Source organism: Tasmannia lanceolata, unplaced genomic scaffold (assembly GCF_043159265.1).
Source record: "Tasmannia lanceolata isolate RefF3 unplaced genomic scaffold, GAP_Taslan_0.1 ptg000015l, whole genome shotgun sequence".
In the NCBI taxonomy this organism is placed as follows: Eukaryota; Viridiplantae; Streptophyta; class Magnoliopsida; order Canellales; family Winteraceae; genus Tasmannia; species Tasmannia lanceolata.
The window spans coordinates 55,037,249-55,273,108 of NW_027518692.1; the positions used below are offsets into that span (position 1 = coordinate 55,037,249).

Sequence of the window (235,860 nt, forward strand, 5' to 3'; positions counted from 1 at the left end):
ACTTGAGAGTTGAGAAAGCCTTGAAGGGTCCACTTAAGCGTCGATCTATTGAAACAAATCTCATCCCAAAATCTCTGAATAGTTAATACAGATCAAGTAGCATCAGCTCCACAGTAACATGATATGGAGTGAGCTGAAACAAGTTCCCCAAACCACTTGCCACTTCCAACACTGACTGGGTTGCGTAATTCTTTCAACAATTTAGGACTGGGAGGTGTTTGTCAATGCAAGAGCAGATTCTCAGCTGAAACTTCGCAGTTCTGTTTGAATCTGGGGCAGCTCATATAGTCACTTAAGCTATAAGCAGGTTTGAACCAAAGGATTGAAGTAGATTTTGACTTCTTCAAATTGACAATTTAAGCTCACCAAAGATGCATTAAAATTGGGGAATTCGAGCGATAAATACAACGAATGAAATTGATCTCCAGATATGAATGAACTTCCAGTTTTTTTTTTCATGTCTGGACTTCAACTGACAAGAATTTTCAATTGAATACAACACGGTTTCATTAGATCCAACAACTGAACTTAAAATTTTGCTGAATAGAGGACCAGTAAATTCGGAGAAGAACACAATCATTTTTTTTCATCTATTGGTATAAAAGGGCCATCACATTTGATATGGAAGAAATATAGAGTAGGAAGAACTTACCTGAAAGAAATCCCACACATCCTTGAGAAGGAAATTCTACCTTTCCCCAGGGGAGAACTACACAACCAGAAATTTTACATCACAAGCAACCTCCACACTATTTATAAAGGAGTCTCTAGAGCTTTGACAGCTCATTTCAGTTACCTGCAACTGTAAATGATGATGTGTCATAGTTTGTTATAGCAAACTCCAATGGGACAGTTAGTTACCCAATTGTCCAATCTTGCAAAACTCCCTTTGCTTCATCTCTTCACACTCCTTCAATCTTCTACACTCGCACACTCTTCTTCGTTACACAATACCTCTAAAGGTATTACAATCCCACTCACATACAACATATCCCCCCCACACATTAATAGGAAAAAAATTACAACTACTCTAAGCTAAAAAAATAGCCCATACTCCAAGGCCGTACCTGTGTCTACATCAGGCAGTATGGAAGTATCCGAAATCGCTTTCTCATCTACGATCAAACAAACAGTATTTGATATCGGATAATAAGAATCTCGGTGAGTCAAGAAGGAATGGAAGTTTGCCTCTACTAACAACCTCTATAACATGTTAGTTTTAATTAACTTGGTAGGGAAAATGCAACCTCAAACAAGAACTTGCCCAATGTCAAAGGGAGCCAAATCTAGTAAATCGATTCACACTGACAGTTAGTTAAAACAAAAACAGGACACATGGCAACAAAATGATAGATCATCTGGTGGATGCGTATTGTTGGAGCCGCCTTCAATAAGTTTTCATGCAGTGTGGTTGGCAAGAACGAATTTTCAAGAGTTTGGCCTTTTCCTTCTCATTTTTCAGAGTTACAGAAAGCATGGACATCTAAAGCTTTATATTTAATCAAGTTATTTCCACTAAAATGCAAAAGATATTCTATTTTTGAGTCCAAAACTGAGTATTTGACTCAAAATTAAATGCAATTTTGAGTCCAATAATCAGTTTAGGACTCAAAATCTGAAAATCCAAAACGAACAGTGCCTTACATATACCCTGTTGAGATCCTCACGCTTCCAAAAAAATAACCAGAGGAAAACACGCCAAGGCAGAACAGTAGCCATTTTTCATGTTTTCTTCTTGTATAGAAAAATAATCATACAAAAATATTTGATTTCTCATACACTACAGGTAGATAAAAAATGTTGCAACTGCTCTCTTACACTTTTCAAACAATTGAATCTGTTTTCTATACTGGGAAATCATGAACAAAAAGACACACAATCAAACACTATTTTATATCATCTTGACTTTGTAGCTGGCTTTAGAGAGTTGAAATCAAGTGCATTTGCCCACGAGCGTTGCACCCACATGTAATTCATGGCAGAGTATATCTTTCTTGATAACAAACCAAACTATTTCATGCCTTAGAACTGTGGCTCAATCGAGTATGTATGTATGATGATGGTGGTGGCAATATCAGTTAAAGCCCCTATTATTTGTGTGCCTTAACAAGAGTAGTCACTAGTCAGGCAACTGGTTCTGCATTCAAATAACAGCAATTCAAGAACCTAATGATCAAACAATGTTCAATATAGCTCAATCGAATATGTATGTATGATGATGGTGGTGACAATATCAGTTAAAGCCCCTATTATTTGTGTGCCTTAACAAGAGTAGTCACTAGTCAGGCAACTGGTTCTGCATTCAAATAACAGCAATTCAAGAACCTAATGATCAAACAATGTTCAATATATAGCTACAAGAAGACAGGATGCCAATTCAAGTATAAATAATACAACTATTTCTAACTATGAATAACCATAAGTAGGGTAACAATATTTATACTTCTTAAAATATCGCATTGTATTCATGCCCCATCCATTCAAGGCAACAAGCCTATAATAAAAAAGTAAGATTCAAATGTTCAAAAATAGGTAGAGTTCGTTACAAACACTCATAAATTTCAACCGAAAAACTTTTCAGTTGATAGTATGTGCATACAATACATTGTTGGCTGATGGATTGCTCTCAAAAACATTCTGAAATCAAAGATAAAGAAAAGTTTCATTGTGTCTCCAAATAAGTCATCTAAGAGAGGAGATGCAATCAAATTTGTCATCCTAACAAAAACAACGGACATCAGATAACATTTCTATTATCATTTGATAGGTCATCCCATCTTTTGAGAGAGATATTTCACACGTTATACATACAGTTAAACTCTAGATAATGAAGTGATGGAATGTCTGGTTCTTAAAACATATGCAGAATGGGGAACTCTTTCCAATGGTTCATCAGATTAAATAGCAATTTGAATTCTTAAAAGTGACTGTGGGGAGGAACATGAAGAGCTCAAAAAGTCTAAGGATATGTTTGGTTGCGCAAGGGTGGCTCAGAGTAGTGGAATAAGAAGTCAAAAGGGAGGAGACAGGCATTTTGATTTGTCTGGAATTACCTACCTCGCAGAATAGTGTAAGTAGTGTTTGGTTGCGTGGCATATACTCGGAGAGTAGGAGAATAAGTGGGGGGTATCATTACCAATATAGGGAGAGGAGAGAGAGGGAAGAGAGAGAAAGAGAGAACATCATTCCCTAGAAAGGGAAAATTCAACCAAAATTCCTTGCTTTTGGAAGAATTTGATTTAAAAGTCATAAGAAGGGAACAAGGAATCAATGTCAGTAGAAAAGAAATTATTACATGGGCGACATCCAAGGGAGTCAAAGGGGAATCCAATGCTATTCTGTGCAAGCAAACACACCGCCACGGGTTAGAGCAAGAGTCACTAGGTAGGAAGATTAAGATGACATAGAAAAACCCTACTTGTTTGCCTCTTCTGCATCGACTATTATGGTGGGTTGGCTCTCGGAAAGCATTTCTTGGATTTGGTTAAATCATGAACTCAAACTACCAACTTTTCTGATGGATATAATCAGAAAAAGATGTTCATATGTTTTGATTCAATCAGGAATGAGATTTGGCTATTTATCAGTTGAATTCATACGGTATATTCGTTTATCACATGGCTATATTCATAAACCACTTTTTTGGGATAGTTTCAGTCAAAAACCAAAGATGAAGGTAAAAAGAAATGCAGCTTTGAAATCTGAGTAAAAATCAATGACAGTTAACTATTTATCTGCTTATTTGTGCTTACTCGATAAATCAAACAGTAGCCCGCTCTAGGATTACCAGTCTTGAGAGCTTCATTGCGGAAATTCCAGACTTCAAATAGAATTCCAGCCCACCCCTTCTCATGCCTGGCTCACCCATTGCCGAAATGTATTGTCATTCTGAAACAAGAAAGGAGGTGAAAAGGAGCATTCCAGGCATATAATCAACAAAATTGAATTATTAAAAAGGGAATTATAGAAATATAATTTAGTGGATTAGTACGCTAAGAATTTGAGGTTAAACCGTTACAATATTAAATTAATTATCGAGGCGAAAACTGGAAAAGAAAAGTAGGAAGTATCTTGGAAGCCATTGTTTATTTAAAGAATTACCTTAGAAGAATAGATTAGTTCTCTATGTTCTTTTATCGGATCTTCTTTAACAAAACAAAGCCATTTTCGTATGCAACCTTAGTTGTACCCATGAATCATTTACATAAATACTGGTTTCCAAACATATAAAACATACAAAACTGCAACCAGCACAGGGGAAAGGAGTTGAAGATAATTTACTTGACTTTAATCAAACATAAATGCAGTATGCATGCAGTCACCTACATAGGAATTGATATCATTACCTACCTCCACCTCCGTAGATTAAGTTGAACTTAAATGGCAGTTCTAAAGAGTATCCAGGTCATGTTGGCAGCGGTGATATAATCAGGAATGATCTTTGCTTTACCATAAAAGTGTACTCAAGTCCAATTAGCATGGCAGATTCTTTCTTTTTTTCCTGAGAAATTAGCATGGCAGACTGTAATGAAGTGGAAATCCGAGCCCTCCCGAAGGTCTAAAGGTGTTTGCAGCTTTTGCATGGGCTTCCAACAAGAGCACAGGCCATAGTGAAAACAACAAGGTCATCCTCTATAACCCAATCTATCATAACATTAAGGTTGTAAAGATCCAACATTTACTTAAAGGAAAATCACTCTCAGCCATAGTTATGAATTTCTTTTCATTTCGTCCGGAAAACCTAAACAGAACTGGCTCTGTTTTGTTTTGTCCGGTGTCGTCCTGTTTCAACCAAAACACAGCATTTCATCCTGTTTCGTCCCGAAATGCCTTTATATTTTTGTTTAACTTACCAACTTCTCCAAAAGCTTAAGCTGTTAGAGAAGGCGTTATTTAATCTTTTATACTTTAACACTCCCCCACACGAGTGGCCCCTCTTTCTTTGGGTGGCCTACACGTGGCACGTGGCCCCACTTTTGGGTTTGGCCATTGCATGTGGATTTTTGCTATCCTGGAGGTTTGAACCCAGGCATTTGCTCTGATTGTTAGCCAACACTGATACCATATGAAACAACCAGTTACTCCAAAAGCTTAAGCTGTTGGAGAAGTTGGTAAGTTAACATGGTATCAGAGCCAAAGGTCTCGAGTTCAAACCTCCCGGATAGCAAAAATCCACATGCGATGGTCTGTGCCACATGTTTGCCAAGTGGGCCACACGTGCGGGGGAGTGTTAAAGTATAAAAGATAAATAACGCCTTTCTCCAACAGCTTAAGCTTCTGGAGAAGTTGGTAAGTTAACAATTTTAATGTCCACTTGGATTTTTAGGGGATAACCCACATTTGGATTTATTAAAAATAGTTTCAAACCCAATTCTAAAAGGACAAAAAGTCAACTTTCCAGTTCTAATACAAAATTGGACATTTTTGGGTAATTTTGGGCCAGATGGAAATTTTAACTTCCAAACGATGGGGTATTTTGTCAATTTTAAAAATTCATAAATTCTATCATGTCCAAACATTATTAACTCCCAAAAGTCTGGTAAAAAAATCTCATAATTTGGTCTCTAAATTTATTTATTTTTTCATCTAGTCAGTGCCAAGCACTGGTCAACAAAAGCATCTCAGTTGATAGCCTGACAATGATTTTTGCGTTGGTCAACACAAACATCTTAGCTTATAGTGATTTCTTTTAAGTAAACAATGTATCTTTTCAACTTTGATGTTATGATGGATTGAGCAATTTTTTAACTATGGAAAAAAATTCTCCTATCGTAGCATCTTTTCCGAAACAAAATGCCTAAACGGCCGAAACGTTCTGTTCCACTAACCAAAACGAAATGGTGAATGAAAAGGAATCTTATATTGCTTCTCGATTTACAAATGTTGCCATTATCAGATATAAATAAACAAATGTCCATGAAGAACTCAAAAGTGTTTTCTTAAGAGCTTCACATAATTCTCTAAAGATTGAGAGCACATGAATTTTCTGAACAATTGAATCGTATATCCAGTTGCCTCCCTCTCTCCTAAAAGGTATCTTCTCCATGGTTTTAAATTTCCCCGAAATAACTGAAATGTTTTCATTTCCATCCCCACTGAAACGAAATCTGCATGATTTCCTTTCAAGTCATTATTTACTCGAAATTTTGACCGAAATTCCTAATATTTGACCAAAATTCAATGGTAATTTGCAAAATTCGACCAAAATGGTTTTGAACGACAAAAAAAATGGAAAGATATTATTTGCTTTCATTTCATTTCATTAATGTAGAGAATGATATTTGGTAGGCAACATCATTAAACTGCACAACAAAGTAACGGTATCTTATGCATGAGATGTCATATCGGCATCACATCATGGGACCAATAATGCCTCGTAACTCTATGTGGTATTGGCATAGAGTTGGGTCATTAGAGGGGAGACTAATCATTGTACTTTCTTATACTTCAATACATTGTACTTCTTGATTGCCTTTACTGTTCTAGACATGCACGACAACGCATGTTACCAAGTGTCGATGTGATAAAACCATTATGGATGGTTTTGTTGCTTATGTTTTTCTAAGTAACTATTTATGCTTCTTATAGCATTTCTCAAAGTTTCATCTTAAAATTTCATCATTTGCATATGTTTTTTTGAAATATTAAAAAATTTCATCATTTGCATATGTTTCCATACATGTCCTTGATTTTACAAGATTTCCACCGAAACTGAAATGTTTCTATTTCCGTGCTGACCGAAATCAAAATTTAAAACCTTGATCTTCTCAGTTCAATAAACAAGACACAAGAACCAACAAACAAGCATAAGAAATAATGCCATGAGTAGTACTGCATCATTAGTGAAATAAATATCTCAGAGTAGCCTGTTCGAGTTCATTTTTCTGCACAGGGTTCGTGTTTCTGTAAATATAGATCATGAGATAACACATAATCCCATAATGTAACTTTCAGAGTCACAGTGTACTAAATCTTCAACCTGTTCCATGCTCTAGTTTACATTTCCAAAAATGCAAAGCAATTTCAAATCAAATGTGTGGTAATGGCACATAATACGGCCATGTTTTGTTAGTAGCAAGCATAACATAATTCCGTCCTCCATTAGTATATATCTTTTTAAGATGACCATCTCAAAAGCAGTACAAGTGACAAACACAGGATCTGATCTCTAAAACAATTCAAAAAATCCATGTAAAAGAACAAAGCATCCACTTAAACAGAAAAGAAAAGCAAATGTTGCAAAACTGACCTTAGCAACAACAAGGGGTTATTAGGGTCCCAAACCACATATATGATGAATCTGGAAATGCCAAATATTACAACAGGAAATCCTGGATTACTGGTGCTTGTGGAACCACGTCTAGAGGACCGTCTGCTCTATTGCGATTCTTGTGTTTACCATGATGATGGGTACTCTTCTTTGAGTTCTTTTGACTGTTTTCTTCTTTATCCTCACTCTTTCGGGGACTTCTACGTTTTTCTTTACCACGATTATGATGTCTGTTCTTTCTAGAACTCGGGCTTCCATCTCTCATTTTTACTGCATCATCCACATTTTCCTTTGACTGGGAAACAGCCTTACCATTTAACACTAACTCCTTTACCCTACGCTGGGATGACTTTCTAGAAGGGTCCCCTTGTGATGATGTGGGTTTGCTTTCATCACCAAGGAGGATATCTCGAACTGCACCTGAAAGTAAATCATCTTTTGAATCATTCACAGATTTCACAGTTGAAATTGGTGTTTCATCTCCCTCATCCAGTTTCACAACCATGGGCCTTGGCTTTACACGGTTTGGCTTCTTTGAAACTAAAGATTGCTCCGTGAGCTTTACAAGGTCATCCGCAGCATTAAATGACAACTGAGTGTCGTTGTTAGCAGGAGGGTAATCATTGAATTCCTTTTCGTCTTTCTTAGTAGTAAGATAATATAATTCATGCCGCTTACGGTGTTGGGCCAGCAGAGTAGTGGACTCCGTCGCCGGTTCTGAGTCTTCATTGCTTTGCAAGTTAAAGCAAGTAAAATCAGCCACCTCGTTGTACTGATGACTTCCAATGGGAAATGTACTCGACGAAGAGAGCTCATCACCAAAGATGGTTTCCAATTCAGAAAGATTTTCATTAAGAATAAGACCATCAGGTATATGAATTCTTTCCTGAGCATTGACTGAAACAGGACCAAGCTCCTCCGAGAAGGCTTCATGCGTCAGTTTGATAACTTCCAACGCTCGGGGATCTTGTTTCTCAAAAGACCCTTGATTTTCAATTAGACAACCAGGTATTTCTTGAAGAAAATGGATCATGCCAAGTACATTGCGTGCTCTCTCCTGCACCTCGACCGCATCACTTGCTGACAGTGGGTCCATAGCCACTTTGATCAGATGTAATAAGTATGTAATGGATTCATATGTGAAAGGCTTCTTTGACAAAGAAGAAGAGGACAGAGGGGCCATCTGGTGAACAATACCATCCTCTGTTTCTCTAAAATCATCATCCACAGATTTGGTCAAAAGCCCTGAATTGGACAGTTCATCGGGTTCGCAATTGGCCGAAACATCACACTCTGATCTATCAAAATCTGCCAGTTCCTGCCTTTCAGGAACTGAATTTGAGACTCCCATAGACAAATCAACAGATGATGAGGATGGGATATCTTCCCTCTCCAAAAAGTATGAATGTAAACAGAAGACTAGAATTTTAAATGCAGATTGTATATAAACAGCTCTTACTAATGGCGGCAAAAGATTAGTACACGGTTGTAACAGTGCTTCCATAAGTTCAATCAAATTCTTCGAAAACTCAACATACTCTCCAGAGACCCAAGCAGCAGCAGACAATATCCTATACAAAAATGGATTACCAAGAAGTGCGGGATCGATCAAAAGGTCACGAGCAACCTGAACAAGCACCGGTCTCACATCCTTAACCCTCAAACCAATGTCAACAAGCTGGCGTTCGATCTCTTCCCCCTTTCTACAATGCGGGTTCCTCACCATCTCCCCAAGAAGTGAAACATACCAATCAAAATCAACAATCAATTCATAAACATTATTACCACAAGTCGACAGAATAGACCCAAGAATCTCATTACAAAACTCGGGGTCAGATTTCAAAGCGTAATTAATCAGAACCCGCGAAATCTCCACCACATTAGTCTCTGATACCATCCCCATCACAAGATGCAACGCCTCGAGTTTAATGTTCGGATCCAAATCACTCAAAGCCTTAATTATAACCTCCTTGTTCTCCACTACCGCCCATAAGTGATTCGTCTTAAGAATCGAAAGTGCTTGCAATCCTAAATACTTAAGGTTTGGATCATCCTCCATCAACAACTCCCTAATCTTCTCTACCGCGAGCTTCACCGCAGACTCATAATCACTCAAACTCGAAACCACAGTACGAACGCATTCAAACATGAGAGATTTCGCCCCGGTCCTCCTCATATGTTCGCAAATCGGATCAACCACCCTCTTCGCAAGCCTCGGCTCCAACGGCGCCAATTTCGCAAAAATCTTAATCACCTTAATCAAAACCCAATTATTCCTAGAATCAACCAATATCTTATAAAACTCAGGCGCTAATGGCAAATAGGATTTAGGATCACACAACGCAAGCTCACAAAAAACACTAACAACCGCACAAAGCACCTGCGGATCCGAACTATCCAAATTTTCAACCAAACGCTTAAAACAAACGCGAACGGAATCTGGGTATTGGTTAAAAAACCTCAAAATTACAGAAATCGCCTTCTTTTTTACGAAATTTTTAGTACTAGATAACAAAGTGAAGATTTCTGAGGTTAATTCGCGACATAGATCTGGGGATGAAATTTCTGACAGGAATTCAAGAGCAAGACTTACCTCGAATTGATTGGGGCTATTGAGATCTTTGCGGAGTTGATTTGGGAGTAAAAGGAGGATATCTGTGGATGAATTGAAGGAGAGAGAGGCAGCGAGATATGCGATTTTTTTGTGAGAAAAACGTGGGGAGCTTATGAGCTCGACTGTGTGGAATGAGGCAAAGGAGATATCGAGATTGTGGAGGGAGTGAAGATAGGTTAGTTTTTGGAGGGCAATGGATTTGGTATTGAGATCTGTGGATTTGATTTCTCGTTTGATTTCTTCTAAGGATTTGGATATGAATTTGGGTTCGGAGAGGATTTGGGATCGGAGGGATTTTATTAGGTCTTCTAAGGAACGTTGGAAGAGGGATTCCATGATTGAAGAGGCTGCCATGGGAGAATCAGGGGAAGAGAGGATTTGATCTCTTTTTGGCTAGGGTTTAGACGGCATCTGGATTTTGATTTTGTTGCGTTCTTCTTTTTTTCAGCTGGGTTTTAGGGTCTCTGTCGATTGGTTTGTCAGAGAAGGTAAATTGATGAAAGCTTCCGTGGGGGTGCGGGTGGGCCCCGACTACATTTTAATATAATGCGGCGCCCTCTACGGCAAAGAGCAGGTGCCACGTTGGTGAAGGTTTATACAAGTCCATTTTACTTCCATAAATCGTAGGGTTGGGATGATGATCCGATGGAGCTTTTTTTCTTCTTTTTTTTTGGCACACCCTATCTATGTGAGGGCCCATCAAATGAATGCTTTAGATTACCCAAGCTATGTGTGTAAAAAACTTTCCTTCCTCAGTTAAAAAATTAATATTTTATAAAAAATTCCGCCGAACCGGCAATTTCGGTTGGAAAACAGAGCTATGTGTTTAGGGTTTAGACGGCATGTGGATTTTGCTTTTGTTGCTTTTTGAGGGAAAAGGATGGAGAAGAAAGTGAAATTATGAATGTTTCGGTAGGGAGCGACCTCACTACACATGGTAGGTCCCATCCTCAATCGATCTAAACCGTATATTTTATAGGTCTTGCCTTGGATCTCCTATGATTGGAAAATCACGTCAATAACCCCATCCTAACGTTGCGTCAAGTGTGGGAATGTTATCTGCACTACTATATTTTGATGAGGGCACTCCTCATTTTATTAGAGAGAAAAGTACGGAATGGGTAATAATTTCCAAAAATTATGGATTTCTTTATTTTTTAAAACAATCATCAAACACAGGTTATTATTCAAAATAGGGTTGTAAAAAGACCCCGATACCCTTCTGACATTATCAGACCCAACATGGAGTCCTCATATGTTGGTCCTTCATGATTCACCTTTTCATTAATTTAGTATTTTCTTTCTAGAGAAAACCCCCTATATCTAATGCATCTCACCTCATTTATGTTGGCGCATTGCACGAGGCTTCTTTTGGTTTGTCTGAATGTGTATTTGAACCGACAGAACCTTGGATTCGTTTGGATTTAGGCCGTCGGAAATAACTAAAGACGGAAGGATGCTCGACACGTGTAAAAATAAATAAAAATTGAAACATTGGCGCCTTTATTCACAACTGGTTTGGTTTGAATTTGAAATTTCCCTTTGAACTCAGAGTCCCTTGGGTTCGTTTAAATCTTGGCAGTCGATAGTATGCATAGAGGGTCGAATCCACGACACGTGGACATCAATATGGAACGGTGGCGTCTTTTAATAATACTGCCATCTCTCTTTATGGATTCCGCTGGTGTTCCCATTATTTATGCCGGTGTACCCCTGAATTCCATCGTCGTACATCCTATTTCCTCCAGCGTACCCCTAAATATTTGAGCGCGTTCTCGATATTCCGGCGGCGTACTCTAGAATCCAGTGGCGTACTCGATGCATTTGGAACACATGTTTGAACCTAGAAAATCTAACAGCGCACTCAATATTCCAGCGGCGTACTCTATATTCCAACGACATACTCTAGAATCCGACGGCGTACTTGATATCTTTGAACGATGGGTGTTTATTTAATTCGGCGGGTGTTCTCAACCAAAAAAGACATGAGAAATAATAAAATATTCAATAATGTCGCCGTTCAAAGCCAAATAAGAAGTGATAAATAATAAAATATTCAATAACGTCGCCGTTATCAACCAAAAGAGATGTGTAAACAATAAAATATTCAATAACTTAGCCGTTGTCAGCCAAAAGAGAAGTGATAAATAATAAAATATTCCTTTAAAGATAATGATTGACATTGGGCTGTGAATTTGTCATGAATGGCAACATACAAGGACTCTGATTATGTCAGAAGGGTATTGGGGTCTTTCTCCCATCCGATTTTGAAGAATCACTTGTGTTTGATGATTGTTTTAAACGGTACTTGAAATTCGTAATTTCTGAAAACTTACCCACAATCCGTACTTTTCTCTTTATTTAAAGTATGGCCCGCACTATAGGATGATCCAAACCGCCCATCTAATGGACGGTTTGGATTATCTTATGGTGCAGGCGATACATAAAGTGAGGAGTGCCCTCATCAAAATGCAGTAGTGCTGATAACATTTCCCTTTTTATACTGCTTAACATTGTCACAGCGCAGTGAGAGATTAAAATGGACTGTACAGTCCACACCATAGGATAATCCAAGCCGTCCATTTGATGGGCCCCAAAAATCATTTCCTAGACCTCCAGAATTTTTTTTTCTTTTCCTGAAAAATAATAGGGCATCCATTTCGAAATTCTGTTGAGAAAAATTTTAGGGCATCCTTTGGAAATTCTGTCGAGAATTTTTTTGTTTATGTAACACTGAAAGAGCAAGACAGTGTCTTCTGATCGGCAGATGGGGGAAGATGAAATGAGGGAGGCTGCAATGGCAGCGAGTCCTGCTCTCCAGCCCGATTTTCAGTCCCCAAAAATCACACAGGATCAGCTTGACAAGCTCAAGGTACTCTCTCTCTTTCTGTTTTAACTTCTCAATTACCTTTAAATCCCGTCTAGATTCTTCAGAATCATTTGAAAATGTTTTAAGAGACATTTCAGTTTTATCTTACAATCTTATTTTCTCTATGGGGTTTTCTTTTTAGTGTCTTATTTAGGAAAACTCCCATATTCAATGATTTTACCGCTTGGGGTTTTGATTATATTATTATGCGATATGCTTTTGATAGTTTTTTCTATTGTACACGAACCCTAATTCGTGTTACCAGTTTGTTCGGTTTCGGGGGTTGAGAGTCATGAGTCTTGAGCCTGGTTTGATCAGAAAAAAATTCAACCCATCTGCCAGATTTTGATGGTTCCTTCTCAAGATGTACATTTGTATAGCTAATACCCGAGATGGGATCACATGATCAATCATCTAGCTTTATCTGCCTATCACTTCTTAGGATCCTACTTATCTTTTTTCACAACAGCGAGTTAGGGTGAACCATGAAGGAATGTAGAACCATGGGAAGTTAGGACAGGGAAGCCAAAAGGTAGAACCATGGGAAGTTAGGACAGGGAAGCCAAAAGGTAGAACCATGGGAAGTTAGGACAGGGAAGCCAAAAGGTCTACTTAGGAAATATGCACATTAGCTCGGACCCTGGAAGGTCTTAGGTCTCCTTTTCTTTGGTGAAGTTTGAGACATTGGGCTTGCTTTGTGTTGTTCCAATACGTCATGGTTTCTCACTTCATGGAATGCTCCCTGTGTCTGGTTGATGCTTCTTTTTGCTTGTAGTTTCATCACCATGAATCACTAGTCTTGTTAGTCTCTGTGCACAACAGTTCTTGAACTGTTAATGTCATGGCCTCGGCGGGTGTTGGAATCACGTTTTCAGTTTAGAAAAATATACATTTGTTTATTAGAAGAAATAATGATTTTCCTTTTTTTTTCTGAATATAATTAAGAAATAATCACCACGCATAGTCTGGTTAACTTTTCATGCATCCTCTCTTCCTCTTATTCGGCACATTGATTAGCCCCCTCTAACCGGGGCTTGAACATGAAGCAGCAATGATAAAAATTATGTTGTAAATACCTAAAGGGTTGAGTGCGAGTCAAAGTATCAACTTTCCAACCAAATAATGATGTGTAGTGCAAGTAAAAAAATTCATGTCAAGTGTGAGTCGTAGCTTTCGTGAAGAGACTTGTTAATTGGTATTGAGATGATAGGTGTAATCTGACATCCGGAATAAATTTTGCTGATGAAATGATAATCTGCCTCAAGTTGTTTTACATGCTCATGGAGGGATGGATTGGTAGTGATACGAATTGAAATCTTATTGTCTGCATAAAGATGAGTGGGTGAAATATGATATATACCAAAATCAGCGAGGAGAGCACGCTCCCACACGATCTCATTGGAAGTAGTGGACATAGATTGATACTATTTAGCCACTGCAAATGATTTGGGCACTACCTCTTGCTTCTTACGCTTCCACAAGATTAGGGAGTCCCCAAGAAACATGCACCACTCTGTAATGGAACAATGAGTATCGGGGTAGCATTCCTAATCAAAATCAGCATAAGATAAAAACATCTAGAAACGATGAGGCAAGAAAAAGGAGGAAATATTATGAGGGCTTTCTCACCTACCAACCAACAAGGGAGGTAGGACCATCTTCCATTCTTCTCTTTTGACATGAATCACATAAATCTTTCTAATTGGTTGGTGCTTCATTCGCAACCTACCTTCCTCGACCTCTCCAACAATTCATTCTATAGGGCGAGAGTGAAAGCCCCTATTAGTGAGGCTCATTGCCTGGGGTGTATTTGGCTCGTGATTGGGTGTGTTGCGCAAATTGATGAGCCTTTACTTGAGAAAAGGTCTCCAAGCAGGTCTTTATCTCGGGGGAGCCCTCTTGGTCATTCATCAAATGAAACTCTGTTCTTGTTGATATCTTGTTCTCAAGTTTGCTATACTGTGCCACCTTACAGCCTTGTAATGATGCTTGACTACTAAGCATGTATAGCACAAGAAGTTATTCCTTTGTAAGTGGACTAATGACTTGTCAACTCATCCATGATCCTGCCAAAGATTTAATGTCTCATCACATAACCAACAATATGTTTTTCACCCATATATACTAGGCCACTGACACGATACTTGTGTAACCTCACTCCCTTCTGCTGTCTTTCAACATTGATCTACATCTTGGGCGTAATTACTTCTAAGCCATCATTACCTGGGCGTCTTTGACACATAGGGTTGTCATTTATTCTGGATATTACAGGACAAAAGTTGAGAAAGCAAATCTGCAAATCTACACACAGCATACTAGTAGAAGAAAAATCAGAGGCTGATTTGACACTGAATGGCTTTGGTCTGCAACATAATTGAAACCCTAGAAAGTGCACTGTCTATGTCGAGGAGGTGCAACTGTAGAAGGTGGAAGTAGACTTGGTTGAAATTCCAGTTTAATATTCACAAGCCATGCACTGTTAGACATGCTTTAAGTAATATAAATTTCTCTCAGCGGACCTGTCGTTCTGGCCTTTGACTATCAAGCATGTGTTCTTAGGCTTTTTTTAAATTCAAATTTATTTTCTCTCTTTCTGGAGAGACCCACTATTCTGATTACTGTTACCCTTGCATTTATTAGGAGCTACGGAGGAGACGCTTACAGATAAAAGCAAAACCTAATATTCAAAAAACTACAAAAGGTACCTTACTCTTCGTTGCCTTGTCATTTTTATCAGTTATGATTTATTTTACAGAAGGTCACTGCAGGGAATAAAAGACGAGCTGGAAAAGCCCCTGAAAAGGAACTCAGCATTAGAGAGAGTCAAGATGACTATTCAGCCGTTGTAGTAGAAGATTCTGCTGCTTCCCCTGCGACGAAGAAGGATAGTTTGATGGGGCTGGTAAGCTAATGTTTTTTCCCCGTAATCAAATTTTATGATGCAATTAAAAAGGGCGGCTCAGTGCACGAGGCTCCCGCCATTGCGGGGTCTGGACTCTGGAGAGGGCTAGATGTACGCTGCCTTACCCCTGCTTTGTAGAGAGGCTGTTTCCGTGACTCGAATCCGTGATCACCAGGTCACAATGGAGCAACCTTACCGTTGCGCCAAGGCTCGCCCTCTAAATTTTATGATTCAATTAGTATCCAAAATACTTAAAAAATCAATAAATCTATCAATATAGAATTCTTGCGGATGTCTATAATGATTAATAGAATCTTCCTGGTTAATACTATTCTCCAGCAATGTCCGCTGACAATCCGACAAAAGAAATTCACCTTTCCAGGGTTGTCTCTGTTTTCTTGGTTTGTATCTGTGTCTTTGTACTTGAGGGGGGACTTCTCAGTCTTCTTTTTAATGAATTCTGTTACCATTCAAAAAAAAAAAAAAGTTACGTAGAAAGTTAGTTGAACTTTGTTTGTAGATCAAATCTTTGTGCTGGAAATTAAACATCCCAAGATTAGACCCAGGTTAATTACAACCGTGGGTTAGATCTTCTAATCCGGTAGAAATGTTAAGCAAGAGCTCCTCCCAACTGGAACATATTCTTCCCGAGTCTTCACATTCAGAAAATCTGCACACGAGGAACGCAGAAGTCTGCAGCAAAAAAAGAAATGCCAAAAATTCTCAAACTTCTTTCTCTTTCATATTTTCAAAACTGCTCCAAAACATTGTTTTACTGAGAAAAGGATAGTAAAATGATGTCATTTTCCAATTCCCAATAATGTTTGGTTACGTGCACTGTTCAGTCTACTTTCCTTGTCTGTCATTATTTTTTCTAAATAGTTATTAGCCTTTTGAATTTATTCCCAAATCAAGATGAAAGGGAAAGTAAACTTGATTTTTACTTCTACTTTGTTTTTTCTTGTAAAAATGATATCATTTTAATTTTCTTCTGTGTCTACTTAAGATGCATCCAAACGAACCCTAAAGAAATAAAATGTGGCGGGGCTTAGATTCCCCTTCTTTTGCACTTGCTTTGATATGTCCAACCCTCTTTCTCTGACATCCCCCCTCTTTCTCTAAAACTTGCAACCAAAGAAAGAATAAATAAAAAATGGGGCCCCATCCTAAATAACAAAGAAATAGACTTAGGCTCTAGTCACCTAACAGAACTTAAAAAAACCCTTAAATAAAACCCTAAGAAAATAAGATGTGAGCTAAAATTTTCACCTTCCCCTTCTTCTGCACTTTCTTTGATATGTCCAACCCTCTTTATCTCACGTTTGGATTCTTCCCTAGGGCCTTTAATATTTTACAGGGGGAATGTAGTACATCAAAATAAATTTTGATCCTTGAAATTTACGTTCAACTTTGTTCACAACTTGCAAGAAGTAACTCCTCGACCATCATGATAGTGGTTTATATATCAATTTTGTTCTCTGCTAAGAAGTTAAGATTCTGACTTACCATTCAAAAAAATATATATCTAAGATTCTGACTTCTGCAATTGGTGCAAGACGGAAAAGGGAGACTCTAGGTATTGTACTGCTGTTACCAATTTGGTGCAAACATAGGTTTCACGAGTCATATTTTGGGGGCTTAGGAGCAACGGAAAAAATATGATGGATCCGATCCATACTGTTTTTTTTTAATGGTAAGCATATGATGGATCCATACTTGTGATGTCGTATTTGGCCTCGAGCGTTGTCCTATTGCAGGTGGTCTCCACGAGGAGGAAGGGGGATAGCTAGAGTAGAGATGAAAATGGGTCGATCTCAGCCAAGATAGTAAGAAGCAAAAGAAGGAAGAATCCATATAAAGATCAAGAAAAGATCAAAATCAAGGAAATGGGAAATTGAGATCAAGGAAGATGAAAGATGGAGGGTGGAGAGGTGCAGTTTATGAACTCAACCAGAAAAGGTGAAGGAAAAAAGAAATAGAATACAAATAAGGAGACAAATAAGCAAGAGGAAGAGTGGAAGGGAAGAATGGTGAGATGGATGATAGAAGGTGAGGGGCAAAGACTTAAAGTGTAGTAGAGGAGGGGAGGAGACAAGAGAAAGAAGGGGGAAAGAGGATAGAGAGAGAAGGGGGGGGGGGGGGGGGGGGGGGGGTGGGTGCCTTCACATTTTCGAAGAATTAGCATAGTTGGGTCTTGGTTCTCGAGGCTGCCCGAGGGGCCTCTCGATCTCCACAGTGGGATTTAAAAGGAATATTTATATGGTGGAGGGGGTTATGTTTAAGTGAGGGTAAGGTAAGTGGGCTACTATGGTTTTAAAAGGTGGTAAAGGTTATAAAAAGGGGTCCAAAGTGGGCCAGAACTAAAAAGAGGTTATAAAAGAGGGTGATAGGTACCCCATTCAAAAAAAGAAGAAGTGGGCTATGGGAACCTGGTATGGTGGGCCATATGATGATGTAAACACCCCCACATCTAGGTTAAATAAAATGCTAATGATGCAAATAAAATGTTAATAAAAGAAAATAAATCATGTCCTATAGTCTACGAGGAAAAAAAACTAAATCCAATGGCTACAATGACTGCATCACATCAACAAGGGCGTGTAATTATGACCAAATATAAAAAAGAAGACCATTTCTCACTCGTTTGGTTAAGCATCACTTAGTATGTTTTATTGTTACTACTGAATTATGTAATGTCTTTCAAGATGGCTCTAGCCATATATTATTCTCATTTTTCCTGAATAAAATAAGGGATAAATAGTGATTATGCATTATTCTAGAGCCTTATCTGAGCTGCACAAGTTTACTTCTTTGGCAACTCGCATAACTGTTGTAGAGCAGTTGGGCTCGGTATCTAATTCATAGAAAACCCTTATTGTAAGTAACAAGACATGAATTATGGACTTGCATTTGGATTGAAAGTAATCACTCTTTTTCACTGCAGCAGGATGAAGTAGAACCACCTTCGACATTAAAGAGGCGCCAAAAGTTGCATTGGGGGTATAATTTCTTTTACTTAATTCATCTCTGTAGAGGGATAATTCATATTAAATGATCTGCATAGCTAATCTGTGCCAACATGCATGCATGTACATATCCAAGCACATAGCTACTGGGACCATGCACACGGTATATGCATGTGATCATGTGCACCTATAGATGTTTACAGTTACCACACAAACACAAGATCACATGCGCATTCTTTAGTTCTTTGTTTCTTGTACATGTTACGTTTAAATTTAATATTTTAATTACCATAATATCTTAATTTCTTGATTCTTGGAGCAGAAACAACTAATAGGCCTAACCTGTTCTAGTTCTAAGTTGCCTTACTGGTCTTCGAGGAAAGAAGATCTTTATTACTTTTGGGGAATACTCATGATTGTTAATGCTGATGCAATGTATTTTTATCTTGGTAGGCTGGACACCAAGGAAAGATGGGAAAGGAAAGCCAACATGTAGATTGTTACCTTTTCATCTCAACCATTGGGCTTGGGATGGGCAGTCCTCTCAACTTGACACTAGGACGTCAGCAATGAGAAACGTCTACTCCGGCAATTCATAATCCCCATGGTCTCAAAGATGACTCAGAAATTCTCAATTTCTGTAAGCTTCTAGATGGTTCTATTTCAGATGATGACATTTCAGCCATACCATAAATTGATAGCCACACAAAGAATAATTCCTAATCACTGGAATTTGGGTTTTTAGCTTTCCTGGTTGGTAACCTTGGTTGAGACAGAAAAGGCTGTTTATGGCTTTATGCATATTCCTGACATCATTGGCAGGAAGAAATGCTCTTTCTACACTCATCCCAGTCATGCATAATTGGAAACCACAGCCGAATATCTCTTCAGTGTGGAATGGTGCTTGTTCTACTTGAGATTTTAAGCAGTATTGAGGCTTGTCATGTTCAGATTTGAAGTATCTTAATATATGTTATACAGTTGATAGTTCTTTAGCTTGGAGAGCCATCTTAAGTCTCTTCTCTTTCTTAGCTTCTTGTCTGATTATTCATTTTCACGTTTAATTGTTATGGAGTTCTTTTGAATGATCTACAAGTTCTTGCATCTGAAGGGCTTGGCTATTGTTTTTAGTTTTTTTATAATCTACCGGGCTTGAATATCCTCCCACTCGAGCTTGCGTACATTCCGATCACCATATTATTCTTTTATTAGTCTCTGAAGGGCATGGCTGCGTGTGTATTTGCATTTTAATGATTTTTTATTAGCAAAAAGATGTAAATCAAGATTAAAGATATTCTCTCTCAGGTGCAATAAATACAGTTGGGATAGAACGATGAATTTTTTTTTTAAAAAGGGTGAGGGCATTTTTGAAAAAATGGAATCTTAAGGGTATTATTTGGAACTCTCAGACCCAATTCTCCATCCTCGGCTATTGGGACTCTCAGCAATTGCAACAATTGTTTTGGATTTCGAGAACCTATTGTGAATCCAAAACTGATTATTGGATTCAATTTATGTTGAATTTTGAGTACAATAATGAGTTATGGACTCACAATCAATTCTCAAAGTTTATTTTGGATTTTGAGAACCTAATGTATCCCAAATATTGGACTCAATTGAGCATAGTTTTGATAAAAATAATCATTGTGGCACTACCAATCTGTTCTCAAAATCCAAAACAGACAGGGCCCAAGCTATGGATTATCTTGATTCTCACACATGTAAATCTCTCTTTATTAAGCTCCCCCAATCTATTTAAATTCGTACAATTGTCTGGCTCTTATTATATGAAAGACATTTAAAGAAGTTATTTAATTATTATTATACATGCAAATTTCTCTATTGATATTAAATACCTTACCCCATCAAACATTTAAATTAAGAAAAATCTTTATACTATTATGTGATTTGAATACATGATAAAAAAGAAAAAGAAAAAGAAGGTGCGTTTCAATGAGGCAGGGGGGCTAAGACCATGAGGGCCACAAACCTGTCCTGTGTGGACCCTAAGGTCTGTGGCCCTCATGTGATTGGAGCTCACCATTTCACAGCTCATGTTTTGATGGGGGTGGAGCCCGCCATTTTATGCCCAAGTATAGCATGAGTAGGGATGACCGGACGACCAATTTAGGCTCGATTTGGTGGGCCCACCCGTCTCCACCCAAACCCATGCTGTGCATATGGTGGGCCCACTATTTTACACCTCATGGTGAGTTGGGACCCTACATGTAACAACCAATAAACCATCCCTAGCATGGACTGGAACCATCATCTCTAGCCAAACCAATGCATAGGGTTGGGCTCACCTCTACTAATTAAACATCTTATAAAAGTAAGTTTCTATAAATCTCATCTACTAAATGAATCAGAGATTTTAAGTACGCCAATTAATCCATCAAAACCCTAATCTCGCTTCAATCTCATCTACTCGTATTAGATCTTGGATAACGATTTCCTTTGTCAGATTTCCGAGAAAAGAATATGAGGACATGGAATTCTCTGCCTTTTCTTGTATAATTTGATCTCTTTATATGCTTTCTGAAACCCTAGGTCATTGATTTCCGAATAATCGGATTTTAGATTTTGAGCTCAAGATTGTTGTGTTATGAAGGGTAACTAGGGTTGATAGATAGATAGATATGGCTTCGGAGAAGATGGTAGGTCCATCAGCGCCTGCCATCCGTCGAGATCCATACGAGGTTTTGAGCGTATCGCGGGATTCGTCCGATCAGGAGATCAAGACTGCTTACAGAAAGCTAGCTCTCAAGTATGTTCTTCTTTTCAGATTTGTGAATTGGGTCTTTTTTATTTTAGGAATCTTATATGGACTTTTTTTTTTCCTTATGTAGAAAGAAAATTGAATGTGTTCTAGATGAAATGATATGTTGTGTTTGTATCGTTTTCATGTAAAAAAATTGAAGAATTGGTGTTCTAACATGTTTTTTTAAAAATATCCAAGAATCTGAATGGGTTCTTCCTGCAGTGAATCTGATAGATGGGTTACAGATTCACTGAGTTACAGAGTGCATGGTTAGGGTTTTGTGTTTTTGGGCTTACATAATTGAGTTACAGAGTGATATAAAGAATACTCACAATGAATAATGCTGAGATAGTATGAAATGGGTCTGTTCTTGGTAGTGTTACAAATTTGTGGGCGTTGGTTTTCCACGATAATATGAGGAAATCTATCTCCTCTTTATACTTATGACCATCATTCTCCTTCATTTCCCTTTTGAGTGCTTGTTCTTAGTTCCCATACTTTGTTATGCTTCCAAATAGCATGAATATTGCAAGAAACTTGTATGTTTTTTTTAAAGTGAGCGTGGACAACCTTTGATATGTATATGCTGCCGGTTCGTTCGGTCTCAGGCAGCCAATTTTCTACTGGCTTTATATCTATATGCACTTGAAAAAGAATCTGAATTTCTTGCATAGACTTCATTGATGATCAAGGGTCTCCTCACACTTCACTATACATCTCTATTGATGCTGACATCCTTTGCACATCACATTTTCTATATTTTACTTCAACAGGACAAAATTTCATACATTCTATCCTTGCATTCCATGGGTTATAGATCTAGAGTCTCACTGTAATTGGTTCTTGCTAAGATATGCGGTATCTTTTAATCTTCATTTTTTTGTGAATGGTTTCTTAATCTTCTTTCTTTCCAGAAGGATATATATATAATTTAGGTCTACGGTCTGAACAAAGCAATCCCCTGATGATATAAGATGCAGCAGAGGGACACAATGTTTCTTCTCCTCATTCTTCATTCTTCTTCTTCTCTTTGGTTTGACAGATGATACTAATTATATAATTAGATTTTTGTTATTTCCTGAAATTTCCAATGAAGTACATGCAAATCCCTTTCCTACAATTTATGGTTTTACTATTTTTATGATGGATTATTGATTTGAATCAGCCATGCTTTTCATACTAATCTGCTTTGATATTTAAAGTGATTCAATAGATATAGCATTTCATTTCACACGCCTCATTCATAATGTTTATCACACAGTTTTGGTCTGCATATTGTTGTTTTCTTCTTTTGATATTGATCTTAAATGTAATGTACTCAATAGTTTAATGGACGATATGTGTTCTCTAATTGTTTATAGGTATCACCCGGACAAAAATGCCAGCAACCCTGAAGCCTCAGAACTTTTCAAAGAGGTTGCATATTCATATAGCATTTTATCTGACCCAGAGAAAAGAAGGCAGTACGATAATGCAGGCTTTGAGGTAAATGCATGGTTTGTTCTTATATAATTCACATTGTGAATCAATGAATAGAATTGCTCAAGCAGAGCATTCTGTCTTAAAGAGGAAACCATTATAACTTTTTTGTTATTGCTCAAAGAGAGTGTACTATCTTAAAGAGGAAACTATTATTACTTTTTTGAATTATCTGTTACAGATACTTAGGAGTTGAATGCAGGAAGAATTTCAGGGTATCAGTGCTGTTTGTACAAGTGAATTTTGCTTAATATTTGGTCACAAGTCATTATTATCATTACTAGAAAACTAACGGTGAAAGAAATAGCATGCTTGCTTATGCTAGGCATCAAAACGGAGAGAAGGGAGTTTACTAAATCCATTCTTGTATTTATTACATATTTATATAGTCACATGATTTTAGTTGCATGGCTAGGGGATTTATATGTTGTGTGTTTGTCTTTAATCAAATGAAACTAAAACATACGAAACCTAGTACAATCAGATAAGGTGCAATGGGTACTACACAATAGGAATACATGACCCGGTAACTTTTATTGTTGATAATCTCAAACTATGTGCATTGATTTTTTGGTAGAAAAATGGATTCTTCCCTATTTGACGTCGAAAAGCATCTGGTTTTGCTTCACGAATATGCATGAGTGCCGAAAATTGTATTAAAAAAAATGAGTGCCGAAAATTGATACAGGTATTGAGTGTCAGCTGAAAAAATAGGATTCAAAACCTATATTATTTCTATATAGAAATTTTAGTACTAGTATGGATAAAACTCAAAACCTATATAGTAAAGAATTCAAAAGAAATAGAAAAAATAAATCCAGAAGTGTTGGATTCCAAACCGTGGAGTGTTGGAGCCCTACAAGAGTACGTTGCCCATTTTGAAGAATATGTGCACCACATGCTTCTAGTAATCAGCAGAGTATGGTGGATCAAAATTATTGACCGAGAGGAATTTTTTTGGCATCAAAGGTCGAGAGTGCCACGGTTGGAGGCTACTGCTAGGATCATACATCTGCATTTTCCACTTCGGAAGTAGGAAGAAGTTTATTTTAGAAAATCATAGTTGAAGTCACTCTTTGAATAAAAAAAGACGAGGAAGGCATTCCTAATTATTTTTCATCCTTGTTTACCCGTCAGTGGTGGGTTTGCTCTTGTGTTTATGAGGATGTCTTTTCTCCTGAATGGGGTTAAAGCCCTTCTTGAGATCCGCTTTTCCAAAAAGGTTAGAGAGGGAGTATTTAGTCTAAGTGTATGGCGCTAGCTCTTGATGGTTCTTATTTGGTATTTTCTTAAAAGTCTATTGTGGTTGACATAATGGATCTGTTTTTTCATCATAATGCCGAGGCTTACAATCTATCCCTTGTTGACTTGATTCCTGAAGTTATAAATGCATCATATACTAAGGAATTCAGATCAATTAGCCTGGTCTGAGCAGTTCACAAGTTATTATATAAGGTTTTATCCCTTCAAATTAAAGGAACTATGGGTTCTTGGTGGCCCCAAATCGTTGTAATTTTGTTCTAGGAGTCAAAATTTTGGATGGTATTATAACCATAAATGAATTGTTGAATGACCTTCTGAATGTCGATCCTTCAAAAGATGGATTTTGGCTTGAAGTGGAGAAATGTGTATATTTAGTATTTACTCTATGCTTCTAGTTGATAAATTCAATTTATTGTTGTAATTATCTAAAAGGATATCAATGCAATAATGTCCGTCTTAAATTGATTTTTTCACAAGAAATGCTTATATATATATATATATATATATATATATATATTTATTATAGCAATGCTATCATGACAGTTGCAATTGTGATATTGTCAATTATTAAGCATGATAAAATTTTATATTAGTTATATTTTTGAATTTGGTTTTTAATCGTTTTAGTGATAATTTCTCTATATTTGTATGATAAGGTCAAATTCACAAGTATCCCAATAAATGCCCAAGAGGATAAATTTTTTGGGACAAAATTCATCACCGTGGTTCCTATAAATGGATGTTATAGTGCTTTCTTTTCTTTTAATAGAGGTCTAAGGCAAGAGGATTTGCTCTCCCCGCACACACACAGATGTGGATAAGCTTATCTGAGCAGACCTCACAAACACATGTGGCCCCACATTTTTTGGGGGATCCAAAGCATTCATTTGGAAGGCCCTTCCATGGACAGGGTGTGTAAAAATCAGCCCTATAGGATCATTCTAACCCTGCCATTTGTGGAGGGGAAAAATTGTGGGGGGGGGGGGGGGGGGGGGGCACTTTTTTTGGGGGGGATCCAAAGCATTAATTTGGAAGGCCCTTCCATGGATAGTGTGTGTACCAAAAATCAGCCCTATAGGATCATCCTAATCCAATAAAAGGTGGAGGGAAAAATGGACAGACATTGTGTGTCCAGGTTTCTGCCCATTTTTCCCCTCCACAAATGGCAGGGTTAGGATGATCCTATAGGGCTGATTTTTGGTACACACCCTATCCATGGAAGGGCCTTCCAAATGAATGCTTTGGATCCCCCCAAAAATGTGCACCCCCCCCCCCCCCCCCCCGAAAAAGGGCTCAGATAAAGCTTATCCGAGCAGCTGCTCACAATATATATATATATATATATATATATATATATATATACGGAAAAGTGTTGCTACTCGGTCTTGTAGCTAAGCTTATCTACTCAGTCGGGTTAAATACAGTGGGGGCCCACATTGTTTGGGTGATCCAAACCATTCATTTGAAAGCCCCTTACCTAGATAGGGTGTCCACAAAAAATCAAACCCATAGGATGATCCTAACCCATCCAACAGTGGAGGGGAAAATGGGAAAAAATGGACAGACACAGTTTATCCACAAATCTGCCCATTTCTCCCTCCACTGTTGGATGGGTTAGGATCATCTTATGCCCATTTTTCCCTCCACTGTTGGATGGGTTAGGATCATCTTATGGGTCTGAGATTTTTTGTGGACACCCTATCTAGGTAAGGGGCTTTCAAATGAATGGTTTGGATCACCCAAACAATGTGGACCCTAACTGTATTTAACCCGACCGAGTAGATAAGCTTAGCTACAAGACCGAGTAGCAACACTTTTCCGATATATATATATATATATAGAGGAAAGTGTTTCTAGTCCGGCCGACTAGAGATCATTCTCTGGTCCGCCACCCAAAAACACATGGGTCCCACATATTTGGGTGATGCAAAGCATTCATTTGATGGGCCCTGACATAGAGACGGTGTCCACAAGAAATTAGCTTCATAGGATCATCCCAACCCTATGATTTGTGGAGCTTAAAATGGACGGCTATAAACCGCCACAAATCTGTCCATTTTTTAACTCCACAAATCGAAGGGTTAAGAAGATCCTATGAAGCTGAATTTTTGTGGACATCCTATCTATGATGAGGCCTATCAAATGAATGCTTTAGATCACCACAAAATATGTGGGACCCATGTGGTTTTGGGTGGTGGACTAGAGAATGATCTCTAGTCGGCCGGACTAGAAACACTTTCCTCATATATATATATATATATATATATATATATATATATATATATAAAAGAAAAGTGTTCCTGCGTTGCAGCGCAGTGACCATTGTTTAAAAAACACGGAACGCGGCTAAGAAAAATCCTTGTCGACTCGGTGCGGATGTGGCCAAGAACGCGGTTGACGCGGCTGAGTACTCTGGTTGATGCGGTCGTAACTCGGGAGAGTCAACGGAGTTTCTATTGACTCTGTAGGGCAAAATGCGGAATGCTGATGTGGTGCAACGTGGACGCGGCCAAGGTAAAAGGGAGTCGACTCGGGGGAGTCAACGCGGACGCGGGGGAGTTTTAAAACACTGGTTTATACCACCTCCCATTGGTTCGTTTAGCGGGTCCACCTTTGTGGGCCCAGAAAAAGCGACCAATGGGAGGCGTTATAAACCACTACAGCGCAGGGAACACTTTCCTCCCTCCCTCTCTCTCTCTCTCTCTCTCTCTCTATATATATATATATATATATATATATATATATATATATATATATATGGGACTTGTTAGCGTCCATCTCATAAGGCATTTCGCGGATGGTCTGTTGCATCTGATAGCAGCCATAGAGGCTCACTTTTCAGCAGATTTTGTCTTCATTCACAGGGTGGCTGCTCTCAGATGCAACAGACCACCTGCGAAATGCCTTCTGCGATGCACGCTAGCAAATCCCTATATATATATATATACTTTACCTACTAAATTGGTTAGATATTTTTTGGGAAGCTATCAGAGTTTGGTTTCCTTTGTGGTATTGAAGTGGCTCCTCGAGGTTGTTTAGCTTCCCAAATGAGAGGGTGCCGTGGCATATATATATGCATTAGGAAGCAAAATTCTGGCCCACTTGGCCTATGGTGTTGGAGGTTATTATCCAATTTCAAAGATCTATGAAAGGGTGCAGACTAGAGGAGACAAATTTGGGATCTTCAAGCATTGGGGATTCTTCTGAAGAGGAGGAAGACTTGGAGGATGTTTCAGAAGATGGAATGATACACTATTCAGCTTCCTGTACAGAAACCTGTACATGTGAAGGAAATAGCAGCAGCCCGAATGGTAGTGACGCCGGTGAGTGGGAAATCAAGTGTTCATGCCAGGAGAAGTGTTGGGAAATGGGAAGGAGAACAATGACGAGGATTCTAAACTATTGGCATGTGGTGAATTCGTTGGAATTTCTGTTGGTGATTTATAGAAGAATGTTGTCATCTCATTGTTTAAGGAATAAAATGCCAAACAAGTAGGGACATCAAAAAAGAAAGAGCAGATAAAAGGGGAAAAACTAAAGAGGGAGATAAAAAATTTTGATCTCATCTGTCAACTATGAAGGAGAATAGCGAAGTTCCAGAGGCTGAGGGGTCAAGGGTGGATAAATTTGTGATCAGGGATTTGATTGCGAGGAGGCCAGAGATGTTCATTATTCAAGAGATTAAAATGACATCTTTCAATGATAACTTGGTTAGAAGCTTATTAGGGAACAATGATTGTTCATGGGTTGCTTCCCCATCTATGCTAAGAGTAGGGGGATTGTCATTATTTGGGACAGCTCGAAAGTGAATGCAGAAGCAGTCAGGGTTGGATAATTTATCCTCTATATTAAAATCGGTAGGAGATCAAATGGGTTTAGAGGAACAATTTCTGCTGTTTACTTCCCGTAAATCGTAGGAGAGATTAATTATGGGATGAAATTGACGAGACTCGTTTTTGGGGTGGTCCATCTGGGGAGTGATCTGGCTTGGATGATAGGAGGGATTTCAATACCATTTGGTTTATGGATGATATTTTTTACAAGTTTTTTTTCAACCGGCTTGGGTTTTGAGAACAATCTCCCCCTTATCTGTAGTTGCAAAGTCATGTTTTCGACCCTAACATGTAATATACATCATTCTCTTTTACAGGAGTCATTTTTCTTGATGTTTCCTATTTCTGAAAAATAATAGTTTTAAATGTCAGATTGCTCATTTCCTGTTTGTGAATTAGGGAGAATTCATTTGGAATTTTCTTTACATGACGGAAACGGACTTCTAAATAAATTTAATTGAGTTATGAACAAGTCTGGAAACATCACATACAATATTATTTTACCAATACTCATTAATTAGTTATGTCATTAACAATTTTAGATGTCTACTGCCTCTAAATTCAAGGTGTTTTTTTCCTAATAAGGTTGTGATGGTTTTGATGATGCAATATGTATTGGATCAGGCCTTAGAAACTGAGGGCATGGATATGGAGATTGACTTATCCAATCTTGGAACTGTCAATACGATGTTTGCTGCATTATTCAGGTGATAACTGAGTTCAATTGGAAAATCTTGTAGTTTTTGTTTTTGTTTTTTTTTTGCTATTAAAACTATTTCGTTCTAAATGATTTTAGCAAGCTTGGTGTTCCTATCAAGACGACAATTTCTGCGACTGTTCTTGAAGAGGCTCTCAATGGAACTGTCACTGTTAGACCTCTTCCTCTTGGAGCTTTAGTTAGCGGAAAGGTGCTTATATGATTCATTTTTTTAGTTTTTATGGAATAGGGCAGTTTGGGACAAAGGCTTAGTTGAGTTGAGTTGACTTGTTATGGAATAGGGCAACTCAGTCTTGATTGTTTTCGTATCTTTTCCCTTTCCATTGCAGGTAGAAAAGCAGTGTGCTCACTTCTTTGGTGTGACAATCAATGAACAACAAGCCCAAGCAGGGATTGTAGTTAGAGTTACTTCAGTTTCTCAAAGCAAGTTTAAGGTACAAGTACTAAATTTTTTCTATCTTATAGAAATTTCTTTTTTTTTCAATGCATCATTGTATACTTTCATTGTTTCCTTATTTTAATAATCAATTTTCTATAACTTGCACTCACATCTTGAATCTGATTTTAATTCTCCTCAGCTCCTTTATTTTGAGCAAGAGGTCGCTGGAGGTTATGGTTTAGCTTTACAGGTAATCTTACTTTTAAATGCCATTTGTCTTGTTCTGTTTCTGTTTCTATGTTCCATTACTATTGGTTACATGCATTTAAAGCATATAGACCCTTTTTCTTTAATATGATCCGCATTCAATTTTATTTAGTTAAACAAAGTTGTCGAATGAAAGTGAATGTAGAAATTTCTCCATGCGTAATTGGTTGGACTTGCATCGGATATAGTACTGTATTTATTGATGCCATATAGTCCATTTAAGAGATCTATTAAGAGAAGGAATGGAGCCTCTCTACATTTTCTTAGATGGCCGCCTGGTTATGCATCACTTCATTTCATAACTAATTTTATGCTCTTTACTTCTTTGCTTTCTTATTGAGACACTATCATGTTTCATCTATTGTTTTTTATAGCTAAGATCATGATTGAAGCCCTGGTTCAATATTATACACTTGGGCAATCTCCAATAGGGCCCAAATTCAAAATTATGTTACATTGATGGAAACCGAAACTCAACTGTATCCCTGGGGTCTTGCTGTTTCTTGAACTGACTTCTTCACTTTAGCTTGTCCCTTCTTTGTCCTCTTGGACATATTACGAAGATATGCTTCAGATGTATTAACAGAAGAGATATTTAAGAGAAACTTGTGCGGTCTTATGTTTTCTCTTCATTGAGCACACCACATCCTTGTTTATGAATTACGAAATGCTGCATTTCGTCTTAATATATATATAGAGAGAGAACATAAATTTGTTTGATTTCTTTTGTCTACAGATAACTGTCTGTCTGCCTTGAATATTATCGTCCCTGAACATGATTCTTCCAACATGGTACATCTTGGATGCCTTCACATCTGGAACATTTAAGACATGTTATAAATAAAAAACTGTTCCTTTGCCTCAGTTGTTTTATGACACAAAACTTGTTTTTTACAAGCCAAATTCCATATTTTGATTGTCTGGCATTGACCTCTATTATTGGGAGTTAATGGGACATGCACTAGAAAGGGAAGCAAAAACATCTAACAAGTACATGTTAGATGCTTTTTCCATCATCATCAGATGCATTTCTTGGGATATTGAAGCCATGTTATTCAAAAAACAGTTTCTATGTTTCATTTGTTTCTTGGCTTAAAAACCGTGGTTTAAAAGATCGCAGTGGGGCTCATGGTGGGCCTTGCAAGAATGACCATTGGATCCCTGTGACGATCCCACTCACAACTCGCTAGACCCCTAAGGATTGTTGGACAATCCGGGTTACGGACTTTATTGCGTATGAGGAATGGATTGGATCCACTGTGAGATACGGGGATTCTATCTATAGCATGCATTTCCTGCTTTCCTTTGTATTAGGAAATCAATGTTTCTTTTGTTCCACATTATTTGACTAACTTCTAAGTTCATTTAATAACCCTGACTTGATAAGTTTGAAATTTCTAGAAAAATCAACTATGTTAGCCATCGTATCTGATTATTCTTTACAGACGGCCTTTTAGAAACTTAGAACACTATATATATATATATATATATATATATATAGAGGAAAGTGAAGCTACACAGCCGGTGTAGCCAACTTAGCTACACCGCCGGCTTAAAATACAATGGGCCCACATTGTTTTGGTGATCCAAACCATTCATTTGATTGGCCCTCACATAGATAGGGTGTCCACCAAAAATCAGCTCCATAGGATCATCCCAACCCTTCAAACTGTGGAGGCAAAAATGGACAAATTTTTGAAGGTTTTTACACGTTCATTTTTGCCTCCACAAATCGTAGGGTTGGGATGATCATATGGAGCTGATTTTTGGTGGACACCCTATCTATGTGAGAGCCAATCAAATGAATGGTTTGGATCACCAAAACAATGTGGGCCCATTGTATTTTAAGCCGGCGGTGTAGCTAAGTTAGCTACACCGGCGGTGTAGCTTCACTTTCCTCATATATATATATATATATATATATATATATATATATATGAGAGAGAGAGAGAGAGAGAGAGAGAGAGAGAAAATGGTTCCTACACATATGTGTAGATAAGTTCTCTACGCACTAGCTTAAAATACAGTGGGGGCCACATTATTTGGGTGATCCAAACCATTCATTTTTAAGGCCCTCACATAGATAGGGTGTCCATAAAAAATCAGATCCATAGGATCATCCTAACCATTCGAACTGTGGAGGCAAAAAATGGACTAATTTGTGAAGGTTTAAAGACATCCATTTTACCTCCACAAATCGTAGGGTTGGGATGATCCTATGGATCTGATTTTTTGTAGACACCCTATCTATGTGAGGGCCTTTAAAATGGATGGCTTGGATCACCCAAACAATGTGGGCCCCCACTGTATTTTAAGCTAGTGTGTAGAGAACTCTCTACACATATGTGTAGGAACCGTTTTCTCATATGTATATATATATATATATATATATATATATATATATATATATATATATATATATGAGGAATATGTTCGTGCGCTCAAGCTCTAATAAGGAATGGTGCGCTTGAGTGCACCATTCACATGGGTCCCACAATTTCTGTGAGGATCCAAACCATTCATTTGCAAGGGCCTATCATAGATAGGGTGTGTACCAAAAATCAGCTCCATTGAATCATCCTAACCCCTCCAAAAGTGGAGGGCAAAAATGGGCAGATTTGTGGTCTGTCCATTTTGACCTCCACAAATGGATGGGTTAGGATGATCCTATGGAGCTGATTTTTTGTACACACCCTATCTATGTAAGGCCCTTTCTAGTGAATGCTTTGGATCATCCTAACAATGTGGGCCTCAATGGTTTTTGAGCTCAAGCTCACGAATATGTTCCAACGCTCAAGCTCTCTCTCTCTCTCTCTCTCTCTCTCTCTCTCTCTCTATATATATATATATATATATATATATATATATATATATATATATAATATGTATGAATGAGGCGCTATTAATGTGGATATAGCCATGTTTTTCTTTTTTATTGAGTGATGGCTTACTACCTTGTTACCAATGTCAATGACCAACAGATATGAGCTTCGTAAACATATCTTCCATTTGTCTTTGTGTTCCAGGAAGATAGTGAAAAGACTGGCAAGGTAACATCTGCAGGGATGTATTTCTTACATTTTCAAGTATACCGTCTGGATTCATCAATGAATGCGGTACGTGACTTCATTTCCATCTGTTAACCAGAGAATTGACATAATTACATGTAAACAAGTGGGTTTATTTTGTTCTTGTACAGTTAGCAATGGCCAAAGACCCTGAGGCTGCTTTCTTCAAAAGGTTGGAAGGTCTCCAACCTTGTGAAGTCTCGGAACTAAAAGCTGGCACTCACATATTTGCTGTTTATGGTCTGCACCGGTTACTGTTTCTCTTTGGCTCTAGCTCGCATGCGAGTGTTTTTTTTTTTCTTTTTGAATGATAGCTCGCATGCGGGTGGTTCTGCAGAATTTGCTTACTTCTTTCCTAATAGCTCGCATGTTTATGGTCTGCACCGGTTACTGTTTCTCTTTGGCTCTAGCTCGCACGCGAGTGTTTTTTTTTTTTTCTTTTCTTTTTTTTAATGATAGCTCGCATGCGGGTGGTTCTGCAGAATTTGCTTACTTCTTTCCTAAATTTCTCCAGGTGATAATTTTTTCAAGACTGCTAGCTATACAATTGAGGCACTTTGTGCAAAGACATTCGAGGATACCACAGAGAAGCTCAAGGAAATTGAGGCTCGAATTTTAACAAAGAGAAATGAGTTACGGCAGTTTGAGACAGAATATAGAAAGGTGGAACTTTTAGTTTTTCTAGCAGGACCAATAGCATGAGAGTTCTTCTAATTTTCTCTTGCTGATGGTTGTGTAGGTTTTGGCGCGCTTTCAAGAAGTGACAAACAAATATGGCCAAGAAAAGCAATCTGTACGTCTGGATTTGCACAAAACATTTATTCATTTACTTTCGTTTTATTGAATGGGACTAATTCCCACCCCTGCCACTAGTCTGTCATGATTTCTTTTGGATGTGACATAAAACATTGCTCATTGAAGACTTCCTTGACGACAATAGTAACTGTGATTTTCCTATTTCCTGAAATGACCGATGGTTTTAAAGATGACACCCGCCAATATGATATTCTTCCTATTTATGACAAAAAATTAAAATTCTGCTTGACTATGTGTGTTTCTTCTAAGATATGTCTTCGGTATCACACATGTATAAGATTCAAAATCAGTGTTTTAAAACTTGTTTACTCGACTCGGAACTCACCCGAGTCGTCTCCCATTTACCTTGGTCGTGTTCCGCGTTGCACCGCATCAACATTCCGCGTTTTGCCCTACAGAGTCAATAAAAATGCTGACTCTCCCAAGTTATGACCGCGTCAATCGCGTTCTTGGCTGCGTCTGCGCCGAGTCGACAAGGATTTTTCTTGGCCGCATCACATCTACATTTTTAAACACTGTTCAAAATGCTCATGTGGCAAGCCCCACTGTGGATGCACTACAGCCCAAAAATATCACTCATCAGATGATTCCCACCATCCTATGGAGGGCTTGGACTTTGCCTGTTCAATGTGGACCTTCACTTTTGTTATGTTTTTCTTCTTTTATCCATCCATTTGATTCCACTGATCGAACCTCTCATTTTGTGTTATATTTGGGCTATTGTGAATCCCTGTAGAGCGTTCTAAATCTCGAACATGTGCAATTTGTATGGTTCTAGATTGATGGGGGGCAAATTTTGGTGCTTGTCAAGAGACATCCCCTTATTTTAAATAGCCCAAGTATCAGAGCCCATTTTTCTATTACATTCCTACAATAATCATGGTTCATTTGCAGGCTGACAATGACTGCTAGTGATTTCATTGAATGCTAGGATGAAAATAAAGTGCCATTTTTTTTCCTGGTTCTTATTCCTATCTCTATTTTCTGTATGAAAGTTCTATGGTGTGTACCACATGCTTACTCTATAGAAATAAAGTTTCTTTTTGAACATGGACATATACTTTTTGATGAAAGTGTCTACTTGCCGCATTTTGGAAGGTTTAAACTTGAACGCTCACATCTTTCGGTATATTTGAACACTTCTTGTATCACATTTGATAAATGTGTCTATTTTAGAGTGATCTAGGCTCCGTTTGGATTGCAGGAATTTTCTGGAAAAGTTTGGAAAGGAAAAATATTTCTAAAATTTCCTACATTTTACACATGAAAAAAGATGACTTGAATGAAACCTATTCACTTTTTACTGAGGGCCTTCAATTTATGTTAATATCCCTCTAAACTAGCCATAATCATATCATTCCCCTCTAAATCATAAAAGGAAATTATTTTCCCAAGAATAAATTTTCTGTCAGAAATGTTTTTCTTGCAATCCAAACGGGGCCTAAATAGCAACTGCCATTTTTTTGTACCTTGTAGGAAAATTGTCTTCTTCATTTACGACAATGCGGCTTTGTTAGTTTTTTTCTGTTAATTATGTGCAGGTTGATGAGCTGTTGAAACAGAGAGACAGCATCCATTCCTCATTCACCATGGTAAGAACAGTTGCTAATTCTATTGGTAGCAGCAGCGGTAGTAAAGCTCCGGATGAGGAATTCAAGGCTGAGAGCCCGGTCGAGGAAATAAGTTCAGATGGAAAAGATAAATCTGCCAAGAAGAAATGGTTTAACCTTAATCTGAAAGGCTCTGATAAAAAGGCTGGCTAAAGGAGTTCTTCCAAATATAAGCATGTAATCGAGGATCCGCTTGTGCTGTTTGAAAGGTTTTACTTTTCCATCCTCACATTCTTATACAGCAATCACCCATTTGAGTTTGGTGAAAGTTAGCTCTGTCGCTCTTTCCAGTAATCCTTTCCCCTTCTATGGCTCTTTGAAGATGTTACAAATGAGTCCTGCGCTAGATCTCAATTGAATGATATGTGTATCTTTATGTTCATTAAACCAAGTTGATATCTCAGCTCCCAATTGATTCTGTAGCAGTATAAACTTGTAAGGATGTGCATTATAATAAAATTACATTGTTTTGATTCTTTTGGAAGTTGTTGAAGCACTCACCAATTATGAAGGATATCCAGATATTGTCTTTACAGATTACTTAGGACTGACATTGGCCATACTATTTCAGCCCAAGAAACCATTGATTGATATTCATCTTATGTATTGAACTTGTGGTCTTTGCTTCATGTTGCTCCATGATATCATATTCTTTTTGAAAGGAAATATCATGTAATGACAAGGAAACAATATGCACTAGCCAATTACTCCCCCAAATGCTTGTAGACTAAGAAGCAACTATTTGCTCTTTATTCCAATTTATAATGATTATTATCTTAGTATTTTATCTTTGAAATATCACAATAACATACATCTTAACTTATTCTGTCAATTTTTTGCTAAAATATTTTGACTCTCTATCTACAATTTTATTCAAGGATTATGCTGTCTTGTGAGGTCTTATCACAAGATTCAATGAGCTAACAATGACTATTTCCTTTTAGGAAAGAGCGGTGATAAATCGACCCCTTATGTCTCTTCCTCTCTCCTCTGGGTTAGAGAGAGAAAGACACAAAGGGGGTTGATTTAAGATATATGGGGGTCGATTTATCACTCCCCTTAGGAAAATGCTAAAAAGATTGGCTGTTAGGCTTATTGGGCCTAACAGACACTTATTGGGCCCTGGTTGTAATGTGATCGGATCTGTCGATCCTTTTTGGGAAAATGTTGATCGGATGACCCTAGGCCCTTAGGAGAGAAAGACACAAAGGGGGTCGATTTAAGATATATGGGGATTGATTGATCACTCCCCTTAGAAAAATGCGAAAAAGATGGGCTGTTAGGCTCCTTCCTAACAGACACTTATTGGGCCCTGCTTGTAATGTGATCGAAAATGTTGATCGCATGACCCTAAGCCCTTAATCCATCAAGCCTGTTTTAGCGTTATGCGAAGAAAAGTTAGACTGTTGATTTTTTACTCCTTTACCTTACACATGGGTGTAGAACAGTTAGGTTGCCTCATGATGTTCAACAAGATCAACGGTCTTCCTCCCCAGAGACAAGAGTTCGAATCCCCCTGGGCTTGCCCGATGCGTGTAGTTTACAGGTGATTCCGCGCATCCGGAGGGAATTAGTCCCACTCTACAAAGTGCAGTGGGGACACCCTACCTCATAAAAAAAAAGAAAAAAAAAAGACCAACGGTCTTTAGTGCACATATATATGTTCCCTGCATAACCCAAAAATTGCCTGTTACCAAGCATCCCTGCCCGGCTAGGCTACTTTTTCAGAGTAAGATGAATCCGCTTTCTATTGGAAGCAAACATGCTTGCCCAGTATACTTGAGTGCTACTTTATACCTACTACTACTACTATTCCGACCTTAACAGCTACTGCTTACTTAGCTGAAGCAAACGTCTCATTTCGTTCATTGCGAGGTTAGGAACAATGGATTCTCACTGGGGATCATCAATATCTCTCGCTCTCATGTAGCAATTAGCCGACAACTGAGCTCTGTTGGTGTGAAGTGAGCTCTCCCAAAGCAATTTATGAGTGTGATCTCAACCATTTCCCAGTCCATTGCTCTCTCTTCGGACATTGTTTAGTGGGACCACCGTAAATGAAGGAGGAGGTCCCGAGATGGTATCAAAATTTCGACAGAAATCCAAAATTTTGGGTTTCGGTATATAACGAAACCAAAATCGATTCAACCTGAAATTGTAGTTTATTTTGGCCGAAATTTTAGGTATTTCACCCAAACATCTGGATTTTTTTATAATTATTTAATATTATTCCGAAATTACCGAAATATTGGAATTTTGATCGAAATATAGCCGTGGAATAGATTTCGTTGGATTTCGGCCGAAATTTCGAAATTACTATTTCGGTGAGGACCAAAATGCATTCCGAAACCGAAATTTGAAACCTTGTTACCAACAAGGTTTTAAATTTCGGTTTTGGGTTAGTTTCAGTCCTCACTGAAACCGAATTTTTAGCCGAAATCCCAAAATTTCGGCCGAGATTCGGTAAAGGCGATCGAAATGTCGTTTTTTATGCCGAATTCAGCTGAAATTCTATAAAGGAATAAAAAATTAATATTTATAAAAATTTCGCCGAGATTTCAGATATTTCGGCCGGTAAATTTCGGCTTCGGAACGTTTCGGTTTCTGTCCTCACCGAAATCCAAAATTTAAAACCTTGGTTACCAATTGATCCTGATAGTGACTGTATACCTAGTCTTTCTCCTCCTAGGAATGGTGCCTCTCTCTCTCTCTCTCTCTCTCTCTCTCTCTCTCTCTCTCTCATGGTAATGCCACCCCTACTTATTACCCTACTCTCCGAGTCTTATGCCGCGCAACCAAACACTATTGTAAGTCTATTCCACTATCATTCGAGAGGTAATTTTAGACAAATCCAATGCTTATCTCCTCCCATTTGACTTCTTATTCCACTATTCTCTGAGCCTATCCCGTGCAAACAAATTCAAAATGGGGTTTTCATTTTTCTCATTTTTCTTTTAAGTATTTTAAAATATTAAAATAAAACAAAATTCATCATTCAAAAAAAATTGAACAAAAATAAATGAAGTAAAACGACAGAAAAAGATACGAAATTGTAAACTATTTCAGTATTTCACATTCATTTCATACATGAACAGAACTCCCAATAAAACAACAAAAAAAAAAAGAATAATGGAGACAATTACCTCCCAATTGAATACAATCTTTCAAAATCCTAACCAACTGAAAAAATCCCCCAAAAAATAGATGAAATTATAAGCAATTTCAGTAAGAAAATGAATCCAATCCTCTGCAAACAAAACCAAACCAAGGCAAAAACAACACAAAAACAAAAACAAATCACCTCTATCTTTAGTTTAAAATTCATCCATTCTGTCTATGACCCAATATTGTACTTCTCATCCCTTTACCAATTCTCCCTCTTCCTTCCTCATCAATGGCAGATGCAGCCAAACCAGAAAACCCCTTCAATTCCTTCAAACTTGCACAACTTTTTCTCACCATAGCTCCACCCCCACCTCTCTTCTCCGCCCCGCTCGCAGATTTGCTCCCTCCACCTTTCCACACAACCTTAGACGCCACCGGCGGGGGTGTCATTACCAAATTCGAGTTGGGTTTTTTGTTCTCTTTCCTTATTGCCTTGGAAAAATCCGGCACAGACTGAGCAACCGACATTTTATTCCGATCAATACCCCCGAGGAATGACACTTTCTTCTTGGGAGTTGTTTTCTCGGCCTCTGTTTCGGATTTTTTCCGCTGAATTTTCGATTCTCTTAGCCTGGAATAGGCTTCGTACATGTACCCACGTTGCATCAAATGGGTTTTTTGATGGAATTTGGGTCGATTTTGAGTATTGGAAAAAGGGTGGAGAGAGGCGAAGAGGGATTCGAGGTTGTGGAGATTCTGATTCAGCTCTTCGTTTGATTTTAGAACTCTAATTTCTGCCATTGAAGAACAAACTCTTTTCTGAATTTTCTACACAACTTTTTGCTTGCTTCTTTTTCGCTGTCTTCTTTTTCTTCTCGCTCGTCTGTTTTTGGTTTGTGTCTTTTGATAGGAAGAGAAACTTGTTCCCAACGGTCGAATTTAAAAAGGAGGAAACATGTCCAACGGTCCACTATCAGGTGGATTTTTTTAAAAACAAAATCGGTGGGAAAGTGGGAAAAATACTAAAAGGACCATCAAAGTTTGGATCTTTCCTAACAATCATCTTTTGGACCTATCTATGCCAGGCAGGTGATCTAATCCGTTGATCCGGCCTTCTAACATGAATCGAGAGCACTAATATTGGATTCACCTTGATCGGATGATTCTTATCCATTGATCTGAAGGCTTCGATTAATTTTTGCCTAGAGATGCTGAACCGTTGATATTTGTTGATTTTTTATAATACGGAAGAGCATGAGACAAGAACCACTTTCGCCTTATGGTTGTGCAGCAGATCAATGGTCCTGACCACGTATATAAAGCTTTTAATGTGCAAAAGAGGCAACCCTAAATACATATCTGGAGGAGTTGCAATTGTTAAAGTATAAAAAAAGATTAACTAACGCCTTTTAAAACAGCTTAAGCTTTTGGAGTAATTTAAATGGATATTTCACATGGTATCAGAGCAAATGCCTGGGTTCAAACCTCCCTGATACCAAAAATAAACATGCAATGGGCAAACCCAAAAGAGGGGCACATGTGCCACATGTAGGCCAACCCTAGAAAGAGGGGCCACATGTGAGGGGGAGTGTTAAAGTATAAAAAAGATTAAATAACGCCTTCTCCAACAGCTTAAGCTTTCGGAGTAAAGTGGTTATTTCACAGCTTGTTTAATAGATAAATTATTACGCTTTTATATGAAAACCGATTTTGATATACAGAGGTCCCGGCTCCGAGGTGGCAAAACATTATATATAAAAAAAGAGGAAAATGATTGTGAGCTTGAAGCTCATATAGCTTATATGAGCTTGAAGGCCCAAACACATGGGTCCCACAATTTTTGTGGTGATCCAAACCATTCATTTGTAAGGCCCCATCATAGATAGGGTGTGTACCAAAAATCAAATCTATTGGATCATCCTAACCCTTCCAAAAGCGGAGGGAAAAAATAGGCAAATTTGTGGCAAACGGTGTCTGTCCATTTTGCCCTCCACATTTGGATGGGTTAGGATGATCCTATGAAGCTAATTTTTTGTACACATCCTATCTATGCAAGGGCCTTTCAAATGAATGGTTTGGATCATCCTACCAATGTGGGCCCACATGTGTTTGGGCTCTCAAGCTCATATAAGCTATATGAGCTTCAAGCTCACAATCATTTTCCTCTTAAAAAATTCATGTTTTAAAGGGATTTTTGCTTATATATCCCAAATCTGCATTCTATTTTTCTAATTAGACTTCAAATTTATGAAATGTCCTAAAGGTACTTTTTGAAAATATATCCAAGAAGCCCCTAGAGACCATTTACAAGGGTTTTTTTTTCCTGTAAAACTCTAATTTGCATATTTTTTCCTAATTAGACATCAACTTGGCAACCGCACAAAAAATTAAAAAAACAAAAACAGGGGTCAGGACTGTTGCTCAATGGTTGAGGCTGTGTTTCTCAATCTTAAGGTCGCAGACTCCATCCCAGCTTACCTATAAAAAAAACAGTTGAGAAAAGCAGAGGAAAATCAATCATATCACGTGGGCAAGCACCACAGTATAAAGCCCAACTAGAACAACTTTATTATCTCCCCTCTTGAAGATCTTTACTAACTTGGCTTCCTCAAAACCAACTGTTACTGCACCATTCATCCAAAAGAACAGAAAACCAACATCTTCATTTCATAACCCATTCACTGAAGCCCATCAATTTGTACAAAATCCCATGCTGTTAATAGGTATATACTTTCGTAATTACAGGGTTAGCAGCAAAAATCTGCACTGATTCTGTGTTGTGTAGTTAAATTTCCAAGAGGTTATTGGAACTCAAAATGGGGGCGCGACTGATTCAAGAAGAACCCTACCTGTATAGCCAAAGATCCATCACCATTTCATCGACCAAAATCTGAAGTATTTCCCCCTGAATTTCAATACCCGTCTCGAACATTTCAATCTCAAAACATGTCCATTTACCCAAGGATTTCCTCATGTCCCTCTCTATTATCTCATCCATATTCTTCCCAGCCAAATCCCTCCACCTTGTGATCTCCTCATAGACTTCTCTTGTCAGCTTCTCTCTACTCAAAAGCAAGGGCAGTTTACCCCATGCCCTAAAGCCAGATTTACAGTAATGACTATATTTTGAATCCAAGCTCTCTATGATACAATCAAATAGAAACCTCCTAATTTGGTGTCTTTCCTTGTCCTCTATGAAGCCCAAACTGCATATGGGACTTGTCCAGAGAGAGTCAGCGAGAGTTTCCAATATCTCAAGGACAATAGGGTCTAAAAAGGAGTCTCCCATGCTATCAGAACCACATAAAGTGAGGTTCTCAAACAAAAGTTCAGAATTTGAAATAACTTCCTCTACATAGTTGAAACTGGTTCCCATTAATCCAATGTCAGCAGGATTCATGCCATGCTTCCTGGAAGCGTTATTAATTGGATGTGTGTTCTTTTCAATGCTGATAATTCCTGCATTTGACGAGGTTGCAAAATCTGAAAGATCAGGATCAAGATTTGAGGGTCGTGCTACTGTTTTCTCATGGGACTGATCCGGGGACTGGTGGTTCAGCATGAATCCTGGAAAAAGAAGATTGTGAGATAACTGAAAAGAGACTAGCTAGGTAAAGGCTAAAGACCAGTAACATGCATAATGGTGAATGTGCAATCGCGTGCATCCAAGTGTTTTTCTTTAAAAAAAAAGTGTACAGAGCTCAGCCGGAGTAAAATGGCATTTTTTGCTTGCACCAGCAACCCTACAGGTGGCGCCCATCATAGAGAGGGTTAAGACTGTCCGACGAAGGAGATCTTTTGTTACTGACTATTCATTGTAGGCCACGGGAAATGAATAGTTTGGAACAATAAACCCCTGCTATGGTATGGAGCAACCAGATGAACAATTTGGACCACAAAAATGATGGGCCTCACATTTTATGGTTGCTAATCTGAGCGAATTTGAATAAATGCCTTTAGGCTCAGACCAAACATTGTGTAACTTGGATTTGTTATTTCTAAGGTGTCAAGTTTCAGTTTCCCATAAAACTGAATAATGGCCCCCCACCTTTGCGGTTGCTGGCCAGAGAAGGTGCAATTTTATTTTTTTTGAAAGATTTTTTTTTGTTCAATATATATCACTATCAGAAAACAATATATATCTTTCTCTTTTTGCTATTTCTATATGATAAAGTTTCAGAAGTTTCAACACAGGGGTACTGTGGCCCTTTACATAAAATATAACTTTGTAAAATGATGAAGATAGAAAATCAATCAAATCAGTGGTTTCTAGATGTAGACCATATTACATGGCCAAGGAAAATTTCCTCGTCAAACAACGCAAAATAATATGTTTGTTTATTCAATTTTCATATTTGTCAACCACGATCGAAACTTACCCAATCAATGAAATTACCAGCAGGATATGCCCGGTGCTATCAAAATGGTTGAGTTGCATAATTTTGTAACCACAAGTGTCTCAGTGCAAGAACAAGTGTATTTAGTGATACTGGTTGAGGACACCTGAACTTTCTGGAAATTATACTTGAGATATATATATTCGGTGAAAGAATCCAGGAGTGATTCTTCTTTCACATTTGTGTATGAATTTAGTGGCATTTTCATACCTGGGCTGCTGTCGAGACTCCCAGAAAAGACACTATCATTTGAAAAAGGAGCATCGAGAATGGATGTTGGACTGGAATGATCACAATCAGTAGTGAGCATAAACTGGTAAGGAACCCCTTCTTTTGTGTCCACCTGAAGACAATAAACATCAAATTTATTATTATTTGTGTTTTTGATGACGTAGGGTATCCCCTCCCCATTTTTAGGGCAGGAGGACATCAAAATTAAATTTGAAAATGGAAATGTTTGCCACTAACTGATGGGTTGAGGCTGTACCCAATTCTTATCTAATAAAAAATATAAAGGAAATGAACATAACTGGATAGACCATAGTCCCATGCATGCCTGTAATATGTAAGAGTCAAAACCCACAGAATAAAATAAGCATGTAAGACACTGGTCTTCTTATTCACCCTTCTTAGACAAGAAGGAGAAGCAAATTACAAATAGCATCTTTTTTTCCGGAAAATACTATTCTCGTCTAAAATGGAGAAGCAAATTACAAATAGCATCTTTTTCTCTGGACAATACTATTCTCAGCAAACTTTTGAGTTTGAAGGGAGAAGGTTTAGATGAAAAAGTGATAAGCTACATGAAGAGCTCGGACAGTATGCCTGAACCAAGAGGTTTCGGCCGAAATTATGTAAAAAAAGACAATAAATAAATTTCGGTTTTTGGAAATTTTATCCGAAATTAAATTCGTAAAAGAGCTTAAAAAGTGAAATTTAACCGACGAAATTTCGCTGAAATCCTGACCGACACCAAATTTATGTTCTTTCGGTGTCGGTCCGGACCGAAATCCGAAATTTCGGCCTAAACATTTCAGTTTCGGTCCAAATTTAAAACTATGGTTAAAGCAGCCAAGCCACTCTTACGCTCTTACACCCCGATTCCACCACTAACACGACCTCCTTTTGCTGAGCCACCAATGTGTTGCCCCTCACTTTCGTTGCTTCACATAGGTTTCATCATAAAAGTCAACCTCCAGGTCATGATTTTTTTTTGGAACGGTAAGGTTGATCCATTGTGACCTGGTGGTCACAGGTTCGAGTCACGGAAACAGCCTCTCTGCAGGGGATTACGGCTGCGTACATCTAGCCCTCCCCAGACCCTGCAATGGTGGGAGCCTCGTGCACTGGGACACCTTTTATCCTCCAAGTCATGTCAGAAGCACATCATACAGTTTCTCACCCTTACGATACACCCACATGAGTGACGGTAATATCCTGTTTAAGATAATTCATTTTTTGAATGGTTAATTATAAGTAGAAAAACTAAACAAGGAGCAAAGTTGACCAAGATGATCTGGGACATAAAAAAGATAAACAAAGCAACATGAAGAAAAACACACAAGGCTACCGAAAGAAGGAGAAATCGCTCTCACTAATCTTGATCAAAGATGGGCTGATGGTTGTCTTAGTGACTCTTGAGTCTGGATCACCACCGCCCACTGTATCACTATGGAAAAAATCTGCAACTAAACCCAGCAGACATTCATGATTGCGCCCTTGAAAATCCTATGATTCCTTTCCTTCCACACCACCAACAAATTCGGAGAGAGAGAGAGAGAGAGAGAGAGTCCACAAGCACACCCACTAGAGGGCCAAGGGGCAAGAGACCTGACTTTGAAAAGATCGGAGGTATGGATAGGCATGACCCAACTCATCCTGAATAGATCTATAATTAAGGTTTTAAATTTCAGTTTCGGTTTCAGTTGGCACAGGAACAGAAACCATTCGGTTTCGGTGGAAATCTTGTAAAATTAAGGAAACGTACAAAAACATATGCAAATGATGAAATTTTAAGATGATACTTTCGGAAATGCTAGAATAAGCACAAATACAAACTTAGAAATCATAACGTAAGCAAGAAATCCATCCATAATGGCCTAATCACATCGAACATGCAAGTCGCATACAAGTTCACACAGAAGAAAACAATTTGTAGTATTCTCACTTATATTCAGAAAATCATGTTCTGACAAGTTTTGAAAACAAAATGAAGTTGCTTCCTTCAAAAAAGAAAAAATGAAAACACACCAAAGGCTCAAAATAGGTACAACTTTCAGTGGCTATGATAGGTCAGAATAAGCTCACCATGAAAAATGCATGTAAGGCATATCACCTGAAAAAGTAAGCCTACAAAATTACAAACAAAAGTTTTTTTTTTTTTTTGAAAATCATTACAGACAAAAGATATTCTGTGAATCATGGACATTCTTCGACAGTTGAAAGACTGATTAATCTGCTTATATAAATTATAACACCAGGAAGGAACAACTAACCTGAGACTTTGTGTTTGTATTGAAAATCTGACCATTTGTGAGGTTGCAGTGAGATCGATCTGGGTTGCCATGACACAAGTTATCCTTCAAGCTGACACCAACTGCAGTTACTGCACAATTGTCTCCATTTTCCTGTTTTAAAGGCCTTTCCGTAGTTAGGGCAGATATCAGCTCTTGGAGAATGGACGCTGTGGATTTCCCTGACAGAGCATCCCCTGCTTCCAACGCATCCCCTCCTGCACGAGTCAACTCTCTTAATTTCCGTTCCAGAAGAGCACCTAGAGTATCTCCTCTCACTTCAGCTCCGCTTTGATATGATGAATTTCCATTTTTCTCACCTGATATCACCCTTTCCGGGTGAGGATCAGTACACAAGATCTCAACTCGACCCTTGGTTTTCTCTAACGTTTCTAACTTTGTCTGGACCTCATTTTTTACACTCCTCTGATTCATAGAGTGAGCATTAAGCCCAGTCCCATTTCTAGTAATCACATCACTTCTAACACTTCTTTCTTTTCCAATAGTAGAACTGACAAAACCTACATTCTCAATCTGAGGGCTGGTGCTCATAGGTCTTCTTTTTCGCACCAAGGTCTTCACCCTTGATGAGGAATCATCTTTCTTATCACAAGCACTCCTATCCCTGCCTATTTTATTATCCAGTACTTTGGTGGGTATCCTGGTTCTGGTGTGATTGTTAAGATTTCTATTCAAAGAAATATAATCTTTCGCCCCATTAAAAGTATCAGCAGATGAATTACTTCTGATCTGGCGACTACACAACTTAGGCTTGGGCGGCACCTTATCCTTAACTATCAAAATCTGATTTTGCTTCTGACAGTTAGACTTAAGCAAATTTGAAGCTACATCCAGTTGGGGCTTGCATTGACGCCTTCTCACGCATTGACCATGGTCTTTTTTAGAATAAGGCTTCCTATCTGGAAAATTTTGGGTTCTTCTCTGCACATTGGCCTTGCCTTGAACAGCAAGAGACACCACTCTTTCTTGCTCTTGGGATGCCAAAGGGGGCTTCATTTTACTCTTTCCCAACCCTTGCGAAGAAGTGTTACTGAGCTCTAAAGAAGAAAATGTGAACTTCGGAACTCGTTCCTCGATGTTTGACACAACATCCAGTAAACTACCACACGAAGATTGCTCCTTCAAAGATTTAGCAGCAAATGGATAAGTGGGTTCTCTAGATTGCTCTGACAAAAAAGCTGGCATTCCCTCAAATGTTCCCTTATCTCTTAGAGGAAGATGAGGAGAAGGTGAATATGTAAGATAGCATTTTGCCCTGTTATTAGGATGTGATTCGGGTTCCAAAATCTTCGTAGCAGCGACCATCAACCGAGCTGCATTTCTCCTAGAAAGTGTCCTTGGGCTCTTGATAGGAGAAACAAGCTTTTGGTGATGTTTTTTCGATCGGTTCAAAACACCCTTCAACTGCAATGCCTCAGCCCCGAATCTAGAGACAGGCTGCCTCTCAAAAAGCCCCGTCTTCTGTATCTTTTGAGGCCTGGAGTCAAGTTTTGCCGGCCCCTTTTCGAAACTCGAATCATGTTCAGAGCAGGAGAATTCTGAAGTTTTATTATGATTGGCGAGGCGTTTTCCCAATTCCTTTTCCTGGTCATAGTAAAATTCAGAAACCAACACTTTCTTTGGTTTATCATGGTGTAATGCGGGCATGGATTCCAGACCCATGAGCCTGGCCACCAAACCAGGAGTTCGCATTCCATAGTTTTTATCAGCACAAGGATAAGAACAGGTGCTATCAATTTCAGGTTTCTTCGTGTTTGGAAAACCCCCACGGTTTTCATCTTCAATCTGCAGTTTATAGAAATACATTTGAGAAAAATAACAATACAAAAAAATAGAAATCAAGAAATCAAGGACAAGACCACATACCAGACAAAGTTTGGCTACGGGCAATTTTTTTTCGCCGCTGAATTTCTTCGAAATCCATTTGGCACGACCTAAACCATGTTCCCATTGATGGGGAAAACATGCATTTTAGATTACAATGTATCCATGTAAAGCAAACATAGTAGAGAAACTGAGAACAGCAAACGCAAAACCAAAATAGTAGTGAAACTGAGAACAGCAAACACAAAAGCACAATAGTAGAGAAATTGAGAACAGCAAACACAAAAGCACAATAGTAGATAAGCCTACATTGCATCAGTACGAATACAAGTGTCGGAATCCGACACGGGTATCGAGTGTCGGATTCGGCAAACCTCAAAAGGAATGATTCGTTGATTCGCGAAAATATTTTAATCAACTCAACTAAGCCTCTGTCCCAAACTAGTTGGGGTCGGTTAATGAATCCTTTAGAAAATTTCATGAAGAAGGTGAAAGGATCTACCCGGCTCAAAATGACTAAGTCTGCTCCTGACACTAGTTGGCTAATCAATTCTCAATTTTTTTTACATAATAATATGGCTATAACAAGTAATATATTGATTGTTTTAATAGGTTAAGTAGATATAATATTTTATTTCTATTTAAGAAACTTAATATTAGGATGGGTAAAACTCAAAACATATGGTAATCGTAAAGTTGTCGTAGTATTATTCAGAAACAACATATAAAAGTGATCTAGAAGTGTCTCAAAGAATCTTTGAAATATTGGAATCCGAGACACGTCCAACACGGATTCTTCACCCATTTAGAAGAATCCATGTAACAGTAAGAGAAACTGACAACAGCAAACACAAACCATGATGACATTGATGAGAAAAACATCCATTTGGAATCCATTGCTTCCTCCCTGTCTATTAGTTATTGTTTTTAGGGATAGAAGAATTTGGATCATATGGCATCTTTTGTACTCCCCCTATCTTTTAGATATTGTATATAGGGATAGGGTTGGTGCATTGTTCCCTCGATTGTAAAATCATTTTATCTTCGGTAGGGATCCTGCCTAACCCCAACTTACCTACCAGAAGAAAAGCAAACACAAACCATGATGACATTGATGGGGAAAAAACATCCATTTGGAATCCATTGCTTCCTTCCTATATCTATTAATTATTGTCTTTAGGGATAGAAGAATTTGGATCATATGGCATCTTTTGTACTCCCCCTATCTTTTAGATATTGTATATAGGGATAGGGTCGGTGCTTTGTTCCCTCTATTGTAATATCTTTTTATCTTAATACACCGGCAGGAGTCCTGCCTGACTCCTGCCTAACATAGTTTTAAATTTTGACCAAAATCCGAAAATTCGGCCGAAAATTTTCGTTTCAGTTTGGACAGAAACCGAAAGTATATTGAATCGAAAAAGTAAATTTCGCCAAAAAAGAGTATTGGGTCATATAGGCAAGCGAGGAGAATCTCTCGCTACCTTGATTCCTCTCTCCTTCTGCTACTTTGGCAGCTTCAAAGAGAAGAGATGGAGATGAGAAACTCAAGCAATCAAAAGAGTCGCTGAGGAAAGTGATGTATTTGAGCTGTTGAGGACCCAACTGAAGAAAACCCAGATGGAATTTTGTAAAATGAAAGAGAATTTGGGGAGGAAAATCCCTCTCACCAAATATTTGGACAATTGTAGTTCGATAAATAAGCACGAGCAGGAACATCCAAATCTCAGACCGAATACATGTACATGACGGAACGACATATCATAGAATATGTGATCTGATTTGATAGGCTGCCTGCAGAAATAGTTGACTTTTTTTCATACATATTGGTTTCTCCCAGGCATCGTGTCTTTGTTGCTAGCATAAGTTCTAACAAAGAACCCAAGGGCTGATTTTGTTTTCACAGATGAGTTTTTTCTAGTCTCTCCTACAACATCTTAGCCTAGCTTGCAAATTGCGATTCCATAGAAAAATGGAGTTGGTTTTGGGAAACCCAACCACTTCTTTTGGTGCTTGTGATTTGTTTCTGATGCATAAATTTTGTCATTCGTCCAAGAGTGTATTTTGGATATGTGAAGTATGTGAATCTTGAGATTTCAATTGATGGTTTGATCTAGTTTAATAAGATCCATGGATTTCAAGCACTTCTTTCATGATAAACAACAGAAGTTTTTCAAAACTTTTGGCCCTAGTGGTTTAGCACAGCTGACACCTGTAATCCAAATGTCCCAAACAACATTTTGTGCAATTTTGAGTAAATGCAACATAGACAAGCCACCCTAATTGAGGCATAATAACCCTACATTTTGTGCAACTTTCTTGGTTATTAGGAGTGGGACTCTCTTCTAATTCAACACTCTGCCTCACGGGTGCGGCCACTCTTTTTTTGGATTGGCTGTACACATGGCACATGTGGCCCCTCTTTTGGATTAGCCATGGATTTTTCATATCAAGGAGTTGTTGGGGTTTGAACCCACAGCCTGCCATGACGCAATAACTTAACTCATATACCATGTGAAACATCCAATTACTCCAAAAGCTTAAGCCCTTCGAGTTGATAAGAAAAATCACATAAAAATTAATATTTTATTATGAATCCAATTCGGCCTGTAAACTAAGAAAAAAAGTCTATCATGTCGCCAAATTGTGCTGATGTGAAAATATTACGTCATGTTTGGCAACCATGAAAAATATTCCATGGACTATTACTGGGGCAGCTGTGAGAGATGTGCTTAGAGGAAGAGACTTGAGAAGGTGAGAGTTACTGCCTAACCCCAGCTCCATTGTTATATCTTTTTATCTTAATACCACGATAGGAGTGCTGCCTAACACCCCACCCCACCCCCCCTAACAACCAAAAAAATAAAAGCAAATATGAAAAGGGATTTGCTAGGGAGCATCACAGAAGGCATTTCGCGGACCGGCTGTTGCATGAGAGAGCAGCCACATGGGATGAATTAATTAAATGAATTAGGCAAAAAGTGAGCCTAAATGGCTGCAACAGATGTCTTCTGTGATAGTCCCTAGCAAATGCCACATAAAAATATAGTGTTGGGAGAAGTCTTAGGTTACCTGGTGGAAGCATTTTGTTGGAGAAAAGCTTCTTTTTGGCCAATCTCCTGTTCCACTCCAACAGCTGTATGAAGATGCCCACACAACCACCGGGCCTCTGAGGCCGCTTCTCTACAATCGCCGAGTTTGATACTCTTTTCCCTGAAGTCTCCTCCATTTTTAGTGAACGATAAGACCCTACAATCCCTCCACAACACCCTTACTCAAAACCCTAAAAAATTTACCATAGAAACATCACGATTTTCTCCAAAAACAACTCCGCATTGATGAAATCACTCCCTGAAAATCTCCCCACACGATTTTTCAGATCGGTCAAAGATCAAGAAATTACTTAAAAGGAAAATGCTTAGACGACGATAAATTTATCAACAAAAGCTTCTAAAAACGACGAAAGGAGAAGGAAAATATCCACCATTGTCTCTACGAAAGATCAGGGACGTGAGAAGAAACAAACCCTAGAAAGAAACCGCCATGTGATTCTTGGTTGCACTCTTCTGGTTTGTACTGATAGAGAGAGAGAGAAGTGTGAATATCAATTAAATAGGACCGTACGTGCGGGTTTGGGTATACAAAGACAAACTTATTCAACGTCAAAACAAAGGAATTTAAAATGGAAAGCGAACACGCCGAAATTAAGACAAAATACTGAAATACTCTCTGTAACGTCTCGTCTATCTCCCTACCTTCCAAAATAGTTGTTTGGTGTTCACAGTTCACGAGACGAGACGGTAAGGAGGTGTGGGAATAACAATTTAATATGCAGTTATAAATAGGATTTCACGTGTGTGGAGGCGTGGGAGAGAGACAGAGTTAATGAAAATTCGCGATAGATGTTGGGAGAGTGGAGGGCAGTTTTGGTAAGTTTTAGATAGCGGCTCAGATTACGGGTGGAGAGCACGGAGATTGGTGATTGTTGGGAAATGGGAACCATTAATTATGGTGGGCCATAGTCACAAGTGTGATTTGATGGTCCCACTGAATGGTTATGTTCCTGTAAAGATTTGGGAGTCCAAAGATGAGATTTTGTGTGGCGTATTTTTCAAGAAATACTGTAAAGCTCGGGATGATCCAAACTCATTTGTTGGGCTACAACTGAAATAGGTTGTGCCTCAAAACCCATTTCCTTAGGATCATCCTAATCCTCCAATTTACAGTGGCTTCCATAATGTGCAATCCCGCTAGAGATAGGAGGGCTTGGATCATCTTATAAATGAATGGTTTAGATCATCCTATGAAGTGGATACCATGTTAAATTTTGGAAAGAAGATTTCACTAGTCTTTAATACTTTACAAAGAGCCCAATGAGTTATTATATAGAACGCTCAGAGGGTTAAATATAGTAAGAGATAAGCATAACCAAGGCAAGAGATAAATATAAAATTCCTACCTACTAAGATTGGCCTAATTGCTAATTTAATTAAGCTACCTAATCTAGCTAGCTTTCCTATTCAACCCACTTGCGTAATCCCATTCAACCCACTTGCCTAATCTACACCAAGATAATCCATCGGTCTGATCTGACAAATCTTGACAATCACCCCCTCAAACGTATATTGATTGAAAATTAATAAACATTTGCTTACAATAAAATTTTTCCAAATTGATTACAATAAAATGTCCCCAACACACTTAGTGGTGCAATGCACACCAAGCTGATGAAGAAGGTTTTGATTGATGCTTCTTGCCAAATGTACGTCAAAGCCGGTTGCTGAAAGGAAGTCACAATGGACTAGATGAGACTTAAGGCCCCTATAGACGAGTCTACATGAAATGGGTCACTATGGACCGTACCAATGCTAAAATTGGCGAAATTCCTCTATGGGCAAGAAACCCTCTCAAGCACGCACTTCAAGGTTCCGAGAATACACCTCAACGGACTGAAGCACCTCAACTGAGTAGAGTAGCTACTATTTCAGGCACGTACCCTAAGGGTCTGAGGCATATACCTCAATGGACTAAAGCACCTCAACTGAAATAGTTTGGAGAATGAATAATTAGAAGAAAAATAAGATAAAAAGGAATGGCAACTAAGCGGCTTAAGGAAACAATTATTGGCAAACATCAAAGTCATATGAAACCTTTTAAAAAGAAATGAGATAGTGTGTCCACAAAAAGGGGTGCAAATATCAAATTGGGGGGAAAGATATATAAGGACTTGAAGAAGGGATTTATGCATCAAAAGAAGATGATGCAAATCCAAGGGGTGCTGATATTAATGTTGGCATGTATTTGTTTTTAAAGAACAGAAGCAAGAGGTGTGGTCATATAAAAGTTGGATATAGGCACTATCTTTTGCAAACCCAAGAGAAGGAAAAGAGAGTACATCCACACAAGACAAAGGCAACATGGTGGCTGTTGAATAATATTACTTTGCTTGCTTCCCTTGTATCTTCAAAGTCTCCAACCCATCAATTTTTCATTGATTAGAGAGCTTCATCCGTGTCTTGTCCCATCCAAAATAAAATATCATAACCTTCCTCATCAAAGAAGAAACCAATATCAGCTCCTTTGCAAAAAATGGGATGACAGGAAACAGCACAGTTTTTTGTTTTTTTTTTTTGGCTGGGCAACTTCCTTGCATCAGTGGAAGGCTAACATGCTCGGCATAGGTGCACAGTAAAAAGTAACAGCCACAAGCCCACAACACCGATGGAGTGGGAGTAAGATGGGGACAACCAAGAAAGAGGTAATAAGCAAAAGCCACATGAAGAAGGCAGAGAGATAGGTTTTGAGTTGCAGCGGTAACAGTCCGGCGGACGGCCGGTCTAGCCGTCCGCCGGAGAGAGCGGTGCTTCTAAGGTTGCAGTCAGCACAGGAACGGTTGCTCTGATACCATGTTAAATTCTGATATTTCACTAAATCTTGGATTTATTACAAAGAGTGGGTTAGTGCTTATATAGAGCACCTACATGATAAACATAGAATCAAATCAAGATATTTATGGAGGGAAAGAATCCTAATCAAATCCACCTAATCAAATCTACTTTCTAATCTATCTTGCTTCCCTCTTCCATCCATTGTCTAGATAAATCTAGTTGCTTCATTTTAGTCAACTTACCCAATCCACCTCCAAGATGATCCAACGGTGAGATCTTAACCCAATCCAACCGTTGGATCCTTCATATTCTAACAGCCCTACTGCACTTTTTTATAAAAAAATTGTTATAAACCATATTAAAACTTGTCTATAGATATAGCAAGAAGTCACTTTCAAACTGCTCGACCTGCTAAAGTACCATAGGTCCACAGTGGGGCCAATGAGTGAAGACATGGAGCTCACAAGTATGTTTTGTGATTAATTAATTGGTTTGGGGCTTATTTTATCATTTCCCTATTTTTATTATTTTTCATGAGATGAAGGTATTTTTGTCATTATCCATGAGATAAGGGGTATTTTTGTCGTTTTAATTGTTACCTTGCTCATGAGAACAGTCTCATGTTAGAGTACCGAGGATGAAATTCTCTTGCACGATAAAACTAGTGAGATGCCTTACATTCTAAAATAGATTTTCACAAAATTGGCCAATCCAAACTACCTAAAACTATTTTTTTGTGGAAATCGATTTCATTTATAAGACTTTTACACATCCAAATGCTACCTTAGATTACCACATCAATTGTTTGGGAACAAGTACAACATTGCTCTCGTGAAACAGTGTAAGAAACCAGGCTGATGCTTGTGTTAAGCCATAAATTGCCTTGCACTTGGATCAGTGAATCCTAGGGGTTGTTGAAACCTCGCATTTAGAATACCATGTCGGAAGGTGTTTCGAATATCCAACAGACAGAGAGACCACCAAAACAAGCTAAGCAATTTAAAAAAATAAGGCATACTACTGGTCTAAAGGTTTATATCGAATTGAACGCCTTGATGTTGATGGCATCCTTTAGCAACGAGGCAGGCTTTGTGACATTTGATGAAGACATCTAACTCAAGTGTCATCTTAAAAACCCACATGCAACTGACAAGATTTACATGAGAATGATGATGAACAATATACCGAGTCTGATTCTTTAGTAAAGCATTGAATTCTCCAAGCACATGGCTCCATGCCATTTCGAAGATCTCACAGCCTGGGTGTTGCAAGCTAGTTCAGGTGATAGCCAATGGGATAGAGTCTCTTGAAAACACCTTGGAAGTGGATGACGTGCGTCTAAGAAGGTTTTCGGTTTGGGATGCCACCTTTAAGACTTGTCAACGTCGGATTGATGAATATCGTCAGAGGGATTAACAATGTATGAATCTATATATGTCAGGAAAGCTAGACTAGCACAAAATGGTGTTGTAGGATCCCGTCTATCACATTGAGGAGGCTCCTTCTACATGTTAGGAAAGGTAGAGTTGCTCAAAATGGTGTGGTAAGATTTCATCTATCACACTGAGGAGGCTCCTTAATGAAGCTAGTGAAACAGCCAAGAAGGATCAACAATGTATGAATCTATATATGTTAGGATAGCTAGACTAGCACAAAATGGTGTGGAAGGATCTCGTCTATCACATTGAGGAGGCTCCTTATACATGTTAGGAAAGCTAGACTAGCACAAAATGGTGTGGTATGATCTCATCTATCACATTGAGGCGGCTCCTTAATGGAGGTAGCGAAATAGCCAAGAAGGCTCCTGCAAAGTGAACCATTGTATTGTAAAAGGAAACACGCTTGGAAAGAAAAATACACCCAATCTAAGGATCCCGATAAAAATGCCATTTTGGCATGCTCTTCCAACTTGGACTTGTTGTGCGGGGGGTTAGTCGCGCGGGATTGTTGGTCACTCTGGGAATGCCTGGGACTACGGGTTATTTTGGGAAAGTCCAAGGGATTGTTGGTCAGTCTAGGAATGCCTGTGACTCCTCAAATAGGGATTTCAAAGTGATCGAAGATTCCAAATTTTGGGTCCTACTAAAATGGGTCGAAATATTTCTACTCACATATACTGATTATATGAGAAATTATATGATAGGTGGCCGTGAAAACATGTGAAGTCTGGAAAGTATGGTACGGCCCATTCCATATGATGATCCAAACCGTCCATCTGTTAGGCCAGAACTTAAATAGGTTGTGCCCCAAAAATCATTTCTATAGGATGATCCTAACCCTCCGATCTGTATATGTACTTCCCTAAAAATCATTTATGGAATCTTCTACAGATCGGAGGGTTAGGATCATCCTATGGAAATGATTTTTGGGGCACAACCTATTTAAGCTAGCCTAACAGATGGACGGTTTGGATCATCATATGGAGTGGGCCGTACCTTACTTTCCAGACTTCACGTGTTTTCACGGCCGCCCATCATATAAATTCTCCGATTATTATGAAACTAGTTGCAAACACGTGCATGGAGTAAATCTTACATCAAGTAGATCGGTTGAGTAGATAAGATCAACCAATTAAATCAATCCTACTTATCATGCCAACCACAAACTCTTTATCAATTATCTGGGAGGAGTCTTAATTAATTAAAACTCTAAACAATTGCTATCCAATAGTTTTTTAGTAATCCAGTAAAAGCAAATATAAACGTTGAATGGGGGAGAATATAGTGGGGGTGCCACATGTCACACTCACATGTCACAGCGCATGCACTAGCTTTCTCAAGTTCCACCATTTTCGACGGAATTTGCATCTCGCCTTTTTTTTTGTAAAGCGCCTGGAATTTAGGAGACTCTTTACGTGAAAATCCCTCATTCCCGACTACTGCTACACTTGAAAGTGGAGGGAAAAGTCTTCTCCGACTAAGGGGGTATTCTCCAAGTCCTACGTAGTGCACCGAAGTTGCTCACAACTAAACCCCTCCCCCCCCCCCCCGTAAGGTGCTAGCAAAAGCATTTGAGAGAATTGTAGATATACACAAGTTGATAATACCTCAGCCCAATAGGAACTGGGTAGGTAAGATAGTTCTAATAGCGAGAGACCGGTTTTGACAATGTGATTGTATTACATTCAACAACGAAGTCATTTTATTTTTAATGTACAAAACCGAAAAGTATCTTCTCAAATAGAATCAAACATGATGTGTAGCAGACGTCAAGAAAAGATGTGAGAAGCATAATCACACAAAACAAGAACACATGATCTACGTAGTGCAATGTGCCTATGTCCATGGGAGAAGAATTTCACTATTTCTATCTGACCATTGGATTGTGTGTGGTAGATCAAATATTTTGTATAGATTAGATAACTCAAATGGATTAAGATATTTTGGTTAGATTAGATACTCAGATAAATTAGGATTAGGTTCAGCAAGGGTCCCCACTAAACCCAGCTTACCCATCAAAAAATTAGGATCAGGTTGATCTTCTTATCTTTATCTTATCTCTGCATGCTTATCTCACGTGTTTTACAAGATGGTTACCCTTCATTGTAATACAATAAATCAAGTGCTTCACTAGAGGTCTACCCTATCTATCTATCTATATATATATATATATATAAGTAAAGCTGAATGTGGGAAGTTGAGGCTGCGCCACGTGTCACTCCCACTGCATTCTGAAATTTAATAACGCATTAAGGGGATGTGGCACACCGTTTCACACATATTCCTCTATCACACGTGACCTTAATAACGAAATTTAAAAACCTGTTAAGGGGATGTGGCACTCGGAATTTAAAACGCCTAAAATCAAGGAATGGAAATATCACCAAAAATCAAGGATTGATTAAAATAATATCATCTAAAATTAAGGGTCTATACACAGAACTGGTATGTATATTTTTCTCTCTTAAGAGAGACGATACATAGAAGTTGTGTGTATAGATTAGATACACGCTATATTTATGGAGAGTAATGCCTATTGGACTTCTATGAATAGATACAAAAAAAATAAAAAAAAATTGCAATTCCGTATATAGAGAGGGTTTTTTAGAATACTAATTTTTCTTCGCCCCGTACATCGCACGGGACTGCAACTAGTTGTAATAGAATAGAGCATAACCACTTGTACACAGATAGGTCCAAAGTCAGATTTCCGTTTGCTCAAAAATCATGCATAATATGCGTACTTGGTAGTTGAATGTGGACCATTGCTTACGAAAGGCTACATTCCGCTAGGGCTGGCAACGAGGCGGGGCTGGATGTTGCATTCCCCATCCTCGTCCCTGCCGGAAGGTAGATTCCCTGTCCCCGTCCCCACTTCGGGGGATGTCGGGGAATCCCCGTCCCCACCCCCACGGGAATTCCTAATCTCCATTCCCGCCCCGCACAAAAATCTCCGCCTCAAAAAATGCTTTTTAATGCCCATGAAGAAGAAAAGACAAGCAATCCTTGTGCACTTATCAAAATACAGTAGTCCCAATATCACTAACCTAAAAGAAATGTTTATTGTTAAAAAAAAAAAAAAACACTAAAACAGTACTAAAATAAGAGGGTATTCATAATATCATGCATATTGAAACAGGGCGGGGTTGGCCCACCCCATCCCCGCCCTCATCCCTACTCCGGAGAATTTTTTAAATCCCCGTCCTCATCCTCAGGAATCCCGCCCCGAGTGTTGGACTCAATATTGGACTTGTTTGTTTTGGGTTTTGAGAATCGATTGCAAAACCATTTCTTGGGACTCATTGAATCTGTTTTAGACTCACAAGTCACAATCATTTCTCAACATAAAAAACCAAACAACGAGGCCTAAACGTAAATTTTGTCATTTTCAGTTTTTCACAATGAGTTCGCGCTCCGACAGATACTCTATTAGGTTATTCTCTTATAGGGTTAGGGTTTTATCTGGTCTTCCCGTTTTCCTTTGATCTGTTTTTCTCCTTCCATCCTCCGTGTATTTTCTATACTGAAAGAAAAACCGATCGGTAGAGTAATCGAACAGAGTCAGGCTAGGGTTTCCATCTTCCCTCATAAACCTAGAACTGAGAGAGATGGTAGAAAACACAGAGATAAAGGAACGAGGGAGCAGTAAGAGTGAATTCCGATCTAGCAATCACAAACACGGGAGAGAATCGCCATGTTTGGAGGACGAGAATCGGATCGAGAAAATTCGAGACGGTATTAGGGTTTCGGCTGAAACTAGAGACGATAAGAGAGAAGAGAGGAAAAGAAGAGAAAGGAGATCTGATGAATCTCGTCGGAGGCACAGTGATGATGAAAAAGAGGGTTTTAGGGTTTCGCCAGAAAGTAGAGACGATAAGAGAGAAGAAAGCAAAAGAAGAGAAAGGAGATTGGATGAAACTCGTGATGATTATGAAGGTAAGAATTCTAATGGTAGATACAGAGAAAAGGGGGGTTTTAGGGTTTCACCTGAAAGTAGAGGCGATAAGAGAGAAGAAGGGAAAAGAAGAGAGAGGAGATCGGATGAAACTCGTCGGAGGCGTAGTGATGATGATGATTATGAAGGTAAGAATTCTGATGGGGACGGAAGAAGAAGCAGTCGGAACGAAATAGAAAACCCTAGAAATCGAGAAACCGATGAGGGAAATCACCGAAACCCTAATTATGAAGACAATGGTGATGGAGAAGATCGAAAATTATCGGAGAGGAGGAGATCAGATGACAGGCGCGGGGAGAATGACAGGGACAGACGCAGAGGGCGAGAACATGAGCATCGTAGAGATGATGATCATCGCCGCCGATATGACAAGGGTGTAAAGGAATTGGAACAGGAAGGTGGGAATAAAACCAATGCTGTAGAATCTCGAAGGCCAATTCCAGTATTGCAAGATGGGAAATTGGATACAGATGCGTCTGCGAACTTGGGTCGTAGTGGAGGGGTCTACATTCCTCCATTCAAGCTTGCCCGAATGATGAAGGATGTTGAAGACAAGAGCAGTGTCGAGTATCAACGCTTGACGTGGGATGCTCTCCGGAAGAGCATAAATGGGTTGGTAAACAAAGTGAATGCTACCAACGTAAAGAACATCATCCCTGAATTATTTGCTGAAAATCTCATCCGGGGAAGGGGTTTATTTTGTCGGTCTTGTATGAAATCACAGATGGCTTCTCCCGGGTTCACCGATGTGTTCGCTGCGTTGGTTTCTGTCGTCAATACTAGGTTTCCAGAAGTGGGTAATCTTCTTTTGAGAAGAATTGTTTTGCAGCTCAAGAGAGCTTATAAGCGCAACGACAAGGTATATATCTTATAAATAAGCTTCATTTCCATTATCAATTATGAAATTTTATTACAACCTGCTAATTCACTAGATTATGTTCCTGAATCATCTTTCAAAATTTGTCATTGGTAGCCCCAATTACTTGCTACAACTAAGTTTATAGCTCATCTTGTTAATCAACAAGTTGCCCATGAGATCATTGCTTTGGAGCTACTTACGGTACTGTTGGAAAATCCTACAGATGATAGTGTCGAGGTATGTTAATAACTTGATTATACTGCCTTTTATTCCTTATTCATGCACTGTTCCTTGAACTAGTTGATTGTACAGAAGCAGGCTGTTTGAGATCTTTTTCATTTTCTTGCAGGTAGCAGCTGGGTTCATCACAGAATGTGGCTCACTACTTCAAGACCTTTCACCTCAAGGCCTCCATGGTGAATCTTTGTGTATTTTAGATCAGTGTCTTATTATGCAAGCTGTCCAACGATGACTATATTTTCATATTAATCTGCCTTGTTTCCTTGTTTGTTTCCGCATATTGACTCTTGTTGGGCTCGTTGGAAGTCTCCTTAACTGGGTTTTTTTAGGGTCATCGTGAATTGCTGTAATTTTTTTATGATCATTTCCCCCTTTTATTCTTATGACTTGTAAGAAAATTCTCATTAATCAGAGAAACATAAAAGGTACATTGTCACAAACATACAAGAAAATTCCCCGCCCCAAACTTCTTTCATGCTTTGGTTGTACCTGAAGGAACAGGAGCATAGAAGGATTTAGAAAACCAAGTAGGATATTGATATTTGGAGAATTCTAGAGGAATCTCATATATTCTTAGATGTGTAAAGAAACCTCTGGTAATTTTAGAAACTTTTAAGATAGACTTAGATCATTGGGTAGATTTAAAAATAACTTCATTATTAAATAAGGCGGCACTTTATCAAGATTATGTAAAGTTTTGCATGACATCCATCCATCTGATGGCGGAGCCCAAACCTCATGAGCTTTGACAATGGGGGAGGACTCCGCACCGCAGTTACAAATAATATCTCGGGTCAAAATTCCATCTAACCATTTAGTTTGATATGCATACTAAAAAATCTCAACAATAATTTAGTTTATAATTTTGCCAATTAGGTTAGATTTATCATTAAAGATCGTCTCGTTCCTATCATTCTACATAATTCAAATTGGTAAAGGAAACCACAAGCGTTCCCATCTCTTATTGCCAGTCGGTTTACTCCATGGGAACCTGATTGCTGATAATGCCAATACATCTGACATTAAAGAGTCTGGAACTCCAAATCAGAATCGCTCTTGGGCACTAGATAAATAAATGAGAGCAGAACACCACGTGTAACCCATAAAGCACGCAATCTCTGGACTCACAGATTGTCTCTTTATGAGCTGATAGTAAGAGTATTTCCACAGAAAACACACCATAGGAAAGCTATAGCTCTTGGGGACACAAATGACTTCCAAACGTTTGGAAATCTCGGGCCCGGGAGGGCACCTTTGGCCAAAGCGTAGTACGATTTAATTGAGAAAATGCCACTTTGCTTTGGGTTCCACACTATCATCCTCGTAATTCATGAGAGAAATATTGCTTGCATACCACTTCTGATAACCCCTTTGACAGATGCTGCTGCTTATGCTTTAGCAATATTGGGAGTTGGTAGATAGGAAATTCTATTTCTAGGTCACTTAACACCTTGAGTGTGTAGAGTTGGTGGCGGTTGCCCTAGTGTTGGGTTTTCTCTGTACCCTTTTATTTTCATCTCTTTTTTAAATGACATAGGGTATCCTCACCCTAATTTTTAGGGCAGAACTATTCCCTACGGATGCACACGATCACTCGTAAACACGCGCATCAGGTAAGCCCCTGGGGATTCGAACTCGTGTCAATGGGGATCATATCCATGACTTTAAGCCAAAGAGCCACACCTGTATGGGTTTTTTATTTTCATCTTTTCTCTTCTTTTCTGTCATTTCCTCTTGTCCTGTGCATTCAGACTGCCTTGGTCTTTGGGATTTCTTTGGTTTAATAAATTGTCCACCATTCCAAAAAAAAACCCATTAATAAATTATTCACCATCCCAAAAAAAAGTGGTCAAATTTTTTAAAGCTAAATTGAAGGACCAAACTTCAATTTAGTGGCAACAATTGCATGAAGAATGAGAGAACCTGTTTAACTAATAGAACTTTCCTTCAATCTATAAAGTAGTGAAAATAATATAAAATGGGGACTCTAACCCCCAATATCTGTAGTTGGGACTTATGGGACTTCGTAAGTCCAATTTTGGGTGATTCTACTAAACCATTTTCATGTAAATTCCTGAAAAATGTGCAAACTCTTTTCTGATATCTGAAATGTATAGCTTTCTAGGCCCCACTGCTGATGCCAGCATGGTGACAGTGATCCACTCTCTTTTGGGGTCTGTTTTATAACTTTTCCTGTTCACCTTCTTTGATGATGGATTTTAGGGGCTATAGTTTGGGGCTGGGTGCATCAAATTCACTTCCACGATCAGGCTTCATGTAGGGCTGTAGTTTGGGGCTGTTTGCATCAAATTCACTTGCATGCATGGGCTTCGTGAGTTGACATATCGGCCGGGGGCGAGGAGGGGGGGGGGGGGGGGCAGCGTTCTAGCGGTTGTGCCTGCAAACTGAATTTCCAGGACATTATAGGTGGCTTAAGGGGGGCCTCTTTGGTTATCATGGAAATTGGTTCTTCTTTTGCAAATGAGACAACCGTTAACTTAGATTGATATCAAACTATCGTAACCATTATTTGCATATATGCTCATATGCAAATAAGACTTCATATGAGATTATGTGCAAATAATTTATTTGGAGGCATCCAAAGAGGCCTATATTTTGTTCTAAAGCTTAGTAGATTCAAACTGAATCCGAACACCTTATTCACATTCGAGTAGATGAGCAAGAGAAACGTTTATCCTGTTTGACAAACCTTCGATCCCTTTATCATGTGTGCAGCTACTCTATCCTATGTTTACCTAGTATATTGTCAGGTCAAATGCAATTATATTTCCTTCTGACATGCTGGTGACTGGTACATTTTTTTTAATGGAGTGACTGGTACATTAATCGTAAAGCATTTCTTATTTTTTGTGAAACAGCTATGGTCTTCTTTTTAATCTTGAATGCATGTTTTCGTAGGAATATTTAGCTGAGATTAGTCTCCCTACTCATTGTAGTTACTTTTTCTCTTATCATTATATGACTTTTGAATTGGACGCATTTTCAAGTGCTTTCTTGGAATGCTTTATGAAGGAGAAGTACCATTAAAATTTTTTATGAAGGAGAAGTAGCTAAATCGGTTCAGTTTTACTTTATCATTATGATTCTTGAATTGTAGGTATTTTTGAGCGCTTTCGTGGAATCCTTCATGAAGGGGAAATAGATAAGCGGGTCCAGTTCTTGATTGAAGGTCTCTTTGCTATACGAAAAGCCAAGTTTCAGGTATGATCTCACTCATTGAGTGTTGGCATGAATTATTTCCTTTATTTATATTTTTGGTCATGTTATTAAATCTACTGAGCTTCATGTTGTTGCCAAAAAAATATGCAGGGGTACCCTGCTGTCCGTCCAGAACTAGACCTTGTGGAGCAAGATGATCAGATCACCCACGAGTTATCCCTTGAAGATGAGATAGATCAAGAGATTTCTTTAGGTATTTTTGAAGCATTAACATTTATTCCTTTTCGGCTCTTCTTTTAGCTGTGTTCCTTACATTTTTATTTTTACTTGTAAACTTTCAAGATATTTTTAAGCCGGATCCACATTTTCTCGAGAATGAAAAGAAGTATGAAGACTTGAAGAGAAATATCCTTGGCGAGGAATCTTCTGAGGATGAAGCAGGTTCTGGTGACGACACAGATGATGAGGATGATGAAGAAGAGGAAGACGAGGAAGAAGAAAGTATGCAGATTAAAGATGAGACGGAGACAAATCTTGTGAATCTACGGAGGACAATATATCTCACAATCATGTCTAGTGTTGATTTTGAGGAGGCTGGCCATAAACTATTGAAAATCAAACTCGAGCCAGGTCAAGAGGTAAGCAAACAACCTTTGTTTATAGTAGCTGCAAGAAACGATGTAGGAACACACTATTTAAGGAATGAAAAACCTTCATTAATTATATCTAGTCTAGTGTGCTTGGAAAATTTGTTTCTAATATGTATCTTGATGAACTGTTTACAATCTATGGCGAAAAAGATCTATGTCTAACACTACAACAGATTTTTTCAATCATATCTTCTTCGATTTCTGTTATTTTTTCTTTTACAAGTTCATGAACTTCTTGTCTTCCCATTCAAATTTGTGTTTTTATGTCTTCATTTCTCAATTTCGTTCTTCTCACCTTTCATCTCTTATTCTCTTGATATTTCCTTCTCTTATCACACATCTTTAGTTTCTACTTGGTCAACAGCACCACCCTCTTGTTAGAATCTTTATTTTTCTCTTCCTTTCATTTTTTTTTCACTTGTTAAAAGGTGAATCATAGCATCTTAATCTCTTAATAATCTCATGTTAGCATATTAAATTTTCTTCGTGCTCATATTAGCACCTTTAACTTAAGATGTGCTCATTTTAGTATCTTTAACTTGAGTCGGGCTCATCTCAGCAATCTAATGATAAAACCCGTGTTTAAAAACATGGATGCGGGTCAAAATGCGGCCAAGAAAAGTCCTTGTCGACCTGGCGTTGACGCGGTCACTTGGGAGAGTCAAAGGACTTTTTATTGTCTCCTTAGGGATTAATGCTGAACGCAGTGGCAAAACGTGGTACACGGCCAAGGGAAAAGGGAGTTGACTTAGGGGAGTCCATGATGACGCGGGGGAGTTTTAAAACTAAGGACAAAACTAATTGGGCGTTATCGAGGCCTCACTTTAAGTTGTGGGTTCATTGTAGCACATCCCTGTTTGAATACCCCAAATTTCAATAATACTGTTATTCTTGTGAATACAATGCTAAACCTTATTTCGTTTTGTCCTTATGACATAAAGCTCCTCTCTCTCTCTCTTTTTTTTCCCTACAACCAGCACCTATCATTTTACCTTTACTTGTTTTCCTCTCATTTCAGTCTTATGGCCTCTCCATTTTCCTTTTTTACCCTCAACTTGTCCTAATATGACTATGGCATGATAATGCTATCCTTTGGAAAGGTCACATCCTTTTGCACATGGGCATTAAAATGGAGACCTCCCCTTTTCCTCTCAAATACCTGCAAACTTCAACAATTAATAATGTCAAGAAACTCCCCTGCAAAGAAATTCAGAATTTGAAGCATGGACAACCAAGGATGAGATTATCATCACTTGTTCTAAACAATTTGAGTAAAGGATATTACATTTTCTCAGCAAATTACAAGTAACCAGAAGAGAAAGTCCTTTGCCAAGAGCATCTCAATTGAATAAAGAGAATCTTTGATCACGGTTCTGTAATCTTTTGATGACAAGGACAAGATATGTCATTAGTGGTCTTGAAAATTATTAGACAGTCTTTGTTACATCCATGATGATCCATACAACCTTTCCTACATTTTCTTCGACTTATTTGGCACCATCAAGCAAAACTTTCTTGGAGTCATAACAAAGTAGCTATTGAAACATCAAATCATCATCAGGTTCTCTATACAGATTTTTCTTCTTGTGGCCATGGAGGAGTTTGAGTTCGCGGATGAGAAGGAGGTCTCTCTGGACATGGTTCAATACTACTTCCTACAAGGTAACCTCCTATGAATTTTGCTCCTTTCCTAACTGCTCCATGATTAGCAAATTATCGAGCCCCTACCACCTTTGCTCCAGTCGCTAGTTGTTAAATATGTAAGAGATTTGGTCGATGTTATCATATCTTCAATGTGGACCATCAATTAATAGATCTTCCCAATCAAGTCGGTGACCAATTCGATGGCCTCTCCTTTTCTTATCTTTCAAATGCTTCTTGAATTGTTTCCTGCCACCAACCATATCTCCAATGAATCAGGTGATCTTTGTTATAATCTCTTGTATTTAGTCCTCACGTATCATCATGGGTGATGGGACACCACTTCCGAATCTGTCGTTTAGCTTCTGCATCAGCTTAACATTGTCTTGTTATTGCTCTATTTCTCATGTCGGAGTTCAGAACCAGAACACTTGATTTTTCCTCGGACCACTTGACAATTTTCCTTGGACCACTTGACAATGTTAAAATCACTTGCAACACCGCTTGAGAAATTAAAATCAGTTGCAACACACTGGGACCCAGAAAAAGACTATAATAGTAGAAAGCTTGTTCTAGATGTTTCGTCTCATCATAAGGAGCCTAAACCCAATTCATTAGCCCCAAGAAGATGTTGCAACTAAGATGCATGAGATAGCAAATTGGATATTCCACCCTTAACCGTTTTCAAGTCCCAAACAAGGTTTTGGGTTTTGGTTTTAGTATGCATTTTGGTCGTGACAGAAATGGGAACATGTTAGTTTCGAATGGAAATTTCGGTGCAAATCCTGTAAAATCATAGAAACTGTTGAATTATAAAAGAATAACGCCTTCTCCAACAGCTTTAGCTTTTGGAGTAACTGGTTGTTTAACAGAAACATATGCAAATGAAGGACATTTAAGATGAAACTTCAGGAAGTTCTAGAATAAGCATAAACATATACTAAAAAACCATCACATAAGCAAAAGAACACACAAGGTTTAACAACATCAAACACCTAGTGAAATGTGTTGTTGCACATGTCTAATAAGTCAATAATACTAGCGAAAGGTAGATTGAAGCTATGGTAGAAGTGACTAATGCCATTTACGAAATGATATTTGGGTGGTAATGCCTAGACGGCTAGACCTGAAACTTAAAGGCATTGGTTACAGATGCGTCTATAGGGTCAAATACAACTGTGATGGAACATTTCAAAGTTATAGAACTGAACTCTTAGCACAGGACCTTAATAGGAAAATATAGTCTGGGTTATGATGAAACTTTTAGTCATGTGTTTGCCTCTCCTTAAAATGTATGTGAAAATTGCTTTCCTGCATGGGCAGTTAAATAAGTATTTACTTTTCAACCTTCTAGATTCCAACCAAACTACAGCTGTAAACAACTAGATATGCAAACTGAAGAAAGCGATAATTGACTGAAGTAGTCCATGGGCTTGGTTTGGAAGGTTTGTAAAGCTTTGAAAGACATGAGCACAAAAGTTGTGTTTTAGGCAACTCTCTTTTAGGAAGTAAAATTCTGATCTTATATTTATCCTAACAAATTTCCATAACATTATTGTGAATTGAAGAGACAACGATGAAACTGAAACAATAGAGATGAATCTGAAACATGACATTGCCATGAAGGATCTCTGGAAGCCCAATTATTTTCTTTGAATTAGGAGGACGGCACAAGGCATGTTGAAAATTTTCTACATTTTGTCGAAACATGTCAGTATGCAGAAAGGGTATTTCAGTCTGTTCATATGGATTATCACTATAAAAGGTCATTAACTGTCATTTGGTTTGAATAGCAATAGTCAATTCTATTCTTATTGTAACTTCTATTACACAATATATCTGCTGTGTGTCTCATTTTAAATCATTTTATGTCAATCTACTCCAGCTAGTTTTCCCATGATTCTCCAACGCACTTCCCCTTATATCAAATCCATTTCATGTTGTTTTTACTGCATTTTCTACTGTTTATTTTTTTCTCTCATTTTATTTATGCATGTTCCTCTCGGTGCCTAGCTCATGCTTGCCTTGTTTCCTCTGGTGTCCCTGGTTGTTTGCCCTTAAATTTCTTGTTTGAATGGCGTTACCTGCCTTCTGTACTCATTTCTCAAAATTTTCAAGTGTAGTTAATGTGTTTGGTCCTCATAATATTTACAACTTTGTTATATGGCGTTGCTTCTCATAATATATACAACTTTGTTTATTACATGGGGAATGTTTTATTGATGATTTAGAAAAGTTTCCATTAATTGAGTGTACTACTTTGGTTATGCAGATGGAGTTATGCATAATGCTGTTGGAGTGCTGCAGCCAAGAGCGAACATATCTTCGATATTATGGTCTCTTGGGGCAAAGGTTTTGCATGATCAACAAAATCCACCAGGAAAATTTTGAAAAATGTTTCGTGCAGCAATATTCGATGATTCATCGACTAGAAACAAATAAGCTACGTAATGTCGCCAAGTTCTTTGCTCATTTGCTTGGCACCGATGCCCTACCTTGGCATGTTCTATCATATATACGTTTAACAGAAGAAGACACGACCTCATCTTCCCGTATTTTTATAAAAATTCTTTTCCAGGTATCTACTTAGTTCCACTTTCTTTACAATGTATTTCATATTTCTCTGTAGGCTGCTAATCTTGACTTCATATGTGTATGATGGCAGGAATTATCGGAGCATCTTGGTATACGTTTGCTCAATGAGAGACTTAATGATTCCACAATACAGGACTCATTTGAATCTATCTTCCCTAAGGATAATCCAAAAAATACTAGATTTTCCATCAACTTCTTCACATCCATTGGGCTTGGTGGCATCACAGAGAGCTTACGCGAGTACTTGAAAAATATGCCACGTCTTATAATGCAACAGCAAAAAGCAGTGTCTGAATCTGGAAGTTCAAGTGCGTCAAGTTCAGATGGCTCGAGTTCTGAGTCGGAGTCTGATTCAAGTTCTCATGAAAGTGAAAGGGATGAAAGACGCCGCAAGCGGAAGAGGAGAGATTAATGAAGTTTATGAAGAACCAAGTCCCTTCTTTCTGTCAAACATGGAATTGAGTGCAATCAGGTTTTTCACATTACTGTATCTGATGAAACAAGTATTGCTTGTTTTGTTCCAACATGTGTGACTGCATAGAGGATTTTGCACTTTCTATATTATGTCTGAATTTTAATCTGTAATGAAATGTGTATATTATTTGTATCTTATCCTTGTTCAATTATCACTGCCCCATACTAGCAGTTTTGACAGCTTGTGGCACTGGTTCGTCCTTCCACCTGACTCTTTTTCAGCTTTGACATTACTATCATATTCTTCATGGTTCATACATCGCAATTAATTAATAGATGCTTGTACAATATGCTCTTATTTCATGCGTTATGTTAAAACTCAAACCCACTCTTGCCTTAAGTAAACCTAAAGATACAATGAATCCTATACAGCTGACATTGACCCCTGTTGAGCAGTTAAGAGGTTCTATTAGTAAAAACCATGTGGAGCCAGTAAGCTTTGATCCTGGCATCATTGGACAAACTAATAATTAGTCTCTCCTTTGTCTTTTCCCCCCGATGAACCTTAAAGAGATGATGAATCCTACACAGCTAATGTAGAAGCCTGAATTTGTGCAGTTCATATTTAAGAGGTTTTTGTTCGCGCAATATGGTATTGATTATGTTGCCAATATGATCTGATCCCAGCATGATCAAACTAACTAGCACCACTGTTTCCATTTGTGAAAACTTGGAGTTGACTAACAGTAAAAACACACATGTTTGTATGAGCCCATGGGATTGGCAGGGTAGTGACACATGGCAACATACCCTGTTTGGGGTCCTCTAATACTTTTTTGCATTGCTTGGATCATTTGCCGATCTCATATGGCAGTGTAGTTCTAGAGGTAAATGGGATTGTGAAAGTTTTATTTATTTAGGCCCTGTTTGTTTGGGATTGTTGAAGCACTGATTACAATTATGCCAGCTGATTATGACAATCACCGATTATAAAAAGGGAAGTGATATTTACGCCCCTTTTCATCACCAGGGGACACCCTGCGCCAGTGTACGTGCCAGTGTACGTGGCAATCAAGGCCACTAGATTATTCTGACATCAAGTACATTAGGCCCCCTTTAGTCATTGGTATACTGGCACCAGGTGTCCCTGGTGATGAATAGGGGCGTAAATATCACTTCCCTTGTAAAAACAATCTTATTGCATAATTGTGTTGTGCTGCATCATTTTACAAGTGATTAATTGCATATCTAATAATGATGAAAAAACCCTTTAATAAAAATTACAGCTTTACAACCATTGTGGGCATAACCCTTTGATTAATGATATTGGCACTACCATGGTTTGACAAGTGCACAAACTCAGCTTGTCTTTTATGTTTTACAAGTTGGCATACACTCTGGCTAATGATATTGGCACTACCATGTTTTGATAAGTACAAAAATCCAACTTGTCTTTTCCATTTTACAACCACTGTTGGCATACACTTGGTTAATGATATTGGCACTACCATCTTTTGATAAATGCACAAACTCAGCTTGTCTTTTTTTCTTTACAACCACTTGGCATAGCTAGTGATATTGGCACTGCCATGTTTTAATAAATGTAGGGGTGCAACTTGCCCGAAAATAGCATGGGTCGGGCTTAGAAATCATGGGTCTTGGGTAGGGTCGGGTTTTAGTTAAAAAACCTGAAACCCGACCCGACTTATGTAGGTGTACTATAACATTTTTAATTATCGCTTGAATAACAGTCAATTATTTTTCAATATAGATATAAATGTTTTCATTGAGTTGATCATGTTTGTGATGTGGAAATATAGTTTCCTTCTTAAATTTATACACATGATTACATAAATTTAGAGATTTTTGGTGTGAAGATTTGTTTTTTTTTTATCTACAATGCGTCAACGTGAAAAAACCTGACCCGACCCGAGAATTATCATGCGTAGGGCCGGGTTTGGGAATTGTGGGTTTTCCGGAAAAAAACCCAACCCAACACGACCCGAGATATTTCTCGGGTAGGGTAGGGTTCTTCAAAACCCGACCCGCCCGACCCGAGTTGCACCCCTAAATAAATGCACCAACTCAGCTTGCCTTGTCTGTTTTACAACCACTGTTGGCATACATTTTGGCTAATGATATTGGCACTACCATGTTTTGATAAATGCACAAACTCAGCTTGTCTTTTCTGTTTTACGATCACCGTTGGCATACACCCTTTGAATAATGATACTAGAATAGTCGTTTACAGTCACATGCACAGTTATAGATTTTAGAGTGGAGGATGCCAATTTCTCAGAGGACAAAAAGAAAAACATGGATAGAAAACAGAAAACTGCCACAAGAGCTGGTAGAATACTTTTATAAAGCTCATCTCTTAGTCCTTTCTCTGCTTTCTTGAAAAACATCCTAACCCTCTTAATTTGCTTCTTCATACACTCCTCCACCTGTCTCACCCTCCCCGCAAATATATCATCTGAAAGCCCTGCCGGCAGATAAATTATCCCTCGTCTAGCACTGAATAAACAAAAAGCCATTAGAATAATAAAAAAATCCATATGTTATATGCTAAAAATCAAATAACAAATCATCATTTAATCGATGGCTTTGAAGTTTGAACCATGAAGCTAAGATGAGTTTGTTAACAGATAGTTTTATGGCTTTTCACTTACTCTTCTCCAACATCCCTAAGAATGTTGGTGAGTTGATTTGCAATTCCTAATGCCATGGCTGCATTGTAGACACTTTTTGTTGTCGCCTGTAAATCTGGAGCTATACCCATCAGCGGCACACTCATTAAACCGACAGTTCCAACTACATAGTAACAATAGGGATAGAGTTCATCAAAGTTCATGTATCTCAACTTAACAAGGTCATGTCTTTGAATGGCTGAAAAAGAGGAAATTTAGAGTTGATGAGTTATTACATCATGGGAATGAGAGTTAAAATGTCGGAAAATAACAAAAGTAGGAAGTTACAAAAATGAGAATAGTGTTTCTCAGCTAGAGCTCATAAGCTTATCTGAGCTCGAGCTCAGAAACAGGTGTGGGCCCACATTGTTGGGGGATCCAAAGCATTCATTTGGAAGCCCCCCATCATGGATAGGTGTCCACAAAAAATCAGCTCCATTGGATCATCCTAATCCTTCCATTTGTGGAGAAACAGTATCTGTCCATTTCCCCCTCCACAAATGGAAGGGTTAAGATGATCCTATGGACCTAATTTTTGGTACACACCCTACCCATGATAGGGCTTTTTAAATGATTGCTTTGGATCCCCCGAAAAACATGGGCCCACATTAGTTTTTGACGCTCGAGCTCAGATAAGCTATCTGAGCTCGAGCTCAAAAACACTATTGTCTACAAAAATAGCTTGAAACATTTGACCCTGAGGAATGTAAGAAACATACAGTGGGTTTATGAAATAAAGAAATAAACCATATGTTTCCATCCTATGATATGAGTTTATGAAATAACAAACAATGGGTTTCCATCAAATCCTCATTCTAACAAAAAACAAAGGGTACAAATGCTCATTTGATTACATACCCGTTGTCCCAGAAGCATCACCCCCTCCATAGAAAGTGGCATGAGCATTAGTCCAACCCCCACCATGCCCATAAACAGATTGTTTCTAATTTGATGTTTTTTGAAGCTTCAGATGAATCCCTTATGCATTACCCTGGGAATCTATTGTCAAAATAGCAATGTGAATGACTTGTTATCCATATATTACTTTTTATAGCCGTAGCTTCAGAGATCCGTTCTTTCGCTTAAGTCTCTTGTCTGAAAGCATATTTTGCATTGGACAAGAGAGAATTTTTCTCAAAACCAGGTCTATTTTTGTTTCCTTTCTCACATTGAAAAAAGAAAAGATAGATAGCATTCCATTATCTATTCATAGAATGCATTACCATCATCTACTCATCCAACTATACTCGTGGGTCTATGAGATATGACAGACATCAATTATGATAGTGATCAGAAAATGCCTAATCATATGGTCTACTACTAAAAGGAGATGACTACTACGCTTGGAATGGGGATGCATGCCACATTGTATTGCACGCCCATAGAGCATGAAGTTAATGAGACATGAACCAATGACAAGCCCATTTAGCAACCACATTCCAGGTTTGTTACCAGATGATAAAGTCACAACAGCTTTTGTCTCCATTCACGAGGTAGCTAGTCTCACATGTGACAGAACAGCCGCGAAATGCCTTTTGCGATGGACCCTATCAAATCCCTACTAAAAAAGCTTCAGCTGTTAGAGTTGGTGATACCATGTAAAAGAACCAATTACTCCAAATGCTTAAGCTGTTTGGAGAAGGCCTTATTTAATCTTACTCCCCCCTCACGTGTGGCCCCTCTCTTTAGGGTTGGCCTACACTTTGCATATGTGGCACCTCTTTTGGTTGGCCATTAGATGTGGATTTTTAATATCAAGGAGACGAGGAATTTTGAACCCAAGCAATTGCTCTGATACCATGCGAAACAACCAGTTATTCCAAAAGGGCTAGCTTCTGGAGTAATTGGTTGGTGTTCAAAATTGCTTGATATTAAAAATCCACAAAATTGTGAAACAACCAATTACTCCAGAAGCTAGTCCTTTTGGAGTCACTGGTTGTTTCACATGGTATCAGAGCAATTGTGAAAACTCAGATGATTACTTCATCAGCCTAAGCAACGAGGATGTCGTGTTCCCTTTCTTTACATGGCAATCCTATGTTGAATCCTTCCCACGTGAAGTAAATCAGCCCCTCTGCTGTCATAGATACACTGGAGCTGGCTGTCCCAAAGTTTAAAAAAAAGGGGCGGATATATTACGTCCTGCTTGGAAAATACTCTGCAAATTATCTTTAATCAAGGAGCAAGAGCTGAACGTTCATTTCTGATTCTCGAGAGAGTGGAGGAGATAGATGAGGGAGAGAGGAACGACAACCCACAAATCTCACTCTAACCCTTGAAATCAACATTTGCTCTTAGCCCAGGCACCAACCCATTGATGACTAAACAAGAACCACACATATCACATATGTTTCCTCTTTCAAAAAAATCGTTTTAACAATAGATGCTAATACTGGAACAACCTAAGAGTAGAAAACAATCAAAATTCTCTACATGGTTAAAACTATAAAACTTCAAAAACCCATCACAACCTCACCTCCCCTTCTTCCCCTCCATGTTCTCCAAATCCATACATCTCAAACATCCATACATTTCAAACCCATTTTAGAATCCTCATTTCCAATTGATCATCTCTATCACAGTAAGAATCCCTTGAAGACTAAGCTTCCCATCCCCATTTTGAGCGGCCTTTCCCTTGTTTTTTTGCAAGGGCTCCTGTAAGTCTAGCATTCCTCTTTTTTAACATAACAAACATAATCATTTCAATGAAAACAACTATATATTTAAGAAAGTCATTGCACGCCTACATGAGTCGGGTCAGGTTTCAGTGTTTTTTTTCTTTAAACCCAATCCTAAGCAAGTTTGTTTGGGTCAGGTTTTTCCAATCTAAAACCTGATCCAATCCGTGACTTCAAAACCCGACCCAGGTTGATTACGGGTCGATGCGGTTCGGGTAAAACCCGACCCAAGTTCCAACCTTATTTGAGACTAACGTGTGGTTTCGGGTTCTTAAAACGAGCTTCGTGTAGGAGATGATATTTTCACCCCATTTTAGTACGTTATAAGGGGGGCGAATGCGTACTGCAGGGGTGGTGAAAATATCATCGCCCTAAATAAAAAAGAAACTAAATTTCTCCCTTAATTTTCCCTCCTCTTTCTCTCCAACCTTTGTATTATTGTAAAAATGTGCGCGGAACGAATGAGTTCGAGACTCGGCAAAAGATCCGTGAAAGATCGCCTTGGTACCAATTTCAACACTTGGAAATTGAACGAAGATCTTCAAACATCGATCAAAGGGTAAAATTCGATCCCATTCTGTTCTCTATTTTGATCATATTATCCTTTACGGCTTTCAATTGTTTGATTAACATCTCAAGCGGTCCAAATAGAAGTTTTTTTTTTTTTTTTTTAATATTTAGGTTAAACAAAAGAATCAATTTTCTTTTTTTCTTGATGTTGTAGAAAAGATCCGTGAAAGATCGCCTTGGAAGCATCTTCAATAATCAATCTGCTATCAAGCGGTAAAATTTGATTAAACTCTGTTAATATTGTAATCACCCTCCTTTCTTTTTTAATTATTGGATTAAGATCAGAATCCTCGTAGTGTGAGAGAATTTTTATTCAGGTTAAACAAAAGAATCAATTTGCCTCTTTAAAAGAATCAATTTGCATTGTTTTTTGTTTTCTTCTTGGTCGGAGTATGAATTAGGGTTTTCTTTTCTTTTTAATCATCTTCGTAGTGTGAGAGAAATTTTTATTTAGGTTAAACAAAAGAATCAATTTGCCTTCTTTTTTCTTTTCTTCTTGTTCTGTGTACAATTAGGGTTTTTTTTTTCTTTTTAATTGTCGTTGTGGTGTGAGAGAATTTTTTTTAGGTTAGACAAAGAATCAATTTGCATTGTTTTTTCTTTTTCTTTTTTTCTTGCTTGTTGGTGTACGAATTTGGGCTTTATTTTTCTTTTTAATTGTTTCTTTATGTTTGAATGACGTGTTTGACTACACTCGAAATTAGGAATTGTTTTGTATTGAATCTTTGGAATAATAAGCGCTCTAATGGATTAAGCTGATGCAACAAAAATCAAGTGGCTTATTGAAAGATCCAATTGATGACAAGGGGATCTGTTTATTTATTTTCTTTTGAAACTAGGGGTGTTGAAAGGTAAATCGCCAGGAGAAGGGATCCTCCAAAAGGATCATGCTGGCAATTAGCAAGCAATGTTGGTTTCCTTGGTGACATTTTGATGTTTCCTTTTTTCTGCTCCATGAAAGAATGTGATGGCTGGCTCGAAAGCTCCTTTCAAATGGTTATAAAAGCATGATGTGTCATAAAGAGCTCGGGGCTGAGTCACTGAAACTCTCTGGGTTTTACACGCTATTGTAGCTATTAACTGTTCCACACACTCCATGGCATGTTGTTACTATGGATTTGGTCCTTGGGCTGCCTAGGAAGGCTAGAGGGCGTGATTCTATTCTTGTTGTGGTGGATAGATTTTTGCGGATGGATCATTTTATTCCTTGTAGCACAACAACTGATGCCTAGCATGTGTGTAAGTTATTCTTTCGGGAGATTGTTAGACTTCTCTGGTTACCGACTTCCATTGTATTAGACAGGGATATTCAATTTGTTAGTTATTTTGGAAGATATTGTGGAAACTCTTTGGAACCTAGCTGAAGCTTTCCTCGGCGTTTCATCCCCAATCTGATGGTCAAACTGAGGTTGTTTATAGTAGTCTAGGTGACTTGTTGAGGTTTTTTGGTAGGTGACTATCCAGGTATATGGGATTTGTTATTACCTACTAGTGAGTTTACCTACAATAGCTCGGTTAATCGGTCTACTGGCAAGAGTCCCTTTGAAAGTGTTCACAGGGTCACCCCTCGCCAGTCTATTGACCTAATTCCTCTACACCGTGATGTCTGTTCCTATAATTCACCCGATTCTTTTGCCCAACACATTCGTGATTTTTTGGTAGGTAAGTTGGGATCAAACTTACAACCCCAAGGTTGAGATACAAAGCCTCAACCATTGAGCTATAAGCCAATCCCAACACATTTGTGATTTATATGCTGATATACGTTATAAAATTGCTTCGAGTAATATAGACTACAAATTTGATTCTGATGTGCATCACATGAATCTTGAATTTAATCAAGGGGACTGTGGCATGATTCTTGTGTGCCCTGAGCGCTATCCCCGCCATTCATTCAAAAAGTTACATGCTCGAGCCATTGGACATTTTTCGTATCATTCGTAAGTATTGAAATTACCTGCTGATATGTATCTTCAAGGTGAAAGACCTTATTCCTTATCGAGGTACCTTTTAGCCCCTACTTTGTCGAGAAATGTTTCTATAGGTTGGACTGCTAGCTCTTCCGTTACAGCCCCGATGCATGTTATTCCACCTATCCCATCGCATTATGTCGACCAGATCAAGACTATACTTGCTGATGAGACTGTCTCTTCATGCCATGGCAGATTCCAGTGTTATCTTGTCAAGTGGTGTCGATGGCCTGATTCATATGCTAATTGGCTTATTGAGGAGGAGCTTCGCTGCCTTGACTCCGACCTCTTGGAGAAGTACCACCCTCTTCACTTTCCGAAGGAGAGTTCTTTTCAACCGTGAAGAAATGATGGGGATTGTACGCACCCGTTTCAGACTTATTGTAGGCGCGTACTTAAACCGGGGTCTGATCAGTGGGGGGCCCCAATAAGTGGCATAATTGACCTTTAAAGATTTTATTTAAGGGCCTTTCATGAATGCTTTGGATCACTTTAAAAATGTGGGCCCACACCATTTTTGGCGCTCGAGAGCATATAAGCTTATATGCGCTCGAGCGCACAAGCATTTATCTCTCTCTCTCTCTTTCTCTCTCTCTCTATATATATATATATATATATGATTTGTGATTTAGAGCTCACAAACACAGGATATATGCATACACAGGATATGCATACACTGAATCTGAATCCTTATTGCTGTAGTTAGTGCACCATTTTTCACTTATATTTTGTGATGAATCATGGCTGAACCAACGATGTTCTTCATGAATTTTTAATTGTTTAGTTGTTGTCCTGCAGGCAACACCAAATTGATACCAAGCGGGATCATGATTTTTCACGGGAGATAATTCAAAGTAAACATCAAAGTATGGATCTTCTGCAGCATTCATGTATAGTGGATCTCTGAAATCCAGTTTGTTTTCTGATGTTGCTCTTTTTGTAACCTTGCTGCTTCAATCTTCAGTTAGAAGAGGCGTTCCAGACAATTTGTCATCAATGGTTTTGCAAGAGGACCTCCCCAGAAGCTCCAACAATCAGACTCCAAGCAATTTAAGGGAGATGCATGGAAAAATATTACGGATTTCCAGACTCGAGCACACAAAGCCCATCTCATCTGGTATGTCAAATATTGGCAACCTGGGGAAGAACTGCCAGTTCCCCCCCCCCCCCCCCCCCTGATGTTACTCTTGTTGTAACCTGCTGCGTCAATCTGCAGTTAGAAGAGCTGTTCCAGACGATTTGACAGCAACAATTATGCAAGAGGATCCCCCTAGAAGCTCTAAAAACCAGGCTATACTTTTAGGCATTTCCAAACTTAACCAAACAAAGGCGAACCCATCTCTATTATGTCAAATATTCACAAATCTGGGGCAAAATTACTTTCAGCACAGAAACCTGTGACTCAGTCTGCATCTATACCGAGTACCACGGACCAGACAAAAAAGGTATGGTAATTTCTAGAAATTGCCACTTCTTGACTTGTTTACACTGCTTAAACTAATCACATCTAAGGGCTTCATTTTGGCAATTACTTAACATCATCTATGCTATGCATTTTCAATTGATATCTCACCCTTTGTCCCAACTGATTCAAGGAGGCCATCAATTTTATGTGCGAAGAGTGTTGTTCAAATAGAGAATCATTTGTGTTCTTCAAAACTAATAAAAGCCAATTTCTCAACTTGATACTTGGGAAAGTTTATTAGCTTCCGTGCAATAACTGTCCCATTTATCTTATTTGATTTGAAGCCTTTATATGAGGATGGCCAATGCTTTCCATCTTCAATCTGCATAATAAACCTTATCTGGAGAAGCATTTTCTGTCACTTTAGCTTGCTAGTCATTGCTCATGATGACCAAGTTTGTTACTTGTAAGCAAGGTTTTAAATTTCGGTCCGAAATTTCAGATTTCAGTGAGGACTGAAACTGAAACCGAAACCGCCAAAATCTACCAAATTTTGGAAATTTTGGAAATTTAGCTGAAATTTATGATAAAATATTAAATTTTTAATCCTTTACAAAATTTCAGCCGAAATTTCGGACAAAAAAAATGACATTTCGATTGCTTGTACTGAATTTCGGGATTTCGGCTAAAATTTCGGTTTCGGTGAGGACCGAAATTACCCCAAAACCGAAATTTAAAACCTTGCTTGTAAGAGATTGTTTATAGTTAAACTTATATCTTCTCATTTATGTATATAGGATGAGCCCCATCCTATATCAAAAGTGACATATTTGTTATATTTGCATGTTTCTAGTTTCCACACACACAAAGCTTCTTATGGGAGTGATTTAGGACTGGTTAAGGGAAAATAGACTTAAGATTGCTGATTTTAATCAGTGGTAGGGTTAATGACTAAGATTGAGGCCTAGATGAGAAGTTATGGTGTAAATGAATACCAGCGGGTTTCTAGAGGGTTCGGGAATCGTTTAAGTGGACTGTTGGGGTTGATTGGGAGGAATGGAAGGCAGATTTATGGTGGCCAGTTCAATGGACGGCAGGTTTATGGTGGCCAAGTGGATGGGAGGTAGGTTCAGGATTATTGCTAGTGGATTTAGGGCTGTGGTAATGGGATTTAGGACTGAGGGTAGGATTTAGAACTGTGGGAAAGGATTTAGAACTGTCTTTTGGGATTCTAGACAGATCAAGAAACAATCAGGAAAAAGGATCAATGGTTGGGGTTGTCGGCTATGCAAAGGCTAGGAAAATAGGCTGGAAAGGTGGGTAACAAAGGTGATGATTGGCTATGTTGGTGGCAATGGGAGGCTAATTTGTTGAACAACAACAAAGATAAAGGTGAAAGATCAAGAGCTGTAATAAATATGATAAATTAAAGAAGAGAGTTGAAGGGGAGAACCTATAATCACTCTAGGATTCCTAGCAATCACACCTTGGCTTGGAGCATCTTACTCCAAAGCATGCAAGGCCTACATATGTATACAAACGAAACCCCATGATCAGGTGGGTGTGGGATAGTGGAAGTCCACTTCTACTACAACTCTATAACATAAAACCCATCTTATGTTGCCACTTGGACGAGGACTGTAGGCTTGGAGCATCTCACTACAAAGCATGCAAGGCCTACATATGTATACAAACCAAACCCCATGATCAGGTGTGTGTGGGTTAGTGGAAGTCCACTTCTACTAAAACTCCATCTTATGTTGCCACTTGGACAAGGACTAACATGGACCCTAAACTGACTAAAACATGGGACTCTTTAAACAGAACTTCCATTTAAAATATGGACTCTAAATAAACCTCACGAATTGTTGCTCTTTCCCTCTTGTTGCAAGGTGTATGTGGGCCCACATGAATCACTTAAGTGGGTTAAGTGAATTAAAGGGTAAAGGGGCCATATGGTCCCCGGTACTAGGGTTGCAACTCGGGTCGGGCAGGTCGGGTCGAGTTTATTTTTTTAAAACCCAAGATTCCTAAACCCGGCCCTACCCGAGATAAGTTTTCGGGCGGGTCGGGCCGGGCTGGTTTTTTTACACTCAATATGTATCTTAGACATTTAGAAATGAAAAAAAAGAAGAAGAAGTATTCGCCCCAGCCAAGAATCAATGTCTTGGAAATTTTGATGATATTCAGAACAGAGTCTTCAGCAGGTCAATTTTCAGACTGTCCTCTTTAATCTTCATTCTGTGTTTGGTTGCACTAAGGAAGCAGATTTTCAAGCATCAGAAGTTTTGAAAAGCAAACCAACATAGCTCACGTAGCTCTGAGAGTCTATGTACCCCCTTCAAGCCCGAGTGAATGGCCGTAATTTGTGGCGCCGTATTGAATTGAACTAATCCATGCTAGGCTGTTGAAAACTTGCTAGTGAATGAACAGATATTATCAAGGTGATGATTGAATGCAAATTAACTGGTCTGGTAAGATTTTTTTTTTTTTTGATAGGTTTGAGAAGCAAAGTCTCAACCATTGAGCTACAGGCACAATCCCATGGTCTGGCAACAAATTACCATTGTGAGGCTTGGAAGGAAACTGAAGATTAGTCTGCCAAATACCTTCTTTACAGGGGGTGCGAATTATCCTATGGGGTGCGAATTTATCATCTCAGAAAATATAGAATAGATGAGAAATTATAAGATGAAAGGGTGTACAAACACGTAAAGGGAGAGAGAGAGTAGATTTGACTTGTGAATATCATATCGTTTCGTACTAAGCCAGGTAAAAAGTAATGCGGGTTTCATGGGCATTTCAAAATAAAACGCGTACTAACTCGGTATGAGAAGTAATCAAGTAGCACGCTTTCTCGGGTTTCCAGGTTTCCGGGTTTTTATCTATTAAACCCGAACCGAACCAAGAATATCTCGGGTTTTCAAAACTCAAACCCGACCCAGCCCGAGACCCACCCTTTTTAAACCCAGCCCTTGCATTTTTCGGGTCGGGTTGACGCGGGTCGGGTAAAACCCGGCCCAAGTTGCAACCCTACCCGGTACTAGAGAAAAGGACCTAGTGAAGGTCCCCACAACTAGAGAATCTCCCACGTGGGCTCCACACAATCATCTTCATGCCAAATCAAGATTTGGGCCTTGGAATTTAGTCCTTGGTGTATCCTTTGGTACACTTTCAAAGGCTGCTTCAGAGTTCTATCAGGTAGTCATGAGGTATGCTCTCCAAATACTACGAACTCCCTTCTTTCTTTTTCTTCTCTTCTTTCCCCTTTCTCGCTTCTCTTGGATTGGGTTCTTTCTCAGACCTTTTTTCATCCCTTCTTTTACATTAGGATGGTATCAGGGCACTAGTTTGATCAACATATTCCTTTCTCGTTTCAATTTTCTTTTCCTGCTAGTTTTGTCTATTGGAAACTCTATATCCTTCCTACTTCATTTGGACCACAAGATCTAGGTTTTTCCCATTGATTATGCACAGATTCCCTATGATGTTCTCCATGCTGATCTAATGGTGATGTTTCACAAACCGCAGTAGAAAAAGATGATACATCAAGGTGTCCATCAAGAGCATAGAGAAGACCTCGAATTGGAGACTTCTTGATGGACCCTAGTAGTCAGTGATCAACCTGAAGATTTGCGTGTACATATGAATTGGCCAATGAAACTTAAATCATAAAAGAGTTCGGTTTGTTGATGGATAGTTCAACTTCCCACCAACCTTTCATATAGCCCTGGTTCCTGTAATTACGCACCATCACCATCACTAAGATTATGTTTTGTTCAATGGACATATGATGTGTATTGTAGGCCCAATAAGTGGCATATTCGCCCATTAGAACTTTTAGGATTTTTATTTCCATGTCATTTAGTTTCTAGGACTTTTATTTCCATGCTTCAGTTTTTTAGGGATTTTATTTTCCATGTTATTTTGATTTCCAGGTTATTTTAATTGCCTATATATAGGCCTCTTGTATTAGGGTTTTTAGAGTTTTGGTGAATTAATGAATTGAGATCAGACATTCTCCCCTTATCCCTCTTCTTCTTCCCTTTCTCTTCTCTTATTCTTTTTCTCCTATTTCTCCCCTCTAATTTCTTGTCTTCCTTCTTCTTTCTTCTAATCTCTTCCCCTTCCCTTCTTCTACTCTTATTCTTTTCCCCTTCTCCTTCTCTTTTCCCCTCTATCTTCTATTTCACCTACGCTGGGCCACATCAATAATCCAACAGAAGCTTTGGACTCTGGCGGCTATGTGCGCCTTACAAATCCGTCCCCATAATTTCTTTTCCACGCCATCCATCATCAATATCTGAAGGGTGAAAAGTCATTAGAATATTTTACTTCCCAGAACCTACAACCTCATCTATTGAAGGACAAACATCCTCCAACAGACCAAAAAACCTGTGTAATCTGTTGAAGTTTGAATGCTTGAAACCACCCTTTCCCTTACCATCTCTGAATGATTTTACAATTTTTATCTATCTATCTCTCTCCCTTACAAGCCTAAATAAACCCAAGAACTCATGACCTAATGGACGGTCTCTTATCCAAAGATCTACCCAAAACATGATCCCTTCCCTTTCTTCCCAACTTACTCTCCCATCCTCCCTTTACTTTCCTGTGCTTCTCCTTTCAGAGGCTCCTCATCTTTCCTAAATCTTCCAGAACTGTTTACCCAACAATGCCTTGTTTCCTATTCCCAATCCTCTTCTCCCTACACGTTTTCCGATTGTCTCCCAATTCACATGGTGTTTACACATTTTCCCTTCCTCTTTTCCTTGCAACAAAAAGTCCCTTTTCAAAGGATAAATAACCTTTCTTTTGCCCTGTTAATTTCCTCTCTACCTTCTACACTATAGGAGTTCAAAGAGAGATTCCTTTGGAATTTGAAACGCCACAGGAAGCCCCATGTACCATTATGGAAGACATCTCATGTTTCATCAAAGCAAATCAGCCTAATCTGCGACCTTGTTCTTTGGCACATTAAATTCCCTCATACTATTCTTCCCCACGTATATGAAAACCAGCGTGCCGGATACTTTTTGGTAGTATCTTCCGTATCTTGGTGCCTATAGTTATACTACATTCTCTTAATGTCCCATAGTTCTTTTAAACATTCAATGTGGGATATCATACTGGTGGTCTGGTAAGGATTCAGGCTTATGGACATGCCAACTCTTGCCCAGTGTCCATGCTTGTATCCATTGTTTTGAAAATCTTACGATTTACGGTTCGATTTACGATTCTTAGACAAAACGATTTGAATCGCATGATTGAATCTTAGTTTGTATGAATCTTACGATTTTTTATTGAATCTTACGATTCGATAGTAAATCGTATGATTCATACGATTTATGCGATTTATCCAAGTTAAGTTTTGTATAAAATAAAATATGTCTTTCTTTCAAAAGACCTCATTTCCTTTCTACATTACAAGAAGTTTGAAATCCCTCTCATTAGAAGGAAGAAGACAGAGGAGAAGTAGGACTTCGAATGAATCGAACCAGTCGAGCACAAAGCATTTGTTGAGGGCATTTGTCGAACGAATCGAACCAGTCGAACACAAAGCATTTGTTGAGGGCATTAGTCGAACGAATCGAACCAGTCGAACACAAAGCATTTGTTGAGGGCATTACTCACATCAAGGTGGGAGTCGAAGTGGGAGACTACCATAATAAGGACAACATTGATTCCCGTCTTTTATGATTGATATTTGTCATGTGATGTTTGAGACTTTGAGAATTGATATGATCTTGTGTGTTTTTTTAAAGATTATTAACCAAGATGCATGGGTTTGGATGAGAATGAGATGATTAGCAAGTGTCAAGTTTGTCACCAAACAATTCATATTACGATATTGAATGCTAATCATGGAAGTTTCTATTTGAGTTAATGAATTTGGCTGAAAAATGAATAATTGGCCAATTTTATTCTTTAATTTATTTTTATTTTTATTATAAGTAGTTTTTATATTTTTGAATGAATCTTACAATTTACGATTTACGATAAAATTTGTACATGAAATGATGAAACTCTATGAAGCAGGACCGCAAATATAGATACCATGGTAAAATTTCCAAGGGATGAAGAGGTGGAGGGATTAGATCTTGGAACTTGTTATTCCAACATTCTCAGGAACCCATTGTCCTTACAGGACAACTGACCCTCCATCTATTATGGGCATAAATGAAAGAATTGTATAGCCCAGTTGGCAGGTTGTGTTCCTCATTTGCCATTTCTTTTCATTTTTAACTTATTCAATCAAGTTAAGTAATACCCTCTGGTTGCCACAGGGTAGCACATAATATCTTGGCATCCTGATGGAAGGAATTGCAGTACTTTTTACTTTGTTTTTCTCTTTGGATAAGAAATATTACATTACAGTGTTAGACTGTAACATATCTGTCTCTTCTTTTGTTCATCTGAACCCGTTTGTGTTTGCCAACCAGAAAAGCAAGAAACCTGGGCAGTTTTTTTTTTTTTTTTTTTTAAAGTTCCTGGTCAAGCATTTTATTCAGTCCTTTGCTGTAGGCTGAGTTGACGGTGGCAGCATTTCTTCAAAGACTAGGCTTAAGCAAATACAACTTTACATTTCAGGCTGAAGAGGTCATATCGTTATTCCGATTTTGTCTCATAAATACTCATTCAGTTTTTTCTACTTGTGGATGTCCTTTGTGTGACTGGGCTCGAATATTGGCACTACTTGCTTTGCATATTTAAGAAGCTTAATCTTTAGCATTCGCAGGTTGACATGTTCGCATTAAAGCACATGGATGATCAAGATCTCAAGCAAATAGGATTGCCTATGGTAACCAAAACTCTTATACTTTACAATAATTTTTTTTTGTTTGCACCATGATATTTTTTATTTTCTTCCCCTTTCCGTCTGATGTGATGCATGTGCACGGCTATGTTAAATGGGTACATGTAAGAGTATTGGAATCCGACACAAGTATCATGTGTTGAATTCAGCAGATTTCAAAAAAAGGATTCATGGATTCCGCAATATATTTTCATCTATTTTTAAAAAGTTAATACTTTTAAATGGCAATAAGTTACAACATAATATATTGAGAATTTAAATAGATTAAGCAAATATAATATTTCATTTCCATATAAAATGCTTACTATTAAGGATGGATAAAACTCAAAATAAGTGGTAACTGTAAATTCGTATTAATAGTACTCAAATAAGTAGATAATAAAAGTGTTCTATAAGTGTCACATTTGAATCCATGCACCTCTTTTTTTCCTTCTCATCTGATGTTTTATCCTCAGGGACCGAGGAAGAAAATTCTTCTTGCTCTTTCTTCTGCAAAAATGCGGAAAAGTGACCACATAAGGCACAGCCAGTACTCAGAACAACGGAAAAGCATTCTTGAGCTCGTATAGATCCTATTCTGCTAGTCTGATTAAGGCATCTTCATTCTGCTGGCAAAAGGTAGAAACCTTATCACATCTGGTTGCTGTGTACAATGTGATACAACACCCAGACTAACCATCTCATCTTGTAGAAAAATTATGTTGTTTCTTCAAATCTGTAACCTTTAAAAGCTAATTAGAAAAGTGTAAAGGGGATAGTACCATTATTGAATCAACGCTGTTGTCTCCGTTCACGAGGTGGCTGGTTTGAATTGCGGCGGACCAGCCGTGAAAATCCTTTTGCAATGGAGCTTAGCAAATCCCATGTAATTTTTTGAATAAATGTTTTATGGGATTTGCTAGGGACCATTGCAGAAGGCATTTCGCATGCCGGCTGTTGCATGAATTAAAGAAATAAGACAAAATCTATTGAAAAGTGAGCCTCTGTGTCTTCTCTCTCATGCAACAGCCGGCCCGCCTTCTCCAAAGGTCTAAACAATTCAGTTGTTAGGCCCCCAAAGTAATTGCATAATACCATGAAAATCATCTCAATTGAATGATTCTAACTCTTCATTGCTATATGATGTAGTTTATAAGGTTAGGATCATCCAATGAAGATGATTTTTGGGGCACAGTCTAGTAATAGTAAATTGGGGCCCAACAACCGAATGGGCTTCATTTTATTTTTCAAAATATATACTCATCTACAAACGAACAAAATATACATACACCGGGGTCCACCTATTATATGGCATCTACATGCATGACATAGTTGAGCCTCAACATAAATAGACTTTGCCCCAAAATATGATCTCCACAGGATGATCCTAACCATCCAATCAAATACGACGACACTATTTAAATCTCTACTGGTCGAAGAGTTAGTATCTCCATAAGGTAATACACTTTTATGGTGCCCACCTGCTTCAAAGATCTAAATCATTCATTTTTGGGCCCTACCAATGGTTTTTGCTCAAAGAGGGAAAAGTGAGGGTTGTGAGAATAAATTCGGCTGGGCCCCACCCTTGGAAGATCTAACATATTCAGTAGTTAGGCACTGTGAGAGAGAGAGAGAGAGAGAGAGAGAGAGGGGGGGGGGGGGGGGGTGTTCCAACTAGGGTATTCCATAACCCTATCTTGGGTTGGGTTGGGTTAGGTCGAGTCAAGTCTTTATAGGAAAACCTGAGATTCATAAACCCGGCCCTAGCCGAGATAGTTTCTCGGGGTCATGTTGGGTTATTAATAGTCAGCTTACTGTAGTGATTAATTTCAAAGATTATATAGCAAACAACAAATCTTCACACCAAAAATCTCTAGATTTAAGTTGTCAGGTGCATGAATTTACGAAGGAAACTACGTTTTCAAGTCACAAACCTAATCACTTCAGTGAGAACAGTTATATCAATATACTTGAATATAATTTGGCATGTAATTTAAGAAAATCATAGCACACCGAAACTAGTCAAGATGGTTTTGGGTTTTTCTTGTTTTTTTATTTAAACCTGACCCAACCCTAGATTGGGACTAAACCCAAAGCCCGACCCAACCCAAGACCCATGATTTCTAAAGCTGTTCATCCGAATTGAGCAGCTAATAGCATCCTTTGGCCTGTGATTAGAACACGTCGTACAGTTTCATTGCATCCATCAAGATCAACGGCTGTGATTATCATAGATCCCCACTATCTTTTATTTACACTAATTCCAAATAATTTCTGTAAGAGGGAGGGCAGTTTGGTAATATCGAATAGAAAAAATACATATGGGCATTCGAATTTGGTTAGAATTACAACTCTACAAGCGCTCCCTTCGTGATTTTGTCGAATACTTGGGGCATTTAAGTAATACATTCCTCTTTGGCAGTTTCGGAGGAAAAAATATGGCTCTTTTCGAAGTTGATTCTGTAAGAAAACGACGATCTTTATAAATAAAATCTTATAAAGATAGGTTTCCCATTTTATTAGGGGCCAGATAAATTCACACCCCCTCTAGGATAATTCGCACCACTTTTAAGGTGAATTATCCTACAGTGGGGTCGAATATATCATCACCCTTTATTTGTTACCCCCATTTTTCACTTAAGGGAAATGATATCTACGCCAAGTGTTTTGATAAACATGCGCTCAACTTGTTTTTCGTCTAGCATTTGAGCCATACTGTAACCTTCTTCAACGTCCCAGACAAAAAAGCTTGCCAGCCAAGCAATATGATCACTAGAAGTCGTGCCCACGAAGGTACTTGCTCCGCTAGAGTTCCTCCGGCGGGAGGAAACTAGCTCCCCCACATCGAAAAATCTCCACCTTCAACTAGACCTCCTCCGGCCGGACTTACACTCGAACAAGTCATGGGTGCCTCAACTGGACTTTTACGACAGTACCACGGATCTTTTTAAATATTTCTGACTTTTCCACCAAATCATGACCTTTTATGGCACGTTGGATGCGGTCATGTGTACCGCCTTCTCCTCCATCTTGAAAAAGTTTGCTAGCTGGTACTCCGGGCTACATCTAGGCTCCTTTGCCTTCTTTCAAGGGCTTGGCCGAGAGTTCGTCGCCTCTTCGCCAATAATCGACTCAGCACAAAACTACGGATTCCCTCATGGCCCTTAAGCTAGTAAAAGGGGAATCTTTGAGAGATTACGTGGGTCGATTTAATGTTGAGCTATCTCATATCATAGATGTAAACCAAGATGTAGCCATTAATCTAGCCCCGCCTTCGGCATCCCCCTCCTTGCGATTAAGGTTACGACTTCGGGCATGGGCAGCTCCCATAGTGTGACGGGCTTCGTATAATGAATCGAATTGTTGATTGTGTCATAAAGACCCTTATGCCCACGGCCCAATCGACCCCCAGTAGGAGTATGTGCCTCTAGAAGATCTTTCATACTGTGCCCAATCCCTAAGTTAGTTCTATACATATGTAATGAATAAATAGGAGTTAATATCATTCCAATTGCCATTACAAAAGGTGGTCCTCCGGCCATCGGGAAATCAATCCATTATAAAAATTATATTTGGGATCTATTTTTGAAATGAAGAGCTATAAGGCCCTGTTTGGATACCCACAAGATTTAGATTTGGATTTCTCACATTTGCAGTTGAAATTTGTAAATGGATCTACTGCACCAGTGTAAAAAATCTAATTTCCAAATCTGTTCTACAAGACATTATTTAGAAATCAAAATTTATGGCAATTGCTGTCACCCTCGCTGCTCTTTGACCTTGATGGAGCAGCAGCCATCCCTACAACACGAGCATGAGGATGATTATGCATTTTGTACCCAAAAGTCAAGTCCAAATACAAAACATGAGGTATCCAAACGTGGCCTAATTGTAAAAATTTAGTCCAGGGAGGGGGCATTTTTGTCATTTCAGTGAATGCAACAAACGGCTCCGACTTCTGGTCGTTTTGCACACACGGCATTATTCAAGGCCCCTTTTTTTCTCAGGTTCCCCTCTTCTTAAAGTTGATTGGCAACAAGTATGAATATTAGAGAAGTTTGTTACGGTGCTTAATTTTTAAAGAGCACTGCTAGGAAAACGGGATTCCGTTTTGGGCATCAACGTCCTCTAAAAGACAAAGGAAGGAGCACAAATCCCCATTGTAGAACTCACCCCCTAAAAGCTAGCGTTTAGGGAGGGTGCCCATTCCCTTATAACCCATCCGATGTATGACTATTTGCTTTTGCATAGAACCTCAACAATCTCTCCCTCCACGCGGAAGCAAGTGGAATCCCAACAATCCCCACCCCCCATGTGGAAGCAACATGGGGAACCCCAACAATTAGGTGTGCAACTTGGGCGGGCTTAACCCGAACCCGTCGGGTTCAACTTGGGAAAAAGGGGTTGGGTTGAGTTCGGGTCGGGTTGTTGGAACTTGGGTTGAGTAAATGGTTGGTCGGGTCGAGTTGGCCTCAACCTGACCCAACTCGACCTGAGTTGCACCCCTACCAACCCCCCTATGTGGAAGCAACGTAAACAACGTGGACAATATCACGAGAAATTAGGATACCATTTGTTGGAAATTAACTTCTTAGAACTCACCCCTAAAACCCTAAAACCTTGCCTTTAGAGGGAGGTGCCCATTCCCTTAATTCCTATCCCCTTTCACTTATCCGATATGGGACTATTTGCTTTTGCGTGGAACCCAAGACCCGTAAGAGCGAAAAAAAAGAAAAAAAGAAGAAGGTCAAATCAACTGTCATGTCACGGCCGTTTTTATTTTCAAAACGGATTCCTTTTTTCTAAGTGCAAGCGATTCTACCTTCAAAAATATCTCCTATAACTAACATAGCAGTGCTGGTGCTGATGTGGCGCTGATGTGGCGCCCAATATCGCATTTTAAACATGCATAGAGTGCACCACAAGCGTTTCCAACTCACAGGTAACAGAATTGCTTCTCTTTTCCACCTCAAAATGTGACCGAAACCACTCTCAACATTCAAATTTACAGATTGTCCTAAAATGGCAAAAAGCCTTGAAACTTGCCACTCAATCTACAATAATTCCTAAGTTTCTTTTATCTAAAAGGAGATTTAGGGGGCGTTCTTCCTTCTTCTTCATTGCTTCTCATTCTTTTATCTCAAGTGTTAAAGAATACAAGGGTTTCTTTGAATATTTACAGTAGTTATTTGTATAGAATCTTATATGCAAATTGTTTTGAAGTTGAAAATAAAGGCTATACTAATTTTAGAAACTAATGTGATTAAGGTTGCAAAGAGACCTTAACATCCAATTTGCAAATTAAAAATAAATTAAGATAATATTATTTTCCGTTATGTAAGATTTCCATTTACCTTGATTGCTTATAATTACACATGGGTATTTCTTTTTTCAGATCATGAGTCAAGCTCAAAGCATCTTCTACTAGATCAACTGACAATAACTTGATTTCTGGCCAAGAAAACTTGAAGAGAAAGCTAAGTAACCTTTCCTTCTTCCTGATTGAAAGACTCATCAACCCTGATATTGTGCCAAACACACATGACAATTTCCCAATCAAACTACACTAAGGATAATATTTGGAAAGAGATCATTAATTGAATGGATGACGGCAGAATATCTCCATGTATCTGCATATAAGTTGCTATTGGTGTTCAATTTCCCTTGCAACCTTTTTTTTTTCATTTGAGAATGGAAGTGGTAAGTGCTCTAGAGTCTAGAGGCATCAGCTGTAGTTGGTGAAGTATACAGGTAATACTTTTTTTAGTAAATATAGTTTGTGATTTCTTCTTGGATAATTATGAATTATAGAAAAAATGAACAGAATGGTAGTAAAGAAACAGCAAAAAAGATGAAATATATGTGCATTTTCTTTTTATTAGCGAGAGAAATGTATCAAGAGAAGGAAAAATAATGAAGTTTTGAGTATCATTAACTTATTTTTTGTTATATGTTTGCCCTGAAGAACATTGAACAGTGTATGAAAACTCGGATGTGGCCCAAAATGGGACAAAAGCAAACCCTAATTAAATCGGCACAGCACAATATAGTACACGGTTGAAGTGATCATGACTCGGAGCCAAAAGAGTTTTTATTGACTCTATGAAAAAATGTAGACTCGGACAATAACTCAGCCAAAGCAAAAGGGAGGTGACTCAAGCGAGTCGAAGATGATGCGCGGGAGTTTTGAAACTATGCTATAAAATCATTTGCTCAGACACATATGATGAACAAAATTAGATGTCATTGACAATCTTTACTAATTATTTCCCCTGCATAGAAATAAAATCCAAGCTGGACTACTAACCAAAAAGTGTTCTGATCAAATACACTGGACCCATCTCAAGCACTAAAAGGAACAGAAGGGAAACACACAATTTTATTGTAATATTTTTCTAACTGGACATTTTCTTTTTCGTTTTTAATCCTTCAATGAATTTCCCATTAGAAGAAAAGGTAACATTATCAAGTATTTCATCCATAGTCATGAGATTAATTGTGACTAATAAGATATCCAATCTCCTGTTTTTCAACTACGCGAATCAATCAAACAGCTATAAAAACCAGAAATTCCTGAATAAAAAGTCATCTCTTTCTTTCAAAAAAACAAAAAGAAAAGAAAAGAATAAGAGGCCTCTCTAGACAATCATGAACATTAATAAGAGGCCTCTCTGCCTCTCCAAAATTCACCCAACCAACCTTTTCCAATATAAGAATCCTCTCTTAAGACACCATTCTACCTCTCCAAAATTTGAAACAGGGCAAGTAAAAGGGCACACCCAACCAACAATTCTAAAAAATAAAGTGATAGAGAAAGAAAATGAATAGATCAGATTGACATTGTAGGCAACTACACTTGCAGAACAAGTTAGCATGGAATTTAACATTTTATTGAAATTTCCATTTTTACAGATGGGTGTTGTGTTGTACCTCAAATTGAGGTCATAATACCGTAATGCCTGCAAAAATTTTCTGAACTTCAAGCATCCTTGTGACCATCATTCTACTTCTGCAAAATTCGAAATCAAGATTGTTAGTTCCACAAGTACAGAAAGGAATTCAAATTTATGGGGAAATTTAGGGGAGATAGGAAGACTACAAATTAGAAAAAACAAAGGGACGGCAATTTACCTTGCCAGGTTCTTGAATGTCTTCAACCTTGTATGAATCCAGAGTGACTTCAGACAACCATAAACCAGGAAAACATGCCTATAAAAATTATAAAATCTAGGTCAGATTTACAAAAAGACAAAAAAGAATAGAAATTGAATGAAATCTTAGGCATGTAACTGCAAAAAAGATTAAAAAGAAGAGGAAAGCAGATTAATGCAGTCAAAATTATAAATTTCCATCTTCAAAAAGACAAAATAAAATAAAATACAATTTGAATGAAATATTACACATGTAACTGCAAAAGTAGAGAAAAGAGAACAGGAAAGGAGATCAATCGATGTAGTCAAAATTATAAACTTCGATCTTCAGACGACAAGAAAAATAGAAATTGAATGAAATCTTACACATGTAACTGCAAAATTAGAGGAAAGAGACAATGAAAGCAGACCAATCTAGTCAAAATTATAAATTTCTATCTTCAAAAAGACCAAAAAAAAGAAGAAATTGAATGAAATCTTACAGATGTAACTGCAAAAAGAGAGAGAGAGAGAGAGAAAAGAACAGAAAAGCAGATCAATGCAGTCAAAATCAATGAAAATTATAAAATCTGCGTCAGATTTTCAGAAGGACAAAAATAGAAGTAATTGAATGAAATCTTACACATGTAACTTCAAAATTAGAGAGAAAGGAACAGAAAAGAAGATCAAAGTAGTCAAAATTATAAATAGAAATTGAATGAAATCTTATACATGTAACTTCAAAATTAGAGAGAAAAGAACAGAAAAAAAGAAGATCAAAGTAGTCAAAATAATAAATTTCAATGAAAATTATAAAAATCTAGGTCAGATTTTCAAAAAGACAAAAAAAAAAAAAAAAAAAAAAAATTTGTATGAAATCTTACACATGAGACTGCAAAAAAGAAGAGAAAATCAGATCAATGTATCCAAAATCATAAATTTCTTACATCCAACTGCCTCTGTATTATCTTAGCCCTCTTCTTTGGCCTCCTAGAAGGTCTAGATCCCGTCATCACAAAAAAATCCTCTTCAATCTCATCTCGTGTAAGCAAAACCGAGAACTTCCTTCTTTCCTTATTCTCCACGGTCTGTAGATCAGCAAAACTTCTCAACCTCTGAGATTTCATCAGATTCTCCGAAGGTTCCTTTTGAGGAATAATCACTTGCCTCCTTGAATCTCCTCTGATCTCATTCGGAGCCTTACAAGCAGCTCTCCTCGTCCTTAAATTCCACGGCCTCGCCGCCGATTCTTCTTCTCCATCGCCGTTTTCCGGCACCGGAAACTTCATCTTCTTCACCACCGATTCCTCTCCCTCGCCGGATTCCGGCACCTGAAATTTCATCTTTTTAGCCGCCGATCTGAGATGTACTAAAAGCTTTGCCCTAATTTCCTCGATTCCATCGTCCGCTTCCCTCTCCGACTTACCGGAAGATCCGATACGGAATCTCTCAAGAGGCTGAAATTTTTTGGAAGGAATCGATGAAGAGAAATGATTCCGTGAGCTCTGATTTTCTGAATAAGCTCTTTTTCCACCGTCTGATTCGGCTTCAGAGGCGGACGATCTGAGATCGGGAGAGATAATATCTCCGTTCTGATTCACCTTCATGCAGCGGAGATGCTTCTGGTTCCCCCATTTCAAAAACGGCATGGAAAAGTTGTGGAGTGGCTGAGATTTTGGCACCGGGGCCATGAATCTATGTGGTGTTTCTGTCTCGGACGTGCCGGATATCATCACCATAGATCGGATCGGAAAGATCCGTTTGGAAACTCGGAGAAAAAAATTTCGGATTCGAGGAAGAGAAAATCGTTTGGAAGGGAGAGTTACAGGGGTTTTCAAGAGATAGAGAGTTTCAGAGAGAGAGAGGAGGCGTTTTTAACGTTCTGGTATGATTTTTTGGGTTTTTATATTTGAGTTGCAAAAAACAGGTAAGCGGGGAAATTCTATGATACGCGCTGGTGCGTTATGCGCATAGAGGGTTTCGGTTAAGTAGATTTATTTGGCGGGGAGTGTATGCGTAATGCGCGTTAACAAATGAACGGTTTAGATCATCCCGTATTGTTGTTTTTTTAACAATATTGGAGTTTATGGTTAGGTACGCACCATATAAAATCTATCATAGGAGATTCCACGTGAGGAGATTTTAATGCTGAGTGCGCGTGAAGTCTTTTTAGAAAGTAGTGGGGCCCACTTTGCAGGATGATCTAAACCGTTCATTTATTGGGCTACAGCGTAGATGGGCTGTACATCATTGATCATTCCCATAGGATGATCCTAACCCTCCCATCTGTAGAGGGACTGGACATGGGTTGTACCCCGTAGATCAACTCCATAAAATGATCGGATCCTACCCCTCCGATCTATAGAGATTTTTATAATGTACAGTCCCTCTACAGATCTGAGGGTTAGGATCATAAACATTTATGTTGTGGCTCAACAAATGAACGGTTTAGAACATCCTGTGAGTGGGGCCCACTGCGCTTTTTGGAAACTTACTGCAATTCACGCGCACTCACCCTATAGATTCTCCCACGTGCCTGGTTGGCGGAAGACTAAAATAGAGTTTCAAAATGAAAGAACCAGAAAATCTTACGGGACTCAGCAGAATTTGTCTTATTGATTTAATTCATCTGAGGTGGCTATTCTCTCATGCAAAAGTCAGCCGAGGAAATGGCTTTCAGTAAAATTGCCTAGCAAATCACAAATCTTACATATAGAAAGAGAGAAAATGGGTGCTGCTCTGAATTCTGTCCATTGGATACATATCCTAAGGTCTGACTTTATTTTGCACCGTGACCTAGACTTACCAACAAAATCCGATTAGGCATCCTAATCCGAATGGAGGGTCGTGCCAATGTACAAAAATGCCCTTCATAGTTTTGTTTTTTACATCTAGCCCTCCTAGACCCGGAATGGCTGGAGCCTCGTGCACTGGGCACTCTTTTTTTTTTTAAATATCTTTGTTAGGGATTTTGGCTTAATATTAACAAACCCTATTCAAATTAACCAACAAGTTATTTCATTTTGGATTAAAGATCCTCTAGCGGCGTGAAAATTTTGGAATTGCCGATGGAACACATAAAAAAAAGGTATTTGGAAAATGGCACCCGTTGACGGGAGGAGCTAGGAATTTACATTTGTGGGGGCCGGACTAATTTACACTTGGCTGCATTGGTCATTGGGGTGGCCATGGCCACTAAACTACCTAAAGACTAAAGCATGCATGTACATCCTTGCAATATAAAACGAATTTTGCAAGTCAGGGGGGCCATGGCCCCTCATGCAATATGTGCCTCCGCCCCCTGCCGCCTATAATGTTTTCCAAATCAAAAGACAGTTTTGCTATTGAGTCAAGTAGAGCAAGTCATCTTCTTCTCCCTTTTTCTTTTGTTTTTTCATCTCTCTGCAATTCTAGAGAAGAGGAGGAAGAAAAAGAGAGAGGAAGAAGAAGAGTAGAAAGAAGAACAATAGAAAGAAGAAGAAAATGAAGACATGAAGTCGTCGGAAAAATGGAAGTCGCCGGAAAAAATAAAAAGAAGAGAAAGAAGAAGGAAAAAAGGGGAATTGACATTGGAAAAAATGGAAGTCGCTGGAGAAAATGAAAAACAAGAGAAAGAAGAAGGAAAAGAAGAATAGTAGACGTCAAATCGCCAAGTTAAAATCTAGATTTTACAATCCTGAAAATGTAAAATCCATGTTTTAGCCATGGTTTAAAATTTCGGTTTCGGTAACCGTTTCGGACCCCACCGAAAACCAAAATTTTGGATTTCCGAAATTTGGTAATTTGGTTCAGAATTCAGACCGAAATTTGGTAAATTGCGAAATAATGAATTTCGGCATATTTCGGTTTCGGTCTGAAATTTTGGATTTCGGTCGAAATTTAAAACCATGGTTTTAGCTTATAAACTCAATGTTTAGCTTGTAAAAGCCATATTTTACAATCCTAGATTATAAACTATGGCTTGCATCATTGAAAAAAAAAACATAAATTTTAGTTGAGTATCCAAGCTCACCACACCAAAAGCTGAAAAGCCTTACCTTGAGCAACTGTTCCAAGAGGCATGTTTTTTAAGTTTTTTTACTGTGGCATGTTTAATGTCCTCTTTAGTTAAAGAATTAACTGTTTCCTTTGGAAGTTAGCTTAGTTCTTTTAGTTCATGTTTTTTTCTAAAAATGTCCTTAATCCCATTGTTCTTTGCAATGTAGGTTAAGAAATTGATAACGGATAATTAATACAAGATAGATTTCCAAAAATCTAATGTTTTCATGAAGAAATATGAACCATCTCGAGGGTAGGATTTTCAAAATAGATATTTTCTCTAGAAATATTGTTTCTATAAAGGCTAATCTAATTCTTCATGCACATGTGCCCTTTTAAAAATCATTTACACCCCCTCTCCCCCAACAGGAAAAAAACCACCCCAGCTCCTTTGTTCAAAATTTATTAATTAGTTTCTATGATTATCATTAGCCAACCCCAACTAGTTTGGGACAGAGGCTTAGTTGAGTTGAGTTGTATGATTTTCATTAATTTGAGATAGGTTTCAAAAAGTTTGGATATTAGCCGATTGAATGGCTGGAGAGGTGATCGCCGGGGATTCGACTGAACAGCCTAAAACCAAAGAGATGGAACAAAATGGCCAGAACATATTTTTCATTCCCCCATTGTTTGAAGTACAAATGATTAAATACACCAACTCTAACGGTTTAAGCTTTTTGGAGTAATTTTTTTTCGAGAGATACCAAAATTTCATAAAGAGAAGCAGCACTACATGATGATTCTTTGTATTTTCAAGCTCTCATCTTTATAGATACAAAAAGAAATAAATAAGTCTGCCCAAGTTTTTCTTTTCACTTCAAAGCATGAAATCACTCTCAAAATCTACAATTTAATCCTTCTGCTATTGCATCTCTCGGTCAAACCATGAGAAGAAGAGAACCCAATTGGGAAGCAATTTCTCACCACCTCTAGTCTATGACGTGCCTCATGTTGATGAAGAGGAGAGAAACACTGTACTTGTTGCAACAGTCCATGACATCCCCATCTCTGATACTTCCTCTTGGTTCTGCAATTTACCCCAACACCGCTCTTACATACTTCTTCCACAATGTCTTTCGAAGAACGAATACCAGAAATGCCCAAAGAGTCATGTCTTAAAGTGCCCCTAGCCCTTCTAGGAAGGTCCTTCCACTGCCAGTATATATGATTCTCTTTTCTTTTACGGGCAAAATTAGCTAAAGAGTTAGCAACTTGGTTTGCTTCTCTAAGTTGATGAGTCACTTTTGGTCTCAACTAAAACCCGAGATTGAAGCTCCTGAGTAATTGGTTGTTTCACATGCTATTAGAGTTATGGCCTCACTATATCCGTGTATACCCATGTATATGGTCAACCCAAAAGAGAGGCCACATGTGCCACATTGTATTGCCCACCCAAAAGAGGGGTCACAGGTGAGGGGGAGTGTTGAAGTATTAAGTATAAATGATTAAATAACTCCAACTCTAACAGCTTAAGCTTTTGTAGTAATTGGTCTTTTCACCAAGATTGACCATTGATGGTGGGTGTTGCTGCCTAAGACCTTCCAACCCAATAGTATTTGATCTCCAGACCATTTTCACCTGTAGGACTAGGAAAGGGGCTTAAGTATTCAACGGGCCAGATTGCCACGTACACTTGAGCTGGTTGTCCCATTTAAAGAAAAGGAGTGAATTTATCATTTCCCTTTCTAAAATATGGAAAAAGAAAATGTACAGTTCGCCTTTTGAATAGCCTTGAGTGAGAGAGAAGAGAAAAGTGCACTAGTTTTTTTTTCTTCTCTTGAGCAAGAGAGAACGAAGAGGTATTCTCTTGAGGCTTGTAAGAGGGAGAAATTGAACAATTTTCAGAGAAATTAAGAAAAGAACATGGTTGCGGGTTGTAAGAATATAATCTCTTTGAAAGAACATCGGTTCTTACCTTATGGACGTTGGCACTGTGGTTGAACTATGTAAAACACTCTGTGCGTGCTATCTCGATCCATTGCTTTACATGTTATTAGATCATGTTCTCTTCCAACATAATTTTATTATCTGTGACCTTTAAAATATCTCAATGCCCTTAATTATGGTGATATATTAGTGGATATATCGTGATATTTTAATAATTGCACAAACTCAGCTTGTCTTTTCTTTTTTTAATCGGCTCCTAGAGCTTTTTGGAACTTATCATAGTCATTGACAGCTCTTTACAAAATAAAATACAAGATGAGTTAGTGCAATTATCATGGCAGTGCAAATATCAGTAGCCTTTATATATAGCATCATTTTATGATATTTAAAACCTTGATGTGATTAGTTAGACTAAGCAATTTGCAGTCATAAAAAATCATGTAGTCAAATAGTTAGGATTTTCTGCCTTGTGTGTTGGCCCATTTATAGCCCATATATTATTGAGCTCATTTGAATGGTCAAGATCATCACATGTATTAGATTAATCACACTAAGACCTCAAGAAACATAGAAATGACATAGATAATACTATCCTAATCAAAATTTCAATGCATTTGTTTACCAGTCAAATGTATGAAAAATGGGTCATTTTGTTAGCTAATCATTTGTTACATGTCCAATTGTTAGATGGCCAAGATCTTCTTATAAGTATCCATTTTGGGTATGGCCCACCATATTGGTTTGTTCAAATTTTCAAATTCCTCAGTTCCTCACCATAAACAAACTCTTATTATTTATTAATAATATTGTAATAAAACTAGGCTACCGATATTGAAACTACCATATTTTAACAATTAATTGCAAAAGCTCAGCTTGTCTTTTCTTTTATAAATCGGCTTCTGAGAGGTTTTTGGGAACTCTAATAACCTTTGACAGCAGTTTAAATAATAAAAGAGAAGATGAGTTAGTACAATTATCAAAAGATTTGGTGGGCAATTTTTTTGGGAAGTCATTTAGGAGCTCACTTTTGCACCAGAGATCAGCCACCTCAGATGAATTAAGTAAATAAGACAAAATATGCTAAAAAGTGAACTGCAAAAGTGAGCTGCAAAATGGCTTTCTACGAAATTGCCTAGCAAATTCCTAATAAAAAAAAGGTACAGTAGTTTGGTAATCAAGTCAAAATACTTTATATTTTTTGATGGGTAAGTCAAAATACTTGGTATGGAAGACAGAAGGTTCTTTTCTATGATAACATAATTAACATTATTTATTACTTCTAAATAAATTAATAAATAAAATACTATAAAAAGACAAAGAAAAATTCAAATAAAACCCTCAGCCACTCTATTATTTGGTCGCCCTTGTCTCGTAACTCCCGTGAAGACTTTTCCCATGAATCTTTCTCTCACTCTTTCTCCTCTTTTCCTCCTCCCTCCCTTCTTTCCTCTCCTCCTCTTTTCTCTCCTCTTTCCAAGGGATTCTGTTCCTGATGTTGATAGGTCTCTAGTTCCCCTCTTTTCTTTGTCTTCTTTCATAGATTTCAATTGAACTCTCTCTCTCTCTCTCTCTCTCTCGTTGTCTTCTAGGAAGAAAATTGAGACCTGCTCTCTTCTTCCTAAGAAAATTGAAAAGCTTTTTTATTTATTTTTTTGGGTTTGGACAATGGCGGTAGAAATGTGCTCGGAGACTTCTTTTTCTTCTCAGAGTTGTTCAATGAGTCCAAGAATCTCATTTTCTTGTGATCTCTCTCAAACCGAAAACATTTCTGAGCCCAGATTAGATACTTCTCTTTTAGACTCCTCTTCTCCTGATTTCGATTTTGGCATTACAGACCCATGTGAACAAGGTTCTTCTTCTGCAGATGAGCTCTTTTTCAATGGAAAAATCCTTCCCATTCCCATTCAAATTCAATCCAAAACAAGCCATGTTTTCACCCTCCCCAATACAGAAATTCCTCTACAAAAATTAAACCCACCACAATCTCTTCTTCCTCCTCTACCACCACTACATGATGACAAGAAAGAAAGCTTAAGAGAGATTTTGGAGATCAACAAACAAGATGAAAAACCCAATTCGAAATCATTTTGGCGGTTCTCTCGAAGTAGTAGTTTTAATTGTGGTGGCAGTTCTAAGAAGAGCTTGATTTGTTCTTTGCCACCACTTCTATCAAGAAGTTATTCTACTGGTTCGACGAATCCGAAATCGAAGGATGCTTGCAAGTCATCACAGAAACCACCATTGAATTCGAATACCAAGATTTCATGGCCATCATCTAAGCCACCTACACCATTGAAGAAGAACAATTTTGGTGGAAGAAACCTTTATGGGTCTTATAACAATGGGGGTGTCCGTATCAATCCTGTATTGAATGTCCCACCTCCATACATTTCCAAAGGAACAACCAGCCTCTTCAGTTTCTTCCTCAAAGATACAAAGAACAAGAAATCCTCCTCAGTTACTCATCCTTATGGGTAATTACTATTCTCTCTCAATGGTTTACATAAAATTTTCAATTTTCATACATGATTACAAGTGAATTTGGTTGATGTTTTAGTATATTTCACAAAGAAGAGGAGGATAATAGTAATTTGTTAGTTTGGAACCAATATTTACATTTTGTGAGATTGTTAATATGTTTATGGTTATCAAAATGTTTAAGAATTGGGAGACAAAAGAGCAAGTACCTTCTCTTATGGCTGTATGATTCGTTGGATGTTTTTGGAATTTCTTTGGTTTCTTTAGTTTTGTCTGAGGCTTTTCGACTTGCCTTTTTCTTTTTTGTAAATGGTTTTCTCGTGTAAGAATAAAAGTTTAGAACAAAGGGTGTTTTGTTTTGTTCCAAACCAGTGGCTTATATGGAAGAAAGGAATCCATGATCGCCCATCAAAGTACTTAGTGGGGTGATTATTTTATTATCTGTTCTATTTAGTTGATAATTGATCATAATGGTTTTCTTTGCTTTCTTTTTTGGATCACTTGTTGCTCTGTTCCAATTCCAACTACTATGTTTTTTAATGGTGGGGTGCACTTTTCATGCGTGATTTGAAAGCTCACAAATCCAATCATGGTGGTTGGTTTCTCTGCCTTTTCTTTACTCTTTTAGAAGATGATGGAATCCTGTTTTGAATATATTTTTCTACAAATAATCTCAAGACAGAAGTCTTGTAAGATGATCTGATCTTTATTTAGCTACTTAAGGGTATTTTGGTCATTTTAGGAGGACAGGTAGTTTTAGGCTTTAGCTAAGAGCCCACTGGATGATACTTGTGCTGCAAACCCTGAGTTATGATGCCTGCCCACTGAACTGGACCCTAATAGATAAAAGTCCATTATGTGGATGATGTTACAAACCAGAATCCTGAATCTGCTTTGTAACGGAATTGATCTTCTTAGAGGGAAGATCAGCATCTTGACCCAATCCGAGGGAAGGGTCATCCTCCTTTGTGCACAAATACACTTTCCCTGAATAAATTTCTTTCATTTATGAAGGTCTCAGTTACAATGTTTTTTTAAAGAAGATGAAATCATGTTCCACCAATATTCTCTAACTAGGACTCTAAAAAAGATAATATCATTCTCCTAAAATTTAGTTAATAGATAACTAATTAATACTTATCCATAGACTCTTACATAGTTGCTAACCCAACTAATACTCATTTCCTAGACTCCTAACTCAACCCAAAACAACCAACATCCCAAACTAATCTAGTTGGCAAAAGATCCGATCCATAAAAAAAAATAAGATACTTATCAGATAATCACTGTTAAAATTACGTTTAATGACAACATTGGGTCTCGATGGGATCATGTGTATGTAATCAGGACCGGTTATCTGGTGGATTATCATGAGGCCACCACATGATTCTGGTCCCATAACGAACACACATCCCATCCCAAGATTAACACCCGTACAAGTCATATAGTGGGATGACACGCACAAATCGAAAAGTGTTCCAAAAAAGTCAATAGTATAGCTTCTATTGTTGGAACCCTAAACAAAGGCTAGGGATATCTAAGGCTAAACGTTGATGGCTCTAATTTGGGGAATCCATCTTCTTCGTCACCATAGTGGCCACACATGTTGGGCGTTCTCAAGCTCCATTCGGATTACAGATTACAATGAGGTAGAGATAAGAGCCGTACATCAAGGAATAAGGTTGATTGGCAATAACATCTTGATCAGTTAATAATGGAGGGGGATTCACTGAATGTGATAAAATGGTTGAAGAGCACTATCTTACCATTTATTTTTTGATGGGTAAAAAAAATATATGGGAAGATAGTCCTCTTCCCATATTTGCTCGATGGATTGATGAGATTTTGGATTGAGTAGAGGGATCCTCCATATGTAAGAAGATCTGTGAATAGTGAGGCGGATAGGCTAGCAAGAGAAAGAGCCTCCAGGGCGGCATTGGAAATGTTCGATTTCCTTCCCCGTTGATATGGGATGTGTAGTACTTTCTTTTTCATTCAAGAAAATGGCAAGAGGCTTGTCTTCTAACTGTAGGTTACTTCAATGGACCAAATTATATCAACATTGGCCCAAAAATGATCATTAGGAAAGGGCCTAGTGATGATTGGTCTTTTACATTTTTCTAGTGTAATGAATGCTAGGGAAATCAGTTCTAAGACCGATCAGGAGGCTGAGCAAATCAGTTTTGCCACAACATAAACAGCTGCCTTCCTCAATTTAAGTTGAGCAGAAAAACAGTCAAAAAGTAAGTTTTTAGTACACGCGACAAATGTGCATTGCGGGTGTTAAACGACCAGTTACTCCAAAAGCTTAAGCGGTTGGAGACGACGTTATTTAATCTTTTATACTTTAACACTCCCCTCACCTGTGGCCCCTCCTTTTTTAGGGTTGGCCTACATGTGGCCCTCTTTTGGGTTGGCCATTACAAGAGAACGACCCATTAGTCCAAAAGCTTAAGCAGTTGGTGATGGCATTATTTAATCTTTTATACTTTAACAGTTGGGTACTGAGCTTGGCATTGCCCTTGCTTACAACCATCCATTTGATCAAAATAAAATCAAGTTGAAGTAAATACAATAGAAAAAAAACTTTCAACTGTGAGTGGATTTCAACTCTGTTGCAACTAAGTGCATTGCCCCAAATCAGCCCATTATTCCATGAATGGTGGATATTAATATAACTGAAAAACAGGTTTTTAAATCTCAGCCATTCACCAAAAGTGAAAGGGCTGATTTCGGGGGTGCACTGAGGTGAACCAGCCTCTTCAACATTTCTAATTATTTCTTGAGCTCTTACCAAACTTAAATTTGATTTTTTTATAACAATTGCCTCACCAAATTATTCTTAGAGGAATGCTAAGCTCAGGGGCGCCCTTGCAAGAATCAGCTGAAAGGGCACCCCCATTGGCTGCACGTCATAATGCACTTTGGTGACGTACAGCCAATGTGGACGTCCTTTCAACTACGGTTTTAAATTTCGGCGACCGAAACCGAAATTTGCCGAAATTTCGAATTTCGGCCTTTACCAAATTTCGGAATTTCAGAAATTCAGTCTGAAATTTCAAACGCAAGTACCAAATTTCGGATTTTGGTGGGAAACCGAAATTTAAAACCTTGCTTTCAACTGATTTTGAAGGGCGCCCTTGAGTTTAGCACTCCTCTTATTCTTAAATTCAAACTTTGTAACTATGATTGCATCTTAATAGTGCATTCACTATGGGGGTGCATTTTGGAAAGTGGGGCTTTGATACAATTTCAAAATTTAAGTGGATGCTCTTATACAGAAGTGGGGCTTTTTTTTTTAGTCAGCTGGGATCGAACCCTCGACCTCTTGGCCAGAGGCGATGCTAGAAACTTTGCACAAGGGGGGCAAAAATTATAGTAATTTTTTTTCTCCAAACAAAAGAAAGCACTATTATAGTTTCCAAAAAAAAAACCCTCATATATGTTCATTGTTATATATTTTTTAGAAGGAAGGGATATAAAAATGGTAAAATTAAAATTTTAAACTTATTTTGTACTCGGGATTCTATATTCGCCAGAATACGCTTTGCTGGTTTGCCCTTCTCTAACTACGATTAATACATCGGCAAAAAAATTGGTCTAAATAGTCGGCCATGCTCCATTCTTTAATGTGCCTTTCTCGTTATATCGTTATTCTTGACGGGCATTGACGGAGTAAATATAGTTACTTGAGACTTCTATATTATCACGTGTCAACTTGTTGGGGTTTAATTGAGTCAACAAAAAAAAAACCCTCTCTAACGAGATTATATATGGTGGCCGCCAAGCATCGCTTGGCTGATCCAAACCATTACTTTTTGGGCCTTACGTAGACGTACATAGGGTGAATCCCAAAAAAAATTCTCCATACTGTTCATCCGAACCCTCACCCTCTCTTATGTACAGATATCTATATTGTACCGTCAATTTTAAACCTCCATAAATTGGAGGGTTAGGATCATCCAATGGAGAAGATATTTTGGGGCACATCTTATATACATTAGGGCCCAACAAATGAACGGTTTGGATCACCCAAATAATGTGGACCTTGGCTGCACCCTCATACATGACCGGCCATCATATAATCTCCTTCTCTGAAAGATGTCTCTCAAGGGATCTGAGACCTTTCAATTAAATTGAGTGCAAATATTAGATTATGTGCGTGTGTCCTATTAGTACACTTTGATTTAGGAATCACAGGTGAAAAAATCATCTCCATAGGATGATCCTAACCCTCTAATATGTAGATAAATTACATTTAGAAATATCTATAGATTGAAGAGTTAGGATCATCCAATGGAGATGATTTGATGGGCAAGGGTGCAACAAATCAATGGTTTTGATTGTGAGGAAAATGCCGACTATTTAGGATTCTATTGAAGGTATTTAAGAGACGGATTTATTTCAAAATTAATGCCAGCCTGTCAGTTTTAGCGTCAAGAGTAGATGGGCTATTTTTTGCCAATGTATTAATTGTAGTTTTAGAAGGGAAAGCCAGCAAGGCACATTATGGCCATAGAGTCCCGAATAGCTTCATATTGTCCCCCTTCCCTATTGGCCAATAGAGTCCCGTAACACTGGACTTCCTCATTTTTTTTTTCCCAAAAAATTAAGAGGGGCAATTGTCCCCCTTCCCTTTCATGTGCCATCGCCATTGCTCTTGGCTGAGGAACAAATTCTTTTACTAATGAGCTAGAGGCTCAACCCCAAGAAATGGGGCTTTGATACAATTTTAAGTGTAGTTCACATAAATGACCCTAAATCAAGAAGCTTTTTTAGGGTTTATTTTTTTTTGGGAAGTGATATATTTGCCTCCTTTTCTTCCCTGGGCCACCCCTCTACCATATTTATAACCATGTTTCAAATTTTGGTTTTGGAATGTGTTTCGGCCCTCACCGAAACCAAAATTTCGGCCGAAATCCTATGAAATCAAATAAAATAATATTTCATTTCCTATGAAATTTAGGGCGAAATTACTGAAATTTTGGAAAACGAGATTTTTGGGTGAAATTCCTTAAATTTTGGATTTTGGTCGAAATTTAAAACCATTTTTATGACTACTCTTTTAAAACTACAAGCGAGTGGGCCCAGGGAAGAAAATGGGGCAAATATATCATTTCCCTTTATTTTATTTTTTTTGAATTGTTTGGTTGGTTACTTGGTTGCATCTATGGCCATGATTGAATGTTTAGATCAAATTGGGATCTGAAGTCGCACGTTTTCGTGGCGGCTCAGCATAGCAACGGTCTTTGATCAGACCAACTATAGTGCGCCTGCAAGCGCCACGTGGACCGTGGAGATGATCTAAGACAGCTAGCTCCTTATGATCAAGCGTCTGTCAGAACTTAGAAACGGTCATGTGCATGGAACGGCGGAGAATATAAAATAAAAAGACTAACTGATGTTGGCACTACCGTGTTTTGATAATTACACTAAATCATCTCGTTTTTTATTTTTTAAACAGATGTTAAATGTATTACAGTTCCCAAAAAGCTCTCAGAATCCAGTTAAAAAAGAGGGGAAAAGGCCGAGTTTGTACAATTCGAACATAGTACTGCCAATATCAGTATCCAATAGAAAAATTTCAAAAAAAAAATGCTAATGATAGTTGCACTACATAGACAAAATGAGTTTGTTCCATTATCAAAATGTGTAGTGCGAATATCAATAACAATAACTAAAGGAACAATTACCAATGGGGAAGAGACATTAGGCGAAATTATCAACAGCCCCACGCTTTTCAAAAATTATTAACGAGGGACAAAAGAGGTCTTGTCGGTAAAAGCTGGACGAAAATGCCCTTTGCATTTACAACACGTTTTGACCTTATTTGTTCCTTCTTCCTTCTTTTTTTACTTTTCCATTATTAGCTTTTTGTTATTTTTTACGCTACTAGTCATCTTCATTCTTGTTCAGCCACCATTGTTATTGGCAAATCTTGAAAACTTGAATGTTGAGTTCTTACCATCTATGTTTTTTTTTTTTTTAGGGTTTTGCACTATTTTTCATTCCACTGTTTCTGATTTATCCTGTCTAGAGTTTAAGCAGTTGTATTTTAGGGTGTGTTTTAGAGATAATGCATGGATGGCTTCACTCACTTTTTAGAAGACAAGTGGTTGTATGAGTAAAAGTTGATGTAATACATGAATGGATGGGTACACAATTTTTGATTTACTTAATTTTTTTTTTTTGTAATACACAAATTGGGATGTAATACATAAAGCACATTTAATGAAAACAACATCCATTTCTTTTGTTATTTCTATCATGAGCAAAATTGTAATGCCATTAGAAAAGTTGCTATAGGCATGGGGTTTTGTAGCAGAAGGGGTTTATCAACTCTCTGGAAGGGGTTAGTAACTCTCAAAAGTAGGGTTACAAATTTTCGAATGGGCTTATCAAGTGCTTGAAAATTGGCCAAGGTTACTGGAGTTTTGGAAAGGGGTTTTCAAGTCTCTAAGGTTGAGGTTATCTGGTATAAAAAATGGGGTTACCAATTTCTGAATTGGGTGATCAAGTCCATGAAAATTGGCCAAGGGTACTGAAGTTTTGGAATGGGGTTTTCAAGTCTCTGGAAAATGGGTTATCTAGTATAAAAAATGGGGTTACCAATTTCCGAATGGGCTTATCAAGTCCCTGAAAATTGGCCTAGGGTATTGGAGTTTTGGAAGGGGGTTTTCAAGTCTCTAGAATTGGGGTTATCAAGTATTAAAATGGGGTTACTAATTTTCGAATGGGCTTATCAAGTTCCTGAAAATTGGCTGAGGGTACTAGAGTTTTGGAAGGGTGTTTTCAAGTATTTGGGATTGGGGTTATCTAGTATCAAAATGAGGTTACGAGTTTTCGAATGGGTTTATCAAGTCCCTTAAAATTGCCCAACGGTACTAGAGTTTTTGAAGGGGATTTGCAAGTCTCTAGGGTTGGGGTTATCCAGTATCAAAATGGGCTACCAAATTCCGAATGAGCTTATCAATTCCCTTATGAACACATTTTTACTTCATGTTTGTTTTTTCACTCGTTCATTTTTACTGTTTTTTTTCTTTCTATCCTACGATTCATCTTCCTCATGTTCCATTGAAAGAGAGAAGGAGAAATGCAAAACCCTAAAAGAAATGAAAAACAAAACCTAGATACAGAGAGATAGATGGGAATGAACTCACGTTTCAAGTTTTCGAGCTTTCCCGCCTCTAATTGTGGCTAAATGATGAAGAAGATGACTGATGAGGTAAAAAAAAAAAAAATTTGAAAATGAAAAAGTAAAAAAAAGAGGGAAAGAAGAGATGAGGGAAAAGTGGAAAAGCAAAACGTGTGTTGCTTAATAAAAGCGCATTTTCGTTCAACTTTTAATGACAAAACCTCTCTTGTCCCTTGTTGATAATTTCTGAAAAGCATAGGTCCTATTGATAATTCGCCTAATTTTGTTCCCCATTGGTAATTGTTCAATAACTAAAAGAGCGGAGGAAAAGGTCCTTTTATAGTTCCTGGTTGGTAAGAACGACTCAAAGACCACTACCAAACCCCAATTTTCTCGACTGGGGGTTTTCAGACTTTTTGAAAATTCGAAGTATTCAACACGCAAATTAGCGAACAACGTTCGTGGGATTGTGCCACTCGCCTGCAAAGCGAGTTGGCCTGCAGACAAAAATCTCTCTCTCTCTGCCTCAGATACCAACTTCCAAAGGAACCCATTTGAAAACCCTCTTGGGATCCCAACTTCCAAAGGTACCCATTTCAAAATCTTGTGTTTTGTTTTATTTCTTCTTTGGTTTCAAGGGCTTATCTGTTTTAGAAAATTGGTAGGAAAGAGATGGTCAATTGGCAGCTGAAGAACTGTTGTGACCGTGACCAGAAACTGTTTCTGGCAACTATTGGTGTCTTCACCGTTGTAATCCTCGCGGTATGATTTGAATAATATTGGGTTCTTTCTTTTCTCATTTTTATGGGTTTTTTTTCTGTTCTGTTGTATTTGTGTTTGGTAGATTGAAGAATAGTGCTTTTTTTTCCCCTTCTTTGTTGAAATAGGAAACCTCTTCAGACCCTTCTTCATTGATCCTTGGACTACCAAAGTTGGTAGTCCACCCTTTACATGACAATCAAGAAGTCTCACTGATCGGTTGATCCTATCCATCCGTTTAGTGGCATTTAAACTAATGGATAGAACATGAATGCCCAAAAGGTTTACTAGTTTACGGTTTTGCAAAACCCTAATACAGGTAGAGAAGAAGAAAAAAGTGAGTCAAAACTCAAACTTGAGAATTCCAATTCAATCTTTAAAAAAAGTCCCCTCGCAAAACGTCCCATACATCTTTTATAATAAGAATTCTCATCCTAGCCACATTGTAAAACTAATCGACTAACATATAGGAAGATACCTGCTTTAGACTCCTATTAATCGTAGGTTTTCCTATAGACGTTATAGACTTTCTAAACACAAGAGGCACCATACTCCATCTCTATTTCTCTATCTCTCACTCACCATGGTTTCAGATCTAGGGAGACATTTTCTCCTGTTGCTAAAATTCAATCTGTCTGAGTTCATTTCTCATTAGCTGTGAACTGGGTTTGGCCACTGTAGCAATTGGATCTGAAGAATGCCTTTTTACATGGTGATCTAGATGAGGAGGTCTATATGGAGCAACCTCCTCAGTATGTTGCTTAGGGGGGAGATGGGATCATTATGTCATCTTCATAAGGTTCTTTATGGACTGAAAGAGTCTTCCCGAACTTGGTTTTGGAGATTTAGTGATGCTGTTATACACTTTGGTACGAAGCAGTGTACTGTTGATCACTCAGTTTTAAGTTCTCACTCAGATGTACTAATTCTAAAACGTAGTGACTCCTTATAGCTACTTTCTTTCTAGTCTTCTGTGTTTTTCTTTGATACATTCTACACGCGTCTTAAATAGAAGCAACACCACTAACAACATATGTAAGAGAAATTTTATTATACAAATGGTCCAAGCCTAGCTTATACAAGCCATTAAATAAAGCACTGAGATCAATCGTATAAAAGAAAATTCATAACAATAATCATAAGAATCCAACCCTGAAACTGAAAACAGGTTTCTTCGAAGAGAAGATACATAAATAGTATCAGCCAAATCTCCAACATAACTAGAAACTAAAGGTAATCTGACAACTCCTATAAACTCGACTTCTACCGTCTCTCCATTTCTCATATAGATAGTATTCTCGGCCTCATTTGGCCTCCGCTTATTTTGAAATCCTTGGAAGGAATTTGTGACGTAAATTGAGGCTCTAGTATGAATCCACCATTATTGAGTGGAACTTTAAGTAAATTTGATTCTAAACATTTGAGAACTAGAGGGGTACCTTACTTTTGAGTCCACTTCTTGAAGCGGTTATAGTCCTTCTTATAATGACCATTCCTTTTGCAGAAGAAGCACGTATCCTTAGGTCCCAAATTCTAATTTTACTTGCTATTGAACTTACGATTTTACTTGCTTGAACCCTATTAGAGCAACAAGGAAGCGTTATATAATGTACATTTAGTTCTTTTTGCAAGAGTTTTTTTATTAAAATAAAGAAGTTCATGGTTCTGTTGTTTCTGGGAGAAGCATCTTTAGGTTTTTTCATAGATTTACTACTGTAACCCGTCCATGGGATTTTTCTTGCCAAAAAATTCCTTTTTCGAGGCCTTTGCTGCAGATTTCAGCAAAGTATTCTTTAAAATTTTATCTAGGATTGTAATCAACCTAGATCTGAATTCTTTAGGCTGCAGTTCTTCGTATTTTTGGTTTATGAACCAAGGAAAGGTGAGTTGTGATTTTGTTTGCAGTAATTTATTTTTAAATCAGTTCAAGATTTGACTTATCTAATTGATACCTATTACCTAGAGTTGGCCATTGACTCGGGTTTATTTCTGTGATATATTTTATCATATTTAGTATCAGAGCCAAGATGGCTATTAGAAGGCCCTCCAACCCAGATTCCAGTGACAAGATTCTAGTGCATGAGCCTTTATGACCGGGCCTATTGGAAAAAAGGGTTATAGTTGTAATATTTAATATCTCTCTTTAATATAAGGTTACACACACAAACACACACACACACACACACACACACACACACACACACATATATATAATATGTGGGATTTGCTGGGGACCATCGCAAAAGGCATTTCACGGTCCCTAGAAAATCCCATAATATGTATAAATTATATATATATATATATATATATATATATATATATATATATATATATAGAGAGAGAGAGAGAGAGAGAGAGAGAGAGAGAGAGAGAGAGAGAGAGAGAGAGAGATTAAAATCGTGGGTTTCGCCAAGAAACTCCATGACTTACTTTGTGCTTCTCCTATTCTCACCCTCCTCTTCTCTTTCTTTCTGGCTTCCTTTTCTCCTTAATCGATATTCATCGAACACATACCATCAATTCCATTTTGTTGAGTATGAGGACAGGCATTGTGGAATGGCACCATGGGGAGACAAGATCTTAAAAGGCAATGGATATGTGTGTGTGTGTTTGCATGTGCATGTGTCCGCATGTGCGTGCCTGCGTGTGTGTGTGGGGGGGCGTCCATGCATGTACTGGGTGTGTGCATGTGTGTGGGTGTGCCCATGTGTATGCAACTCCAAAACAGATTGAACACTTTGACTTTCATGATGAATTGAGTACTAATCATGATTTCTAAGTTATTATATGTCATGTTACCTTTTTTTTATTATTGCTCATTTTATTACTATAGGGGTTTCTTTGTCATGGGATTTGCTAGGGACAATCGCAGAAGGCATTTCGCAGATGGTCTGTCGCATGTCAGGCCAACCACAGGGGCACACTTTTCATCATATTTTGTCATCATTCACGAGGCGGCTGGTTTGACATGTGACAGACCATCTACGAAATACCTTCTGCGATGGTCCCTAACAAATACCATTTGTCATTTGCTTTTATTAACTTATTAGGCATTATTGTAATAAGAGGGGTTTTCCCTTTTGATGTATAATTCAATAATAGAGGTTGTGATTGCCTGTCAAATCGTTCTCCATGACTTTTCTCTCCCTTTATTTTTCTTTGTTTCTTCTTCTCTCCTATTCCTTCCTTGATTACTTGTGGCTATTGCACCTTTGTTAGAGGTAATCTAGTCATTAGGATTCTGGAAGAGTAAGAAACAAATTTGTGGTGGCGAGATCCGGTGCTCGGAATACAGGGCCATTGCTCATATGACTTGTGAGCTATTGTGGCTTACGATACTCCACAAAGATGGAGTAAGAATGCATAGTCCTATAAAGCTCCATTGTGATAATCAGACAACCATTCACATTAACTCTAACTTGATATTTAATGAAGGAATAAAACCACATCGAGGTTGACTATCATTTTGTGAGAGAAAAAATGGAGGATAATATCATTACAGTTCCTACATCAGATTAGGGGACTAGCTAACCGACATTCTCACCAAATGTGTTCCTAGGAACCTTTTACAAACGATTCTTGGAAAGATGGATATGTTTGACATTCACGGTCCAACTTGAAGTGGAGTATTGAACGATGTGATTATTTTACAACTTTCTTTGTGTAACTTAAGTCAAAAGGTATAATTTTTTTTATTTTTGTAACATGTGATTTGTGAGGGAATGCCCATGATGTCATGTAACCCTATTCCACAAACTCCTCCCTTCTCCTTTTTTTTCTTCTTCCTTCTTCCTTCTTCCTTCTTCCCTCATTACGTCACATCACGTAGGACATTCAAATGATGTCCCATACCTCTACATGTGAAGCACTAGTGTCATTGATACTCTCCCAAGGTTGCCAGAGCGGGAATCGAAAGCAGGAATCGAAGGCTCCCAGGACGGTCGAAAGCGGGAATCGTGAAGTTGCCGGAGAGTCACCGGGGAATCGTTGGGGAATTGTCGGGAAATTGCTGGGGAGCTGGCATCGCCAAGGAATCTCCGGAAATCACTGGGATATCGTGTTTCACATAACATTAAACCGTGGTTCCCAAAAGTAGGAATCAGGTTTACGGGGAATCATAAACCGCGATTCCCAAAAGTGGAAACCGGGTTTCTGGCGAATCCGAATCGAGATCCCAGTTTTTGGGGATTCGAGAAGATTCCCGTTTCGGATTTGAGAACCCGGTAATCGAAGTTCCCCACTCCCAGGGAAGAATCCTGCTTCCTTGCTCTCCTTACTTTAGGGGTTGGTCTAGAACCCGGGCTGGCTGATGTCATCATTGGCATGTGACCTATAGTGCTTAGAGATGCACTAAAAGTCCTCTGGAAACTTGTTCTTGTCAATGTTGTTCGATGGTTGCTAATCTACTTTTCCTCCACCTTCAAGGCAAATTTGTTGTCGTCATTCTTATTCCAAATATGTTGCAGCACGACTTCATCTTGATTTGGACCCCAACACTTCCAACATAGCACACAGTTCCATCTTGTGTGGAGAGCTCAAGGAATTCATTGGTATATTCTTCAACCCCTTGTTACCTGAGAAATTGGTAATGGTTTTAATGAGTCTAAGCATAGTCCGTGATAGATATTTCTCCCATGGCTTCTCCTTCATGATTTCCCAACTCTAATGTGAGCAAGATGCTTTAAACTCTCAGTTATTGGATTTGTTGCCGCCATATCGCCACAGAACCTCAAGGATTTGCCTTATGAACACGAACTTCTATCTCCTTGAGAAGATCCTTCCAATTGAAAAGGAGATCAATAATCTTTTTTGAATATTGAAAAAGAGATCAATAATCATGATCCAACCTAGGAAAAACTTGGGTTGGAGTTTTCCATCTAATTCAGTTACCTCAAAATTGTCGCCTCTAGTTTCACCTCCTTACATTAGATTGGTTTTACCCTCTATTTTGGCATCATCTAGGCTGCACATTAAAAGGGATGTGGGACAAGCCATTGGCCCGCCCTGTTTGAGGGTTTAGGGCTGCATGCCTGCATCAACATGTAATCTAATCAATAATATTATAACATGATGTTTGAAGAGGAGATTTCAATGATTCAAACTAGTCTTTGCTTCAAATTTCTATTTTTTTGGCTTTCGAATTTAGATCTTTGAATACTTTCGTTTTTCTCTAGGGTGCTTTTGTATTTTATTTTTCCTTTTTACCTGTAATATATACGTTGGTCTTTAGAGTAGATGTGTTAGTGAGAATCGTTACTACTTCCTGTTCATAAAATAGGCTTCACTTCACCTGTCTTTCTTCTTTTGTATTCATTCACTCACTCATTCATCAACTAACATAGATTTAACATTTCCTTCATTTTGTGTTTTGTAGATTGTTTTGTGTACTATATTTTCCTTCAAGTAGCCTTTCACTATTGGTTTATCTCTTGGATTTGAATCCTTGCAGTTGTGGAGGACAGTACTACTAACACCTTTCAAGCTTATCACGGTTTTTCTTCATGAAACAAGCCATGCTCTTGCTTGCAAACTAACATGCGGTCAGGTAAGAACTTCCAATTCTTCCTCCAGGATTTTCACACGTAGATGTTTTCTTCCTCAGTAAGCTAGATTCCAACATTTTGCTAATGCTTTATATAAACTATTTGTGTTGTGATAGTGGTTTCTTCAGCTGGTATCAGTATTTCTGCTATTAGTATTTGTTCCTTCTTCCAATTTGAACACTTAAGGGATTCCAATTAAGCTTAGAATATATCCTTGTTAACTCGTGTAGATTTATATATGACTTAGATCATAGGTGTGTTTATCTTAATTTAGTTGGTAAATTTGTGTTAGGCAGTATGTAAGGTAATGGTTGATATTAGAAAATTAGAACATCGGAATGCACTAGGCTGCAATATAATTTAAGAATTCATGGTCTGGTAGAGCCCTTATTTATTTATCTTATTTTATCAATTGTCTGATAGAGTTCTCCATACATAATGTAAACAAACTGGTTTAATAAGTTAAGATACTTCATGTCACTTCCTCAGAGAAAGGATAATAAAACGGAAGCCTGTTAGTGTTACTCATACTTGTGCATCTTAAGCCCTGCATTTTCCATCAAATGTTCATGCAGATGGGAAGCTTTCTAGAGTTAAAATGGCGCCGTTTTTTTTTTTTTTTTTTTTTGCAATCTTTTTATCACACTTCAATTGATTTTGACCTTTCCCTTACCTTTAGCCCTTGTGTGAGCCCTGTGAGTGTAGGTCAATAATACTGCAAAGCTTCATAAAATATGAGCCCTGTGCTAACTATGCATAGTAAGTTAGTAAGATTGCATAGCTGTAGAAATATTGATCACTGGTGCTAACCCTGCGTAGTCGATCTCTAATATTACAGACATGTATATTTTATTACTGTTTGCTATACGTTTGCATAATACCGGCACAAACTGACAAATAAGTGCTTCAGGTGCAGGAATAATAGCACAGTGTGAATCACATAAACACTTTGCTATAATTCGGTTATTTAATGGATTAAAAAATTGAAAAGGCCGTCCTCCATGTTCTTGTTCCGATCTTAGACACCATTAGGGTATGCTCAAGAATTCATGAAACCAAAACAAGATTAGAGTAAGGATCATGAAACCCTAGAACAGAAACTGGTAAGCTGAACAGTTGCGAAAACTTGCTATTGACACTCCTCGCCTCTGTTTTTTAATGGTAAGGAGCCAACGGCTAGCTGAACAGTTGCCAGTGACATGTACATGCAGCCAAAATTTTATACGTAATAAAATATCCTTTTATCTAGCAAATCCCTTTTGAAAAATACTGGACTATAGGGGCTTATACCATATAAAAACTCATACCAAGTAAACATTCGGGGGAGGGAGATTGAGAGGCACAAAGAAAGAGGGAGATCCCTTACCTAGATTTCTGACCAAGACCATGCTCGAAACAGAGTTCATCTGAGGTCCATGCCCCTAACAGACAATAGCTTCGGCTATCGCCTTTGTGTGTGTGCGCGCGCGCGCGCATGGGCCGGCGGGCGTGGGCGTTTGTACACGTGTGCGTACCCTGTAGTCATTAAATGTGAAATTCATGTCATAGTAAGTCGTGATACCATCCTAATGAAGTTTTAAGGCTTCTACTGATCATACACATAAGGTTGACTCTACTATACTTCTAGAAACCAATACCAAAAGGTCAAAAAACTCGTGACAAACTCTATTTAGACAGTAGAAGTTATTATCGATTTCTGTTGCATACAATAAGGGTAACATGTTACTAATTTGCATTTGCATGTAGTATTTATACACCAGAACGGTGTTTATATAATCTTACCTAATGTTATGTTATATTAGAGGAGAAGAGACATCACTTTTCCCCCGACTCATTAAGTCTCAATCTCTGCTTCTTCTCTTCCCTTTCACTTACTCTCTAGTTTCACATGGTATCAATGCCAAGAGAATATCCAAGACACCTCGTTGCTGAAATGTGAATGGGTGCAGAATATTCAAGAATCCAGATGCAGGAGAGAGTAGAGAGGACATCAACTGTTCACATGGACAGATCCACGTAGAGGCATAGTTACCGGAAACTTCATAGTTGGATGGGAAGTTCGGTTCCCCAGAAACTCGCTTCGGAAGCCAAGTTCTTCTCACTTCCCACACGCTTCCTACGTGTTTCCTCTTAATTAAGAGTACACTTCCTATGTAGTTATTTTTTTCCTAAAAGAGTATTTTCTCTATCATATGTTGAAGGAACATATTTAAAATTTAAAAATTACTTTAACTTTCAAATGAAACTTATGTAGATTTTTAAAAAAAAAATCACATTAAATCTACTCGAATAAAACATGTGAGAGTATAAATCCCTAAAAAAAATTCACCAAATCTACTCGAATAAAACATGTGAAAGTATAAATCCCTAAAATTGGAATTCTAATCAGTCTTGATGTCTTCTTTAGTTTTACTACTTGTCATCCTTACCTACATCAATACTTCCTCCCTAACTTTAACCCTACTCTTTCTATATACTTCTTGTTCGCTTCTAGTCAGGCTTATTGCGTGCTTCATTTTAACTTTCAATGACTTTTCCCACTCATTTCCTCATTACTTTTTTAGAGCTTTTCTCTTCCTGCATTTTCTCGTTTCTAAACCTTTTTGTTTCCTTTTTTCGCTTCCCACAATGCTTCTCGCACTCACGTCCTACTCCGGAAACTATATCCTTCTCTTTGTACTCTTTTACCATATCAATAAAATTTGAGGTGCTGGCCCGGGTTCCTAGATAAATTCGGGTTATTACAAAAAGTGAAAAGTATTTGGATTACGAAGGTGGTAAATACTGTCTTAACGACTGCAACTTCATAATGTGCTTCAAGTCCACTTGCCAACCTATTTTCTTTTCATCTTCATTATATTACACCCTTTTACCTGCAAAAACTTGTTCCTGGATTTCTTCTTCGAAAAAGAGAGACTTTCTTCTAGCTATTGAGGTTTTGGGTTGACTAGAGGATCAGTTAATCAGTTTTCTCGGTATGTGAAAAAAAAGTTTGCTCCATTAGTTGGAGAAATTTTTTAACTGAGACTCCCCCTTTTGGCTCAGAAACAAGATATGGCTTCTTTGTGTGTTTCTTCAGAATTCTTGTTCCATTTGTTTCAGTTTATTCATAAGAAAAGCTTCTTCTTGTTTTACATGTTCAGAAATTTTGCCTGTATGGATGCTCGGGAGATTTTAGAATCCCAATCAGTAATCACCAGAAAACTCAAAAAACTTGCTGCACTCCAACTTAGGATCCTAGTACATTTTTTGTGCTTTTAGTAAAGCTCTTTTGATGCGACAAGCCCATGATGTTTCTATATAGCTGTTCATGATTTGGGATGCAGTTTTATTATTTATCACGTGTGATAGGCAGGATCCTGTCCCTTTGCACTTTTGTTATTTATCACGTGTTCACTTTTGTTGTTCCCAACGATGTTCTAATATAATTTGATATGTAGGTGGAAGGAATGCAGGTTCGTGCAGATGAGGGTGGAGTCACACAAACACGGGGTGGTATATATTGGGTGATTTTGCCTGCTGGATGTAATCCTCTTTATGTTTGATCTTAACATCTTTTATTGTAATGCCATCTACATATTTTCAGTGGAAAGTGTGATTTAGGGACTTGGAAATCCATGCATTATGTCCAACTTTCTAAAAGGGCAGTGATAAATCGACCCCTAATCTCTCTCTCTCTGCACTTCCCTATAGGGGGTCGATTTATCACTGCCCTTCTAAAATTGTTCCACTTCAAGTTTTGGCCATTTTCTCAGATTATTAGGTTGGGTTTTTATTATTAGCATCCAAAATGCTAAAGCTTGGTTTATTGGATCCAGATCTCGGTTCATCATTTTGGGGGATGGTTTTTATACTTGCATCCACAAATCTCCTTACTGCAAGGATTGCTGCTGGTTGTTTTGCTGTTGCATTGTTTGTGGTACTATTTGTCGCCAAAAATGTAAGTAGTTGTTTCATTTTATAAATGGAGATTTCTCCTAATTTTCTTAATTCTGTCTGTGATATTTTATTGCTAGCATGGATTTTCATGCATAATTTCTGGGATGCGGAAAATTTTTCAATCTGGTTGAAAGTGTCTTTGTTTTTATGACCGCTTGATTATCTATATTCTATTGATCATACAGTGGTTGCTTAGAGGACTTTGTGTTGGTGAGTTTTTTTGTGATCATAACCATTTTTCATTATATAGTCATGTGCTTCCGATGAAGAGGTGCAGATAATTGATATTTAAAAATTGAACATCTCAGGGTTTATTATTTTCCTTGCAATAATTTGGCTTTTGCAAGAAACGACAAAGGTCCATATACTTCGTTATGTCATTTTGTTCATAGGTGAGAACTATGGTTCCGGTCCTTTTTTTTTGTTATTTAATAGAACTTGCTACACATTTTCGCTTTATTCTATCTCGAAAATAATAGGTTGCTTATGTGCTTTTTCTATCACCTGCAGGTGTTATGAACAGCCTGTTTTCAATTTATGGTACGATCTTGAACTAGTATAGCATTCAGCAGCTTCTTGTTATGGATTACGAAGATCAACCAATAATCACACCGAAATTTCCACCGAAACCGAAAATGCCACAAAAATTTTGTTTTCGGTTGAGGCCGAAACTGAACCGAAATTTCAAACCTTGCCAATAATTAACATTTATACTTAAAAAGTATATCCTCATGAAATTTCTCATTCTTTCCGATAATAGGCTTATGGTGATGCAGATATATATGATGACTTAATATCTCGAAGAGTCAACTCTAGCGATGCTGAGAAGTTTGCTGAGGTTTGCCCTTGCCCATGTAATGGTGTTGCATGGGGAGTCATTTGGTGAGACTTTAGGCCAGAAACAAGTTAATAATCAAAAGTTATTAAATATTTCCTTACTTAGGACATGCAGAACAATCTCTCAGTTCCACCTTTTTTGTCTAACTTCACTCCCTTATTATAATTGATTTTTTATTGCAGGGGATTTTTATCGCTCATTTTTCTATCTGGATCCATGTACCTTGGTCTTGTCATTTTGTCTTGAGGTAGAATTCATTTATATATTTTGTAATTCGTCAACTTTATAGGAAATTATGTCGGATTCCAATGCTTTAGAATTCACTGCGACACTTTTAGATCTATTTTATCTATCTTTTTTTTACAGATAATACTACAAATTTACAATTTTCACATGTTCAGAGTTTTGTCTATTCTTATAGTAAGTTTTTTATATAGAAATAAAATATTATATTTACTAAAACTACCAAAATTGCTAATATATTACATATTATGTCCATATTATCGTGTAAACGAATTAACATTAAAATATATCCGCTCCTTTTGATCACCAGGAACACTCCCTGTCAATGTATCAATGACTAAAAAGGAGCTGTTGTACTTTTGTCAGAAGAATTCGATGCCCTTGATTGCCACAAACACTGACAGGGGGTGTTCCTGGTGATCAAAAGGGGCGGATATATCACTTCCCTAAAATTAATTAAAATATATTGGTGAATCCACATATCCTTTTTTTAATGTTAGCCGATTACGGTACTTGGTACCCTTGTCAGATCTAACACTCATTCCTGCACCCATGCAAAATAGTATCCAACTCCCTAGTCTTTAACGTTTTCCACGATTTTTTACAATTTAAGAAGATAAAATTCTCTTTACAAGATTCAGGTTTAAAATATTTCTTAGCAAAAGTGATATTTTCTACATACTTTACAAATGGTATGCATTTTTTCTGTCCCCTATGAGTTACATCTCGATCATATTGCCATGGTCTCTATGTGACATGCATCTATCGAGACTTCATCACACTACACTTCCTCTTTGTACTTGGGTCCATTAGAAAACAAAACTAAGCAATGAGCAATAATAGGTAGCTCACTTTCCTTCATGAACCATTGCATATTTTAAGGTTGATGTTGCTTTTCTTCTTGTAATTGTATTTTGTCCATCATCTCCCTTGAAATGATAATTTCCTTGGATTTGGATCCCCCATCGATAATAAGATTATATTCTTGTCCTATTGATATACACCTTGTCTGAAAGATGGTAGGTCCGTGTCGTGCCTCTTCACTGATGATCTTCGGAGGTGATTGCTATTTCTTTTGAATTAACACATACTCTCCGCTTCAATCTTTCATAAGAAAATCACCTCATATACGATTTGTTTAGAGAAACTTCTGCACCCAATTAATCATGTAATTCAGGTATCCTTACTTTTATTCTTGAGTCCTGATTCCATTTTTGCGCATGAACATACTATTCATAACATTAATATCACCCTTGATCTCATCACTATATCAACCTTGAACTTCATATGTTAGAACCCCACATCGATGAAAAGGATCGACGCCGATGCGTCCCCACCATTCAACTCCTCGCCCGGTAGATCCACGACCAAGATGTGCTGATCTAGCTTTTGCAACACACCTATAGGAGACTTTACTCCAATTGATCAATCTTTTTATGTGGAGAATTTTCCTAATCGAACTTGCTCAAATGCCAATTTGATAGAAGATAAACTACTAGAAATCCACCAAAACTAGAAAACAGGCTAGAGGATTGAGAATCACACAAGCAATCACTAGTTCTTCCCAGAAATGCTAAAGAGAGAATGAACGACATTAGATTTGATCATAACATTGTAAAGCCCAAAATCCAAGACGCAAAACTCCGAACTATTCACTAACCTCTTTAAAAGTATACCAAAACTTCATATGTATGCCCAAACTAGCTTAAAACCCTACTTTAATCCTAGTCATTGGTATATGACAATTTCAGCTGCTAGATCAATTTAAATGAATCCTAATTTCTATTTTAGAGCAGCACACAATAAAAATACAAAGTAACCTTTCAAAAAACAAAACAAAAATTACAGTGTCTATGTTCTGCTATTCTAAAAATATTTTTCACATTTTTCTGTGCACAGGGCCCACCAAAGCCTACTAAAACTTGACCCAAAAATTAAACAAAAATCATAAAAAAATCTTTTTATATTTTGATCTGACTTTCCAATTGTGACAAATAGAGCTAATAGGGCCTACCATTCCTCTCCAGCCTTCTTTTGATCCCAGTACACCCCTGTCGAATTATCTTTGCTGAATTATGGGTTTGTTGATGAACTTTTCTTACATTGCCCTGCTTTCACCCAAAATGTCTATATCAATTTGCATCATACATTAAAATAACTTGTAGAATTGTTTAAAACTGCATTGAATTTGTCATGATTTGTTGATTGATACAGATACAGGCATATTTGTTGGTCTAACAAAGTAACCAGTAATGATCATCAATAAGCTCATTTGTGATATTATCGTCTCTCATTATTTTCTCAAAGCACAAGTGTATATTACATATAGAATTTCTGCCTCTAGGAAACTGATTTCAGATCTAATCTTATCATAAATAAACCAAGAAGAGTTGAAAAGGTACCTTTGTATTCCAAGTATCTAATTTTTTTTCTTAGTTTTCTCTTTGTTCAGGTTAAAGAGCTGCTGCTCAGAATCTTGGTGTGCTAGATAGAACTGTGCTCACAAATTTTTTGTACATTATTTGCGAAAATCAGCAGTTGGTCATCGTTGATTTTCACACTGTCATTCATTTTCGCCCCCTTTGAGATTGTTCACTGAAGTTCCTAGTAGAAAATGTGCATTTACATTTATTTCTAACTAAACAATGGAACTAATGGAAATGTTTTCATACTGATACTAACAGCAGGATATTATATGGGCTACTGATATTGGCACTAGCCAGTTTTAATAATTGCACTAAATTCTCATTTTTTATATTTAAACAGTTGTCAAAGGTTATTACAGTTCCCAAAAAGCTCTCAGTAGCCAACGAAAACAGAAAAGACAAGCTGAATTTGTGCAATTATTCAAACTGGTAGTGCCAATATCACTAGCCATTATATATTGCTGCTTCTACTGTACTTGAATTGTAGGTCAACCTGAGAAATTGTAGTTCACATCCCTTTGATTTTCAACCATTATAATTGTAATTTGAATTGTTTATTTAGGGAAATGATTTCAGCGCCAAAGTGTTTTAATCTGATAAACATGCGCTCCACTTGTTTCGCATGTTTATCAAAACACTTGGGCGCTGAAATCATTTCCCTTCTCTGAAATTTAACTCTTTCATTGGAAAAGTTTCAACCGACTGTTACTGATAACATCGGATCAACATTGGGTCACATGGTACATGTGTATGCAATCTAGACTGTCTTCTGAACAGATCTCTTTAAGGAATATTGTCCGTTAGTCGAGATGAGATTGTCCTTTGTTGATAGTGCCAAAAAAGTAAATAAACCGGACCCCATCTCAATCCTCTCATTGGATGATTCTAGACCTTTGATTCAAGGTGGCAAACGTGTGCCGTGCCGGTACCGCACGAAAATTGATGGCCCACACGCACAGCACGATTTGCCCACGAATAAGCCGAAGGTTAGGCAGCCCACGGCCCGTATCGTGGAGAAAACAGCCACATAAGTCACTTTCACACTGATTTTGTTGTGCCGGGGCGCTTCTCGTGCTGTGCCGCGTGCCTAAACCCTCAACCTTGCACGGCCCACGTCTTCGTGCCGGCAGCACGGCTCATGCACTGTAGCAATTCTTGCTGGGCCGGGCCCACAGCACGGCCCAATTGCCACCTTGACCTATGATCAAGAGGAGAAAAACCTATTCTTCTACCCCACCTTTAACAGCTAACTTTAAAAGTAAAATTAAAGAGAACAGTGATGTTATTTAAACAAGTACGGATATCGTTGTGAAACAACACATTACTCCAAAAGCCCAAGCTGTTACAGCTGGTGTTATTCAATCTTTTATACTTTATTATCACTACCCCTCATGTGTGACCCCTCTTTTTAGGGTTGGCCTACATGTGGCCCCACTTTTGGGTTTTGGCTATTACATGTGTGGCCCCTCTTTTTAGGGTTGGCCCACATGTGGCCCCACTTTTGGGTTTTGGCCATTACATGTGGATTTTTAATATCAAGGAGGTTTGAAACTAGGACCTTTGCTCTGATACCATGTGAAACGATGAGTTACTCCAAAAGCTTAAGTTGTTAGAGCTGGTGTTATTTAATCATTTATACTTTAAAAATCGCATCTATTTAGAGAAATCTGCGGGCAAAATCCAATCGTGCACAAAGAAACAGAAAAGTATATATAAAAGGAAGCCACAAGATGAACACCGAGATTTCACATGATTCAGCAAAAAATAAATGCCTACATCCACAGGCAACAACACGATACAAGGATTGCAATAGATTATAGCCCAAACTTACAAACCACAACCCATTCCTTTCTTCTCAACCACGACTGTACAGAAGAGAAAAACTCCTAGAATAATCTCTCTCTATCCAGCCGCCACAAAAAAAAAGCCCTCGCGCCCAAAAAATAAGTGCCCTAAAGAGGCATTATAACCAGGTGTTTCCAAAACCTAAAAAACTTTCTAATTTAGTTATTTATGCATCATCTGCACTTGTAATAAAGACCATCTTCCATGTTTGGCTGCCGGGTGTTTTAGTCTCTAAAAGGCATGTACGAACAGAGAAGCTAGTCCAAGCAAGGTTGAAATTTCTGAAATATAGTGTATGGTCTGTCTCCCATATAGGTCATAAGAACACACTGGGGGAATCCACAAACCCAGCCTTTAAGAACTCATAGTTGAACAAGAACATCAACAAAGTAAAACCAAGATGACTCGATGATTGATGAACGAGTTTTCTATTGACTCATGTGAGTCAAAAGGAGTTTCCAATTGCCTCTGTAGGGTCAAAACCCAGAAAACTTGGGCGAGTTGATTGACTGGAGAATTTTTTAGATCATGCATAAAAGCTTTACTACCACACATTAATCAGGCTACATAACTAGAAAAAGGAACTGGGTAGTCATAAGAGTCATCGCAGGATTGGCCAAGCTGCCTAATCAACAAATGTGAAGGGCTTAGAAAGAGGAAGGTAGCTCTTGGCAAGGTCGAAAAAAATGGGTGAATGTATCATATCCCATTTTTAATCTCCGATGAACCTGGCAAATCTCCATGGGTCATCACCATTGCCGCTGGCCAGTGACATAATATTAGAAGAGCCCAACTTTCACAACTAGATTACCTTCTATTTGGCTGAGAAAGACTGTGACACCCGAACAGAGAGCTTACCATTGACATGAAGTTTGAAAGGCATAATTGACAAGGATTTTCATTTAGAAACTGCCTTGATCTTGCCACCCACAACTGAACCCTAACTCAGAAATAACACAGATCAAATGGCAATGATTGTTTGCCTATAGTGCGCAAAGATTGATAACCCGAAAAGTGCCCATCTAAATCGTGATATGTCGGTTATATGATATGAACATCCTAAGCTTACCACTATAAAATTCAATTTTTTTCTCATAAATCTCAAGAGATGGAGAATAAATGATACTGGCAGCATTTTAACGAACAAACAAACAAACATCCCAAGATCACAGGGCATGTAAAGGCTCTGTATTAAGCCCGGAAAAAGATGCATTGCAGGTAAATTTCAATCCAACTCCAGAACCAAAACCCAAATTGACTGCCGACCTATCAACAAGGATATGAATTATGAGAAAGACAGGAGCATGGTTTTAAATTTCGACCGAAATCAGCGACACCAAAATGTCACTTTTCCGAACGGTATTTTATTTCAGAATTTCGGTCGAAATTTCGATTTTTCCAAAATTTGACCCAAAAAATCTGGCTTTTTTAAATTAATTTAATATTTCACTGAAATTTCGACCAAAATTACTGAAATTTCAGCCGAAATTTAATACTGAATAAAATATTCGTTTCGTTTTTGTAACAGATTTCGACCGAAATTTCAAAATTTCATGCGTCCGAAACCGGTACCGAAACCAAAATTTTAAACCCTGGACAGGAGATGATAAATGTTTGATTATTCTTAGGTTCCCACTAATGAGGAACTGAATGGTGACATTGGCCCAACAAACACACACATATATATATATATATATATATATATATATATATATGGCTTATGGTTGAACAATTCAGATTGTTCATCTGGTGGGTCCCACTCAAATAATCTCATCGATTGATCATAGCTGTCTGACTATTGGCCTTTTTCCTTTTGAATATAAACCATAGGCCACCCATTTCTAGCCATCCCGTCCAAACGCAGCAATTTAGTGGTCAAGATTATCTAGTCAATGTGATTATTCTATTGTCACCCTGATCTACCAACCTCACCAGCCATGTGCACGGTGGTAATGAGCAAAGAAGCCATGTCAATAAATATCATCTCAATATCTTCATGTAACATACAAGCATACCTGATTAATGTTGATATTCCAATGTAACCCAACAACAGAAATAATAGATAAATACAGGCACTTGACTAGACTGGTGTTCATCATTCTGCAACAGTGAAAACAATAGCCTACTCAACCTAGGGAAACAAACATGGTTACCAGTCTAAGAAACAGGCTAGAAATGATGCAAGAAAAGAAGGAGGGCATCTCATCTTCCAACATTTGTTATGGTACTTACCTAGATTAGGGAAACAAATGTCCAGAAGTCATACTTAAAAGATTATCAGCAGGCTGTCAATGCTCAAGTCACATAGAAGATGGGAGTCACAAAATGCCCATTCAAAACACTCAAAACATGTATTTAACTTGCTCTTCACCAGCACATTTACAGGATATTTTCACCACATTTTGAAATTACTTTTAAGATGCAATTTCAACAAGCCAAAAATTAATATAATTTACATTGTTCTAAGAGTTTCATGGTAAGGACTCTGAGAAGTTCGAAAGAGTTGCTAATAGAAGCACTGACCTTCAAAGTAACTGAAAAACTGGAGTTTCATTTCTGCTTTCCATTTTTCTATCCAAAACCTGTGAAATTGGTTCTTATAATTGTAAGTTTACCAATAAAATAGAAGAGAAGAAATTGCTTCTTGACTGGTAAGCTCTTACATGCAAGCCCTGGTAAGGATATTTTGGCCTATATAGTTCGAATTTATAGTTTATAAGGCCTGGTCAAATTTCTGATATCGCTTTGCTCGAGTCCTGATCTGGATACATATTCGAACTTGCATGTGTAGTAGCTTTTCTAGTTGTCTCCCCTGCATTAAATTCAGGTTTTTGGTTTCTTCGGAGGACCCATGTTGCTTGGCTCAGCCTTGCGCTTGATTCCCAAGAAATGCTCAACCTGAAAGATAAGCGAATTAGGTTTTGCACACGCATCTGGGATATGAATTCAAAAATTGAAAGAGAAGTATGATTGGTTCAGGAATTTAATGGGTATGATTGTGCAAGGAATCTAGCAGAAAAAAGGCACTACCTTAATTGCCTTTGCATAGATATCAAATATATATGGGAAGTGATATATCCGCCCCTTTTCATTACTTGGGACACCCACCTGCAGTGTACCTATTACTGCAAAGGGGCTGTTGTACTTTACGTGTATCTATTACTGCAAAGGGGCTGTTGTACTTTACATGGGAAGGATTCAACGGATTTGATTGCCAACGTACACTGCAGGTGGGTGTCCCGAGTACTGAAAAGGGGCGGATATATCACTTCCCAATATATATTTATAGATATAATCATTAAGCCCAAAAGAAAATGAATTGGTTTCTCATTAGTTTAGCTGCCAATATCAGCAGAAGCCAGAAAGTGCTCCACATTTAAAGCATCTACCAGCAATTAATCAATAAAGTAAATATTTTCCTTTCAAGAGACAAAGTTTTGATGCTACGGCTTAGCATCAGATTCCATGTCGTCTCTTGCATCACCATCTGATTTGCCATCCAATTGAATTGGACGGTGATGCAACAGCCATAGAACCAAAGCCAAAATATTGTGCTACAGTAAGGTAGTTGTTTATAGCCCTTAATAGAATCCATTAACTCTTAATAAATTAAAAATGAATCATTGCTAAAAAAATACATTAAGCCAAAAGCACGAATGTTTATGCATGTGTTCCACATTAGTAAGGTAGGACTTAGGCTATCAAAGGTGAAACCCAAGAATAAGTCGCCCTGGTGAACCCATTAAATGGCTCCATACATGTACATACATTTTATGGAACCATTTCCTCAGTGAGATTCACCAAGCAGATGGCTCCCATACACACATGTAGGCATGTGTTCCACATTTGGGAAACGAGAGAGAGAGAGAGAGAATAAGTCGCCCTGGTGAACCCATTAAATGGCTCCATACATGTACATACATTTTATGGAACCATTTCCTCAGTGAGATTCACCAAGCAGATGGCTCCCATACACACATGTAGGCATGTGTTCCACATTTGGGAAACGAGAGAGAGAGAGAGAGAGAGAGAGAGAGAGAGAGAGAGAGAGAGAGACCTTCCTATCCCCGAGCATGGGCGTCAAGCTTCCAAGATGATCTTTCTCAACAGTAGCAAAACCGCTTCTTGGATCACTGGTTTGCCTGAAATTTCAAACAAAGATACATTTATATTTATATATGATGAGAAAATGAATAATAAACCTCATTAAAAGATTCTTGTCACATGAAAGTTAGAAAAATGCAAGTTTCCGAAACACCAAGCTTTCAAAAAATTTCCATGTGCCTTTGAGAAATTCAAAATGCCTTCAAAGCTTAAGCTTTGATGCACACCACCCGCTCCCGAAACACCAAGCTTTCAAAAAAATTCAAAGTGCCTTCAAAGCTCTGATGAACACCACTTGCTCCCCCCACCCACCCCCACTGTACACACACACACAAAAAAAAAGAAAAAAGAAAAAGAAAAAGAAAGCACCAAAATAGGAGGGGATTTGGTGTGTGTGTGGGTGGGTGGTGGTGGTGGTGGTTTTTTTTTTTTTTTTTTGGGGGGGGGCAGGGTATTCTCTTCCCTATATTTTCTTCCTTTTTGTTTCCATGAATTTCATTAGTTTGAGAAAAAGAAATTCTTTTATCAAGATAATTAACATGTTTCCAAATAAAATTACTAGAAACTACAATCTCATGGATTCAAATTATCACCATTATCACCATAAGGGTATCTAAACTTCCAAGAAATCAAGTGAAGAGTATTCTCTACCAAATCAATCAACAACATCAGACGTCAAGCCATGATATTTCGGTGAAGAATGTGTCTCTGTGTGTATGGGTGAGTGGGTCAGTGTGCTATATGGAGCAATGTTTCAAAATTCTGACTCGGACAAGGTAAAACCAAGTCGACTAGGGTGAGTCAATGATTGACTTAGGGAGTTCTTAAACAATGATATGGAGTAACATATATTGCAGAGTGTTGGAAAATTCCATCATTCTCAAAGTTCAAAAGCCTTTCAAAGGTCAATGGATGAGCAAAAAAGGATACCCCGGTTTAACATGTCCACTGAGCACAAGATAAGGAGTTTGTAGATGAGCTTGAGCTTCTCTCATCCTCTCCATTGATTGTGATGGGGTGTCAGAAGCCTTCATCTGCTTCAACTTCAATTCTTCATGATATTGTTTCATGCGTTTTTCAAGCTTCATTTTGCCGGGTCCTTTGCCATGAAATTTATGAGAAATCATCCTAAACGCCTCCTTCGGAGTCATCTAATCAAATCAAACAAACAAGATTGAAATTCAAAATGGATAAAATTCTATTGAAGAAAAAAAGGAAACAATAAAAAGATAGTATCCAGATGCAAACATGAAAACAGTTAAAAAAATCATTTTTTGGGCAAAAAAAATCAAGAACTCATCTTCTAAAGTAACCAAATAACATCTAAATTCTTTATCAGCTAAAATAATTTATCAAAGACATCCCAAGCAACCAAAATTTTAAAAATTATAGGACAGCTCATGCAACCCCAATTGGCTACACATGCAACAAGATTCTAGCAAATGATAAGCACTTGCTTATTGAGCGGTAAAAAAAATAATGAGGAAGCACTAGTATTGCTTGGAGATAATTTCCTGGAGGTGTGAAAAAAGAATCATAAAGATATACCCAATTCCCACAATAAAAAGTAACAGGGATTATAAACAAAAACAACGTCATCTTTCAAACTTCCTAAGAATATGGTTTTCCAACTTAAAATAATATCTAGTCACATAAAATTATTGCCTTCTTTGAATGTTAGCAAGGCACAAAATTATCATAGTATCACATATGTCTTGTCATTTTTTTAAGCAGTCAAGAGCACTCAACTGTTACAGAGTCAATGCGTTAATTTTTTTGTTTTTAACAATTTCAATGTGTTAATTTCTACCCGGTCCAAGTTTACAAATCAGAAGAAACTTAAAAGAAATGATCTTTCATAAAGTGAATAAAAGGGGCAAAAGCAAAAAATATAAAAGCACAAGGCCCTTATTAACAAAATCAGGTAAGGAATTCCCTGAATGCATTTGAGCAGTCAGAACTCCAGTCCCACACGATGAACTCAGAGTCTAAGACCAATTTGTTCTCTAAAGAATGAAAAACTCCATAGTTATGATACTCTTCTTATTCCTAAGTAACAACTGTACCTCTGACAATAGTGTATTCAGAATTTTGTGGAAGAACAAATTCATTTTCCACGAGTCGAAGCAATAGATACATCTCAATGGAACAGCATTGCTAATATCTTATTCTATTGAAAATTAGGACGATAAAGAACAAACCAAAAAAAAAATTTAAATGGTAAGAACAAACCAAATGTAGCAGCCAGTTTATAAAAAAATGAAGTATTTTATGATTTTTCACATTCCAAAGGCTGATTGACTTTCTAAAAAGGGTAAAGAACTTACAATCCGACCGAACTCATCAGTCCTTTCAATACGTATTTCCTTAGACCCATCATTCTCATAAATGCCGACTAGTTTGCTCTTCTTTTTGTCCATGTTCCTTCCACCCCAATCTATGCTCTCCTTGAGTGTTCCTCGCTCTTTAAGCAGCTGAAGTGCGCCTGATAATCCTTTCCCAACTGCAGGTTCATGGATAGTCTTATCTGGAATTATATCATCTTTCTCCTCTTCAACAACCATTTCGTCTCTGCTAGTCTCATTTACCTCTGTCCAACCACCTGCCTCATCATTTATATCCTGCTCAAAGGATTTTGGAACTTCTTCTTCATCCTTAAAAACATCTTCAGCTTCAGGCTTTTCGGCATCTGAGACAACAGAAAAGCAGCAGTATATGAAAATAATGTGGGAATACAATAAATAAATTAAAATTAAAATATCTAAAAACGAACACCTGCCTAGTGATGCCCATTGTATTTATATGGGAAAAGACGGATCTAAGAATTTGCATAGGTAGTTTACCTATGCAAACTCCCCAAAATTACAGTACGGACAACACCATAGGATGATCCAAACCGTCCATTTGGACCGCCACAGTTGAAGTAGCTGGTTCCCCAAAAATCATTTCCATAGGATGATCCTAACACTCTGATGGCGATCCAAATGGACGTTTTGGGTCATCTTATGGTGTTGGCCGTACTGTAATTTTTGATAGTTTGCATAGGTAAGCTCCCTATGCAAACTCTTAGATCCCATTTTCCGTATTTATATTATATGTACCATGGGTAATCAAATACTTCCAGATACTTCAAAAAAACTTCAGTCCCCAGCACATTAAAAGTTCAACCCTTTAAATAAATGCATCAAAAGCGAATAAAGGAAAGAACAAAAAGAAATACCTTCATCAAGTTGTAGACCCCAAACAAACTCATCCATCTCTGTGAAGACAACCCTGTTTTCTTGTACCTCTTCAGATGTGGAGTTGTGCGTCTCTCCCGATTGATTCCCAGCAACAGCTAAAAGCGCAACTGCTTGAGGACCAGAGGCTGCTGCCTCATCCTGTCTTTTAAGTGCTAATTTTCTCGCTTTTTCTAGCGACTTGTACAGATCATCATCATCTTCACCAAAAACCGGATTTTCATCTTCCACGCCTTTAATGGTGAGAGTTTGCTCCTGTCGGAGTGCCCTAGATGCCTCCTCGGCTTTAGCATACGCTAACTGGTATGCATTACTCCTCATTTCTGCTTCGAAATTCTCCCTCTCCTCTTTGGCAGATTGTCTCTTTTTTTCATCCCGGGAACCAAGATCATTTGCACCCAATCCAGCAGAGATGGCTTCTGCTTCAAGGGCGTCCAAATCCAGCTTCTCTTTCTTCCGGAAGGATTTCTTCTTCTTCTTAGGCTTTTTAAATTCAAGCATTTCTTCATGGGTATAGTAATCTGATGAGATCTTGCCAGAAGAAGTGAGGTCCTCAAACTGATTGCTCGTAGAAACACCCTGTAATCTTTTACGGAGCTGGCAACATAAAGTGTTTTGTATAAGAAAAATAAGCAATAGCATTCCTCCTATTAGTGAGAACCCAAGCACAACAGTAGATCTCACGAGAAAACAGGCGTATGCATATTGTTCCGAAACAACATAAAAAACAAGGATTATAACAAAGAAAAATAAAATGTGGACACAACATTGCAAAACCATTTTCCACAAAATTTGAAATAACAAAATTGATAATGATAGGATTGAAATTGTTAAAAGGGGAAACCTACTGCAGCTAAAGTTTCAACTGGAGTAACCGAATAAGAGTTCAAGAAGCATCAAATAGTAAATAGGGAAGAGTTAAGTAAAGATACCTCGTCTAGTTTTTTCTCTGCTTCCACATTGAAGCGCCCACTTTCATCCAAAGTTACGCCCTGAAAATATTACAGATAAGAAATAACTAGAAAACACCATTTAAAAAAAACAGAAATAACTAGAAAAATGTGGTGTATCAACAAAACAAGGGGATTCATGAGAAAAAAGCAACCTCATCTCCAACAGGATCATCATACTGTGGAAGAATTGTCTTCTCGGGATTAAGGTCACTCCCAAACCTAGTCATTAATAAAAGAATAAAAATCAGTTGATCATCGTACAATGTGGAGTGTGAGGAATTTCTCAAAAGACATTGTCCAACTTACTTGTCCTCATATTTCCCGGTTTTCTTCTTTGCGGCCCTGTAAGCCTCATCTCTATGCCTCTGCTCTCCAATCTCCACATTTTCAAGCATATCAACCTCTGTAAAATATAATGCAATGTAAGCTTTAGAGAATCTGAGAACAACGAAAGCTACCCAAGCAACTATCCTTTTACCTTCATTGATATCACCATCAGCAAGTATGTTCTGATCTTTGAGAGTCAAAACAATTGCTCCACCTTCAATTACTTTATCCAGTCCATGAAGAATTTTAACACCAGCCAGATCCTCTGTTTTACAGGAAAAGCTAAACTGAGACAGCAAATATGCCTACATATTTCTAAGGTTCTGAATAATACAGTGTAATAGCCAAAAATAACTCGTGAAAATTTGGAAAATATAAAGGTGGGTAAGAAACAATACTTCCTGTGTGCTGTGCCGCCATTTCATCTTCACTTTCTTCTTGATCAATATTATCCTAAGCAAGTCAAATCATAAAATGCATGATATATAAGTACAAAATACCTCAAGAAAAAAAATGAAAGGAAGCCTAATTAATATAACCGCTAACCTGCTCTTCAAAGACTTTAGAAAGATGCAAGGCTTTCTGCCTTTCAGCACTCATTTTTTCCTCGAGCCTCCGACTCTTAGTAACCCATGATAAAACCTCAGAAACCCCATCAGACTTTTTTCCTAAACTTTCTTCTTTCATTCTGTAGGAAAAGAATTCAATTCAGATGGAAATGCATAAAATATACTCAAAAGCAACAAGGCCATAGCAATTCTCCTTCAATGAAGAGAACCGTGCTGAAAAGGTGGGCCAAGGTAGAGAACAAAGGAAGTTAACAGAGATGATATTGTCTTACAGTATCTAAGCAGAGGCCAATTTTCAATAATTAATATAAACAAAGCATCTTAAGATCAGCAATTCATAAGAACAGTAAATAATCCGAAATTAAACCTTGCAGCCAGCATGTCCCTACCGTGTAAAAGTAAACCAGTGAGAATGAAGAGGATTTTCATCCAAGCAATGCAATTTCAAAGTCATTAGCCATATTTAGATTCGCATAACAGAGGAAGGATTAACTTGTGGTGAGCAAAACTAGAATCTGGGCCGATCTAGCCGCTACTTCAAATGCCGTTTTCACATCATTTTATACAAGTTGGTTGGGAGTTGGAACTGACTCCTAAACCATTTAACAAGCAATCCTTCAAAGCCAGTGACTGCATAACTTTCTACAAATTGCTATAAGTAGCATTCTGAGATATAATCTGCTGTCCTGATGGTTAGTTGAAGAGAAATATCATATAAAGAGCCTAATTGTGCAATATTTCTCCAAACTATATTTGAAGGATCAGGATTGGAGGCCCAAGCTCGGGCCTCGGGTGTTGGTGTTCAAGCAGCTCAAGCAGGAGGAACAAGAATGAGGACGAGGAAGTTAAAGCTACTATATTTAGCATGAATAAAGATAAATCTCCTGGCCCTTATGGTTTCCCAACGGTGCTCTAACATAAGTATTTGGGGTGATCAAAGAAGACGTTTTAGCCTTCATGTCTGAATTTCACGAGGTAAGATAGGGGTACGCTGGGTAAAGAAATGAATATGACGTTTATTACTCTCATCCCAAAGAAAGCGGGTAGTTATCGAGCTTAAAACTTTCAGCCAATCAGCATAGTTCACAGCGCTTACAAAATCTTGGCCAAACTTTTAGCTAGGAGAGTTAAAACAGTTATGGAGAGCATTATTTCACAATCCCAGGGAGCATTCGTAAAAGGCTGACAAATCTTCAAAGGATTTCTCATTGCTAATGAAGTTATTGATTCCAGGAGAGGAGGAGAAAAAGGAGTTGGATGCAAGATAGAAATGGAGGAGTATGACCACGTGGATTACAACTTTATGGATTTCATTCAGGAGAGAAAAGGATTCAGTGAAAAATGGAGACATTGGATAAAGGCTTGGATATAAACAACTCCCTTCTCCATCTTGGAGAATGGGTCCCCAACTGGGTTCTTCAATAGTTCGAGGGCACCATACCAAGGTTACCTAGAACGTGGTTCATACCGGTACACGGTAAGGGAACGGGTACGGCGTACGATGGTAGCCCGTACGCGGTACGATGAGGGTAGACTAAGTTGGTTCGTTTATGGGGTCGTGTGTCAGTTTGGAGCGCTAATCCAGGTCGCTCTGGTGCTCTCTCTAGTTTAATGTTATGCCAAGAGATGCTAGAGCATTGGCATTGTTAGGCCTTATCTTAAATATGACGGTCAAGAATATTAACCGGTAGCTACTGACAGTTTTTGGGAAAGGTGATCACATTTGACAGCCATTTTAAAAAGTGATTAAAACTTGTAGTGCCAATATTAGTTTTTGGGAAAGGCAATAACACTTAAAAATTGTTTAAAAAATAGGGTAAAACTTGTAGTGTCAATAGCAGTAGGCTTGTAGTCGGATTTTTCGTTTAGGGTTTTTAAGTGACAGCATGCCTTCTACGGTTTCCCTTTTCCCTCTACTCGTATGCCATTTACAAACCCCCATTTTTCTCTCTGCAAAAAACAAGGAAGTAGGGAAGGAGGTTTTACAATACTGTACATAGATTATATTTCGATTGGCGATCTTCAGTGAAAGTTTTTGTTGGAACACATGTTTCAGGTTAGTCTCTTTACCTCTTCTGAGTTTCTTCTTTTTTTCGGCCTCCAATGAGGTATGATTAGATTAAAGCTGGGAATGAGAGTTGCTCTCTCTCTCTCTCTCTCTCTCTCTCTCTCTCTCTCTCTCTCTCTCTCTCTCTCTCTCTCTCCTGCGGGTAGCCCGGGCAGCCATTTTTGTCGATCCTGGTCGAAAACGACCAACGTTTATGGTCGGTGACCCAGAACCGCAGGTCGGAGAGTGGGAGGGCGATCCCGATTTAAAAAAAAGGTGTACAGTTAAGTAATAATTCCAAATTTAAAATGGGAAATGATTTCTGCGCTCTAATGTTTTGATAAACATGCGCTCCAGATGTTTCTCGTGTAGTATTTAACGAGCTTTAAGAGCTTTTTGAGAACCACAATATTCCTCTGAAATTTGGAGCGCATGTTTATCAAAACATTGGAGAGCAGAAATCATTTCCCTTTAAAATTATAGATTGAAAAAGTGCAAGTTTTACTCTCAGTGAAATGAGATGACTAGATGTTGAAAGTTGTATACAGAAACCAGAGCTAAAGTTTCAAAGTTCTATAGAATAACCAAAGAATATTTTTGCCTGGTGAAACTTACCAAAGCTAGAAAGAAGCAGAATCCAAGTAAAAATCCTAATTAAAATGAAACCATCATTAACGGAGAAGCATATATGCATTGAAGAGAATATTATAACAAATGAAGAAGTAAATATGTATTGAAGGTTTTGAAATTATGCATCCGTGAAACGAATCTAAGGGATGTAAATTATAAAGTTTAAGAATTTTTTAAGACTAAGAGGGTATAAAGCTCAAGCAAGATGTGATCAAGATTCCAATATCTACTCAAAACTCACATAAGAGTCAAAAAATCATAATGATATTAGTGCACAAGAACTATATCAAAATGTAAAATTACATAGAGGAAGTTTGCGTACTTTACTGTGCGATCTCGAAGCTCTAAGGTTGGCGGAAGTGACCCATCACGTGTATCACTCTTACTCACCCGCTTTGCAATATCTCCGTCGTTCTCAAAATCATCATTTAGTTCGTCATCTTTTTCCCCTTCCTTTCTCTTACCAACATCCTTCTCATAGCCTAGATCCTGGTTTTTCCCAATCACCTTCTCCCTTTCTTTGTCTTTAGATCTATGTTTTTCCCTTTCCCAACTTTTGTCTCTATCCTTCTCTCTAATTCTTTCCTTACCCTTGTCCCTTTCCGGTGCACCGCGATCTTTATCCTTTCCTTTTTCCCTTTCCCTTTCTCGGTCTTTAACTTTCTCCTTATCCCTAGCCCCATCCCGTTCCTTTTCTCTTCCTCTCTCCCTATCCTTCTCTTTCCCCCTTTCCCTCTCCCGTTCTTTCTCTAACTCTACTTCATTCTTATTATGAACTTTCTCTCTATCTCTATCCCTCTCACGCTCCTTATCCCGTTCTCTTCCTCGGTCATGTTCCTTCCCCCGCTCCTTACCCCGTTCACTTTCTCGATCCAGCTCTCGCTCCTTCCCCACCACCCTATCCCTCTCCCGTTCCTTCCCTCTGTCTTTCCCCCTCTCACGCTCTTTCTCTCGATCTTTATCCCTTTCACGGTCCTTATCCTTATACCTATCATGTTCATAATCTCTCTCTTTCGTCCTTTCCTTGCTTCTTTCCTTCTCCCTCTCCCTATCCCTCTCGCGCTCCTTTCCTTTATCTTCTCTACTCACAATCCTATCATGTTCCTTATCCTTTGCCGTGTCGCGGGTCTTAGACTTGTCTCTATCTTTACTTCTATGCTCCTTCTCCTCTTTCTTTTCCTTCTTTCTATCCTTGCTTCTATGTTTTCCCGAATCTCTCGTCTTGTCCTTATCCTTACTAACTGAATTACCACCATTTTCATTTTTAATATCCAAATCAACCTCATTTTCCACCAGATCTTCTATCTCCTCATCCATATACACTTCACCTGCAGAATTTTTTTCAGCCCTAGCTTCAAATCTTGACTCCTCCAAATCCATATCCATCAAGTAAACTTGAATACTAAGAAAACAAACTGCAGAAACGAAAAATTCAATTTAAACTCCAACTGATCTTTAAGAAAAGAAATTCAAGGAAAACCCTGCAGCAAAAAGGAAAAAAAAAAAGAATTAGAGAACTAATGAAGATCTAATATGAGAAAACCTAAAAGCTCTCAATGTGATAAGAAAGAATTATTGATTTCTTGACGAGTCTGAAAGTTGTTGAAATTCGAGAATGAGAAGAAGACAAAAAAAAAAGAAAAAAAATTTAAAAGAATAAGAAAAAAGGGCAAAAACGATTACAAAACAAGCAGATTGATATCCTCAAAGGGGTGCGCTTAGGGCAAAGAAATTAGAAGCGAGAAAACGATGGAACTTACGGCAAAAATTGGTAGAGAGAGAGGAGACATGTAATCGTCTTCAATCGGAAACGAGGAACGTCAAATCAAAATAGAAGAGCGAAGGAGAAAAAGGCTTTGCGAATTTCTTTGCCCGGTAGAAAAATTATATTGTGCCTGAGAGGCTGAGAGTAAGAGAGAACTTTTTTGAAGGACAAAATTACCCTGTTCTCTTTACAGAATGCCAATAGGGGCAAACTCGGGTTGATTTCAGGTTGAGCTTTTGCCTTAAAATCGAGTCGGGTTCGTTCGGGTTGATTCGAATTCATTTTTTTTTTTTTTTTAGAATACTAGTGGGACCATCCGTCGATGCACGGGTTGAGGCACGGATCGCACGGTTTGAAGCAAAAACAGTATAACGTAAAAAGGTTGAAATAAAAAATGAGAGATGAAAATAATCTTCACACAAAATCACTACTGAGGGAAGCCAAATAAATTTATAAGGAAAAAAAAAAGAACAGAAAGAAATGAAGAAAAAATTGAGTAGGAAATGAGGGGTGCCACGGCTCAGAAAAATAAAACATGCTATGAAAATAGTGGAATAATAAGTCAAAGGGAAGAGACAAGAATTTTGATTTGCCTAGAATTACCTTGGAAAATTGTGTAGTAGTGTTTGGTTGAACGGCAAATAATAGGAGAGTAGGAGAAAAAGTGGGGGTGTCATTACTAATATATGGAGAGAGGAGAGAGGAGAGACAGGGAAGGGAGGGATAGAGGGAAAGCATCATTTCCTAGGAAGCTCAACCATAATTCTTTGCTTTTGGAATAAGGGGACAAGAAAGAGACAACCAATCATTACATGAGAGAAGTTCAAGGAAATCAATAGGAGTCTAGTACATTTTGACAACTAAACGTGGAATAGCATGCCAAATCCAAACCAATTTCCAGTTGCTGCAAAGCTTTTGTGCAACCAAACGAAGAACAATACAATCTAAAAAAAATTCCTTAACCTGATGAGCAAAAGAAATTCATTGAAAAAAAACACAAGGAACTGAGATGAGGAAATGGGTCGGGCTTTTAATGCTTGGCTTACTATATAGTGATTAATTTTGTAAAAAGCAACAAATCTTCGACCTAAAATTCCATGTACTGCTCATCCTTATTTGTCATTGGGGAGAAAAACAATTGAGCTTATGTAATGGGGTCTTGTAAGGCACCTGATCATAAATAAAGAGAAATTATACAAAGGGGATCTCTAGTATGTCCCTTAAAATTAGGCATGACAACCATTTAAATTTGTCCTATCTGTAAAAGAAAACAACAATGAAAAAACAAGGACAAATCCTCCGGTATCAATTAGGGGTGGACATGGTTCCGGTTCGAACCGAGGAACCGAACTGAACCGGCACATATGGTTCGGTTCAGTTCGGTTCCATATTTATATGGTTCGGTTCCGGTTCTGATATCCTGGAACCAATGGGTTTGGGATCCTGGAACCGAAAACCGAACCGAGAACCGACCCTCACCTTAAAAACCAATGCCTCATCGCTTGATAAAATCACCCCACGCCCTTTTAATTCACCCCTCTTTAACGTGTTGCTTTGCCTTTAAAATTTTAATTCGCCCCCCAAATTTGTGCTTGACTATTCCAAATTTGTGCATGTTTGTAGGTCATATATAATTTTGTGCTTGATTATTTTAAATTCTTACATGTTAGTCTTTGTAGTTCATATATAAACAGGACCGAACCGATTATAAATACGTTTAGGCAAAATATCTACATTTGGTGAAGGTCGGGTAAACCCAGAACCGAACCGAACCGAACCATGTCCACCCCACTATCAATAATTCAATACCAATTTCGTAATATAATAGGCTTCTACTTTTAAAAATACTTTACCCTTCAGCCAGCACAACTCGGTCAATTTTAAACACTGGCTCGGGCTACTCGTCCTGCTTTTGGCCCCACCCCAGTAGAAAAATTCAAAATTGGCCCAGGCTACTGGTGAGTCATTTAACGAGTCTAGAACTCTCGAACATTAACGTGGACCATCAAACAACTGAATTAACTGAATTTGCTGAAATACCAAGATGCCCAAATTAACCACAACAACTAATTCATCATTAAGTTGGTTAACAAGTAGACTGCCATTTCACATCGCAAGCATTATGGCATTATCGCAAGGGTGAAAACAATTATATCAATACACTTGGAAATAATTTAGCATCTTATTTAAGAGATATTTAAGAAAACCATGGCACGTCTATAAAGGTTGGGTTCCGCGTTTCAGTTGGTTTTTTCCTTTTAACCCTGGGTCGGGGTCTTCAGCCTGAAACCTGACCCTACCCAAGACTCATGATTTCTAAATTTGACCCATGTCAATTTCAGGCCGGGTCAATGGAAGCTGGGTAAAGCCCGACCCAACTTGCAACCTTAATATTTAATTTGTTACCATGACAGTCTCTAATTTTTGGCTAATGGTCTTTTATAAGCATATAATTTACATAGCAGTCCCTCGTTAAGGCTTGGGTGTGGTCTTCCGGATTTTATATGATGAGCGCATGTGAAGTCCATTGTTTTTAAAGGGAAATGATATGAGCACGACCATGTTTTAATCATGGCACAAACTTAGCCATTCTTTTCTTTTTTATTAGGCTTGTGATAGCCTTTTGGAACTGTAATAACCTTAGATGGCTCTTTAAATAATAAAAGACAAGATAAGTTAGTCCAATTATTAAAACATGGTTGTGCTGATGTCATTTTCCTTTTTAAGGAAAATGATATATTCATATTCGCCCCTTTTTTACCTAGGACGGTCCCAGTAGTGTATTCATGAGTTATGAGTTATGAGTACTCTTTTACACTAGAGAGGGCTGTCCCAAGTAAAAAAAAAAGGGGGGGGGGGGGTGAATATATCACTTATTTTTAAAAAGTATGGTGGGTTCACTTTGTAGGATGATCCAAACCATTCATTTGTCAGGCCACATCATAGATAGGTTGTACTCCGAATATCATCTCGAGAGGATGATCCTAACCCTCCGATCTGTAGAGAGAGGGTTAGTATTATCCTATATAGATGATATTCGGCGTGCAGCATTTACAGTGTGGCCCAACAAAGGAACGGTTTGGATCATCCTATGAAGCGGGTCTAACTGAAGAATACTGGACTTCACAGCAGATGGTATACAATCTCATGTTATTCAATGTTTAAGAACGTGACCTGAATTACACAATCCCATCCTTATCTTTTTCCTTCTTAATTTGCTGGTGTGAGTTTTTTTTATAGGGTAACCTTGGGCGGCCATCAAAGTTTTCCCATTTTATAAATAGGAGTTTTTACATGTTGCCCGCGTATACCCGCATGTAATTTTTTACAAAATACATTAGTGCCCACCTTGTTTGAAGATCCAAACCATTCATTTGTTGGGCCCTAACCTAACTAGGCTACGGCCCGAAATCATCTCCGTAGGATGACCGTAGCACTAGTTACACTACAATCTTAATAAAGGAATGACACCAAATAAAAAGCTATACAGATCAAAAGGTTAGGATCATCCTATGGAGATGATTTTCAGGGCATAACCAATTTACCTTACCTTTGGGCCCAACAAATGAATGGTTTAGATTAAAACAAACTGAGCCCCACTGTTCTAGAAAAACACTCGCAGCTAAATACCATAGGTAATAATTGAGGAATGATAGATGCAAGGGCGCCGTTGCATAAAGAGTCGTAAAAGGTCCCTTGATTGGATCCACGTCATTATTTACAAACAGAATTTACTTTGTCAATCGATTTTAAAAAGGTTACCGACAATATTGTGGATCCAATCAATGGGCTCTTTTACAGCATTTTATGCGAGGGTGCCCTTGGATCTAGCATTCCTCAAATTATAATTAAAACAAAGATTTAAGATATTGATGAGTAGAGGAATGATAGATGAACAAGATTAAAACAAGATTTAAGACGTGACATAAGTAAAGATAAAGGGCCGTGATTTTTTCGCCCTCCCTGTAGGATTATGCGCCCCATTTTTAACCTGATTTTGACGTCAAAAAGCGTTAAAGTTTCCCACAATGCACGTTAAAAGGGGGGCATAATCCTCCAGTGGAGCATAAAAATCATGTCCCAAGTATAAAAATCCATAAAATAAAGATAAGAACGTTGTAACTGATAAGGACTTGCGGTTATCATTTTAAAACAATCTCATATTAATTAAATAAATAAAGCGTTGGTTCCGAAGTTTTCTTCCTTCCAGGAAAGCCCTGGAAGCATTATTCTCGTTGAATAATCCAGAGGAAATCTGTCGCAGACACGCATACAACGAAAACTTGTTTTTAGGGTTTTTTTTTTCCTGGCTGAAAAGATTTTGAATTGGAATCCAAATCGAAATTTCAGATTTCGTCAAGGAATCTTCGCAGATCCGCAGGTTTTGGATTGGAATAATCGGAATCACTCGATATTTCCAAGGATTTTCGTCGTCTCTTCGGCTTCTATTTGTGTTTTTCTCTCGATTTTTTGAGGTAATCTGGTACTTACTTTTTTCAATCGGTTTTAAATTTCTTTGAAAAGGTATTTGTTCAATTCGTTGCATCTGTAGGATTTTAATCCCTTCTTTGATATTTATTTTTCAAAATTTATAGATTTGTATTCAGTTTAGTTTCCTTTTAGGGTATCCTTCTTTTTCTTTTTTTAAATCTTATTTATGTAATGCCTTGTCTTTTTACACAATTGAATATGAAAAATCCAGAAATTTGGACTAGATAGGCAAAGTCAGTGGATCGTGCTGGTTTATTTTGAGTTTCTTTTGGATGTATTAGTCTTTTAGTAAATTGATTAATTGAAAAGCCATTGATCTGCTTTCAGATTGGATGATGTGTATGACTGGTAATATATGAAAATTTGCTTCAAAATTGTGTTTATTGAATTTCTCTAAGTACTTGAAGATATTTAGCCTTGTATCGAAGATTAACAAGAATTGCATTGAAAGTAAACAGTGTAATTTGAATTGGGAGGATCTGACCTATACCTTATTCGAGTTCCAATTATTCACATGTGTCCTTCAAAGGTCTTCATATTCTTAGGATCCATCTTGAATTTTTTAGGAACTTGATGTACAAATGATGATTGATTTTGAAATATCTGTTGGCTTCTCTGATTTCAAACTTTCAGTATACAATGGCACATTCATGTTGCCAAAATTATGGATAAGGCCTTTTGCTAGTATCAACTCGATCCAATTAAGAATGTGGTCTTCCATGCTTTATAATAGTGTAATTTGAAAACTATATATCATTAAACCAGTTCCATGAAGATCTAGATGTATCCAAAAATCCACCCAATTCTGCCCAATCGATCCAATTAAGAATGTGGTCTTCCAAGCTTATAATAATGTAAATCGGACCCCCTTATATCAATAAACCAGTTCCATGAAGATCTAGACGAACAGACAAGATGTTCCTTTTTATCCAAATATCCACCCAATGTTGCCCACATTTCCTTCTTGGGTTTCTTTGTAGAGGATTTTTACTCCGTGTAAGGTCATGAAATGCATCATTATCTATGTTAACCATTCATAGCAGAGTCTCTCCATATTTTTTTTTATTAGGCACTCCACATATCGCAAACTGCAATATGTAATCAAATTGAAAGAGAGTTCCATACTAATTGCAAACTTTTTCCGTCTTGTTTTTATTGTACGCTCAACAAATTGCAAATTGCTATATGCAAATAGAACCCGAAAGGACATCAGTACGCATGAACTGCAGTAGATATCAAGGGACTTAAAGGAAAACAATACAATACTTAAAGACTAATGCTTCTATCTTGGAAGAGATGAATCAATAAATAGCTCAGAGCTTTGCATCTTTAGCAAAGTATTTTTGAATGAATACGTGGGCGTCTTTTATGTGATGTATATTGCTAGGTAGGGTGGTATTTATTTTGGCTAGTTTGCATTCTAGGATTTATTGAGGAGTATGTTCTGCCTCTTCTTTTGCTCTCATGGATGCTATCTATTGCCAAATGCTAATTTTTGCTGGGTAATAGTGTCTATATAGTTAGTTTGCACATGCAGTTTGTTTTAGCTTTATTAAACTTCAATTATTTGTATTGATTGCTTATTAATGGTCAATTGATTGGCCAGTTGAAATTGAAGGTATGCAGAGCCAGCTTGTATGTGGTGGGTGTAGGAATCTTCTTCTCTTCCCTAGTGGAGCCGCAAATGTTCGCTGTGCAATATGCAGTACAATAACCTCAGTCCCACCTGGTATTTTTCTCCTTCTCTTCGTCTCCTTGTTATTTTGTCTTTAGAAAATTTTCATTGCTGTCTATCTTGATACATTGCATATGTATGTAAGTATGCATATTTGACTAAAAAGATCTGACATATATTTGACCACTTGCATTTCATGTATTTTTGTTTACTGTATGCATGTATATAGTAAGTATACTGCATGTATATAGTTTACAGAAGCATGCTCAATTGCTGTGGATGGTGTCTTCTAGCCTATATACAACTGAGATACAACAAAAGTCCTAGGTTGAACATGTCAGTCATTTAATTGTCTTCTAGCCTATATACAGCTGAGAGCCTGAGATACAACAAAAGTCATAGGTTGAGCAGGCCAATCATTTATTTCTATAAATATAGGATCGCATGTTCTATATAATTGAGCATTCCGGCACATAGCTTTCAATTATTGGCTCGATATAGAGAAAGGGATTGGACTTGCTGTCCTACGTTTGTCCCTTAAATAAAGACCCGCCTATCCTTGTTTTAGAAGGCACCACTTGAAACAATTATACAACAATTTCAAAGTGCTGAGTTATAAAAAAACCCCCCAAGATTATCCTTAAAAAAAAGTTATAAAACCTCTCAAGATTTCAATGTAATTTCAAATGACATTTATAATAAACCCTTGAAATAAAATAATGGGTTCCTTTGAATTTCTAGTCCAACAAATCATGATTTTTTTTTCAATTTAAAAAAAAAAAAACATGTAGGTCCCCTATTGACTTTAACGTGATGATTTGCTGATGTCATCAATATGGCACATAAAGATGTTTGGTTTAACGCTTTTGTCTTTCCATTTTTCTTGGTTGAAGCTCCACATACCTGCATTGATTATGGGGAATTTTGACATCGTCACCTGATCCCTCGTCTAATTGTGCAAGCACATTTCGTTTCATGACATGTACAAGAAGTTAAATGTGTACAAAAAGAAAATTGAGTCAAATCTCCCCCATAAGGCTTTTTGTAATTTACTAATGCCATGTGATGTGGCGCACAACCCTCTAGTACTGTCTATTGTTAATTACATTTTTCGAATAATAGGAAATGCCTCTGATTATCATTTATCAATAACAAAATCCTGTTCTAAACACTCCATCGGGAAAAGTTCCAATGTCGCAAGCATAACTCCACCCTGAAACATATGAGGCATTTTGAAATCAACAAGAGGTTGACAATGTGGGATAGCTTAGAGGTAATTAGAATTCTGTTCAATGATCAAGCCATGGTCTGATGTTGGTAAGGCTTCAACAAACATTGTAAGCCTTGATTGCATGATAAACAATTCTTTGACAAATGGGATAGTCTAAAAGTATGTAGTGATCGATTTGTGCAGCAAACAGGGATAGCCCCGATGCCATTTGCACCTGGAACTTTAAGTCCTAGTGAAGAGTGAAGAGTGCCTGTTAACGTGGGTTAAAAAAAGAGGGATAGAAGATGAAAGACAAGACAATTTTTTTGAATGGCAAAGACAAGACACATTTTAAATTCTATTTATCTTCTTAATCTTAGCATTCGATCTTTGATCCTTCGTCTTCGATCCATGACCGTTGGTCCTACATCTCCGATCCACAAACTTTCATCTTCTAGAGGTTGACTAGTGTCTAACTATGGTTTTAAATTTCCCCGAAATGACCGAAATGTTTCAATTTCCATCTCCTCTGAAATGGAATTTACATGATTTCCTTTCATGTCATTGTTTCCCCAAATTTTGACCGAAATTCCTGAAATTTGATTGAAATTCCCGAAATTTGACTGAAATTCCTAAAATTCGATCGAAATTCCCGAAATTTGACCGAAATGGTTGGAACAACAAAAAAATAAAAATTGAAAGAGATATTATTTCCATTTCATTTCAATTCAGTAATGCAGAGAATAATATTTGATAGGCAACATCATTGAACTGCACAAAAAAGTAATCGTATCTTATGCACGAGTTGTCAAATCAGCTTGGGACCAATAATACTTCTTACATCTATGTGGTATTGACATAGAGTTGGGGTCCTTAGAGGTAAGACTGGTCATTGTAATTTCTTATATTTCTTTACATTGTACTTTTTTATTGACTTTACTATTCCAAACATGCGTGACAACGCATGTTACTAGGTGTTCAATGTGATTAAGCCATTATGGATGGTTTTGTTGTGTGATGGTTTCTAATTATGTATTTGTGCTTATTCTAGCATTTTCCGAAGTTTCATCTTAAAATTTCATCATTTGCACATGTTTTGTTAAAAGATTAAAAACTTTCATCAGTTGCATATGTTTCCATGCGTTTCTGTGATTTTACAAGATTTCCACCTAAACCAAAATGCTTCCATTTCCATGACGGTTGAAACCGAAACCGAAATTTAAAACCTTGGGTCTTACCTCTCTCTCTCTCTCTCTCTCTCTCTCTCTCTCTCTTATGTCTTGAAAAATGCTCTCAAATACGAATCATGGATTAGCAAACATTCAAGACTCTGAGGGTCTTGCACTCTCTATGTATATGTATGTGGGGTCATTGAACCCCTTGAGTTGTATTTCTAAGCATATAGTGAAAGTCAGCTAGTTGTTTAAATCATCCATGACCCACTGATTGCTTGCCAAGTGTCCCCATGCCCCCACTACTTGGTTAGCGGTGGATTTGGATAAGGAAATAGTCTTAAATGGTTATTCTGGGCCTGAAGTAGAGTTTGCTGTAGTGGAGTTCGTAGCATTGAAAGGTGTTTGTATCAGAGTTTGTGTCACTAAACATAGCTTGTAATGGAGTTCGTAGCAATAAAATGTGCGTACGGGGGCATTAAGGCCTTATCCATGTGCTAAGGGGTCTGGGCCACCAAATTTGTGCAGTTAGAATGCCCAAAAGGGCCTGTTTAGCAGTGGCCTGGTCTGGCGCTAGGCCTCTCGTAACCTAAGCTCCACATAGCGGTGATCTGTCATAATTGCTTGCCTAGCATTGGGTTGCCTAATCGGTTGTTCTTGCACAGCAGTGGGTTCGTGTAGCTGTCGTATTGTATAACGATGAACCATCGTAGGCTCGTAGCGGTTGCCCATGGTAGTTGTCAACCATGTAGCTGCGCCACTCCTTTTTTCCTTGACTTTTTGTGCACTGACAAATGCCCCTTTTAGTTCCACAGGGAAGACCTAGAATTTGTGCCCTTGGGACTCTAGGGATATCTTGCTTGTGGTGGTTGCAGAGCTCATGGCGCAAGTCACATAGTGGTGGACCTAGGTAGCAGTGAACCACCTTGTATTGGAGGACACCATGTATCAATGAACTCGTTTAACAATGAACCACCTTTTTCAAACAAAATCCCCTTTCTCGTATCGTCATTTCAAGCCTGTTTCTTTTTCGATTGCTCTTAGGTTTATCTTGTTTGGTCTTTCTTTTGCCAAATCACCTGAATAACAGCCCCAAACCCACAACCTACCATCGCAAAACCCATCTAGTTCTGCAGCCTTGAAACCCATCCCCAACCCCCAGACCAAGAGTCCAGGCCTTTCTTTTTTTTTTTTAATCCATATAGCCTCCCCAAAACCCCTTCCTAAAGCATCACCTGAGAAAACCCAGGACCCCACCATCTGTCCCATGAATTTTAACCTCACCAGCCACACAACACACCCTACAAATCAGCCTACTCAACTATCAGCCCACTATCTAACTTAGCCGATCAACCTTCTTGCTTATCCAAAATCCTAACACCAACTACAACAGTAGACACCCACAACCCTCTTCCCTCTTAAAGATTTAGCCTTCCAAAACAGCCATCTCTTTTAGTCTATTTGGTCCACCCATATTATATTAACCGAGAACCCATCCAAGAATATCCTTTCCTGAAACCAATTGACAACATTCTTGATTCTTGTATAACCACTAATAAACTTTTTTGATCTCTTTAAAACCACCTCTAGTTGACCCCATTGTTTACCCAAGAACCCATTAAAAGTTCATTAATTCTCAACTTATTAAAACCTTCAAAACCCTTTTCAAAAATCGCTTCGTTTTAACAACCCCCATTAACCTTGAGTCCCATCCCTTTTCAACGCCCTTTTCACGTGCCTTTCAAAATTTTCACAACCCTCCACATCATATCTGAGCTTCCGCACCTCTATTCCGCTATCCGCCCCTCCATCATTTGGTATCAAAGCAATCAATGGACTTAGTCTTCTAGTTAAATTGTAACTTATTTGTTTTTTCTTGTGTAATATAGCTCATCATGGAATAGTTTTATCTGTTCTTTAATGGATAAGGTTGTTAAGTTCATTCCATCCCCTAAATTCAGTTTATTATGGCCAATATTCTTGCCTAGTCAACCACATTTTGGTCTTTTTATTTAGATTTGGTTTGGAACCACATTAGTTTTTGTATTAAATAGCTTCATGTTTTAATTCATTTATGGGATCTAGAGGTTTCATCTGCAACGGCTGAGCTTGTATGTGGAGGTTGCCGGACATTACTGATGTATACACGTGGAGCAACTACTGTCAGGTGCTCCTGCTGTCACACAATTAATTTTGCATGTGCAGGTATATTTTCTATGACTACTGCAAACCATATGAATGAATCTCTACATTAGTAATTATTTTAAGGATTTCATTGGCGTCTTGTCGAGCTAGTGTAGATTACATGTGTGATGCCTCTCATATCTTTTGATTATCTGCATTATACTAATATGTGTTATGATTTGCATGTTTGAAATCTTAAAAGCCTCTTCCGTTATTTGAATTATTCCCATTTTGTTGGAGTCCGAAGGTTTTGTTCTTATTGTTTCTTTACAGTGGGGTAGGCAATGTTGGAGTCAGTTATCCGTATGATGCTGGCTGTGTAAGCTTTAGGAACCATGTTGAGGCATGGGACATTATTACATGCACAGCTGGATATGTAAATTCACGATATGTTATGAAACTATTTTTTTTATGACATAGGGTATCCCCACCCCATTTTGGGTGGGACTAATCCCTATGGATGCTCGCAATCACCCATAAACCACGTGCATTGGTTTACTACAGCTTGAACTCTCGTCAATGGGGAGCATACCCATGACTTTAAGCCAAAGTCATTAAAACTGCTCCAATTGAAAATTCCTATCATTGCATCAGGTGACTTGAACGTGGATCTCTGCTCAATTTTTTCCTAAGTCTCCATCAGGCAATTGATCAAATGATTTGGACTTTTGGACTATAACTCGATTGTTGTAAAATAAGGTTACGTGGAAAGTACAGAAATACCCCCACATAAGTGGGTCTATGTAATAAGCCCACTCTCAACAGATAGAAAGACAGTTTCCAGAGGAAGAGGTGCGGGCGCTATTTTCAGCATGTCAAAAGACCCGGGACCCCGGATTCCCCATTGTCTTCTACAAAGGGTACTGGGATCTAGTTAAGACAGATATGTTAACTTTCTTGATAGAGTTTTATGTATGGGGGGAATTGGGGAAGGAAATGAATACGACTTTCATCACAGTCATCCCTAAAAGGACCGAGATAAAGGATTCCAGGACAATCAGTCTAGTGCATAGTATCTACAACATCCTGGCTAAAATATTAGCTAGGCAATTAAAGATGGTTATGGAGGATGTCATATCGAAGATTCAAGTTAAAGGAAGAGAAATCTTGGACGGAATTGTCATTGCTAATGAAATCATTGACACCAGCGGGATGTGGTAGCAGTGGCATTATAGGCAAAATTGTCATAGAGAAAACATATGATCATGTTGATTGGTCGTTCCTAGATTTCATACAGCAACGAATGTGTTTTGGGACTCGGTGGAGGTCTTCTTAAAGGCAGAAGAAAAAGGATTCATTAGTGGTTTGGAACCAAGTAGAAACTCCCCCTCCATTACCATTGAAAAAAAAGTAACTCCCCTCCATTACGCACTTAAAATTTGCCGATGACACATTGGTTTTCCTTCAGGAAATAGGGAACCTTAAGAGAATCTTCAGATGGTTTGAGATGGCATCAGGATTAAAAATCAACTTCTACAAAAGTGTACTAGTGGGTTTGAACACGGAGGCGGAATCTATAGCGTAGCATGCGTCGATATTGGGTTTCTATTGGGAGAAATTACCTATCACATACCTCGGCTTGCCATTGAGCATTGGGATACCCAAAACCTACCAATGGGACCCTGTAATTGAAAGAATGGAGAGAAAGCTAGCTACATGGAAAAGACGGTATTTATCTCATAGAGGGAGAATTACATTAATCAAGGCGGACATGGTAAATTTGCCAGTGTATTTCATGTCTCTCTTCAAAATCCCAACTAAGATCGCAAAATGTACAGACAAGCTACAACGATACTTCCTATTAGCAACGATATGGGTTTCAATTGTTTTTCAGTTGAGATTAATAAAGTCACCTTTTCAAAAAGAAAAAAGAAAAAAAATGCTTTATATTTTAGATATACACATATTGCATAATTAAATGTTAGTGTCATATTGTGATGTTGCCATTGATTTTCATCGTGTATCTATGTAGTCTTATCCCCGTTTCTAGCCGTGCCCCGTTTCTAGATTTTGGGGGATTTTCATGCCCGACACTCCGTGTCCATGTTGACCCGCGACACTCGTGTCTGTGTCCACAGATCATAGACTATAACATAGGCAGAGTACATGCACTGGTCTGAGGCTTGGACACGAATGTTGTATAACAAGACTGTAGAATATCTAACATGACAAGCATCCTGTATCATCTGATCAGTGGGAATTTCGGATAATGGCCTAGTCAAACAGTTCCACCAGTTGATAAGTCTGGATCATTGGACCCATGACTCCTGGGCACTGTGAATAGAGATGAGCACGTCTCAGTCTTGATGGCCATATCAGAAATGAGTTCTTGTGCTGTTGCCTCCTCAAAACCCATCTGTTCTTGATTTTCAACTTTTTGCATGTTCAACTATGTTATTGGGATCCTACAAAATACTGGAGTATCCAATTCAGTTACTAGAATAGGGATACTTCTATTGGATCCTTCAAAACTGTTTATGGGATAATCAAATAAGAGGATCCTGTACCTGATTCTTGCTGTATTGGATTATCTGTATCTGGGTTAAAGTCCACCTGTGCACAGTTCCACTTGCGCCTATGGACAACTTGATGAATTAATAACTTTGCATACCTATGTAACATTACTCATGACATGCACATCATCCAAGCTCATTACTAATTGTATAAAACATGAATATTTTCCAATGTTAAATAAGATGTTTTAAGGAAATCATAGCCATGGCGATTCCAGTCAAACACTAGGTCTTCATTTTCAACATCTGTTGGTTGGGTAGAAAGGCCTATCTGGCATTTATATTCTTTTTTTTTCTTATTTTAATTTCTGTGCACCCCTTGTGGCATTTTTCTGTGGAATGTGGATGCTTAGGATTATGCCGTATCTATGCATTATCAATTGTCGATTCTTTCCTAGTTTCCGGCATCATGAATTTCTTGTTCTAGTTGAATGTTTATATATCATAATTTCAGGCATCACTCGCCACTCACTGAATTTTATGTACTCCCAAAGCTTATTATAACTGTGCAACATTGGTTCTTTCCTAGTTTTCTTTGGGGACTTATATCCAGAAGGGTATCTTGAAACCCTGTTGTAGCATATTAGGGATACCTTTACCGTTCTATAATCTAAGTTGTTGAGTGAATGAATGGAGCCTGTATGTGGTTTACTTGTTCAATGATCTGAGAATGGATATTTTGATTGTGCACCAAAAACAGCTCACGTGAACTGTGGTCAGTGTCAAACAACTCTTATGTATCCATATGGAGCACAGTCAGTCAAATGTGCAGTATGTCATTACGTTACGAATGTTGGGGTAAGTAGAATTCTCCACATGTTTCTGTTTTGGATTTCATTTTTCTTTCATGTTTAGTTGTTGCGGAGCAATGAATTGTTTGATCGACGCATCACTCCTATTTCTGCAGATGAGTAACATGAGGGTGCCAATCCCTGTACAGAGACCCAATGGTGCCTCTCCCACACTCATAGCCTCTGCTCCACCTGTACGTCATATCAACTTCCCCATATTTTGAAGCGTTTCAGAAATAAACTTATTTTTGTTTATTTGGAGATCTCTAACTCTCATTCCTTTTGAGTTTTTTGAAAATTTTGTGGTATGTTCTTTGTAGCTCCCTCATGCATCTAGCCAAACTGTTGTGGTCGAGAACCCTATGACAGTTGACGAAAGCGGAAAACTGGTAATTCTTCTCACTTTTTTTTCGCATTTCTAATATGGGTTTTGGCTCCAATGAATAAAAAAAAAAAAATACTGATTTCTAAACAAATGGAACTTGGGTCCTGGTGTAGGTGAGCAATGTTGTTGTTGGAGTTACTACGGCTAAGAAATGATGTATTGTCTTCTTGCTCGGATGCACCATAAGATACTATTTCCGTATACCTGTTGTGATCTATGTAGGTGTTGGTTATACTGTTGTTGTATATTTATTGTTGTAAGTTATAAAGGAGTTAGGGATGGGTGTTATTTTTTGGGGAGAGCTGTTATCAATGTGGTAGAACTGTTAAAAAAATTGAAAGGCAATGAGTGGTAATCGTGTGGAGAAGGTCTGAACATTCGACATGGGTCTTTCATAGTTATTAAAGATAGTACAGAAGTTGGAGAGGTTGCTGTATTTGTCTTAAATTTAGGGCTTCTTTGGGGAGAAGAGGGCTGGGTAGGGTCGGAGGTGAGAGATTGTATGACTGAGATGGTAAGAAACGGCTAAAAAGCGGGGAAAGATAAGTAGGGACGCCAGGCATAGTTAGTCATCTAGTATCTTTTAAATGTATAATTACAGCTCTACTTTACCGGATTAAGGACCTCTTTAGAGACTACCAAAATCTGTCTTTATTTGCAAGTAAGATTATTGTAAGTTAATTTCAACATTAACTAACACCCCTACACTTCTCACACTGGATCCCGTTTTACAAGTGTTTTCCTTCTTTATTTAAACCTCTCTTCCCCCTACATTAGCCCTCTTTCTTTCTTTAAACTTCTCTCATTAGCTGTTAAACAGTTACAGTTTCTAACAAGCTGCCAATAGCCATGGGGTTAATTTTAAAGAGATGGACTAGCAACACGTATCGTTCTGATGATCCGAAACCACGATCCAGTGCTCACATCACTTGTTTGGCGATCGGGACCGTTGATCTGATAACTCATTAGAGGGCATTGATCTAGTGGGCTTATGTCTGATGCCATATGGAGATCTCATTAACAAGACGATTCCAAAAATAAACTACATAGGCATATTTAGGACTTTCTTTTCATTATCCTTGATCAAAGGTGGAATCAAGGGCAGTAGGCCAGACTTGTGAAGGCCAACAATACTCGCGGTAAATATAGCGGTGGGTCCATGTCGTACGTAGGAGCTCACTTTCTTTCAACCTAAAATGGGTGAATTTTTATTTTTTTTAATCCGAATTTTAATTAGAAAAATGGGCATAAAATTCATTTTACACCGATTTTTTAGTTAGAAAAAGGGGTTAAATTTCGTTTTACACCCGAAAGAAACAGTGGTTCGTCTTAAACAATATTTAGAATTTAAAATAGAGGGGTGCCAATATCAGAGGAAAAGAATATAAATATCTTCTCCATATCAAAATATAAGTTGGAAAATGGGTTATTATTTTCCTCATTCTAATAATAACTTGCAGCAGTCTAAGTTGGTTTGAATTTTCCTCAGATTCCTTAAGCTCACTGTGTCAATTTATTTATTTAATTTTTGTAATGAGGGATTTGCTAGCGTCCATTGCAGAAGGCCTTTCGCAGCCACAAAGTAGATTTTGTCTACGTTCACAAGGTGGCTGCTGTCAGATGCAACAGACCATCCGCGAAATGCCTTATGCGATGGACGCTAGCAAATCCCTTGTCATAAATGTAGTCTATCTAACATTGACTACTCCTTACTTGTAAAGAGAAAAGGGACACCAACCGGTGCAAAAGCCATTTAGTGGACGATTGTCTACCTTGTTATACATAGCAAATGAGTAGGTGAGCCAATGAAATGCCAACCTCGTTTTAGTAAAAAAACAATAAACACAAAGAAACCATATATTAAGCTTACCTTGTTAGAAGCTACAATTGAATTGGTGATCCAATCACCACCTCCAACCCCTTCATCCAAACCAGGTATTCCTCTCTCTCAACCAGCTCCTTTATAACCACCATTCTTTCCTCCCTCCTAAACCCATCTCTCTCTCTCTCTCTCTCTCTATCTATCTCTCTCTCTCTATTATCTATCTATGGCTCTTGAAAATGGTGAGAAACTAGAGGTCGGGTCGTGTCCAATCCCAAAAGCTAAGGCAGAACTACCCAGCTGGGTGTTGGTGGTTTTAAGGTTATTAGCTCTATTTGCCACAGTATCAGCTACGCTTGTGATGGCGCTTAACAAGCAAAGCATAACCATGGTTGTGGCTTTGGTTGGAAGTACCCCTATTACTGGAACTCTCACGGCTAAGTTCCAACACACCCCGGCTTTTGTGTAAGAGTTCTCTCTCTCTCTCTCTCTCTCTCTCTCTCTCTTTATTTGGCTATTATCTTTCCTTCTCTGAGTTCGGGCCACTAGATTTACAGTATAATTGATGTCGAAAGATGGCTTTTGGATTTCTGTAGAGAGTATTGTAAGGGCCACACCATAGGAAGATCCTAACCGTCCATTTCATGGGCCAATTTATAAATAGGTTGTGCCCAAAAAATCATTTCCATTATTCCATAGGATGATCCTAGCTCTCCGATCTATAGAGGAACTGCATATTATGGATGGTTAGGATCTTCCTATGGTGTGACCCATACAATACTTTCTGAAGAATAGTAGACTATACGGATGGTTAGGATCTTCCTATGGTGTGATCTTCATAATATGCAGTTCTTTTTCTTCATTTTTTGAAAACTCATGGCTTCTAGTTCCAAGAGATTAAGCACTTATAGATCAGATGGTTGGGATCATCCTATAGAAATGATTTTTTTTCGGGCACAACCTATTCATGTTGAAGCCCATCACATGGACGGTTTGGATCATCCTATCGTGTGGTCCGTACAGTACCTTTTGAAAAATACAGGACTATAAGGCCTTACACCATATAAAAACTCACACTCTCATACACCGGTGTCACATAAAGGGAAATGATATATTCGTCCCAGTTTTCAAACTTGGGACAGCCTCCTCGATCTAGTGTAAAAGAGTAGTCATAACCAAGGTTTAAAATTTCGGTTTCGGTACCGGTTTCGGACCTTGAAATTTTGGCCAAAATTTTGAAATTTCGGTCGAAATCTGGTACCAAAGCCGAAACTAATGTTTTGTTCAGTATTAAATTTCGGCCGAAATTATCGAAATTTCAGTGAAATATTAAATTAATATTAAAAAATAATAATTTGGGTTTTACCCATTTCGGTGTCCGTCGGTCGAAATTTAAAACCATGGTCATAGCTCATAAATACACTATAGGGGGACTGTCCCAAGTAAAAAAAAAGGGGCGAATATATCACTTCCCTACCGAAAAAAAAGTTTAGCTTATCAGTAAATAGTTTCATACACACCCGTGTTCTTTTTCCCTGCAAGTGAGCAGGGATCTGAACCGTTCATCCATAGGGCGTCCATTATACACGCTTAGCAGCCTTTACTATTGGACCACATATCTCATTATACATTAAGAACTATTTTTATGATAAGAATACTCCTTCCTTTTATAAAATGACAATTATACCCCTACTTAATACGCTTGGGAATATTTAGTGGGGAGTGGTGATAAATTGACTCCCATGTATCTTAAATCGACCCCTTTTAAGGTAAAACGTTAGAGCGTGTGAGTTGTACACTTGTTGGGCGTTAAATTGACCCCTTTTAACGTAAAATGTTAGAGTGTGTGAGCTGTACACTTGTCGGGCGTTAAATCGACCCCTTTTAACGTAAAACGTTAGAGCGTGTGAGTTGTACACTTGTCGGGCGTTAAATCGACCCCTTTTAAAGTAAAACGTTAGAGCGTGTGAGTTGTACACTTGTCGGGCGTTAAATCGACCCCTTTTAACGTAAAACGTTAGAGCGTGTGAGTTGTACACTTGTCAGGCGTTTAAAGGCAGATGGCAACTTTATTAAATGCCCCGACGTTTTACGTTAAAAAGGGGTCGATTTAAGATATATGGGGTCGGGGTCGATTTATCATAACTTTGGACACCAACATTGTCTCGGTATCATTTTCCTTTCTGTTTTATCATAAATTGAGGAAATGATATCAATAGCCTCTCAAAAGAAGTGAAAACCAATTAAATGAATTATTCACTAGAGAGAGGAGTGCCATTATCAAAGCAAGGGAGTAACGGATATTATTGTCTTAAGCTAATACCTAAGTTAAGTGATCAGTCTTACTATAGTGAGAGGCAATGTGATACATTTGATAGATGAAAGTGGAAAATTAGGTTTCTAGATGTGCAATGTAGCGGGGAAGGGACCATTTCAGAAATAAATGGTGTAGGTAGGATGGAGAATTGTTATTAATGGGTGTTGGTATATTAGGAATAAAAAGTACAGATCAATAAATGGGCTTAATCTTGCAATCTAATGGGTGGGGGAGTGGGGACACTTCAAGGTTAAGTGCCATACATGCAGCACTTCCATCCCAAGTCTTCTTAAGTCTTCTGCTCGGACGGCTAGGATCATCTGATCGGGTGTGATTTTAGGGCCTGGATCCACTTTGATAGGCCCCTTCTAATCAATGGTCTAGGCCCTGGCATAATAGATTCAACCATATTGAGCATCCATGGTATCTCTTATTCTTTCTTCTGATTGATAAAGTCAGAATCATAGAGTATGGTCTTTTTGTACCCATTAGATTCACTAAACAATTTTCAACGAGCGTAATGGTGCTTAATTAGTCTACCCCAGATGATACTAATTTTAGATTGGAAGCTTTCAAAATGGAGGTAGGAGTAGTCCCCAATTCTCAATTGATCGGAAGCTTTCAGTTCTATTTTGATGCTATGGATATCTAGTTTCTAATGAAATAAATTACACTCCAAAATTCATTGTTGTTTTCTCATTTACGTAGACAAATAAACTAGAGAAGGCTGGCCCAGGGAAGAAAAGGGGTCAATATATCACTTCCCCATGAAAAATTAAGACCAAATACCGTATTATTCTTCTCATACTCTATAGTAGTTTTATGGACATGGGTTTGTTTTCCTTCAATTCCACTAGAGAATGGTGGCCCAGGGAAGAAAAAAGGGGGTGAATATATCACTTCGCCATGAAAAATTAAGACCAAATATGTTGAGTTGGGTGTCTTGAATTCAACCCGGTTGGGGTTCGAAACATTGTGGGTGACCCAGATGCAGCCATTTTATTGGCCCGGCCCGGCCTGATTTAAGTAAGTTATGGCCTGCTTTATATAAAGGGGTTTTAGGGCTTTTTTTAGTTCTCTTGTCTTTGAGAAGAGGGTTGAGAGCTCAAAAGGGGAAAAATGGTGTACTATGATTTTTTGTAGGTTGGGCTGAGAGATACTGATCTTCTCCTGTAATCTCTTGTTCTTATAGTGGATTTTCTCATCGCCTCTGGCGTGGATGTAGGCTTTGCCGAACCACGCAAATCTTTGTGTCTTCTTGTGATTAGGGCCCGATTTAAGTAAGTTATGGCCCGCTTTATATAAAGGGGTTTTAGGGCTTTTTTTAGTTGTCTTGTCTTTGAGAAGAGGGTTGAGAGCTCAAAAGGGGAAAAATGGTGTACTATGATTTTTTGTAGGTTGGGTTGAGAGATACTGATCTTCTCTTGTAATCTCTTGTTCTTATAGTGGATTTTCTCATCGCCTCTGCCGTGGATGTAGGCTTTGCCGAACCACGCAAATCTTTGTATCTTCTTGTGATTGCTTGTGTTTGTTTGCTTCGTTTTGGTTCGCCATTGAAATTGTTGATCGCTATTTTAGATGAGTTTTTCACAACAAAATATTGTATTATTCTTCACATACTATATTAGTTTTATAGATGACATGGGTTTGTTTTCCTTCAATTCCTCTTCTTAACACTGATTTTATGGTCCAGGTTCTTTGTTACAGCTAATGCCATAGCTAGTTTCCATAATTTGCTCATGTTGGTGCTTGGTTTAGTTCGTAAGAAGTTTGATTTCAAAGGGCTGGAGCTTTTGGCCACACTTACAGACATGGTAATCAGCATTCTGTTTCAAGGATTTTGCTAAGAAGGCATTTTGAGCATTAAGAGTAAAAGACAAAAAGCTACACATTCTTATAGCATTTAAATATGATGGATGATCCAATGCCCCATGTTTGTACCATATCATAATGTGCATGCCTGTATTGCGTAAGCGGGTCCACCATCAGCAAAATCCACACCATCCATCTATTGGGTTCCACTTCGTATGTCAATCCACCTGTTATAGAATAGGATGATTCTAACTATCTGATTGCCATACTTTCTGGCCATCGAATATGGACGGTTAAGATCATCCAATCAGAGAAATTGGGTCATGGCCATGCCGGTTGGAGCCTTCCTTGTGGTCCATCAATAGAAGGTGGGCCCGTCTATTCAATGTAGGCACTTGGGATCACCATTGGATCATATGCCTGTTTAAATATTTGAATTTTTTTAACCTTATAAATCTTCAAATTTATAATATGTTTTGCAATTTTCGAGAATCCTGATTTAACAAGAATTTTAAAGTTTAAAAAGTTATTTGCTATAAGACTCCAAATTTTAGTTGTGTCTGTGACTCTGTCTTGGTTAAACTCTCTAACTACTACTTAGTCTCTAAAGAGCATGCTCTTTTTTTATCCAAATTTTTTATGTTTTTATATGAAAATCGAGATTACAGTGGCCTTTACATATGAAAGATACATTACATTGGTTATTACAAATATTATTCATAAAACCAATCATGAATCTTAAATATTTTCTGCTAATCATCTTTTATCACAAGAAAACCCCTTTTAGTGACGAATTATAGACAGTCCCCATAAAGCAAGAAAATACTCCATTAACGAAAAATAAGCGACAAAGCCTTAAAATCTGTTACCCAAAATATTATTAGGGATGAATTTTAAAAAACTGTCACAAAATATTCGTTTTTATGGTTGGATAATATTTTTAATATGGAAGAATTATATTTTTAGCGACGGAAATAACAATATTTTTTTCAAATTTTTAATTTTTTTTAATATGCAAACATTATGTTTCTAATCTTGTGGTGTTTCTATCGCCACCAAAACAATCCTATATGTTTGTGGTATGATACCCATATATTCTCTGCAATGACTTGAGACATGGTTGTGGAGTAGATGATGGTGGCTCTAGTCTCAGCCGCGGCTGCTGCTGCCTCTGCCATGGCGGAGCTTGGAAAGAATGGAAATTCACATGCAAAGTGGAACAAAATATGTGACAATTTTGGAAGTTACTGTGACCATGGCGCTGGGGCCCTCATCGCATCCTTTCTCGGAGTTGCACTCTTGATGAGCCTCACCGCACTCTCCATCACCACCCTTTACAAGAACCAAGCAATCCAGAAGTAGTGCAATTCAGTTCTTATAATCAACTATCATGTGTGTTGTGTTTGTTATGTTATTGGTTTAAGTCTCAGTTGGCTAACGGAAATGTTGTAAACCAGATTTGCACTCATGGAAATTTGGCATTTCTTATGTTACATAAAATGTGTCATTTGTTATGCTTTAATTTACTCAAGGGAAATGATATATTCTCCCCCTTTTTCCCTTGGCCACACTGTAAAAAGAGTAATCATTAATTAATACACTAGAAGGAGTTGGCCAAAGGAGGAAAAGGGGGCGAATATATCACTTCCCTTTAATCACCAACAATAAAGCCAAAATCTAAAATTCACTTAGGGCCCGTTAGGATGCCTCATGCATTTGTATTTTGATTTGGATTTGAGTTTTGAGTACAAAATTAATAGATCTCCCTGCTCATGTAGAGGGAGACAGAGAGGGAAGGGGGTACTTCCTACTTCAGATCTGTGGATTTCCAATTCCTTATTTCCACAGCAAATTTAGAAATTTAATTTTTTTCAATGTCAGTTGCTGAATTAGAAATCCAAGAATTTGATCCGAGGCAAATTTCAATGTAAAAAGGGCTGCAAATGTGAGAAATCCAAATCAAAATCTTCTCGTCATCCAAAGGGCCCTCATCGCTATGAGAAGTTCTATGTCCTCTGGATATTGTGAGGAAATAATAACTTCATGCTACTCTTCTTCTCTGCTGCGACTAAAGATATTATTTTATAGATGTGTGATCTCCAACCCACCTACCCCACTTTCCTAGATTAACTTTTGGAACTCTGAGAAACAAGACAAATCTCAGCATCAATGATTGATACAATGAATTTTTTTTTATAAACTTTGGATCAGTGAATGATTGATGCAGGCCATATTTTTATGAATGGGCCAGTCAATAATTGTCAATATTTTACTAACAAGTGACTCAAGGGAGTTTTTTAATTGACTCAGTAGGGCAAGAGAATGCAACCCAAGGTAAAACCTAATCTGGTTGAGAGTTTCTAAACAATCTGTTTGTCTTTTGTTTGAATTTTTTATGGTTCACAAATGGTGTAATCCTCCACGTGAATGCTCTCAATCACCGTTTTGTTTTCCTGAGACATATCTGAACTACCTTGTTTTTATATATGGCATTGCTTTCATTAATTCAAACTTCCCTTGGGAATTGTATTATGGCAATAGGAGACTTGTAAAAAAAGAGTGCCAATATCAAAATAGTAGAGTGTGAATGTAGCTCCCTTTCTTCTCCATACGAAACTACTATTGGTAGACCATGAGGCAAAGGGCCCTACCTTTACAGTCCTGACAAAAGACGAGTCTTAGTGACCAATTTTTGAGTCCCAACAGGCCTTTTTGTTGCCATCTGATTCCACACAATTAATGAAGCAAATAGATGGCTTGTTAGGTTATTGTGATAGACAACCCACCTCATGCCCTTCAAGCATCCACCCATAAAATGTTAACTATGGATCAGAGCAACTAAAATTCCAATTAATCATTAACCGACAGTCCAAATTACCATTCACCACCATCTTACAATAAGTCCCAAAACCACTTAGATAATCCAATTGTTCAAACAAAAGCAAATTACTCACATGCTAAAAATAAAATGCAATTAACTAGAATTCCGTCGTTGGTCCAACTGAGGAACTCCCTCTAGCCCCATGCAAATCAAATCTCGAATATGAAAATAGAAGCAACAAAGGTAGACCTGGCAAAAGCGACCCGTGCCCGCGGGTCGACCCGACCCACCATCAAATTTGCGGGCACGGGTATGAGTTTTAGTGACCCATCAAAACTAACCCGCGGGTGACCCAACCCGCAAAAATACGGGTTGGGTCGGGTCAACCCGCGGGCACCCGCAAGTCACTTGGCTCTTTTAATGGTGGTGATTTTGTTATGCTAATCTAGTTAGATGCTTTTTTTTTTCTAATGTAAAGGATGGTGATTTTGTCATGCTAATCTATTTTTAAGGGTTTGATGCCTGAATAGATTATGGCTGGCACCATAGAATATAAATAGGTTGTGGCTTGCACCATAGGTTCCCTCCGATTTGAATGTTAGAGGGTTGATCACTTGATCCTAACCCTCTATAGATCGGAGGGTTAGGATCAACCTATTGAAATGATTTTTGGGGCACAACCTATTTAGGTTGTGGGCCATCTAATGGACGGTTTGGATCATCCCACGGTGCCGGCCATACCCCCCTCATCAAAATCCAAAGATAACATTTTCCAAAATAAACAACTGTTTGAATTTGCGGGTGACCCGCGGGTTGACCCAGCCCACCCGCGGGCCGCGCGGGTCACCTAAATTCTGACCTGCAAAAATGCGGGTCATCTCCTGACCCGACCCGTGTGACCTGCACCCGCATCACCCGCGGGTTGACCCGGCCCGACCCACCCGTTTGCCAAGTCTAAACAAAGGGGGGTCGTAACTTAGCAAACAATATAGGACTACCCTAGTGAGTCTAAGCATGCCTGGCCAAAACACGGTGTTAGAGTAAACCAAATAGGAAATAGATAGCATAAAATCAAGTTTCAATGATTCTTCCTTTTATTCTAACGGAGGAATCACAATGAAATTCAATAAAGACATGTAGAAACCAAATGGAGAGCTTAAGATAAATTTCAAAGATTTTTCCTTTTTGTCTAAACAGATATCCACGATAAATCAGATAAGGCATATGCATAACTCAGATATCGTGACTGGGAGCAAGGCAAAATAGCAGAAGTCCTCATCGAATCAAATGGAGGAAAAATCCAAGTGAGGCTAATCAAAATCACATATGAAATCATATTGTCCAATGGCATGGGCATTATATCACAATTTGGAATCATGAGTGCCAGGCCAAGGTACCAAATAGAATAATACGCTGTAGCTCAATGGAGGTTGTCGGTGTCGGAGACACTCCTCAGAATACAAGTTGACAGGACCAACGTACCACGTCCCATTGATGGGATAACCAAGGTATTACACCCCCTTGGCAACTGGGTGTTAACGCACTGCTTCCCATGGGTGGGATAACAAATAGATATTAGCTGTGACGTGATCACTAAATTGTATTTTATACCCATTTGGAAATTAAACAGGCCAATTAGTAAAGTAGAGAGTTAAATATGAAGTGCACTATTCGGACAAGGGAGTATGAGTACGGAAATCATTTCTCAGAAATGAAAGCAAATCAATCAAGTCAAACCAATTGATAAGTGTGCTTCAATTGATACCAATTTCCTGCCAAGAAAAAATTAAAAACACTTGGTAAATTGATAGGTGTTAGGGAGACAAAACCCGTGTATTTGGACTTTCTTACCAGCCCCAAGTTGGTTCTTCAATGATATGATACTAATCGATTTTAAATGAACAGAAAACGCTGGGGCTCTCTTTGGATTGAAAGAAGTTTCCGGAAAAGTTTGGAGAGGAAAAATATTTCTAAAGTTCCTACTTTTTTTTACACTACACATGCAAAAATATGACTTGAACCAACCAAATACAATTTTTACTTACAGGGGACTTCAATTAATGATTATATCCCTTTACATTAACTAAAATCATATCATTTCCCTATAAATCATGAAAAGACAAAAAATCCCCAAGAAAAAAAATTCCATCTTGCAATCCAAACATGGCCTGAGAGTTTGGCAGTCTGTTGCTTACAAGAATCCTAGAAAAGTTGGTTAAAGGACAACTGATATGATATTTTCACCCCCCCCAAAATAAAAAAAAAAGAATCCTAGAAAAGTTGGTTAAAGGACAACTAATATTCTAAAAGCCATAAAAATAGGGATATAGCGTATTACGCATACGCTCCCCTTATAACTTGATTTGACGTGAACAGTGTGCAACTCTAACGCTTTCTGAAGTCAAATGTCAAATCACGCTAAAAGAGAGGAAGGGCAGCTATCTGTTTATACATGTGATGGAGCACAACGTAAATATGTTGTGCCCCAAAAATCATCATTCCCATAAGATGATCGTTACCCTCCGATCTACAGAGGTTTCCAGATATGATTTTTGGGGCACAACATATTTACGTTGTGACCCATCACATGGACGGTTTGGATCGTCCTATAGTGTTGTCTCTTACAGTACTTTTTGAAAAATAGGAGACTACAAGGGCTTACACCATATAAACACTCCAGTTCGTACATGGCTATAGAAGGGATTTGCTAGGTTACTTTGCAGGAAACCATTTTGAGGTTAGTTTACTTACCAACTTCTCCAAAAGCTCAAGTTGTTGGAGAAAGGCGTTATTTATCTTTTATACTGGCGTTATTTATCTTTTATACTTTAATACTCCCCCGCACGTGTGGCCCACTTGGCAAACATGTGGCACATGTGGTCCCACTTTGGGCCGACCATCGCATGTGAATTTTTGCTATCCGGGAGGTTTGAACTCGAGACCTTTGGCTTTGATACCAAGTTAACTTACCAACTTCTCCAAAAGCTTAAGCTGTTAGAGAAAGGCGTTATTTATCTTTTATACTTTAACAACTTTCGCATGAGAGAGCAGCCACATCAAATGAATTAAACGAACAAGACAGAGTCTGCTAACATGCTAAAGTCAGCCACAAAATGGGTTTCGCAAAATTGCCTAGCAAATCCCTACAAATAATAGTGATGTTACCAAACCTTACTGTTGGGGACCCTTTTCTTCACATGGTGCCAGAGGATCTACGTGTGGTATCAAAATATTAGTAGTTCAAGACGAAAGAAAAATACAGAAAGAGGAAATCAGGAGATCTCTATGTATCCTCATACATGAGCATTTCTGCATGATGAAAGTGGGAAACTTACAGAAAAAACAAAATTAGGGACCCACCTATGATTTGGCAAACTCTACAAAATCCATTTGATAGGTCGACGAGACCCCCGTAATTTATTGCTATATTTTTTGAAAATTGTTACCATATAAAGTTAAATAAAATACAATTAGAGGAGAGGATTACCACACATAAGGTCCCTTTGGTTGCTACCAAAAAAAGTGTTTTACTAAAAACATAAAGAAAAATGATGTAATTTTTCCTTTCCTAAGAATGGTTCTTTGTTGTTGTCATGGTTCATTCTACTTTCTTTTTCTACTAATTTCTAAACAATCGCCTATCGGTATCGGTGAAATCTTTTTTAATCTCCATCAGAAATGGGACATCAATACATCTATATATGAAAGCCATGCTAAATATATCATTTCTAGAACTATTACAATAATTATTTGTAAATAATTATATTTATTTTTTTTTACGACTTATGCCAGCTTGAACCCACTATTGGTTGGGTCAGGTTGAGCATCTGCTAAAAAATGAATTGGAATCAACCCGAACCCGCCCCGATCTTAAGGTAAAAGTGCAAACTTTATTTTAGGTAAATATCCACCCTACTTGCACCCCCTATTGATTAGAACACAATGCACCTTCTAATTTAAGGGCACAAACCCAATAATCATATTTAACTTCAAGATCGTTTGCATATAATATGATATACATGTAAATAATTTTTAGGGGTATCCAAAGCAACCCCTAGTTATTTTTTATTTCTTTTGACCCCCCTATGAATTATTTAAGTATAATCTTATTTAATTTGCATGTAGTCTTATTATATGCAAATAATGGTTATATATCTATCTTAATTATTGGCCTCCCAATGTCTCATTTGCAAATAAGGTCAATGAAAAACACTTTTAAAACGGGGTTTTTAATGGTATCCAAAGAAACCTCAGATTTTTTAACATGGCACGTTTTGAGATGGAGGTAATGCGACTCTTCATTTGCTGAGAATGTTATGGAAAAACTACAAAGCTTACAAAGCTCCTCACAACACTCTCTCAATCCTTCCTCAGCAGCAAAATTAAACAAATCACTTTTGTCCATTCGTTCTTGAATATTATTGTACCTTTTCAGACATGACTTGTTTCTCCCTCCTGAGACAATCGCATAGCAGACTTGTTTATCCCTCCTAAGATGCTTCTGGTTTTGTCGATTTCGTTTTGCCCAAAGTTTCTTGTTGCATGCATCAGTCTTTCTTCTTTCTCTCTCCCCCCCCCCCCCTCCCCCCCAACCCTACCTTAAGGTGCACTAGGGATGCCTAGATGACCCAGAAAGTGATAGTAGTACAATAATCCTAGTACAAGAAATACGCCAAGGCCATGTTTGGCCACAATGAAAAATATTCCACGGAATAATTGAGGGGCTAGTGGAAATGGAGCGTGGGAGTAAGGGCAGCTTGAAAAGTTCATGAAACCAGGAAAACGAAAAACCAATTTTAAATAGGTATTTTCTATTCACTGGTGTTTAGGAATGTTTGTTGCATGCCATCTCTACTCCGCCTATAGTTTACCAAAACTTCCCTTTTAAACGGGTTTTTTTCTTCTTCAAAATAACGCGTTTTGTAGGTTCGCCTTTCTCTTGAGAAAAAGAAGAAGTTATTGATGGAAAATAATCTGTTGCAATAGCTAAAGCCATTCGTGACTGATGTTGCGACAATTTATATCTCGTACTTACCCATAAAAAAATAATAATATCTGGTACCCGTTATCGGAGTAATCGTGATGGATAATAACCGTCAAAAGAAAGTATTTAGATTTTAACAAACAATCGCTAATAGCGCGATAAAAAATTAATGGCTTAAAACGCATAATACTGACCTTTATAAACACCGTCGCATTTTGGGTGATGGAATTCTGAAACCATGACAAGTTGTATGATAATAGCCATGATTTTTTTTTTTTGGGAAATGATTTCAGCGCTACCATGGTTTGGCAAAGATGCGCGACACACCTTGTCGTTAAGTATTTAAAGGTCTGTAAGAGCTTTTTGAGAACCGTAATATCATTTTGACAGCCCTTTAAATGCTAAACAACAAGATGCCTGGCGCATCTTATCAAAACACAAGGTAGTGCTGAAATCATTTCCCCTTTTTTTTTTTTGCTATCACTAAAATTGTCTAAAGTGATAGATCAATTAACGAGGATTTATAGGTCAGTTTCTATGATGGTTGAGAAAATAGATTATTCTTGTAAGTAAGGGTGTCAATTTTGGCTCGGGCTCGGAAGCTCGCTAAAGCTCGGCTCGGAAAAAGCTCGGCTCGAATCCTTAACGAGCCGAGCCGAGCCGGCTGTCCAGGCTCGTTAAGCTTAACGAGCCGAGCCCAAGATAGGCCAGGCTCGGCTCGTTAAGCATTTAATATATTTAAATATATTAATATATACACTAAAAGGGTTGTCCAGGGAGTGAAAGGGAGAGGCAAAATATGTCACTTCTTTTTTGGAACCCCATTTGTTACTTGGACCACCCCCTGTAGTGTAAAAAGAGTAGTCGAATTACACTAGATAGGGTTGTCCAGGGAAGATGAGGGGTGTAAACTTAATATAACAAAAGCTCGTTAAGGCAGGTTTGCGAGCCGAGCCAAGCCGAGCCCGAGCTGAGCCCGAGCCGAGCTTTGGAGCTTAACGAGCCTGGCCAAGCTCGGCTCGGCTCGTTTACACCCCTACTTGTAAGGGATCCACCAAATATATGACTTCTTAGTGTAATTCATTATAGAGTTAATCTCACTCATTCAACAAGTGAAATCCCATTTTAATGTAACTTAGCTAGGGCACCTCGTACCTTTCACCTCTTCTCTTTATTTTGAACTCTTTGCTGCCAGTGAAAAAGTGTACAATAAAGATAAGGAGGCATTGAAAGGTACCAAGACGAACTCTGCTGGTAGTGAACCAACAAACCCGTGCAGTACCTTTGGAACTCATTATTTTGAAACAATGTTCAGAACCCATGCAGTACAGTACATTTGTAACTCATTTTATTGAAACAATCATAGTGCTGGAAGCACTTTATTTTTCCCTCATCTCATACGTACATGACAAAAGGGTCCTCCTACACTAGAAAAGAAAAATAAAAAAAACACAACTTCCAGTGAAGTACTTCACAATGTAGGAAAGAAATAGTACTACAGTAGCAGCACTAGAACAAACCATTATTATTGTTTTTCAAGTCTTGAAATCTCATCAGAAACAGTAATTGTTCCAAAGAGAGGGCAAATCCATTTCAGATAAAGAGCTCTCTGAGCTTCCTTCTCCTAAAGTTGGTGCCATTCCCATCACCATTTTGTTGGTTTCCAGTTTAGCAAGGTGATCCAGAACAGCCTTTATAACCTCTTTCTCACATGAAAAAGGGTTTAAGAAGGTATTCAGATCAGATAAGTCATCAAATTGGGTTAAGCTCTTGGTGGGCACATTTGTTTCCATTTGATTTTGGTTGGAGAAGATTTGGTTTGTCTCTTGGTACATAAGATTTGTGGCTACATTGGAGAAGCAGGGCACCTGCTCAAACCCATCAAGATTTTGTGGAGTTTGGTCAAAGCCAAGGAACGTATCCAGTAAAGGAGGGAGAGGAGAACCAGTGTCATCATATGAGTATTCTTGGCAAGCTTTGGCAGAAGTTCCTCTGGTTTTGTAGAACACTCTACATAAAACCCAATCCTCCTGCTCAATAAGAAAAACAAGACAAGGGATAAAAACAAGGTGGCCCTAAAAACAAATACCATGATAATTGACAAATGTCTAGTATCCTCACTCCTATGAAGTTCAATATTAAGAGAGGGCTGGCAATATTAAACCATGGAGTGCTTCTATCATCTCCCTTGCATTAATATCTTCAATTAATTGAAACACTTTTATCAAAAAAAATTTCCTGGAATGTTTAAAGTACTAAGGTGTTCAACCAACATGAACATGTTCTCCTTTAACAACTTTTCCAATATAAAATAATTGTGAGGGTCAATTATTTCTAAATAAATTATAATAATAATTTCAAGCAATTCTTTTTTAAAAGTCATCTTATTTAAGAATATTTTAATGAGCTGATAAACTTCAACCACAATAATTAATCAGCCCATCTATTTATTTTTTCTTTAACCTAATCCAATAATTAAAAGGAAATGATGTATATTCTCCCCTTTTCTTCCCCCGGCCACCATTGTCGTGTAAAAATAGTAGTCATAAATACACTAGAGATGGTGGCCCGGGGAAGAAAAGGGGGTGAATATGTCACTTACCTAAATAAAATATGAGGAATGATATTACAAAATGCACCCAGACTAGTCACTCGTGGTACACGCCAATCCACTTGACATCAGCATGATAGAAACCTGAGTCGTTTGTCCAATGGGCCCTATGATGGAGTTGCAATGGCCAATAACTTGCTAATGGATGATTAAAAAAATGATCAGTGGCCTACATTCAAGTCATTAGATCAGAAGGTCAGGATCATCGGATGATTTCAATTTTTAAGTTGGGGCATATATCCATGGGTGGGCCTACTGGATCATCCTGACTTCATGTGGACAATGATGGTATTGTTAGCTGCATCTCATATTATTATTCTATTCTCTGATGTTGCCATACTTTTTTATTTTTTATTTTAGGGAAAAACACAAGACTGAGTGGGTCTAGGGAAGACGAGAGATAAATCAAGGACATAGAGAAGACTAATCATGGGGGAGAAAATCAAAGATTTCCAAAGCCGCCCGAATCATTCCACCCCTACCCCTGGCTAGATTTGTTAGGCTGTATCACGAGAAGCCAATATTTCACAGTTCACTTCTACTTTACTTCGAAAATTTCACAATAAATTCACTATATTATTAGTTTTCAGGATTATTTTATTTTATTTTATTTTTTCTTGATATGAACCTAAAAATAGCGTCGGTGTCCGCACGTACGTGCAAGTATTTTTAAAGCTCGAGGATGAGTTAGGCAAATTCTAAGCTACACTTTCATCAACATAGGTTTACAAAGGTATCTTTCAAAAAGTATGTTTTTAGGGGGGTAATGAGTATTGACACCCATAAATTTATTCACTTTCCTCCGTGTCAGTTTGTCTTATATGATTTGCCCTCACTTTCATTATAAGTAGCATACAATAATGCAGATTTAGGGTACTGATGTCACCCCTTTCCAGTTTAGATAGACATTTCTCATTGGTTGTTTCGATTCCCGACATTTTTGCTCTGGTTGTTATCATTCTCAACCACTTTCAACAACCAATGGGACGAGTTCTATACAAAGAAATGGGGTGTATCTATCAAAAAAGGGGTGTAATATAGAAGTCAAAGTAACATGGGGAACATGTGCCCTAGGTATAATAAAAGAAGAATAAGATAAGAGAGAGAGAACCTTGATAGAAACATTTGGTTGATGGGAGGGTCCTTCTAGCCGGAATTCATGCATGACCCAATCAGTTTTCTTCCCCTTTGGAGCTCTCCCTTGGTAGAACACCAATGTCTTTCTCATCCCCACAAGGGTTCCTTTGCGAATGTCGATAACGTGCCGATCTTTTCCGGTAGCTTTCCAGTACCCGGACATTGTCGCTCTGTTTGTTCGTAGTCCCGTCGCATACTTTCGATCACGGAGACTAAAAAAATACCATTCCTTGGCCCCCACACATGCAATTTCTGATAAAATGCATAATTCCATAAGTGATCAGAGCGTAAGTGTTCAAAAACTAGTGACGTTTAACATGGTAAATTATGACAACAATAACATGGTAATTTACCCTCTTCAGCCATTTTATTTTGGTAAAGATACTTGTTATATCCATTCCTTTCGGATATAAAATGAAACTAAAATAAATTTTAAGCCCATTTTTAGGTGGCAAATGGGCGCAAAACAAATTTTATGCCTATTTTAAAGTAAAAATGGGGGGGCAATTGTTTTTTACCCTGAGCTATTTTTTGTGGGTTAAATATAATTGTTACATCCATTTCTTTCAGACATAAAATGAGCCTATAACAAATTTTGAAGTCTATTTTAAGAGGTAAAATGGGCGTACAATTTTTTTACGCCAATATTTAAGTTAAAGAAGGGGGTGAAATTTGTTTTATGCCCATTTTACGTCGAAAAGGGAGCTTGAAGTGTAAAATTTCAATTTTCCTTACTAAAATATCACAAGGGTGATTACAATGTTTTTCACTCAGAGGAGTTGGTTCAATTTAAGCACCCATCACATCTATGTACAGTTTTAGAACAAAAACAATATGCCATCGATGTTGATAGGTCGCCCACATAAGGTAATGTTTTATAGCTCTGTATAGGTTAGAAGCCCCGTATAAAACTTGGTTTTATAGTAGATAGTTTTTATATGGTGGCCGACCGTCGAGTACCTTCAAAATGGTACCACCCTTGATATTTGATCCAACAGCATCGCACTTTTTAAATGCTGCCGTTGGATCAAATATCAAGGGTGGTACTTTTGAAGTACCCCATACTGCACTTTAGATAAAGATGAGAAATGGTGGTAAGCTCAGGTTCCTAAAGACCCATGTAATGATCTTCAAAATTTGTCGTATAGAACATAAAATAGAGAAAGAAGATGAGAAACCTGAGCTACTTCCATGAAACACTTGCCATGTTTGACAGCCATGAAATTTTTTTCTATGGAATCTTAGTTTATCTATCCTGTGGTGGAAGATGGGTAATGAGGGTGAGAATAGAGCGGGCTTGAGTGAGGAGAGGGTGAGAAGTGGCTGAAAAACAGTGAAAAGAAAAACCTACTAAAAAGTAGAGGTTTATTTTTCCAAATTTTCAGCCACTTAGCACCATCTCCTCACCCCTTCCCTCTCAATTCTCTTCCTCTCCCACTCTTTCATTCCCTTTTCCCCACTTGTCAAACTAATATTCCTTGAAAAAAAGTTCATGGCTGCCAAACATGACCTTAGCCTGGTCATAGGAATCTGACCTAATGGAAGAGATATAGAACATTACACCAAGAGGAGACGAAAAAATAGCGAAAATCTCAACTGCTTAAGATGCATGGGAGACTAACTATCAGAAGAGATAAATTTTGAAAATTAATTATTGGTGTAATCTCAGCATGATGATGGTAATGTTACCTGGAAGGTCCCAAGGTTCGATCTTGTTCAAGTCAACTTCGATCAGCATCGGAGACTCATACGAACTCCGACTACCTTCGCCGGAGACTTTTTTCGCCAAGTAGTCGGATATGAGTTCTTCATCTTTTGGATGGAACCTAAAGCCAGGGGGCAGTTTTGCTTCCACCGAGCTCAGTAAGCTCATTTCTTTCTTCTTGTCAGTGTGTTTAGAGAAGCTAAAACAGAATTAAAGAAGATGGGTTAGTAAAACTGGTGAGAGAGAAAGATAGGTATGTGGAAATTATTGAAGAACAAGAATATATAAAGACAAAAAAGCTGAGAGAGAAAGGGTTCCTAAATACTATAGAAGTTAAGAGGAAAGAGAGCAGAGAGAAAGATAGGTTTCTAAATACTACTCATGAAGTTAAGAAAGAGTGCTGGGAGATAGGTTTCTAAATACTACTCATGAAGTTAAGAAAGAGTGCTGAGAGATGGGTTTCTTAAAATTACTGAAGAACATAGAAAAAAGAGAGCCAAAGATGGTTTTGTACAACTTTACTGAAGGACAAGAAAGTGATGAAATGATGGAGCCTAAAACCTAGAAAACCGAGAGAGAGAGAGAGAGAGAGAGAGAGAGAGAGAGAGAGAGAGAGAGAGCAAATGGGGGCAAGCTTCTAAAACTCAATGAAGAATATGAGCTTCTAAACCCCCAAAGAAAAAGAAGAAGAAAAGAGCAAGAAACAGAAGGAAATGGTATACAAGATGGGTGTATTAATACCAGTTAAAAACAAGAGAACAAGAAAGTAGAGAGAGAGAGAGAGTACAAACCAATCAAGGCAAGCTGCTAAACATAAGGAAAAACCCAAAAAAGAGGAAACAGATGGAAATGAAGACCATAATACAAGAATGAAGATGGGTGTGTTAAATCACACTTAAAGAACAGAAAACAAAAAAGTAGAGAGAGAGAGAGAGGGGATTTAAATAAAATACAATCTAAGTCAAATGAAATAAAGTAGGGAGTTGGGCTAAATGAGAGGAAGAGATGGTCACGTTTTCTCAACCATACTTAGCATGATGACGTGGCCTTGCCCAGTTCTTTCCATCCCACCATTTTAGTAAATCCACTCCCATCACCGGCTATATGGCAAGGTGGGGCCCACAACAATCTTAGGCCAACACCAACCTCCTCTTTTTAGCTTTCCGTGACAGTAACATAAAAACAAAGGAAGATGAAACATCTAATAAAGCGTGTGGAAATATCAATTCCGTACTAATGAGTGGACTACTGGACTCAATTCATCTACCACCCCACACTCGCATGCACCCGTGACCCGTCGTGTCTGATGATAATAGACATCATATCAGTAGAATTTTAGGAATTTTGGGGCTTAGTGTGGGCCCCGTTGCTATGTTGCACATCTGCACCGTCCATTTGAGGCACACAAATCGGAAGGCTAGTATAAGGAAATGGGGAAGATATATATTATTGGATGTGTATGTTGGGAGATTATATGGGAGAGAAGTATGGAATGAGTGAGATAGTTTCGAGAAATTATTGATTTCGGGTACTTTTGAAAACAAGCATCAAACATGAGTGATTCTTCAAAATCGGGTGAAAAAAAATACACATTTAGACTAACCAAAAGAAGCCTTGTGAAGCGTGCCAATTTAATGGGCAGTAATAAAAAATGAGATTTCTATTGATGTTAGAAGAGTATTAGAGTCATTTTACACCTGATTTTAAAGAATCACCGGTGTTTGACGCTTGTTTTCAAAACGACACAGAATCTGTAATTCCTTAAAATTATCACACGCATTCCGTACTTTTCTCATTATATGATGGCCTCCTTTATATCTACAGGGCGGAGAGAGAAAATATCTACCACCTTGATTTTTTATCTAATGTAAAAGTCAAAAATGGTGGCTCCTACTGGATCAAAAATCAAGGGGAGAGTTTTTAAACTCTCTGCCCTTGTTGGTGAACGGTCGGCCACCATATAAAAACTCGTGTAGAAAAGGGTTGGGATATATCATTATCAAGCAGCCTTGTTTTCAAGGCACCGTGGGCCTCGTGCAAGCAATATTTTCATAAAAAATACACGGCAAGAGTTCTTACGGTAGATCGACACACAGGCATGGGTAGGTTATCGCGCTTACCCAAATGAAGAGTACCTTCTCACGGGAATTTGGATTTTTGTGAGGGACATACGTTTTGGTTTTGTGTGTGTGTGTGTGTGAGAGAGAGAGAGAGATGGTAAATTTGGCTCTTTGTAAAGGTGTAAAACAAAAAATTTCGCTAAATTTGGCTCTTTGTAAAGGTTTAACACTACAAATTTCTTGGGTAGCAGCTTTTTACCGGCTTAAAAACTCTCTGATTAAAACTCTTATGAAGTAAAATCCAATAATTACAAGAATAAAAACTTTACCCTTTTTTTGTTAACTTACCAACTTCTCCAACAGCTTCAGCTATCGGAGAAAGGCGTTATTGTAAGCACATGATTTCAATTTTTAAGTCGTTTTCAACACTTTTAACAATAGTCAAAATGACCCAGCCTTTTCCATTTTATTACAGCCCATGCCCTTCACATTTTAAGTATAAAACAAACCCAAAAGTCATTCGAATTTACAAAACATGCCACCAGCCCTTAAAAACGAAGATTTCTCTTTCCATTTTCATTTTCCACCAAAAATCTCAAAAATTCGTTTTCCTTTCTCAAAATCCTTCCCTAAATTGATAAATCAATTCAAAAGCACAAAACCCTAACCCAAAACTTCCATTTTCCATCAAATCCCATGCCTACAGCTTGATCTTCCAAAAAGGCCATAAAATCTTGTTGATTTATTTGCCCTGACGTCTCTTTTCTCCCCTTCTCCTCTATAAAATCCAATCCAAGCATCCTCCAAGAAGGATTTCTCACAGGCAACAAGCTCTTCATTCTTCAAGCAAGTTCTTCTATTTTTTTTCTTTTGTTCTCTGCATTTTTTGTTATTTAAACACCGGGGCAGCAACTTGGACGACGTTTACAACGTCTTCAAACATCCCAACATACTCTAATCCCCACCCCTCTTGACCCCAAGTGCAAAGACAACGATTCGGCGTTCGTCTATGTAAATGGGGAAGTCCTGAACCCTTGATTTCATTTTGGTTTTATCATCTTATATCTGATTTGCTCACACTGATTTTATGATTTACTGATGCTGATTTTATTTAGACTTACTCGCCTTGATTTTATCATCCCCTTTTGGATCTACTTGCGTTGATAGATCACTACTCTTGTGATTCACTCGCACTAATCTTGTTCAGGTCATTTATATTGATTCTAGCATTTTCTCAGAGTTGTCTACACTGATTATTTTACACTAATTTCATCATCTTATCCAAGCCAGACTAATTTATCACCATATTCATATTGTATTTTAGTGATTGTTTTTCACAATTGCAGATAGTTTGCTTCTACTCCTCTTGTCTCCATCTTTGGTTTTGAAACGCTTATTTTACATAACAGTACACCATTCTACTGTACTCTTGTCTGTGATTCGTTATTTAAATCAACCTTTAAAATTTTAAACTTTTGTGTTTTCATTTGGCACGCCCGAATTCCCCCCTTCGCCTAAATTTTCAACTCAATACACTACGAACCCAACCTATTCAATTAATTAACATAATTTATTAATTTTCCTTGAATCGTTGTCTACCAAGCGCAACCCTTTACAATCTAATTCTAATTATAAAAGCATTAGCAACATCACCATGCCTGGACAATTTACCTTCCCTGAGCTACCAACTGATACTCACCCTCTTAGCACTACAACTCAACACCCACATATGTAGAGGGGTGTCAATGGATCCAGACGGTCCAATGGATCGTCCGAATCCGAACGTTAATGAATGGGATCTAAACATACGAATAGGATCCATGGGCTTATTTCGGACCCTAAAATCTGGGATCCGAAAAATTTCGGATTGGGTATGGGCATGGCAGAGATGCCCATTGGATAGTCACGATCCGAAATGTTTGACAAAAATACCCTTCAAATTTTGTAAATGCTATTATTTCTATGAAGGGTATTTTGGTCAAAACATCTCTTATCACTAATGAATAGGATAAGGCAGCGGGATTTCCTTATTTTCAGACTTTCAGTTTTTCACTTTTCAGCCGTTTCATTCCTCCTTTTTAACTTTTACTTTCAGTCTTTCACCGTTTCAGTTTTCACTTTTCACAGAGGAAAGAAAAAGGGATTTTAGGGTTTTGTTCTTTTCTCTACCATTAATAACAACGGTGTGTATCTCTCAAGCCTTGAAGGTAAGGTTTGATTATGTTAGTTCATAAACTCACATATTAGTATATTACCCTAGAAAACACATGCATTAAATTTGGGGATTTTGCTTTTTTTTTTTCATGAGATACCCATAAACCCTATCCACAAAAAATAGGGACAAATCAAAACCCCAATCTCTAACCTGATATCAGCTTCTTTGATTCCCAATATTCAAAGCCCGCCCAAACCAAATCCAAGACTTCGAAAAGGGGTAAAATTAGGGAGACCCACTTGCCTCAAATGACAGAAATTTTTTTCAATCTCCCCAAAATACCATAGCATAGCCTGCAACATCCAAACCCTTCTCAGAAAGAAACCTACAGTGAATAACTAAGGGTTTTGGAAAAGACCCAAAACCCAATACATGAATTTCAAGCAGAAAACAGAATTTTTTTTTAGGGAAAATGGTTTTAGATAGAGATTCCCCAAAACCCAAAAAACAACCCAAAAAATAAACACCGAAAAATCAAGAAAGTTATTTTGAAGCATCAAGCATACCTTTTTGAGGGCTTTCGTTAGCTTTAAAGAGATAAATTGAGACCCATCTGTCAGATTGTTGGAGGATTAAATTTCAGAAATGAAAATTTTGAATTTGAAATAGTGTTGGAAAAAGGTTCTGGAATTTGTAGAAGAGTCTTTTTGCAGATGGTGAGGATTAAGAACTATTCCTCACCCCTTGTGAAGTTAGAATCTCTTTGTTTTAAGCAATGTTTATACATTGAATTGGGCTGGGCCTTCTTAAATATTAATGGGCTAAATGATCTAGATGGTTAGGATCAGCCTATGGAAATGATTTTTGGGACACAACCTATTTCAGTCGTGGCCCATCTAATGGACGGTTTGGATCATCCTATGGTGCAGGCAATACTGTACTTTTAATAAAGTGAAGGCAATAAGTTTTCATGGTTTTGGATCATCCTATGGCCCATCTAATTGCGCTCCCCTTTTAGCGGAATTGTGGGCAGACTTAACACTTTTTGACGTGGGGTGAAAAAATCCTCGCTCTATAAGTTTTCATGGTTTCCAAACTTGGCCTTTTGTTTATGAATGCTTTTTATGTACAATTCAGAAACTCATTTACATTCTCCTGTATTAATCTTGCCTTGTATCTTTCTTGATTGTAATGAATGATGCTAAACTAGCTAAACAATATCTATGGTTATTTTTACATGTTATACAGGAAATTATTTCAACAATGTCTGAGGATATTGTGGATGATGATGTTAATGATGGAAATCACTCACCACCTAGCCCTAGACGACGTAAATTAAGGTCAGTCATTTGGAATGATTTTGAAAAAGAAGAAGATTCAAAAGGGGTTTTGTGGGCTAAATGCAAACATTGTAAGAGGAATCTCACGGGTTCAAGTACTAGTGGAACTACTCACTTAAAACGACATCTTGCGCATTGTCCTAAAAACAAAAATCAGGACGTAAGACAAATTTTTTGTCTTGGGTCAAGCAAAAACAGATGGGAGTACTTGTATTAGTAATTTTAAGTTTGATCAAAATCAAAGCCGACAAGATCTTGCTCATATGATAATGTTGCACGAGTACCCCTTTAAAATGGTAGAACACCCCGGGTTTATTAAATTTGCTAAGAATCTTCAGCCGTTATTCAAGATGGTGTCTAGGAACACTATTAAGTCTGATTGCTTAGCGATTTATAAGAAAGAGAAAGAAAAGCTCTCTACAGTATTTGAAACTATTCCTAGTCGTATCAGCCTTACAACAGATATGTGGACATCCAACCAAACACTTGGATATATATGTCTCACAGCACATTTTGTTGATCATGACTGGGTGTTGAACAAGAGGATAATTAATTTTGCTGTGGAACCATCTCCTCACACTGCAATAAATTTATGTGACACAATTTATCGACAGTTATTAGAGTGGAAAATTGATGGAAAGATATCTACCATGACTGTAGATAATTTGACAACAAATGATAGCATGTGTGCCAGGTTGAAAGAAAAATTGCATGACACACTTCCACTTGAGGGTAAGTTTTTTCACGTTCGTTGTTGTGCACACATCTTAAACTTGGTTGTACATAGTGGCTTGGAAGTGATTAATAATGTGATTCACAAGGTTCGTGAGAGTGTGAAGTATGTGAAGGCTTCACAATCACGTCAACAAATTTTTCAGGAATTGGCTAGAGTGTCAAAGATACTTGTGAAAAGAAGGTTTGCCTTGATGTTCCAACTAGGTGGAACTCGACATTCCTTATGTTACAAGTTGCACTAGAATATAAGGATGCATTTCTTCAAATGACACAGCGTGATCTGAATTATCAAGTAGCACCTACAAAAGATGAATGGAAAAATGCTAAAATTATTTGCAATTTTTTGAAAGTCTTTTATGATGCTACCAATATTTTTTCTGCTACCAAGTCTCCTACTGCAAATATATTTTTTCCTGAATTAGTATCAATTCGGTGTGCATTGCATGAGGCATATGTGTGCGATAAATTATTTATGAGATCCATTGTTGAGAGAATGAAAGACAAGTTTGATAAGTATTGGGGAGAATGCAGCTTGATCTTATCGATTGCAGTAGTTTTAGATCCTAGGTACAAGTTGAAGCTATTGGAGTATTATTATTCTAAAATTTACTATTTTGAAAGAAGTGAGATGGAAATCCAAAAAGCCAAAAATGCCATTAGAGACCTTTACCGAGAGTATGAAAGAAAACAAGCTTCGTCTACCGAGAGATCATCTCTCTCAGGTTTTAATTTTGCAAATGAGGAAAGGGTAGGGCTCAACACTAATCCAAGTCGACAAGATAAAATGAATCTTTTTCACCAATTTGCTATAAAAAGTTCTTCAAGGGTGGAAAGGAAGGGGGATTTAGATCATTATTTGGATGAAGCCATTATCATAGTTCCTCCCACGGATGAATTTGATGTATTGAGTTGGTGGAAGAGCAATGCACTCAACTATCCCACACTCTCTATAATGGCTCGTGACATCTTGGGGATTCCCATATCAACTGTAGCTTCTGAGTCTGCATTCAGTACTGGAGGTAGGGTATTAGATCAGTATCGTAGTTCATTACTTCTAGAGACGGTAGAGGCTCTCATTTGTGGGCAAGATTGGTTGCGGGCTTCAATTGATGGTACATATATATTCAATTTAAGTTTTTTATTATTCTAATTGTAGTTTATAAATGTGGTTTTTAATTTTTAACATTTGCTTCGTATACTTGTGAAAGGTTTGGCTAGTTCTACGAATTCTATCACAATTGGCGATGAAGACTAGAGGTGGTCTTTATAGTATTTTCTCTGAGACAGGTAAATAGTTGGTTACTTATTAGATGTTGCTTAATTTTTTGTTTTGCATTGTTGAATTTATGATTCACATATATTTAAATTAATTATTTTGTTCCTTTGTATGTTGGTGTAGGGTATATCGACAATGGATTGGAGATTTTTTTGTTTAGTTGTGCCAATCGCAAAAACAATGGATTGGAGATATTTTTGGTTTAGTTGTGCCAATTGCAAAACCAACATGGCAACATTGTGTTTTTGAGTTTGATATTTTTATTTATTACTTTGTGGTTACACGAATCTTGTCAACTTTTGCAGACCTATGTATTTATGGTGGGTTGATGTTATTATTAGTGAACTATTTACAAATGACTCATTTGATTTGTTGTCTTGGTCAAGCACCATTTTTCTTATTATAAGTTTCACTATTTCAGTTGAAAGTATACACAATTCTTAGAATTTGCAGGAATTTAGAAATGGCTTAGAAGAGCAATACTATTTTTGGATGGTTCCGCGTCATGCTGGTGAGGATTATCATGGTGAGTCTTTTTTTTTCTTGATTCATTTTCTCAGTTTTTACTTTCATTATGCTGGTCTATTGAATATATATGCCGTCATGAATATATTATTAGTTCATCAGTTTTTATTACTGAATGTTATTGTTATGAATCATATTCCTTGATAATAGTTATACATTATATTTGTGTATGTAATTTTGATTAGTTTTATTGTTTACAAGCATTATTTTACACATAGATTAAACATAGATAAATTTTTAATTTAGTAGAAGAAAATGCATAGAGACACACTAATAGTGGACTGCCATTCTTACTTGTTTTAAAAAAAATAGTTGTTTACTTAGCTTAGTGGGACATAATAGGACACTCCGATGGACGGTCCGAATTAAAATGGATCGTGATCATGACTTGGAAATTAGGATCCGAAGAACAATCCGAGTCCGACCAGACCGATAAGGAATTTGAATGGATCGTGACTGTGACATAGGTGGATCCGACCCGAAGTGGATCCGTTGACACCCCTACACATATGGTAAACATCGATGACTCTCCCCAAACCAATTATGAAGAGGCCATTGCGGACTTAAACAAAAAACTCGCAGCTCTTGCTGCCGAAAATATCGAACTTCGTAATCAACTAAACTCTAATAGCCATCACTATCCTCAATCACATCAAAGTGAACCTCTACCCACAACCACCATACCCTCAATCTCTTCCCCTTCTCCAAACTTTCCTCAAACGTATTACATAGATGCCTCATCTATCCAACCTTCACATGCTCACCAAAAGCAAACCATCCAAGACATCGTCGCAGAACATTCAGCTCGTATTTACAACACAGAGTCACCCACCTTACAAGATTTATGTTCCCTCCCATACCCTGACTATATCTCTTCTGTTCCTTTCCCTATCAACTTTGTCATGCCCCAGTTCACCCTTTACAACAGGAATGGAAGTCCTCGTGCTCATATAAAATCTTTCATCATTAAGTGTGTTCATATTCAACAAAATGACGCCCTACTAATGCAACTCTTCCCCCAAAGCATTGCCAGCCTAGCCTTCACATGGTTCTCCCAACTTCCAAGTAAATCACTTACTTCATTCCTTCAGTTTTGTCGTGCTTTCATTGACCATTTTTCTTACAACTTAGACACAGAAATAACTTTAGATGACCTCACCACCATGAAACAACAACATGATGAAACCTTCACACAATTCTATAACCGTTGGCGGACCCTAGCTAGTCAACTACCGGGACACCACCCTGAACCTTTCCTCGTCTCTACATTCCTTCGCGCCCTTGTACCACAACTAAGATTTCAACTATCTGTCTTATGTCTCACCTCCTTCGATAAAGTAATCAAACATGGTATTGCCCATACAACGCGCCTTTGAATCTAGTGGAACCTTTCCATTTCAAACAACTCAGTCAACCACACAGTCACACACAAGCTCCATAAATAACATAAACCAACAATTTTCTTATAAACCAACCCAACCACATAAGACACCAGAAAAGCAACCTCTTAAACCACTCGATATATCTATACTGATCTATTCCACTTCCTCATGAATAAAGACATGATCCGACATCCACATATTAAACCCGATGCACCAAACCATAAAAACTACCGTGATGACCAATATTGTCAATTCCATCGAATCCCTGGCCATTTAGTCAGTACTTGTCCTGCCTTTAAATACTTTGTACAAGACTTACTCGCTACATACAAATTATCCATCGACCAGAACACATCTCCAATCAATCAATCCTCTAGCCCTACCGAACCCATCTTGAACCAACATTCAGAATTAGGCACACAATCAACTTCAATTAACACTTTAAAGATCTCTTACTCCGACATACCTTCCCAATCAAAACCCTCCTTTACTTCCCAGTCTTCTACACAAACCATGCAAGTTACTCCCACCCTAAGAAATCGAATTTCCCTCCTTCACCTACTCCAATTTTCCTCAACCCATGGGTCAACCTTCAATGACATACTTTCAAATACCTTTGTTTCACCTAGTATCACTCCATCCGATCTAAAGCATATTACACACTTTTCTTCACATTTTCCTCGCAACCCTACAATTAATAGCATCCAAGTTATGCCACAGCCACAAACACACATGCCTGTTCCCAAATCTACACACTCACCATCTACTCTACACGCCACACATTCCACTATTAAAAACAACAATAAGTTAAATCAAACACAACAAACACACATTTTGCCTACTCCTTCGAACCACTAGCATCCTGTGGGACCCGATCCCGCGAGAGAGTTGCGGCGCGAGCCGCCACGCTCTCTCTTGGTCTCTCGTACCCACACGAATGGCGTGTGCTTTTTATTATTGATTTTAAATACCCAACCAAGCAGGCAGCAACCAAGCCATAGGGTGCAAACAAACCTGCAACCCAGTACCCAAAAGGGCAGGGGTAAGCTGCCGAGCCTTGCAAGGTGTGATTTAATTCATGTTTGGCCAGAAGATGGGACACATTCACTTGATGACATTGATCATGACACTGTCTATGGTCGGATTACACGGCGCTACCACCCTAATATGCCCGTACAATCTGCCAACCTCATTCCGGTTGCACGCATGCTCCATAACTTCATGTACCACATCTTCATATCTCGTGCTGGGATGCGTGAAGCCCTAAGACCCTTAGAGGCCTATATTATCTACAGCATCCTAGAGGGCCGCCAGCTTTGTCTGCCTTATATCATGTTTCGCTACATGTTTCAGACCCCTGGCCGCTACTGCTCTTCCTTGCCCTATGGCATGATTCTCACCCCTGTCTTCCGCCACTTTGGCATCATCTTGGATGGAGAGATGACCATGACTCCTACTGCCCCGTTTGATGTTCAGACCTTTAACCGCATGGCTCTTAATCAAGCAGCGATTGACATTGATTCTGACGATGGAGGAGGCTAGGAAGCCGAGGACCAGGGTGCACCGGCACCCTAGCCGTCACAAAATACATCTCAGTTCTGCACTCGCCAGGATTTGGCTCACATGCAGGAGGCCATTGAGCGATCCATGGCCTCACAGTTTGAGCGATTATCTACCCATGTCGACTCTGAGATTTCGACTCGCTTCCAGACCATGACTACCCACGTTGATGACCAGTGGGCTGCCTATTATCGCTACCTCTCCAGTGGCCAGTAGGGCTAGGTGCCGGGCAGTTCTTCTCATCAACCACCGCCTCCTCCGGAGCAGTAGATGGCTCTCGTTCTCTGATGATGGATGCCGTCTTGCTCAGATTTCTCTTTATATTAGGCTTATCTATATGTTTCTATTTGCCTCGGTCGTCTTTGGATCCTATTTAGCTAGATGCTTCTATAGTCAGTTGGATCTTTTTGGGATGTATTCGGTTTATCTAATTCTGTCACTGTTATGATGTGTCGTGGATGCTATGTCCTTTGACTGGTTGTATGCACTTTTATGTATGCTATTTCACATCATCTATATATATATCTCTTTGGTTTACTGTGCTCTGTTCTATTTTTTCTGCTCGCATACCTTGTCTTATGCCTGCTTTCTATATTGCATTGCAATTCACTTGTCTCATTTGCTCTCACCTACCATCTTTCCTTTTGTTCCACCTTTTTGGTGATGACAAAAGGGGGAGAATATTTGAGCTCCCAAGTCATAATAATATGCATATATTAAGGGGGAGCAAAGCTCCATGCTTATAATTCTGCAATCAAATTTCCATCATTAAAGGTAATGCCTAAAATGTTCAATTAAATCAAACTCTTACAGGGAGCACAAATTGTTGTATTCATCCCTAAAGGGGGAGCTCCTACCCTAAAAAAATTATGTTTGTCATCATAAAAAAGGGAGAGATTGTTAGCCCAAGAGTTCAACAAGTACTCCAATTGAAATGTTTTGATGATTAACAAACTCAATTTGTTATAAAATAAAGGTTTTATGCACTAATGATTTCTATTGGCAAAGTTATGATGTTCATAGCGTAGCATCCTCAAGAGTGCATGACAAATGGCAAATCATTCTAGCTCAAAGTGACATCAAAGGCATGAAGACGGCATCACCATCTCAAAGGTATTCAAAGACAAGGTTGAACTCTAGCCTAACAAGAATGGCAATCAACTCAAAAGTTCAAGCTTGACTCAAGCATCAATGGAGTTGAGTAAAGACATGTCAAAGCCTCTACAAGGTGCCAACAAGATTGAAGACCAAGTAGAAATTAAAAGGTAAATGGTCCTCCATGTATAATCTAGGTCTATGGCACAAAGGAGAGTTAAAATCAACCTAGATATAATTTAATTGGTTAGTGAATGTTCATAGTGGTGTCCCAACATTTTGGACCCACATAACATTCTATTTATCATGTTTAGATTGAGTTCCAAAAGCCCAAATAAAATCAGCAATAAAAACAGAAAATCCTGCTGATTATAGGCTTCTTGGAACTCTGAGAATTGTTCCAGGTTCAAAAAAAATAAGGACTCGGAGCTCCGAGCCCGGAGTCCGAGAAGACCGTTGGGGATCTTAAAGTTTGTGTATTTTTCTTCCCTCTATATATATGAACCTTGGGACTCTTAGGGAAACATATAAGGAGTTTACAAATATTTTAAGAGCACTAAAAGGCTTGATTCTCTTTCTCCTCAAGATTTTCACTCTCCATCTCTCTCTTGTGCCTTTATCTTAGATTATTCTTGAGAGACTTTTGGGTTTTCATTTGTTGATCCTTTTCTTATGAGAGTGAGTGAGCTTTACTTGTAATTAGCCTATCTAGAGGCAAGCAAGCTAAAACCTTTCATCTTCTTTGTATTTGGCACAAAGGGCGCCGTAGTAGACCCTTGGAGCTTGAAGCTCGATTTGTACAAGGCGGAAGGAACGCCGTATTTAAGTTCCTTGGAGAAAATAGTGGAATCCTCAAGGAGAGTAACTTGAGAAGAGTGGAATAGGTCTTGAGCTAAGACCGAACCACTATAAAAATCCTCGTGTCAAAGCTTCTTTGTCTCTTCACCTCTTCTCTTGTGGTAAGCTTTTTACTATTTCTTTAAATACTATTTTTGATTTCATATTCAATCTAAAACTAGTGCAATCTAAGTTTTTAAAATCCTTAAAATTTGAAAAGAAACCCAATTCACCCCCTCTTGGGTTGCTAAGTGGAATTTCATAAACCACTCGATATAAACTATACTGATCTATTCCACTTCCTCATGAATAAAGACATGATCCGACATCCACATATTAAACCCGATGCACCAAAGCATAAAAACTACCGTGATGACCAATATTGTCAATTCCATCGAATCCCTGGCCATTTAGTCAGTTCTTGTCATGCCTTTAAATACTTTGTACAAGACTTACTCGCTACAAACAAATTATCCATCGACCAGAGCACATCTCCAATCAATCAATCCTCTAGCCCTACCGAACCCATCTTGAACCAACAGTCAGAATTAGGCACACAATCAACTTCAATTAACACTTTAAAGATCTCTCACTCCAACATACCTTCCCAATCAAAACCCTCCTTTACTTCCCAGTCTTCTACACAAACCATGCAAGTTACGCCCACCCTAAGAAATCGAATTTCCCTCCTTCACCTACTCCAATCTTCCTCAACCCATGGTCAACCTTCAATGACATACTTTCAAATACCTTTGTTCACCTAGTATCACTCCATCCGATCTAAAGCATATTACACACTTTTCTTCACATTTTCCTCACAACCCTACAGTTAATAGCATCCAAGTTATGCCACAGCTACAAACACACATGCCTGTTCCCAAATCTACTCACTCACCATCTACTCTACACGCCACGCATTCCACTATAAAAAACAACAATAAGTTAAATCAAACACAACAAACACACATTTTGCCTACTCCTTCGAACCACTCGCATCCCACCAAAAAACATCTTCAACCCATCTTTACACATGCTTCAAAAATAAATATTTCACCCAGGATCAACTCTAAATATCTTAAAACTACCTCTCAAAATTCTTACAAAAATAAACGAATACCAGTACGATTTGCCTACAACTACACTTCTACATGCGGCCACTTCCCCCACTTTATACCTCCATATTATTGGTCTCATTCTCCACCATCTCTTATTACATATCCATTTCAATTTCATCACTTTCCTTTTCACCAATTACATACACAACCACCATATTACTTGAGTCATCCCTGTGCCTCTTTATTACATTCATAGTACTATGTCAGTTACCATTTATATCGTCTCTGCTATGGGCACGTTTAATATGACTTCACGTTGATATACTTGTCACAATTACATGCTCAATAATTTACATTGCTTGCATTGCACTGGAATTACATACTATCATGTTGTCTCGGATAAGTACAATAATGTTTATAAAATCATATCGTCATACACTTCTTTTCAACATACAATTAATTTTTTATTTTTCTTTTCTTTTCACTGAGGCAACCCACTTTTTTTAATATACAGGGGTACAAAGCTCCTCACTTTGCTATCACAATAAAACATCCAAATTTCTCCCTCCTAATTTTCCTTCATGTGCATCATTTTCTCAAATTGGATCTTTTGCATTTACGGCAAGTCGGATACCTAGAGGTAGCTTTTATAGCTATTCTTGCATATCAACCTTGCCATATCAAAATCAAGAATAACCGGATGTCGTACGTTGCTGCTCCAAGTTTTATTTCGCCCTTTATTTTCTTCTCACTTTTATTCCTCTCCTACTTTACATTATTTCTATCACTTTTCTCCTTCACGCCTATCTTCTTGGCCACCCCATGTCTTCACATGGGGCAGCCAATAGGGGCAACACATAGGCGTCCACCCTCAACCTAGACATCAAATTAAAAACTAGGAACCCCATTTCGTGTACACTCACTTCTTTGCTACTTGTCGCACGCAACAAAGGACAAAGAGGGGCAAATGTAAGCACATGATTTCAATTTTTAAGTCGTTTTCAACACTTTTAACAATAGTCAAAATGACCCAGCCTTTTCCATTTTATTACAGCCCATGCCCTTCACATTTTAAGTATAAAACAAACCCAAAAGTAATTCGAATTTACAAAACATGCCACCAGCCCTTAAAAACGAAGATTTCTCTTTCCATTTTCATTTTCCACCAAAAATCTCAAAAATTCGGTTTTCCTTTCTCAAAATCCTTCCCTAAATTGATAAATCAATTCAAAAGCACGAAAACCCTAACCCAAAACTTCCATTTTCACATCAAATCCCATGCCTACAGCTTGATCTTCCAAAAAGGCCATAAAATCTTGTTGATTTATTTGCCCTAACGGCTCTTTTCTCCCCTTCTCCTTTATAAAATCCAATCCAAGCATCCTCCAAGAAGGACTTCTCACAGGCAACAAGCTCTTCATTCTTCAAGCAAGTTCTTCTATTTTTTTCTTTTATTCTCTGCATTTTTTGTTATTTAAACACCGGGGCAGCAACTTGGACGGCGTTTACAACGTCTTCAAACATCCCAACATACTCTAATCCCCACCCCTCTTGACCCCAAGTGCAAAGACCACGATTCAGCGTTTGTCTCTGTAAACGGGGAAGTCCTGAACCCTTGATTTCATTTTGGTTTTATCATCTTATATCTTATTTGCTCACACTGATTTATTGTTTGCTTATGATTTACTGATGCTGATTTTATTTAGACTTACACGCCTTGATTTTATCATCCCCTTTTGGATCTACTTGCGTTGATAGATCACCAGTCTTGTGATTCACTCGCAATAATCTTGTTCAGGTCATTTATATTGATTCTAGCATTTTCTCAGAGTTGTCTACACTGATTTCATCATCTTATCCAAGTCAGACTAATTTATCACCATATTCATATTGTATTTTAGTGATTGTTTTTCACAATTGTAGATAGTTTGGTTCTACTCCTCTTGTCTCCATCTTTGGTTTTGAAATGCTTATTTTACATAACAGTACACCATTCTACTATACTCTTGTCTGTGATTCATTATTTAAATCAAACTTTAAAATTTTAAACTTTTGTGTTTTCAGTTATTTATCTTTTATACTTTAACACTCCCCCGCACGTGTGTCCCACATGGCAAACACATGGCACATGTGGATTTTTGCTATCCGGGTGGTTTGAACTCGAGACCTTTGGCTCTGATACAGTGCTAACTTACCAACTTCTCCAAAAGCTTAAGCTATTGGAGAAATGAGTTATTTATCTTTTATACTTTAACATTTTTTTATTACAAAGAGAAGTCTATGTCAAGAGTCGGGTAGGGCAAGCAAGGAGGGTACATGTCGGGCCGCTTTGGTTCCAGGCGTGACAAAAAATGTTATCAGAGCCCAGGCTTTAGATCCTGAGAATTAGCACCTAAGAAATCATTAGTCTGGATTAGAAATTTAGACAAGGAGCAAATTAGAAAGTGCTCGATGGACCGTGTGCACCAAAGATGCCTGGATAGGACACTACACTGGTGAGTGGCACAATTAAAGACCCCATTGCGAGCTCACGTGCACCCGGGGATGAGAGAGAGAGAGAGAGAGAGAGAGAGTTACGTAAAACACCAAATGTTCACCCAAATAATTATTATTAGTGCCCCTTATCAAAAAAGAAAGGAAAAATTCTAAAAAATGTGATTTTTATCTGAAAATCTCAAAAAAGGGTAGAGTTGGCTAATTTCTCAAAAAGGGGTGAAACACATCCCAAGGAGTGTTTTAGGACTAAAATGCCCTTATGTTGCATTTCCCTCCAAGAAAATGAGCAACAAATCCCAATGCATTTCACCTACCAATTTTGACTTTTTTACCTTCTTCTTCTCATGCTAAAATCAAACTCCATTGGCTGTTGTAAATATCCCAAACGAAATTCCATCACAAAGAGGTGAAACTCCCTTCTCCTAAAATGTAGATTTTATTGGATTTTTTCTTTGGCTATCATACCTAAGCTTCTCAAGTAGGTCCATTGTGATACAATTGCATACCTTTAACATGTTCCTTACACTGCTATGGTGTATTGTCATCTTGTTTACTTGTTAGGGATTTTTTATGGTTGTGTTAGGCATTTATTATTGTCATCATCCTCTTTCCAATGCTATGGTGTATTGTCATAATCTCTCTCTCTCTCTCTATTGCCCTCTATGTTTCTATTTAGAGTAAACCAGGATGAAACTCATGTCTATACAATTACAACCACTATAAATAGTGAGAATGACTGTATTTATTGGATTTTAAACACTCGGAACCACTAATTTTACCTAGGAACCACTAAGTTTACCTAGGAACCACTATTTACCAATATTTAGTGGTTCCAAGGTATAAATAGTGGTTCCAAGGTATAAATAGTGGTTCACACAATCTAATATTGCTTAAGTGGATGTCAAAGTTGCAATGAATGTATGAACAATGGGTTAAATAGTTGTCTAAACAGTCAGATCTTATCATGGTTCATAGTTTAGATGGCCTAATACTTGTTCCGTTACGAGAGTTTAAATTGTGAGATTGAAATAGTTATGCAGTCAAAACCACTATAAAAAGTGAGAATGACTGTATTATTCGATTTTAAACACTTAGAACCACTATTTACCAGTATTTAGTGGTTCCAAGGTATAAATAGTGGTTCCAAGGTATAAATAATGGTTCCAAGGTAAAAATATTGCTTCACACAATCTAATATTACTTCAGTGGATGTCAAAGTTGCAATGAATGTATGAACAATGGGTTAAATAGTTGTCTAAACAGTCAGATCTTATTGTAGTTCATAGTTTGGATGGCCTAATGCTTGTTCCGTTCCTAGAGTTTAAATTCCAATAAAATTGAAATAGTTATACAGTCAAAACCACTATAAAAAGTGAGAATGACTGTATTTAATGGATTTTAAACACTCAGAACCACTAATTATACCTAGGAACCACTAATTTTACATAGGAACCACTATTTACCAGTATTTAGTGGTTCCAAGGTATAAATAGTGGTTCACACAATCTAATATTACTTAAGTGGATGTCAAAGTTGCAATGAATGTATGAACAATGGGTTAAATAGTTGTCTAAACAGTCAAATCTTATCATGGTTCATAGTTTAGATGGCCTAATACTTGTTCCGTTCCTAGAGTTTAAATTGTGAGATTGAAATAGTTATGCAGTCAAAATCACTATAAAAAGTGAGAATGATTGTATTTATTGGATTTTAAACACTCGGAACCACTAATTAGACCTATGAACCATTAATTATACCTAGGGAAAATTCTCAAAAAATGTGATTTTATCTTAAAATCTCAAAAAATGGTGAAGTTGACTAATTTCTCAAAAAGGGGTGAAAAGCATCCCAAGGATTGTTTTAGGACGAAAATGCCCTTATGTTGCCTTTCCCTCTAAGAAAGTAAGCACCAAATCCCAATGCATTTCACCGGTTTTGGTACTTGAAATTTCGAAATTTCGTACAAAACACGAAATGAATATTTTATTTAATATTAAATTTTGGTAAAATATTAAATTAATATTAAAAAAACAGTTTTTTTGGGTCAAATTTCGGAAAAACCGAAATTCTGAAATTTCGGCCGAAATAAATGACCGTTTCGGTTTTGGTCAATTTTGGTGTCGGTTTCGGATTTCGGTCGAAATTTTAAACCATGGTTGGTGCTAGCTTTGTCTCAACATCCAAAATTGTCATTTGTTTGAAATTTTAGCCCCGCAAGTCTGAGTATTCAAAAACTATGCTGAATATCTTAATCTTTTTCTCTTATTTGTAAGAGAAAAGATCCATGAACTAGGAGAGCAAGCAAAAGAGGTCATTTTAAAACCAAAAAAAAGTACTGTCTTTAGCTAAACAAATATCTTAGTCCTTAGTGGATCATGCCACCATATTCTACTTTCCTTTTGCCTCCTCCTCTACCTGCCGGCCAACGGTGCATTCCCCTTGGGATAGTTGGAAAAGCTCCAAAATACAGTCCTGATAGGTGACACTCTTATGACTTATGTTGGGCATCAAAGTGACCCAAATATGATGCCAATCAAGGTATCCAAACATCTAATAAGATATTTATTTGTAGTTCATTGTTTATGGACAGTCAAAAGATGCATATAGGAATGGGTTCAACCTCAACAACCAAAAGTGCCTCTATTTAGATGTTTTGATTTTTCTATTGCCATTTGCTTGTCCATAGATCCAACATAGGTCCCATCAAATGTATGATCTGGATCAACCAAAAGGTGGGGCCCTCTATGTAATATTTGGCGTACTCGAGCATTCCTCCATGACCAAAAAGATAAAAGGTCTGGCATGGTTCCCTCGACCAGGAAATCGTATAATTCGAGTTGGAAAACTCTCACCCGGTAAATTCGACTTATTTAGCTCAGACCGTCCAGTTAATGATAAGGCCTGGTCAGCTCGAGCGAGTCTTGAGACGATCATCCGAGTTGCCAAAGTTTAGTTATACCATGTGTGCCCAAAATCTGCCCCACCCATTAGATTCTGAATATGCAACATGCAAATGCAACATGTTTGGTGCCAACGACTCCCAAAGTGTCTTTTCCCTTGGATTGCAACTTCACAACCACGCTTAAAAGTATTTCTAACAAATGTTCATAGACATCAGAATGAAAAATCAGCAAACTGAGTGAGGGTAACAGGCCAAAACACAGTCAACTTTTATATTCATAAACCACCGATTGCTATTTAAAAAATATCAGCCCCCAACTTGGTCATGTTTTTCAAGTGCTTGATACCTTTATACTACTAAAAGACATTGAAATGAGATCAAAATAGTTGGATAGCCAGATGAATGTGAACATAACTGTCATTCTCATTCTCAAACTATAAATGAAGGCTTTCAATACTAAATGTGATAAAAAAAAGATTAGTCCTTCCTTCCCACATGGAAATGGATACCCAGGTCATGAACTAATGAAGGAAAAATTTGGATGGTTATGTGTTATCAAACTCTTAAGTGTCAATAAAAATATCTTCCAGATGCTATTATGATATTAACTGTACAAGCTCTAATGGTGTTTAACTTAATAATTATGAGGCCATAAAAGCAAGAAGAGCACCAATATGTGCATGAACTAGAAGAAAAATACTCATTGGCAAAGGCTAAAATCCGTAGCCAGAAGACTGTAAATCACAATAAAATGAGTCACTAATGAGTTTTAACGACATGATATGAGAGCCCCTTTGAAACGATATGAATCCCAAGCCTTAAAATTTATCAGTCTCTAATAGGGATATTTGTGCTTGGGCCTCTTTAGATATCTCTAAAAATTATTTGCAAATAGCCTCCTTACAGGCAGATAATCTTACAAGAAAACAGCACACGCTACGCATGAACGTGCAAAAAATACATGCTTATGTAGTTATGTGATGTGACTAAATTTCTATGAACTGTAAATAAAGCTACAGTTAAGCAATGTAAGTAGGTATAAAGAAATTTACATCCATAAGTTATTTAATAGCTAGGGAGAAATTTACATGCGTAAGATATTTGATAGCTATAAGGATATTTATAGTAGTTAAGGAAAACAAGTAACAAAAATATAGTTAAGAAAAACTTTATAATTATTAGGATTAAAATAATCTCAAGGCCACAAAAATATTCCCATTGTGCATAGAAGGAGAGCCTTGGCGCAACAGTAAGGTTGCTCTATTGTGACCTGGTGGTCACGGGTTCGAGTCAGGGAAATAGCCTCTCTACAGAGCAGGGGTAAGGCTGCGTACATCTAGCCCTCCTCTGACCCGCAATGACGGGAGCCTCGTGCAATGGGCCGCATTTTTTTTTAATGCATAGTATAAATATAAAAAAAGTTATAGTTGATAGATAATATTTAAGAGAAGTGCCGGCGTGAAGTAGCAAAAGGACGATAGGGTTAGGACAAGCTCCCCTGCACGTGTGGGTGAGGCTGGGTACATGGTCTGCCCATGTGAAGGAAGGGGCATGGGAAAAGACTGTCCCAAGTCTATATAAGGTCTTGGGATGACAACCTAAAACTAGGTTTTAATATTTTAATATTAACATTAACCAACCAGAACTTGCGTTGTTTCAAGCTGCTCTCACCGGCTTGTAATATAATATGCATTTTAGTTTTTTGCATATTTTTTCTTAGATTTTCTACATTATTTTTAAATAACATGGGGAGAAGATATTAAGGTTTTAAACCCACCGAGGCATTGGCTCTTCGGCATAAAGTCACGGGTTTGCTCCCTATTGACGAGTGTTCGAATCCCGCCCCGACTTACCTTATACACGTGGTGAGTGGGTCGTTGCGTGTATCCGTAGGGACTAGTCCTACTCCCGAAGGGGGTGGGGACATCCTACGTCATCAAAAAAACAAAAACAAAAAAAGATATTAAGGTTTCAAACAGCTAATGTCGATATTTGCAAATCTTAAAACAGTAATGTCGATATTAAGGTTGCAAGTTGGGTCAGGTTTTACCCAACCAGCATCGACCCTACCTAACCTGAAAAGTGAAAATACCCTCGATCGGGTTCAGAAATCATGGGTCTTGGGTTGGGTCGGTTTCCAGGTTGAAAGAATAAAACCAAAACAAAAAACAAAAACCCCTACTTGTCCCTACCAGAGCTTTATAAAACAAAAAAATTTGGGAAAACTTCTATCTTCCATAATAATACCCCCCAAAATTTTATTAATTACCGATAGTATATTAATAGCTTTTAATTTTTTCTTTTACCCATTTTACCTTTAGTTGTAGATAAAATGGAAATCCCTAGAATCCCTCACTTTATCACTGAATCGACTAAAAATCACTCTTATAAAGGCAACTTCTCTTGTGAGATTTCATACTTTGTATGCTTGTGTAGTCCATTATTTTCCAAAAATTAGGATGATCCAAACCATCAATTTGAAGGGCACACTGTAGGATGATCCAAACCGTCAATTTGATGGGCACATTGTAGGATGATCCAAACCATCCATTTGATGGGCACCTCGCAGGATGATCCAAACCATCCATTTGATGGGCACCTCGCAGGATGATCCAAACCGTCCATTTGATAGGCATACCATAGGATGATCCAAGCTGTCCATTTGATGGGCCACAACTTTACAGGCCACACCATATGATGAACCAAACCATCCATTTGATGGGCCACAGTGTAAATATATTGTGGCCCAAAAACCATTTCCACAGGATAATCCCGATCCTATGATCTATAGATCGAGGAACTGCATATTATGGAAACTTCTATAGATCGAAGTGTTGGGTTCATCCTATGGAAATTGGTTTTTGGGCCACAATATATTTATGTTGTGGCCCATCGAATGGACGGTTTGGATCATCATATGGTGTGGCTTGTAAAGTACTTTTACGTTGTAGCCATCAAATGGACAGTTTGGGTCCTCCTATGGTGTGGCCCGTACATGTACTTTTTGAAAAATAATGGACTATACGAACTTACTAGATAAAATCTTCATAGAGAGAGATGTTGCCTTTATTTGAGAGAGTGAAATATTTTCAAAGATTTAATGTGGTCTTCAGTGATGGAGAGATTTTAGGGATTTGTAAGCTAATAAAATGAATGGTTGAATAGGTAAGGGAAAAAACTAAAACGGTATCATTGGTAATTATGAAAATTTTGGGGGGATTCGTGTAGATATGTTTTTGATACAGGGGGTTTCTAGTAGTTTTCCCAAAAAAAATCCCTACTTCAGTAAAACTTAAAAGATAAAATCCTAGCATTCCTCTCTTACCCAAAGCACCCCGTCCACTCTTCGCCTACTTTAAGAAGGCTGCCAGGAGGAGCAAGCCTACATCGAGCAAGTTGACTCACTTTATGTTATATAAAGAGTTCGCTTCGCTATTACAGCCCAGTTCTTCCACGAGCGAAGGCCCGTCAAATTGGTCTCAAAGATTATCAAGGAAACCCAACCCCCTCCTCTCTTACCCCTCCTTCTATCCAAAGAAACTTTCCGAAGTGAAAACCGCTAGTTGCCCTAAAGATTTCTTCGTAGGAGAAGCATTTCCTAACCCAAAACTGTTAGCTGAATCCTTGCTTAGACTACCTCTTAATGGCACATAATTTATGTCACGCCCTACTCGATTCGACCAGACCTAAGAAACTATCTCGTGTATAATCGGGTTTATAAATCTCGGGTTTCTCCCTTAAAAAACATAAAAAAGACAAAAAACAAACTTGACCCAACCCGACCCAAGATAATTAGCTAGGGTAAGGCTCTAGAAACCCGAGTTGCACCCTAGTTGATATGCATTGTCTCCGAGCTCTTTAAACATAAGGAAAGGCAAATGCAAGATTGGAAGATTATGAGAGGCCTCTTTAAGGAGACCCTCGGGATGACCCATAGGAAGTTCATCAAAAATTAGTTTTAAAAAGAGTGCATTTTTTTTCATAAATAAAAATGACCTCCATCTTCGAACCTAACTTTCGCCTTTGTACTGGCTCTCAGGTTAGTATATTAGCTCGGACATGGGACTTTTTAAGTCTGTTAGGGTCCTTAGAAGTTAGATCCGGTCAGCTTATAGGGTCTGAGCACTGACTCACCACCAAAAACTTTATAAACCCTCCTCTAAACATTATTTTCTATCGGAGTTAACACGATACGCTATTTTTACGTAGTAGATAATAGCGTCATTGGGCTTGTGAGTTTTATACACTCGGATTTTCTCTGAGATATAGCCTCTTCGATCTCTGACTTAGTGAGACTTGAGCATTCTTAACAGAAGAGAAGTAAAGAAGCATGGAAGGTAAACGTGAGTTTCCTTTCAAGTCTTTTCCTCCTAACTTTTTGGCACTTGTTACAACAGTCCCAATGAAGCAGGAAATCTTTTTTATGACTATGTTCAAAACTTTAGCACTCCAACTCTCTGCTACCTTGGACATATGGTTGACTTGTGAACTAAGGTATAGTTTCTAACTTCCAATTGAACTAACCAACCTCTATATATGGCATCTATGAGATTTTATATGGTGTGAGACTTTTACATATAAAGGTCGGAGAGAGAGCACACACACACCCTCTCCCCCTCCCCTAATTTTTGATCCAACAAAAGCCCCATTTTCTGACTTTTCGTTGGATCCCAAATCAAGGGAGGTAGGTTTTCTATCTCTCTACCCTTTTTTCCACACGGTCGGCCTCCGTATAATTTCTCGGCATCTATAGCTAAAGAAGACTAGAATGGTCTTAGAATATAACATCTTATACCCAATGTCCATTGCAGTTGAAGAATAAAGTTAAACCTAATGCACTTCGGAGCTTCCCTCTTAGTGGAGTCTAGGCAAATGGATTAACTGTTTTGGGATAATCAGAGATTGTTATTTTGTTATTTTTAACTTCATGTAATCTATAGCTATTAGAGTCGGAGTATACTCATACAACCTAATATAAATAAAATAAACCCCTAACAACAAATTTGACAGATATACTTAATTATGTGTACATTTGGATTCTCTTTAGTCGAACCAACCTTATCCTCATAAAATGGGCTAAACACAAACAGATCCCGATTATGATTCCCAATTCGGACAATCCAACCACACCCAAAAGGAGATGCAATCTCCCCACATTTAGGCTTCCCCATTGCAAAACACCTTCTCTCGAGTTATGGTTATCTGCCTCTAGATATGCACTACTGATATCTGCAAGACCATGTTTTGATAATGGGTGGAAGAGACATTACTTTTAATTGGTTGTTGAGAGGTTTGGCGGAATTTTAATAGCCTTTGATAGCTTGTTAAACAAACAAAAAAAGAAGGCGAGTTTGCTCCATTATCAAAACATGGTTTTGCAAATATCAGTAGCCGATCAAGAAACTGTCATGCAAAATTCCACAGATGTGTTTCTTTGTTTTAATTTCATTTTTTTTTTTGCAAAGAAATCGAGCAAGAATGTGTCGGCAATGAGAGGATTGGAATTACAAATGAGACTAAATTGAATTCTTTGATATCGGAACGTTAGAGGATTCTTTAACGTAGATTAAAAAAGCTTATTAAGACTTGCAACCTCTGTTTCGTTCGCTATCACGAGCCTTTTGCTAATTCTAATGAATTGATCAAATTCTCTCAAAAATTGGGTTTGAAAGATACTCTAGAGAATGATAATTGTCGTAAATTTGGGATATTCTATGCTCACTTATCTTTAAATGATTTGATCAAATTCTCTAAAAACTGACAATGGCAGCAATAGAGCTACACTTGATACACTTCTAACCAATTCTTACTGGATGATAAGTTCTCTAAGCCCTCTTCTTTTTAAAATCAGAACTAATGACCGAGCAACTATTAAACCCTTTAAATTCCAAAAATGAGGACTCATAATGAAAACTTCTATCAAATGGTTAAGTAGGAAGGGAATATCCGGATATATGATAGACCCTTCAATAGACTAACGAGAAACCTCAAGAATCTTAACAAAGTTGAAATTAGTGTAAGATGAGAAATCCCTCTCAAATAAATCTTGACAAAGTCTCACAGGCTATAAATGTTTTGAAGGAAAAAAAATTTACACCAGGAAGACATTTTTATTAGACAAAACTCTAGGAAGAAGTGGTTCAAAGCGGGTGATAAAAATACAAAATTATTCCATGCCTCGAAGACTAATAATAGGAAATGTTGTGGTATCCATAAACTTCTTCACCAAAATAACTGGATAGAAGTTCCTCAGTTAATAACCAATATCGTGTGTAGTTATTATAAAAAATCCTTTTTTCCTACAAATTTGGACACAAATCTGTATATCATTCCAAATATTTTGAGTGTATTTTAGTAAAAGGATTTCGGATTGTGACTATCCATAGGATTTTTTTGCCATATCTTTATCACGATCCGGAAATTTTCAGATCTTATGAAGAGGATCCATAATATGTCCATGGATCCTTCTCATGTGCCTAGATCCCGTTTATTAAGGTTGGGATTCGGATTGTATATCGGACCGTCTAGGTCCATTGACACCCCTAGATAAAATAGCACTAACATCACCAATACAACTGCCCCATCAGACGACAAATAATAGATTCGGTCAGTTTTAGATGTTATGTGTTAACTGGGCTGAACCCCATTCCAAGAGGGCAATATTACTTAATATGGAGATGGGGGAGGAAACTCCACCCAAAAAATGGAAAAGGTGACGCCTAAAGAGACACATAGAAGATGACTCCGGATTCGGATTGGGCAGGGCTGAAGCCATGTCAAGCATCCAGAGCCTTCACATGGGAGAATAGCTTTAAAAGTACATAAAATCTAAAAACAAACAAAAAAATATCAAGGGCTCCTTAAGCATACAAATTTGCATCTGCCACAGCTCCGGGGTAGTACCCAAACAACACCTCAACACTTGAGAATCCTTGAAGCATAATCCCAATAGGTCACAGCAACGCCCGTGCACTAAATTGAAATCGAAACAATCAGGAGAGGCTTCTACACCAGTTCTGACCCCCGCCAATCAAAGATGAACACAGGACCCCTTACTTCTCACTTACGTTAGTATATCATTCACATTTCTTCACTTTATATCTACTTAAATATGTTAGTAGCAAAGTTGCATCCTGCATATAAAGAAAATTGATACCTGCACTATATCATCTATATAAGCCATGAAAGAAAGTCATCTTCCAAGAGTAGAAACCTCATGCAACCAATACAATTTTAATGGACGATTGCCTAAAGCATGATTTGTAACCCCAAACAGATCCCTATGCTTTGATGACTCGCTCACAAATGCAAACACAAAAGAGTTCAGACGCTCACTGAGGCCCATTTTTCTTATTTTGGATCCATGTGGGCTGTCCATGTGAATTAACAAACAAACGACTCTGACAGTCCTGTTTTCAAATATTATGACTCCATTAAAGCACTACAAATAATTCATATGAGTTTTATATCAAGTAAGCATCTCTATAATAAAATGTCAGCTACCATGTTACTTGGCTCTTTCCACTGATGAAAAAGGAAGAGACAGAGAAACCATGACAGTTTACACATGGCTTTAGCTTATGATAATGTTGAGGACTGAAGATGGAATCTCATCAGAACTTGACCGTCAATAAGCATGTTCTACCCTCACCAGGGCCCAAGTTACCAAACGACAAAAAACGAAGTACAAATGTAAAAAATAATAGGGACTGAAACTCTTCTAAATAGAAAAGCAAACCTACAGCGAAAAAAGAAGAAAAGAAAGCTACCAAGATAAGCATGCTCTGCCTTCACCATGGCCCAAGGTACCAAACGACAAAAACAGAGTAAAATATGTATAAAATACTCGGCAATGAGAATCTTCTCGATAGAAAAACAAAACTACAGCAAACAGAAGGAAAGAAAGGAACCCAACTGTAGTCTGAGAAGCAGAAATTTAAGAAGAAAAGCACATTGTAGCAATGGACGTTGTTTCAAAATCTATCATGCTCTAAAGGAAAGAGTAAAACAGTGTTTGGGAATCAGACTGACGTGCAAATTATTCAGCACATCACAATCGAGTGACTTTGCTAATATGTAAATCTCTCATCATTTTCCCAACTTTTAAAATGGGCTTAAATGAACTTAGAAGCTAAAAAAAATCAAATCCTAAGGTCAAAAAACAGATATAATGTAATCCAACACACACGGTGACCGGCCCATGTAAGGAAAATCAGCTATATGAAAACTAACATGCACATGTGAGTTACAGAACACTTTATTCAGAACATAGAAGACACTAAATGCATTCCTGAAACTGGTTCATTTCTTTCATCAGTTCTGTGAAAAAAGAGACACAACAGCAAAAACAAAACACAGAAAATCATAGAAGAACCCTAATTTTCATATCAATAAGAAGAAAAATCGAAACAAAAACTAACTTAGAGGGGAAAAAAAGCCGCATATGTACATCTAATGTTGTAAGCAAATAATAATAATAAAATCAACAGAAATTTTACCAAATTCCATCTTTAGATTCGATCAGCCCTGTTTCTGTTGTTGTGGCTTCTCACATTTTCTTTCTTCTGCGGCGAGAACAGATGCCCAAATCCAAAAACAGAGCCAGATTTCGAAGAACCCCGGAGCGAACAAACAGGAACGTTTAACACTGGCGTAATCCTAACATTAGCAGAATAAGATCTCTCAATTCCCCGAATCTTATGCCTTGGACCTCCATTAAAGCTGCTCGGGCTACTTGTGCTCCTCTCTAAGCTCTGAAAAACAATCTTCCCTGAAGAATTCATTCGAGGACTGTCAATAGATGCACCTCTCGCAGGAATTGCATTGGAATCCGGTGCTCGGCGTAACGGACTCCGTCCAACCCTCGCAGAAAACGAATTAGGGTTTTCAGACGTGGTCCGAGGCCTTGAAACCCTAACTTTAGGTGGATTTTTGCTGAGTGAGAGAGGGTTTGAACTCGGTTTTTCAGAATCCAAAGAAAGGCGAGAGAGAGGGAGATCTTCGTGATCTGAGGAGAGTGAAAGCCGAGAAGAGATCGAGACAGATTCCGAATCGGAGTCCTTAAGCAAAGGGAGGCTCAAAGACGAATCGATGGACGAAGATTTAGGGTTTTTATGAAGAAAATACTTCAGAGACTTAGGGTTAGGGTTTTTCGAAGGTAAAGAAGTGGTTTTCTGGTCTTCCAGCTTAGGGCTTTGAAGCCTCTTCAAGCCGAGAAGCTCTCTCCATCTGCTTGAACATCGTGGCGCTTTAGGAGAGAATACACAAGGATCCGAAATCAATCCACAAGGATCCGAACTCAATACATAATGATCCGAATTCTTCACAGCTTTATCCAAACGGATCTGTCCAGGATCCAACGGCACAGGACGGAAGGTTCCGATCTGCAATGGTACGATCTTGCCGTCGGAGAAAAGCTGATCGGCCGGAAGCATAGTTACAGGATCTTCGAGCCTAAACTCGAAATCTCCTAAATCCATAGCAGAAGATTCTAGATCTAGTTTTTTTGAAACATTTACAGGTTTTTCGGCCGGACAAGGTGTTTTCTCTCCGGCGATCTTCGTTCCATCGAGACTGAGAGAGATTCTAGGGCTAAGCCAGCCGTACGAAGGACAATCGAGAAAATTTTCCGACGAGATTCCGATGTTGTTTACACACGCAGAAGCCATAAGTTCTCATGAAAAGACAGAAGATGCCATATCTTGTTAAGAAACAGAGAAAACTCACCGATTAAGGATCGGAGAAGATGATCGGAGACACAAGATTATTCGCCGGAAAGAGAGATGCCGCCGGAATGGTATCATCGTTGGAGAACGGCGAGATTCGTAGAGAGGGCTTTGTTCCCGCTCGTTATAAGGTCTAGGGTTTTAGAATAGGGAATGGTAGAGATCTAATCCTAAGCGTAGATATTTAAGCTATTTCGTAGGCCGACCTTTGCTATTTAAACGAATGAGAAAAGGACAGCTTTACGTCCACGTGGCATTAAAGGTTTCGAGATTGAGAAAATGACAAAAATAGCCTTAATTCCAAATAGGGGAATGATAACTCGAGTACGGTATTTTGATGATTGCACTCCTCACATTATTAAAAAGTATGGTAGGGCCCGCGGCATAGGATGATCCAAACCGTCCATTAGATGGGCCACAGCCTAAATAGGTTGTGCCCCAGAGATAATTTCCATAGGTTGATCCTAACCGTCTGATCTATAGACGGACTAAATATTAGAGGGGTTGATCCTTACCCTCAATAGGTTGATCCCAACCCCTCTACTATTTAGTCCGTCTATAGATCAAAGGGTTGAGATCAACCTATGGATATGATCTTTGGGGCACAACCTATTTAGGCTGTGGCCCATTTAATGGACGGTTTGGATCATCCTATCGTGTGGGCCATACTGTACTTTTTTAATAATGTGGGCAGTGCGATCATCAAAATACGGTAAGTGGTGATATCATTTCCCTTCCAAATATTGCTGACAAAGACCTTTGGCGCTTGGCATTTATGCGTATAGTAATCGTTGCAATTTCTTTCTTCTGTATTTTTTTTGTCTGAATATTTCACATGTTCTGTATCTTCCTCTAAATTTGTAAACAGGAGAGCTAAATATGAATCAGTCGAATCCTTTGATCATAATAGTTGTCTCAATACATAGCACATGTGGGCCAAAAAAAAGTTGTTCCTAATTAGAAACTTTCATCTTTGAAAATTTTCATTTGAAAGAGATGACCTCCTGATGCATGTGCATCCCTCGGATAGCGAAGATCAACGGCTAGGATCGTCGGAAAATCACTAATTTGATGATCCAATCGGCAATGGTCCACGTTGATTGCTACACTAAAGAGTCATATTTTAGTTTGTTTTCAATTAGATTTTGTTTTAAGTATTTTTAGCAATTTTCTTTAGATGGGACATCCAAGAGAAGGAGTTGTTTAGAGTTTTAGATTTACATGGATTAAGTTAGAGGATTTTTAGGAATTTGATTCGGGTTAGAGTTTTATTGTTTTGGGAAGTTTCTTTAGAGTAGGAAATTAATTAACGTTTGATTAGGATTAGGATTAGTCTTTTCAAAAGCCTATAAAAAGGCATCAGTGTACACTGCTGGCCCGAATGCTCATCAGCCCAAGATACATACAAGCCACCTGCTGCTTGTAGCCATCAAATCCTCTCCTCGATAACACCATTGAACCCTTTATCCTACCACCCATTCAACCTCAAAACTCATCTCTAAGACTCAGTGTAACTTTTCTCTACTTTTACCCTACCTAATATCACTATTAGCAGCCAAGAAAACTCCCATCGTTCCAGCCCAAACCCAATTCCTCTCAGCCCCTCTAAAACAGTCCTATCCCAATTACAACTAAGAACCATTGTTTCAGCCCAAATTACCAAATTAATTCTCAGCCCTCCATCTTCCTATAACCAATTGTAATCCCAAGATCATCACCTCAAAACAACCCTTCCACCCTTCCTTAATTCCATCCTTTTGAAACTGTCTTTATCATCCAAACACGCCAACCTCGCACCTCATATTTCAGCCCTTTCCCTTCCCTTTCGCCTACCCTACATAATTTGGCTTCCGCTGTATACGCCTCTGCGTCACCTCCCTATTCCCTTGAAGACTTATACCTCCACCCCAACCGACAAGAATTGAAAGGAAAAATAGAAAAACATTAGGCTCTGTTTAGATACAGGTAGTTGTTACCTTGTAGATTAGTGGTGTAAGTAGTCGAGGGAGGAGACAAATATTTGATTTACCTAAGAATTCACCTTGTAGAATAGTGATATGTAGTGTTTGGTTGCCAACCTCGTATTAATTGCTATAAATTATTTCCGTATTAATTGCTATATTCAAACGGGATGAAGTGCAAATCACAGTTGCCAATGACACTACGGACCTATGGGCGTCCTTGGGGTTGTTTTTTACCAGGGTGCTCTTCACTTTATCATTCCTCCATAATTATATATAACCTAGTATGGAAAAAATTATCAACCATTTAGATTAATCAAATTGATCATCAGATCGGCATATCTAAGGAAATAACCATGGATTAAACTTGAATTTATTAAATAAATAAATCAAAATCTTTCTTGCGATCAGAGGCGTGCTATTGTGTCCGTCAGGAGAACCATCCTAGTGGAGGATAGAGATGAAGTAGGAGAAAGGGAAGGATAGGAAGTGAGGATAGATGAAACTGAAGAGGAAGGAAGTGATTACACCATACTTTTTAAGAGAAACTAATGGATGAATTCTGCATACCAATGTGGTTGCAGAGTTACTGTATTGATATATTTGTACAATAGAGATGGCATTGCCATATTTACAGCAGCCATTACAATACAATAAAGGTTGAGATGAGGTTACAACAATATAGAATATAGAGGGAAAATGATTTAGCAGCTTGTCAATCTCATGATTGGTATAAGAGGAAAGGATGGTTGGTTGCCATTCTTTAAAGAAGGAAGGTATCTCACTAGAGATCTTGTGAGATCTTGTGAGATGTATAGTTTCCTAACATATTTTTCACTAATGAAATTTGGAGCTCTATGACTTCTTAGCAAAATTTCGTTTTGGGTTAAAAACTATAGCTCTTTTGAAATCATTCACTATTAGTCTGCTAGATATTAATTTTCTACCCTATGTAATATTGGTGGAATTCTGTTTCGAAACAAGAATGCTGTTTGAAATATGACATGACTCGTTCGTATTTCTGATCAAATGATTTAAATTTCACTTTTCAGGGTTCTTTACATATGGAACAAAAAAAGTGACACTGGAAGTGATCAATTGCATTGGCAGATGAAGACATTAGCAGTGAATGACAGTAAATGTTATGTTATTTGTTATGTCTTCCTATATTATATTTTCGGTTAATTTTTTTTTGAATTACTATTTACTTTTTGTTATTGCAAAGTAAAGGGATAGATAGAAAACAACAAGCCAAAGAAGGCATTGTCACTTTATCTGACAAAGAGACCCCACAACCAAATTGTTCCCCATCCCATGAGCTTCCATGTGAATGGTGACATCTCTGGAAAAAGTTTCCACATACTAAGGGCATCAAAGGTCATCAAGAAAATCTTCATGACCCTAATGAAATGTGTTCTTACACAGATATGGGGATTTGATTAAAGTTCCCTTGAAGAGAAAGATATAAATATAACCATTTTGACCCCATGTGGTACCACGTTTAAAATATTTTTCTCTAGTGAGAAATTCGTGTTGGTGAATCATTCTAAAAAATCATAGTGTTTTTAAGGCACTACAGGGAGAGGGATATACTACTTTTCAAATCGCCCCTTGACGACGGACGTTCAAAAGGTCATGCCTCTCGGGTTGAACAATGCACCAGGCAGCCAATGTGGTGGCGAACACGTTATGGTATAAGCTAAGCTGTTCACCTTGTAGACTGATTTATAGAAAGTGTGTCGTGCATGATCCATAAGATTCTATAGTGTCACTCATAATTTGATCCATGATCTTTCCTTTTTCTCATATTATGGTTTGACCTCTTCTGAGGAAACTTCTTCCTAAACGAAATAATAATCCACATGATCTTTCCTTTGTAAAAAATCAATTGTATCACTGGACTTCATTTTTTACATTTATTGCATATTAAGCTGGTAATATCATTTTTGAGATCATCTTTCAACTTGATTACTTTAATTTCTTGTGAGTGATTATAGGATTTAATATAGCATTGTTCTAATAAATAGAAAATGTCTAACCAATTCTTCCTCCTTAGAGCAATTCTAAGACCCAAGGCTTGATTGCATTTTCTTTTCAAATGCCTCAGATGTTAGATCCCCATTTGCCATCTTACGCATGGAAAACTTTGATTTGTACATAACACTGACTTGGGATCAATTCTTTCAACCAGAAGCATTTAGGAGTTGTGTTATGTTCTACTACAACATACACACACTTATTAGATTTCCGTATACAACTTTGTTATAAGCTTTTATGATTGGCTGCTGGGAGCTTTTGGGAATTGTGATAGCCTTTGACAGTTTGTAAGGGCAGGCTTAGCATTCTACATTGAACGGGCAACATTCATTGTGACCTATGAATTTGGTAAAAGCATACCTCTTTGAAATGCTAATCTGTTTTATTAAGCAAAGGGAAAAAGATAAAGCAAAGGATTCTCTTGCTTGCTTCTAGTGTTCTTTGTTATAATTTATTGAAACGTAGTGTGTGAAACTACCGATTACTCCAAAAGCTTAAGCTGATGGAGATGGCGTTATTTAAACTTTAATACTCTAACACATAGCATGCATAGGATGTTTTTGCATTTCGTTAATGAATCTATTTTGTAGATTTTAACTTGTTTGTGTATTAAACGCCGGTTTCTGGCTTTGATTCTTTGATGTTTTTTGCTTGTATCGAATGTCTTTTTCCTGTCTAATCTTTGGAGCACTGCCATGGTTTTGGGATATCTTGTTTTGCTTGGTGGATACCTTGTTTTTTCTGAAGTTGTTTCTTGTTTTTCCTAGAGAGGTTGATTTTCTTCTCTTGTATTTTATTTTTGAAGTGGTTTTAGTATAGTTTTTTCAAATGATTTTAAGAAATCGCTTTCACACGTATTAATCCTTTTGGAGAGTTGCGGAGTTTTAGCTGATGCTGGAAACCGTAGATATGTTTGGATCCTTGAACATATTTGCAATTGGGCAGTGATAAATCGACCCCCTAATATCTTAAATCGACCCCCATATCTTTCTCTCTCCCCTCTCTCTCTATCTCCCTCTCTCTCTCTCTAAGCACTGCCCCATATGGGGGTCGATTTAAGATATATGGGGGTCGATTTATCACTGCCGTTGCAATTTCATACACAAATTGTACCCAAAATGGAAAAATCCAATTAGATTGCACACACCCTTGAGCACTTTCATATTTCTCACCAATTAGTTGGGGGTACGGTGGTTTTTGTCAGTTTGCCCTTAATTTATAAATTTATAGCACTCTTTCTCTAATTATTTGAAATGTTTTCCAGCTGTTCAATACTAATATTGATTGCTCTGAACAAGGCCCCTGCTTTCATATAGTTCACACAAAGTTTGCATTGAGTTACACAATTTTCTCTTCCTTGGGAGTTTACAAATGCATTGTGACTTTTCTGGGCTCATCTTTCCAAGTGGTAGAATACTCTTTCTGCCGTAGCGGTGTGGAAACTGGACGTGTAGTGCTTTATGTGTTGACACATATTTTTCTGAGACTTTCTTTGTGAGGGATATTGTTTTGACTGGTGCTTCTAAACGTTCTTACTTTTTTATTTAATAAACTTGAAAGCAAGTTATATCAAGAGTGATGCTAGGAAGAAAAGAAATTGATCAAGGCTTTATAAAAGAGCCCAAGTATCCAATTGAACTTGTACTCAATCCCAGCTCACCTACCCAATAATGTCCGCAATGGTCATTTTCTGTGTGATATTTCCTAAGCTGAAAATTTTGTGGAAGACAGAATACAGCTAATATGGCATGGCCTTATAGTCATGATAAGCAAGCCTATATTTCTTGTAGCGATCAGCCATTATGGCATGGCCTTATAGTTTTAGTGAATGCTGTATGTATGTCAAATTAAATGGTTATTTAATTGGGATTCGCTAGCATCCATCCCAGAAGGCATTTTGCCCATGGTCTGTTGCATCTGACAGCAGCCATAGAGGCTCACTTTTCAGAAGATTTTGTCTTCATTCATGAGGTGGCTGCTGTCGCAACAGACCAACCGCAAAATGCCTTCTGCAATGGATGCTAGCAAATCCCTATTTAATGATGTGTATATCTTTTACATTAGTTTTAGAGAATGAAGTATGTATTTCAAATTAACCATTTAAGATATGAGGAATTCTAGACTGAAGGGAGCCCTTACAAAAAAGAGGTCATGATGGTGATGTGTGGCCAATGGGCGAGCCCTCTCACCTCTTTTTTTGCAAGGGCTCCCTTCAGTTTTAGACTTCCTCTGAAGATATTTGTATGTATCTATTTTACATTAGCTCTAGCGATTGTAGCTAAAAGTATTTTCTCTAGCATTTATTGGGGGATAGACGTTGGCTAAAAGTATCAACTCTAGCAACTTCATTAAGCTTTTGGAGTGATTGGCCATTTCATTAGAGCATTGCCTCACGGCATGTCCTGCAAAACCCAACATCTCCTTTATATTAAAAATCCGTGGTCTACCCAAAAAAGAGCATAGTGTGACTTACATAGACATGTGGCAGAGGGTTTAATTTGGTGGGCCACCATCTAAAATTGCTGTAGAACAAAAGCCAGGGGGGAATCTTAGCCATCTAAATATTGGTCTCTAGGTGGGCCCACCAGATCAATAATCTCCAGTGGGCCCAGCATTGTATTATTGAAGAGATTAGCCATTTTTACACAACTGACGGGTACTTAGTGTGGAGTTAATGGCCCTCACCCCTTGGGGTTAAATGATTGAATAACACAAAGTGCATATTTGTTTTAGATTATGACAACCGATTGTGGAGTCCCCCCAACCGATTATTGAACTTAATTTTAGTGCAATTTTCGGTCCAATAATCGGTTGGGGACTTCACAATCGGTTGTCATAATCTACAACAAACAGGGCCTAACTCTAACAGCGTAAGGCCTTGTTCCCGGATCACAGTTGGTGGTCATAATCTCAAACGAACAGGGCCTAAGCTTTTGGAGTATTTAGTTGTTTCACAGATTTCATATAACAAGGCTAGCCAAAAACAATATTCCCTAACTCCAGATTTCAATCACAACCTCTTGCCATGCATATTTTCCTAAAAAAATCAATGGAAATCGGCCAAATTTCTTGTACTGATCACGAGACAGTATTTCCTTATTCTAGACCAGGTATATTCAATTAATTAGTCCTTTGTTCTTCTTCATGCGACGGTCAGCGGTTTGGTTAGAGGCAGCATATGGCAATTTTCGCTCGGTTTCTTTCTTTTCTTTTCTCTCTACAACTGAACACCATTCTGTTCCTTTTTCCTTTTCTCATTCATTTCTTTTCCTTTTCTTTTTGTTTTTGCCAATTTATTTCTATTCCGTTTCTTTTCATTTCCAACCCGACAATGGCAACTGAACGAACCCTGAGGGAAGCGGAAAATGATCAATTTCTAAAAAAATGATCAGTTTTCTTCATTATTTCTTAGAGCTCACATAAACTTATAAATTTACCAACATTATGTGAAATCACCAACATTGTGTGAACTCACATCATGATAAGAATTTACTTAACATTGTGGATTTTTCTAAATATGTAAAAAGTTAAAAAAAAAAAAAAACCAAATCTCATAGAAAACAACCAAAATACTCTTATCTTATAAAATAATACCAAAATGCCTTATCTGATGATATTTTGGGCAGTGATAAATCGACCCCCCAAAATGATAAATCAACTCCCCATGTGTCTATCTCTCTCCTCTTTCTCTCTCTAACCCAGAGGGGAGAGAAAGACACATGGGGAGTCGATTTATCACTCCCCTTTTTCATAAGATATAGTATTTTGGTTATTTTACATCATAAAGGTGGTATTTTTAGTATTTTTTGGATTTTTCTATTATTCTAATTTTCTACTTTTATCATTGTTTTTAGATCTCACTTAAAGTTCTGAATTCATCAAGAACACATGAATCATGTAGTAATGTTGTAGAATTCATGTCATGTTGTGAATTCACATAAAGTGTTTATGTGCACTTAAAATTTTGAAAATAACAAAATATAAAAAAAAAACTAAAAATTCTATTTAATTTTTAGAATTCACCAACATTACACAAATTCGCATTATAATATAGAATTCATGTAAAGTTATGAGTTCATGTGAAGTATGTAGTATGCATGCAATGAAACCCACTTTCTCTTTCTTTTTCCCTTTCTTCTTTCACCTCATGGATTTTAACCTAATGGATCCTAGAGTGCAATTTGGTTGTTTTCCTTGGACGTGAAGTGAAGTGAAGTGATGAAATAGGGCCCACATGAAGTGAAGGTGAAGTGGAAAAGAAGTTGACTAGAAGTTGGGGTTGGTTGTTTTTCTTGAACCGTGAAGTGATGAAATGCCCCCCACATGAAGTGAAAGTGAAGTGAGAAAAAAGTTGGGTAGAAGTTGGGATGGTTGGTTCTCAAAAGAGACAGAAAAGTAAAGTAGAATGGAGCGCAGGCACTATCATCAAGATGAGTTTTTAAAGTGATTGTCGTTATCAAAACAAGCAGCATAAATTAGGTCTATGTCACTATAAAAAAAATGATAGCATATAGTAGGGGTTGTTATCAAAAGGGGGGAAATTCAACAAATCTTTAGCAAATGCATGGTCATGGTCTCTGTTGAGCCCGGAACAACTAAAACCCGGTTCGTTTGTGATTGTGGCGACCGAAGTCCCAGTGTAATTTTGAGTCCAATAATCAGATGGAAGGGTCACAATCGGTTGTCATAATCCCAAACGAACCGGGTATAAGCAATTACAATGTACACATTGTGCATAAATCAATTCCCCTTAGATCGAAAGTCTAAATCACTATAGACTCTGCAAAATTATACCATCTCAAACCCTATTATTTGAGGTTGTTTTATTGAATGAGGGATTTGCTAGGCAATTTGGTGGAGAGAACAGCCACGAGCAACAGATTTTGTCCTATTCATTAATTCATAGGTGGAAGTTCTCACCTGAAAAAAGTAAGCTGCGAAATGGCTTTTTGCAAAATTGCATAGCAAATCCCATTCAATGATAGGTTGAATAAGATCTATTCCTGTATATGAGTTATCCATTGCTTGTCTCACAACTTTTCAGGACAAGATCTGTCACAAACAAGCACTTTATCTTAACAAACAAGGACAAGTCTAATAGCTTCCAAAAAGAAGGAATTACACTTAATTTCAATTTTTAAAAGTCTTTTCCAGGAACAATAATAAACTGATCTCTCTCTCTCTCTCTCTCTCTCTCTCTCTCTCTCTCTCTCGTGGGTGAGCCTCCTTTCAATATCCACTTATTCATGCACGTTCTAAAAGGTCTATCTTCCTACTTTTTTTCGTGGAAACTTTTGGCGAAGCCAACAATCAAAGGCGAATCCTACCCCCTTTCTCAAGAATGTGGATGCCTTCATCACCCACACTCCCTTATCACCCCTCCACGCCACGTTTACAAATGTGAATGGAGCTCATAATACTTCCCTAAAAAGAGGCATCCATAAATCATATAGTCCAATAGGTTTGTTGTTGCTATCATTTCTTTAGCTTTGATAAAAGGAGGAATACTAAACCGAAAGGGCGCCCCCATTGGTCAAAACCCATTTAGGGTGGCACAGAAAATCACAATCATAATTGTCGTAAATGGATTTTGATCAATGGGGGCGCCCTTAAACCATTTTTTGCAAGTTCACAAATGAGTTATCATTCCTCTTACAAAAAATAGTAAATGTTTCGTTTGGTTGCACAAAAGCACGACAGCCGTCCGAATTTGGTTTGGATTTGGCATGCCATTCCACGTTTGGTTGCCAAAATGCATTGGGCTCCCTTTGACTCCCTTGGATGTCTCTCATGTAATAATTACCTTTCTTTTTCTTATCCCCTTCTTCGGAAAGCAAAGAATTATGATTGAATTTTCTAGAGAATGATGCTCTCTCTTTCTCTCTCTTCCCTCTCTTTCCTCTCTCCCTATATTGGTAATGACACCCCCTACTTTTTCTCCTACTCTCGGCGAATATGCCACGCAACCAAGCACTACTGTACAATTTTCCGAGTTAATTCAAGGCAAATCAAAATGCTTATCTCCTCCCTTTGACTTCCTATTTCACTACTCTCCGAGCCACCACAAGCAACCAAACATAGCAACAAGGTTTCTTGCATAGTTTCAAAACTCCCCCACATCATCCTTGACTCCCCCGAGTCAACTCCTTTTTGCCATGGATGCATTCTTGTCCGAGTCTGCAATTTGCCCTATAAAGGCTGTCAAAACTCCTTTGACTCTCTCGAGTACTCAACCGCATCAACCAAGTACAAAACTGCGCCGCACCGAGTCAACTGGGATTTGCTTTAGCTGCATTTTGAAATACTGGCTTGTGCTACTTGATTTCATGTTCAATGAACTGGTTGTCAAGCAAGTTGACCCCCCTTGTATAGCTTGACCTATATGAACTAACAAATGTCAAATATCACCCATAGGAACTTTTTAGTAGAAAACATTTTCCATGGAATTTAGTGGATTTTTTCTATGATGGATTTTTTTAGACCTCATGTATAGCATGTGTGGGGCCCATCATTTTACAACACATGTTTTTGATAAAGGTGAGGCCCATCTTTGTAAACCCATGCTAGTACGGGTAGTGCCCACCATTTTTATACCTCTTGTTTTGATAAGTTAACCAACCATTTCTACCCAAACCCATGCATATGGTGGGGCCTACTATTTTACATGCATAAGTAGGCCCACCATCTCCACTCAAATCCATCAATCAGGTGGGGTACACCGTTTAAACTTCTGTTTTAATGGGATGGGTCTAGGGGTGCAACTCGAGTTGGTTTGGGTCGGGTTGTGGCCAGCCCAAACCCGACCCAAAGTAGCAATTGCCCAACCCTAACCTGACCCAACACGACTCTCAACCCGACCATTGCCAATCCGACCCAACATGCATGTGATTTTCCCAACTTGAACCCAACCTAATTACTTAAATGCACATTATTCAACCAACAGAGAATTCAAGACATGACCCTAATCGAAGAGAGAATAAAATCCTTGACAGGACTAGTAAAAACACATTCCATGGAAGAGGAAATAGAAGATGCGTAGAAGAAAAAATAACAAATCCAAAACCAGAACCTTAACAAATCCATGATGCATATATAAGAGAAAAGGCAAAAATGATATAAGAAAACCTACCTGACCCTTGACCTGTGATCATTGCTTGTTTCTTTTCATTTTAATTCCGTTCTATCTTGTTAGAGGTGTGGAGATGGTTAAAGGAGAAGGGATCAAATGGAGAAGGTAGATGTATGTTTTTAGAGTTTTAAATTTATTAATACAAACTATAACAAAATTGCATCAAAACCTATAAAAAGTACAGTTAAAATGAAAAGAAAGTCGGATTTTCTTCGGGTAAGGTTGCCGGAGACCCCAACCCGAAGTCACGCCGGGTTCATTTTCCCCAGCCTGAAGTAACCAAAAATGCACATTACAAAAACCCGCACGTGTCACATATGTGGAACCATTAGACATCCCGATTGGGTCAGGCAAAAAGATCCCTTCTGAACTATTTGGTTATTGTCTCGGCCCAATTACCTTAAGGGCCCTTTTGGATGCCAAGAAGATTTTGATTTGGATTTCTCACATTTGCAGCCCTTTTTGCGTTGTGATTTGGATCCGGATCAAATCATTGGATTTCCAAATCAGTAACTGACAGTGAAAAAAATCAGATTTCCAAATATGCTGTGGAAATAAGTAATTGGAAATCCACGGATCCAGTTTCCTTCACCCTCTTTGCTCCTCAACCTCTCCCCTCAAGTAGGAAGTACCCCCTCCCCTCTTTGTCTCCCTCAACATGAGCTGCCGGATCTACTCATTTTGTATTCAAAACTCAATTCCAAATCCAAATACAAAATATGAGGTATCCAAACGGGCCCTAATTTTTTTTATTTATATTTGAACTAATGATGCTTTTTGTTAGCGATCCAAACGTTTGATCTCCCTGCTATTGGGTGGGAAGGATCACTGTCTAATTGCTTGTTCTGAACATCGATCCCAGGTGACAACTGGTTTTATAGTCATTGTTAGAAACACGGAGAGAAACAAAACAATGTAAATTTTGCACTTTTCATGGCCGAATCCGACTCTGATACTTCCTTGTTATCCTCCTTGGACTATTATGATTGAAAATAATAGGACCTGAGCCATTTAAAGTGTAAAACGATAATCTTAATGTTTTCTTTTACGGTTTTGACATATTTGGAGAGTTAGGATCATGCTATGGAGATGATTTTTGGAAAAAGGCCTATTTACATTAGAGCTCAACAAATTTACTGTTTGGATCTTCAAACAAGGTAGGCCCAATGAATTTTCAAACAAATACGCATTATAAGGTGTCCGTACGTTGGTGGGTCCTGAGGAATCATTTCAATTTTACGTGTTTTTTTTTTAATGCATTAGAGCTCACCTTGTTCAAAGATCAAAACCATTCAGTCGTTGGGCCCCATCGGAAAGATTGTGCCCAAAAATCATCTCCATATGATGATCTTAACCTTCTACACGTAGACAAACTACACGATATTGAAATCTCTACATATATATATATCTTAAGGTTAGATCATCATATGGAGATGATTTCCGGAGTACGGCTTAGTTGCATTGGGCCCAACAACTGAATGGTTTAGGCAGTTAAACAAGATGGGGCTGCCCTACTTTTAGAAAAAGAAAAAAGCGTGCACCTACCAAATAACACGTATTTATTAGAAAATTCATTAGGCACTCCTTATTCAAAGTTCGAAACTGTTCATTTGTCGAGCCACAATGTGTGTAGGAATTTCCCCAAAAATCATCTCCATAAGATGATCCCAAGTCACTCTCTGATCTATACAAGTTTATGCATAGCGCTGTTCGTCTATGAGTCGGAGGGTTGGGTTCATTCTATGGAAATTTTATTGGCAATGACTATTTATATTGGACCCAACAAATGAACGGTTTGAATCTTCGAACAGGGAGGGCCCAATGAATTTTCTAATAAATATGAGTTATATGGTGTCGGTCGATAAGGTAGGCGTTTTTTTTAAAAAAAGGAAGAAAAATAGAGTGGCCCCAATGTAAATAACCAGTTACAAATTGATTGGATAATTGAATTCCAAAATTCACTCAAGTGCAGTGAAAATATTTGTAAATTGTCAAACGACTGATTTTGCAAATAAGTCAAAGTTGGAGACTTCTTTTGTAAAACCCAAAAAAAAAAAAAAAAAACAATTACATATATACAGTGGATACAAAAGGGTAAGTGGGCCACCTGTTAATGGACCAAGCTCCACTTGCTAAACCCAAAAGAGATTAAGATATACAAGTACAAGGGCACAAAGAGGAAACTTTGCTATATGGGTGACAGGATAGAAATCTACTCATTACCATCCATCCACTTGCTATAAAAGCCTACACCAGCTAAACAAGTTTAACTCCTTTGGCAACACAGTTAGGTTTGTCTAATCCGTCTGAATTTCGATCCCTATAACATCTAAAGATCAAAGAGTCCAGATCAACATACCCACATGTAATTATTGAGATGACACAATCCAACAGAAATAATTCTATATCCTGAAATTAGAGGTGCAACTCGTGCCGGGTTGAGACCAACCCTAGCCCAACCCAATGTAGCATTACCTCAACCCTAAAATGGCCCAACCTGAGCCTCAAGGTCGATAAGGGTCAACCCTAACTTAACCCCACCTCTAAATCTCTTAACCCTATCCCTACCATAGTTAGCAAAACGTGATACGGAAAAACAACGGGACAGGAAAAATTCGAGTTTAATTCGGTATTGGTTAAAAAAAATGTTGTATATAAATGAAAAACACCAAAAAATGCATTTAAAATTTTGTATTTTACAAAATGTAGTGAGGGTAAAATTCAAAAGTTGGCCAAAAAATGCGTTTAATACATGCAAAACGTTTTCTTAAAAAAAACGAGAGTTTTTTACATGGTAAAAGTTTTAAATGGCAAACAAATAAAACAATGTTTTTTTGAAGAAAAAAAAAATGCCGTTTAAAACAGAGTTTTGCGAACTATGATCCCAACCCATCTAACTCAACCTTCCAAATCAGGCCAGATTAGGTTAGGCAAAAAACAAAAACTCAACTCAACAAAGCCTTGGTCCCAAACTAGTTGGGGTCGGTTTGCAAATACAATAAAAAAATCATAAGCCTAGGTTTTGAAAATCACGTTTGGGTTCGGGTCAAGTAAGGTTGACCCCTAGCCGAACCTGAAAATAAATCGGGTAAGGCTTTTCTCAACCCAAACCTACCCCAACCCAACTTGAGCCAAAAACGGGTAGAACCCGTCGGGTTCAGGTTAACCCATGATGCACCCCTGCTTTGAGAGTTGATAAAAAGAGGTATGCTAAACTCAAGGGTACCCTTGCAAAAATGAGCTGAAAGGGCATCCCTCATTGGATACAAGTCACGATCGCGCATTTAATACTCTTTGACTTGAACCCATCATAATTCACGGTGCTTTCATCCCATTTTTGCAAGGCCACCCGTGAGTTTAGCTTTCCTTGATAAAAAAAATAAAAAAATGAGCTGAAATTTGTTTTCACCCGTTTAGTATTGATTAATAGATGTATAAAAATATTGAGTTTGACTAATTTTAAGACCTATTTATAGGCTTATAGCTTAAATCAGGCCTTTAATAAGTTTTCAAACTTCAACGGCTCTTAAAACCCGGGTTCAACCCCTACGACAACCTCTCCTTAGGTGGACATGTGTAAAGTCCACACCAATTTTCCGGCTACACTGCTGACTCCCACCTTCCTTTTTTTTCTTTTTCAGTGCCTTTTGCTTCTTTTTCTTCTACCTTTTTCGTTATTCTATTCATATCATCATCATCCATTATCCTTTATCCTTTAAAAACACAAAAGCAAAAATGTCAGATAGAAAGACAGCTCCAACAGTACCTGAAACAGGGAAAGGTGCCCAAAACCACCCACAAGATCCAGCAGAGGTATTTTTGAATCATATGTAACTTAGCTTTTTTCCTTAATTCTCATTAGGGTTTTGATTAAGAGATCTATCATGGCTTTTATCAACCAAAATCATCATCATTCTGTCTAATTTTGTGTAGTATTTGAGGTGTTGGCTATAAATTATCTATAGTTTTGGGTGTCACTAATGTTTTGGGGATTGCGTATCCAAAGATCATTTTAATTACTGTGATCGTCGTAAATCATCCTGCATCAAGCATTCGTTTATGTTAAACTCCCGCTTGGGGTGAAATAAATTAGTTTAGATATTTGTTATTTTTAGATTTTGCTCTCTAATTGTTTAGTATAAGTTAGAGTCTTAGAGATACGGGTTATCTAAATTAGTGGTTTTCTATAAATAACATGTGCGTAGCCTTTCTTAAATCAATGAAGAATTTTATCCCTGAAATTGTGTTTTTCTGCACAAAGGAGAATTGACCCTCCCCTCGAAATGGGTCGAGAGGCTTATCTTCCCTCTAAGAAGATCAATCACATTTCGAAGCCTGAATTGGTTTTGCAGTGTGATCCATCTTCTTAAGAAGGATGCAGTGTGATTGATCTTCTTAGAGGGAAGATAAGCCTCTCGGCCTGTTTCGAGGGAAGGGTCAATTCCCTCTAAGAAGGTCAATGGTGTTGCAACTAATTCGGGTTCATAACATTTTCATGTTTATTTTGATGCAAAATGGGAGTTAAAAAAATTGTATTACCATTTTTCTACTTAAAATGGGCATGAAATTTGCTTTATACCCATTTCACGTCGAAAGAAACAAAGCCTATATGTAGAACTGCTGATAGTTTAATAATCAGCCAATGAGATATCATTTTTTTGGACAACGGATTTACAATATGTTAATATGAATTGTTTAATTTGGAGTACTAACAATTGTACATAATTACTATTGATTATTGTTATGGTTTTTTCCCTAGCTACTTGGGCAGGTCAGCCATGATGAGCTGTGTGATACCATGCATGAGAAAATTCAGACCCTTGATGCTTATGCAGAGGATGACCTTTTCTCTATTTCTGGAACGAGGGTTGAGGTCCCAGAGCAGCCCAGCCCCAACTGAGAATTTTGTATTTGATTAATGAATAACAAGTGTATTAATTAACTTCAGATCCTTGTCTGTCTTGCTGTAGCTTGTAAAAATCTCAAAATAATGTATAAGTGATTTCATTTTTCATCTTATTTGATTTGATTTATAGCTTAATCTCATTTCTCGACGATGATTAATAATGAAAGGAGGGATTTCATTTTTCACTTGACTAAATTAAATATTTGGCGGCAAGTATTGATTATCCACAAGATTGGTTATCTGTAAAGGCAAATTGAATTTTTAAATAATCCTCCCAGTTAAATATACTTATGCAAATTTAAAATATGAAATATAGACCTGAAAAGGGACAATAATCGTCATGAGAAGTTAGATATTTCTACCAACCTAAGTCTATATTAAAATCTGATTAGAGTTAAATAGACACTTTCAAATCTAAATCTTCTTTTAATAACATAAGAATTCAGGATTTGAATATTCAGATGGTAATTGTCAAACACATGATTAGTCACGAAAACCGGTCGCCACAATTGATTGCTTATGATTAATATGCTAAGATTAGGGAAAAGAAGAACATCAAACAAAGTCCATGTTTCATTTTTCAACTCAGCCCATTTATTTATTTCAGCTGATGACAAAGAATTCAGTATAGAAAATATGGATGGACAAGAACTATGAAAAATCTGGTGTGAACAGTAGCCATTTTGGAATGGTCCCAGCTCTGACATCAATCTTTTTCTAGCTTCCAACATCAATAGAAAAGAAAATTAAAAAGAAAGCTGTCTACAACATGTATGACTGGTCCCTATAAAGAATGTTATCATTTCCCATGGTTAGATTTTCAGTGGGGTCTCTCTATATATATACTTGGTGCTCCCTCACCTGCCTGTAAACATCAAAACCTGCTCAGCCCCAATAATTTTGAATCATAACCAACAGTCATGCAGAAATTCTACATCACAATGAATAAAAAATGAAAAAAAAAATCAACAGGGTGAGATCAGGTCCAAGTAAAGTGGGGACAAGGAATCTTAGTTGTATGATGAAAAATACAACCTTGAATTATCAAGAAATGGCTAAAAAAGCTATTCCTCCATGAGACCACTGATTAATTAGAAAGGGGTATGTTCTGTTTTCTCCTGGCTACTTAGAATGCTAGACAGACCAACAAGGAAATTCTAATAGATTATAAAGGATATTATTTTAAGACCAAATCAAAAGAAAATAATTATGTAGCAACAAAGTGATAAAATTTGTATTATAATGATTGTGATGTTTTTGTCCATTAATGTACAGATGTTAGAGACACTTGTAGTGATGAATATGGAGAAATCTGGTGGAACCCACGGTTTCTTATCTTCTAATAAATGTCTAAGCATCTCCGTGTTCATGGTGAGTCATGGGTTTCAAAGAAGAGTTTTAGTTAAAAAAATCAAAAGATTAATGAGTCCCATGAGCCATGTCTGTTCCTGAAGTCCCATGAATGAAAACAAAGCATCTGGTAGTTCAGAAACTTTATTTGAATGTGATGGACCAATGCTCATTTACAGAGAGATCACTAAAAATAAGAAGAGAAAATAGTATGATCACAGTAAAACACAGACAGATTTAATACACACTCAAGTCTGAAATCTAACCAATATATAAAATCTGAAAAATGACAAAAATGCAAAATACATGTATAAAATAAAATCCTCAATTTTCTCTAACTGCAGAGTCAGTCTGTGTCAAAGGCAATGCATACAACACAAGAATTGAAAAGAGAATAAAATTTGATGTTCTCCTACAAGAGTATTAAGTGGTATATTTAGGTTGTTTTGAGAAGTTAGGATGTCAAAGCTGTTTTCTAACCCGTTCATTAATTGGTCTCTCAGATAAACTATAATTCTGAGAGACCAAAAGTTTCCAAACTGGTGAAAGAAACTATCGTGTCATTAGATTGGCGAAGAATCAAACAAATGACCAATACAATAACCAAGTGCCACAGCTCAACTACATTACCAGTAAATCTGCAAATAGACAGCTTTCAACTAACATACCAAAAAGAAAGAAATCACTCATGTAACAAGCACACCACAAGAGTAGGATGCAAAAGAAAGTGAGAATCATGAAAAAACCATTGTTCATATATTTTAGAAACAGCTACAATATTTTACAGTTGCTAAATTCAGCAAGAACCTCTAATAAAAAATACGACAATGGGCTGTTCAACAACATTATGGTTCCAACTCAAATGTTAAACCCAATTGAAATCTTTAATATAATTGCGAGGATGCTGTTCTGTCGGTATGTACATATAGCAAGTTCGCCTCAGCTCTAGCATGAATATTTGACCAGTGGTGGAAGGTGGCAACGTAGCAGTGAGCTGTCTCAAATATTTTGATAGGAATAGAAGCTGCGATCTATAGTGGAAGCCATGATTTCAAAGTTCCAACAAAAATCTGTGCTTCAATTAGCTGAGGGTTGGCAGAACAATCTCACAAGGACAACTTATCTTGTGTTACCTGTAAGTGTTAGAAAAGAGAATTTCATTACTCTAGAATTTGAAGAACGTATCCGAATAATGATACTACTCAATAAAAAATGACCAATACTACCAATACTCCTAACAAGAAAACATCCATGAATTTCTCATGAAACATCTGGCATTGCATAAGGCAAGAAACTTTTTAAATTTGGAGCAAAAATCAGTGTTTTCTTTTCTTTGTTTATGTTTATCTTTTTCTTCTATTTCTTTCCTAAAAGCCAAGGATGTTACTTTTTTTTTCCTAGAAACAGGTATCATATCCGTCACAGATAAATCCACAGAAACCATAGTTCCCATGAATAAAAACATTTATCTTTGGCAGTAAAAGACCATATAAAATATAAGTCCTTTCCAACATGTTTGGTCTCTAAAATCCATAGGAATTCCTGATTTAAAATAATTATCGAAACTATATGGAAGAACGGACCACTTCTTTGGCATTGCTGCACTAAGCCAATTCTGGCTAGGTCTCACCCAAATTGCCATTTTGAGTATTATCCGATGGAACTCCATTGCAAGGTCCACTGCAACTACTAGGTGGTGCCATCCGCTGAGAACCATAAGGGAATAAATTCATCGCCTACAAGATAATCAACACAACAATCAGGAAGTTTTCTCCAAAAAAGAAAAAAAACCCTAGCTAACAGAAGATGACAACCAGAACCTGAGGAGCCATTTGCATGGGATGGAAGCCAACATAACGTGCAAACGGTTCAGTAAAATTGGCATTTTGCATCTGATTTTGAAAATTAATCGGATTTAGGACTGGGGAGGGGCATAGTTGTGGCCGGTTCGGCACAGGAGCTGAGGCAATAGATCCATCGACTAGTGGGACTCTTGGTAACTGTACATGACCATGAATTGAAGGCACCTGACCCATTCCCATGCACATGTGTGAAATATAATGCTGGACGCCTGGATACATCATTGGTGCCATGCCATTCCTCATCCACATTATCTATGACATGAAAAAAAAATATCGTGACACAACTGGTCATAAAATGTCCTGAATCTGACTACAAATGTGGTTATGAACTTAGCATTTCTTGGACCTGAACTTGTAATTGAAGTGATTTTAGGTACTCGATCGCCTCATCCAGCATCGATGATTTGTCTGACTGAACAGTTAGAACTATATTAGTAGTCAAATAATATTAAAAAATGTATCTTCTTGGCTGTTGAGAGCAAGATAAGAAGAAATATAGAATTGGTGGCAAATGGGAGATTGTATTCATCTGGACTTATTAGCTTACTTTCACACTATCAGTTGCCAACATGCCATTGATATACAAAAATGCTTTAGATATTGAAGTATTTTGTGTGTGTGCGTGTGTGTGTGTGTGGTGGGTGTGGGGGATGATGCATTCAAATATTTCAACATGACTAACCCGTACGATGTTTCTTATTTTCCAAGGAGAAAAGAGGAAGGGATACCTTATTACAGTGAGGTATAAGCTCTTGCAGTGCCTTCATCTTTTCGTTGATTCTATCCCTCCTCCTCTGCATTAGCAAATAGCAAAGGTAAGAATATGGTTTACAATTTGCAATACTAGAAATGACATGCCTATTCCTCAGAACCTACCCTCTCTGAGAGATTGTGGACCTCAGCAGCACGGCTTCTGCGAGCAGATGCAGGTCTCTTAGCTGCCTTTTTTGTCTCAACTGATTCATATTCAGCCTCCTGCATGGATATGAGTATTGTCTCAAGATAAAAACCCAAAACATTCATAATTAGACCCCTCTTTTGGTGATGCAGAATATCAGTAAGTCACTGTTTATGAGTGGAAGGCATGGTTTAGAATTTCGGCTGGAATTTCGGATTTCGGCCAGGGCCGAAACCGAAAGTACATGTATTTGGTGTCAGCCCAGATTTCGGCTGACATTTCAAAATTTCGGAACATGGCCGAATTTTTTTTATATTACCCAATTTCGGCCGAAATTTCAGTTTCGGCCACTGCCGAAACCGACATAGAAACCGAAATTTTAAACCATGGTTGAAGGTTCTATTTATCTTTCAGATGTTCGTGACCGGATCGTGTATCCTGCAATGTGCTACATGTTTCTTAATGATTAAGGAAATTATATGAAGATAGAAAAGAAGTTGCAAACCTCGCTCTGGCAATCAGATCCATCAGCATCTCTGTCCTTCCTTTTGTGGCTCTTGATCCTTGGCGTTTGTTTATGCATTCTTCTAATACTACTTCCAGATCCACCAGAAGATGAAGTGACAGTAGGCTCGAGTGTGTCCGTCTGGCTTCTCTCATTCGAGAATAACATATTATGAATGTCTTTCTTGACCATTCCGCCAAACATATCGGTAGCACCAACACCATTAGTAGAAACATGACTTAAATCAACCTCATTCTGAACTTTATTGCTACCACAATGGCTCAACCCTCTCGTCAGCATTGAGGATTCCCCGGATTCTCCTTGGATTAGATTACCTGATCCTTTTTCTTCAACTGTTTCATTTGATGAACCCAAACCAGCCTTGATTGGTCTTGTTAAATGAGAAAAATTCTTAATTCTGCCAAAAGCCAAACTAGGAGCTTGTGGAACTGAACCAGCAACTTGCAATTTTGGAGGAGGCATAGCATTTTCTGCAATAAGAATAATATTGTGCTATATAAGAACAGGGTCTGATATTTTCTGATATTTTACCACTCTGACCATAGTTTTGAATTTCGGTAGAGATCCGAAATTTCAGCCGGCCGACACTGAAAGTACATTGAATCAGAATTTTAAATGATTTCCCTGAAATTTCGGCAGAAATTGGGTAATATAAAAAAAATTCGGCCATGTTCCGAAATTTCGTTTTTCACCCATATTTACAAAATTTCTACTGAAATGTTAAAGATTTCAGCCGAAATTTTATACATTTCGGTGCAAATTTTTAAGAAAATATAAATTTTGTCAAAATTTTACTGAGACCAAACGAAACCAAACCCAAAACCAACATTTAAAACCTTGCTCATGTCAAAGCCATTGGCTTCAAATATTGCATTTGTCTCACCTTCAGGAGTGACCACCTTGTTCAGCTTATCAGCACCAATTGAATCGACAGTCGAGATATCAAAGAAGAAGTCTGAGCAAAACTCCTTTCCTAGCGTATCTTCAAGTGGGTACTGGAGCCATGACACCGTCTCGTCTTCTTGAATCAAATTGCTTGAATTTCCAAAAGACCCATCCCCTTTAGATGGTTGTTCTGGCTTATTTAGCTGCTTTAGTTGATTAGAAGTGAGTACTGGTTTTCGATGCGTTTGATTATTCAAAACAACATGCCCGTTTTGCCATAAGAGCTCTACGAGATCTTGGTCGTGTCTGTAAGATCAAGATCAATGAAATCATGAAACAATTAACCAAGTCCAAGCAAATATAAGTCCCTCTTTTCTTTTTGAACAAATATAGAGAGAAAAATGAACCTAAAAATAAGAAAAGCTTGAGAGAGAGAGAGAGAGAGAGAGAGAGAGAGAGAGAGAGAGAGAGAGAGAGAGAGAGAGAGAGAGAGAGACTAACCCCATGGATTTCCTCTGATTTGAAAAAGGAAGGAGATCAGGAAATGGTCTGGACTCATCCTCTATATTCCAATTGGAGACGCAGTGATTCATTTTTCGATGAAGAACTTTAATTTATGGGGAAAAAAATGAAAAAGAAAAGTGAATTCAAGTTTAAATCAGCAACAGCTCCAAAAATATTCTACAAAATCACTAACAAGAAAAAGCCCCAAACCCCCATTAACGAATACAGTAAAAGATCAGAGCACCATAACGTACATAATAAAAGGGAAAGATTTAGATGGAAGCAGCACCAATTTTTAGACCATTTTGAAACAGGAAACTGTTATTCTCTCCAAATAAAAAATCATAGACAACACACACACACAGAGAGAGAGAGAGAGAGAGAGAGAGAGAGAGAGAGAGAGGAATAAGAATCCCAAAGCTTCAGATTATTCTATAAAAAATGCCAGATAAAAAGAAAAGAAATGGAAAGCATCAGTTCCAACATTCCTAACAACAGGAATAAAATTCATAAAGCAAGAAGAACAGTAAAAAAAAAAGAAATTCTAAAAGATAAATAGAATATCAATAGATCCAAAAGCTTAATATCCAAGACACCCATCAGAAAAGGAAAACTACATTGACAAAAGTTTAGCAACCAAAGTAGTATGATTTTCAAATAACTCACTAAATCCCCACAATCCCACCTCCAAAAAAAAAACCCACTTCAGGAAAATGAACAGAAGGTAGAAGCCTTGCCAGTGAAAAAGCAAAATTTCCAAATAGACCATCTAAATCAGAACACCAGAAAGACAAAGATACACAGACACCCATACACACAAAAAACCAAAGAGAAAAAGGAGAAGTAGACTTTTTTCCTGGAAAAAAAAAAAGCAGAATTTCCAATTAAAAAAAGAAACCCAAAAAAAAAAAAAACAGAAGAAAGAACTCAACCCCAGAAGAATGATTCAAAATAAAACCAAGAAAACTCCCAATGAGAAATCAAAGAAGGAATAGAAAAACACAATTCACCTGAAAAAGATAAACCCAAAAACAACAACAGAAGAAAGAACTCAACCCCAGAAGAATCATTCAAAATAAAACCAAAAAAAAAAACCCAATGAGAAATGAAAGAAGGAATAGAAAAACACAATTCACCTGAAAAAGATAAACCCACACAGAAATTCCTAATTTTCTACTTGAAAAGAAGCCCAATTTTTCACTTGAAAAAAAAAACCCAGTTGGAAAATTCAATAAATGAAAGAAAAAAAAAAAAAACTAGAAGCACCTAAACAATTATAATTTCCAATCAGAAACAAAAACACAAAGCTTAAGGTCGAAAAGAAAAGAAACCCACCTGATTAGAAGCCTTTTCTGCTTAGATTCGAGAAAGAAAATAAGAAAAAGAAACATGCAGAGATTTTATTTGTAACAGCCAAAGAGCTTTGCTAGTTTGCTATTTGACTCTGAGGATTTAACTATGGTTAGAATTGGAGGCCGACAACATATCATCCTCTATCATTGCATTAATATTATACAACTATGCTTCTCTCTCTCTCTCTCTCTCTCTCTCTCTCTCTCTCTCGTATTGGATTCGGAATGGGAAGAGAGGAGGGAGCATTGAAGATCTGAGGGCAGATACAGAGAATCTAAATCCGATACCCAGCCTCTCCAATTTGTCGGCAAATATAGGGTGTATTATCCTTTGTGGGGAAATATAATTTTTCATGGAGATTACTAGTTTACTGCATTCTCTTCTTGGGTGTCGTTTTCCTACAAGTTGGACAAAGTCCTGTGTGGGGTTGATGTGGAAATCAAGTTGGGGGCATCCAAGTGAAGTTAGGGAAAATGTGAAGGTGTTTGGTTGTAAGGAAATATGTAGGAAAAGTAAAGGATGGTGCTTTTTGGATGAAAAAGGATGTCCGGGAAAAATTGGTAAGATGATGATCAAATAGTGGAGTCCCAAATAGTCAGATTAGGAAAAACAAAGACAAAATACTCAAAATAGAATGAGATATAAAGAGGGAGAGAGAGAGCGAGAGAGAGATGGCAAGCCAATTAATGCTTTTTCTTATGACTTTTATTTCATCGAGCAAGTCGCTACCAAGAGATAAAGTCCCGAGAATACAATGTGTTATTATCAAGGGTTGTACCCGAAGTTCAATAACAACCTGTATGCCTGTACTTGGAGAAAAACAGTGAATGATAAAAGAGGAGTGTCGACATCAAAAAAAAAAAAAATTCCTATAAAAAAATTGAGAGTAAAAACGCTATTCGCAAAAGATAATTAGTTGAGAAAATGGCAAATCCAATCCAACCATGAATAAATAAATGGAAAAGTAAACAAGATGAACACAAGCCACATGATAAACACCAAGATTTTTACAAGATTCGGCCAATGTCAATGGGCGAGAACCTGATCTTCAGTATGAGAAACCAAGATTAGAATGGATTACAATGGATTAACACAAACCCGAGAACCCGCAAAGCGCAACCCTTTTCCTTGCTTCCCAACCAAGACCATAAAATGAGAAAGAACCGATAAAAAACCAATGGATACTCTCTCTCTCTCTCTCAACACTATGTGGCCTAGGTGTAGGTATGATAACCTAGGAGGCGGGTGAATTGGGTATCAAAAAAATATACTTTTGTAATGATTAACTAACAAATTATATCCAAGAGCCAAAATGATTGATCACTAGGAAGATAAAAATCAAGATGCAAATAAGATGAGAAAGATATAGGAAAGAGTGTGGTGAGATTTTTATAGTAGTGGTCCAAACCTACCTACATATACTCGTCGAATATCCCATTCGAGGCTAAGCGACACTAGATTCTTTCGTATCTTTGGGACATAAGCTGTACCAACTAAAGTACGAACCACTCCGTCGACCATCTTGATCTTCTTTGTTCCATTCCCGTGAAGTCACAAGTAAACCCATCACCCAATTACATTGTAGGATGATTTCTAGTTTCAATTGTATGTTTGTGGTTGACTATGATTAATTAAATCCACCCATGTGATAGACCTTGCCTTAGATGGTTCAATGCCAAATCATTACCAATGCGTGATCTAACTATCCAATCAAGATCCACAAAAATATAATAGAAATCTAGATTCAATGACCCAATAGCCATGGAAAACAAAGTGAAAGGGGATCATTTTTAGGGTATAGCCAATCCAACATAGGCCCTAACCATGTGAGTAACTCATACCAATCAATATAGATCCCGTGGGCATGATAAAATAGCTACATGGTAATACAATGCATCCCGGAGATCTAACCAGATCTCATGAGATCATTATGACTATACTACTGGATCTAGCAAAATTTAAAAATCTCTCCAATCAGATGATTTTATCCGTTGGATTGGTGGCCTGGAAGACGATGTTACAAAAAAAAAAAAAGTGAATGATCCATCCATAGTGGGCCCACTAACTTTGCAAATCCGATTGATTGTCTGGTGTGTGGCCATACAGTCCAGTTTTTTTTTTCTTCCAAAATGTAGTGTACGACCCATTCCATAGGATGATCCAAACCGTTCATTTGTTGCACCACAATGTAAATTGGTTATGCCCTAAAAATCATTTCCATAGGATTATCCTAACCCTCCGATCTATACAGGTCCGTCTATAGATCAGAGGGTTAGGATCATCTTATGGAAATGTTATTTGGGGCACAACCTATTAATGTTGTGGCCCAACAATTGGACGGTTTGGATCATCCTATGGAGTGGGCCGTATGGTATTTTTGAATATATAATGAACTATAAGGCCCCACGCTATATATAAAAGGGAAATGATATCATCACAACCATGTCTTAATAATTGCACAGACCTATACCTTGTCTTTTCTTTTTTTTAAATTGGCTTGTGAGATCTGTTTTGGGAACTGTAATAACCATTTGAGAGTTCTTTAAATACAAAAAGACAAGATGTATTAGTGAAAATATCAAAACATGGTTGTGCTGATATCATTCCCTGTAAAAGGGTGCGTATTGCGCACGCCTTTGCTTTTGGTTGTTTTTATAAGTTGAAAGTTTGAGACGAATAGGGAAAAAGGAGCTCGACCATGGCGAGTTCCGACGCCGAGAAGACGATGATAAAAGCTGATAAATTGTAAGATTTTCTCTCTCGATCTCTCTCTGCAACTCTTTTTTTTTTCTTCTTCTTCTTCTTCTATGCTGAATTGACTAATGGAAAAATATCGTGCTTTTATAACTTATTTTTTCTTAATTTCACGTTGAATATTCTCAGATAATCATCTGATCCGATATTTTCTTTGGGAGATCGATGAAATTACAGATAAATTGATAATTTTCCTGATGTATGTTATCTTTTCATTCGTTAAATGTCAAATAAATAGAATGTTTTTTTTATGTCTGTGATGAATGTGGATATCTAAACCTAACTTAAACCCTAGATTTTAAGTTTTACATTTCGAGGTCATAATCAAAACCCGATCTAAGCAAATTTTACCAAAAAGGTAAAATAAGGAGATTCAGGATATTTGCATTCAAGTAATTTTTTCCAAAAAAATGAAAAATAATTAGAACCGATTTAAGTGAAAGTATTAAGAATCGAAGAAATTTAATGGGTACATTTGTGCGATGATGATGTTAAGATTTTACAGTTATTGAGCCTTGTTGTTCTAGGATTGGTAAAGGAGATAAGCGATTACGAGAATAGGAATTGCTCAGCTAATTAATTATAGTCCGATTCATATTCAAGAAGCAATCATGGTACAATCCACAATACTTTCTTAAGATGAATGTCTAGTTGGAAAATGCTCGCTAGAGATCAATCAGAATCTACATTGTTTTTTTCGTAACCAGTAATGAAATTTTTTATTAAAGTCAGCACCATACTGAATGTACAAGGTATAATTGGGAAACAGTGGCACTAAAATACTCCCATCCCCCAGTTGAAGCGTAATGAGATGTCAATTTGCTGGCAAATTGAACTCATGGCTGTCTATGATCTCAATACATGATCTTTAGCAAGCATATTTTCCAACTCGCCCCTTGCCTAGAAATGGGACTTGAAACTCCTTGCAAGTGTTAAACACTTAAACCACCTGGTGTAGTGGTGCTTCAACCATGTTAATCAGGAATATATAATCAAAATTCAATGATAAATACATAAATAGAAAATAATCCAAAAAAAGGATCAAATAAATAGATTAAAATATAACTATCAATATTTTCTAGATTATGAAGACAAGGTATAGTACCTATGTTTTTGCTGACACTCTGAACACCACCATTACATCTTTTTCTCATCTCAACACACACACACACTTGGGAAAATGGTAGGTAGAGACTAGAGAGGGTAATGTCTTGGGGCTCTGTCCCCGAACAAATCAAACAAAGTTCTTATCACTTCCTTGTGGAATATATCTTCCAATACATCATGCTCCCTAGTAATATTAAAATTTGTGCCATCCAACATAGTTTTGTGCCACTGTTTTCTGAAAAAAGATCCTTCAATGCCTGTGTACTGGATGCCCAGGTCTGAAACTCACCCGTGATTTATAACACTAAGAACGGCAGCATAAAGCATTAAGATGTAACCATGCCATGTCATTATTATGTAATAGACTAATAGGCAATTAGTTTATTCTTTGCACGTTCAAATCGCATCTATAAGGCATCATTACAGATGAGTTATATTCTTTGCATATAACCATAACCATATACTTATGGTTATATGCAATGCGGATTCAATTTTCTGCACAGGCCAGAAGACAAAAAAATCAAGAGAAGGGCGAAAGCCTGAAAGGTTTTGTAAAACTCAGCGTATATAGTCTCACTTACGGAGAGAAGAATTTTCTTCTTTTAGATTGGGTGAAACCTCTATATTTTCTACTGGTTTCATGTTGACGTTTGGGTCTTTTTCATTTCAGAACAAAACTCAGTCTTACTAGGTGGAGTGCTGATTGGAAGAGTGCCACTATCCTGTATGAGAAGGCAGGTTGGTAATTTTTATAACTAGATGATATTTTAAATCTAGAGGCGTCTTTTAATTGGTGCTCTAGTATGCTTTGTTGGATCTTATTCATAATTACTTCTACTTTTGTTGAAGCTCTTGCATTCAGGCTTGCCAAAGACAATGAAAAAGCAATGTTGGCATTTGAGAAGGCCTCAAAGGGGCAGGAGATGCTTTCATCGTATTCTCTGTTGCTTTGATTTATGTGGTTTTATATTTGATATATGTATTCGCCTGTTTTTTTTTTTTTTTTTTTTTTTTTAATTTGTTTAAAGTTACCCTTTACAATTTTCAGACCTTGGGATGCTGCTAAGCATATGGAGTCGGCTGCAGCTCTAGCAAAGGAACTTGGTAAATGGAGTGAAGTTGCTGACCTTTACAGAAGAGCATCCGAGTTGTACACTGAGTGTGGAAGATCACAGCCTGCAGCGGACGCTCTTGGAAAGGGTGCTCGGTGTGTATCTGGCTTCTTACATTCCTCTGCTCTTAGCTTTAACAGTTGAATGTCTTCAGAAAATTGTTAATCGACATTTTATTATTTACTATAGTGCCCTTGAAGATGCCAATCCTGATGAAGCCGTTCGTATGTACGGTGATGCTTGTGTTGTTCTAGAAGAGGATGGGAAGGACCAAATGGCATTTGATTTATATCGTGCTGCCACCAGTGTCTATGTTAAACTTGAGAGGTAAGGGAACCAATTTATGACTCGGTCTAACTTATATGGTATAGAAGTTATTGTTGGAGATCTGGTTTCTTTAATGTCATCAGCATGGATAGCTACACTATTTTACATGGAGCAACCCCCGGAATTTGTTGCTCACGGGATGTGTATGGTATGGTTTTTTTTTTTTTTTTTGAATGGTGGAAGAGTATGGTATATAAAGTGCAAAAAGCCAGTTATGAGCTTAAACAATCTCGTAGAACTTGGTTTGACAACTTCAGCAGAGTAGTTGTATCCCTTGGATTCTGTGGAAGTCATGCTGATCATTCTGTTTTTGTTCAGCACAGAACATCAGGTATAATTACATTGTCTATGTTGATGATATTATTATTTATGGCAATGACATAGTTGGGATAGATGAAGTGAAAATGAAGCTCAAACAACACTTTTAGACAAAAGATCTTGGATCCCTACACTATTTTCTAGGCATAGAGATTGCCAGGAAAAAGGATGGCGTAAGTCTATTCTGAAGGAAGTATGTGACATATCTTCTCACCATAACCAAACCTGCAGAGACACCTATGGATCCAATTGTAAAAATATTATGTGATGAAGGTGTTCAATTTGCAGATCCAAAGATATAGACATCTATTTGGGAAATTAATCTGCCTCACTGTTACTCATCCTGATATCACTTTTGTCGTGGGTGTGGTGAGTCAATTTATGCATTCTCCTACTTAATTCCATTGGGAAGATTTATGCAGAATTCTTCAGTATCTGAAGAATGCTCTAGGGAAAGACCTTATATACAAAAGAATGATGACCTTGATATTGTCATTTACTCAGACAAAAGAATGATGACCTTGGTATTGTCATACTGCATGCGAATTGATGTGGGTAGAAACTCTTTAGTATGAGTGAATTTTGAGTTGTATCTGATAAACCTATGGTGATGTTTTGTAACAATGAAGCAGCAATCCAGTCTTCCATGAGAGCACATCAAGGTTGAATGTCACTTTGTTCGTGATGCAGTCACGATTAGTAAGATATGTCCGTCATTTGTGAAGTCTAAGGATCAGTTGGATGATGTCTTTACCAAAGCCCTTGCTAGGAATCCTTTTCATCTTACATGTTCCAAGCTGGGCATGTGTGATATATATGCTCTAGCTTGAGGGGGTGTCAAAGTATAATGTATATTTTGTTGTATTAAGTACCCAAGGTACCTTTGTCTTTTTCCTTTAATAATAATCATATTTATGGTAGTCGGCCTAATTAGGTTGACTAACGGTCATCCTCCCCCACCCCCCACCCCAAAAAAAAAACGGCGTTGCTCTCTCTCTCTCTCTCTCTCTCTCTCGTGTTCTTTGCATTGCCTCATTTTCAGGAGGAATGTAGGAACATGAATATTGTGGTTCAATCCGTTTCTCCTGTAAGAATATTGGTAGTTCTCCCAACATTGTCAGAATAAAAGTGCATGGGGCACTCAACACTCAACAGGCTTAGAGCTGTACAACAGAAAAGGCCGAGTTCACTAGGTTTTAGTGTAGTGATCTCCACATCTTCCATTTCAGGTCTTTCACCAGCTACCAACCGATAATGTGCAAAGGAATCTCTTCCATCTGCAGAGCTTTTGCAATATGTTGAGAAATATCAAATATAAAAAGGCATCACTATAAACTACTGTTGATTCGGAATCTGTAATTCCATTAGAAGATGCTTGATAATTAATTTCTATTTAAATCAGTTGACGATTTGTTTTTCTGGTGTGGTTCTTACAGGTATACTGATGCCGCAACTTTTCTATTGAGGTGGGGCTTGGCCGCTGATCAGTGCAAAGCTGTTAACAGTCAATGCAAGGTGCTCAAATTATCATTCTAATTTTCTCCTCCACATAATCCTCGCCTGCGACCATTGTTTTAAATTTCAGCCGAAATCCGAAAATTTTGGATTTTGGCCGAAATTTGGTCATTTTGACTGAAATTCAAAATGACCGAAATTTGGGAAAAAAAAAATCGGTTTCTGTAGGGTCCGAAACCGAAATTTAAATCCATGCCTGTGACCGTATCTGTTAATTAGACGGTTGGAAATGGTTGGTAATTTGGTGTCTCCCAGAAACCTTATTTCTGTCATTTAAAATGTTGAAATTTCTTACCCAAGATATGCCTACTTATTTGATTGGTATTGATTAATGATTAGCATTCAGTTTTTTTATTTCACATAGCAATTTAGTTGTTATTTTTCATCTCAAAATTTTATTATGTTTCTGAAAACAATAACTGTACGGGTGAAGTTGCACAAGTAAATGTTACAGTCATAGTAGCTCCCCTTGCAAAAGCCAGAAAATATGATTGATACATTCAAGTGACTTGTATATCATGCCCAATAACATTAATATTTCATGATTGTCAGGTCATGTGTAGGTGCACCTGTGTCTTTGAATTTTTTATTCGATTTCACAAACTTTTAAATTTTTGGTAGATCTGATGAATCCTTGGAGCTATTGAAGATGAAAACTTGTGAATCTAAACAAACTGTTAATCTACATGCTCACAATTAGCCTACTTTTTGAAATTCCTGATAAGTGTCAGTGGTCCACCATGCTTATAAATATTACTGACATATTGGGCATTAAGAGAATTGGGACAGTATGTTTTCTGAGAAAATTTTGGTGAGATTTTTTTTTCATTAGGATGTGTTCTTACATGGATTCAGTAAATTCCCTGTGAATCCAACACAAGATAAATGGGATTTTCCTTTTATTTTCAAGAGTCTGTTAGAATATGCACCTGTGAATCACCAAGTGAGGATCTTTTCTATTGTATATTCAATTACTTTGGATGATTTAACTGCAATTTTTTCAGTTGAAAATAGTATAAATGTGATTCTTCTCTTTCTAATCCAATATTGAAAACTATGGAGGTGCCCTGCTATGTTTTTTTTTTTTTTTTTTTTGACTATCATTATTTTGGATGCAGGCATATCTGAGTGCAATTATAGTGTACCTTTATGCACATGATTTTCAGCAAGCACAGAAGTGCTACAATGATTGTTCTCAGTGAGTTTTATACTTTCCATAGTATCAGTAAAATTGCTTAACTTGGACTTCCAGTATTGGTAATTTTTTGTTTGTTTTGAGAACTTTTCATGTCATTGTTATCTTTTAAAGTAATGCTAGCAACATTCCAACAAGCATGCATTTTTTTTGCCCATGATACAATGTACATATTGCATGTGTGAGGTGATTGGGGCCCCCAATATGTATAGGTGAGACTAGTTCCATTCTCAACTTAGAAACCATGCACTCGATCAAGGCCTGGAAAAATCATCAGTCAAAATTTATTCAGGCCCCTTTTAGATTGAGGGGTTAGGATCATCCATTTGGTGTGGTATTGTTCTTGACCCGCTATATTGTGGTGGCCCACGAGATGAACGGTCCTGATCAACAGGCACATGCCATATGTGCGGTGGTCCATGAGCAATAAAAGAGAATTTTGCTTGTTTATCATGAATATGATGTACATTTAATCCGATATTTGTCTGAATCAATTCTAATGCCCCTGTTTTTTATGTAAAAAAAACGTCAAGCGTAATTTACTTTCTCAATTTGCAGGATTGAAGCTTTTCTTAGTAGTGACCAGAACCGCTGTGCTAGTAAACTGCTGTCAGCATATTCAGAAAAGGATATTGAAGAAATCAAACGGGTTGCTCAGTCGAGCACCATTTCAAATCTCGATCATATGGTAAACTCGCTTATTTGTTTACTTATTAATAACACTTCAAGGTCTGGGTTAGAAAGGTATGACATATGCACATAGCACCAGCAAATGGGGCAGTATGATGGGTTACATTAGGGGCACGTTTTCATGATAAATTGGGTGTCTCCAAGTGGAGATGAGAATGGAGTCGGCTAAAAATCCGGAAACAAAATCCTGGAACTAGTGTCTCGGGCGAGGAGAAGTTGCTAAAAGTCAGGAAACCAAAAACTCTACTCAAAACCAGATCAACCTTTTCCAGTTTTTTAGCAACTTCTCCACTAGCTCCGGGATTTTGATTCCAGATTTTTAGCCGACTTCACGCTCATTTCCACTTGGAGACGCCCAATTTATCATGAAAAATCATTCCTGGCAGCCAAATGTGCCCTAGTTATGCTCTTCATTGTGGAAAGCTTCCTACTTAACCATGAACTATTCTTGGCAACATGTAGGCCATTTGCCTGCTCCTCATTGGCATTGCCACTAAGTAGGGGGTACAAAGTACTTCAATATTTATCAAATAGTCTTGAAAACCAAAGGAAATTCTTCTTTCTTATACTCTCAAGTGTATCAAATATCAAACATGCAAATACTTTATTTATTAAACAGTGAATAAGTATGCAAAAAAGTAAAATGGGTTTACAAAAAAAGGCACATTAACCAACTTCTACGTGGGTCTTGCTCATGACATATATATATATATATATATATATATATATATATATATATATATATATATATATATATATATATATATATATATATATATAAAGGGCAGCCCAGTGCATGAGGCTCCCGCCATTGCGGGGTCTGGGGAGGGCTAAGGCCCCCATTGCGCCAAGGCTCGCCCTCTATATAGATCTGATTATATAATAATTAAAAATAGCATATGTTAAATATTGCGGTAAAATCAAATAAAGAAGAAAAAATAAACAAAAGCACGCATAACTTGATAGATCTAGCAATATTACGAAAATACAATGAATTAAGAAACAAAAAAAAGCATGCATAACTTGATAGATCTAGCAATATTACAAAAAATAGTGAAAACAATGAAGCGTGCATAAATAAGTAATTAACACCCAAATATAAGTAATTAACACCCAAATATCTTTAATTCTCTTTGCAAACATGCACATCAAATGAATCATGCATGATTTTGATGTATTACATTTAATATGTGGAAATAAGGATTATTTCTTGTATGGGAATTAGATTGTATTCTGAGGGTATTTACGTCTTTTCCATGTCACGTAGATTTTGTCGTTAATATACAAGAATAGCCCATAGAGGGAACTATTCCATTCACTTCATTTCTTTTCTCTCATTGTCTCCCCTCTCTTCCTCTACTATATCCTCCACCAAGTCCAACTTGGTATTAGAACAAAGGATTTTTTATACATTGGAATAGTATTTGCATAGTCGTCGAGTTACAGTGTCGGGAAATCCTTAGCAATTGGAAAGTGGAAATGCATGAAAAAAGAGGGAAAAGGGAAGTAGCCCTGAGGTGGACACCTCCTCCCCCTAGTTTGGTAAAATTAAATTTTGATAGCAGCTCCGGGCATGGCGGGCATAGGTGGGCTTTTCAGGGACTCAACTAGGTGGTAACTACTTTCTTATTCAGGACCAGTAGGTGTGTATGTGTGATGCAAATGAGATAGAAGCAAGGGTGTTGCTATGGGGCGTGAAGTGATTTGTGTCCAATGGATGGCAATTCAACCAATATTATACCATGGGCCAATCAGTCAGACGACCGAAAGTTCATCACTTCATCATAGAAGGCGCCTGGCGAATGAGGAGGCAGACAGGTTGGCTAAGGATGGAGCAGACAGGTTGGCTAAGGCTTGATGTCAGTAATCTACTTTTGGGACTATTTTCTCACGGGCTTTTTTAGAGGCTGGTCTGTCTTAATTGTCTTTGTGGCTTTGAATCAAAGACCGTTGCTCTTGATTCTCAGCATTTCTGACCCATCTGTTTGGTCAGCTTGAAACATTCGGTATTTGGCCCATTTGTTATGACACATGAATGGCTTCTTCTGTCTATTGTTAAAAGTTGAATTTCAGGGTTAGTTTACTGAAGCCAGAGTTTCCCGCACACTGTAAAGGGGCCATGATCTTTCTCACATTTATGATTGACTTCTATGTTGCTGCAGAGCTTAGTCATTTGGGCTGCTTTATATCTGTTTTTTCCTGACAATTTGTACCATGATCTGGGTTATCAAACCCAATTTTTTATGTGGGATTTGCTAGCGTCCATCGCAAATGGCATTTCGCAGATGAGCAGCATGTGAGAGCAGCCACACAGGCTCACATTTCAGCAGATTTTGTCTTCATTCACGAGGTGGCTGCTCTCACATGCAACAGCCCACCCTCGAAATGCCTTTTTCCGATGGACGCTGGCAAATCCCTTTTTATGTATGTTGCTCCCTTTTGTGCAAAACTAATCTTTGCTAGTGCTGAATTTTACTCATGCAATGGATGCAGATCATTAGGCTTGCAAGGAAACTGCCTACAGGTGATTTGGATTCACTTGGCTTGGAAGTGGGCCAGGATGCAGAGCCTCTAGACGAAGATGACCTCACTTAGCCTCTCCTTCAACACCTATCCCCTAAACAAAACTGCAGTGGGCAGAATAACAGCGAGACAATGCGAAGATCTTTTATTGGATAATTACAATTTCCTAACATTTTTTGTTCCGGGTTTGTACTGCATGAAAAAAAAAAACCGTAAGATATGTAAATTTAATATTTTTTTAAGGTTTGTTATTTGGAAATTGCTTAACTTGTGAGTAAAAATGAAATTCAGTTTGTAAATGATTCAAGATGTTCAAATAGTTGTGGGGAATGATTTTTTTCTTCAGAGAACTGTTGAATTACAACTTTTCGGCTTTTCAACAGGAAACCCAATGACTGATTTTGTTTCTGATGGCAACGAGCAGAGAGCTTCGCAATCTCTCTTCAGTCTCCACCCAAGTCCACCTTCAGACTCCTCCTGGGATGGGCACACTATTCTCCTGAGCTTTTAAACAGTTCAGAGCCAACTGTTGAGGGCCATGTTTTTCAGCAATTTGCTATTAAATTAGCAGCTATTTGTGCACCCTTCTTTTAACAAAATTGTCAAACAATGGACACGGTAATTTCAAGGCAAACTTGATCCAATCAGTCCCACTCGTCTGTATGTTGGTCTATATTGTTTGAATTCTTAGATTCTCTAGTTGCACCGTGCGAATAATCGTGTCTGGGTTTTATTAAATCCTTGGTCCTCTTCTTCTACTCCTCCCTCATCTTTATTTCTCTTTCATTAAATGCTAGCCCACTCTCACCATTTGTAAACTTGTGATAGCATGCCATCGAAGCAGTGAAGTTTAGCATGCTAAAATGAAGGGAGAATTCACCATCCTTATAAAACCAAATAAGAATTTATTAAAAGCAGAACAGAGTTTTCAAACATGCTAACAACCAATACAAGAATACAATTCACTCTCCCAGTACATAACAAATCTCCCAAAAACAATGAACATAGAACTAGACAACATGCCGAAAAAAAAAGGCAAGAGAAGCATAACCCAAAGCTCATAATCTCCCATACTATAGTCCACAGGTACTAGTAATAGACTCTACTAAAGACTACTAAGGATATCAAGAAGGAGGTTAGGTTGAAGGGGGTGGTGAAATAGAAGAGATTGTTGGGATTGTTGGTATTGTAGGGATGGTTGGGATAGAAGGCAACGGAGGCAATGTAAACTTAGGCAGTGTAGGATTAATGGTTGGGATTGCAGGCAATGGTGGCAATGTGGGGTTCGGCAGAGTCGGCACAACAGGCAATTGGGTAGCGGGCAAAGGTGGCAATGTAGGTTTGGGTAGAGTCGGCATTAGCGGCAAAGAAGGCAATTGGGTAGTAGGCAAAGGTGGCAATGTAGGCTTCGGAAGGGCCGGGATGGCCGGAAGGGGCAGTGCAGGGGGTGGAGCCACGGGCTCGGTGGTGCCCAACAGATGGCGAGCCGGGAGGCATACATTGGCCATTGACAAGAGAACAATGAGCGCGGAGAGGAGGGAGCAAGTGTTAGAAGCCATGGTTGTATGGTAATAGGGTCTTGGGGATGGATATGTGAGGAAGGAGTAGTAGGATGGGTGAATAAGAGAAGCTAAGATTGGTTTTATAGGAGGGAGAATGATGGAGGAGCTTAACTTCGAAATGATAAAAAAAAAAAAGTTAGGTGATTGGCTTGCATCTGTTGTTGGGGAGATTGTAAAGGTGGTTGTTTTGTTGTATTGTTAGTTCACCTTCTTACCATGTTTGAATGCAAATGTCAAAAGAAAAGGCACTAGATTATTAGGAAATCAAGTGAGGAAACTAGTCGTACACGTAATGGAAACTGATTTATTTGTTTTGAAGTAATGTTAAAAACTTAGAATTTTCAAAGGAAGATAGTTAAAAAGTCTTTAGTGCTAGGCTCTTCTTAACAGCCACATTTTGGGCCCCAGTCCCGTATGTTGATCCAATGATCGTGGCCCCTAGATCCATGCAGCATCATTTTAGGGTTCCTCTACAAAAAGCAAGGGAACTAGGGAGGTGATATCTTTCAATAATAATAATAAAATAATAAGGGAACGATATATTCAGCCGACTTTTCTTCCCCAGGCCACCCCCTCTAGTGTAGAGGTGGCCTCTTTTAGGCATGAGCGGGACCATTAGGTCTCCGCATGGACCTGAAAAATGATTGATCGGATTGATCTGGACGGTGGATATCCACCTCCTTGGAAACCGAGGATTTGGAGTTTTTTAACTCTTCAGAGAGACAAACATAGAGTTGAAATTGAAAGACATGAAAAGAGAAGTACAGATTTTAGAACAAAGGGACCTAAATTTAGGGTTGTTTATATGGATGTTCGAGCGAGTACAAGTAATGATCCAACCCATTTATTTGCTACACCTTGCTACTGATAACCCTTCACCAAGATTCTTTCCTCTTTATTTACCCTTTGCTATATGAGTAATGTTAAACTGAAGGGTGCCCTTGCAGAAACCCATACAAAAACAAAAAATTGTATCATGATTTCAGGATTGGTATAGTAATTAGGTTTATTTGAAAATATTTCTCAAAAAGTT

General features: G+C 37.9%; 17 protein-coding genes, 2 long non-coding RNA genes and 1 other non-coding gene across 36 annotated transcripts; 10 read left to right on the forward strand and 10 right to left on the reverse strand.

Annotated features, from left to right (window-relative positions):
• Positions 1–1,689: 1,689 nt before the first annotated feature.
• DELTA-ADR (delta-adaptin) lies at positions 1,690–10,388 on the reverse strand. Of its 4 annotated transcripts, none has more exons than XM_077397140.1 (3): positions 7,250–10,388; positions 3,788–3,888; positions 1,690–2,137 (listed from the first exon to the last, which is right to left on the reverse strand). In XM_077397140.1, the coding sequence occupies exon 1, from the start codon at positions 10,236–10,238 to the stop codon at positions 7,317–7,319; it is 2,922 nt and encodes a 973-aa protein (XP_077253255.1). In that variant the 5' UTR covers positions 10,239–10,388; the 3' UTR covers positions 1,690–2,137; positions 3,788–3,888; positions 7,250–7,316. The 4 variants fall into 4 exon arrangements, with proteins under 4 accessions (XP_077253255.1, XP_077253254.1, XP_077253253.1 ...); XM_077397139.1 differs by having other exon boundaries at positions 3,753–3,888; XM_077397138.1 differs by lacking the exon at positions 1,690–2,137 and adding an exon at positions 2,172–2,296.
• A 2,032-nt stretch (positions 10,389–12,420) lies between these two features.
• LOC143892493 (uncharacterized) lies at positions 12,421–19,623 on the forward strand. 2 transcript variants are annotated; one of them, XM_077397143.1, is made up of 5 exons: positions 12,421–12,756; positions 15,394–15,454; positions 15,522–15,655; positions 18,603–18,655; positions 19,075–19,623. In XM_077397143.1, the coding sequence occupies exons 1-5, from the start codon at positions 12,652–12,654 to the stop codon at positions 19,115–19,117; spliced, it is 396 nt and encodes a 131-aa protein (XP_077253258.1). In that variant the 5' UTR covers positions 12,421–12,651; the 3' UTR covers positions 19,118–19,623. The 2 variants fall into 2 exon arrangements, with proteins under 2 accessions (XP_077253258.1, XP_077253256.1); XM_077397141.1 differs by having other exon boundaries at positions 12,433–12,756; positions 18,600–18,655.
• Positions 19,624–20,968: 1,345 nt separating this feature from the next.
• Positions 20,969–35,299, forward strand: LOC143892494 (chaperone protein dnaJ 15-like). Its single transcript, XM_077397144.1, has 11 exons — positions 20,969–21,388; positions 22,744–22,867; positions 28,582–28,664; positions 28,754–28,865; positions 29,005–29,109; positions 29,254–29,304; positions 32,348–32,437; positions 32,521–32,629; positions 32,904–33,052; positions 33,129–33,182; positions 34,747–35,299. The coding sequence occupies exons 1-11, from the start codon at positions 21,261–21,263 to the stop codon at positions 34,966–34,968; spliced, it is 1,227 nt and encodes a 408-aa protein (XP_077253259.1). The 5' UTR covers positions 20,969–21,260; the 3' UTR covers positions 34,969–35,299.
• Positions 35,300–38,136: 2,837 nt separating this feature from the next.
• Positions 38,137–38,721, reverse strand: LOC143892095 (homeobox Hox-B3-like protein). Its single transcript, XM_077396562.1, has one exon. The coding sequence runs from the start codon at positions 38,719–38,721 to the stop codon at positions 38,137–38,139; it is 585 nt and encodes a 194-aa protein (XP_077252677.1).
• Positions 38,722–40,465: 1,744 nt separating this feature from the next.
• On the reverse strand, positions 40,466–50,467 carry TRM22 (DnaA initiator-associating protein). The gene is made up of 5 exons (XM_077397146.1): positions 49,748–50,467; positions 46,718–46,785; positions 44,813–46,636; positions 42,528–42,660; positions 40,466–41,487 (listed from the first exon to the last, which is right to left on the reverse strand). Exons 1-5 carry the CDS (start codon positions 49,902–49,904, stop codon positions 40,766–40,768), a joined length of 2,904 nt encoding a protein of 967 aa, XP_077253261.1. The 5' UTR covers positions 49,905–50,467; the 3' UTR covers positions 40,466–40,765.
• Positions 50,468–57,365: 6,898 nt separating this feature from the next.
• Positions 57,366–67,776, forward strand: LOC143892497 (MIF4G domain-containing protein / MA3 domain-containing protein). The gene is made up of 8 exons (XM_077397147.1): positions 57,366–58,816; positions 58,931–59,053; positions 59,166–59,232; positions 62,175–62,278; positions 62,387–62,489; positions 62,579–62,874; positions 66,800–67,105; positions 67,193–67,776. Exons 1-8 carry the CDS (start codon positions 57,611–57,613, stop codon positions 67,532–67,534), a joined length of 2,547 nt encoding a protein of 848 aa, XP_077253262.1. The 5' UTR covers positions 57,366–57,610; the 3' UTR covers positions 67,535–67,776.
• A 1,975-nt stretch (positions 67,777–69,751) lies between these two features.
• Positions 69,752–71,526, reverse strand: LOC143893057 (uncharacterized). 2 transcript variants are annotated; one of them, XR_013255696.1, is made up of 3 exons: positions 71,085–71,526; positions 70,209–70,425; positions 69,752–70,053 (listed from the first exon to the last, which is right to left on the reverse strand). It is a non-coding gene; the product is annotated as an uncharacterized LOC143893057 (long non-coding RNA). The 2 variants fall into 2 exon arrangements; XR_013255697.1 differs by having other exon boundaries at positions 70,209–70,350; positions 71,085–71,521.
• A 1,122-nt stretch (positions 71,527–72,648) lies between these two features.
• On the forward strand, positions 72,649–84,448 carry LOC143846105 (uncharacterized). 2 transcript variants are annotated; one of them, XM_077354522.1, is made up of 8 exons: positions 72,649–73,463; positions 76,243–76,298; positions 76,409–76,561; positions 76,661–76,747; positions 76,831–76,889; positions 83,375–83,449; positions 83,589–83,651; positions 84,122–84,448. In XM_077354522.1, exons 1-8 carry the CDS (start codon positions 73,351–73,353, stop codon positions 84,233–84,235), a joined length of 720 nt encoding a protein of 239 aa, XP_077210637.1. In that variant the 5' UTR covers positions 72,649–73,350; the 3' UTR covers positions 84,236–84,448. The 2 variants fall into 2 exon arrangements, with proteins under 2 accessions (XP_077210637.1, XP_077210636.1); XM_077354521.1 differs by having other exon boundaries at positions 72,651–73,463; positions 76,243–76,310.
• A 6,002-nt stretch (positions 84,449–90,450) lies between these two features.
• On the reverse strand, positions 90,451–92,670 carry LOC143846107 (uncharacterized). Its single transcript, XM_077354523.1, has 3 exons — positions 91,723–92,670; positions 90,777–90,854; positions 90,451–90,654 (listed from the first exon to the last, which is right to left on the reverse strand). The coding sequence occupies exons 1-3, from the start codon at positions 92,512–92,514 to the stop codon at positions 90,649–90,651; spliced, it is 876 nt and encodes a 291-aa protein (XP_077210638.1). The 5' UTR covers positions 92,515–92,670; the 3' UTR covers positions 90,451–90,648.
• Positions 92,671–98,109: 5,439 nt separating this feature from the next.
• Positions 98,110–99,615, forward strand: LOC143846598 (uncharacterized). Its single transcript, XM_077355073.1, has one exon. It carries the CDS (start codon positions 98,366–98,368, stop codon positions 99,176–99,178), a length of 813 nt encoding a protein of 270 aa, XP_077211188.1. The 5' UTR covers positions 98,110–98,365; the 3' UTR covers positions 99,179–99,615.
• Positions 99,616–106,619: 7,004 nt separating this feature from the next.
• LOC143846110 (peptidase M50B-like protein) lies at positions 106,620–120,338 on the forward strand. 2 transcript variants are annotated; one of them, XM_077354528.1, is made up of 11 exons: positions 106,620–106,900; positions 106,979–107,075; positions 112,522–112,617; positions 116,056–116,140; positions 116,434–116,555; positions 116,740–116,764; positions 116,863–116,946; positions 117,065–117,094; positions 117,331–117,436; positions 117,575–117,639; positions 120,072–120,338. In XM_077354528.1, the coding sequence occupies exons 2-10, from the start codon at positions 106,986–106,988 to the stop codon at positions 117,636–117,638; spliced, it is 702 nt and encodes a 233-aa protein (XP_077210643.1). In that variant the 5' UTR covers positions 106,620–106,900; positions 106,979–106,985; the 3' UTR covers position 117,639; positions 120,072–120,338. The 2 variants fall into 2 exon arrangements, with proteins under 2 accessions (XP_077210643.1, XP_077210642.1); XM_077354527.1 differs by having other exon boundaries at positions 106,621–106,900; positions 120,088–120,338.
• Positions 120,339–124,232: 3,894 nt separating this feature from the next.
• Positions 124,233–135,682, reverse strand: DOT2 (SART-1 family). Of its 3 annotated transcripts, XR_013255498.1 has the most exons (14): positions 135,536–135,682; positions 134,098–135,256; positions 131,076–131,217; positions 130,928–130,982; positions 130,681–130,794; positions 130,509–130,605; positions 130,355–130,421; positions 130,182–130,241; positions 129,231–129,846; positions 128,338–128,699; positions 126,941–127,161; positions 125,964–126,048; positions 124,570–124,804; positions 124,233–124,488 (listed from the first exon to the last, which is right to left on the reverse strand). XR_013255498.1 is itself a non-coding variant. In XM_077397148.1 (13 exons), the coding sequence occupies exons 2-13, from the start codon at positions 135,159–135,161 to the stop codon at positions 124,730–124,732; spliced, it is 2,958 nt and encodes a 985-aa protein (XP_077253263.1). In that variant the 5' UTR covers positions 135,162–135,256; positions 135,536–135,682; the 3' UTR covers positions 124,233–124,729. The 3 variants fall into 3 exon arrangements, 2 of the variants coding, with proteins under 2 accessions (XP_077253263.1, XP_077253264.1); XM_077397148.1 differs by having other exon boundaries at positions 124,233–124,804; XM_077397149.1 differs by having other exon boundaries at positions 124,233–124,804; positions 134,098–135,190; positions 135,536–135,675.
• A 4,016-nt stretch (positions 135,683–139,698) lies between these two features.
• Positions 139,699–150,391, forward strand: LOC143892501 (protein LOL2-like). 4 transcript variants are annotated; one of them, XM_077397150.1, is made up of 7 exons: positions 139,701–140,015; positions 141,638–141,760; positions 146,174–146,293; positions 149,486–149,583; positions 149,693–149,770; positions 149,897–149,965; positions 150,075–150,391. In XM_077397150.1, the coding sequence occupies exons 2-7, from the start codon at positions 141,652–141,654 to the stop codon at positions 150,114–150,116; spliced, it is 516 nt and encodes a 171-aa protein (XP_077253265.1). In that variant the 5' UTR covers positions 139,701–140,015; positions 141,638–141,651; the 3' UTR covers positions 150,117–150,391. The 4 variants fall into 4 exon arrangements, with proteins under 4 accessions (XP_077253267.1, XP_077253268.1, XP_077253265.1 ...); XM_077397151.1 differs by having other exon boundaries at positions 141,650–141,760; XM_077397152.1 differs by lacking the exon at positions 146,174–146,293 and having other exon boundaries at positions 139,699–140,015.
• Positions 150,392–151,766: 1,375 nt separating this feature from the next.
• On the forward strand, positions 151,767–157,426 carry LOC143892502 (CASP-like protein 1B2). The gene is made up of 3 exons (XM_077397156.1): positions 151,767–152,248; positions 155,794–155,914; positions 157,044–157,426. The coding sequence occupies exons 1-3, from the start codon at positions 152,010–152,012 to the stop codon at positions 157,272–157,274; spliced, it is 591 nt and encodes a 196-aa protein (XP_077253271.1). The 5' UTR covers positions 151,767–152,009; the 3' UTR covers positions 157,275–157,426.
• Positions 157,427–165,043: 7,617 nt separating this feature from the next.
• Positions 165,044–170,070, reverse strand: LOC143892503 (NAC domain-containing protein 21/22-like). Of its 2 annotated transcripts, XM_077397158.1 has the most exons (4): positions 169,962–170,070; positions 169,155–169,369; positions 167,440–167,717; positions 165,044–165,747 (listed from the first exon to the last, which is right to left on the reverse strand). In XM_077397158.1, the coding sequence occupies exons 2-4, from the start codon at positions 169,336–169,338 to the stop codon at positions 165,271–165,273; spliced, it is 939 nt and encodes a 312-aa protein (XP_077253273.1). In that variant the 5' UTR covers positions 169,339–169,369; positions 169,962–170,070; the 3' UTR covers positions 165,044–165,270. The 2 variants fall into 2 exon arrangements, with proteins under 2 accessions (XP_077253273.1, XP_077253272.1); XM_077397157.1 differs by lacking the exon at positions 169,962–170,070 and having other exon boundaries at positions 169,155–169,833.
• Positions 170,071–195,314: 25,244 nt separating this feature from the next.
• On the reverse strand, positions 195,315–198,482 carry LOC143892504 (uncharacterized). 4 transcript variants are annotated; one of them, XM_077397162.1, is made up of 2 exons: positions 197,087–198,482; positions 195,315–195,560 (listed from the first exon to the last, which is right to left on the reverse strand). In XM_077397162.1, the coding sequence occupies exon 1, from the start codon at positions 198,254–198,256 to the stop codon at positions 197,099–197,101; it is 1,158 nt and encodes a 385-aa protein (XP_077253277.1). In that variant the 5' UTR covers positions 198,257–198,482; the 3' UTR covers positions 195,315–195,560; positions 197,087–197,098. The 4 variants fall into 4 exon arrangements, with proteins under 4 accessions (XP_077253277.1, XP_077253275.1, XP_077253276.1 ...); XM_077397160.1 differs by having other exon boundaries at positions 195,315–195,721; XM_077397161.1 differs by having other exon boundaries at positions 195,315–195,744.
• LOC143847631 (small nucleolar RNA Z122) lies at positions 196,603–196,688 on the reverse strand. The gene has a single exon (XR_013235158.1). It is a non-coding gene; the product is annotated as a small nucleolar RNA Z122 (small nucleolar RNA).
• A 14,484-nt stretch (positions 198,483–212,966) lies between the features above and the next one.
• Positions 212,967–214,459, forward strand: LOC143892606 (uncharacterized). Its single transcript, XR_013255557.1, has 2 exons — positions 212,967–213,253; positions 214,200–214,459. It is a non-coding gene; the product is annotated as an uncharacterized LOC143892606 (long non-coding RNA).
• A 1,965-nt stretch (positions 214,460–216,424) lies between these two features.
• Positions 216,425–222,124, reverse strand: LOC143892505 (transcription factor PIF4-like). The gene is made up of 10 exons (XM_077397163.1): positions 221,707–222,124; positions 220,369–220,474; positions 219,866–220,173; positions 218,962–219,452; positions 218,435–218,533; positions 218,287–218,352; positions 217,905–217,970; positions 217,517–217,810; positions 217,280–217,432; positions 216,425–216,829 (listed from the first exon to the last, which is right to left on the reverse strand). The coding sequence occupies exons 2-9, from the start codon at positions 220,458–220,460 to the stop codon at positions 217,316–217,318; spliced, it is 1,533 nt and encodes a 510-aa protein (XP_077253278.1). The 5' UTR covers positions 220,461–220,474; positions 221,707–222,124; the 3' UTR covers positions 216,425–216,829; positions 217,280–217,315.
• Positions 222,125–224,378: 2,254 nt separating this feature from the next.
• On the forward strand, positions 224,379–233,567 carry GSNAP (gamma-soluble NSF attachment protein). Its single transcript, XM_077397164.1, has 9 exons — positions 224,379–224,469; positions 226,256–226,323; positions 226,435–226,519; positions 226,634–226,792; positions 226,887–227,024; positions 228,779–228,857; positions 229,976–230,055; positions 230,611–230,740; positions 233,236–233,567. The coding sequence occupies exons 1-9, from the start codon at positions 224,423–224,425 to the stop codon at positions 233,335–233,337; spliced, it is 888 nt and encodes a 295-aa protein (XP_077253279.1). The 5' UTR covers positions 224,379–224,422; the 3' UTR covers positions 233,338–233,567.
• Positions 233,568–235,860: the final 2,293 nt, after the last annotated feature.

Coding starts and splice junctions, on each gene's coding strand:
- LOC143892503 (XM_077397158.1), bottom strand. CDS start 169,338: ATGAGCTTACTGAGCTCGGTGGAAGCAAAACTGCCCCCTGGCTTTAGG. Junction 167,718..169,154: donor CGAACCTTGGGACCTTCCAG/GTAACATTACCA, acceptor GCATTTTATCAG/AAATTGCATGTGTGGGGGCC. Junction 165,748..167,439: donor AACCAAATGTTTCTATCAAG/GTTCTCTCTCTC, acceptor CTTATTGAGCAG/GAGGATTGGGTTTTATGTAG.
- LOC143892502 (XM_077397156.1), top strand. CDS start 152,010: ATGGCTCTTGAAAATGGTGAGAAACTAGAGGTCGGGTCGTGTCCAATC. Junction 152,249..155,793: donor CAACACACCCCGGCTTTTGT/GTAAGAGTTCTC, acceptor TTTATGGTCCAG/GTTCTTTGTTACAGCTAATG. Junction 155,915..157,043: donor TGGCCACACTTACAGACATG/GTAATCAGCATT, acceptor GTTGTGGAGTAG/ATGATGGTGGCTCTAGTCTC.
- LOC143846107 (XM_077354523.1), bottom strand. CDS start 92,514: ATGGTGATGATATCCGGCACGTCCGAGACAGAAACACCACATAGATTC. Junction 90,855..91,722: donor TAATACAGAGGCAGTTGGAT/GTAAGAAATTTA, acceptor TAATTTTTATAG/GCATGTTTTCCTGGTTTATG.
- LOC143846105 (XM_077354521.1), top strand. CDS start 73,351: ATGTGCGCGGAACGAATGAGTTCGAGACTCGGCAAAAGATCCGTGAAA. Junction 76,311..76,408: donor AATTCAAAGTAAACATCAAA/GTATGGATCTTC, acceptor TTCAATCTTCAG/TTAGAAGAGGCGTTCCAGAC. Junction 83,450..83,588: donor TTACATTTCAGGCTGAAGAG/GTCATATCGTTA, acceptor TAGCATTCGCAG/GTTGACATGTTCGCATTAAA.
- DELTA-ADR (XM_077397140.1), bottom strand. CDS start 10,238: ATGGCAGCCTCTTCAATCATGGAATCCCTCTTCCAACGTTCCTTAGAA.
- GSNAP (XM_077397164.1), top strand. CDS start 224,423: ATGGCGAGTTCCGACGCCGAGAAGACGATGATAAAAGCTGATAAATT. Junction 224,470..226,255: donor ATGATAAAAGCTGATAAATT/GTAAGATTTTCT, acceptor TTTTCATTTCAG/AACAAAACTCAGTCTTACTA. Junction 226,324..226,434: donor TATCCTGTATGAGAAGGCAG/GTTGGTAATTTT, acceptor CTTTTGTTGAAG/CTCTTGCATTCAGGCTTGCC.
- LOC143892494 (XM_077397144.1), top strand. CDS start 21,261: ATGGCTTCGGAGAAGATGGTAGGTCCATCAGCGCCTGCCATCCGTCGA. Junction 21,389..22,743: donor TACAGAAAGCTAGCTCTCAA/GTATGTTCTTCT, acceptor AATTGTTTATAG/GTATCACCCGGACAAAAATG. Junction 29,110..29,253: donor TTTCTCAAAGCAAGTTTAAG/GTACAAGTACTA, acceptor AATTCTCCTCAG/CTCCTTTATTTTGAGCAAGA.
- LOC143892501 (XM_077397150.1), top strand. CDS start 141,652: ATGCAGAGCCAGCTTGTATGTGGTGGGTGTAGGAATCTTCTTCTCTTC. Junction 146,294..149,485: donor AATTAATTTTGCATGTGCAG/GTATATTTTCTA, acceptor CACCAAAAACAG/CTCACGTGAACTGTGGTCAG. Junction 149,584..149,692: donor ATTACGTTACGAATGTTGGG/GTAAGTAGAATT, acceptor CTATTTCTGCAG/ATGAGTAACATGAGGGTGCC.
- DOT2 (XM_077397148.1), bottom strand. CDS start 135,161: ATGGATATGGATTTGGAGGAGTCAAGATTTGAAGCTAGGGCTGAAAAA. Junction 130,242..130,354: donor ATGATCCTGTTGGAGATGAG/GTTGCTTTTTTC, acceptor TAATATTTTCAG/GGCGTAACTTTGGATGAAAG. Junction 129,847..130,181: donor CAGAGAAAAAACTAGACGAG/GTATCTTTACTT, acceptor TTATGTTGCCAG/CTCCGTAAAAGATTACAGGG.
- LOC143892505 (XM_077397163.1), bottom strand. CDS start 220,460: ATGAATCACTGCGTCTCCAATTGGAATATAGAGGATGAGTCCAGACCA. Junction 219,453..219,865: donor CAAGGTGGTCACTCCTGAAG/GTGAGACAAATG, acceptor TTCTTATTGCAG/AAAATGCTATGCCTCCTCCA. Junction 218,353..218,434: donor TCCACAATCTCTCAGAGAGG/GTAGGTTCTGAG, acceptor TTGCTAATGCAG/AGGAGGAGGGATAGAATCAA.
- LOC143892504 (XM_077397162.1), bottom strand. CDS start 198,256: ATGGCTTCTGCGTGTGTAAACAACATCGGAATCTCGTCGGAAAATTTT.
- LOC143846110 (XM_077354528.1), top strand. CDS start 106,986: ATGGTCAATTGGCAGCTGAAGAACTGTTGTGACCGTGACCAGAAACTG. Junction 112,618..116,055: donor GCAAACTAACATGCGGTCAG/GTAAGAACTTCC, acceptor TTTGATATGTAG/GTGGAAGGAATGCAGGTTCG. Junction 116,556..116,739: donor TACTATTTGTCGCCAAAAAT/GTAAGTAGTTGT, acceptor TTGATCATACAG/TGGTTGCTTAGAGGACTTTG.
- LOC143892497 (XM_077397147.1), top strand. CDS start 57,611: ATGGTAGAAAACACAGAGATAAAGGAACGAGGGAGCAGTAAGAGTGAA. Junction 59,054..59,165: donor CTACAGATGATAGTGTCGAG/GTATGTTAATAA, acceptor ATTTTCTTGCAG/GTAGCAGCTGGGTTCATCAC. Junction 67,106..67,192: donor TTATAAAAATTCTTTTCCAG/GTATCTACTTAG, acceptor GTATGATGGCAG/GAATTATCGGAGCATCTTGG.
- LOC143846598 (XM_077355073.1), top strand. CDS start 98,366: ATGGCGGTAGAAATGTGCTCGGAGACTTCTTTTTCTTCTCAGAGTTGT.
- LOC143892095 (XM_077396562.1), bottom strand. CDS start 38,721: ATGGCAGAAATTAGAGTTCTAAAATCAAACGAAGAGCTGAATCAGAAT.
- TRM22 (XM_077397146.1), bottom strand. CDS start 49,904: ATGGAGGAGACTTCAGGGAAAAGAGTATCAAACTCGGCGATTGTAGAG. Junction 46,637..46,717: donor CCGTAGCCAAACTTTGTCTG/GTATGTGGTCTT, acceptor TATAAACTGCAG/ATTGAAGATGAAAACCGTGG. Junction 41,488..42,527: donor GAGTCTCGACAGCAGCCCAG/GTATGAAAATGC, acceptor TTCTTTTTCCAG/GATTCATGCTGAACCACCAG.
- LOC143892493 (XM_077397141.1), top strand. CDS start 12,652: ATGGGGGAAGATGAAATGAGGGAGGCTGCAATGGCAGCGAGTCCTGCT. Junction 12,757..15,393: donor ATCAGCTTGACAAGCTCAAG/GTACTCTCTCTC, acceptor TGCATTTATTAG/GAGCTACGGAGGAGACGCTT. Junction 18,656..19,074: donor CGCCAAAAGTTGCATTGGGG/GTATAATTTCTT, acceptor TTATCTTGGTAG/GCTGGACACCAAGGAAAGAT.